This window comes from Mesoplodon bidens (assembly GCF_964165515.1).
Source record: "Mesoplodon bidens genome assembly, chromosome: 18".
In the NCBI taxonomy this organism is placed as follows: domain Eukaryota; kingdom Metazoa; phylum Chordata; class Mammalia; order Artiodactyla; family Ziphiidae; genus Mesoplodon; species Mesoplodon bidens.
This window is the reverse complement of record NC_138175.1, coordinates 55291355-55579712: the sequence shown is the minus strand read 5'-3', so window position 1 is coordinate 55579712 and position 288358 is coordinate 55291355. Positions and strand designations below refer to the sequence as shown.

The 288358-nt window shown below is 43.0% G+C and overlaps 7 protein-coding genes and 4 pseudogenes across 39 annotated transcripts; 1 reads left to right on the top strand and 10 right to left on the bottom strand.

Moving 5' to 3' along the window:
• Window positions 1-14566: 14566 nt before the first annotated feature.
• LOC308605926 (uncharacterized protein) lies at window positions 14567-47423 on the bottom strand. Its single transcript, XM_081216297.1, has 15 exons — window positions 47259-47423; window positions 35231-35321; window positions 32184-32284; window positions 27039-27271; window positions 25887-26034; window positions 25612-25767; window positions 23658-23772; window positions 23478-23548; window positions 22900-23034; window positions 19376-19549; window positions 18982-19042; window positions 18109-18263; window positions 17127-17269; window positions 15174-15265; window positions 14567-15018 (listed from the first exon to the last, which is right to left on the bottom strand). The coding sequence occupies exons 1-15, from the start codon at window positions 47334-47336 to the stop codon at window positions 15002-15004; spliced, it is 1770 nt and encodes a 589-aa protein (XP_081072423.1). The 5' UTR covers window positions 47337-47423; the 3' UTR covers window positions 14567-15001.
• Window positions 47424-54812: 7389 nt separating this feature from the next.
• Window positions 54813-59076, bottom strand: LOC308605808 (vomeronasal type-1 receptor 4-like; annotated as a pseudogene). Its single transcript has 2 exons — window positions 58971-59076; window positions 54813-55542 (listed from the first exon to the last, which is right to left on the bottom strand). The product of its transcript is annotated as a vomeronasal type-1 receptor 4-like (transcript).
• A 6412-nt stretch (window positions 59077-65488) lies between these two features.
• On the bottom strand, window positions 65489-73355 carry LOC308605807 (vomeronasal type-1 receptor 4-like; annotated as a pseudogene). The gene is made up of 3 exons: window positions 73289-73355; window positions 71469-72153; window positions 65489-65615 (listed from the first exon to the last, which is right to left on the bottom strand). The product of its transcript is annotated as a vomeronasal type-1 receptor 4-like (transcript).
• A 17873-nt stretch (window positions 73356-91228) lies between these two features.
• Window positions 91229-92808, bottom strand: LOC308605939 (ferritin heavy chain-like; annotated as a pseudogene). The gene has a single exon. The product of its transcript is annotated as a ferritin heavy chain-like (transcript).
• A 1689-nt stretch (window positions 92809-94497) lies between these two features.
• Window positions 94498-114666, bottom strand: LOC308605932 (zinc finger protein 350-like). Of its 6 annotated transcripts, none has more exons than XM_081216312.1 (6): window positions 113448-114666; window positions 111675-111740; window positions 108697-108883; window positions 100611-100737; window positions 99778-99873; window positions 94498-95846 (listed from the first exon to the last, which is right to left on the bottom strand). In XM_081216312.1, exons 3-6 carry the CDS (start codon window positions 108709-108711, stop codon window positions 94504-94506), a joined length of 1581 nt encoding a protein of 526 aa, XP_081072438.1. In that variant the 5' UTR covers window positions 108712-108883; window positions 111675-111740; window positions 113448-114666; the 3' UTR covers window positions 94498-94503. The 6 variants fall into 6 exon arrangements, with proteins under 6 accessions (XP_081072438.1, XP_081072442.1, XP_081072443.1 ...); XM_081216316.1 differs by having other exon boundaries at window positions 94498-95843; XM_081216317.1 differs by having other exon boundaries at window positions 100611-100718.
• On the top strand, window positions 101892-103144 carry LOC308605947 (translation machinery-associated protein 16-like; annotated as a pseudogene). The gene is made up of 2 exons: window positions 101892-102300; window positions 102510-103144. The product of its transcript is annotated as a translation machinery-associated protein 16-like (transcript).
• Window positions 114667-118662: 3996 nt separating the features above from the next.
• Window positions 118663-130291, bottom strand: LOC308605931 (zinc finger protein 350-like). 7 transcript variants are annotated; one of them, XR_014013744.1, is made up of 6 exons: window positions 130209-130281; window positions 125059-125247; window positions 124426-124552; window positions 124057-124149; window positions 120045-121863; window positions 118663-119260 (listed from the first exon to the last, which is right to left on the bottom strand). XR_014013744.1 is itself a non-coding variant. In XM_081216307.1 (6 exons), the coding sequence occupies exons 3-6, from the start codon at window positions 125071-125073 to the stop codon at window positions 120515-120517; spliced, it is 1584 nt and encodes a 527-aa protein (XP_081072433.1). In that variant the 5' UTR covers window positions 125074-125247; window positions 130019-130138; window positions 130227-130291; the 3' UTR covers window positions 119281-120514. The 7 variants fall into 7 exon arrangements, 6 of the variants coding, with proteins under 6 accessions (XP_081072433.1, XP_081072434.1, XP_081072432.1 ...); XM_081216307.1 differs by lacking the exon at window positions 118663-119260 and adding an exon at window positions 130019-130138 and having other exon boundaries at window positions 119281-121863; window positions 130227-130291; XM_081216308.1 differs by lacking the exon at window positions 118663-119260 and adding an exon at window positions 130019-130138 and having other exon boundaries at window positions 119281-121863; window positions 130247-130285.
• A 3191-nt stretch (window positions 130292-133482) lies between these two features.
• Window positions 133483-151163, bottom strand: ZNF350 (zinc finger protein 350). Of its 2 annotated transcripts, none has more exons than XM_081216305.1 (5): window positions 151105-151163; window positions 143858-144046; window positions 142322-142448; window positions 140401-140493; window positions 133483-135451 (listed from the first exon to the last, which is right to left on the bottom strand). In XM_081216305.1, the coding sequence occupies exons 2-5, from the start codon at window positions 143870-143872 to the stop codon at window positions 134091-134093; spliced, it is 1596 nt and encodes a 531-aa protein (XP_081072431.1). In that variant the 5' UTR covers window positions 143873-144046; window positions 151105-151163; the 3' UTR covers window positions 133483-134090. The 2 variants fall into 2 exon arrangements, with proteins under 2 accessions (XP_081072431.1, XP_081072430.1); XM_081216304.1 differs by lacking the exon at window positions 151105-151163 and adding an exon at window positions 144126-144529.
• Window positions 151164-155488: 4325 nt separating this feature from the next.
• Window positions 155489-180384, bottom strand: LOC308605915 (uncharacterized protein). Its single transcript, XM_081216254.1, has 6 exons — window positions 180180-180384; window positions 175894-176082; window positions 174657-174783; window positions 174287-174379; window positions 167768-167863; window positions 155489-161340 (listed from the first exon to the last, which is right to left on the bottom strand). Exons 2-6 carry the CDS (start codon window positions 175906-175908, stop codon window positions 159434-159436), a joined length of 2238 nt encoding a protein of 745 aa, XP_081072380.1. The 5' UTR covers window positions 175909-176082; window positions 180180-180384; the 3' UTR covers window positions 155489-159433.
• Window positions 180385-184372: 3988 nt separating this feature from the next.
• Window positions 184373-275015, bottom strand: LOC308605916 (uncharacterized protein). 16 transcript variants are annotated; one of them, XR_014013740.1, is made up of 10 exons: window positions 274399-274690; window positions 273822-273934; window positions 271885-272085; window positions 269179-269305; window positions 268805-268897; window positions 258010-262046; window positions 257384-257581; window positions 252298-252441; window positions 251935-252030; window positions 251211-251633 (listed from the first exon to the last, which is right to left on the bottom strand). XR_014013740.1 is itself a non-coding variant. In XM_081216259.1 (7 exons), exons 4-7 carry the CDS (start codon window positions 271903-271905, stop codon window positions 189243-189245), a joined length of 2205 nt encoding a protein of 734 aa, XP_081072385.1. In that variant the 5' UTR covers window positions 271906-272085; window positions 272157-272209; window positions 273822-273934; window positions 274399-274690; the 3' UTR covers window positions 184373-189242. The 16 variants fall into 16 exon arrangements, 11 of the variants coding, with proteins under 11 accessions (XP_081072385.1, XP_081072390.1, XP_081072384.1 ...); XR_014013741.1 differs by having other exon boundaries at window positions 252298-252425; XR_014013739.1 differs by lacking the exons at window positions 251211-251633; window positions 257384-257581 and adding an exon at window positions 249037-249339 and having other exon boundaries at window positions 252298-252425.
• On the bottom strand, window positions 228902-246168 carry LOC308605919 (uncharacterized protein). 2 transcript variants are annotated; one of them, XM_081216277.1, is made up of 6 exons: window positions 245962-246168; window positions 245171-245231; window positions 244537-244724; window positions 239174-239300; window positions 237361-237456; window positions 228902-233002 (listed from the first exon to the last, which is right to left on the bottom strand). In XM_081216277.1, the coding sequence occupies exons 3-6, from the start codon at window positions 244549-244551 to the stop codon at window positions 231282-231284; spliced, it is 1959 nt and encodes a 652-aa protein (XP_081072403.1). In that variant the 5' UTR covers window positions 244552-244724; window positions 245171-245231; window positions 245962-246168; the 3' UTR covers window positions 228902-231281. The 2 variants fall into 2 exon arrangements, with proteins under 2 accessions (XP_081072403.1, XP_081072404.1); XM_081216278.1 differs by lacking the exon at window positions 245171-245231.
• Window positions 275016-288358: the final 13343 nt, after the last annotated feature.

Sequence of the window (288358 nt, the reverse complement as noted above, 5' to 3'; positions counted from 1 at the left end):
AAAACAAGGTCCTACTATATAGCACAGGAAACTATAATCAATATCTTGTAATAACTTATAATGAAAAAGAATATATCTATGTGTATATATATAAAACTAACTCACTTTGCTGTACACCAGAAACTAACACATTGTAAATCAACTATACTTCAATAAAAAATAAAATAAATAAGATACTTAAGTTTTTGGTAAATGTTTGTGGTAATATAAAAGTAAAAAACATAGGAAGAACTTTAATGATCAAATAGTTAAGCAATAAAATTATTCATGAGTTACATTAGCAATAAACTATCAAAAAGTAAAATTAAGAAAGTAATACCACCTAAAACTGCACTGAAAAAAATAAGATACCTAGGAAATCATCTAACCAAGGAGGTGAAAGACCTGTACTTTAAAAACTATAAGCCTGGGCTTCCCTGGTGGCGCAGTGGGTGAGAGCCCGCCTGCCGATGCAGGGGACACGGGTTCGTGCCCCGATCCAGGAGGATCCCACATGCTGTGGAGCAGCTGAGCCTGTGAGCCATGGCCGCTGAGCCTGCGCATCCGGAGCCTGTGCTCCGCAACGGGAGAGGCCACGACAGTGAGAGGCCCGCGTACCACGAAACAAAACAAAACAAAAAAACCTATAAGACTGATGAAACAAATTGAAGACAACACAAATAAATGGAAAGAAATACCATATTCATGGATTGGAGGCATTAGTATTATTAAATGATCATAGTCCCTAAGACACGGTACAGGTTCAATGGAATCCCTGTCAAAATACCAATGGCATTTTTCACAGACTAGAGCAAATAATTATAAAGTTTGTATGGAAACACAGAAGACCCTGAATAGCCAAAATAATCTTGAGAAGGAAGAACAAAGCTGGAGGTGTCATGCTCCCTGATTTCAAACTATACTACAAAGCTTCAGGCATCAAAACAGTGTGGTACTGGCACAAGATCAATGGACACATAGATCAATGGAACAGAATAGATATAACAGAAATAAACCCATGCCTACATGGTCAATTAATCTATGACAAAGGAGGCAAGCAGATACAATAGGACAAAGACAGCCTCTTCCACAAATAAATGGTGTTGGGGAACTGGACAGCTACATGCAAATCTATCAAACTGGAATAATTTCTCACACCATATACAAAAATAAACTGGTATATACATACAATGGAATATTATTTATTTAGTAATTAATTATTTTATTCTTATATATAGTTTTATTTTTCGCTGCGTTGGGTCTTCGTTGCTGCGTGCAGGCTGTCTCTACTTGTGGTGAGCAGGGGCCACTCTTTGCTGTGGTGCACGGGCTTCTCATTGTGGTGACTTCTCTTGTTGCAGAGCACAGGCTCTAGGCGCACGGGCTTCAGTAGTTGTGGCATGTGGGCTTAGCTACTCCACGGTATGTGGGATCTTCCCGGACCAGGGCTCAAACCTGTGTCCCCTGCATTGGCAGGCAGATTCTCAAACACTGGACCACGAGCAAAGTCCCTCTAATGGAATATTACTTAGGCTTAAAGGGGAGGAAATAAAGACATGTGCCACAACATGGATGAACTTTGAGGACATTATGCAAAAAGACAAATACTGTACGATTCCACTTTTATGAGATATTTATAGAAGTAAAAATCACAGCAATAAAAGTAGAAAGGTGGTTGTCAGGGTATTGCAGAAGGATGGGGAGTTACTGTTTCAGTTTTGCAAGATGAAAAGAGTTCTTGGAGATGGATAGTGGTAATTAGGTTGGACAAAAATATGAATATATTTAACCACTAAACTGTACACTTAAAAAGAGTTAAGATTGTAAAATTGTATTTTATTTATCATAATAAAAAATAGAAAAAAAAGTCTTTGAGCACTGGCACAAGAGGTGAGGGCGGGGGAGAGTTTGATGAGAAAGTTGGAGTTAGTGGTGTATGACTGAGAATAGGCGTGATAAAGTGAGGCGGGAAGGAAGAGGGCACAGGGACAGGGGGATATAAGAGCAAGATTGTGGAGATTCATGGAGCATGGGGGTTGGGGGATAAAATGCAGGAAGAGAGAGACTGTAGAGGGTTAAAACGTACACAGGGGTTGAAGAGTGCAGTGTGTATAAAGTGCACTGTGGGACACACGTCCTGACCCAACTGCTTTTCTTCCCTTCCTACCTGATTACACGTGTATCTTTCTTACAGCCTTGGCTGTAAAGGAGTCCTTCTCCCAGCTTCCAGTTACTTTCCAGTGAGAATTGTTCCACAAGTAGATGTATTTTTGATGTGTTTGTGGGGGAGGTGAGCTCCAAGTCCTCTTACTCCGCCATCTTGATCAAGAGGACTGAGTACTTTTTTCTTGAAGAGTCTGTTGCTTTGTCATTTTTTGTGTGTTTTCTGTCCTTTTCTTACTGAATTTTTAAAAGTTCTCTATATACACTAAATAGGAGGTCTTTCTTGGCTATATCTCTCTCTTTATCACTTTTTCTATCTTGTTGTCTTTTGATGAGTAGAAGCTCTTAACTTCAGCATCATTTGTCATGTTCTCCTTTGTAGTCAATATTTTTGTTCTGTTTAAGAAGTCTTTTCCTATTATCTCAAAAATGTTGTTTTCCTCTAAAAAATCATCATACCTTTAAATTTTACATCAGCAATCTATTCAGAATAATTTGTTATGTGTTAGTAGTGACTTGTCTTTTTATCCATCAAGATAACACACTCCCATTTATTCTGAAAATGTTGTGTTTGCCTTTCTTTTTATTTGCTGTCATCTATCATTGCCTCATCTAGTTTAACATCACCTCACCCTCGGAGCTGATTTTCTGTCAAGTCTCCTGGTGATTCAGGCTTTTCTTGTCTCTTTCAATCTTTACAACCCCAGTGTGCCACACAATCAAGGTCAGTCTTGGTACCAGAAATCTTCAGTGGAAATTTTTGTTTAGAGCATTGATTATTCTCATGTTTTAAAGGGAAAATTGCACCATGTTGAGAGACAATTTTTGGTCTCTTATGTTTTTTCACAGCTTGTATCATCTTGTCCTAAATTACCTTTTCAAGGATTTTTTGTATAACAATCAGTTTCAGATAATGTCTGCAGTACCTCCTCCAGGGAAAAGGACAGATTAATTACTGGACCAACATAATAAAAATAGTGCCTTCCTCTGAGGCAAAATTTCGGCAGGTTTGTTGAGGACCAACTGTTTTTTTTTTTTTTTGTGGTACGCGGGCCTCTCACTGTTGTGGCCTCTCCCGTTGCGGAGCACAGGCTCCAGACGCGCAGGCTCAGCGGCCATGGCTCACGGGCCCAGCCGCTCCGCGGCACGTGGGGTACTCCCAGACCGGGGCACGAACCCGCGTCCCCTGCATCGGCAGGCAGACTCTCAACCACTGCGCCACCAGGGAAGCCCGAGGACCAACTTTTAAATATTTGGATTTCTTAACCTTGACAACATCCTCACTTGTGATGCATCCTCACTTGTGATGCATCCTGGGCCTCTTTGTATCATCTCTGAGGAACTTGAGGTGGACAAGAAGAATAAATGCAAACATGAAGCTTCTGCTGTTTACTATGTCATGAATAATAAAATCTTCTTTCTCAGACCCCAGAGTCTCATGCCTTCTGACAGAATCCACGAGGTTGACAGGATAATTTGTTATCTTACCAGTAGGGTAAAATCTGAGAGATTTCCTCACATTCCTTAACAGTCATGATGAGGAGGATGTGATGCCGGGAGAGACAAGATTTTCTCAGAGAGAAAATCACAAAAATCCTTCAGAATCCCAGTTAAGGGATAGGAGAATGCTTCCTAGAACAAGTGGAAATTTTCTCACCCAAGTTCTGGGCAACGTGAGAAAAGGACAGTCCTTTTCAACAAATGATGCTGGGAAAATTGGATATCTACATGCAAAAGAAGGAGGTTGGACCCTTAACACCTCATACAAAAATTAACTCAAAATGGATCAAAGACCTAAATGTAAGACCTAAAACAATAAAACTCTTAGAAGAAAACAAAGGGCAAAAGGTTCATGACATTAGACTTGGCACTGATTTCTTTGGATTTGACACCAAAGGCACAGGTAACACAAACTGAACTTCACAAAATTTAAAAAGCTTTTGTGCATCAAAAGACAGAATCATCAGAGTAAAAAGACAATCCACCGAATAGGAGAAAATATTTGCAAGTCATATACCTGATAAGAGATTAATATCCAAAATACAGAGAGAACTCTCAAAACTCAAAAAAAACCCAACACCAAAAAACCAGAAATAACCCAATTTAAAAACTGGCAAAGGACGTGAATAGACATTTTTCCACAGAAGATATACAAATGACAAATAAGCACATGAAAAGATGCTCAACATCACTATTGATTAGGTGAATGCAAATCAAAAAATCAAAACTACAATGAAATACTATCTTACAGCCATTAGGATGGCTACTATCAAAATAATAGAAAACAATACGTGATGGCAAGAATGTGGAGAAACTGGAACCCTGTGCACTGTTGGTAGGAATGTAAGATGGCACAGCCACTGGAAAACAGGATGGCAGCTCTTCAGAAAATTGAAAATAAAATTACAATATGATCCAGCAATTCCACTTCTGGGTACCTATACAAAAGAATTGAAAGCAGGGTCTCAAAGAGATATTTGATAGCTAAAACATGGAAGCAACCCAACTGTCCATCAACAGATGAACAGACAAGTGCGGTATATACATAAAATGCAATATTACTGTCTTAAAAGAAAGGAAATTCTGCGATATAATACAACATGAACCTTGAGAATGTGAACATTAATAAAGGGAACCCTCACCAAGACGGTGTCGGGAGACCAGCAGGGGGAGCTCTCACACGCGTACCACTGGATCTCAGTACAGATTCCCGGAAGAGGTGTTTCCTTGCATCTCTGGCAGGAAGTGACGCTACGTTACTGCCACCAGCAAGAGGAAGCAAGATTTTCTCATTGCCTAGCAACAGTTCAGCCAATGAGAGACTGTCACAACTCAATGAAAAGCTACTGTACTTTGAACTCCCAGTTTCCGCCAATGGATTTTTTGTATAACAGCCCCTCCCAACTGCCCTTTCTCCTCTATAAAATTTTCCTCTTCTTTGCTTTACTGGACTTACACGTTTCCTCACAGGTGCATGTCCCAAATTGTAATTCTTTGCAGCTCCTGCATAAACCCATTTTGCTGGTAAAATAACTGGCTGTTTTAGGTTAACAAGGGCATTACACTAAGTGAAATAAACCAGTCACAAAAGGACAAATACTGTATGGTTCCACTATGTGAGGTACTTATAGTAGTCAAAATCATAGAAGGCAGAAAGTATGAGTGGTGGTTTCCAGGGATCGGGGAAAGGGGGAGATGAGGAGTTATTGTTTAATTGGCATACATAGAGTTTCAGTTTTAGAAGATGAAATGAGTTACAGAGCTGAATGGTGGTGATGGCTGCACATTATGGATGTATTTAACACCACTGATCTGTGTAATTTTTAATGGTTAAGATGGTAAATTTTATGAGTATTTTTGCTACAATTTTAAAAATTGGAAAAAAAAATCCAGGGACTTGTTCAAATGAGAAAATCTAATAAAGACCCAACCCCAGGACCTGGCTCAAGCAACCCTTCTCCCCCAGTGTTTTAAACATCACATACCTGTGGGTGAGTAGGGTTACAGGCCTGGTAGAGCTGGATTTTGCCCACTCAGCCTCCAGGAGGGTAAAAGAAAAGTAGCTCCACGTGTCACAAAACCAGAAACTAGAAGTTTGAGTTGGCTAGACTCTGATTTCAGGTGGATGGAGAGAAACGTGACCCTGATACTCTTCGTGGTGAGTAGCTGCCCCCTGCCCCCCAGAGCTCCTTACTTTCCCAATGGAGGCTGAGGAGCTGGAATCTACCCCCCACCCTGTAGTTTAGCTTTAATGAAAGTGAAGAGCAGTTCCTATTCTGCTGTTCCCCTACCCTGTGTGTATATAGAGTATTAGGGAAAATAGACCTTCCAGCTCCACGTGTGGGGAAGCAGGGGAGCGATCAGGAACCCTGGTGTGGGCCTTGGTCAGCTCCCTGCTCCACATGAAGAGTGTTGAGGTTACTGCCCTTCCCTTAGTATCTCAACCTAGAGTCTGGGCCAACAGTTCTGCGAGAAGGGTAATGACGCCTGAGTATGTCTGCAGTAGCCCCAGCTATTTGACCGTTGAACACTGGCCAGAAGAGGAATGAGCAATGGTGGGAGTGTTCATGAGGTAACCACATGCTGCCGTAGTGAAAATGAGGCAGAGAGTAAGAAAGCAGCTGAGATAGAATGAGTAGGAAATGAATGAAGGGGGGAAAGAACAGCCAGCCTGGTGGGAATGAATGAAAACACCCCCATCATCTTCATCTTCGCCACCCACCCATACACACAGATCCAGGTCCCATGTCCTTGTGGCTCAGGGATGAACTCTAGGCCACATTGATGCATCCCTGCAGAAATGTGCATGGAACTTGTCTTTAAGCACAAAGACGTCTGAGAGATGTTTTCAGGCCTGTCATCACCCATTTGGGAAGATGATCCCGGTGCCTTCCTTCCATCCATACTTGATGACAATATTTAGAATCTTGTCCTTCTTGTGAACAGTTTGCACATCAGGAACAAAGCGCCCCCTTGTGGCCCTTATCTGCTTGGGCAGCCATGGTAATTCTCCTCCGAGGAGACACGTGCATTTCATGCACCACAGGCTGACCTCATGAGAACACAGTAATTCTAGGGCTCTGCTAGGACCTCTACTCAGACTATTGAAGTTAAAGCAGCCAAAGGTACCAACTGGCTCCTCAAACTCATCCACTTCCAGGTCATCTAGGTCGAAGCATTTGAAGGGCTGAATGGAGAAGCTGGTGGTTAAAAAAAAAAAAAAAAAAATCCAGCCAAAGAAGTGGAGTCATCAAAAAGGGAGACAATGTTACTTTGGGGTGGGGGGTTCTCATGAATGGTGTTGTGGAAGAGGCCACTGGAGACAAGTGACGCACCACTGCTGATTCAAGCCTGCAGGGGACGAGAAATTAGGGCCACGTAGCTCATTCCATCTCCACCCCGGTCTCTTCACTCTGACCGGATCAAGGACTTGAAGCAGCAAACATCAGCTCTTACAGAAAGGGTCGGCTTACAGAGCAAACAAAGCCTGTGTCCCGGGAGTGCTGCTCATAAGAATACACTTAATATCACACATTCATCATTTTATTTGATTCTCCCAACTTGAAGTTCATAAAAGCCAAGTCACCCTCTAGGTGGAAAAGACAGGACTGGAGAACTCAGAGGATGGGCCCCGAGGGCCAGTGACCTTTTCCATGTACTCCATGGCTGAGGCATTTCTCAACAAATGAGAGTGGGTGGATTAGAAGGGCCGTGTGACTGACCTCAGGTCACACTGAGTGGGAAATTTCTTCAAAAAAAACAAAAAGAAAAAAAGAGCCATAAACATTAAGCTAAAAAAATAAATAAAATTTAAAAAAAGAAACGTTAAGCTATACTCAGTAGACTATTAGTAAATCTGTTAGTCATTCTGGAACTATTACAAATATTTTATGTGCCTTTCTGATATACAGAATGTGTAATTATATAACATATACTCTATGATACTTATATATTTTATATAATTATATTTAATGTTTCCAAATATCCTAAAATGTAATTCTAAGTATTATATAATTATATACATATCCTGCAATGTGAATAAAACAAATGATTATGTCAATGTAATTAAAAACTAAGCTTTTCAGCATAAAAGACAAAAGAAGTACCATAAATATAAAATCAAACAGATCTGGGTTGTGATCAGACATTCTGCATTTCTAACAAGTTCCCAGGGGATGCTAAGGCTGTTGGTCCATTCCACATTCTGAGTATCAAGATTCTAAGGTTCTGGGCTTCTCTGGTGGCACAGTGGTTAAGAATCCACCTGCCAACGCAGGGGACACAGGTTTGAGCCCTGGTCCGGAAAGATCGCACATGCCGCGGAGCAACTAAGTCCGTGTACAACTACTGAGCCTGCGTCCTAGAGCCTGCGAGCCACAACTACTGAAGCCCACGCACCTAGAGCCCGTGCTCCACAACAGAGTAGCCCCCACTCGCCACAACTAGAGAAAGCCCACGTGCAGCAACGAAGACCCAACTCAGCCAAAAGTAAAATAAAAATAAATTTATTTTAGAAAAAGATTCTAAGGCTCTTGTATTAACACGAGGAGGATAAAGGTTTTGATTCTTAGACTTTGATATGTTGGTTATGCGTGTGCTAATTTCTAGGGCAGCGGTCTCAGCTGGGAGGGATTTTGCCTCCTAGTGCATAAATGCCACGTTGGAGACAATTCTGGCCATGGAGGAGGTGGGAGGTGTGACTGCTAACTAGTGGAAGCTGGGGATGCAGATAAATTTACTACAGCACCACCCCTACAACAAATTATCAGGCTGAAAATATCAACAGTACTCACGTGGGGAAACACTGTTCTAGGGGAACCACTAAAAGAATAAAAACAGAGTCTGTGGATTCCAAACGAGGAAGAGGGGAGAAAAGAATTGGTAAAATAAATCCTAAGTCAATCCACAAAGAGGCAATGAGAAAAAGAAGAACAGAAGAGTAGAAGAAACAGAAAGCATAAAGGGAGGTGGCAGATTTAGGCACAAATATATTAGTTAAGTACATTAAATATAATTGGAACTAAATATCAGTTAACAAAGATCGTCAGACTGGATTTTCTAAAAATATGCCATTTACGATCGCTATAATATAACCTAAGGCTGCAGAAAGTTTGAAAACAAAAGGATGGGAAAAGCATACTCTGCAAATACTAATCAAAAGAAAGCTGATGGATCTATATTAGTATCAGAGAAATAAGACTTGACATGAAAAGGTCCCTGCTCAATGTAAAGAAGTAATCTCATAATGATAAGACTGAATTCACCAAAATATAAAGTCTTCATTTTAAAATGCCTCTATAAACATGGCTTCAAAATACATAAAGCAGAAATTTACAAAACAGAGCAGGCAATTCTACAATTAAAGTGGGAGTTTAGCAATTTTCTTAGTATTAATTTGTTAAAAGCTAAATTTAGAAATGAATAGCAGATCTGCCTACCACAAATAAACTTGGTCTTTTGGACCTTGCAGAATGTTGCTCACAGCTGCTGACTCTACTCAATGACACAAAGAGAGTTACAACACTTGACCATATACTGGGCCCCGTAAGTTAAGTCTCAGCTGTTATCAAACGATTTAAAAAATAACAAACATATTCTCTAACTATACTGCAAAGAAGATAGAAATTGATAGCAAATATTAGGAAAGTCCTCTTCTAAACAGCACCTGAAAAAAATAGTCATCCCTTGGTATATGTGGGTTAACCCCAGAACCCCCCCATGGATACCAAAATCCATGTATGCTCAAGCCCCTTATATAAAATGCCATAGTAGGGCTTCCCTGGTGGCGCAGTGGTTGAGAGTCTGCCTGCCGATGCAGGGGACGCGGGTTCGTGGCCCGGTCCGGGAAGATCCCACATGCCACGGAGCGGCTGGGACCGTGAGCCATGGCCGCTGAGCCTGCGCGTCCGGAGCCTGTGCTCCGCAACGGGAGAGGCCACAACAGTGAGAGGCCCACGTACCGCAAATAAATAAATTAAATGCCGTAGTAATTGCACATAACCAACGCACACCCTCTTATATACTTTAAATCATCTCTAGATTACTTATAATACCTACTGCAATGTAAACGCTATGTAAATAGTTGCCAGCATGCAGCAAGTTCAAGTTTTGGCGTTTGAAACTTTCTGGAATTTTTTTCCCCCCAAATATTTTCAACCCGACGGTGCAGAGGGCCAACTGAAGTATAAATAACTTTGTGGAAAGGACAGAATTAAACTGTTTTATTCTTACAAACCTACTTACCTAGACCGGGGTAGCCAGATAGGGCTTAGTGGTGACCGTTCTTCATTGAGATGTAATTCATGTATCATCAAATTTACCCTCTTATAACAGTGTACAATTACATGGGTTTTAGTATATTTACAAAGTTGTGAAACCATTTCCACTAGTTCCAGGATGCTTCATCAACCCCAAAAGAAGCCTGATACTCATTAAAGAGTCACTTTCCATTGCCCACTACCCCCTACCCCGACCCCTCCACCTCAGCCACTTATCTACTTTCTCTATAGATCTGCCTATCTAGACATTTCATGTAAATGGAAGTTCACAATATATGGCCGCTTGTGTCTGGCTCCTTTCGCTTAGCGTAATTTTTTTTTCCCCAGGTTCACCCATGTTGTAGCACATGTCAGTACTTGGGTCATTTTTATAGCTAAGTAGTATCCATTATATGGATACACCCCGTTTTATTTGTCCATTCATCAGCTGATAAACACTTGAGTGGGTTCCACATTTTGGCTCTTGTGAACAATGCTGTTAGCAGCATTCGTGTACATGCTCTTCTGTGGCCATGTTTTCAATTCTCTTGGGTATATACCTAGCAGTGGAACTGCTTGGTAATGTTTTCCAAAGGGGGTCCACCATTTTACATTCTCACCAGCAGTGCATTTATCTCCACATCCTCACCAAACACTTGCTATTGTCTGCAATAATACAAATGATTTCTGTGATCTTGTATCCTGCCATCTTGCTAAACATGTTTAGTAGCTCAATTTTTTTTTTTAGTGGACTCCTTAGGATTTCCTATATATAAGATCATGTCATCTGCAAAGTTTTACTTCTTCCTTTCCAATCTGCAAGCCTTTGCTTTTTCTTGACTAAATATTCTGGCTAGAACTTCCAGTACAATGAGTAGAAAGGACAAGAGTGTCTTGTTCCTGATCTTATGTGGAAAGCACCCAGTCTTTCACCGTTAAGTATTATGTTAGCTGTGGGGTTTTGGAGACGTCTTTTATCATGTTAAGGAGGTTCCCCTCTATTCCTAGTTTGTTGAGTGTTTTTATCGCAAAAAGGTGTTGGATTTTGTCAAATGCTTTTTCTGCATCAACTGAGATGATTATGTGGTTTTGCGTTTTATTCTACTAATGATGTATTACATTGATTTTTCTGATGTTAAACCTTGAATGCTTGGGATAAATTCCATTTAGTCATGGTGTATAATTTTTTTTAATGTGTTGCTGAATTCAGGTTGTATTTTTGAGCATTTCTGCATCTTTGTTCTTAAGAGATAATGGTCTAGTAGATCTCTTTCATTTGGCGTTTTTGTCTGGTTTTAGGTATCAGGGCAATACTGGTCTCAGAATAAGCTGGGAAGTGTTTCCTCCCCTTCTGTTTTTTGGAAGAGTTTGTGAAGAACCGGTATTAATTAGTTAAATGTTTTGGTAGAATTCAGTAAAGCCATCTGGGTCTGGGCTTCTGTTTGTGGATAGTTTCTTCGAGGACTAATTCAGTGTATTCCACATATTCCAAACACAGGAACATTTCTGTTGTGCTTTATATTCCATAGAAAAGGGATAAAACTCTACATAACAGCCTAAGTCAGGTTTTGTCACTAGAGCAGTTCAGGTCAGATCAGGTTTTGCCCCCTGACTCATTAAAAAGGATTTCCACAACGTGCATCACGGCTAAGAGATCAGGACTTGTATTCCTGTAGTATTACTAAGCCAGCCATGCCGTGTCCCTCCCTCATCTACCTTGTCAAGCCAGCTTCCTTCTTTGACTGGGCTGAAGAGGATCTCAAGCTACAAGAGGAAATCAAGGCATTTTCTTTCTTCTGGGAGATTTACGGAGTTCTGGTCTGGTCGGTCCGTAAGGGCCCACATCACACACCCAACACACTCTGGGTCTGTTCCCCCATCTGGGAAACACAGCTGGACAGGGAAGCACTGAAGGGAGTGGCTGGCGTGGGGATTTCCTCCACACAGGAGGGCTGATGACAGGTATGTGCTGAAACTTCAGATATTCTGACGAGAACCAAGGACAGGAGAGAGACCAGGCCTTCCTTCCGGCTGCTCCTTGTGTAATTTCTTGTGGGTTTGAAAAGGAGAAGTGGCATCAGGTCCACCTCCTCCATCCCTCTGCCCTCTGTCCTCAACCACAGCCCAGCTGAGGTCCTCACCCTCCAGGACCACCATGCCAGCCTCTTCCCTGGCCTCCTGGCCTTGTTTGACCCCAGAAGGATCTCCCCAAGTCTTACTGGACCCCGTCCCTCAGGGCCAAGTTCAAGCCCTGCGCCCTGCTATTTAGAGGCTCCTCGGGATCTGGCCCCTACCTACTCCTCCATGCTCCCCAGGTAACTCCGTCTCACTTCCCCACTCTCCATACTAATTACTTGTTTCCCTGATGAGGGAGGAAGAGGGAAAGCTTCCCAGGTAGAGTTTAATGTTACAGGCAAAAGGCTGGAGATGCTGAAGCATGTGTGGGTTTGCAGGAGCCAAGAATGTCTGCCAGGGAGTGGTGGGTAGCGAGACTGGGAAGATCTGAATCCTGGGTGCCAAGGTGACAGCAACCTCCCCTTTACTCCCCTAATGCAGGTGCCACCACGTCCCAGTCTGTCTCCTTGGGAATTTCTCTGCTACCCTCGTTACCCGCCACCTCCCCAACTCCACCTGCTACAGCCCACTTGGACCAGAACCCTCCTGGATCTCTTAGCCTCAAGTCTCCCCACCTTCGATTCTGATCCTGTCACTCCTTTGCCAAAACAAGTCACATGGCCAAGCCCAGAGCCAGCGTGGGAGGGGACCACTCCAGATGTGAGCCCTGGAGTATGGTCCACTGGAGGCCGCCAATGTAACAGTCCTACCATGTGTGGTCCAGAGACACCTTAGCTCCGCTGCTGACGTGTGGACGCAACAACAGCATAAAGAGATGAGGCTGACTCCAGGGCATATAGAGTATTTTGGAGCAAGCTGAAGACTGCAGCTTTATCCTGGAAGGCAGAAGCAACCACAGGGGTTTGGGCAATGAAGAAGTCATCTTGAACACTGCAGCCCCAGCAGACACCACATGGAGCAGAAGAACCTCCCAACTGAGCCAAGCCCAGGCCACAGAGTTACGAGGAGTAACACATCCCATTGTTTTAGGTCACTGAGTTTGGGGGTTTGGGTTGTCACGCAGTAAAACGCTAAGTGGGACACCACAGTCACTCATGTGAACGCTCCTCCAACCATGACTGGCAGGCTGATGACAAAGCTTGAACGTTCAACATCACGCCGCAAGTGATTAGTACACTGCCTGCCTGCCCACCGCATGAGTTCTTCACTCGTCCAGTCCTTCACATGTTTATAACCCAGGAAAGGTACATTTGGGTTGGGTGGGGTGGGGGGACTGAGTTTAAACCACAGGCCCTGCCCTTAGGAAATGAAGGTGAGCTAATAACAGGAGGAACAGAGTCCCTTTCACCCTCACCCCCCAGGGTTCGATTTGGTCTAACGAACAGTAGGGACTCAGTAACGTGAGGACTGAGCTGGTGAAAGCACCTTGCCACCCAGTGCCAACTTCCCCTCCACCCTGCGGAGCCAGATTTCACTCAGGTGTCATGTCCTCTGTGAAACCTTACACGCACCACCATCCACTACGTCTGCTGCTCCTCTCTCTGGGGCTCTTTGGTCCCTGCATCAGTTAGAACTCGGGTGACCTGTAAGTGATGAAACCCCAAACAGTCACTTAAACAGTTTAACTCTCCCAGGCGACTGGTAACTTGTGTGGGTCTCGGCAGCATCAGGAACCCAGGCTCCGCCTATCTTGTTCTGCTGCCTTACTGGGCCTACACATCTAAGATCACTTCCGGGCCTGGGATGGCTGCTCCCATTCCGGCCATCTGTTCCACATTCCAGAGCACAGGAAGGAGGAAAGGAGGGGGAGCCTATCTCCTCCCCGCTTAGGAACCCTTCCTAAGAGCTGCACATACCACTTTGTTCACATATTACTGGCCAGAATTTAGTCGCAATGCCACACCAAATTTCAAGAGACCCTGGGAAACTGCCTTGAATCCAGGCAGTCATGTGCCCAGCTAAAAATCAGGGTGTCTATCTTAGTAAAGAAATAGGCAGACAGATGTTGTGGGGTAACTGGTTCTGTCTAGCCACAGTCCCCAGCCTGCTCCCTGTCACAGCCGTGACTATCCTGAGACCTCCCAACCACAGGGGGTTCTCCAGCAAGTTAGAGCTCCCAAGCGACTCCTCTAATGCCCGAGTCAGTATCCACCTTATGTGTATTAACTCATTGAGTCTTCACACCAGGCCCCTCAATCTGGTTCTACTGTTATCCCCATTTTACACACTCTTGTAACCTGAGTTCAGAAAGACTGGGCAACCTACTCAAGGCCACGCAGCTATTAAGTGAAGGAACTGGGATGTGGATGCAAGCAGTCTGGCTCCAAGGCACCTGCTCTTAACCACCACATACTCAGCCAACGTCTGTGAAACTGAACTGCACCTCAGGACTGTGCTGGCCAGAGACACCTCGTGGACCCGCTACCCAGTGGGCCAGCTGCACTCCCATCGGCTTCCCAGAGAACCCTCCTCACTCGCAGGACACAGGGGTGTGCGAGCCCAGTAATTAGGTCCTCCCCAGAGAGAAGGGCAAGACTGTGGCACTGAGGTGGTGCCCTCTTCTCCATGCTAGCGACTAACACCAGAGGACCAGCTATTTCTAGACCTTTATTTCTCTGTGAAAAGGGGAAAAAAAGGAATAAAATAAAAACGACACAGTTGACACAAAGAAAACCACTGAGGGGAAGGAAGGGAGGTGGAGAAGTAGATGGCGGAGGGGGTCCCCATTACAGCAGTAGGAGCCAGTGACCCGGGATGCTCACATCTCTCCCCCAGCGTGGGCGGCAGTGGCCCCTTCCTCCCAAGGTCTCTGCCCTGTCCCAACTTGCGCTCCCCTCAGCCCCTTGGGAGGTGGACGGTGAGAAGTCGGATTCCCAGGCTGGGGAGGGGAGGACCCGTGCTGGGGGAGGGGCCTGGGGTCAGACCATGCACAGGGAGTGACAGCCAAAGGCCCCCAATGTCTCCCTGAGGGAGGGACTGGGGGGGAGGGTGGACACCAGAGGCCGGCGTTGGCTCCTCTTCCAGCATCAGGCGAGAGACAGAACTGGGGGAACAGGAACAGCTGGGAGTCAGAAGAGCAGCTAGCCCTCTGCCCACAGCTGCTCCTGCGTCTCCCCACCTGGAGCGGCTGCTCCCAGGCCCAGCGCCATCCTTGCAGACCACCCTGCAGCTGGGGTCTCGGAGTTCTCAATGCCTTACCAGTCAGAGCCTCCTGGGCAAAGTACTTGACGTCCACGTCCTGGTCCTGGGTCAGCTTCTCTAGGATGGGCTTGACTTCGCTCTGCAGTGTGCTGGGAAGAGAAGAGGAGGGCAGGGGGTCAGCCAGGTGGGGCCGGGGGCACGAGGTGTGCACAGACAGACACACAATTGAATTAAGAGTCTCAGGGGCCAGAGAAACAGTTACTTTGAAGGTTGAAAGTCTGATAAACCAGGACAGAGGCCTCTGGGGCCCAGAACAGGTACAGGGAGGTCAGACAGTGTGGAAAAGTGGAATCCAGAACCCACAAGTCTTTGAGCCTTGGCAATCGGTACCTCCCATTCATTTAACATATTAATGAGGCCTACTGCATATTAGATGTGAACACAGTGGAAAATCCAACCCTCTTGATTCTCACCCACGTGGAGCCTGGGATGGAAGGAAGACACAGACCAAACTGATGAAGAGTAACCGGAGAGGCAAGCGCCAAAATGGAGGGACTTGGCCCTACAGGAGCCCAGGGAGGTAAGGGGCCCAGGGAGGTAAGGGGCCCAGGGAAACACATCTGCACCGACACTCGGTTGTCTGGGGAAACGAAGGTGGACTTCACAGAGAAACTAAAGGTATGAAGCTGTGTCGTGGACAGAGACAGAAGTCAGAGGTGCAGGTGTCACATGTCCCCTTCCAGTTGACAGAGCTCCCCCCCCAATATAACCACTTTTCTCATTTCCATCACCTACATGCCCCTTCATCCATTTTTGAAGTTGATATGAATGGAACCCCAGGATAGGTTTTCTTGGGCCTGGCTTCTCACGCAGGTGAGTCTCTGAGAGTCATCTAGGTTGCTGCATACAGCAGGAAGGAGTCTTTTTATTGCTAAATACAGTCTCCTACCATATGAATAAACCACAACTTATCCACTATACTGTCGATGGGCACTTGTGCTGTTTCCACTTCATGGTTAATATGAATAAAGCTACCATGAACATTCTTTTGTTAGAAACAAGCACTCCTTTCTCTCGGATATACACCCGGGAGAGGATACACCCGGGAGAGGACACGCCAGCTCATGGGGTGTACGTCTAATTAGCTTCACTCAACTCTACCAATTTTCAATGATTAGGCCCATTTATTATTTACAGCCCCACCGGCAAGATATGAGAGTTCCAGCCGTCTACCAACACCAGAGTGTTCTTCACCAACACTGCGCCACTGAGCTTTTTTAGTTTAGTCATTCTGACAGAGCGATCCATTTCCCCCACTGAACTGCAGTAGCAGCTGCTGTGGTATACACGAGGGTCTGTTTCTGTGCCCTCAATTCTGTGCCATTGAGCTATTTGAATATTATTGTGCCAACACCTCACTTTTTAATTACTGTGGCATCATAGTTAAGTCTTGGTATCTGGTAGCATAAGTCTTCCAACTCTGTTATTCTTTAGATCGACTTGCTTATTCCAGATCTTTGCATTTTCACGTTAATTGCAGAATCTACTTGTCAATTTTTCAACAAAGAACCTGCTGAGATGAACTGAGATTATACTAAACTTATGGGTCTGGGGAACCACCCCATCCATGAATATTATGTATGTCTTCTTTAATTTCCCAAAGCAACATTTCGTAGTTTTCACTAGAGGTATTACACATCTTTCATTAAGTTTATTACTTGGTATCTGATGGTTTTGGTGCAACTGTAAATTACACACACACACTTGTTAATTTTATTTTCTAATGATTTGCTGCTATTATATAGAACTGCCACCTTCTCAGCCCCTCCCACTATGTGAGGCAGGTCATGTGAATTCTCATTCTACGTTTGAAGAAACTAAGACCTCGCGGTCACAGAGCAAGCAAACAGCAGTGCCGGGCCTCAAACCTTAAGCTCTGCCTTCAAAAGTCAAAGATTAAGATGCCCAAAACCAGCGCTGCTGGTGTGTGAAGGAGGGTCCAGGCCTCACCTGTTGTCCAGGATGGGCCCTATCTTCTGCAGGGACTTGGCCACATTGAAGCGGACATTGGCGACGGGGTCCCCAGCCATACGCAGCACTGTGGGCAGCATGTGCTTGGTGGTGATGTCCTGCCCACAGACCTCAGACAGCACCTGGAGGTAGTGAGGAGCAGAGGGTGACTACCCAAAGTGCATGGCTAACTCCCATTTCTCTCCCTTTCTGACCAGGCCACTCTGGTGACTGTCAGGCCAGAGGGTGAAGCTGAGCAACAGGGGGAGTTCTGAGCCCAGATTCGCCCACCCTGAGGGTAGTTTATTCTCTGGAAGCTCCCATTTCCCCTAACACCCTCCTAACACCACTGTCTCCCTGCCCTGCAAACCCCCAGTCCACACTGTCCCATCCTGTCTCCCCACCCTCAGACTTCCCTTCATCCTCTTGGGATGGGACTTGATTCCTGACCCCTGGGATCCCTTCCTCAGTGCAGTGGTCTCCAAAGTGAGGCATGGGAAGAAATGATCAGAACACTTAGTTATGTTAGTTTTGAAATCCTATCCTTTAATTTCTAGTTATGTGTATGGTTTATTTAAGTGATTAAATATAGCTAATATATGGCAGAGCTAGAATTAAAAAGCAGGTCTGATTCTATAAACTGCACATTTAACCATTATATCATAAATAGATATATACACATCTTGTGGGGAAGGAGAGGGTGCTCAGAAAGGTTTGGCAATCACTGTTCCGAGAGGCCAAGTCTCCCTAGTCCTGGGCTTCCCACAACGTCAGGTCCCCACCCCCAGAGGCCCTGTGACTCTGACTGGGGAGCCCCAACCTCTGGCCTGCAGTTCCCCAGGGACTCACCCCTGCAACCCCAGATCCCATCACCTCCCCACCCCCAAGCCAGGCTTCTCCCCTGAGGACCCTCTGCCATTCCTCCTCTCCTAGGTACTCCCCATCCCTCAGGGACAGGCCGGAGGCAGGTGGGCATGCTCACATTGATGCAGAAGAGCGTAGTCATGCGGTGCAGGTAGTTGGGGTCCCCAGACATGGCCAAGACCTTGGGGATGATAGTAGCATGGGCCCACTCCTTCCCAAACTTCTCCACCAGTTTCTTCAGGTTGCTGGTGGCCGCCTCGCGGATGGCATAGACTGCACAAGGATGAGGGACAGGGGGCGGTGATTCAGAGGTGAAGGACTGACTTGGGCGGGGAGTCACAGTCACACTCACTACTGCCTACCGAGCAGTCCTAGGTACCAGGCCACATACGAACCAATAAACTCCAAGAGAAAGAAAGGGCTTGCTGTGTGCCAAATGTAGGGTTTCCTTTCCACGCAGTACCTCCTCAAGAGCTCCAAGATACAGACGGGCACACTGAGGCTCCGAGAAGTGATTTGCCCAAGCAAATGATTTAGTACTTAGTACATGGAATGGAGCCTGCCTGTTACAGGAAAATGTTAACTTTTATTTTTGCCACTCTTAGTGAAAACAATGAGCAGTTCTCACAATGGCCTTCAAAGACTGGGATGAGAAGTCCCATGTTTCACAGAATGAGCATGGGCTCAAAGATGGCAAGTGACTTGCTTAAGCTTCAACAGCCAGGAGATGGGATTCAAACCCAGGCTGTCTGCTTGGTGGCCCTAGGACTCTTGACTGTAGCAGGCAGCCCCGGGGTGACCTGTTATGTCCGCCTCCGACCCCTGCGCTTCTCTGGGACTCCAAAAAGCAAGGAGTTGGTCCACATGAGCATCTGACAGCATGGGAGAGTGACTCTAGCCTGCTCCCTCCCCGCACCTGCCCCAGACAACCCACCCCCCTGCCTTCCTCCTGGAGCCCCCATCTCCTCCCAGAGACACCAGAAGTACTCACCATGATCTACAAGCCAGGCCATGCACAAGGAGTTGAGTTTCTCATCAAAGAACTCCACCCCCTACAGAAGACAAGGAAGTAAGGGATCACGGGAGACCGGGTAGTTTCCAGCAAACCTCAGGGAAACCACACCCACCCCAAGCAGCCGGGACACTGCTCAGCTTCACCTGAGGGGCTTCTCTCTCTCCTCTCTCTCATTTAATTCTATCCATCTTATAAAGGCCCTATTTCCTGTGCACCTTCCTCCGACTCCCCGGACAGTCCTCACACCTTCCACTGAGCCCTCACGGCCCCCAGGTCCACCGGCACAGCCCAGGACACACTGCACTGTGACTAGACTCCACCGTCCACCTCTCCCAGGGCAGCGTGCCTGGCACCAGGCCTCCGCACTCACCAGCTGTCCAGCCAGCAGAGGCATGTACTCAATGATGGCCAGCCGCACTCGCCACTTGGCATCCTCAGCCAGCTCCACAATGGCGGGAAGCAGGGACTGGGACAGCTGCCGGATGCCAATCACCTCGTTTACGCAGTCCAGGTTGGAGATGATGTTCAGCCGCACCTCCGGGCACTGAGGAGAGGACAGAAGGGTTCTGGGAGAAGGCCAACACACGCAGAACCCAGGGCAGGGCGCAAAGGGCTCAACCACACCGACCTCGTGGAATACACATCTCTGCAGGGCAGACTACCACTGCCCAAGCCCAGCTCCCGGCCCTGGGGACGCATTAAAAGCACACACAAAGCAAGCAACATGAATTATTAAATGGGACAGCTTTTCAAATCTCATCATAGAAGCACAAGAAATGTTTAGCCCTTTTGAAGAAGTTGCAGGAATCACAGTGCAAAAACACGGTGCCCTGGGAAAAACAGACAAGATACTAATCCCAGCTCTGCCATTTGCTAGCTGGGAGCCCTTTGGCAAGGGGCTTAACATTCCTGGATATCAATCTGTGACACAGAAACGTCCATCTAATCCCAAAGGGTGGTAGAGGCTACTGAACTGCCTGATCCACAAAGGGCTTGGCATGTGGGAGTTTATTACTTTTATCATTTCTGTTGCTTTTACTCTTTTTGCTAGTCTTTGAGCTCTGTAAGGAGCACGTCTCATTTATCCTTATGTCTCCAGTACCCAGCAGTTTCTGGACCATAGTAGGTGCTCAATACATCAGCTGAAAGAAAAAAACGAAGGAATAAAGAAATATTTTTGAACAACTAGGTGACTACCAGTATTATGAGCTCTGACTTACAACACGTGCACATATGCGGGTATCCCCCACTTTTCATAAGTTCGCTTTACACCACTTTGAGTTTATGAAAAGACCTGCACTGGTGCCTGCTTTTGCTAACCAAAAGAAACCCAAAGAGGATTTTTGCTTTTACGAGAGAAAAAAACTGCTCCTTTGCTCTACACCATTTCGACTTATGACAGATTCATGAGAACGCTCTATCTTAGGATAGAAGGGAAGTCTGTGCCCCCATCTGCTTCTAAAAACCTTTGAAGCAACTTTTAAGAAAAGGCACATAAACACAACTAATTCCTTGTCCAACATCATATATTCCTGGATGGCAGACACCACCGTTAATTTTTTCTACATCTCCCTCTGGGAGCTGTGGGGTAAGGAAGCAAACACTGAAATGAATCAGTGAACCAAATAAGCAAGTGTGCAGTAAAGGGTTAACTGGATAGGTCTACGCTGTTCAAACTTGGCACATTCCAAAGGACTGGCCCTTGACCAGCTCCTGGGAGGTGATCTCTAAGCACCTGGACTATCCAACCTGATAAAAGGGTCTTTGTTTACCTGGGGGCCTTGGGCCATGCCAGATAGAGTATGCTAATAATGTGATTTATGGTGAGGACCTTGAGCCATGTGGCATCAACTTGACCTCTACAGGGGCTGGAGACAGAGTAACCTAAGGTCAGCCACGCGAACGGCTCCATTCCATGCCTACGTGACCAACCCCCAGTAAAAGTCCTGGAAACCAAGGCTCGGCGAGCTTCCCTAGCTGGCAGCCTCCTCATGTGTTGTCACACGTTGGTGCTGGGAGAATTAAACGCACTATGTATAACTCCATTGGCAGAAGATAACTGGAAACTGGCGCCTGGTCTCATGCACCTTCTTCCTTTGCTGATATTAATCTGTATCCTTTCACTGTAATCAACAGTGACCATTTGAGTATAACAGCTTTTCTGAGGTCCGAAGGTTGTTCAGGCAAATCACTGGAGCTAAGGGTGGCCATGGGGACTAAGACCCAGCACGCAATGAAGAAGAGTAATGGCAACCGCTGAAAAGACAAGACAGCCTCAGTTGCCAGCTCCAAAGTGAGATTTCCCAAAAGGCCTCTCCACAAATCCTTTGAGAAAAGCACGTTAAGTCCTGCTTTTCAAAAATAATAGCCTCCTTTAGGAATGAAAGACAGCCAATTTCCTACTACCTAGTCTAAGAACTGAAGACAACTGACTCTCAGAGCCAACACAACTTCCCCCTCCCCTTCACTGGATTAATGTGTTTCTTCCTAAAGCCAAGGATACTCAGGGAGACGGAGAGGGAAGGAACCGGCCCAGGGCTCATCAGCTTGTTAGTTTCACTCTTTTTCTGTTACAGTCCTTTGAATCTTCCACTAGATATAGCTGCTGCGAATGTTCATGAAACACCGTTTACATAAATAACACAGATGATTTAATTTTAAGTTTACTTATCTTTCTTAAAAGGACATTATATCCAATGATTATAAAAGCCTCAACTGTCATAATTGGGGGAGGGGTGTGCACAGCAGGGGACTCACCTGTGAAGAAATGAACTGTTACAATGTTCCCTCCAACTTCCTAGTGCACCGCATATGTGTGCCCGTGTGTGTGTGTGTGGTGTATGCACGCTTGTGTGCATGTGCATGTATGTCAGGGTGAGGTCTCTGCGAACACAGAAGTTACACTAACGGGTCTCACACCAGCCTGTGGTATCACCATCTGCCCAGTCCCCACCAAGGCAAACAGCAGGGGGCCTGCGGGCCCCCAGGCCCCGGCACGGCCCCTCCTACCTCTGGAAACCAGCCGCACCTCTGCAGCCTCACCCCGCTCCCAGACTCCAGCAGCAGCCTCCGGTGTGGTCTCCCTGCACCTCTTCAGGCTGCAGCACTTGCATCTTCCTTCGACACGTCTCAGGGCTCCTTCCCAACACCCAGACCTGCTCCGCCTCCTCCACCTCAGGTTCAAGTCCACACTCCTGCCCTGGCTGTCACCCCATGGCCTCTCCAGCCATCGCGCGGTGCTCTCTCTCATCTTTTGTGCTTCAAGCCAAATAAATAGCTAGCTGAGGTCAGTCGCATGACTGGCTCTGGCCAGTGGGGTGTGAATAGACAGGATGGGTGCCCTCTTTGGGGTCTTACTGTTGAGAGGACTGGGCCTGCTGCTGGTCGGTGCCCTCCCCCTTCAGCCACCTCAGACCCACAGAGTGCCAAGGTCAGCAGGGCCAACCCCCCAGTGTAGGTCCACCCCACCTCTGGACTGTTGTGAGAGAAATAATTCTCTTATTTAAGCCACTGTATTTTGGGGTCTCTATTACAGCATCTTAGCCTGAACTCTGATCATCATGAATGTACCACAGCACCTGTATGATCAGGGCATCATGGGACTGCCCGTCTGTCCCTCTCTACTGCCAGTCTCTGAAGGTCCTTGAGGCTCAAAAGTGTCTCGTTCTTTTTTTATTCTTGGAATCCCTAGTGCCCAGGAAAAAAGGACTAGTACAGAATAAGGGCATGCAAAACAAATGCCTAATAAACAAATAAGCTAACGTGCAGTCCATCATGCCCACAAACATTCAACTCCTTGGCAACCTGGGTGTTTGCTGAAGATCCTGGCGAACCTGGGAAAGCAGCCGCCCCACCTGTCACAGCCAGAGCACAGAGCCTTCCCGGTGCCCTTACCTCATCCTTCAGCTGAGCCAGGAAGAGGGGCAGGAGGTGCTCGATAGTGTTGTCTTTGCCCAGGATGGGAGACAGGCCCATGATGACTGAGGCCAGGGCCGACTTGACATGTTGGTTGGCGTCTGACACCAGCTCCTGGGAGGGAGAAGGAATGCGGGAGCCACAGGGTCAGTGGCCAAGAAGACTCCAACTCCTAAGAAGCCCTAGACACAGCCTACTCTCGCCATCTCAATCCAGGGCAGGCTTGGTGTGCACGGGGAATTGCAGGTCCGTACATGTCCGGCCTGCCTAGAGTTCAACGACCCCTGTTCCCAGCAGCTTTCACCCCAATCCCAGAGCTCTCTGGATGAGGAGATCCAGTGAGCTTCGAGGGGGAAGCACTCCCTGCCCCCACGTCCAGCCCTGAGCCCCAGATGCTGCCTGCACTCAGGGCCCCTAACTGCTCCAAACCCAAGACCGCCTGCTCCTGGAAGGCCGGGAACTCGGTTTGCATCTGGCTGCCACTAATGCCCAATCCCCATCCCTTCTTTCCAGAAGGCTCGGATCTGCTCTATTCCTCCCACCAAGTTCCCTGTTACCTTGATGCAGGGCAAGATCTGGGTCATGATCACATTCTCCCGACAGTCAGCTGAGAGGTTTTCACAGAATTCTGTGTGCAGGGAAAGGGAGGTGGCGGCAGGTAAGACCCGATGTCCTAGCTCTGCCTTCAGCCTCCCGGACTCCCACCCGCTTACTGTGTCCTGGTTGCCAGCACCAACCTTTGACCTTGTGGGAGGCTGCGGCCCTCACCTCGGCCTCACAGTCTTTCATCAGGTTCTGGAAGGCAGGGACCAGGTCCGTCTTGGTGATCTCAGGCCCCACTGCTTTCTGGAGCTGCAGAAAGGGAAGGTCAGGGGGGTCAAAGGGCTTGGCAGGTATTCTAAATGAATGAGAACAAAATCAAAGATAAAGGCACCACGAATGGGGTAAAAACAGTCCCTGAAATCACTGCTGAGACGTAATGCCAGGGCCATGGGGGTGACCTCGGCCAAGTCTCGGAGCCTCTCTGAGCCTTGGTTTCCTCGTTGTACAGTGCCGAGTTGGGCTGGGTAGTGCAGTGGTCACGAGCATGGCTCTGGAGTCCAACTGCCTGGCTCAAATTCTTACTCTTACTTACCACCTGTACGACCCTGGGTGAGTCCCTGTACGTCTCTGGGCCTCTGTCTCCTCAAACCACGAGGGTACTTACTGCACAGTATTGTTGTCTGCATTAGAAAGAACCACAGACCTCCTTCCTGTTCAGGCTATTCGGGGTTGGGTTTTCTGTTACGTGATCCAAAAACAGTCTAATGATGTGTGGTGGCTCTCACTTTTCGATTTAAATATTTCTGTGTTTTCTGAGATTGGTTACCAGAGCCCGTGTGACTTTTGTAATGAAGATGAAATACTAAATGTCAAGAGGGAAGCAGGCACGCTAGGCCCTCCGCATCTCATGACACCAGGCAAGAACAGGCGCACAGGTCCTGCTGGCGTGCCGCTTCTGGAGGCCCGGGGGAGGCAGGGCGGTTCCTGACCAAGGGGAGAGGTGAGGACCCCGGGGGCCTAGTGCCCAGCTCTCCAGTGTCCCCTCGCCCCAAAGCCAGGCCCACATGTCCTTGCTTGTACTTGCCCTCACCGCCCAGTGTCCGCTGCCCACGCCAGACACAGTCCCTACCCCAGCCCTCACCCACTCATCTTCCAGGACCTGCTTCCAGGCCCAGGAACACCCGCCAGCCCCGCACCTCTCACACGTCAACATTACACTTCCCTCTGTCTCAGCTGGCCTCCCCCTTCAGGCTGTCTGAAGGGGGAGGGATGTACTGATGTTCCCTGAAGGCCAGGGATGTACTGAACTCACCGTACCCCAATGCCCAGCAAAGAGCTGGTGCTCAATAAACCTGCTTGTGCGATAAGCAAACTAAGATTTCTGTGGAAAGAGCACTGTCCTGGGACACGTGGCATCTTGTCCCTGTTCTGCCCGCCTGATGGTGTCACTGTGACCAGTCTAACCTCTGGGCTGTGTTACGGGGCTGAACTGTCTCTCCCCTGAAATTCATACACTGAAGTCCTAACACACTCCACACCTCCCTGGAACCTCAGAAGGTGACTGTACTTGAAGACAGGGTCTTTAAAGAAGTCATAAGGTAAAATCAGGTCATTAGGGTGAGCCCTAATCCAAAATGACTAAAGTCCTTATAAGAAGAGAGGAGATGAGAACACAGACACACAATTAAAGACACGGGGAGAAGAGAGCCATCTACAACCAAGGAAAGAAGTCTCAGAAAAACCACCCCTGCTGACACTTTGATTTTGGACTTCTAGCCTCCAGAACGGTGGGGAAATAAAGTACCACCCAGTCTGTGGTACTCGGCCACAGCAGCCCCAGCAAACAGACTATGTCTTCCCTTTTGTAAAAGGAGATAAAGTTCGATTAGGTCAGGAACACATACATGCTACCCTTTCTCTGCTCCTGTGGCTCTCTCCCACAGAACCTTAAGTTGGCTCAGAACCCTTCAATCAGGATTGGCAAGCGAAGTGAGATCCAAATGGATGATTACCGAGACCTTACCGCTTGACCACCCGATGATTCCCCTGGGCTTCACTAAATCCCAGCTCCTGTATGTGGCCCCTCCCCTTTGCCTGAGGCCTCAGTCTCCGTACCTGTGAGACGCTGCCAACAGCCCCCTCATGTACCTCTGTGAACTTGTCGGCCACCATGTATCGGACACGCCAGGACTTGTCCTCAGCAGCCTGGCGCAGGGTGGGCATCACCAGGGCCTCCAGATCCTCCTGGGGCAGGAGCTGGGCGATGTTCACACACGCCTCCACCGCTAGCAGCCGCACCGAGTCCTGAGGAGAGGATGGGAACAGGGAGAGTGCAGCAGAGGCCCCATCAGCCCTGGGACTCCCTTTCAGACTCAGGGTCCACCGGAGGGAGACAGAGGAGAGGGGTGTGGAGCAGACCCCACCTGCTCGTCAGAGGCCAGGTTGGAGAACATGGGGATGATCTCACTCTTGACGTTGTCCAGCTCCAGCACCTTGGCGAACTCCCCCAGCTTGGAGGCTGCGGCCCGCCGCACCATGGGGGTGTCATCTGAGCACAGGTTCCGGAAGTACCTGGGGGTTGGGATGGGGCTCAGGAGGAGGGATCCCTGGGATCCCAAGGCAGCAGGCAACACCATGGAGGGCGAGCACAGACGCCGTAGTCACGCAGTTCCTGGCTTTGCCTGGGTGACCCTAGGCGAGTGAAGGCCTCTGCGTCTTCCCAGCCCTACGCAATGGAGCTGATAACAGTGCCTACCCTACAGGGTCGTTATGGGGTTAAATGAGACAATGTGCCGGAACCACCAGCAGCCTTTGTGCACACACGTCTACAGTGAATGGTCGGCACTGATTATATGAGTATATGACCACATAAAATTGCTTGGCTAAGGTGCTGGGCTGAGGCTACTCCAAGATTTCCCCTTCCGGCAGTGACTGCTCCAGTTAGAGATGCACGGGGGCACGTGCAGCCCTCTAAGTGCCTGCAGGCAGCTGTAAACCAGTATTCTGGCAGGAGTGCTGGCTCAGGGCCTGGGCTGGCTGCTCAGTGGTTCAAGAAGATGGTGGATGGACACAAGTCCAGAGGGAGGGGAAACACACATTAATAGAAATGTTGAATCCAATTAAAAATATTTTCACTGGTTCTCCTGGAAGCCAAGGCTTACATGCAAGCAATTCCCTGGGGTATCAAGCCAAAGGGGAGAAGGGCAGTGGAGGAGGCGGCCTCCTATATGCCAACTGGAAACAGGCCTAAGATAGCATCACACATCACTTGTTGAGTGCTTCTGTGTACCAGATTCTGTTCTAAGCATTTTGTATGTAGTAATTCTTTTAAATCCTCACAATAACCAATGGGAGGAAGAACCATCATTATCTCCACTGCCTAAATGACCAAGAGGCAGCGCCTGGGTTCACACCCAGCTGTGTCCAGACACCACGTCTCTGAGGGGTGGGCAGAGCGGAGTGGGGGCTGGAAGAGCTCCGGGGCCTTTGGGCCCTGGATGGGCCTAGAGGGGGCCGAGGCTTGAGAGGAGGGGACCAAGCAGAGGGAGGAGGCTGGGTCTTGCCAGGGGACTCACTGTCGAAGTTCCGCCTTGACGGCACTGGACACGCGGGGGTAGCAGACGGAGAAGAGGCCGCAGGCCGACGTGCGGGAGGTGAACCAGTCGCCGCCCGCCAGCCGCTTCACGAGCGGCACGAAGTGGGCCTCAAGGTCGGAGGGCGAGTGCTCGTGCGAGATGGCCCGCAGGGACTCCACCGCCTTGTCCCGCACCACGGTTTCCTCCACCGTGGCCAGCGACTCCAGGGGTGGCTGGGGGCAGAACACGAGGTCACCGCCCAGCTCCCTCCCCCCGCCCCACCCACACTGCTCAGCTCCTCCAACAGGCCTTCCCTGAGCCCCCAAGCCAGCCTGCCTTCCCTGAAGAACCTCTTTCACAGGTCCCTGAAGGCGCTTCAGTGGGGTCCACACACCTCAAAACTACACACGTCACTTTCTGAGGAGAGGGCTGCAACTGTCATCAGCTTCTCAAAGTGCAGGAATCATCACTGACGTGGACTGGAACATCTATTTACTACGTGTTCTGAGCAGGGTCACACCTCTAGGGGGCACTGGTTCTAACTCACTGAATCCTATGAAGCAGGTCCTATGAAGAGGAAACTGAGGCACAGACAGGCTAAATAACTTGCCCAAGCATAACAGCCACAAGTCAGGATCTAAACCGGGCCAGCTGGCTCCAGAACCTCCAAAGGGCTGAAAAGCAAAGGTGTGGTTTCTGACAGGCAATTGCATCAGGATCTCACAATACTGGGGGACTCTGAGGCTCGTGCCTCTCACTGGTTTGTTACTGTGAGGCCTGGAATGATCACGTTCTTTTATGGACATCTGACTGGCTCACCACCGTGTCCCCCGACCCCAGCAGACCTCTTGGCACAGGGCAGGAACTCGGGAATTACTGACCTAATGAAGGGAGACTCAATTTACCCTAATCTGTTCAAACAAAGATGTGGAGGTCTGTGGTCTGAAGTCAAACCTGCCCTGACAGGTAAAGAAAGTAGAAAGAAATGATAAATGGAAACGCTTCCAGGGCCCATGCAGGAAACAGAAGTGAAGCAATGGGCAAAGGTGACAGGTCGGGACAACTGAGGCAGAGACTGGGGCAAACTGGAGAGCATACAGTCTAGGGAGTACAGCTGCTTTCCAGCTCAGTCAGCTGTCACCACGGGGAAACATGGCTGGTAAAAGCAAATCTGGTTTCCCAAAAGCAGCCAAAAGGGGCAGGTTCTTATCTGTGAAAAAAACCTCATTTAACACATGCTCCAACATGGATGAACCTTGAAGACATTATGCTAAATGAAATTAGCCAGTCGCAAAAGACTCCATACTGAATGACTCCTTTATGTGGGGTGTCCAGAGCACAGGCACGCCTTGTTTTACTGTGCTTCACTTTACTGCACTTTGCAGATACGGCACTGTTTTACAAACTGAAGGTCTGTGGCGTCTACCAACTCCATCAACGTCACTTTTCCAACAGCATTTGCTCACTTCAAGTCTGTGTCACATTCTGGTAATTCTCCCAATATTTCAGACTTGTTCATTAGTAATGTATTTGTTATGGTGACCTGCGATCAGTGACCTTTGATGTTACTATTGCAAAAAGACTACAACTCGCTGAAGGCTCGGATGATGGTTAGTATTTTTTAGCAAGAAAGTATTAAATAAGGTCTATGTACCTTTTTTTGACAGAATGCTATTGCACATTTAACAGACTACAGTAAAGTGTAACCATAACTTTTATATGTACTAGGAAACAAAAAAATTCATGTGACTCGTTTTATTGCAATATTCACTTTACTATGGTAGTCTGGGACCAAGCCTACAATATCTCTGAGGTATGTCTGTAGTCAGACTCACAGAGACAGAAAGTGGAATGGTGGTTGCTGGGGGCTGGGGTAAGGAGCTTGGGGGTCACTGATTAACGAGTACAGAGTTTCTTTGGGGAAGATGAGAAAGTTCTGGAGATGAATGGTAGTGATGGCTGCACCACAACGTGAATGTACTTAACATCATGGAAGAGTACACTTAAAAATGGTTAAAATGGTAAATATTATTTATAATTTACCATGATAAAAAAAATCAAAAACAGAATTTTTAAAAACTCATTTTAAAAAGGTGGCAATGGGGGCTTCCCTGGTGGCACAGTGGTTAAGAATCCACCTGCCAATGCAGGGGACACAGGTTCGAGCCCTGGTCCAGGAGGATGCCACATGCCGCGGACCAACTAAGCCCGTGTGCCACAACTACTGAGCCGGCGCTCTAGAGCCGGTGAGCCACAACTACTGAGCCCACGTGCCACAACTACTGAAGCCCACACGCCTAGAGCCCGTGCTCCGCAACAGGAGAGGCCACTGCAATGAGAGGCCTGCGCACCATGGCGCAGAGTGGCTCACGCTCTCCGCAGCTGGAGAGGGCCTCCGTGCAATGGCGGGGACCCAACACAGCCATGGGAGGGAGGGAGGGAGGGAGGGAGGGAGGGGGCAATGATTCAAAAGGAAAACATAAAGCCACGCCTGCCCAGGGACCCTCAGTGTGCGGCCTGTGTCACAGGGACACGCTAGCGTAGGGCTCTGGGTGCAGGGCCGGCTCACAGGGGTGCGGCTGCAGGTGTGGTGTCACTGCAGGCAGCGGGCTCCTCCTATTTCCTTGTTTTCCCACCGCCCAGGCTGGCACACGGGAGGCACTCAATCTTCCATTTAGAGCCCCTCAGTAAATACTGAGTAAGAATTGATTAATACTCAGCAAGTGACTGTAAGTGGAACCTATGGTAACCTGTCACGATCACAGAGGCCTGGGGCCCAAGGCTAAGCAGTAGCTACATCACCCAAGGGTCTCTGCCCCAGTGGGTTCCTGCAGGGACAGGTTCTCAGTGTGGTTCCCAGACCCCCCACAGCAGGACCACCCAGGAGGCCTCTCCCAGCGCAGACCTGAGGAGTCAGACTCTGGGGGCAGGGCCCGGGAAGGCGCACACTGAGGGAGCCCCAAATGGTGCTCCTGCATAACCAAGACCCACTGCCATGAGGCCTCTGTGCGATGGAGGGTGGGGCTCTCAAACCTGGGGAGGGGGAAAGGTGCGAACCTCCTAAAATCATCTCTGCTCGTTTGACGAGGGGGTCTGGAGTTTCCATCTAAGGGACCCATGATTCCAAAAGGGTTAAGAGCTGCTGATACAGAAGTAATCCTCACACTACAGCTACACGGATCTCTGTGAAATTCCATCTCACTCACACCGCAGAGCACGAGGGCTGGGATCGGGTGTGACCCACCTCTGGGTTCCCGGAGCCCACAGTCCTTGCTCATGTTCATGGAATGAACAGCTTGCAAAAGAGGCATTTCCCGCAACTTGTCAAATCCACCTCCTCCAGGAGCTCCTCCTCAACGGCTCCCCCACCCCATCTAACCCAGGTCAGCCGCCTCTTCTGGGTTCTACGGGTCCCTGGTTTCCCTTTCTTCCAGCGCGGACCAGCCTGTGGGGCCACCAGGAGCCTCTGCAGACGGCACAGAGGAGCGGTCGCGGCAGCGAGCTGGGGGCCTGGGTTCAAATCCCGGCTCTGCCGCTTCCCAGCTTGTGCCTCGGGTTCCTCATCCGTGAAGTGACACCGGCACAAGCCACACAGGGTCGCTGCAGGACACAGTGGGTTACTGTACGTAAGGCACTCAGAACACACGCTGCAGGTGCTGAGTGGGCCGAAGCTATTCTGACCTGACTTGCCTGCGGGTTCCCAGTGTTGCCTGGCCCAGAGGATCCTCACGGATACCAGTGCCAGAGGTCACACATGACTGCTCCCCAAACAGAAGCACGGGATGACAGGGGTTTCCCTCATTGGGAATGATCAGTGGAAGACCCTGACTCGGCAGGGGAAGGAAGCCAGGTTCCAGCCTTTTGTCTGCAGGCCTGTGGCTCTGGTTGAAGCTGTGGGGTACTCAACAGTGTTCTCTGCTCCTGAGTCCTCTGAGAAGCTGCTGAAAGCTATTAATTCTCTCCTCAGAAAGACTGATAAACACCAGGGGCTGCAGATAGTTCCATGGAGTTCAAGGGACCCCTTTCAGTAGGTCCAGGGACCTCATCACGTTCCTGGTGTTAAGCAGTCCTGTTCTGTATAAAGTGTATGAAATGACCTCATTCTCATACAATTTTCTGTGCGTACATATACAATTATACATGTGCACTCCGATGAGAGGCAGGATACCAGAATCTAATGATAATTATCACAGTTTCTTAGAGTTAATGCTTAATGCATGTTTGGAAGAAAACAAATGACCATATCTGCTCCAATCCAAGACCCCAATAAGGAGCACATTATTTCACACACCACTAAGAGGAACAAAGCCTGCTGACAGTAACTGTAAAACACGGTCAAGTGCAGATGCCAGGGTATGATAACATGTCCTCAGGAACCACGGAAGAATTACTGGAAGGACAACAACGGAGGCAGAGCTGTTCCCCGGCTCTGAACAACAGTGAGAACCGAGCAGCCTCCAAGGGGCTTTCAACCCAGGTCCAGGACTGGAGCACTTCCTCCCTCCTCTTCTCCCAAACAGCAGTTACTACCAGTATCTGACCACCTCTGTCCTCAGCCATTACCCAGCACAGGGTCACACAGGCAGGCAGTGGGTGGACACACCTGGAACCCCAGCTCTGCCACTCGCCAGCCACGTGACCTTCGACGCTGAACCTTGGTGCTCCAGGCGGCTGTCTGTACCCCAAAGGGTGGACACGACCTCTCAACATACGGCACTAATGACAACGGAGCTAAGATCTGTGAGTACTTACTACATGCCAAGTACTGTGCTAAGGGCTTCTTGAGTCGATTCTCAAGGTACGTTTTAATGACTCGAGGTTAAGTAACTTACAGGTCACACAGCAACCAGTGGAAGAACCCAGCCTGGCTCCAAACTGAAAGCCTCACGTACAGAGTGCCGGTGGGGCCTGGCGCTGGTCAGGCACGCCCGGTCAACGGTCAGGAGGACACCCGCGTTTTCGTGCTGATGTATTAAATGTCACTGCTGACTTGCCAGATTAAAGTGAATGTCCAAGGCCCATCTTCTATTCCGAGAAGTTGACCCCAGCCTCTACTGCACTCTCCCCTCCCCGCCCTGGCTGCCAGGACCATGGGTCTGACCCCGCCAGGGGCAGGCAGGGGCCTTCCCCACCTTCCAGACTCACCAGCAGGCAGTGCACGTACTCAGGGCCTCCGACCAGAGTGGTGAAGGTGCCCAGCTGTTCCGCCAGGGCCAAGAGGACCTCATCCTCATCGTAGATGGTGTCTGTGGGACAAGACAGACTGGGTTAGAGTTCCACCCCAAGTACGACCCCACCCTTCAGTTACCCAAGCTGGGAACAAGCAGGCTCCACTCTGCTTCCTCAAACTGGCAGCCACCCTCCACCTGGGTGGGCAGAGATGAAGGCAGAGGCTGGGGGCAGCTGACAGAGTGCCTGTGACTAGGTGTGGGACACTGGGGGAGTGAGACCACCTCGCTGCAGCCCGGTTTCCACACGTGGAAAATGGTGCCAATCACCTCCACTGCAGTGACGGCCGGACTGAGGAGCAAACGCGACCATGTGTGTGAGCGCAGAGCCCGGTACACGGGAGCTCTTTCTGCTTCTATGCTCGGCACTGTTCCCTCTGCCAGGAACTTCGCTCTCTTCAGCCTGAGAAAGTCTTCTCTGTCCTTCGACACTTGGTTTAGTTACCGCTTCCTGGAAGATTTCCAGGATGCCACCCAGACAGGTCAGGTCCCTCCTCCAGGCTCACTGCCCGACCAGGCCACCCTTATCAGAGACCTCACCATGGGCTATGACCCTCGAGTCCAGGACTGGCTCCTCTCTGTGCCCCAGCTTCCGCCAGAGGTGAGCACAGCGGGCACTCCATCTGCTCAACTTTGCTGAAAGAAGGGACGATTGTGCGCGGAGAGAACTGCTCTGTCCCGACACCTAAATCCAAAGGCCCTTCTCAAGCTCCACCCTCCCTTCGCTGAGGCGACGGGAACGACGACGGCAGAAGACGCCAGCATCCCCAGCGTCCAGGCTGGCATCTCAGCTCCCCGAGTTTACGTGAGGCATGCCCATCCCGTGGTAGGTTCAGATCCTGCTCTATCGTTGGCTGCGTGTGTGGCAACTCACTTGGCCTGAGACTCTCTTCTCATCCCCCAAATCACAACAACAGCGTTGTTCTGAGACGGAAGGGAAGTAACTGCTTTCTGTGAAGAGCTCAGCGTGGGGCTCAGCACGAGAGTCAGTGCTTTAGTAAACTCTGGCCGGCGTGGCTCTGGCGTGTCCTGCTCTCAGGCTCCCTCCCAGCCTCGGTTTCGCCGGCTCCCCCTGTGGACAGCTCAGATCACGCTCCCTGTTCTGTTCCTGTCCTGGAGACCTTAGGGACATCCTCAACTCGTACTCAACTCAACTCGACCTCCAGTGCAGACTCCTTGGCCACGCGCTGCATCCCCGAAGGCCAAACACACAGGAGCCGCCAGCACCTCAGACCCCACCCTTCCCACCTCTACCCACTGCCCTCCCGGCCTCTCTGGCCCAGACCTCGCAACCTCCACCCTAACGTTGCCCCTGCGTCTCTCCCTGCGCCCTCAACATGCCAAGCGCCACGTTCAATCCCGGCTCCGTCTGCCGTTCGCTCCTGACGGCTTCCCTCCCAGGCAGCCTCCCCGCCACCTCCACCGAGAACCTACCAGCAGCACGTGCTGCGTGGAGCACCAGATCCTCCAGCCACGCTGTGAGTTGGGGCCTGCTTTATCCCCCTCTGCAGAGAAGGGAGCTGAGGCTGGGAGAGGTGGAATGGCTTAGCCAGGTGTGCCCAGCAGGTTGGTGGCACAGCTGGGTGTCAAACCCAGGTCCTTCCAACTCTTTTCTCTACAACTTTTTAGCCACTGCTTTACACTGCCGTACGACACTCCCTGTACCCCTTGCCCCCGAGGCTGTCCGGGCCTCAGTGTTCTAAAGCCTTCAAGTCTCTCCAACAGTTCACCAGGGGAAGCCACTGGTTTGAGGTCATCTGCTCAATGTCATGTGTGCAGATGCCTCCTCCCCATGTGGTGTTCAGAGGCAGACACCCCTGAGCTCCTCAGTCATCAGCTGTGACTGTGGGCAAGTCCCTGCACATCCCCTCAAGCCTCAACTCCCCCAGTGTGAAATGAGAGGGTGAGACTCCCTGCCTCCCTCCCGCCCCCCAGCACCATCACTAGGCCCCAGTGAGAGGATCAGAGATGAAAGAGCTCCACTAGAGACAAAGCACAGCTAACTCTGAGCCTTTACTGGCAATTTTAATTAGTGTGAGGTACGAAGTCATAATAGGAATGACGGGAACAGAGGATTTACCATTAACCGGTGATCCAGTCTGTGTCAGACATTGGGTCACGCGCTTTAAGTACATCTGCACAGACAGGAGAGCGCAGGAACAGTCTAATCGCTAACACCTGAGCAGCACTTACGTGGGATCTTACTTCATCTGCATATTAGGCCGTACTATTAATGCCCTTCTCACACATGAAGAATCGGAGGCGGGCAGATATGAAATACCTCGCCCGAGGTCACACAGCTAGAAAGTGGCAGAGCCAGCACTTGAGCCCAGGTAGTTGGGACCCAAGTCTGTGCTATGAGTCATTAACCAACACTGTCGAGTTTGGAGCCAGCGTGACTTGATAAATATCCCCTCTGGAGCACCTCCTAACTGTAGGACCAAATAAGTTACCTCATCTCTCCATGCCTCGGTTTCCTCGTCTATAAAATGGGGGCAGCAGTCTTACCTACCTTAAGGAGTTACTGTGAGATTAACTTGGACAACGATGGTGGTGTACATTTACTGAGCACAGCTCTATGTGAACGAACTCAATCCTCACAAGAAAGGGTTTAGAACGCCACCTGGCACGTTAGGTATACATACAGTAAGTGTTAGCTGTTACTGTTATTATTTAATGTTCAAGTCAATGCTACATCACATGTCCACTATGCCCATTTTACACATAAGAACTCTATGGAACAGTGAAGTAACTCGCCTAAAGTCACCAGCTTCTAACTACTGGAGCTTCGATTCAAACCTGGCTCTATCTGCCTCCAGAGCGCTTTTCACCAGTCCCTGCCCCAGCCCCAGCCCCCAGCACACGGCACTTACAAACAGCTTGTTAACTCCAGAGGGGCCTCTCTTACCTGGCAGGAACCACCCCGGGAGCCCCCAGCCGACCTGGGCCCCAGGAGGACCGTACCTGTGAGGAAGGGTAGAAGCTCACTGCGGGTCCTTTCGACGCCAAGGGCCAAGGCGATGGTGGACAGCTTTTTGATGCTGTTGAGGCGAAGCTGATGACGGAACAAGAAGAGGAAGGGAGAATGTTAGCAAGCCCAGACTTGAGTCTGACACCCCTGGACCCAGTCAGCCCCTGGAAGTCTTGCTAAGCATGTGTGGGGTGCTGAGTAATAACCTGACAAGTCTACCAAGTCCCTCTGTGACCTTGAGTCATTACATTACAATGGCAGCAGCAGCCTCAGCAAAAGCATCCATCGGGTCTCACTGAGCCAACACCCCTCGTGGCACTTTCGAGGACCACTCCATCCGACACTGCGCCCGCCTCCCCACCGTCCCCGCCCTCCTGCTTTTGCCCCCTCCTGCGCTCAGCAAGGCTAACACACTGAGCCTTGGACTCTAACAGCGGTAGCCACGTCCCCAGCTTACTGTGGGCCCAGGCCCAGCCCAAGCGCTCACTTGCACTGTCTCATTTAACTCTCACGACAAGCAGAGGGTTACAAGCCCTGCCCCAGAGAAGAGGAAACGGGCTCAGGGAATGAAAGTCCTTTCCAAGGGTCACACAGCTCAGATGGTGTAGAGTGGGATTGTAACCAGGACTGTTGGCTAACAGTGACAACAGAACAAACAATACTATAATGGCGGGCAGCCACCAGAAGCTCGGGCAGAGGCTCAGACAGCTCTTCTCACAGCCTCTCGAAGGAACCAACACTACTGACAACTTGATCTCAGACTTCTGGCCTCCAGAACTGAGAGAGAACACTCTTGGCTGTTTTAAGCCACCAAAGATGTGATGCTTTGTTGTGGTGACCCTCGGAATCTCACACAGTCCGCTGACACACAGCAGGTCTCGGGCTCAGCCTGTCGGTGTTAGGACCTCACTTGATCCTCTCGTCCCCAGGAGCAGGACTAGTGCCAAATTTCCACCACGATGGAGGCACAGAAAGCTGCCTGAGCGAGCACTGAGACCCAGCCCCAGCTGCTGCCGTCTGACTGGGAAACCTCTCCTCCTGTGTCTCCATCCTGACCACAGGGCCGCTCCTGCCAAGGCCCCAGGGCTGCGGCCGAACACAGTGAGCTCACGTGTTCGTGAGTGGAAGGCGACGCCCTCAAGGGTGAGGAAGCCGCGCCAGGCCAAGCGGGGATCCTCCTCCCGGAAGGAAGGAAAGAATAGGAGGGTCCAGGTCAAGGAGAGCAGCCAGGGCTCCCCCAGCCCATTCTCTCCCAGGCCCCACGCAGCTGCGAAGAGGTCTGCAGGTGACTGGCGTCCTGCATCCCCTCTGGTTTAAGGCGTTAAGACTCTCTGTGGGAATCACAAGGATGAGAACCTCAAGAAATGCTATGGTGGCCTCACCTCAGAAAAACACACACACCGCACTTTTCATACCACGTCACTGGGTTTTGGAGCACCTGGGCTTGAGGTAGTCCAAGCACTCACCATCCTGGTATTAAAAGGATCTTCAGATTAAGTACTACAAGGCCTGCATCTTATTTTTAGCCCCAAATTAAATGTATATAAAGACAGACGTATAGAAACAGATAAACAACTAAACATGGTGCACAGGAACGCTCAGTGAATCTAAGTGGTAAGCACACAGGTGCTCAATGCACCCGTCTAGAGGTGGGCAGACCTTCTGTAAATCGCCAGGAAGCATTTTCAGCTTTGCAGGCCACTCGGTCTCTATCTCAACTACTCAACTGTGTCTCCGTAGCACAAAAACAGCCAAAGACCCAGACAACCTGTAAGCAAGTGGGCCTGACTGCATTCCAATAAAGCCACACCTGCAAGGCCGCGTGCGGGGCAGAACCTGGCCCACAGGCTGCAGTGTTCTGGCCCTTGTACCAGTCCTTCGATGCTCTGTACGTTTGAAATTTTCCTCGAGAATATATCAGAGTAAGTATTGACTTAGTTGCCTGTTTCTCTGTCACCTCCAAGTTGAATCTCTGTGTTCTTCTCTCAGCCGGGCTACATGCAAAAGTACACTGGGCCAGGGCACAGGATGCTGGCAGGGGATAATCATAATGACAGTAACAATAGCCACTAGCATTTATTGATTGCTTACTGTGTGCTTGGCAGCATTCAAGTGCTTGACACGGATAATGAACACATTCACTCCTTAGAACTGTGCTCTGAGGTGGGTACTGTTCCTAGAATCCTTCCTTTTAAAGGTGAGCACGCTGATGTGCAGAGAAGCTGTCACTTGGTGGAAAGGTGCAGAGCCGTGCCCAGAAGCCAGATGCCCTGATCTTATTAAGCTCAACATCACACTGTCACTGAGGAACGACGCCCAGGGACCCGGCCCAGGAGAGTCAGGCCGACTCTGCCGTGGTGGAGAGCCCGCTTCCCTCCACTGCCGCCTCTGGAGATCCTGCTTTTGGTTTTAAGAACAGATGCTGGTTTCTTCAGTATAAATGGCACCGTGAACGCTTAAGAAAGGCAGCAACAGGGCGGGCTTCAGATACACTATCTGGGTTCAAGGCTAAGTTGCTTTTCACATTAGCTGTGGGACCTTGGGCCACTCTTTGTACCTTTTTGAGTCTCAATTTTCTCATCTGTGAAATGGGGGCCTGTAATAATACCTATCCTTTGTACTTTGTGAGTACAAAGTGACATGATACTGGGAACAGCCTCGCACCAGAGGGAGATGAATAGTGGCAGCTATGGCAACCCTGCTCGGTTGACAGCACCCTGATTTTCGTCCACGTATCAAGGACACATGCAGCAGCTGGCCAGCTGTCCACCGACGTCTCTTTTCCCTTCTCTCACAGTGACACAGTAATAATGACAAACATTTCCTTGGTACTCACTATGTGCCAGTAGTGTTCTAGGTGCCAACGTTTTCACTCATTTGACCCTCACAACTGGGAGGTAAACACAGGATCACCCATCTTGGCGCAGAAAAAACAAAACCTCACACAGCTCTCAGGTGGCAAGATGTGAACCCCAGCCACTTGGCTCTGAGCCACTACTATCAATGCATATTTCTGTTTTATGGTGTTTTTCAGTTGGGGGGTGCACTATGAACCCCTTAGCAGGTTTTTAAATGATCACAATTTTGAAACAGAGGTGAGCATAAACAGCACTAGAAGTATTTGCAACAGCTGAAATGAGCTCTGAAGAGTTATGATTACCACTGGTGACAGTCATAGGTTTTGCTAACACTATTTATAACACACTATAATACACTATTATGTATAAATGTAATTCATAATAGAAGAGAAGCTAAATTTGAGTTAGGGATTGGTGAAAATAAAGTTGTTATTTTTCTCATCCAAATTCTTGGACCTGCCCTGAATGCCAGATGGGCCCCAGGTTAAGAGCTCCTGCACTGGGCTATAACCTCTGGTTTTCACCTGTGCGCATGAACCCTTGGCAAAGATATTTCTGAATCCCCTGTGCATTTGGATATGACCATGAGACTAATGTCTGGCCAGTGAAATCCAAGTGGGAATGGTGTGTGCGACTTCTAGAAGTGTCCCTATGGGGAGACAGGGTCACATCCTTCATCTTTCCTTCCTGTTTAGAATGGGGCTATGATGGCTGGGGCTTCAGCAGCCATCTTGGGGTCTTGAGATAACCTGAGAATGGGGAGGGCAGGATGGAGGCCAAACAGAGAACAATGTGTAAGAGCCTGGGACCCTAACACCTAGCATGACACACCAGCTTGGACTGCCACTAGACTTTTTGACTGTGAGTCAGAAATAAACTTCAAGCTCATTTAAGTCTCATATATTTATAGAATTTTCCTATTATTCACAGCCAACCTTAATCCTAACTAACCCCGTCAATGACCTAGTTCTGGACACAGAGACATAAGGACAAACTGGCCAAGGAGCTTCCAGGAAAGATTTTCCTCTTTGACAAAAGGGAGGAGGACCAGAACCGCCTCCTTGTCCCAGTCGGCCCCTGCTTTCAGTGTGGTCCCACGAGGACGTAAAGGCGGCAGATGGATGCAGCAACCCCGTGACCACACGAAGCAGGTCAAAAGAACTGCACACTCTGACCCAATTCTGTGATATCCTTGAGCTGCCGAACTTGTTACATGAGGCCAAAGTGAACGCTTATTTAAATGACTGTTGGTTGAGTTCTCTGGAACGTTCCTGAGAGAGCAGCTATTAAAATCAATAAGAACCCTTCACTGTCTCTTCATCCAGTTGTAGCCATACGAGTTCCCTGTGCACTGTCCCCAAGCATGTCCCCACCAACACCTACCACAATGCTCATCTATGGTTCCATGGCCACGCTTATCACCATGGGCTGGGGATGCAGGCATCCCCAGCAGCCCTCAGGCTAGTACATGAGACATAATAAATAATCAATAAAATCTCCCTCCCCACCACTACATCCACATAGAAACACTACTCACTTTTTAAAACCCACGTCACGTTCAATCCGTGGAGCTTCCCTGACACGACCACGTACAGTACGAGCCCACAGGCAGTACATCTTCCCTCCACAAGCGAATAAAGCCCGAAGGCCCTGCTATGGACTACAAGGCCCAGCATGACGTGGTCCCTGTCCACGGATCCACCCTCACTTCCCACGCCCTCCTCTGGCTCCCTGGGCTCCTGTCACAGTGGTTCCCTTGACAGTAACTAAAATGCAAACGTATTGTTAGCCCAGGTCTTCACGCTTGCTGACTTGCTGCTTCCTCAGCCTGAGACACCCTTCCCCCCAGACAGCCCAGGGCCCCTCTCACTGCATTCAGGCCCCTGCTTCATTCTCACCAATGACCACCCTGGGTAAACCAGCATGCCCCCGTCACTCCCTATACGTCTTAACTCATCACTTCCGACATATGCAGCTGATCCTTGAACAAGAGCGTTAGGGGTGCCCACCCTCCCCGCACTTGAAAACCTGAGTATAAGTTATAGTGGTCCCTCCGTATCTGAAGTTTCACATCTGCGGATTCAACCAAGTGTAGATCATGTAGCACTGTAGTATTTACTACTGAAAACGATCCGCATAAGTGGACCTGCACAGTTCAAATCCGTGTTGTTCAAGGGTCAACTGTTCTTCTTTGTTCACTGTTTATCTTTCCCCACTAGAATGCGGGCTTCACAAGGGCAGGGACTCTGTCTTCTGCACTCTGTGCCCCAAAATCCCAGGAGAGTGCCTGGCAAAGAGTAAGAGTCCAAAAGAATGTGGAGGAATATGCTCCAAACTGTTACTGTTTGGTAGAGCTGGTGGCTGATAATGAGCAGTGTGGAGGGGTCTGCAACGTGGGTGCTTTAACAGTGAGCCTCAGCCCGGGGAAATGCTCAGTGAGCCACACAAGTGCCTCTTCACCTCCTATCAAATCCTAAACACCGGGACTTCCCTGGTGGCACTGTGGTTAAGAATCCGCCTGCCGCCTGATCGAACATGGGTTCGATCCCTGGTCCGGGAAGATCCCACATGCTGTGGAGCAACTAAGCCCGTGCGCCACAACTACTGAGCCTGCGCTCTAGAGCCCACGCGCCTAGAGCCCGTGCTCCGCAACAAGAAGCCACCACAATAAGAAGCCCATGCACCACAACAAAGAGCAGCCCCCACTGGTCACAACTAGAGAAAGGCTGCACGCAGCAATGAAGACCCAACAGAGCCAAAAAAAAAAAAAAAAAAAAGTCCTAAACGTCCTTCCACCTCATTCCATGAAGAATCATGCTTTTAAATGAACATAATGTGTGTGGGTACGTGTGGGTGGATGGGTGTGAAAAGTTCTGCATCACCCAAGAGTGAAATGGGCACCACAATCTCTCTTTCTGGAGCTTTTTTTTTTTTTTCTTCTTAAAAGTAACGAATGGGGCCTCCCTGGTGGCGCAGTGGTTGAGAGTCCGCCTGCCGATGCAGGGGATACGGGTTCGTGCCCCGGTCTGGGAGGATCCCATATGCCGCGGAGCGGCTGGGCCCGTGAGCCATGGCCGCTGGGCCTGCGCATCCGGAGCCTGTGCTCTGCAACGGGAGAGGCCACAACAGTGAGAGGCCCGCATACTGCAAAAAAAAAGAAAAAAAAAAAAAAAAAAAGTAACGAATGAGCAGGTACTCTGGCTTCACCAGTCAGCTAAGGGTCTCCAGATAAATCCCAGGCACCTCAAAGCTTGAGTTTCCTCACTGTAAGATGGTTATTACAACAATGCCTGCCTCACAGGATCGCTGGGATAATCAAATAAGGAAGACACAGAGACAGAGCCTGGCACGTAGCAAGCACCCAAGGGTTAACCATTATTCTCATCGTTATTTCTCACGTATTTGTATTTCTTGAGCACGGGAAAGAAAAAGGTAAACTGAAACAGAAAAAGTAATCTCACCACCCCTTGGAAACTGCAGCACAAACAAATACTTTCCTAGCAGTTTGCCTGGTGTTGTAATTATTTATGGATGTGCCTGTTCCCCCTTTTGGAAGGTGACTTGTCTCTGGGATGAAGAAGGGACACGACTATTACCAACTGGTGATTCCTGACCCTAGTACTGGGCTGGGCACATCAAAAAGCAAAAATATACATATTTTTCAAGTTTTTGAAAATGCAGGTCCCCCAGTGAAGGCATGGCAGAGCCTGGAACTTGAACCCATGTTCTTCACCATCACCCTATACCAACTTCTTTTTAAACTCTCAGAGGGCAGCCTTATTCCTAAGTTCTGCTTCAAATCCCCATGTACTCCTTGAAAAGGAGTCGGAGCCATATTTCTAAGATGAGGACACAGGGGCATGCTGCCACGATGGCTTTGATGGTGATGAATACCTGCTGTCTTTACAGTTTATCTCACTTAATCCTCACAACAGCCCTGCCAGGTGTGTCTTCCACCCTTTTCCTCATTTAACAAGAAAATCAAGGCCCAGAAGAGTTGAGTAACTCCTAAAGTGGCCAGTCCAGGATCTGAAACCCTGGACTGCGTCCACCCATGGCACTGCCTCCTCTGTGTCTCCTCTGGGCCTACACGCTGTCCCCACAGGGGCGCAGCTCAGTGGTGAAGAGTGCTGCCCTGAAACCCAGTGCCCTTGGCTAAGTCCTAGTTTCAGTATTTACTGGGTGGTAGGACAATGATTGAGTAGCCTTATGTAAAAAATGGGAAGAGGGCTTCCCTGGTGGCGCAGTGGTTGAGAATCTGACTGCTAATGCAGGGGACACGGGTTCGAGCCCTGGTCTGGGAAAATCCCACATGCCGCGGAGCAACTGGGCCGGTGAGCCACAACTACTGAGCCTGCGCGTCTGGAGCCTGTGCTCCGCAACAAGAGAGGCCGCGATAGTGAGAGGCCCGCGCACCGCAATTAAGAGTGGCCCCCGCTTGCCACAACTAGAGAAAGCCCTCGCACAGAAATGAAGACCCAACACAGCCAAAAATAAATAAATAAGTTAATTAATTAATTAAAAAGCCAAGCATTTGAAGCCCTTAAAAAAAAGGGGGGGGAAGAATTTCAGACTGAAGATTCATACTCACATTCAGGATCTGATTTAAACAAGCTAACTGTAAAAGAACACTTCTGGAACAATCAGAGAAATCTGATTTTGAACCAACTACTAGGTGATACCAACGAATCACTGTAAAAACTTTGTTAGCTATGATAAAACACGAAACAAAAACTTCGTTAGCTATGATAACGGCATTGTGGTTATTAAATGTCTGTTGTTTTATAGGTGCATGACGAAAGACGTAGGAGAAAATATCTGGGGCCTGGGATTTATTTTTAAAATATTCAGCCAAAAAAAAAAAAAGGCTGGGGCGAGAAGGATGAGGGACAGGTGAAAAAATATGGTAAAACTTTTAAAAAACTGCTGAATCTGGATTTGGTACTATTTTCTCTGTTGTTTGAAATTTGACAATCAAAAAACATTTACTGGAAAGAAAACTAGCACCTATCTCAGATGTGTTTTGTGAAGACTCAACGAATGCACACAAAACACTTAGCAGGCTGGCATACAGCAGGGTTTCTCAACCTTGGCACCACGGACCCCCGGGGCTGGGCCATCCTCTGCGGCGGGGAAGGGCCTGGGCAGTGCAGGGTGTCAGGCAGCATCCCTGGTCTCTCCCCCGCTGGCTGCCTGCAGCACTCCCCCCACCAGCCATGACAACCAAAAATATCCCGACATCTGTCCCCTGGTAAGAACTGCTGCTCTAGAGTAACCATTAGAGGAAGAGCTTTTAAAAGGCCTGCAGCACCTCACCTCGGACAACTGAGGCCCTCCTTATTTCACCACCACCACCGGCAGACATTTAATGAAAACTTAAAATACATCAAGCACTGTTCTAAGCGTTTTCCACGTACGAACCTATTTAATCCTCGCAACACCCCTCTGAACTGCTAAATTAAAATTTATTCCCATTTTTTTTCCTTTTCTTTTTCTTTTGCCAAGCCACACAGCTTGAAGGATCCTGGTTCCCCAAGTAGGGACTGAACCCCGGGCCCACAGCAGTGAAAGTGCCGAGTCCCAACCACTGGACCGCCAGGGAGTTCCCTATTCCCTTTTATAGATGAGAAAACTGAGGCAGAGACAGTATTAATAACACAGACACCTGGCCTCTCAACCAGTGGACCACATTTTAAGAAACATGGTGCCCCAAACATCCCTGAGATAATGCAATCCAGCCACTGCCTCTTACTGGCTGGGGCGGCGATCTCTTTGCAGCTCACTTTCCCAAGTATAAAACCACAAGCCACCATGACAACTGAACAAGGTCAGCACTTCCTGAACGCCTTCTCTGAGGCAGCCACTTACCATGCCAATTCCACTGCAACTTCCCAACCCGGTAGATGCTGCTTCCTCATCATTATGCCTTACAGATGAGGAATCTGGACCCAGAAACGGGGAAGGCACTGGTGCTGGGCACAAAGGGAGCAAACAGGTAGAGCTGGGATTCAAACCTCAGTCACCCCTGACTCCTCCTTCCACATCACTCACCACGGTGCATCCAATCCATCAGCAAATCTCAACGACCCTCCTTTTCAAGATACCCCCAATCTCACCACTTCCCGCTACCTGCCTGCCAGCGCTGGTCCTGGCTGCTCTGCAATGGCATCCTGGTAAGTCTATCTGCTCCTGCCCGGCCCCTTCTCAGCAGCCAGAAGTCAGAACATGTCATTTCTCTTCGCAAAGCCTTGAACTGGCTCCCCCACCTCACCAGAGTCTTTGCCCTACTGGTCCACAGGCCTCACCTGATCTAGCCCAGGATTAGTCCGCACCTGACACCACTTTGGCAGTCACTGTGCTGCAGCTACCATGCTGGCCTTGTTCTCTGAACTCACTGAGCACGCTCCCATCTCAGGGAGCCAGCACGCACCTGACACTCCTTATGTATTTCCTGAAGAATTCCCCTTCAGACTTCAGTGCAATAAAAGTAACAAATAAACAAAAGGAAAATTAAATTACTTGAAAATGTTAAAAAAAAAAAGGGGGGTGGCACTTCACCACCATCCTCAGACTCCTACCACTCTTCCCTCTCAATCTCTACCTTGCAACCCAGCGACTATGGTATGCAGAATAATGGCCTCCCAAAGATGTCCATATCCTGAGCCCTAGAAGCTGTATGTCACTTTACATGGCAACAGGGACTTGGCAGGTGTGATCAAGGTTAAGGACCTTGAGATGGGGAGTATCCTGGATTACTCAGGTGGGCCCAATCTCATCACATGGATCCTTAAAATCAGAGACCCTCTCCCGGCTGGTCAGGAAATGTGACTACAGTAGAACAGTCGCAGAGACTCAACGCTGCTGGCTTTAGAGATGGACAAAGGGGCCACAAGCCAAGAAATGCGGGCAGCCTCCAGAACCTGGAAAATGGTAAAGACACGGATTCTCCTCTAGAGCCTCCAGAAAGGACTACAATCCTGACAACACTGTGATTTTAGCCCAGTGAGACCTGTGTCAGACTACTGACCTCCAGAACTGTAAGATAGTAAATTTGTGTTCTTTTAAACCACTACATTTACCTCAGGACTTTCCCACAGAGGGCTTCTCGCAATCTCATCACGATGGACATTTTGGGTGGAGGATCCTTTGCTGTGCAGGCGGTCCTATGCATTGTACGTTTAGCAGACCCCTGACCTCTATCCACTAGACGCCAGTAGCACTTCCCCAGTTGTGACAAGCAAAAATGTCTCCAGACGTTGCCGATGTCCCCTCGTGGGCACAAATCACCGTGGGTTGAGAGGCAGTGCCATTACTTGTCTCCTCTCTCTTCCTGGAAGGCTCTTCCCCATGTTCCTTTGGGAGCTGACTCCTTCTTCTGGTCTTGTCTTAAACTGCATCCTCAGAGGGGTTTTCCCTGACTGACCGTCTTAAAATGAATCTTCCCCACCCCACTCCGTGCTTGCTGGGTACTCTGCCCAGAGAGCCTCAAGGCTCCTTCCCCTGCCCCCTTCAGATCTTTGCTCAGACGCCACCTTCTGAGCAAGGCCTCCAATGACCACTCCGAATCCGCATCCTCCACCCGCTTCCTTTATTTTCTCCATAGTACTTATCCCCATCTAACATAATATGTATTCTCCTTATTGTTTATTGTCTTTTTTCCCCTCACTACAAGGTAAGCTCCACAAAGCCAGATTTTGTCTGACTTTCTCCCTGTTGTATGCCTGTGCCTAGAACAGTGCCCAGCGCAGAGCAGAGGCCCAATAATTTTTACTGACTCGCTATCACAACATCCTGCTGTTTCCTGTCCACCACGTCTCATACGTGTGAATAATGTATTCGGTTCCGTTTCACACCTGTCTCTTGTATAACAACTGGCCTCACCATCAGTCACATCCTCAGCACCACAGCTGATATGTGGCAGGTGTCTATTGAACCAACGAATTCCTACTACAGCCCTATGAGTCAGACAACCACCTCTATTTGAGAGAAGACGAAACCGAGGCTTGGAGAGATTAACTTGCCCACGTCCATCAGCAAGAAGTGGAACAGCCAGGAGCTCACCCTCTGCCTGTCTGACTACTGAACTAGAGTCACAGAGCCGGGACCTCAGAGGCTGGGCGCTGGGCCAGTGCAACCCGCTCAATTTTATAAACGGGGAAATTGAGGCCCAGATGCGAACTCTTCAGTCACCACTCCCCGTAACTACAGCTAGCATTTACCGCACCCTTACAACAGACCAGGCGCCATTCTACGTGACTCGTATTATTAACTCGTTCAGTGCCTCACAACCACCCAATGAGGCCGGGACTATTATTAGACCACAGTTTACGGAAAACAGAGGCCCAGATCCGTGAGGTAATCTGCACAAGGTCACTCGGCGGGTGAGAGGCGGGGCTGGGATGGGCAAACCCTAGAACCCTACCTCTTCTCAATCCCTCGCCGGCTGGCCTCAGGGCCCTGAGCCCCCTCCCCCCCTCACCAGAAATGGTAGCCCGTTTAGTACACTGCCCACCCCCCAGGCAATGGGAGGCTCCCAGAAGGGGGGCGACTGTCCACCTAGTAATTTGCTGCTGAATTTAGCTAGTTGCCCCCTTGGGAATGGGCTTTCCGTCTCCCTCTCCCCTTCGGAGGTCTACACCACAAGTGGAGGCGGGTGGAAGGGCAGGAATTAGAAAGTCAGCTTTCACATCTCAGTCCCCATCTGGAGGGTACACCCCACAGCGCTGAGCCCCAGCAGGGAGAAAACCTACCCGGGTCCCCATCAACCAGGCGGCCCCTCCCCAACTCGGAGCAAGTCACGCGCCCACCCCATCCCCAAGAGGCCATTCAAGGGCCGCCGCCTATCACCCTCCCCTCGTCTCTCCCCGACCCAGACGTCCGAGCCGCTGCTGGGCTGCGGCCCCCAAGGCCCGGGGCCGCCGCGCGCACTTGGCAGGCCCAGGACCCTCCAAGCTTGCCCTCGCCCCCGCGCGCCGCTGGGCCGACACCCAATCCCGGGCGCCGTCTCACTGAGTCCGGGAACCGAGAGAAATGAGAGCGGAACGCTGATTGGCCGCCGCCCCCTTCCGCCACTCTCGGCGAACACTGAACCCTCTCCGCGAGGGACGCCCGTGCTCCCAGGTCCCCCTTCCCGTCTTCCCCAAGTCCCCCGTTGCCTCCGGACCTGAACATCCTCGTTGCGGAGCTCGTCTATGAGCACCGCGATGGGGTAGAGCGAATCGTCGCCGTCGGCCGCCGCCATCTTGGCTCCGTCCGGTTCCTGTCAGACTGCGGCCAGCGCCTTACTAAAACGGGGGTAGGCAGGGGCTGGGCTGGGGGGAGGAAAAGAGGGCGTGGGGACGCCCGAGCCACTTTACAGGGGCTGCCCCACAGTCATTGCCCAATGACCGGGCCAAGCCTGCGTTTCTTTGGTCCGAACAAAGGAAGTCCCGCCTACCGCCTATTTGCCATTGGCCGAAGGGACATTAAGTTTGCCAGAGCCTAGAAGAGGGGGAAGAGGAAACGGAAGTATGTAGTATCTTAGCGACAAAGATTGTGCCCGCCTACGTCGCCGCTAACAACGGCCTAGACGAGCAGTTGTTTCTAGCCAATGAGGGGCAGGATTGGGAGGTGGCGAAGCCCATTCTCCGAGTCCCGGAGAAAGCTTCTGCGAGTGCGTCGCTAGGAGTGCGTCGCTAGGAGTGCGTCGCTAGCAGTGCGTGACGTCATGGGGGGGTGAACCAATACAGTCTGCAGGTTTCGGCTTGGGAGGCAGTGGCCCCCTCCGGCTGGCGGGCGGACTCCCAGAGCCTTTGTGCGGGAGGAGGAGAGAATGAGTCTTTCATTTCTGCCTTATTATGCCGAGGCCCAGAGAAGGGTGGCGACTTGCCTTACTCTCTGGACAAAACTCACGCCCCTCAGGTTGGTATGTGGATCTGCTTACCGAACGCACGTCTCCCACCTTCCCTTTTTACTCTTCAGCGGTTCTGGAAAATTAGCTACCTGAGCACATCATGCTTTTTCATGCCAACAAGTCTTTGCGCAAACCGTACGTTCTATTTGGAGAGCAGTTCCTATTAAATTGTCCGATCTCTACGTAAATATCTCCCTTTCCCTTCCTCTCTTTTAGGCTTGGTCCTCAAGACCCAGAGCCACGTAATCAATCTCGCTCGCTCGCTCTCTCAAAATTCCTGTCCCTTGGCTGGGGCTGTGACCGTACACTGGAGTCTGTCTCCTCCCACAGCGTGAGAGCAGGGGTGGGGCTGACGAATCTCTGTTCCTTGCCTCACTCAACACAGCCCCTCACCCGCAATTTTAGAACCACGCTAACAGAGTTGGGGGATGGGGAGGCCTGGGATGCACCTTCCCCCTTATCGTGTCACTTCAAGGGCACAGCTGAGCTAGGACTCTAGGACAGGTCCAGGCATCTTTTCCAAAGACCCCTACCCACTCCAGTTAGGAAACTACTCCCTATAAAAGGGGGTGTCCTTATTCCAAGGATCTTTCCCCCAACCCAACCCTGCTAGCCCACTGAGACTACAGGTTCCTTAGCTAAGGATGCACTTTAAATACCTTAGAATTTTATTTGTCAGTTATACCTCAGTAAAGCTCCCCCCCCCAAAAAAAAAGTCCCAAGTGTGCCTTGCAGAGATAGTCTCTGCATTGGACAGATGCAGTCAGCAGCTAGATTCTGGTCAGACTCTTCAAAGAGCAGGCCCTGACCGTGAGCATCTAAATGAGTGACCCAGACAATTCTCTCAGCACTGCAACTTGTTTGCACAGTTCACATCCTAAAAGAGGGATGTCCAAGTGGCACAGTAAACACCTGTGTGCCACGTGGACACAGGGCAGCAGTCCAAGTCTCTGGCCAGTGATGAGAACAATCACATCTGCTTTCTATTCTGGCACTAAGACTAACCAGCCACAGTGGCCCAGGGGACACCTTCAGCTTTCAGCTTACTTAAACCATCAGTATAGTCAGACCATGCATTTAGGGAAGTCTCAGAGGACTGAGGGTTGGTAGTGCCAGTGGCTTTGGGTACAGTGTAGAGCTTAAAATTTCCCCCAAAGGGATAGGTACCACTTATTCCTGTAAAGCCAGGATGTTGCTGGAGCCAGTCTGGGTTCATTCTTGAGTAAGTGCGTTGCATGAGATGCAGGACTTTGGGGGCCCTTCCTACCTTGCTGGTGGTGGAGTCCAAGTTGATTCATCCCCAAATTTGGAATATCAAGCCAGAGAGTCACAAGGCTTCTACAGATCAGGCTTCAGTTTTGAGGTGCATTTACTAGCAAGCTAATTACTGGGGGTTTTTTTTGTTTGTTTGTTTGTTTTTGTGGTACGCAGGCCTCTCACCGCTGTGGCCTCTCCCGTTGCGGAGCACAGGCTCTGGACCTGCAGGCTCAGCGGCCATGGCTCACGGGCCCAGCCGCTCCGCGGCATGTGGGATCTTCCCGGACCGGGGCACGAACCCGTGTCCCCTGCATCAGCAGGTGGACTCTCAACCATTGCGCCACCAGGGAAGCCCTAATTACTGCTTTTAAAAAGCAGTGCACCTGTTAGTAGTGTCAGAGTGGCCCTGAGTTCATAAAGCAATGGGGACTTTTAGGTGGAGGCTGCATCCCTTTGCCAGAGGCTCTAACTGACAAAATCATCAGGACATTGTCTCCCATGTCCCAGAAGTCTAGTAAGGGCTGAGCCTCCTTTGGATAACGGGGAGTCAAAGACAACAGTTTTTCCTTCACTGCTGGAAGGATTGAGCATTGTAATCTGAGTCCCACTGAGTCAAATTAAACTTTCGCTGGAAAACAGGACTTGAATTTGGTCAGGTTATATCAGCTGCCCCAACTGGCAGAGATGTGATGACAAGTTAGACAGGGCTGTGGAGACTGGGGCCTCTCACTTGCCAACAAAGAGAATATCATTTATATAATGAAAACTTTGTACATCAGAAGTTAGTGGCACTTGATTGAAATCCTTACCCACCCTCTGTTACCTCTGGTGACAAGTAAACAGGTAGTCTGTCTCACTAACACTTGTCTACCAGCATCTCACCCTTACTGGAATACTCACCTCTGGCCCTTGTGGGATAGGGAAACACAAGCATGTAACACAATTCCTGATATATTCTGATGTGGAATGTTGAATCTTTCCGAAGGATCCTGCTGTGGTCTGTTTGTGTGCACTCAAAATTCAAATATTGAAACCTAACCCCCAAGGTGGTGCTATGAGGAGGTGGAGCCTTTGCCAGGTGATTAGGTCATTGAGGGCAGAGCCCTCATGAATGGGATTATAATGACCTTTCAAAAGAGGCCTGAGGGCCTCCCTGGTGGCGCAGTGGTTGAGAGTCCGCCTGCCGATGCAGTAGACGTGGGTTCATGCCCCGGTCCGGGAAGATCCCATGTGCCGCGGAGCGGCTGGGCCCGTGAGCCATGGCCGCTGGGCCTGCGCGTCCGGAGCCTGTGCTCCGCAACGGGAGAGGCCACAACAGTGAGAGGCCCGCGTACCGCAAAAAAAAAAAAAAAAAAAAAAAAAGGCCTGAGAGAGCCTTGCCCCCTCCTGCCTTGTGAAGATACAACAAGAAGTCTGCAACCCAAAAGAGGGCCCTCACCTGACCATGCTGACACCTTCATCTCAGACTTCCAGCCTCTAGGAGATATAAATTGATGTTTATGAGCCACCCAGTCTGTGGACTTTTTTTTTATAGCAGCCCAAACAGACTGAGATAGACCCCCAACTACCTCATCGATTTCGCTTCCCCCTGCAATTGTGATAATGCACTAAGGTTGTTCGTCGTGTGGCTGAGTCACTGCCCCATCCTCATTGCCAGGACTTTCAAGAAACGTAAAGGGTGTAAGATTTTACCCCATTTGCAAACCAAGTCACTTGCCAGTTTCACAGATGCTGGCACAAGACGTGAGACGCCTGGGACTGAGACAGAATATTATTATTTGTGGCACAACAGGCAACGAGTTCACACCTGTTCCCACTGCTCCCACAAGCCCCATGGGGGCCATGCAAAGAGGTCCCAGTGGATGCTGCACACGAAGTGGGGTTTCGTGTCACAGATGGAGAACATTATGCTTAAGAAATCCTTATCTTTTAATGTGGATTGTAAGTACACCAGCCAACCTTTCCCTGTGAGGAAGGCATTCTCTTTATTATATTAGTTAGGTAATGAATCTGCCCTTGCCCCCAAGACAAGGCTGTTACACAAAAAACCCTTTCAAAATAGTCCGGAACAGAAGCTGATATAAGACATGAAGAAAAAAAAAATCGAGAGGCTAATGGAGAACTGTCTCCCGATAAGGTGCACCTTCCCCTTCAACTTCTGGGAAGAAGTAAAGAGATTCATTGAAGATTTCTGATACCAAGACTGACCTTGGTTGTGTGGTGCTGTGTGATTGTTAAAAGACTGGACAAGTAAGAAAGAGATTTATCAGGAGACTTTGTGGGCGAGGTGACATTAACCTGGGTGAGCAGTGAGAGGTGAGAGCAAATGAAAAGAAAGAATAATGTCACATATTCTGAATGAACTGAAATTTGCTGGCTTATCAGAAGAATGTATGATTCACTGTCCACACATACAACAAGTCAATTCTGGATGGATTGCTGATCTAAATTTTAAAGCTAAATAAAAATTTTAAAATAAAGGCAAACATCTCTTGTCATCTTGGAATGGGGAAATATTTCTTAAACAGAATAATAAACATTATAAAGGAGGAAATATTAAGTTACATTAAAATTAAGGCTTTCTCCTCTTTGACACACACACACACACACACACACACGCACACAGGAAGACAGAGAGAACATGAGATAAAGGAAATCAAGAACGGCATCATGTCCAGCAGTTATATAGAACTACTACAAATCAATAAGAAGGCAACACAATAGAAAAAAATGGATAAAACTAAGCTAAAACATACATTTCAAAGAGGTTTCCCAGTAAAGAGAAGTAAATGTGAAAATATGCTCAACTTCCATAACAGTGAAGGAAATAAAATTACTACTTGATACCAACACATACCATCAGAAGTCCAAAATAAAAATGAAAATAAAAAATTGGAAGTGTTGACAACGATGTGGGTAAACCAAGAATCTCCTACACTGCTGGTGAGTGTGGAAATTGGGCCAAACATTTTCCAAACCTCTTTGGCACTGTCTCTAAAAGGTAAAGATGTAAATCTGTCACCCAACAATTCTGTTATTACATATACAGCCAACAGAAATTAGTATGTGCCTCATCAAAACATGTTCTTGATTTACATAGCAGCACTATTCCTAATAGTCCCAAACTGAAAACAACCCATATGCCAACTAACGGTGGAATGATTAAAGTAATTGTTTTGTTTTGCGGTACACGGGCCTCTCACTGTCGTGGCCTCTCCCGTTGCGGAGCACAGGCTCCAGACGCGCAGGCTCAGCGGCCATGGCTCACGGGCCCAGCTGCTCCGCGGCATGTGGGATCCTCCCGGACCAGGGCACGAACCCATGTCCCCTGCATCGGCAGGCGGACTCTCAACCACTGCGCCACCAGGGAAGCCCAAAGTAATTGTTTTATATTCACATGATAGAATCCTACACAGCAATGCAAACGAATGATCAATAACAACACCCAGCAATAAATTCACGAACAACATGAGAAATGACAAAAGCCAAATACAAAAAAAAGTTTATGCTTCATCACTTATTTTACATAAAATTCAAACAATCTAAAGTGCTGTATACTGTTGGATGTCAGAGCAGTGGTTACCCTGAGGAATAGTGAATAGGAAGGAAGAGCAGAGAGTTTCTGGGAGCCTGACAATATTCAATTTACAGATCTAGGTACTGAGTACCAAAATGTGTTCACTCTGGATTTTCATTGAGCTCTGCACGTATAAACTGTGCATGTATCTTCACAAATTTAAAATATTGCCAATCAAAAAGATAGAACATGCTGTCAGAATGACTATCATCAAAAAGATCACTCCTGGGCTTCCCTGGTGGCACAGTGGTTAAGAATTTGCCTGCCAATGCAGGGGACACGTGTGTGTATATATATATATATATATATATACACACACACACACACACATACATACATATATATACATGGATCACAGACACATATATACACATTTGTAGGTATGTGTCTACCTATATATTTTTCTTCTTCCTTTGTGATCTAGTTTCTGGTAAATATTTAAGTGTCTCATGTGAAATAAAAATATTGATTTCTCTCTGTGATACAAGGTTCAATCTATATATCAATTTGGTCAGAATAACTCTTGCTTTTCAACCTGTTGAATTCTCAATACTGTCACTGGCTTCAGAATATCAATACAGAGAAAACCATACAAAAATCTCTCCTAATTTTGAGGCAATATCCGCATTGCTCATTTAAAATCAAGGAGCCCCAGGGAATTCCGTGGCAGTCCCATGGTTAGGACTCTGCGTGTCCGCTGCAGGGAACCCGGGTTTGATCCCTGGTCGGGGAACTAAGATCCCACAAACTGAGGGACGGGGCAAGAAAAAAATAATCAAGGAACCCCAAACTACAAACTCCACATACACAAAATGGATCCATGTCTTTCCCTTTCAAATGGCTCCTCCTGCGATGCTCTGAATTTAGTGGAAGTCTCCAGCAGAAACTAATTTCATCGCTTTAGGGACGCGAGCAATACCTATAAACCTCTTTCTTGACAACTTGCCCAAGTCATCTTCACAAAAGAGAAAAAGTGCCTTCTACAGATCCCAATTCCATGCTATTCACATCTTTTTTAATTGTCACAATCACCTGATATTACTTCAAAATATGGTAAAATGCAATTTTATGCTCTCCTTTGCTGACTCCAGTTCAGTCTGGCCATTTCTACCTGAGAATGTTTAAACATGCTCACCTCCCTATATAACATATCATTTCAAATACGTAACTGCCGTCTCTCTAAGGACATAATGGACAAAAACTCATGACCGGCTCCCAAAAGCTTTACTCAAGGATTGAATTTCCCCTCCAGCACTATTGTCTTCAGTTTCAGTAATGATCTGCCACACGCTCTTTCCTTTTCACAGACGTTTTCTTAATATTCCATGTCTACTACATTTTTCAGAAATGTACTGTGATACATTTAAGTTATACACTCCTACACTTCTCCAAAATATCCAGATTGTTTCAGGACCTGATGTTTATTATTGCATAAATTCTGAGCTCCTCCAATAAAAGTACTAGGAAAACTTCCATTACATAAGTATTTACATGATAATTAGATATTTAATTACAATTACTATTATAACATTGTTTACTTTGAAGAAGATGCTCCCACGTCCTGTTTACCATCCTCTGGTAAGCCACTCACAATTTCACTAAGGACTCTGAGAGAAGTGAGTGAATTACCAAGTGAATACAGTCCAAATACACACATTTTATATTTTTCTCATAGGATTAGGAGAATTTTTATTCCTTACCCCAGCAAAGCAGAGCCTGGACATTCTGGAGTCACAGCTCATGAGCTGAAAAGGGCTGACAGTTGGGAAACATGAACTATTTATTGCAGAGGTTTTCAAAAAGAAAAACTCAATACTGTTAAAAGAAAAGACAAAATAATATTATTGATGAAGGAAAGGGTGTTGAAATAGATAAGGTGCTCACCAGGAGAAGGACAGTTTTGGTGGCTCTGGACTGAGGGGAGGATACAGAGCATTGATCCTATGAATGTTTTGGACCCACAGTGAAAATACATACTATTTACATCTTTCTCATAAGGGCAGGGGAATTTGTATCCTTTTCCCAGCAAAGCAGAGCCTGGATATTCTGGAGTCACAACTCATGAGCAGAAAGGGGCTGACAGATGGGAAACATGAAGGGATTATTACAGAGATGTTGGAAATGAACAAATTAGCATTGTTCAAAAGACCCAAAATAATGTAACAGATGGAGGAAAGGGTGTTAAAACACACAAAGGTGCTCACTACGAGAAGGACAGTTTGGGTGGCTCTGGACTCAAGGGAGGATACGGAGGAGACACTGATCCTATGAATGTTTTGGACCCTCTGCTTATGCCTGTACAGGATGAAAACCATGGAGCCGCTGGCCAAGATCATGAGCACAAAACATAAGACATCACGGAAGGATAGCAATGCTGCATATAATACGTCTCTGGTTTGGTCGTGACAAACAGCAGAACAGTGTCTGAAACTTTTTCTGTTTGTGATGCTCTTGTTTCTCAATATTCTACTCATGTACCTAGGATAAATGACATTTACCAACATGTTCAGGATCCAGCACAGGAAAATTAGAGAAACAAAGCACTTGAGAGCGTTCACTTTAGGCTTTGCCCACCTGGAGGTCCGGGGACTGATCTGATGGCCTGGAAGATGCTCAAGAGGCAGGTGGTGCCAATGGACACTCCCCTGCCCACTGCACGAACATATGGGAAAAATCTGCAAGTAAAATCACTGTCCGTGTGGTGCCACCCAAAATTTCTCACTGTGGAATCCAGAAGAAAACAGAACCAAGATGTTGGCTGTTATCACATTCCTGACAATAAAATCTATGGTCCTCAGCCTATACCCAGTGCGATAAAGCAAGAGATAATGGTAAAGAATACAGAAATTCCCCAGGATTCCAAATATAGTCTGTAATAAAAAAGGCCATTCCTGCTGCCAAATCCCTCTTCTGAGCTGGAGGATCCTGAATGAAAATATGAGGCGTGGACCGCAGGTACCAGGACAACTGAAATCCAACATTCTCCACTTACCAATAATCCTTACTTTGAAGTAATTACTTAAAGTTTTGCTGTCATGTAAATGCTTCCAAGGGTTGAACATATATCCACTAAAGAACACTTGCAATGTACTAATCACTAGGATGAAACCACACATGCGTTAACTTCTTTATTCCTCACAAATTCGTGAGTCAGACGCTATTATATTCCTTATACAGATGAGGCAAACGTCGGCACTGAAAGGTGAAGTGTTTCCTCTAAATTCACTCACTGGTTAGGGGCAGATGGTTAGTGGAGATTTGACCCTGGCTGGGGTGCATTTAATCCAGAATACACTCAAATACTGGTCACCCGTGTTCTTCCAATAAGCCAGATCTAAATTTGGTTTTGCTTTTGCACCTTGTCATTTCAATTTATGTTGGTGGTATTTTATTTTAAAATGTTGGTAGTGACATATTTCCACGTACTGAAAAAGACTTATTCTATATGCAAATACAAACTCTGAATAAAGCTTTAGAGATTTAATTAAATGTAAATGTACTGACCGCAGTATAACCGCAGGTACCTGCCCCCATGACAAGGTGGATTTAATGAATACAAGAATGGCTCAATACTAGGATGGAAGCTGAAAGACTCATTTACTTTCGTTCCTGGACAAAAGTACAACGGCACAAATCACAGGAACTATGGGAAAGGAAACACCGATACCTGATTAATAAGTGCATGGTAGAAACAAAATTATTATTAATTTCAGATATGTATATATATTTATTAATGCTTAAGTCAAATAAAAATATTAGCAGTATGGCAAGATTTGTGAAAGATATGAAACTACAAGACACATGCAAAATCGAATGTTACGGTGAGCCACTTGTGTACTGTATAAATGACATACGTTGTTTTGATCGGTATTATAATATTTAAAAGCAGCATAAATATCACAAGATATTTCAGAGCCTAAAAATGGTATCTGAAACATATAAAGTTCCACTTCTCTTAAATTCTGCTTCCCTAACTTTACGTGGGAAGAGCCTCTCCATAATCAATAGAGACACAATTATTAAATCTACTCAGCACTTCATACAGCAGTAGTTAGAGAAAACGTTTATAATATATTCCAGCAACGGCTGCTAAACACATTGTTTTTGCACAGGATCAGATGATTCCTACAGATTCATCCTACTCTTTGTTACAAGTCTGGAGTACTATGGCCGTACTTCTCAACCTAAAAACTATGTCTATGATTCCTGAAAAGTAGACTGAAACAGCAGATGGACTGGGGAAATACAGTCCTTAAGCACATGTAAAATCAGATGTCATTATCACTTGGATTAAACCACAAAAATCAGTTAGCGAGGATTACATACATTACATTAGGAGCCGTCAGGGATTGGTGAAGGTCTAGGACCCCGTCTCCCTTTACTATCTCAGTTCACACCTCAGGATTTATCCCACTTTCCTGCATGGCTTTGGTGCTGGACCAGGTTCATACACGGGACATTCCCTTTGTCCAATGTGTTCGCTTACCAGATTCCTGATACAAATCCTACTTCTCATACCAATACAGAGAAAACCATCAACTTCTTCCTGCTGCCTGGATGGTGGGCTCAATGCGAAGGTCAAAGCAATCAGTACACGTGCGAGATGGGTAGCTCCACCCTGAGATATGAGTTTGTGATCCTGTGACCTCCCCTCCCCTCAGAACTGCAATTATCACTTCACCTGGAGCAGCACTGGCAGGAACAGGCTTGGGAGCTGTGATTATTATTATTATTATTATTATTTTTTGTGGTACACGGGCCTCCCACAGTTGTGGCTTCTCCCGTTGCGGAGCACAGGCTCCAGACGCGCAGGCTCAGCGGCCACGGCTCACGGGCCCAGCCGCTCCATGGCATATGGGATCTTCCCGGACCGGGGCACGAACCCGTGTCCCCTGCATCAGCAGGCGGACTCTCAACCACTGCGCCACCAGGGAAGCCCGCTGTGATTATTTTTGAAAACAGTTTCCCAGTTGCTAATTACCAAGGACAATTATAAGTTTCTAGCCAATATGTCTAAAGAGGCTGTTGGAGGGTTTGTGACAAGCCACTTACTTTTCCATGATCTCTGGAGGCAGACAGGGCTCACATATAGGGAGCAGGAAGTACTTAGGATTGACAGGTAAGAGACTGGCTGCAAGTATGTGTCTCAATGGAGGTTCTGCTTCACTGAGAAATTCTACCCAAGAGAGTTCTTTCCTAATTTCATACAACTGAGCTGCACCATCAATTAACATATCAGCAAAGAAATTTGTCCAAATATCTGAGAAGGTTTTCAAAACACATACGAGTAACAAGAAGCACGATGCCAACACTCTACATTAGATATCAATGCACTTATTTGCACAACTCAATATCAGTGAATATGTAAATTGTTAGGAAAATAAACTTCACTGATACTGACCTACAGTAGTTTTAGAAGCCGAAGTAGATAATATCCATAGAAGAAACAGAGAAGGTTCCAGAAGAGACCCTTGCAAATAAAAGCACCAGCATCAGATGGTTTACCAGGGAGATTCTACTATTCCCATAACTGTCAGATAAGCCAATGCTACTCACTTAATTCAAGACCATCAAGAGGTCAATACGGTCCTCTACACTTACTATTGTGCAAAATTTTCATTAGGGAATTGTGATTGCTTTTTAAATTAAGATATACATTCCCGGACTTCCCTGGTGGTGCAGTGGTTAAGAATCCACCTGCCCATGCAGGGAACATGGGTTCGAGCCCTGGGCCGGGAAGATCCCACGTGCCGCGGAGCAACTAAGCCCGTGCGCCGCAACTACTGAGCCTGCACTCTAGAGGCTGTGAGCCACAACTAATGAAGACGGTGCGCCTAGAGCCCGTGCTCAGCAACAAGAGAAGCCACTGCAATGAAAAGCCCTCACACCTCAACGAAGAGTAGCCCCCGCTCACTGCAAGTAGAGAAAGCCTGCACGCAGCAACGAAGACCCAATGCAGCCATAAATAAATAAATAAATAAATGTATTTTTTTTAAGTTAAAAAAAAAAAGAAATACCTTCTGGAAGGGTCAAGGAAAAAATATTTATATGAGTTGAATTTCACTCCCAATTGTTAAGTCAGTTGTTAGAGCCATAATGGTGGACAACCCATCCTACATGCACACCCACACAAATTCAATTACACACACGTGCAGGGTCATTCACACACTCAAACATAGAGTCACACACATTCCCATACTTATGCACACAATCACTCACATCCTCATACAGTTTCAACTGCACATTCACAAGCATTAATGCACACAATGAACACATGAAAATTCCCTCTCACATGTACAGATACTCATAAATATAAACACATACACAGAAACTCAGAATTATACTCTTTCATAAAAGCACAGTCAACATGCACGAGTGTGTGTGAATGACATGATCTTACATAGAAAAATAGTTGTATCTCCAAACTTCTGGATGCCTGAAAGGGGGAGCCTTCCTACAATTTACATTTCTTCCAACCCTGCAACAATCACAAGGACAATATTTACTATAATGCACAGTACCTAAAATGTGCAGTGAACATTGCCACCCAATGTCAAGACACACTCTGGGAAATGTAGAGTCTTTGGGGGAGTGACTGTGTGAGGGTATGTGACAGAGTGGAGTACGAACAGGCCACAGGGAAAAGGAACCTTAAGGATAAGGGGGTGGTGAAGAGAGCCTGGGGGCAGGGGGCTATAGAGAGTGCAGGGGAAGAGAGAAAGCAGAGAGAAAAAAGGCAGAGAGTTTTTAATGTTGGTTAAGTATTAAAGTGCAAGGCCAGGGATGAAAATATAAGTGGGCAAAGTGGGCAAGGAAGTTAAGATACTGGGAATATGGGGACCTGCGGGATAAGGGGTGCAGAGTCATGGGAACAAAAGTTCCAACGGGGATGAGAAGTTAATGGGCAAAAGTGAGCAAAGGTCAGTTGTGGGATGGGTTTCAAAAACACGGTGTAGGGAGAAGGTGACTTCAGATGGGGTAGGCAGGTCCTGGTAGAAGATAACAGTCCCAGTGAGATAGAGTGTGGGAAAGGGGATGGAGCCCAGGGGAAATAAGGGGCACAGGACATGAGAGAACTGGATAGGACAGTGGGCATTGAGGGAACCGAGGAGTCCAGGACAGAGGGTCAGGGATTACAGGGCTGAGGACAAAGGATGAAGCATGTGGACTGGGTCCATGGGGGTGATGATGAGAGGTGAGGGCCAAGGCAAGTGAGAGTGCAGGGGCACAGAAGGCACAGGGCATGGGATGAGATCTCTGGACTGAGTGCAGATGGACAGCAAGAGGAAGGAGGGCATGGACGATGGACTTTGCTGGGGTGATGCAGCTGAGGAGGGTTAGACAGAGGTCCCTAGAATAATGGTCATGGAGGGGTGGACATCAAAAAGGTCCCAGAATGGAGGTAGAGAGTGCAATACGGAAACCTAAAGGAGGTGGATGGAGGTCAGAGAGCAGGAGGAAGTTGAGTGGAGGCCTAAACATCACAGGGTGGAGATGAAGGATGTAGCAGGGGGAAGACAGGTAGGGTGAGAGCATGGATGAGTCAGGAGTGATGTAGGTGGCAGAGGGAGACTGGAGGCCTCTAACTGATTATGCCTTCCATCTAGTCCCTCATTTATGATCAAATCACAGCAGTCATCTATGGTTCCTTTTTTGTTTTTTTAATTTATTTTTGGCTGTGTTGGGTCTTCATTGCTGCACGCGGGCTTTCTCTAGTTGCGGTGAGCAGGGGCTACTCTTCGTCATGTTGCGCAGGCTTCTCACTGCGGTGGCTTCTCTTGTTGCAGAGCACGGGTTCTAGGCACACAGACTTCAGTAGTTGTGGCTCGCGGGCTCAGTAGTTGTAGCTCGTGGGCTCTAGAGCACAGGCTCAGTAGCTGTGGCGCAGGGGCTTAGTTGCTCAGCAGCATGAGGGATCTTCCCGGACCAGGGCTCGAAGCCGTGTGCCCTGCATTGGCAGGCGGATTCTTAACCACTGCACCACCAGGAAAGTGCTGGTTCCTTTTTTTAGTGACCTATATTTGACATATAACATTGTGTAAAGTTAAGGTGTACAAGGTGTTGATTTCACGTCTTTATAAATTGTAATCTAATCACCACTGAATGATAGCACCTGTATCACATCACATAATGATCACTTCCTTTAGGTCGTTAGAATGATTACACTGGACGAGTAAAACACAATATTGTGGACTATGATCACTATGCTGTGTTGGATCTCCAGGCCCTAGTTGCCTACTAATTTCAACTTTGTACCCTTAGACAACAACTCTCCTATTCTCCCACCTCCCACCCCTGGTAACCACCATTTTACTCTGTTTTTATGAGTTTGGCTTCTTTAGATTCCACATATAAATGACATCACACAGTGTTTGTCTTTGTCTGAATAATCTCACTTAGCATGTCCTCAAGATCCATCCTTATTGTCTCAAATGGCAGGATTTCCTTCTTTGTCATGACTGAATAATATTCCATTCTGTGTGTATATTTTACAAATATATATTCAGTCATTCATTGCCAGACATTTAGGTTGTTTCCACATCTTGGAGGTCGTGAAAATGATGTAATAAACAAGGGATTGCTGAGACCTCTTCAATAAGCTGTTTTCGTTTCTTATGGCTTTTAATTTCAGCTCATGGGCAAAAATCTTGCTCAGATAAAATACCCCTCAGTACCCTTCAATGGAATCTACAAGACAGGATAGCATCTAAAATTTTGGGTGAACAACACTCAACAGTATTTTCTCTTTTCTTTCAGGGTACCGTGTATCAGATCAAACACGGTGGGTCTGACAGGACAGGCAGGGTGACGGAGAAAACGGGGGAGTGCAGGGCTCAAGGGAACTAGATGTCCTTTTGAGGTTATGACAACGTTCTGGAACAAGACAGTGGTAATGGTTGCACCATACTGTGAATGTACTCTAGGTCACTGAATTGTACCCCTGAGAATGGTGAACTGCACATTATGTGTATTTTAACTCAATAATAATTTTTACAAAAAAAATCCTGACAAGATACAGCCAGGCTGAAGAATCTCCCAGTGGAAAAACCTGCGAAAATCTGAGCACCAAAAAGGAAAATTACAGTAATATTATATCACTTCACATGAAAAGGAATCCTTGAATCCACTATCAAAAGATACAAGAAAAATCTCTTCATTACCGAGCAATGGCAATTAATATACATATGAGATAGGAGAATGTTAAAAAACGGTCTGCAATCATCATCTGATGATTCATTCAGATGAACTATCTACAGTGGATGCTAGAATAATTTGGTCAAAGTATTTAAGCTGTTCAGGCAACTTCAAGGTATCACTCCAGGGATCATTATCACTTACACAGGGAAAAGTCACCTTTAAAAAAAGTAAACCTAGTATGCAGTCAAAACCAAATAATCGAACCCATCACCAATAACAGAAAATATCCCTAATCTGTGCCTCCAAGGTGATGTAACAAGAAGGTTCCACCGTCATCTGGGTGTAGAAGTTTTACTCAAATGTTAAACCTGAGTCTCAAGATGAGGCACACGATCAGAGAAATCTGCCCTGAAGGATGTTCTGCAAAACAGTGAGCGTGTATTCTTCAAAAGCATATCACTGGGCTTCCCTGGTGGCGCAGTGGTTGAGGGTCCGCCTGCCGATGCAGGGGACACGGGTTCGTGCCCCGGTCCGGGAAGATCCCACATGCCGCGGAGCGGCTGGGCCCGTAAGCCATGGCCGCTGAGCCTGCGTGTCCGGAGCCTATGCTCCGCAACGGGAGAGGCCACAACGGTGAGAGGCCCGCGTACCGAAGAAAAAAAAAAAGAAAAAAAAGTGTATCACTGAAGAAAAAAAGAGCTGCAAGTATTCTAGATTAAAGAAACTAAAGAATCAAGACAGTGGAATGCAATCCTCGTACCATGACTGGATCCTAGATTTATGAAAGCAGATAGAAAACACATCACTGTCTCACTGCAGGAAATCTGTTTATGGACTATTCAATGATGGTGTCACAATAGCGTTGATTTGTTAAGTATGATGGCTTATTGTGTCAGATAAGAGAATGACCTCGAAATAAGGAGGTAAATATTCAGATATCAAGAGGCAAATTGTCAAAATGTGTACAAATTCTTCTCACATGAAACAGCAAACACAAACAGGTGAAAAACCTTGTGATAACAGTTATGTTTGCAAACAATAGTAATGTTTGGTGAATCTAGATGAAGAGTATGCGGTAGGTTCAACGTTCTGTAGGTTTGTATTTCCTGCTGTATTTTAAAGTTTCCATGTTTAAATTTTTCCAAGTGAAGAGTGATAATTAAATGGAAGGTGGGAGTATGTGGGTACACAGATGGTAGGGTATTACATTTTACAGCCAGTTGCACAAGCAATTTAGCCATTATGCACCCACAGTGAGATCGTGAATCATGGTGGTGAAGCAGTCCCGTCCCTGAGAACGACCGAGATACTCCATGTGTGTACAAGGCCACATGGCCAACTACCCACACCCCATGACGTGGCAGCGGACACTCAACTCTTTACATGTATAAACAGGTTGTGTCTTGACAAAGACGTCTCATTAATAACCTCCACTGAGAAAAGAGGAATCTCCAACACTGTTGGTGGGAATGTTAACTGGCGCAGCCACTATGGAAGACAGTATGGATGAGCCGTAAAAAATTAAAAACAGAGCTACCATATGACCCAGCAATCCCACTCATAAGCATATATCCAGAAAAAATGAAAAACTCTAATTAGAAAGGATACATGCACCCCAATGTACACAGCAGCACTATTTGCAACAGCCAAGACATGGAAGCAACCCAAGTTTCCATCAACAGATGACCAGCTTAAGAAGATGTGGTGGGCTTCCTTGGGGGCACAGTGATTAAGAATCCGCCTGCCAACGCAGGGGACACGGGTGCGAGCCCTGGTCCGGGAAGATCCCACATGCCGCGGAGCAACTAAGCCCGTGCGCCACAACTACTGAGCCTGTGAGCCACAACTACTGAAGCCCGCGCGCCTAGAGTCTGTGCTCTGCCAACAAGAGAAGCCACCGCAATCAGAAGCCTGCGCACTGCAAAGAGTAGCCCCTGCTTGTCGCAGCTAGAGAAAGCCCATGTGCAGCAATGAACACCCAACACAGCCAAAAATAAATTTAAAAAAATTTTTTTAAGATGTGGCATATATACAATGGAACATCACTCAGACGTAAAAAAGAGTGAATTATTGCCATTTGCAGCAACATGGATGGACTCACAGAATATCATACTAAGTGAAGTAAGTCAGACAGAGAAAGACAATTATTATATGATATCACTTATATGTGGAATCTAAAAATAATACAAATGAATCTATATATAAAACAAAAAGACTCACAAACATAGAAAACAGATTTATGATTACCAAAGGGGAGAGTGGGGAGATGGATAAATTAGGAGTATGGGGTTAACAGACAAACTATTATACATAAAATAGATAAGCAACAACGATTTACTGTATGGCACAGGAGACTAAATTCAATATCTTATAATAACTGACAATGACAAATCATCTGAAAAAATATACCTAGATACATAACTGAATCACTTTGCTGTACACCTGAAACTAACACATTTTAAATCAACCATACTTCAAGTAAAAAATAAAAATTAAATTGAAAAATAATCTCCATTGAGTAAATCGTGATGTTTCAGACAATATTGTACATCTACTTATATTGGACTAAAAATATCTTCATCATAGATCAGTGATTGAGGAGAGCAATTTAATTGGAGAATAAGTCCAGTGTGACAATATATGTGTAAACACTGACCAAAACAGAATACTTTAAAAAATTCATTTTTATGCCATTTCAGATATAATATTAAGTATACTCTAAAACTACTTTTTTAAAAAAAAGTAAACATAAAACTGAAGAAAACTGTTACACTTGAAGATCAAAATGGCATCAGCTGTGAGAGAATAAATGGGAATTTTACTTAACTTTATTGTTTTATTATTGTGTCGCTTTGCGGACTGGATTTCTATTGTTGCTGAAACAAATTCCCATGCTATTAGCAGCCCCAAACAACACTCATTCATTTTCTCACAGGTCAGTAAGACAGAAGGCCAAGATCAAGTTGTCCGCTCTCCTGGGCTCTTAACGGGAGCCTCTGGGGGAGAATTCCTTCCAGGCTGATTCACGACTTTGGCAGAATTCTTCACAATCTCTATGCGGCTCCCTCTATCTTGAAAGCCAGCGTCAGCTCACTGACTCCCCCTCCTGTTTTCAATCTGTTCCTCTTCAGTTGCATCTAACGGGCCTTTCTCTTCTTTAGGGTCATGTGACTACACATGGCCTACCCAGATAATGCGTATAAGCTCCCTATTTTAAAGTCAGTTGACTAGTAACCTAAGGTACATCTGCAAAGTCCCTTTTGCCTGTAATGTAATATAAACCACTAAGGGGTAACACCAGGGGATGCAGATCCGCCTACACCACTAGGATTTTTTTTTTCAATGAAAAGCATTTTTAATTGTGATCATATCCATAAAACTATTGCCAGTGGTTACTTCTCAGGACAGTGTCACACAAGAAATAAACATTACCTACACATTTTTCTATTGTTTATTATGTTCTATTTCTTATATAAAGCCTGTATTACATTTTAGAAATACTACAATAAATAAGGGGCATTTCATCAAATCAGTTTGGGGCATAAAAGTTGTTGAAGACACAGTACTGGGAAGGGGTCAGGTTGCCCGCTGCCAACGCTGAGGGCCCAGGACCAGTGTCAGACCCACCCCAGTCACTCCCCACGCCTGAGATTCCGCTGGAAGGGTGAAAGAGAGATGCACGGTGTCACTCAACACTCTACCTGTGCTTCTACTGTATGTTAAAAATTTCGTAGGAGTATTTTGTATGAGCAAGATTCTTGCCTCATGAGCTGAATGTAAAAAACGATCCATGAGTGATCTGTGACTCCACTGTAACCGAGGGTATTAATAATGGGGGACGAATTAGTGACCTCCAATCTGCCCCTGATACTCCATAGCCTTTATCTCCATCATGAATCCCTCTCCACCACTATGGCCCAGAGACCTTTACTCCATGACTCCTTAGGTCTTTATCCATCTCTTAGCACCTACCCTATCACACTCAAACCCTGGGATCTACATTTTCACCTACCCACCGTCACCTGACCCTTCTACTTCCATACCCCACCTCCATTCTACACCTACTTTGAATTTAGTTCCCTCTGTCAACTATATACCTGCACCATGCCCTGCACTTCAGCCTTGTCTTCCACTGCCTCCCCCTTCCCCTTTGATCTATATCTTCCCCTGTTCTACTCACCTTGGCCCAATTCCCATTCCCTCTGTACCCCTCCCTCAAGAAACATCCCTTGTGAGTCAAATTTCTGGCACCTTTCTCTTAAAGAATCAAACTTTATGTTTAGACAATATATTTCTCCCAAATCATCACATTCATGGCAGCTTTCCATACTGCTATCGGTTATCTTGCTTATCTTGGTGTCACTTCACCTTATCAGCAAATTCCCAGTCTTCATTTAGAAAAAGACCAACAAAACCATCCACTATCACCATGCAGGAAAGTGTTAACTCAACAAACCTGGGTTGCTCAAAACCTGCAAATTTTAAACAAAGGGCTGTCTTCAGGATTGGCTCACTCCTGGAAGACAACCTCTGAGCCCTGGGGATATTCTCCTGGATAAGAGTGTTTTCTTATACTTGAGGCATTGGGCCATACTGGACCAGTGAGATCAGGTAAGTTTACCCTAACAATGGTGAAGGCCCATTTTTGCTCTGGAGGGCTGGGGTCTGAGTGAGACAGGCTGGGACCTGGGACCCTCTACTGCAGTACTTGCACCTGGACAAACATCTTCTCCAGCAAGAAAATACAAAGAAGCTATAAAGGACTAAAAATAACTGCGTACATGGGGAGTTGGGTAAATTATGAACAAGATACAAGAAGAGCAAAAGCCAACTGCCACTTCTGAGGAGTTGGGAGCAAAAGCAGGGTCCTGCCTGTGTGCCCTGCACAATGTACCACCAAGGCGGTGGGCAGCCCACCCAAGCCAGCCTTGAGCCCGAGCACTGGACCCACCCCTACCTTCACCCCATGTAAGGGACCAGCTCACCCCGCTCAGGGAGCAAGCAAGGGAACCTGTTACTTGTTTTGGCCCCCTCAAGCTGCAGCACAAGTCCAAATAACACCTTGCCAAAATAATAAAAATTAAAATAAATATAAATAGATAAATAACACCTTGCCAGAATTTCTTGTCTGGCCTCTATTTCTATTCAGGAGTCGAAGAACCCTGGTCGGTAACATGAGTAGCTGATGTCAGTCACAGGAGTGCTGCATGGCTACATGAATGGCCCCCAGTACAACCCGGCACCAAAGGCTCAGATGAGCTTCCTTGGTTGGCAACACTTCCCACACATTGTCACGTATTTTTCAGGCAGAATTAAGCACACCTTATTGTGACTCCACTGGGAGGGGACATGTGGAAACTTACACCTGATTTCTTGTGGACTTCACCCCACGCACCTTTTCCCTTTGTGGACTTCACCCCACGCACCTTTTCCCTTTGTTGATTCTAGCCTGTATCCTTTCACAGGATAAAGTGTATTGGGAGTCCTCTATGTATCATCAAGCTTGAGGAGGGCCTTGGAGACCTCTGACCCAAACATGTTAAATAATAAAATATCTTCAGCAATGTCATCCTGTGGTAACAAGCTCTGTTACCAAGTCTAGGATCCCAGGCTAAAAAAATCCAACAGTGAATGTATTCTACATCTTAGGGGGTTAAAAAATACACATACACACACACACATACACACACACATATATTTAGGACATACAGAGATGTTTTCTTTATGGGGCTCCTGTCAATATAAACAATGTAAGACATTTAAAATCAGTGTGTCAGTACCATTCTGCATGTGAAATTGGTCAGCACCAGTTTCATGTGACTCTGGGAAATAAGTACTGTACCTATAAGAAAACCACCTAGAAGAGAACATAGGAAGAACATTCTGTGACATAAATTACAGCAGTATTTTTTTAACTTTATTGAAATCTAGTTGATTTCAGCAATATTTTTTTGAATCTGTCTTCTAAGGCAAATGAAATACAGGCAAATATAAACAAATAGGACACCTAATTAAACCTAAAAGCTATTGCACAGGAAAGGAAACTGACAAAATGAAAAGAAAACCTACAAAATGGGAGAAAATATTTGCAAATGATATGATTGACAAGGGTTTAATACCCAAATGATATGAACTCAGTATCAAAAAACAAACAACCCAAACAAAAAATGAGTGGAAGACTGGAATAGACATTTTCCAAAGAAGACATACAAATGGATAACAGGCACGTGAAAAGATATTCAACATCGTTAGTCATTAAAAATGCAAATGAAAACAACGAGATATCACTTCATACCTGTCAGAATAGCTATCATTAAAAAGTTTACAAACAGGGACTTTCCCTGGTGGTGCAGTGGATACGACTCCGTGCTCCTAAATGTAGGGGACCCGGGTTCAATCCAAAGTGAGGGAACTAGATCTCACATGCATGCCCCAACTAAGGAGCCCACGTGCTGCAACTAAGACCCAGTGCAACCAAATAAATAAATATCAAAAAGTTTACAAACAGAAATGTTGGCCAGTTTATACAGAAAAGGGAACCCTTGTACACTGTTGGTGGCAATGTAAATTGGTGCAGCCACTATGGAAAACACTATGGAAGATCTTCAAAAACACTCAAAATAGCACTACCATATGATCCAGCAATGACACACCTGAGTATATATCTAAAACAAAACAAAAACACTAATTCAAAAAGTAATATGCCCGCCAACATTTAGAGCAGCATTTTTTACAATAGCCAAGGTATGGATCCAAACTGAGTTACCAACAGATGAATCGATAAAGAAGAGGTGGTATATATATTGAATACAATGAAATAATGCTCAGCCATTAAAGAGAATAAAATTTTGCCATTGCAACAACATGGATGGACATAGAGGTTATTATGCTTAGGGAAATAAGTCAAAAACAGAAAAACAAATACTATACGATATCACTTTTCTGTGGAATCTAAAAAATAGAACAAACTAGTGAATATAACAAAGAAGAAACAGATTCGCAAATACAGAAAACAAACTAGTGGTTACCCGTGGGGAGAGGGAAGGGAGCAGGGACAATACAGGAATAGGGGATTGAGAGATGCAAACTACTATGTGTAAATAAATAAGATACAAGGATATATTGTACAACACAGGAAATATAGCCAATATGTTATAATAACTATAAACGGAATATAACCTTTAAAAATTGTGAATCACTATGTTGTACTCAAACATACTATCAATCAAATATACTTCATTTTTTAAATTAAATTAAATTAAAAATTTAGAAGTTGAAACAAAAGTAAATTAAAAATTAAACAAATAAATAAATTCCTCTTTGGAGTCTTCTGGAAAAAAAGAGATACAGTGAATAGATTACTGTCTCAATGTCCTTATATTGTAAAGGTGGGATAACAATATTACATAAAATGACACTGTGATTAGCTTTTAAATGTATGCTAAATTTCTAGGTAAAAGCTAACACATACTAAGTACACAGCTTTCAAAGAGAAGATCAATTATAAGGTAGAATTATATTTAAAAATTAATGGAGGGCTTCCCTGGTGGCACAGTGGTTGAGAGTCCGCCTGCCGATGCAGGGGACACGGGTTCATGCCCCAGTCTGGGAAGATCCCACATGCCGTGGAGCGGCTGGGCCGTGAGCCATGGCCACTGAGCCTGCACGTCCAGAGCCTGTGCTCCGCGACGGGAGAGGCCACAACAGTGAGAGGCCCACGTACCACAAAAAAAAAAAAAAAAAAAAAAAAAAAATTAATGGAAAAAAAGTTACAGATAAAAAAGAAAATAAACTCTACTGATACACAAACATATCAATTATTATAGTAAATGTAAGTAGACTAATTTCTTAATCAAACTTTCGTAACTATAGTCATTAGATGTTTTTTCAAAAGATATGGCCAAATAATAGGATTAAAGTAGGAAAATGAAAAATACATTTTATGGAATTGTAACAAAAAACTAGCATGGCAATATACTCTTCAGATAACGCATACTTTAAGATTTTTCACTACTGTAGTTAGTGCTATTTTAAATTTTTCTCAAAGTACAACTTCCTAATGTTATTGATAAATAACAAACATGATTGACTTTATATTTATATGTCTGTATATATACACACAGGTCACAAGCAGACATATATACACATTAGTAGGTAGGTGTGTGTCTGCATTTTCTTCTTGCTTCATGATCCACTTTGTGGTAAATATTGAAGTGTTTCATGTGAGCTAAATATATTGGTTTCTCGTTGGGGTACAAGGTTCAATCTGTATATCCACTGGCTCAGAATAATTACTTTCTTTTTCAAACTGTTGAATTCTCAATACTTTCATTGGCTTCAGAATGTCAATACAGAGAAAACCATGTAAAATCTCTCCTAAAACTGAGGCAATACCCCCACTTTACTCCTTGAAAATCGTGTAGCCACAAACTCCACATACACAGAATGTCTTTCCCTTTCAAATGGCTCTTCCTGCGGTGCTCTGAATTTAATGGAAGTCTCCACTGTAAACTAATTTCATGGCTTTGGAGACATGAGCATGTACCTGTCAACCTCTTTCTTACCAATATGTCCAAGTCATCTTCACAAAAGAGAGAAAATTCTGCCTTCTACAGATCCCAGTTAGGTACAATTCACATCTTTTTCAATTGTCACAATCATCTGATGTTGTTTAAAAACACAGTAAAATGGGGCTTCCCTGGTGGCGCAGTGGTTAAGAGTCCGCCTGCCGATGCAGGGGACACAGGTTTGTGCCCCGGTCCCGGTCCGGGAGGATCCCACATGCCGCGGAGCGGCTGGGCCCGTGAGCCATGGCCGCTGAGCCTGCGCATCCGGAGCCTGTGCTCCGCAGCAGGGAGAGGCCCGCGTACCGCAAAAAGAAACAAACAAAAAAACACAGTAAAATATAATTTTATGCTCTACTTTGCCCTACTTTAGTTCAATCTGGCCATTTCTACCTGAACATATTTAAACATGCTCATCTCGCCACAAAACACCGTATTTCAAATCAATGATTGTCTTCATTCTAAGGATATAATGGACAAAACTCATGACTAGCTTCCAAAAGCATTACTCAAGGACTGAGTTTCCCCTCCAGTGCTATTATCTTCAGTTTCAGTAATGACCTGCCACATGCTCTTCCATTTTCACGAACCTTTTCTTAATATTTCATGTCTACTTCATTTCTGGGAAATTTATGGTGATAGTTTTAAGTTACACACTAATATACTTCTCCATAACATCCAGATTGCTTGAGGACCTGGTGTTTATTACTGCATAAATTCTGAATTCCTCCACTGCAACACTAGCAAAACATCCGTTACAGAAGTATTTACATGATAATTACGTAACACTTCATTACAATCACTATTGTAACATTGTTTACTTTGAAGAAGATGTTCCCATGTCCTGTTTACCATCTTCTGGTAAGCCACTGACAATTTTACTTAAGACTCTGAGAAAAGAGAGTGAATTATCAAATGAATATAGTGCAAATACATACAATTTACATCTTTCTCATAAAGGTAGGGGATTTTGTATTCCTTTTCCCAGCAAAACAGAGCCTGGATATTCTGGAGTCACGACTCATTAGGAGAAAGGGGCTGATAGCTGGGAAACAAAGTGATTATTGCAGACACGTTCAAAAGGAACAAACTAGGATTGTTCAAAAGACCCAAAATAATATAACAGATGGAGGAAAGAATGTTAAAATTAACAAAGGTGATCACCAAGAGAAGGATGGTTTTCGTGGCTCTGGACTCAGGGGAGGATGTGGAGGAGACACTGATCCTATGAATGTGTTGGACCCTCTGCTTATGCCTGTACAGGATGAAAACCGTGGAGCCACTGGTCCAGGTCACGAATACAAAACGTAAGACATCAGGGAAGGATAGCAATGCTGCATATAATAAGTCTCCGGTTTGGTCATGGCGAACAACAAAACAATGAAACTTTTTCTGTTTGTGATGCTTTTGTTGCTCAATATTCCAGTCATATATAGGGGATAAATGATATTTACCAGCATGTTCATGATCCAGCACAGGATAACTGAAGCAATAACACACTTGAGAGCTTTCACTTTAAGCTCTGCCCATCTAGAAGTCCTGGGACTGATCATGATGGCCTGGAAGATACTCAAGAAGCAGGTGGTGGCAATGGACACACCCCTGCCCACTCCGTGAACATAGGGGAAAACTTTGCAGGCAAAAATCACTGTCCATGTGGTGCCACCCATAATTTCTCACTGTATTGTGAAATCCATCAGAGAACAGAACCAAGATTTTGGCTACAATCAGGTTCTTGACAATCAAACCTATGGTCCTCAGCCTATACCCAGTGCAATAAGGGAAGAGATAATGGTAAAAAAGAGAAATTCTCTCCAAAGAAGATATACAGATTGCCAACAAACAAATGAAAGGATGCTCAACATCACTAATCATTAGAGAAATGCAAATCAAAACTACAATGAGGAATCACCTCACACTGGTCAGAATGGCCATCATCAAAAAATCTACAAACAATAAATGCTGGAGAGGGTGTGAGACAAGAGAACCCTCTTGCACTGTTGGTGGGAATGTAACTTGATACAGCCACTATGGAGAACAGTATGGAGGTTCCTTAAAAAACTAAAAATAGAACTACCATATGATCCAGCAATCCCACTACTGGGCGTATACCCTGAGCAAACCATAATTCAAAAAGAGTCATGTACCACAATGTTCATTGCAGCACTATTTACAACTGTCAGGACATGGAAGCAATCTAAGTGTCCATTGACAGATGAATGGAAAAAGAAGATGTGGCACATATATACAATGGAATATTACTCAGCCATAAAAAGAAACGAAACTGAGTTATTTGCAGTTAGATGGACAGACCTAGAGTCTGTCATACAGAGTGAAGTAAGTCAGAAAGAGAAAAACAAATACCGTATGCTAACACATACATATGGAATCTAAAAAAAAAAATGGTTCTGAAGAACCTAGGGGCAGGACAGGAATAAAGACGCAGATGCAGAGAATGGACTTGAGGACACAGGGAGGGGGAAGGGGAAGCTGGGACAAAGTGAGAGGGTGGCATGGACATATATACACTACCAACTGTGAAATAGCTAGCTAGTGGGAAGCAGCTGTGCTTTATGACTACCTAGAGGGGTGGGATAGGGAGGGTGGGAGGGAGACCCAAGAGGGAGGGGATATGGGGATATATGTATGCGTATAGTTGATTCACTTTGTTATACAGCAGACACTAACACAATAATGTAAAGCAATTATACTCCAATAAAGATGTTCAAAAAAAACAAAAAAAAGAGAGAGAGAGAGAGGGAAATTCCCCAGCATTCCAAATACTGTCGGTAATAATAAGATCGATCCTGCTGCCAAATCCCTGGCAGCCATGTTATCAGGTCTCACTGACTGATGCTTGTCTTCTGAGCTAGAAGATCCTGAATGCAAATATGAGGCATGGACCACATGTACCAGGTCAACTGAAATGCAACATTCGGCACTTAACAATAGCCTTACTTTGAAATATAGTCTTCCTGTCATGTCAAGGCATCCAAGGGTTGAACGTATAACCATTAAAGAACACTTACAATGTATGACTCACTGCTATGAAAGCCACACATGTGGTAACATCTTTATTCCTCACAAATTCCTGAAGCAAACACTTATCTTATCTAAAGATAAGGCAAACACTGACACATAGAGGTTAAGTGTTTCCATCCTAATATTGAGCCATTCTCGCATTTATTAAATCCAAATTGTCATGGGTGGGTACCTGCAGTTTTATGCTGCAGTCGGTGCATTTAATCCAGAATATACTCAAATACTAGTCACCTGTGTTCTTCAAATAAACCAGATCTAAATTTAATTTTGCTTTTACACCTTGTCATTTCAATTTAGGTTGCTGATATTTTATTTAAAAATGTAGTTAATAAATAAATGGAAACTTGTCATTAAGACTTATTCTATTGCCAAATACAAACTTTGAATAAAGCTGTAGAAATCTTACTTAAATGTAAATGCACTGGGGGCTTCCCTGGTGGAGCAGTGGTTAAGAATCCACCTGCCAATGCAGGTGACACGGGTTCAAGCCCTGGTCCGGGAAGATCCCACACGCCGCGGAGCAACTAAGCCCATGTGCCACAATTACTGAGCCTGTGCTCTAGAGCCTGCAAGCCACAACTACTGAGCCCGCGTGCCACAACTACTGAAGCCCACACGCCTAGAGCCTGTGCTCCACAACAAGAGAAGCCACCACAATAAGAAACCCGCGCACTGCAATGAAGAGTAGACCCCGCTCACCACAACTAGAGAAGGCCCACGCATAGCAACAAAGACCCAACGCAGCCAAAAAATAGATAAAGAGGGGCTTCCCTGTGGCACAGTGGTTGAGAGTCTGCCTGCCGATGCAGGGGACACGGGTTCGTGCCCCGGTCCGGGAAGATCCCACATACGGCAGAGTGGCTGGGCCGGTGAGCCATGGCCGCTGAGCCTGCGCGGCTGGAGCCTGTGCTCTGCAACGGGAGAGGCCACAACAGTGAGAGGCCCGCGTACCACAAAAAAAAAAAAAAAAAAAGATAAAGAAAATAAAAATCTTAAAAAAAAATGTAAATGCACCGACTGCAGTATAAAACTGCAGGTACTCACCCATGACAATTTGGATTTAATAAATGCAAGAATGGCCCATGGAAACAAAAAGATTCATTTACTTCCATTCCAGGACAAAAGTACAAACGTCATAAGTCACTGGAACTATGGGACAGGAAACACTGATGCCTGATTAATAGTGCACAGTAGAAACAAATTATTACTGATTGCAGACCATATGCATAACTATTTATTAATACCCAAGTCAAATAAAAGTATTAGCAGTAAGGCAAGATTTGTGAAAGATATGAAAATACAAGACACATGCAAAATCGAATGTTAAGGCGAGCAACTTGTGCATATATAAATGCCATACATTTTTTGGATCAGTATCATAATATTTAAAAGCAGCAGAAATATCACAGGATACATTTGAGCCTAAAAATGGTATCTGAAACTTACAAAGTTCTACTTTTCTTAAATGCTACTTCCCTAACTTTTAGTGAGAAGACTCTCTCCATAATCAATAAAGACACAATTATTAAATCATCTGGGAGGGAGGCTCAAGAGGGAGGGGATATGGGGACATATGTATGCATATGGCTGATTCACTTTGGTGTACAACAGACACTAACACAGTATTGTGAAGCAATTATACTCCAATAAAGATTTTTTTTAAATAAATAAATAAATAAATCTGCTAAGCAATTCATACAGCCAGAGTTAGAGAAAGCATTTACATTCCAACAATGGCTGCTAGACACACTATTTCTGCACAGGTTCAGCTGAGTCCTGTAGATTCATCCCAGTATTTGTTACACGTATGGAGGTATTACGGGCTCACCTCTGAAACCTGAAATTTATGTCTGCAATTTTTGTAAAGTAGACTGAACAGCAGACTGAATTGGGAAATACAGTCCTTAAGCACATGAAAAATCAGATTTCATCATCACTTGCATTAAACCACAACAATCACTGTCAGTGAGAAATACATACATTACGTTAGGAGCCATCGGGGATTGGTGAAAGGTCTAGGACTCCATTTCTCTTGACTATCTCAGTTCATGCCTTAGGATTTATCCCACCGTCCTGTGTGGTTTTGGTGCTGGACCAGGTTCATACACGGGAGAGTCCCTTTATCCAATATGTTCACTTCCCAATTTCCTGCACAAATCCTTCCTTTATAGATTCCACCTCCCTAATGAATAGAGAAAACCCACCGCCTTTTTCCTGCTGCCTGGATGGTGGGCTCAACGCGAAGGTCAAAGCAATCAGTACACGTGGGAGAGGGGTAGCTCCACCCTGAGATATGAGTTTGTGATCCTGTGACCTCCCCTCCCCTCAGAACTGCAATTATCATTTCACCTGGAGCAGCACTGGCAGGAACAGGCTTGGGAGCTGTGATTATTTTTTAAAATATTTTCCTAGTTGCTAATTACCAAGAACAATTATCACTTTCTAGCTAATATATCTTAAGAGACTATTGGCGTGTTTGTGACCGATGCTTACTTTTCCATGATCCCTGGAGGCAGACAGGGCTCCTATGTAGGGAGCAGGAAGTACTTAGGTTTGACACGTAAGGGACTGGCTGCAAGTACATGTCTCAATGCAGGTTCTGCTTCACTGAGAATTTCTACCCAGGATGGTTCTTTCCTAATTTCATACACTAAGCTGGACCATCAATTAAGGTATGAGCAATGAAATGGAATCTGTCCAAGTATCTGAGAAGGATCTAAAAGGAGATACAAATAACAAGAACACGATGCCAATGTCTATATTAGATATCACTGCACTTATCTGTACAACTCAATATCAATGAATCTGTAAATTGTTAGGAAAATAAATTTTACTGACATTGACCCTCACTAACAATAGGAAGCAGAAACAGACTAATATCCATAGAAGAAAGAGAGAAGGTTCTAAAAGAGACCCTTGGGGGTGGGGTGAGGAAAAAATAATAATAAAAGAGACCCTTGCAAATAACAGCACCAGGATCAGATGGTTTAAGAGGGAGATTCTACTATTCCTGTTACTGCCAGATAAGTCAATGCTACTCACTTAATTCAAGACCATCAAAGTCCTCCACACTTGCTTTTGTGCAAAACTTTGATTAAGGAATTATGATTACCCCTTAAATTAAGAAATATATATCTGATGAGTCAAGAAGGGAAAAAATATATATATATATTATGGTTTAAATTAATTCTTCAGGTTTTCCTATACACAAATCAACTCTTTGATCAAGGTTCACTATGCAGTGATTCCCCAATGTCAAGTCAGTTGCTAGAGCCATAACAGTGGGCAATCTATCCCCCCAACTCATTTACACAGATGCAAACACACATGCACACGTACTCACACACTACAACATACAGTCACACACATTCACACACATATGCACACACACAATACACAATCACCCACGTGCTCATGTAATTTCAGCTGCACACTCACAGGCATTAATGCACACACTGAACACATAAAAATTCCCACTCACATATAAAACACCCTCCCAGAACCATAATAGGGAAGATCAAATCTGACTCCATATTAGATCTGTTCTTTTTTCACTTTAACCTTTGTGCTCTGTTGCCTGTCCTTAGTCATGCTGGCTCTGCACTTTTTGTAGAAGAATGTTACATATAGCCTGAAATATACAAGATAGCCTATTCTCAAGACTCTGACCTTCAAGAGTCCATTCATATAGAGATAAAAAGCTGTCTTGTTGGAGGTTTCAGAAACATCTTGACCTGACCTATGTGGACAGTGGACAGCTACAAGAACCTACGGGGATTCTGACACCAAGAAGTTTGCAACAACTAACCATGCCCCTCCCTCACCTTGCCTTTAAAAGGGCTTTGCTGAAACTTTGAGGAGTTGGGGGTTTTGGGGGCATGAGCCACACATCTCCTTGCATGGCCCTCCAATAAACCTTTCTCTGCTCTGAACTCCGACGTTTCAGTTTGTTTGGCTTCACTGTGTGTTGGGCACATGAACTTGCGTTCAATAACAGAACCAGACCTTGCTATGGGCCCTGATGGAACTCCCTTGAACCATGGTGTTGAGCCCATGCATGAAGAAGGATGGGCAAGTAAAGAGGTATCAAATGCCCCAAAGGGGAGAAACAGGGTCTCGGACATTATTACCTAGACACTGCCCTGCCTGTTTCAACCCCCAGAAAGGGACATTTAAATAATTCAAAGTTGGTGCTTCCAATGACCAAGACCTATGCAGAACCTGGTCTGCATTCAGAGCAGCCTCTCCTCACAGCATTGCCGATTTCAAGGAAGCTTCTCCAAGACATAGGAGAGGGTAGCAGGAGAGGTAGCAGGTGAGGTCCAGGGAAAGTCATCTTGCTGAAGTGTAAGGCTGGTACTGTACATACAGAAAACATACAACGTACAACAAAAAAGAACAAATTTCTGTCATGGAAGCTGTGATACATCTGGTCTTTGTCCCTGGTTTCTGACACAGAGCTGCTAAAACCCTTGTTATGTTTTGAGTGATAGAGGTGAAAGGAGCATCTTCTGTTATTTATAACAAACCCCTTTCAACCATGTCTGAGGTTCTGTTAATGAGGTGACTCTTGGTGGGCCCCTAGAGAGCTTCAGGGTGGGAGCTGGTTGCCAGAGGAACCGACCAGGAGACTAGAGGGTTGCAACTTTCAGGCTTAGCCCTGTGCTCCAGAGAGGGAAGAGGGGCTGGAGATTGAGCTTATTCACCAACTGCGAAAGATTTCATCAATGATACCCACAGGATGAAGCCTCCTTAAAAACCTCTGAACAATGGGGCACAGAGAGCTTCAGAGTTGGACAACACATCCACCTGCAGGGAGGGTGGTGTTACCCAACTCCATGGGGACAGAAGCTCTTGTGCTTGGGCTCCTTCCAGAACGCACCCAAGGTACTCCTTCATCTGGCCATTCCTCTGTATCCTTTATAATAAACTGGTGGTTTAAGGAAAATGTTTTCGGGAGTTTGTGAGCATTCTAGCAAATTATTGAACTTGAAGTGTGTGGGGGGAGGGGTGAGTGGAGGAATCCCTGATGTAACAGCAAAGTCAGAGAGAAGAGTTGTTAGCCCGGGCACCCAATGTTTGAGACTCACATTTGAACTGAGGACAGTCTTGTGGAGTCTGAACTTGACAAAACGGAAGACAACCTACAGAATGGGAGAAAATATTTGCCAATGATATCACTGACAAGGGGTTAATATCCAAAATATATAAACAGCTCATATAAATCAATATCAAAAAACAAACAATCTAATCAAAACGTGGGCAGAGGACCTGAAGAGACATTTTTCCAAAGAAGACATACAAATGGCTAACCAGCACATGAAAAGATGCTCAACATCGCTAATTATTAAAGAAATGCAAATCAAAACAACAATGAGATATCACACCTGTTAGAATGGCCATCATCAAAAAACCTACAAACAACAAATGTTGGAGAGGGTATAGAAAAAAGTGAACACTTGTACACTGTTGGTGGGAATGTAAATTGGTGCAGCCACTATGGAAAACAGTATAAAGTTCCTCAAAAAACTAAAAATAGAACTACCATACGATCCAGCAATTCCACTCCTGGGTATATATCCAGAAAAAAATGAAAACACTAATTCAGAAAGACACGTGGACCCCAATGTTCATAGAAGCACTATTTACAATAGCCAAGATATGGAAGCAACCCAAGTGTCTATCAACAGACATATTACATATTTATATTATATACATAATGGAATATTAGCCATAAAAGAATGAAATTCTGCCATTTGCAGCAATGTGGATGGACCTAGAGAATATTATGCTTAGTGAAATAAGTCAGAGAAAGACAAATACTGTATGATATCACTTATATGTGAATCTAAAAAATACAAACAAACGAATGTATAATAACAAAACAGAAACAGACTCACAGGTATAGAAAACAAACTAGTGGTTACCAGTGGGGAGTGGGCAGGGGCACATTAGGGGTATGGGATTAAGAGATACAAACTGTTATATAGAAAATAAATAAGCAACAAGGATATATTGTAGACCATAGGGAATTATAGCCACTATCTTATAATAACTCTTAATGGAGTATAACCTGTCAAAATACTGAATCACAATGTTGTACACCTGAAACAAAAATAATATTGTTAATCTATACTTCAATTTTTTACAGTTTAAAATATTTTTTAGGGCTTCCCTGGTGGCGCAGTGGTTGAGAGCCTGCCTGCCGATGCAGGGGACACAGGTTCGTGCCCTGGTCTGGGAGGATCCCACATGCCGTGGAGCGGCTAGGCCCATGAGCCATGGCCGCTGAGCCTGCGCGTCCGGAGCCTGTGCTCCACAATGGGAGAGGCCACAACAGTGAGAGGCCCGTGTACCGCAAAAGAAAAAAAAATAATTTTTTAAATAAATTGTCCAGAAAAAGAAAACCACCAAGGTGATGATGAATGCTATGGAAGAAACAAGAAGATGGAATTGAGGGAAGCTGAGGGAAGTCAACTTTAGATAAACTGATCACCTCTGAAAGCGAAACATTTGAGCTCAGACCCATAAAAAGGTAGAGGGTGGGGCAGCAGTGTACAAACCTGGGGGAAGGAAACTCCAGGCACAGGGAACAGCAAATGCAAAGGCCCTGAGTCAGGAATGGATGTGGCATATGGAGAAATGGAAAAAATACTTGTAAGAATGGAGGGGAAGACAAGTGATTGGGGTTTGGCTTAAGCACCCAGGCAGACTGCAGTGCTGCTTCAAACCTGGGGGATACTCAGAGAGGAACAGGTCTAGGGGAAGACGAGTGGAATCAAGAGCTTAACTTTGTACTTATCAAGATTGAGATGTCTGTAGACATTCAAGTGAAGATGTAAAGAGACCAGTCTCTCAAATAAGACGAGAGATGAGCACAAAGTTCTAGGTTGGAAATGAACATTTGGGAGTCATTAGCCTACAATATTACTTCAAGCCTAGAAGAGAAAAAGGACGTTAGGTAAGAACTACAGCATGGCCTTTAGTTAAAGATGACGTATCAGGGCTTCCCCTGTGGCGCAGTGGTTGAGAGTCCACCTGCCGATGCAGGGGACACGGGTTCGTGCCCCGGGCTGGGAGGATCCCACATGCCGCAGTGAGGCTGGGCCCGTGAGCCATGGCCGCTGAGCCTGTGCGTCCAGAGCCTGTGCTCTGCAACGGGAGAGGCCACAACAGTGAGAGGCCCACGTACCGAGAAAAATATATATATATATATATATCAATACTGGTTCATTCATGGTAAGAAATATATTGCACTAATGTCAGATGTCAGTAACAGGGGAACTGGCTGTGGGATATACGTGGGATTCTTTGTACCAGCTTTGCATTCTGAAAAATAAAGTTTAGGAAGGAAAAATAACCATAGCCAGGGTACAGGATAAATATTACAGGAGCAGCTAGTATAAAAGAGGAAGAAAAAAAGGAGCTATTTGGGAGAGAAGATAATTTCCATTTCCATTTCTGATATTTATACTGAAAGAAGAACATCACAGAGGAGGTATTCTGGAGGCAAGCAAATGCAGGGCTAGAGGTCAAATGTGAGAATACTTGCCAATTTGAGAAACACCAGCATAGAACCAATAGCTTAAGTTTCAAATTACTGAAGGAGTTACAATAAAAGTCAAGAACAGAAAGTGGAGAACAGAAACGTTGGAAGATTCTTGGAGCATGAAGATCCAGAAACCAGGCAAGTAAAAAGTGAATCAGCGCAGAAGGATGTAGGTTAGTTAGGGTGGTGTTACCTGGACCCAGACAGGATTGGTTGTCAGGAAAGAAAAGGGACACTGTTAACAGGCAGGAAGGTGCTCTAGTCCATACAGAGAATGAAGTTATCAGTCTGGGCAGAGGCATGGAAAGAATGGAATTTTACGCCAAGCAGGACCTCGGCTGTGGAGAGGAAAAGGAGTAAGAGGTAGGCCTGCTGCCTGTTTTTGTAAATAAAGCTTTATTGGAACACACACACACACACACACACACACACGAAATAATTTCTAGTAATAGGCTAATGATGTGTAAGTTAATAAGCTAAACAAACAATATACATTATTTCATCCTCCCCAATTATTCCTATTTTAAAACTGAGGTAGCTAGAATAGAAAGTAGAAAGATCACATATAAAACAATAGACCAAAAATATATATAAATTTAAAAAATAAAATAAAACAATAGACCTATTACCTCTGTTAGCCACTTTGGTAATTAGGATAACATAAATTCAACAATATTTCTGGAAAACTTAAAGAGAACTTCCAGTAGATAAATATAAACAAGGTGTTCCTTCTAAACCATGGCATAAAAGCTAAAAAGTACATAATCTATGTAAGAGGAACTATAAAGCAAATTAAACTACAAGGAAACAAAGAGAATGAAAAAAGAGTAAAACGGGAGTGAGAGTCACAAATGACAGGGTTGAGGCAACAAAGGCAAAAGTAAAACTCTCCATGACAAGACAAAGCTGACTGGAACGAATAAAACGAAAACAAAATCCAGTGACTGGCTGGTTCTCAGAGACACCCACATCCTCAAAAAACCAGCCAGTGAAGACAAAATGTAAGAAACAAAGTATATCAGGACCAGGCAAATGTAGATAACGGAATCAGGAAGAGAACAGTAAAAGTAGCAGGTAAAAGAATTTAAGATGAGGGCCATTAAATGGGGTAAAGTAGAAATTTATAGAATAACATGAGTTAGAAGTTATAGTGTGGTTGCTTTATGTAGCAAATAGTAGGGAACTAAATCACATAAAACAAACGCTGTTTAAAAAAAAAGACAAAAACAAGGATGTTTGACAGAAACACCACTGAGATAGAAGATATTAATACCACTGTAATTTTGTGACAGATAATGTAGGAAAATATTATATATATGGCCTAAATATTAAAACTAATATTCACGTCAGCAATATATCAAAGTAGATAAAAGATGTACATACTGAAAATATACATGGTTTTCAACTATTCATATTTGCCTTAAAAGAAAAGACCATATATGGTACCACAATGAAAAGTGGGATAAATTCCCCCAAATAGAATTAGGAATAACAAGAAAGATAGCAACCAAAAAAATTCCAAACAAATCATAAAATTAAAAATTATCCTAGGGCTTCCCTGGTGGTGCAGTGGTTGAGAGTCCGCCTGCCAATGCAGGGGACACGGGTTCGTGCCCCAGTCCGAGAAGATCCCACATGCCGCGGAGCGGCTGGGCCCGTGAGCCATGGCCGCTGAGCCTGCGCGTCTGGAGCCTGTGCTCCGCAGGGGGAGAGGCCACAGCAGTGAGAGGCCCGTGTACAGCAAAAAAAAAAAAAAAAAAAATTATCCTAAATGTCTCTTATGTGAAGTAAGAATAGAATTGGCAATCATTGCATATTTGTAAAATGACAATAAATATTTAAATGTGAAAAATTATGGTGAAGAAGCATGAATATAATCAGAATAACTGTGATTATTTCTACGATTACCAGGTGGAAACAAGAGAAGGATATCACTTGCCTACATGAAAACTAAAAACATGTTCTGAGAAAGGATAATTGAATGTTTGATATATGTCTTATCTTCAGCAAGTAACATACAGTTTTAATGTAACATCAGACAAACTCTCTAGGCATACCAGTTAAAAGTATTTTGTGAAACAAGTAATAGTTCGCATGATTCAACATTCACAAGGTACAGCTGAGGTCCTTCCACCACCCAGTTCCTCTGTTCCTAATTTTGTGAATCCCCTCAGTGATATTCTACAAATATACAAGCAAATATCAGTTTAGATTTCCTTAGGCTCTGATCACTTAAAAACACTTAAAATTTTTGTAGGGACGTGGTCAAAGCAAAGGAGGACGTGAGGGACGTCCCTGGTGGCACAGTGGTTAAGAATCCGCCTGCCAATGCAGGGGACATGGGTTCGAGCCCTGGTCCGGGAAGATCCCACATGCTGTGCAGCAACTAAGCCCGTGCGCCACAACTATTGAGCCTGCGCTCTAGAGCCCACGAGCCACGACTACTGAAGCCCACACGCCACAACTACTGAAGCCTGTGTGCCTAGAGCCCGTGCTCTGCAACAAGAGAAGCCACTGCAGTGAGAAGGCCACGCACTGAAACGAAGAGCAGCCCCCGCTCGCCGCAACTAGAGAAAGCCCGCACGCAGCAACGAAGACCCAAAGCAGCCAAAAATAAATAAAATAAGATAAATTTATTTTTTAAAAAAGGGACGTGAAGAGAAGAATGGGTTTGAGGAGTGGCTTGATGGGAAAGGCTGGTAAGCTGTTGAGGAACTGGGGGGAATGTCACAATATGAAGCTCCATCTGGTTGTAAAGGTTGGAAATAAAGGTTGGAAACTCAAATCAGAGATCTCCAGGGAGTCCCTCCCCAATTACTAACTCCACAGGCTTCCGAAATCAACAACTTCCATGAGCTCACCAGTCACAGACACCAACTCCCTTCCATGACCTGCCCCAATAATAGTCATAAACATTGACTCCTGTACCCATCAGTGACCCCCTCCAAGCTCCTAATGTCCCCCAACGACTCCATCACTGCCCCCAATACCTCATCCTTGATTCCCCAAACCTCCACATAATTAATGCCCACAGACTCTCCCATAATTGACCTCAAGAAGCCCCATTACTAACCCTACAGTCCTATCAGTGACCACACAGGCTCTGCCAATTACCAGTTCTCATAGACTTCCCAATCAGCGACCTCACAAACCTTCAGCCCTTATTCCCCAGGCCATGAATTCCGAACCCACAGATTCATCATGCCATAGCAGACCCCCCATTCCCTCCGTCACTGAACCATAGATTTGCCCAATTAAAAACTGCTCAGATCACCAGAGTCAACAGACTCTCCGATTATGGACTAAACAAATGGTGTCTCAACCCAATACACCTGCTTCCTTGACCCTCACAGACTCCTGCCACTGACCCCACCGACCCTAATCACTGATCCAGCACTGCACCCCACAGAAGTCTCTCCTCTTACCGGGTCTTCTCACGACGTGGCTGGAACCACCACAGGTTTCCAAAGGCTACTTTCCAAAGCAGGTCGCCTGCCAACGCCACAGCGCCTCTGTTGTACATACTCAGTACTACCTGTGAGCCGCCAATGGCCGCCGGTCACGTGAAGCACCTCCAGGGACCCGGATTCTGCACGTGGGGTGGGCGGGAGTGGAATGGCTCTGCGGGGCAATATGGCGGCAGCTGTGGAGCAGGCGTTTTCCAAGGTGTGCTCTACAGAGAAGTAGCCTCTTCCACCGGACGTCTCAGCTCTGGAGCGTCCGTCTCCCCAAGTGCCATCAGAAGTGTGGCACACGTGCCGACTCTTGACAATGCAGCTGGGTCTTCTTCCCCGTCAGTTATGTGGGACCAAGGCTTCAAACGGCCGTGGCCACTGAGTCTCTCGTCACAGGAGGTGGTGGCCGTCTTGAAGGAGGTGTACGTGTCCAACAGACTTTCATCCTTAGCAGAGAGAAGCCTGGTCGAGGGGCAGACTGTGGGAATGCTTTTGGCTGGAGAAAGCTCTAGAGAAAAGTACAGGGTTTTGGAGGAGCTTAGGTGGTGAAACTGGGTCCCCCTAAAACTGAGTTCCTCTACTGAAGCCGAATCCAGCCTCTGTACCCGGACACCGAATTAACCTTGGAGACAGAGTTCCTGGTGAAGTAGAAAAATAGCTTTACTGCCTTGCCAGTCAAAAGGCACCAAAGCAAGCTAACAGCCTCAAATGAGTCCCAACGTGGAAGGGGTAGTGAGGGGTTTTATAGGAATGGTTCTGAGAGGGCGTGGACCTTCTTCTGATTGGTCGGTGGTGAGGTAAGTGGGAGTCAATATCCGCAACCTGAATTCAACAGGTGGGAGGCCTCCGTGCCTGTGAGCAGCTTGCCTTAATTCTCCCACCTGGAGGGAGTTTCAGTATCTGCAAAACAGCTCAAAGACACTGCCAGGTGTAGCCCTTGAAGGGGAACAGGACTCTGCCCCAAGGCAGCACTACTGTTTCTAGACTATTCCTCCCTTGTCTCTGCATCCCCTCCCTTCCCTAATTAGCATCTGTTTAAACCTGTCCCTTGGAACTAAGGGAAGGTCCTGAAGTCTAAGTGAAGCCTTTTTCTGTAATCAAGAAGTGGGGGACACGGTTGGTGGTGCAGAGGTTAAGAATCCACCTGCTAGTGCAGGGAACACGGCTTCGAGCCCTGGTCCGGGAAGATCCCACGTGCCACGGAGCAACTAAGCCCATGCCCCATAACTACTGAGACTGTGCTCTAGAGCCCACAAGCCAGAACTACTGAAGCCCGCAAGCCCGTGCTGCACAACAAGAGAAGCCACCGCAACGAGAAGCTTGTGCGCAGCAACGAAAACCCAACACGGCCAGAAATAAATATTTTTTAATTAAAAAAAAAAAGTGGGCGACACGGAAAGGCTTTTGTGCTCAGGAGCCCCACTCCTGCTTATGATTAAGCTCTCTGTCCAGAACTTTATTCCCTTTCTTATACCCTCTGACCTCAGTCCTGAGCTATGTGAACACTAATCCACCAGAGTCAAATGACTGAGATTGCTGTTGTCAATAACATCCTTAATGTAATAAAATTGCTGTTGTAGATATCATAATTAACATATTAACTCAAGTTGTTGCTTCAGGGCAAAATGAGCTCAAAGACCCTCGGGCTATGGACCACCTGGCCAGAGAATCATAAACACATTCTGACTCCCAAAACCGTGATTAAGAAATGTCACAGATATGTTACAAAACGATTATTAATCCTAGTTTCTTTGTTCTTCACCTTTATAACATCCCTAACACAAAGACCAAGATAGAGTGGGTCTGAGACTCATCTCCGCCTCCCTTGCTTGGCGCCCTGCAAATAAACCATTACTTTGCTACAAACACCTGCTGTCAGAGTTTGGCTTTCAGCGCCTCACGCACACAAGCCCTTGCTCAATTACAATGTAGCGACCCAAAGGTTCCTCTGAGGCTAGTGCCTGTGGTCGGCTGACCCTCTGCCAGCGCAGGACTTTCCTTTTGAGGATCCAGCAGCTGCCCAGCCACTTTGGCCCAGGGATCTGGCTGGGGAATTCCCTTCTCAACCGAGCATCAGCAACCCTAGGCAATATTTCAGGCTTGCAATAAAGGAATGTTTTCTCGATTGGAAGACGTAAGCAACCGCACGATAGTGCCAGCCTAAAACTTTTATCCTTGTATATTGGTGCTCTCCTAGGCCCATTGCCCATATTGCAGGGATTGGGTTTAATGAAAGAGCCTAAGGTTGCTTTTGGAATTGGTTTGACTTTAAATCTTTTGGAATTGATTTGGCTTTTGTCTTGTGTGTGCATGTGAGTGTATATTTGTGTTAAACAAGGTGCACTATTTTAATTGGCGCATATGGGGGGGTTCAGTTTCTAAAAATAGCCCTTTAGGATGCATCCTACAAAATTGGACCACCTTTAGTTCTGGTTCCATGACTAAAGCCAAAGTTTTGTTTGTTTGTTGTTTTGGTAACACTGGTAGCCACATTCTTTAGACTCTGAAGAAAAATGCCCGTGACAAGCCTCATTTGACAATCCAAAACTGGTTTTGCCAGTCTAAAACATTTTTTTTTTTAGAATTCTGACCCTAAGGGAACAAGTCCTTCTAGAACTTGCTTTTCTTTCCCTGTGAGATGTAAATGTTTTCCCAGGGCTCTCAGGAAGTTGTATCTTATCTAGACCATCTCCAATTCTTGAGATTGAGGGGAAAAAAGGGAAAAGAGGCCTTTTAAATTTTAATTATTCCAACTGTTAGTTATAAAGTAGTGAATTTTATATTATAATGCCTGATTCATGACTGTTTTAAAATGAAGCTATGAGATCTCTGTCTGTCTGGATGTATGTATGTAACATGTGCATTATAAATATGTCTTTACCTTTACCAAAATTAATTTATAAATGAGCTCTATTTAATTGGCTTAAAGGAGTTTAAGTGCTTATATAAATTCTCAGAAATGTAAAAGAAACTAACCCAAATGAATTTTAGGTTCTTGTGATCTGGGAAATAGTCAATATTAAATTAATATCTGGTATTAAAGTTAGCTTAAGCTTGTTGGGTTAATTAATATAGACATGTCTTTATTTTTATTTTTTAATTAAAAATATTGCTTAAAAATGTAACCATGATCAGAGCTTTCAGTAAGTTGTACTCTTTCTGCTGATGGAGGGTTTGAAATATTGTGAGAATTACTAAAGTGCGATAGACACAAAATGAGCAAATGCTGTTGAAAAAATGGTGCCAATAGACTTGCTCAACACAGTGTTGCCACAAACCTTCAATGCGTAAAAAACGCAATTTCTGCCAAGTGCAGTACAGTGAAGCACAATAATATGAGGTATGCCTGCATTTGATTTCACAGCAATAGTGTGCTGTATATATTATCTGCACTTTGCAGATGGAGAAACTGAGTCTCAGTGCAGTTAGGCAACTCAATCGAAGATAATTTTTTTAAACAGAAAGCAGTAAGTTGAAACAAATATATAGAAAAACATTTAAACTTGCCCTGATAATTAAAGAAATGTAAGCTAAAACCTCAAACTACCATTTTTCACTGAAAAAAAATTAAATTTTAGTTGATTTACAATATTGTATTAGTTTCAGGTGTACAGCATCGTGATTCAGTATTTTTAAAGACTATACTCCACTTACAGTTATTACAAAATCATGGCTATAATTCCCTGTGCTACACAATATATCCTTTGAGCTTATTTATTTTATACATTGTAGTCTGTATCTATTAATACCCCTAATTTGCCCCTCCCCTCTTGCCTCTCCCCTTTGGTAACCACTAGTTTGTTTTCTATATCTGTGAGTCTGTTTCTGTTTTGCATGTACATTCATTTGTATTATTTTATAGATTCCACATGTAAGTGATATCATATTGTGTCTTTCTCTGACTTAATTCACTAAGCATAAATATTCTCTAGCTCCATCCACATTGCTGCAAATGGCAGAATTTCATCCTTTTTATGGCTGAGTAATATTCCATTGTATATATATACCACATCTTCTTTATCCATTTGTCTGTGGATGGCACTTGGGTTGCATCCATGTCTTAGCTATTGTAAATAGTGTTGCTATTGAACATTGGGGTGCATGTATCATTTCAAATTAGTGTTTTCGGTTTTTTCTGGATATATACCCAGGATCATATGGTAGTTCTGTTTTCAGATTTTGAGGAACCTCCATACTATTTCCCATAATGGCTGCACCAATTTACATTCCCACCAACAGTGTACAAGGGTTCCCATTTCTCCACATCCTCTCCGACATTTGTTATTAGTAGACTTTTTCATGATAACCATTCTGACAGGTGTGAAGCACTAGATTCTTTATCTAGAATTGTACTAGGCAATACAGTTGCTTTAGATCATATTGTATATGTAGTGGCCAATAGCTCCTGTTATATGTTAATACCACATCAGAAGTTAAAACCTACTTCAATAAAATTAGGCAACTGGCTACACATCTCCCCAGAAGTGCCAGGTCCAGACTGGTTTTCAGGCTTATTCTCCTGAATTCCTCAGGGAATAAGATATATTTTCCAAGGTTTATTAAAGTTTGGGTTTCACTCCATCTCCTACATCTAATTGGGTCTGCTGCACCAAAACGATGGACCAAGGGACTTTTTAGTCATGCAAGATTCGGGTCCAAGAACTGGAACTTGGGAATGTTCCCAGCTCAATATGCAAAATTTCCACTCCCCAAATTGAGGTGGGACATAGCCAGAGCAGTCACTGCCCCGTTCCCTCAAAGATTTGGGGGAAAGTCAAAACAGGAGTGAGGATTGAAACCAAGTCCCCCTAAAACTGAGTTCCCTTAGTGAGTGTATGATTAATCTCTGTCCAAAACTTTATTCCCGTTCTTGCCCACTCTGACCTCAATCCTGAGCCAGCTGAACACTCATCAGCCAGAGTCAGATTGTTGTCAATAACATCCTTACTGTAATAAAATTGCTGTTGTAGACAGGATCATTAACGTACAAACTCAGGTTGTTTCTCCAGGACAAGACGAACTTCAAGACCCCGAGCCATGGACCACCTGGCCAGAAGTATCATAAACCAGAGATATTCTGACTCCTGAAACCATGTTTAAGAAATGTCAGAAGACGACGATTAATCCCACCCTCTTTAGTCCCCTTTACAACTTGTCTCCCACTCCCCCGCGTGGCACCCTGCAAATAAACCATTACTTTGCTGCAAACACCCGCTTTCTGTGCCATGAGCACAGAAGCCCCTGTTCGGTTACAGTGGTACAGAGGATGGGGAACAGGGGAAAAGAGGTGGCATGGGCTATGTAGGAGTGTCAAAGGGAGCTGGGCCAAGAAAGATGAGGGAGGAGGAACGCCCCGAGACTGTGGGAGGGTCCGTGTTGAGGGCAGGCCTTCTCATCTATATGGGCGGGGCCTCTGGCAGAGGCAGGGCTTTTCTGCCTCCAAGACTGGGAAATACCAGCAGCATCAGAAGCCAAAAGAGGTGGAGTGGAACTTGGGGGATAAACGTTTTTCTACGTTCCATCCTGTAACTCTCTTGTATTCCGACAAGCCTGCTCCCTTTGTTTACACGGCTTATGAACAGACGCTTCAGAGGGGTAAGGGACCCATCTAAATCACACAATGAGTCAAAAAAAGGAAAATGACTCATCAGCTGGGAGCCTCCTGCTCAGTGAGCAGTTGCCCATGAAGCAGCTGATTTGATTTCCTCAGCCAATGACTGAGGGGAGCCCTAGGGGAGGAAGCACTTTCCCCAACTGCTCCCGCCCTTCCTTCAACATCCGGCCAGATGCCCTCGAGTGCCGACCCTCCCCTCCACACCTTCACATGACTACAACTCGGCCTCAGCCCCACCTGCTGAAATTAAGAGTGTCCTTTACCCACAGTCACCTCCAGCTCGCCAGTGAAGACTGTGGAACCGAGAGGAAACCAGCTGCCGACCTGAAGACTGAAATTCCTGTTACATCCACCACCTGGTGGAGCTGGCTGTCAGTCAGTGGATGGGAAGGTTTGAGGAATCGATGAAATGGAAGGTCAGGAGATGAAGGTCCCCTGGTAGCCTAGGATTGGTAAGCCTTTGTGTGTGTGGGGGGGGGGTCAGTCAAGAATAATCTGTAGAGTCCAGTGATGGAAAGGTCCTCGTGGTCCATGACTGGTGCAATTCCAAGAGTCAATTATTGGGAGTATGAGGATGTCATGGTTGGAAGCCATTGGAAAGAGGCCTTTTGAAATGATCAGAATCCAACTATCTCACCCAGATTATGTTCTTTAAATATTACCCTTCGAATTTAGGTCTTTGATCTATTGAGAATGGATCTTGATATATAATGTGAGGTAGGGATCTAATTTCATCTTTTTCCATGTCAATAATGAGTAATTCCAGCATCTTAAAGGATCCTCCCTTTCCCCTCTTTACATGATTTCAGACTGTGTATTTATCCCTAAAATAAGAATATAAAAAAAATGTACAAAACATACAAAACAGGTTATAAATTCTAGGGGCATAAACCATACTGGTGTTTTGGGTCATAAATCCCATCAAAGTTACTAACGAAACCCCCTCACACACACACACACACACAAATAATGACTAGTGACTTTACTAACAGGTTGTCTTATACAGAGCAAATATTCAAGGACTGTTTAAATAAGTCTCATTTTATTCACAAATATATTTTCAATCCGCACTTGTCTATAAGTGGACTGTAAGATTTGTAAATTGCAGGGGCCAGGGGCACGCACCACAGCTCATCTCAATTGAAGTAGGTTGCTCGCCTGATTATTTAGCTATTGTCTCTCACCTCGCAACCTACTCTTCCACTGTCTGCTTTGTGATAGCGCAAACCAGATTCTCTTTTGCCAGCTTCACGTTAAGTTCTGCCAACATGGGCCACTAGAGAGAATGGGTAGGCAGGAGGAAAATGGAGATGGGACTTGCTTTTTCCTGTTTGCTTTCTCTTCTTGCTGCAAACAGTTGGTTGCTGTTTTCAGTTTTCGTCCACAGTCTTAGAATCATCTTCATCCCACGCCCTCAGGCATTCTAGCATCAGCCAGCCATGTGCTCTCCTCAGAGACTGGAGGAAGAGTTCCATGGTGGGGGAGCAGGGGACCGGGGGTGGGGGGGTCCATCCCCCAGGCTCCTAATTCCTTGCACCAGCCAGTCATTTGTCCTGTTCAAGCCAGCACAAAGTTTCAAGTGAATGACTGAGGAGCAGTGACTTCTAACTAAATCACTCCTACGTAAAAAACAGGGTGACATTTGTGAGATTTTCTTATCAACCAAGGGCCCTCTCACCATGAGACTGGGTATTCTCAATGGCACTGGAATCCTAGTATAACCTGGGGTCTTTACGTGTCTGTCATTTTTTTTTAATCTGGGTACCAAATTTGAAGGACTAGTACAAATGAAAAACACTTAGGTGGATGCTTTAGTACAACTTACAGAAAAGGTAAAGGAAAACCCAAAATGGATGCGTTGTCATGGTAACCAGGGAAGTCACCCCCAGGGCCGCTGGGAAGCCAGCATGATGCTTAGCTCTCATCATCAGGGTGAGCCTGTCAGAGACACTCTGCCATGCCAGATTCGGGGGCCCTCATCATGCACAAGTGGGTTATGTGGTCACCCAATTCTTTGATGTATTTCACCTGCTCATTCAGGTTGTCACACAAGTAGGGGTCATTTTTCGCAGTAGGCAATTTGTGCAGTTCCAGTAGTGACTGATTCATGCCCTTTTCTGAGTGGAACACACATGCCTTGCCTTGAGCCCACTCTCCAGGTCATCCTGTTCTGGTTTCAGGATACACCAAAGATTCGGCCACCTAGCAGGTTCTGCATCTTCATCAGCTTCTCAGCATGTCCCCTCCCCTCACGAGACTGGTGAAGAGAACAACGGGCAAAGTTCTCCAAAGCCACATCATGGCCATCAAAGTAGTGAGACATGGACAGGTAAACGTCAGAGGCTCCAGGTGGATCTGGCAGTTATTTGTAGCCTCCAAGTCCTGACGGTAGTGCTGGGGCACCTGTGAGGGGGACGTGGTAGTCACAGCCGTCACACTACTCCCCCTCGCCTTGGGAGTGGTCCGAGGGTGCTGTGAGGAGCAGGCAGAAGGCTGGCTCTGCACGGCCAGGTTGAGGGGGTGGGGTGGTGAGCACCAGCCTCTGTTCAAGCACTGTTTAAGCAGGAAACCATGGCAACTCTCGGCAAAGATGTCTTTTTCCCTGAAAATCATTATTCTGGTAGGCTGGCTCTAAGAAGGCCCTCAAAGATTCTCAACTCTCCCCTTGAGTGTGGGCTGGCCTAGGAACTTGCTTCTAAAAGAATACGGCAAACGGGCTTCCCTGGTGGCGCAGTGGTTGAGAGTCCGCCTGCCGATGCAGGAGACACGGGTTCGTGCCCCAGTCGGGGAAGGTCCCACATGCTGCGGAGCGGCTAGGCCCATGAGCCATGGCCGCTGAGCCTGCGCGTTTGGAGCCTGTGCTCCGTTACGTGAGAGGCCCGCGTACCGCAAAAAAAAAAAAAAAAAAAAAAGAATACGGCAAAGATGATAGAAGATTTAGATATAATAGGTACAGTGTGACATGGACTATAAACCATCTTCAAATGAGTTATGGAGTCATTCCCTAGCAAGGAGAAAGAGTTCAAGACATTCTCTATCAAAATACACATTAAGGGGGTTTCCCTGGTGGTGCCGCGGTTGAGAGTCCGCCTGAAGATGCAGGGGACATGGGTTTGTGCCCCGGTCCAAAGATCCCACATGCCGCGGGGTGGCTGGGCCTGTGAGCCATGGCCACTGAGCCTGCGCGTCTGGAGCCTGTGCTCCGCAACGGGAGAGGCCACAAGAGTGAGAGGCCCGAGGCCACAAGAGTGAGAGGCCCGTGTACTGCAAAAAACAAACAAACAAACAAAACCACATTAAGGGTGTTCATCTGACTTACGTTAACAAGTCCAAATTTCCATTGCAGTCATGAGCTTATCTCCTTTGTGAGATCTCTGCCATTCTGCTAAAGGTTCAACACATTTGGTGTATCCATAGACATTCCTTATTTCTGACACATGATGAGGAACCATGTTACTAAAAACCTTGTCCTATTCACTGCTGTGCAAATTAGGGGCTGACTCGGCAAGACTGGGGTGTTCAGAACCTGCACGTTCCAATGAAAGGAATGACCCTTGACTGGCACCTGAGAAGGAACCTCTAAGCCCTTGGAATATCCTGCCTGCTAAGAGCGTCTTTGTATACCTGGGGTTTCGGCCATGCCGTATCGTTTACATTAGCAATATGATTTTTGGTGAACACCTGCTTTTGTTTGCCTGGGGCTCTGGGCCATTCTGTATCAGTTTGATCCTCAGGAGGCTGGAGTTTGAGACGTTAAGGTCAGTCATGTGGTTTCTCCATGCCTGCGTAACTAACCCCCTTACTGCCCCTCCCACCCCCTGGCACCACGGCTCAGGTGAGTTTCTCTGGTTGGCAACACACCACATGTGTTGTCCGGTCAGTGCTGGAAGAATAAGCACTGTCCATACAACTCCACTGGGAGAACAACTGGGTGCACCTGGTTTCTCCTGAAGTCTGCCTCATGCACCCTTTACATTTGCTAATTTTAATTTGTAACTTTTCACTGTCATAAACTGTAACAGTAAGCATAGCAGCTTTTATGAGTTTAGTGACTGCTTTTAGAGAATAGTCAAATGTGAGGGTGGTCTTAGGGACTTGATACACTGCCTTCCTAAAATTTCCTTCTGATGTGAATTTACTGATGATTTTGAAGTCAAGCTCGTTACAATTCAACCTACTTAGAGCCACTGATACTTAATGAGGTATATCTTCCCATTATCACTACATTCATTAGCATTCTCTCAGTGAAAGTTTTCAACTATATAAAAAGCTAAAACTTTGACCTACAGGCTTTTCCACACTGAACGTACCAAACCTTCCCTACACGTTTCCTGTGACATAAAGTAAGACATAATTGGTAACTGAAGGCACTATCACATTTACTGCATTCATAAGGTTTCTCTCCTGTACAAATTCTCTGTTATTTCCTGAGGGTACACATCTGGCAACAGGCTGTCCCACAAGGACTACATTCCCTTGGGCTAGGAACCCACTGATATTTAATGATGTCTGCACGGCCACAGAAGGCCCTTGCACTGTCATTGTTTCAACAGAGTTTTTCTCCTGTACCGGTTCTGTGGTGCATAATGACCTGTGGTTCCCAAGAAAATCATTCTCCACCTTGACTGAATCCACGTATTTCTCTTTCATATGAGTTTTCTTATGTTTAGTGAGGGAGGACTTGTGGCAGAAGGCTTTCCCACAATTGCTGCATCCATGGGGTTTCTCTCCTGTATGAACTCTCTGATGTCTACTGAGTATTGACTTCGTGGAGTAGCCTTTCCCACATACGTTGCATTTATAGCGTTTCTCTTCTGTATGACCTCTTTGATGTCTAATGAGACTCGACTTTTGAAAGTAAGCTCTTCCACATTCACTGCATACATAGGGAGGATTTCCAGTGTGAAATACCTGATGTGCAACGAGACATGGCTTATGACTGAAGGCTTTACCACATTCCTTGCATCCATAGGGCTTCTCTCCAGTATGAATTCGCTGATGTATAAGAAAATTACCCTTCTGGATGAAGCCTCTTCCACATTCACTGCATGTATAGGGTTTCTCTCCCGTATGAGTTTTCTGATGTACAAGGAGCTGAGATTTCCTGGAGAAGGTTTTCCCACACTCACTACATGCGTGGGGTTTTATTCCTCTTTCCACTTGCATATGTATATTGAGCTCTGCTTTCCTACAGAAGGCTTTACCACATTTAAGGCATTTATATGGTTTCTCTCCTGTATGAGTTCTCTGATGTACAGTGAGTTGAGACTTTTTGAAGAAGGTTTTACCACATTCAATACACTCATGTTTCTTTCGTTTTTCAGTTTGATGTATACTGAATTTCGAATTGGTGCAGATGGTGTTTCCATATTTATTGCATTTAACTCCAGTGTAACGTTTTTCATGCTTAGTACGAAGAAACGATTTCTCATATTTATTAAACTTGTCAGGATTCTTCACTACACAGCTTTTATTCTGGTTAACTAAATCTAAATTAGAGTTCAGTACATCAAACTTATCATGGCTTTGCCTTAAAGTAACAAGATTTCTACGCAGATGAAACACATTTCCCGATGAACTCTGTTCACGGCCTCTTTCCATATTTTTACGCTTGTTTTGGATTTCCAAAGACCACTGCATATGATCACCAATTTCTCCAACTTCTAGAAAGAAAATTAATTCTTTCACAATCAGGTTATGGTAATAAAACTGCTTCTAAATCAGGTAATAAAACTGCTTCTAAAATGCCATGGTTTGGGCTGGCTCTTTGTGACAATTCTGTCATATGAAGGAAACCATCAAGTGTAAATTTACTTCTTGAATATGAGGGGAAACACAATGAAATAAAGCCATAACATCTTAAAAAAAAACCCAGCTGATTCAGAATCAATGGTAGACAATTCTCAATTAGTAAAGTTCTTGCTGCTCTCCAAATAGATCCTCGCAAAACGGGCAAAGAGGATGAAGTAGAAATGTGTCTCATTAACATAAGATAAAGTATGTTGGAAAGACATCTGATCTAGCATGATGGAGGATATAGCCATTCATTCCCCCAATGCTTATTGAATGTCTACTATGTATCATTCACTGTCCAGCACTTGAATACAAATGCATCCCACTAGGCAAAAGAAAACAAAATGGAAGCAAAGAAATAAGGCAACTTCAGACTGAAAACTGGTTCCTAGCATATGAAAAAGAACAGTGGGAGTTGGTCAACTTTAAATAGGTAAACACCCGTGAGAAAATAAAAGTTGAGCCAAGAAACCAGGAATAAAGAATAAGCAACCTCATGTAAAGAATTGCAAGTTTTCATTCAAGTACAACAGCAATGCAAAAGCCCTGAGACAGGAAAGGTTTTGGCCAGGTCAAGAAATAGAAAGGTAGCCAGTAGGCCCTGAGTGGAATAGCTATATAGGGAGAAGGAAGCGTTGAGGTTCAAAAGGTAGACAGAAGGCATATCCCGGAGATCTGGTAGGAAGAATCTGAATTTGACGCTAAGACTAGTGGCAAGCCACTGGAAGTTTTGAGAAGGTGGGGGGTTCTGATTTATATTTCCAAGAGGATGCCGACTGCTACGTGGACAGTGATGGGAGAGGAAGGAGTGCAGGAGAGAGGGAAGTTAATGAAGTAATCCAGGGAAGAGGTGGCTTGGTGTGGAGCAACAATAGTGTACGTGTGGAGAAGCGGATGAACTCAAGGTACATCTAGGAGAAGGAAAAAACAACATCCAGTGTTGAATTCAATGTAAGTAAAAGGGAGGAATCAAGGGTTTTCCCTAGGTATTTGGCTTAAATGACTAGACGTACCAGCTAAGTTGTTGAGGAACATCAGGGAGACAGGTTTTGAATGTGGGAAACTCAGGTGTGTATTCTGACATAAACATTTTGAGATGGATATCTTGGTGCAGACATGAAGAACTCAACTGGAGAGAGGAATTTGGAGAAGACTTTGGCTAGAGGACAAATTTGGGATTATCTGTACAGGCAGGTTCAGTTCCAGACCACCACGATAAAGCAAATAGTGCAATAAAGCTAGTTACGTGAATTTTTTTGTTTCCCAGTGCATATAAAAGTTATGTTTAGGGCTTCCCTGGTGGCTCAGTGGTTGACAGTCCGCCTGCCGATGCAGGGGATATGGGTTTGTGCCCCAGTCTGGGAAGATCCCACATGCCACGGAGTGGCTAGGCCCGTGAGCCATGGCCACTGAGCCTGCACGTCTGGAGCCTGTGCTCCGCAACGGGAGAGGCCACAACAGTGAGAGGCTCGCATACCGCAAAAAAAAAAAAAAAAAAAAAAGGTATGTTTACACAATACTGTAGTCTATTAAGTGTGCAATAGCATTATGTCTAAAACAGTGTACATAGTGTACACAGTGTACACTTAATTTAAAAATACTTTCTCACTAAAAAATGCTAACCATCATCTGAGCCTTCAGCAAGTTGCAGAAGTAACATCCAAGATCACTGATTACAAATCACCAAAACAAATATAATAATAATAAAAAAAGAGTCTTGAAATATAGAGAGAATTACCAAAATGTGACGCAGACACAAAGTGAGCAAACGCTGTTGGGAAAAGTGGTGCTGATAGACTTGCTTGACACGGGGCTGCCACAAACCTTCAATTTGTTTTGTTTTGTTTGGTTTGGTTTGGCTGCACCACGAGGCTTGCGGGATCTTACTTCCCCGACCAGGGATCAAACCCGTGCCCCCTGTGGTGGAAGTGCAGAGTCCTAACCACTGGACCACCAAGGAATTCCCCAGAAACCTTCAGTTGCAAAAAACACACTATCCGCGAAGTACAATAAAGCAAAGCACAATAAAATGAGCTGTGCCTGTATAGAAATTCCCAGAGAGGGAATTCCCTGGCAGTCCAGTGGTTAGGACTCAGCACCTTCACTGCCAGGGGTGGGTTCAATCCCTGGTTGGGGGATTGAACCCGCAAGCTGTGCGGCGTGGCCAAAACAAACAAACAAAAACCCAAAAACGTAAGCCAGACCATGTCACTCTTCTGCCCCAAACCATTCAGTAACTGTCATTCTGAAAAAAAATCCTAAGTCCTTAAAATGGCCTGCAGTGCCCTGCATCGTGTGGGCCCCTTTCTCACCTCGTGAGCATCACTTCCGCTCTTGATCGCTCTGCTCTCCCCACACAGGCTTCCTGGACAGTCCTCAAACACGCCAGGTACACCTCTGCCTCAGGACCACTGCTGCTCGTACACTTTTCCCAGGCCTACCCATGGATCATCCCTCACTCCACTCAGCCACCCTAGCAGAGCAGAGAGGCATTCTCTGTCCCTTGTGTACAAAACATCAGGCCCTCCTATTGCTTGACATTCACTACACCCTACATTGTTCTCCATGGTTCTAATTACCACCAGGAAAATTTGTGTATTTCTTGTGTACCTCCCCCATTTAGAATGCAAGTTCTGTGACAGTAATAACTTAATCCCTTTTATTCTCTGCTGTAGCCACATAATATAAAGCACACTACATAGCAGCGTGTATTAGGCATTAAAAATACTTGTTGAGCGAATGAATCAATGAAACAATCATACGTGTGGCGGGCATTGGAGAGACTGGTTTAAATGAAGCTGACTTTCAATTTAGGGAATGGAAAGAAAATTCTACGTAAGCATCACATGGTGTCTTGCAGTCCCTTGATCACAAGAGGGATTTAAATATCCCATAGTTGGTACTAGGGTTATAACTAGAATTGTTTAGACTCGGGAAATTAAACTTAGGGTAACTAAGATAAATACCAGATCCAGCAAATATACAGAGGAATCAGCAAAGTATGCATGAGGTTTATGGTTTGATTTCAGGTGGGGTCTAAGACTGTGAATTTTCTGTTTTCGTTTTTTTATTTGAGTGAATTCCTTTATTTCAGTGTATGTGGGAGGCATAATTCACTCCGAAAATTACAATACTTATAGCTCTTCCCTTACCATTTTACTATAAAATTTTTCAAACAGACAAACTGAAAGAATTACACAGTGAACAGCCATATATCCACCTCTTTGATTCTATAGTTAACGTTTTGCTACATTTGCTTTAGCTCATATTTGTCCAGTCAGAATAAGGAAACAGACAGATGCACATGAAAAGACCGGGTTACCATGGGAACACAGCACCCTGGGTGGGGCTGAATGTTAGGAAGGAAATCAATATTACCCAAGGTTCAGTAGTCAGAAGACGATGGTGAATTTGAAGTTCTCTCCTTGAAGAGAGGCATGGAAGACTGAATTTTCAAAGCAAGGGAAGAGGAAGGAACAAGCAGTGATACTATGGCAGTCAATGAAGAAGCGAAAAATTTGAGAATCCTCAGAAAGAAAAATATATAAGCAAAACAAATCAAGATCCTAGATGAAATAAATCAGTATCAAATCCAGGGGTGAGAACACAGGAGTATTTTCCTCTAAATGCTTAAGCAATGAATATTAACATAGGAGAGTAATACTCAGAGGCTCTGTTTAGATACTGTCAAAAGGTTAGAAACCAGAAGATGAGTCACCTCAACACTATTTCAAAGGTGTGAGGCCTCCACAAATCTAGGAGTTTACTTCTTTTCTATCTGGATGTTTCTCATTCACTTACCTGGAAAGTTCTGACCGTGGATATTTTCCTTTTCTAACCATGGTTTGTCTCTTTGCTTCAACTTGAAGATTTGAATTGGTTTGGGACTTTGATACCCTATTCACGAAAAATAACAGAATATTTAGGAAAATATCTTTGGGCGTGAGATCTAAACATTGTTAAATGATACCTTTTATAGATGTGGGACTGTACCTTGGAAAAGAGTTTTCCCCTTGGAGTAGGGAAAACATACTCCTCCCTCTATCTGAGGCCTGAGAGGAGACTGAGAACCTGTCACTTATAAAATTCAAGTCTTACATAGGGGCCAGCAAACTATGGTCCGTGGCTGTAACTAAGGCATCTTTTTACATTTTAAAAGCATTATTAATTCAGAATAAAGTGCTCTTACAAAACAGAGTATTCGAAAAGTGAAGGCAAACTTCTAAAACATGATAGCAAAAGTGTTTTGTACCATTAAATTTTAAAAATTAAAACCATTTAAAAATATTTATCTCACTGATGTTTCATCCTTTTGATGTTTCTATTTTTAAGTATATTTTATAGTGCATATAATGAATTTAGAATACTTATATAATTGATAAATAAAAATATGTGTGTGCTGAAAAAACAAATAAAATAAAATAAAAGTGTTATTTTAAAAAAAACAGAATATAATTACAGAGACAGTAGGTAGCCCGAACAGCCTGCAGTATTTACTATCTGGCCCTTTGCAGAAAAAGTTTGACAATCTCTCTTACATTATTCACACTTCAGATATCTGCCCCCATATCACTGCACAACTGAGAAAGACTGCTGATTGGGCACCCTGAGTGGCACAGGGAAGTAGTTCTTACCCACGGACAGCAGGTTGCTATAGTTTTCTAGCATCACATCCTGGTACAGGTCCTTCTGAGCAGGGTCTAGTAGCCTCCACTCCTCCCGGGTGAACTCCACAGCTACATCTTCAAATAATAATGATTCCTGTAGTAATTAATTCTTCTTTAATCTGGGGTGATCATTTGATGGTTTGGAAGAGAAGTATAGAAATCTACTCTAATCATTTCTACTGTGTAGGTTGTATCTGTATAGGTGATTTACATTATATAGTGTGGAAGAATGGAAAGTCTTATACAGATATCCTGCTGCTGTGATTCAGCCACCCACCCCCTCAATAATTCACAAGGTTTTCTGAAATGTGGTCATTAAAACCTCTTGTTAACCTTGATAGATTTGCCATCTGTGTGCATATGTGCGTGCACTGAATTACATGCAGGTGATATCAAAACAAACCAGGTGATATCAAAACAAACACATGTATTCTTGTTCTCAAGAAGCCTTCACTGTGCACAAGTTAAACAGAAACAATAAGCACTAGAATTAAACATGAAAAACCTGATGATGCTGTAATTGTAAGACACTGAATATAAACAATGTTTAATATGTGCAAAGGCATAACAGAGTCTTGAAGATGAGTGGGCTAACTTGAAGAAACAAAGATGAATTCTCAAAACAAGAAATACAGTAATTGTAATTTCAATTTATAGATTGACTACCAATTTGATATGACATAGAGAGAATGGTGAACTAGACAACAGATCTGAACTGCAAAAGACTGATGGAAAATACAAAAGCGAGGTTGAGAGATATGAAGGATAGAGTGAGAATGTTGAATTTACACCTATTCTGAGTCTGAGGGAAGAACAGAAAATTTGAGGGAAAGTAATACCCAAAGATGTACAGGCAGAGAATATTTTAGAGCTGGTAAAAGACACACAACCTCAGGATGAGAGAAGCCCACAATTTCAAGCAGGATCAGGAAAAAGAGATCCACTCCTAGATACATGGAGGTAAAACTGCAGAACACCAAAACTCAAAGGGAAAATTCAAAAATATCCAAAGGGAAATGACATATACCTAACAAAAGAACAAATATGATTTATTGCCTCTAAGTTCTCAACAGCAGTGATGGAAGCCTGAAAAAGAATGGAATAGTATTTTCAAAGTGCCAAGTGAAATAACTTCCAATCAAGAATGTTACACCGGGAGTTGCCTCGTGAGCTGCTGCCGCCGCAGACCCTGAGGTCCCGCAGCGCGGAGTCGGAGGTCTGGAGGCCCCAGGCCGCAAGGACGTCGCCATGTCTAAAGCACCAAAGGGAAAAAGTGTAGGACAAGAAAAAAAAAGTCATTCATCCATATAGTAGAAAAGCAGCTCAAATTACAAGAGAGGCCCACCAACTAGAAAAAAAGGAAAAACTGAAGAATGAAAAGGCGTTGCATCTCAACCTTATTTGTGAAAAACTGCAGCAGTTTCAAAATTATCTTGATCCCCAAAACGTAGAATATTCAAAGAGAGACACTTGTGAATTAACTGAAAGGCATTTAAATCAGTTCAGCAGTGAGCTGGAGCAGATTGAGTTACACAGCAGCATCAAGGCCAGGCAGGGCAGGCAGCACTGCTCCCGAGGTGGTCGTCAAGCAGACCATGGAGCGAGAACGGCAGTGGTACCGGGGCTGTGGCCTTGAGATTCCAGACACTTTATTTTAGTTTAGTTTATTTATTTATTTCTTTGTGGTACGCAGGCCTCTCACTGTTGTGGCCTCTCCCGTTGTGGAGCACAAGCTCCAGACACGCAGGCTCAGCGGCCACGGCTCACGGGCCCAGCTGCTCCGCGGCATGTGGGATCTTCCCGGACCGGGGCACGAACCCGTGTCCCCTGCATCGGCAGGCGGACTCTCAACCACTGCGCCACCAGGAAAGCCCGAGATTCCAGACATTTTAAATGCAGGGAATGGGATTTTGATCTGACGAAACTGCCAAACATCAAAATGAGAAAAATCTGTGTTAATGATGCAGTGCCTAAGAAGTGTAAGAAGAAAACTGTGACAGCTGTAGACAGAGATTTAGGAGAACTGGAACTGAAAGATGAATCAACGGACACAGACGAGGAGCTGACTGCAGTGGCCTAATTGTCTTTACTTGAGTTGAAAATAAATAATTTGAGAACTTCAAGTTACACTTGAATTGGTTATGGTAAATAATTGTCTCTACACAAGAATTTGCTGTTTAGCTTATTCTATGATGAGAATCCCATTTTCAGTTTCAAAAACGGTGTTATGATTTTTACTTAAAAATGAATGTTGCTTTTTGTTTACATTAAGTTGTTAGACTAGGTAGAAATGCTCTGCAAAATCCATTTAATCTGAATTTCTGAGGCTGGGAGAGCAGCATGAATAGGGACAAAAAATGTTGCAATTTTTTTCCTCATGCTTACTTAGAATCACCTAATCTCACGTTTTGGGGCATGGGCAGCGGCTGTTTGCTAGAAGGTTACTGTGGTACTTCTTGAGCAGTGACAATGGCAAAATTGCCTTTTAGTAATATGTTTTACTATTCTTCCTCTTACACATTAAAACTATTTTCTTTCCTTATAAAATAGGGAAAATGTGATATGGAATTTATATACATTTATGGGTTGTACATTGCTGTTATTTATTCACTTTGAGCCAGAGTTAGTTAAATGGTTAAAAAAAACAGTAACTATTCTTGTTTTGTTGATCTCCTGCACTTAACCTGTTATCTTGATAAAGGGGATAAATGATTTCAGGTTAGCTCTTTTGGTTTGTATATTATTTTTTGCTTTCTCATTGTGAAAAGTGATAGGTTTTATTTGTGGAAACAGAACTAAAGATTAGAAAACTAGTTATTTCAATTGTCTTAGTTTTTTTTCTAAGAGATAGGTTAAATTGACATATAATATAACAGTATTTCCAGTATCATGAAAAACATGGATGTGGTTGAATGTTCTTCACAGAACTTGTTAAATGCAAGTATCTTCTGGTCTGTTTTCTAAAGAATGCAATGCAAGAGTATTTGAGTATTTTAAAGGAAAAAAAATGCTGTATGAGGTAACTAGGTTATCAACTAAGTCTTGTTAACAGTTTTTTTACTTCAGAAAATTAAAACTTATTTCTATAAAAAAAGAACGTTATACTTATTAGTATATCTTAATATTATATATGGATTTCTCCTACTGTTTCTAATAAGCTTGTAGTGATTCTCAGATTTTTCCAAGTATGCAGCCAAATTATCTGTATGGAAAATTTTAAATCCTCTTCTCCAAATTTATATCTCTTTTATCTCTTTTCTTGACTAATATTTCCAAAGAGTGTGGTGTCACTGGACATCCTTGTCTTGTTCCAACTTTAGATGTCATATCAAAGAGGGATATGGGACTTCCCTGGTTAAGAATCCTCTTGCCATGCAGGGGACACAGGTATGAGCCCTGGTTGAGGAAGATCTCACATGCTGCGGAGCAGCTAAGCCCGCAAGCCACAACTACTGAACCCCACACGCCTAGAGCCCATGCTCCACAACAAGAGAAGCCACTGCAATGAGAAGCCCGTGCACCACAACAAAGAGTAGTCCCTGCTTGCCGCAACTAGAGGAAGCCCTTGCACAGCAACGAAGACCCAACGCAGCCAAAATAAATAAATAAATAAATAAATAAATTTTAAAAAAACCAAAGAGGGATATGAAAATTTGTGAGACTGTTTCAGATTGTCACACTGACCAGGTACCTACTGTACTTAATGGTCAGGGACCAAGGGTGCTATATATCCTGTAAAGCATATGACAGTCCTACACAGGAAGAACTGTCAAGCTCAAAATGTTAATAGTACCCACAGCCTCCCTCTCGCTGAAAAACATAGGTATAGTAAATTATACTGTATCCCAGAATAAAACTGAAAAATATTGAAAGGAATAAAAGTCTATCACTCAACAATGAAAAATTTATAATGCCTGGTACTCAATCAAAATTACCAGATATGCAAAGACAGAAAATATGACTCATACAAAGAGAAAAGATCATCAACAGAAACAAAACCAGAAATGACATACATAATAAAATTAGTAGATAAGGATAGTAAAATACATATTATACATACATATGTTTAAAACGGTGGAGGAAATCATGAACGTGATATGGAGTAATATGGAAGATATCAAATAGACCCAATTCCAACTCTAGAAATGTCTGAGATGAACAATATCCTCGTTGGATATGATCAATAGCAGACTAGACACTGCAGAAGAAAAGATCAGTGAACTTGAAGATACAGCAATAGAAACTATTCAGCATGAAACAGAAAAAAGACCTAAAGAGAAACATTTTAAAACAGCCAGAGAAAACAGATTTATTACATGCACAAGAACAGAGCAGATGAACAGAGACTTCTCCTGTAAACAATACAAGTCAGAAGACAATGGAAAAACATCTTTACAGAATCAAAAGAAGAAAACTGTCAACTTGAATTCCCAGTGAAAATATATTTCAAAAATGAAGGCAAAATGAAACCTTCTTCAGGCATGCAAAAGCTAAAGCAAGTCAGCAGCAGCATACATGTACTAGCAAAAGTGTTAAAGGATGTCCTTCAGATAGAAATCTAGATCTACCCAAATGAATGAAGGGCTGCAGAAACGAAAAACCTATGAGTAATATAAAATCTTATTTTTTTATATACCTTTAGAAGATAACTGATTGTTTAAAGCAATGATAATAATGTATTGTGGGATTTCTAAAATACAAAGAAGTAAAATGTAGGACAACAATAGCACAAAGGCTGGCAGAGAAGAAATGGAAGCACAGCCTTTTAAGGTTCTTATACTATGAATGAAGTGGTATAATATTACTTGAAGATAGACTGTGGTAGATCAATATGTAGAAATGAGTAGTTTACTACTCACATGAACTAGCACTCTAACAATACCAACTAGAAAATGTCTTGCAAAAAAAAGATAAAGATTAATATCCCTGAAACCTATTTTTTTTTAGAGATCAGAAAAAACAAAATCAGCACAAAGGATTTGATTAGGCAATTCACAGAATACAAACAGTTAATAAATACATTAAAATATGTTCAAAGTCACTGATAATAATGCAAGTAAAAATAATAGAAAAACTAATTCTGATAGCACTTATTAAATAACAGGCAATGTTCTAAGATATGTCCTACATATGTATATACATATATACATAGATCAGTGGTTCTCAACCGGCCAACAATTATTTTACAACAGCAGACATATGACATTTTAGGTTATCACAGCTTGGGGGTGGGAGGGTGCTACTGACATCCAGTGGGTACTGACCAGGGAAACTGCTAAATATTCTATAATCCTGTGGTATCCCCTCAACAAAGAATTTGTTGTTCGGCCAAAAAAGTCAATAGTGCTGAGGTTAAAAAAGTCTGATATATATTAACCTATTTAATCTTCAGAATAATCCTTTCATGTAAATTCTATAATAATTCCCATTTTTCAGATGAAGAAAGGACTGCAGAGAGATTAAATAACCAGAATAAGATCAAGCAGGTAATTATAGACCAAGGCAAGATATGAATGAGTGAGTCTGACCACAGAATTTGTGCTCTTAAACTAAACACTACGGGCTTCACGTGGTGGTGCAGTCATTGAGAATCTGCCCGCCAGTGCAGGGGACACGGGTTCAAGCCCTGGTCCAGGAAGATCCCACATGCCACGGAGCAGTTAAGCCCATGCACCACAAATACTGAGCCTGTGCTCTAGAGCCCACAAGTCACAACTACTGAGCCCACGTGCCACAACTACTGAAGCCCACGCGCCTAGAGCCCGTGCTCCACAACAAGAAGCCACCGCAATGAGAAGCACGCGAACCACAATGAAGAGTAGCCCCTTCTCGCCGCAACCAGAGAAAAGCCCACGTGCAGCAATGAAGACCCAATGCAGCCAGAAACAATAAATAAATAAAATAAAATAACAAAATAAAATAAATTAATAAAAAAAACTAAACACTAGGCTCTACAACCTTCAAAAAATGATATAGCTTTTATATTTCAGATTTGTAAGATTTAAAAACTGATACAATATTAAATAATAGCAAGAATGTGGGAAAAACAGAGACTTTCATAAACTCTGAGAGGAAGTGCTGAAGACTTTTAAAAAGGGCAATTTTGTAGCAACCATGAAAAATTTAAGTCCAGGTGCCATGTGACTCATAGATTTCCCTTTTAGGAATCTAACCTAAAAAAAATTTCACACATATTCAGAATGTGTATTGTGAAGAAATTTTATGGCTAAAATGTACTTTTAGGGACTTCCCTGGCAATCCAGTGGTTAAGACTCCATGCTTCCACTGCAGGGAACGAAGATCCCACATGCTGCACAGCGGGCCAAATAAAAAAAGTACCTTTATATAAACAGAGTACATAAATTAAGGCATATACATGCTAGGAAATATCATGCAAACCTAAATGCAATGAAATAGATACATAAATACTTGAATGGAACGCTCTCCAGGGCAGGTTGCTATAGGAATAAAGCAAGTAATGTGTTTATTATGATCTCAGTAATGCAAAAATATTTTCACAAAAAATATGTGTACATGCACATAAGTGTACATAATGTATGTATACCTATGTGCATATAAGTGTTAATAAAAACAGAATTATTTCTCTCCTAAGTGATGAGTAGAGAAGGGTTTGACAGGGCCACTTTCTTTTTTTGCTCTATTTATTTCCATATTGTTTCTGTATATTTCACAAACAAATGATTTGTATATGACTCATTTGATAACAAAAGATGATAAAAGTGGAAGGTAGCAGGTTGGATGGTGGCCTCCTAAAAGATATGTCCACTTCCTAATCCCCAACCTGTAAATTTTACCTTGTCTCGATAAAGGGTCTTTGCAGGTATAGTAATTAAGGATCTTAAAATGAGAAGATAGTCCCAGATAGTCTGGGTGGGCCCTAAACCCAATGACAAGTGTTTTTATAAGAGACAGACAGAAGGAGACAGATAAACAGAAGAGGGGTAGCTAACGTGAAGATAGAGACAGAGATTGGAATGATAAGGCCACAAGCCACAGAACGCAGACAGCCACCAGAAGCTGGACGAGGCGAGGGACAGATTTCTCCTTGAGCTCTGGAGGGAGCACAGCCTCACTTACAACCTGATTTCAGACTTCTGGGCTCCAGAACTGTGAGGGCATACACTTCTGTCGTTCTAGCCTCCTACTTTGCGGTGATGTATTATGGCACCCACAGGAAACTAATACAAGGAAGTAGAGGAAAACTGACAATGAATAATTCGGGAAGAATACTACATTTCTAAGACTGGGATGCAGTGACAAAGACAACATCATGGATCCCTACATCCCAAGTCTTTAGCGGAGAATGTGATTTTAAACTCTGCTGGTAGGTCTGTACCCGGAATCCAATTCAGCAAAAATGGCTTGAGAGGCCATTTAAACCATCCATTTGTCTAGATAAATCTAGGTTTTTATATCTGAAGCAAGCCAGAAAACCAGAAGGGTATTGAAGGAACCCTATAAGAAACAACAACAGGTGTACAACTGTGTAAAAATTCACTTTACTATATGTATGTTATGCCCCCATAAGAAAGTGTAAAAACACACACACATGAAACAGAGAAATGGGAACCTCTTCTTGCATATAACAGAAGGCTGCCATTGAGGCCACTGCGCCCTGCAGGAAAAGTCATCAAGAAATTTATTAAAACTTCAGTACCAGGAAATACTTAACTTTTCTGAGGAAATGATCTACTTTCTCTGTACAAAACCACAAATCATGTAATGTTTTCTGTTTCTCTTGCTGGCACTGGCTACCAAAATTATTGGAGATAATCTGGTAGCTCAACATAAATGACCCCTCAGGTCTTACAGTTTTTTATTAATATTCTGACTTCAAAATTCTGAGCAGAATTTCTGACCTGCATCCCTACCATTCCTAGTTTACCGTGACATCAACATTATGGTTGACATTTATTTGTCTTCAGATTCAGGCTCTTATCAATGTGTCATTTTCCAATTAATCAAGTCAATTTTTATAAGCCTCTACAAATACAACAGGAAAGGAGGGAATAAATAAATACGTAAAACTCACCTGGACCTTGGTCATTTTCTTCTGTTCTTAGAAAATGACTGGAACTGGGATTCTTCTTTTTTTACTTTTCTAGATTGTCACTGAAATTCTGGTCATAGCTCTCACATCCCAAATTAATGGCATCCCCAGAAGTGATGCTTTCCTGGTTCTGGAACTTCCTTCTCCTTACTTCACTTGATTCTAAGGACTCAAAAGCAAATACGCTTTAATTTGTACATTCCCCTCAGCCATACACCTTGTCGGTTGGGATTTGATGTTAGAGGACGCCTATATTAGTTTTTTTAATATATAAATTTATTTATTTATTGCGGTGGCGTCTTGCAGTAAAGGTGCTGCAGTAGGCGGAATCATGGCCCTCACAAAGATATCCACGTTCTAATCCCTGGAAGCTGTGAATATGTTACATCACAAGGCAAAGGGGAATTGAGGTTGCTAATGAAATTACAGTTGCTAATCAGATGACCTAAAAATAGATTTCCTGGATTATTCAGGTAGGCCCAATGTAATCACAAGGATCCTTATACATGGAAGAAAGCAAAAGAGACCAGAGAGAGATGTGATGTGACAAGAACTCTACACACCATTGTTGGCTTTGGAGATGGCGGGAAAGGAAAACAGGAGCCAAGGAGTGTGGGCAGCCTCTAGAAGCTGGAAAAGACAAACAGATTCTCCCCCTAGAGCCTCTAGAAAATAACACACTCCTGCTGAGACCTTGATTTTAGCCCCGTAAGATCCATGTTGAACTTCTAACCTATAGAACTGTAAGATAATAGACTTGTGTTGTTTAAGCCACTAATTTATGTTACTTTATCACAGAACTAACAGAAAACTAATAGGGGGGCTTCCCTGGCGGCGCAGTAGTTAAGAATCCGCCTGCCAACACAGGGGACATGGGTTCAAGCCCTGGTCTGGAAAGATCCCACATGCCGCGGAGCAACTAAGCCCATGCGCCACAACTACTGACCCTGTGCTCTACAGCCCATGAGCTACAACTACTGAGCCCACATGACTAGAGCCTGTGCTCCGCAACAAGAAGAGACACCGCAATGAGAAGCTCACACACCACAACGAAGAGTAGCCCCCGCTCACCGCAACTAGAGAAAGCCCTTGCGCAGCAACAAAGACCCAAGGCAGCCAAAAATAAATTTATATATATATGAAAAAAAAAACTGAGCTTCCCTGGTGGCTCAGTGGTTGAGAGTCCGCCTGCTGATTCAGGGGACACGGGTTCGTGCCCCAGTCCGGGAAGATCCCACATGCTGCGGAGTGGCTGGGCCCGTGAGCCATGGCCGCTGAGCCTGCGCGTCCGGAGCCTGTGCTCCGCAACGGGAGAGGCCACGACAGTGAGAGGCCCGCGTACAGCAAAAAAAAAAAAAAAAAACTAATATAGGCGTCCTCTAACATCAAATCCCAATACTTAAGAGTTTTCTTTTGTTTAAAAAACCACAACATCTAGACCTCAAGGCAGAGCAAACATTATGAAGAGTAATGTGTTAAGCAAATCCTAAGCACTTTCTTATTTAATCCTCAACCACCAATCTAGAAGTATCAAATTACTAGAACGAAGGAAGTCAAGGCTTAAAACCTAGAGACAAAGTATCTTGTCCAGAGTCACATACTTTCTAAGAGGCAGGGCTAGAATTCAAGCCCAGGCCTTTTCTCTCCAAAGCTCATCACCTTAACCATTGTACCTTCTTAACCAGACAACCTCCAAAAGTTTAGTTCTCTGTAGAACTGCCTGAAAAGTTTACTACTTTTCAGGCAGTTTAATATCACACCAGAAGGTAGCACATAACCACAATGCATAAACTGGACTTCTGAAACAGCTCTTAGAACACTCAATGCATACACACAGACAGCAACCTTCTTCCACAGACAGAGAAATGGAAAAGGAGCAAGTTCCAATACTCACTCCAAAGCAGCAAATCAGAGAGACAAGGAGTCAGAAAGACTCACATTATAAGGTCATTGATTCAGTGGGATTACTGTGAGTTTTTGTTTCCACTTCTTCTAGCCAGAAATTTTTCTAAGATAATTTCCCAGTAGCTTTTCTAAACCCCCAAACCCACCAACACTGCTCTGCCCCTACTGCAACTGTTCTTTGACCTCTGAGTACATGCAGTCCCCCTCAGTCTCCAGCCTAGAATCACTTTAGGCACCAGGACTAGAGATCTAGACAAGAGAAACGGTATAAAACTATTTATAGGACTATCTAGGACTATAAAACTATAGCTATAAAACCTCATGGGGGAGGAGAACATGAATGCAACATCTTGGCCACATCCAAATTTCATGACTCCTTGTCCATGAGCCCTCATGTCCCTGCTGATGATTTCTTGGCATTGCACCCATTCACTGTATGGAATCACTCATGTTGCCCTAGAAGGGTCACCTGCCTTTCCAGAAATACACCTATGTGTAAATATAAAAAAATAAAGCTTTACAGAGCAAAGTAGGCCATAGAAAGAAATCTTCATAAGTTTCACAAGTCAATATCAAAGAGGCGTATTCCTTGACCACAATACAACAAAACTAGAAATCAACAGTAATGAGAAATTCAACACATTAATCAAAATAGAAGCAAAACCCTGCATATCCAGGAAAAAAACACAAGAAAAACCTTCAAACTAAGAAGGCAATATAAATGAACACTCTGAATGATTCAGTAGTAAATGGCAACAAATCCTGTGGGTGGATGAGAGAAGCTGGATAAGCATAGAATCATAACACGTTGCAGAAAAGTATAGATATATAAGTCAAGCCTATCCAAATTAATGTATACGTACATTGAATGTGACTCTAGTAACCTTGTCACTGGGTCACCCACCTGATGGGACACTACTGCAGCCATTAAGAAAATCTGTAATCGTTTTCTACTATGGAAGTGTTTATAATTAGAAATGAAGTGAAAAAACCAAATTATATCTGTTATACAGGTCATTCCAAATGCAAAGGTAACAAAAAAATAGTAAACATACACAATGGTTTGTACTGGAGATCAGCGTTTCGGGTAACAGAGATGTTTTCACTTGTGTCGCATGAACCTGAAAGGAAATATCCAAGAAAACTGTGGAGTAAAGTTGGAGGGAAGAAGAATAAAACGTATCTTCTATAACACATCACTAGATCGTATCTAACTACATTTTTGGTTGGGAAGACAATGACAAGAGTGTTTATGTGGCAAGACAAGAGTTTTTAATTAGTGCCTTGATGAAGGTATGGACTCGAAGGAGCAAACTGGATTTGGATCAGCTGAATGAATCTATCATCAAGTCTGTGCCCAGGAATCGCCATCTGAACCTCAACCTACCTACTCTCCAGGGACCCTGGGTCTCCAAAGCGCCAGCCTCATGCCCTTCCACATACACTAGCCTCCCCCACAAAACAACAACAACAAAAAATGACTCCAAGTTAAATCTGAAATCTGAACCAGAAACCCCCATTCATTAGCACCCGTTCCCCATCCCAGGCTTCTCCACGTCTGAGCCCCACAGTGAATCGCAGACCTGCATGAGACATCGAATTCACTGATCTACACCTACCACTCCAGGTCTTAATCACTGAGCTTCACGAGCAGAAATTGCTACCAAACCAAACTTGAGTCAGCTCACCCACTGAGCAGCAAAGCCAATTTACTGACACCGCGTTGGTGTGAAGGAAAGTCCAGCGTTTACTACAGGGCCCAGCAAGGAGAACTGGCAGCTCAGGCTCGAAAGCCTCAACTCCCTGATGGCTTTCAGGGAAGGGTTTTTCTTTTATTTTTATTTATTTTTTATTTTTTGTTGTACGCGGGCCTCTCACTGTTGTGGCCTCTCCCGTTGCGGAGCACAGGCTCCGGACGCGCAGGCTCAGCAGCCATGGCTCACGGGCCCAGCCGCTCCGCGGCATGCGGGATCTCCCCGGACCGGGGCACGAACCCGCGTCCCCTGCATCGGCAGGCGGACTCCCAACCACTGCGCCACCAGGGAAGCCCTCAGGGAAGGGTTTTTAAAGGCAACGTTTGTGGTGAGGGATGCAGGTGAGGGATGACTTTCTTCTGATTGGTTGTTGGTGAGGTAACAGAGTGTTTCAGGAACCTTAATTAACTTTCTGGTTCCAACCAGTCTGAGGTCTACATGCTTATGCTCAGCAAGTAGTCACCACCCTCCACCCTGGAAGGTGTGTCTTAGTTTCTGCAGAAAACTTAAAGGTATGCGTCAGATCATTATGCACATCCTTTGAGGAGGAACTAGGACTCTGTGAACTATTGTTTCGTGTCTGCTTTTTCCTGTTTCTATATTCCCTCACTTCCCTAATTAGTCTGATCTTTGGAACTCAGGGAAACCCCAAGAGACCAAAGCCTTTTTCTACAAACTAGAAAGGGGGTGACACAGAGGGGCTTTTGTACCCAAGAGGTACTGCAGGGTCCTGCTCAGTTTCAATCCCCCCCTTTCTCTGATACTCCTCAATCCTGAGGGGACAAAGATGAGACAAGAAAAAGAATAAAGTTTGGGATAGAGAGATTAAATATATAAGGTCAACGGGGGAACTCCATTTTAGGAGGGCTGGGTTTCAAAATACCCACATCGACAAAAACCCTCAGTCAGAGCCTCGGTCGTTTCTCTATTCATACATTTAATAACACTGACCGCCAAAGGGCCTATTACTGAAGCCAAGGCTCCCCAGTGACTGAACCTAAAGACACCCCCAGAAGGCCTTTCACTGGCCTCACAGGCCTCTCACTCCGCACCCACGTGCAGACCCCGACCCACCTGCTGCTGAGATTCTCAAGGTTCCCGCCAGCTGCCAAAGGCTGAATTCACTTCCAAAATGATTCCCACTCCCCCGCTGTCGCGCCCAAATCCTCTCTCTGGCTGTCGCTAGGGACGCCTCCGGCCGGCCCGACCTCAGAGCCTTTCGGCGTTTTGGAGTTCGGGCTCCACAAGGAGCTCTATGACGTAACGTGGCCACGCCCATCTCAACGATCGGGGAGGAAACGGTCATGATGGAGGCTACGGCTCAGAGCGGGAAGAATTGAAATCACTTTTGGACACCTCCTTCCCTTTCCCTGTTCGTTGTCGGTCAGAAGCACTAGGCTGAATAATTTTTTAGAGGCTGGACCCTATCCAAGGCCGTGGCGGCGCGAGCTGGATTCTATTTTGTCTTTTGGGCAAAACGAGAGAGATGGCGGCGCCCGTGAGCCACGACGGAGGAGCACCAAGGGGGCGGCCATCTTACAGGAAGTGCAGTTCCGTTCGGCAGAGACCCGAGGAGCTAGTGTTAGGAGGAAACTTGGGACGGTCAACGAAGTTTGTAGGAGTTGAGACACGTTTTAAAGGCGGCGGTCAGGTCCTGGACAAAAGACGGAAACTTCGAGTCCTGGTGAAATTTGAGAAAGAGGGAAAGCGGGGATGGGAATGAGTACGGCTGCTCTGAGACCCGTTGAAGGGGCGGGGCCGATGCTGAGAGCGGGGCTCTGTGAACACCGATGCCCATAGGGGCCTGGGAATGTGGCTGCCTCTGGTAGGGAAGGGTGAGGGGTGAGGCTTCAAATGTATGCAAATGTTTCCTTAAAAAACGAAGGGCATTTCAGAGTAATTAAATGGTGAGCTGTGCTGTTATATTGTTTGGCATCATTCCCAAATGATGGGAAATCATTTGAAATATGATTAAGAAATATTAGCCATTATTTTATGCAGGCAGAGGGGTAGTAGAGGATATTATCTATAAATTCTTTCTAGAGGGTAATTTATTAGAATTATCTATACAATTTAAATTTTTCATTCTCGTTGATGTATAAATTCCAATGCTAAGAATCTTTGTTAAAAACTTTTTATATTAACCACAGAAATTTTGGTAAATTTTTTAAAAACTAGGAATAACTGGAATGTACAATCAGCAGGCGAATAGTTTGGTAAATTAAACACATTCCTTCAACAGAACGGTTTATCGCCATTAAAAAGCCAATTATAGAATTACCAGTATTTTTTAAGTGACTTCAAAGGGATGAAATACTGACCTCCAGAACAGTATTTATAATATGATCCTCATATGGCAAACATTAATAAACATATGCATTTCAAATTTTTGAATGGATTAAGTAAAACTTACAATTTTGATTATATTTGGGGTTTGGGCTTGGAGATGGACTCTTCACTAAGTACCCACTAAACTCAAAAGATTTTATTAACACAGCATCAAAACATACTGCCTGCTCCAGTCTCACAGCTCCTCAAACTACACAACTCTAAAATGGAAGTCCTTCTCCCTTCCAGACTGAATTTTCCCTTATTCTGTTTCTCATCTAGCAGTCACTATTACGCAATAAATTAAGAATAGAGATGTGTTACCTGGACTGTAGGTTACTGGAGGTTGCTGTGAAAAGGTCAGAGGATGAAGCCAAAACAAAACTTATATGTCGTTGTCACACTGGCCACCAATTCCTGTTATGCTGTCTCAGAAATAACTTCTGAATCACTCCCTGTACTCGCCCTCATTGCTTTAGTCCATTTATCTGAATTACTACTGAATTTGCCACCGCACTAGTCCCTTCTTAGAAGGTGTCTCTCCAGCCACCTCTTTTTTTTCCGTACCACACCATGTTTATTACCATACACTCCATGAAGCTCTGAATTAGTATACTGATTACAGACTAAAGCAAGATCTCAAGAGAATTCTTTTAAGACTGTATACAAGCAAACATCAAACGGATTCTCCATTATCATCTTCCATTACTCCCTGCCTTCCACTTCCCAATGCCCTGTGGTCTCATATGCTACCAGGAATTTACAAATACTTTCCCTCCATTGAAGTCCTTGGCACACAGGAAGCAATGAGAGAATATTAGTTACTATGGCTGTTCTTTCATGAGTCATCTTAGATGTCACTTCTTTGGATAGCATTCTCGGACACCTTCCAGGTCAGTCTCAAAAACAATAATACAGTTATTATTAAATATAAAATTGCAGCTGTATTGTGGTGCTACCGATAGGAAGTATAAAAGGCATCCAATAGAGAAAACATGTCTATACAAGGGATGACTGAAGATCATTTATCTTTCTAGACCATCATAATATGCTAATTTGACTGCCCTCCAAAATGTACTATGAGTTCCTCAGACAGAAACTCTGAAATATTTTTGTATCCACAGTGCTCAGAACAAAAACTTGAACAGAAGTTTTCAATAACGGACTATTAAATGAATAACTGAATTTGGCTTGCAAGATACAGTATTCTCTTCGTCAAGGTTCTATGCTGCTCAGTGAAAATTAAATACAGCAAAGGTGCAAGAGAATGTATATATGTGCTGCTTTTTGAAAAGAAAAGGGACAAAAAGTAGTATCTACTTGCTTGTACTGCCAAAAAAAAAAAAAAAAAAAACCCACACTGGAGGGAGACACAATAAAACTTAACTGTGGGAGCCAGAAGGTCAAGGGAAAACAAACTGAGAACAGGGTAAAAGTGAGACTCATAAATGCACCTTTTTATATAGTTTTAAGTTTGTTTTTTTTTTTCGGTACGAGGGCCTCTCACTGTTGTGGCCTCTCCCGTTGTGAAGCACAGGCTTTGGACGTGCAGGTTCAGCGGCCATGGCTCACGGGCCCAGCTGCTCCGTGGCATGTGGGATCTTCCCAGACCGGGGCACGAACCCGTGTCCCCTGCATCGGCAGGTGGACTCTCAACCACTGCGCCACCAGGGAAGCCCCTAGTTTTAAGTTTTGAACCACATGACTCTGTGACCTATTCAAACAATTTCAATCCAATCTTGATGGGGAATACACATCTAAATCCAGGAAAAATAAAACTGCAAGTCTATAAAGGGCTTATAAGGAGAGGAACATAGTTCTATGGAGGGCCAGAAATTGGGGAACCTGGCCGAGTGAGGGAAAGCTTCACTGAAGAAGTGATTGTTGAAGATGATGAAGAATGAAGGAGGGACCCAGAAGATAGGAGGAAAGAAAGGAAAGTCCTCCCTCACTAGGACTAATGATAATACTGTTATTAATTGCATTTGGCAGGCACTATTTTAACTACATCTACTTCTCACAATAAACCTACCCAGGCAGATATTAAAGATAAACTGAGGTGAGTTGAGCAACTTGCTCAGAGGCACACAGCTCAGGGCTGGCACGGCAGGATTCAAATCAGGCAGTATGGGACTTCCCTGGTGGTGCAGTGGTTAAGAATCCGCCTGCCAATGCAGGGAACACAGGTTCAAGTCCTGGTCCGGGAAGATCCCACATGCCACGGAGCAATGAAGCCCGTGCACCACAACTACTGAGCCTGCACTCTAGAGCCTGTGAGCCACAACTACTGAGCCTGCATGCCTGGAGCCTGTGCCCCGCAACCAGAGAAGCCACCGCAATGAGAAGCTCGCACACCACAACGAAGAGCAGCCCCCGATCGCCGCAACTAGAGAAAGCCCGGGCACAGCAACAAAGACCCAATGCAGCCAAAAATAAATAAATTTATTTAAAAAAAAATCAGGGCTTCCCTGCTGGCGCAGTGGTTGAGAGTCCACCTGCTGATGCAGGGGACACGGGTTCATACCCCGGTCCGGGAAGATCCCACATGCCACGGAGCGGCTGGGCCCGTGAGCCATGGCTGCTGAGCCTGCGCGTCCGGAGCCTGTGCTCCGCAACGGGAGAGGCCACAACAGTGAGAGGCCCGCGTACCGCAAAAAAAAAAACCCCAAAAATCAGGCAGTATGACTTCATTGCCCACTCCTAACCACTGTTTGAGGTGAAGGGTGATCTTTATTGAAATCATAAGGATCCTGGGTGTGGAAGCAGGCTTAGGCCTGCACTGGGCCTCCTTTACCTGGGGATGCCAAGTTCTGAAAGGTAAGCTCAGCACGTGGCCCTCAGAGCTCAGGGCAGCCCAGCCAGCCCATCCCAGGCCCCAGCTGATCAGTTCCAGGAGTGAGCCCGCCTGACCATGCCTTGGCTGGAAGTGGAGAGTCACAGGGCAGGAAGTGGAGGGGAGCTGAGGGTCAGGTTGCTGGAGCCCTCGTGACTGGTTCTGTGCTGGAGACTCTCTGTCCTGAATCCATCCCATTATAATGTGAGGGTGGTGATGGGGACCGTAGCCCGGGAGTTAGGACAAATATGTTCAAAATTAGGTGTGCATCAGGCCCTTGTTAAAAACGCAGAGTCCGGGACTCCAGCCCCAGAGGTTCTGGTTTAGGAGGTGTGGGGTGTGACTCAGGAATTGCATTAAGTTTCTCAGAGAATCTGAGGCAGGAAGTTTGTCATAGACAATTATTACAAACAGTCCTGGAATGTTCTCTGGTTACAAATATTCTGAAGGGTGATTCCCCTCAGTACTTCGGTTTTGGCTCAAATTATATCCAGAAAAGCCTTTCCTTGGGGAGGGGTAAATCTCCCTCATTACTACCTACAGATTACTATAAATTACTATCTGATATTAGACTTCATTTCTCCTCATAGGATTTATCACTTCCTGACATTTTGTAATCTCTCTCACCATCTCTCTCCTTTACTAGATTATATGGTCCACGATAAAGGCTGTTCCTTTGCCTGTTTTGCTCACTGACGTTTTCTCACTGTGTAAAACAGTGATTTGCACAGTGATGGTGCTTTAAAACGTTTCTGGAGGAGTAAATTACCCAGACCCAGGATTTTCGTTGAATTCTGAGTGGGCCACAGCATGGCAAATTTCCATGTCTTTTATGAGTAGGACTGTTTGTAATTGGGATCTTATATCCTCATGGGATCATGGGAAAGAACTCTGGATAAAGGAGAAAGCAAAGACCCCACTTTGAGGACAGCAGGAAGGAATGAGGGAGATAGAAGACATCTGTCTCAACTCAGCAGGTCACAGAGGAGCCAGGATCTTTAAATGGCAACTCTTCACAGGTGTTAGCCTGTGGACAAATCTCAGGATTCATTTCTAAGACATTCCAAGAAGATCTCACCTCCCCCCACTCCCTATACACTCCACCATTCTTAAAGACTAAGGCTCTCATTTTGCATTTGTTCTATTTATTCTAGGAATCATTTTCCTTTTCTGCTTTGTCCCTTTATAATCAGTTAAGTCTCTCTAACCTCAGTTTGGGGTGTCAATTTTGGTCTTTAGAACTGTCTTTCCCTTGAGTGACAGACAGAATACATTTTGATTAGCCCATTAGTTTATTCATTCACTTTCCAAATCTAGAGCTGATAAGAATTATTTTTCCCCCCTCTGTGCTGGGAAACCGAAAATCGTGGAAACCAGCATTCTCCAATATAACTTTCTGGTACAATGGAAATGATGGTAGAGCATCTTCCCACTGTCTCACCATTTTGCTGTCTGTGCTGTCCAATTCTATTGCCATGAGTCACATGACTGTTGAACACTTGAAATGTGGCTAGTGTAACTGAAGATTCATCTTATTCGTTTTCAATTTTTTTTAAACATTAAAATTTAAAGAAAGCCACTAAAGTTAAGGAATATAATTTCCTCATGGAGATAACAAATAGGCATTTAAAAAAATTAACTTACTTGGGGAATTCCGTGGCGATCCAGTGGTTAGGACTCTGCACTTTCACTGCTGAGGGCCCTGGTTCAATCCCTGTTCAGGGAACTAAGATCCCACAAGCCGTGTGACATGGCCAAATACATAAATAAAAATAAAAAATAACTTACTTGAAACAACGAGGTCCTACTGTATAGCACAGGGGACTATACTCATTATTCTCTGATAAACCATAATGAAAAAAATATGAAAAAGAATATATATACATATATATAACTGAGTCACTTTGCTGTACAGCAGAAATTAACATTGTACATAAACTATACTTCAATAAAATAAATTAAAAAAAACTTATTTGTGTTCTATGGTGCTTAAATACCATTATTAACTCCTTCCCCAATCTCCCAAATGATACGCTCCTTCAACAATAAATTGTCATATTCCCTTGAGCCAATTACTCCAGGTCCATTTCACTTATTATGGATACTTACATGCTCTCACTAAATTAGCTTGAGAGTAGAGATGCCACTTAAAGATAATCCGACTACCTCAATGGTCTATCCAGGGGACCATGAACTTTCTCTGTTCAGATCACCACAGTATCCTCAGCTTTTGGAACAGAACCATATACCAAGGATGTATTTGACAAATACTCTGTGAAAGACCAAACTGACTCAGTCTAAGGCTGTTGTTTCATTAGTCCCTCTGCATAATATAAACTTCTGAAAGTTTAAGGAAGACATTCCAGTTTCAGATTCATCATTCACCTTGGCCTGGGGAAACTGAATTGATATATACACGCCCCATATCCCACCAATCCAATATTAGCCCTCTTGTGATTTTTCCTCCATAGCAACCTTCCAGAAACAAATTATATGTTTAAAAAATTCACCTCCTTATTTCCTCCACTTAGTTGAACTCAGGCTTCCTTCATTTATTTAATTGACACAACAGAGCAACTGACGTTTGTGTTTGGGTTAACATCAGATTATGCCTCTGTATCAAGGCATTTATGATATTGGATGAGTAGGTCATGTGTTCCCAGTCTCAGCATTTATACAGTTTCTCTCAGTGTATACTTTTTTTTTTCTTTTCTTTTGCCGTACGCGGGCCTCTCACTGCTGTGGCCTCTCCCGTTGCGGAGCACAGGCTCTGGACGCACAGGCTCAGCGGCCATGGCTCACGGGCCCAGCCACTCCGTGGCATGTGGGATCTTCCCAGACCGGGGCACGAACCCATGTCCCCTGCATCAGCAGGCGGACTCTCAACCACTGCACCACCAGGGAAGCCCTCTCAGTGTATACTTTTCAGCCACCATATGAACTAGAAATTTTTGCTCAACGCTTTTCCTCAGAGAATGTCTTAATTTTTTCCCTGCTGGTTTTCTGTGACATAAAATAAAATATAATTGACCACTGAAGGCACAACCACATTCACTGCATTCATAAGGGTTCTCTCCTGTGCCAACCCTCTGCTTTCTCCTGCGGGTGCACATCTGGCCACAGGCTGTCCCACTATGACTACATTCCTGTTTGCTAGGAGCCCACTGATGTTGACTGATGTCTGAGGGACCACAGAAGATACTTGCATTGTCACTGTATTAAGGTTTTTCTCTTGGAGGACAACACTGCTCTGTGAGGACCTGTGACCCTCTGAGGGAGGATTTTCCACCTTGACTGAATGAGTTTTCTGATGTTTATTGAGGACTGACTTCCCTCTGAATGATTTTCCACATTCACTACATCTATAGGGTTTCTCCCCTGTATGGATTCTCTGATGGATAACGAGCTGCGGCTTCTCGATAAAGCCTTTCCCACAATCGCTGCATTCAAAGGGTTTCTCTCCTGTGTGAGTCCTTTGGTGTTTAATGAGACCTGTCTTCTGCGAAAGGGTTTTTCCACATTCCCCACACACAAAGGGAGTCGTTCCTGTGTGAAATCTCTGGTGTGCTGTGAGGCACGTCTTTTGGCTGAAGCCTTTTCCACATTCATTGCATATATAAGGTTTCTCGCCTGTGTGAATCCGCTGATGCACCATAAGATTTCCCTTCTGGATGAAGCCCTTTCCGCATTCGCTGCATATAAATGGTTTCTCCCCGGTATGGGTTTTCTGATGGACACTGAGCCCTGATTTCTTGAGGAAGGCTTTGCCACATTCAGTGCATTCATAAGGTTTCTCTCCTGTATGCGTTCTCTGATGTTCAGTGAGCTTGAACTTTCTGAAGAAGGCTTTCCCACATAGATTACATCGATGGGGTTTCTCTCCTGTATGAAGATTCTGGTGATCAGTGAGCCAAGACTTTTTGATGAAAGCTTTCCCACATTCACCACATACATGAGATTTCTTTATTTTCTGAGTCTTCTGATGCTTGATGAATTGGGACTTAGTGCTGATGAGTTTTTGGCTTTCGGGAAATTTAATTTCAGTATGAAATTGTTCACTGTCACCATGGAGACAGGATCTGACTTCTCCAGTAAACTCAGCAGGGCTCTTTATTTCATAGCTTCTGCTCTCGGAAAGTAAAGTTAAATTTGATTTCATACTTTTTCCATGTAAGTTAAACATACCATGATTTTGCCTGAACAGAAAATGAGTTCTGCTCCGATGATCAGAATATTCCAATGGGTTCTGTTTGTGCCATTGTTCTAGTCTCTTCTCCATGCTCTCATTTTGTAAGTGCTCCAGCAGGTGATCATCAACTTTCCCGACTTCTAGGAAAGAAAAGAAGAATGAACTCCTCCATCTTCCAGATTTGGAATAAAGGTATCTTTTAAAATACTTTGATGTGAGGTGTCTTTTTAGTGATGACCCTATGGTATGAATGTTAATAAAACTCCATGTTTAATGGTCTTTATACATTGGAAAAAAAACGGTCATAATGAATAAATACAGATTTGGTTATTTTCTAAATACTGTAAAATACGAGCAATTTCCTGTGAGCAGGAGACCACAGGTTGCAGGGCCACCTCATCCAAATTGGGGAGGGATGGACTCATTCATTCCACAGATCCTTACTGATCACCACTGTGTACCAGGAACGGTGCTAGTGTTGGGGATTCGCAAACATACTCCTCGTGTTCACGGAGCCTATACTGTAGGTGGGTAAAACCACTTTACAGGGCAGAGATAGACACAAGGAAAACAGCTGCAGTTGGAAAGCCCAGTGGGAAGGAACAATGGAGAGGAAGAGAGGTGGAGGAAACCAGGGCTCATTTTGGAGGAAGACAGGCCTCCCCATGGATCCATTGTTGTGGTCTGCATGAGGGGAATGAAGAATATGACACAGCAGAAAAAGAAAGAAAGAAAAAACTAGAAGACAAGAAGAAAAAAAAAAAGAAAAAAAGAAAATGACGCAGCAGAGAACTCCAAGCACATCTAACTTACAATGCGCACCTCAGAGAGATCCATTATGCAACTTAATTCCATCACGGCACTTTTCACCCCTTAGACATATTATTTATTTTAAATTTTGATTAAATTGATGTCTCGTCCTCTTAGAATGAAAGCTCTTGGTCTACTTGTTTCTTCAACTGCTGTTACCTTCCAGCTTACACTAGACTGTCAAAAAATAATTCATAAAGGAATGAATCAAGGAAGCAATCACATGTATGGAACAGACTGGGAAGTTTAGGAAAGAAGATGGAAACTTCTGTGTGAACAAGATGATATGTCATGGTGATCACTAAAAGAAGAATTTTTATGTCATGTGACAGGTAACATGGTTACCTGGGACTTTTTTTTTTTGGCTGTGCCACATGGCGCATGGGATCTTAGCTCCTCGAACAGGGACTAAACCCACGTGCCCTGCACTGGAAGCGTGGAGTCTTAACCACTGGACTGCCAGGGAAGTCCCTACCTGGGACTTAATGTTATCAGAAGGTGAAGGGAAAGAAATGAAAGCTTTCAGGAAGTGAATACAATGGTAAGGTCTACAATGAACGAGAAGAAAGTTCAAAATCAGTAAATATACAAAGGAATTAATTTGAAGTAGGCAAGAGTTATGGTCTGGTTGAGGCTGGAACTGAGAATGTAGGATGTTAAAATAACTTTCCTAGTTAAAAATTCATCATGAACAGCAGATGCCTTTACAGAAAAGAGCTCTGCAGGAGGGGGACATTTGAGGTAATGTCTGAGTGGCCAGGATGGAGGACGCACAGGAGTAAGGCAAAACCTAAACTTCTAGGGTTTCCTGGGAGGGAAGATGATCTTAGGTCCTTGCAGTTACTGGGAACTCAGGAGAGCTGCCATCGAGATAAGTTATATAGAAGCCAAGTCTGTGGTGGATCACACTGGGGAGAGATCAATTTGGGAGTCTTCTCCAGTGACCCTAAGGAGCTTAGCTTATTATGATGAAGAAAACTTTGAAGGTTAAGAGATCATTGGAGAAAATGGAAAACAAAACCTTTGGAGAACCTCAGAGTGGGAATAAGGCACAGTGAAGACCAGTCTACTTTGGGGCCCGGCATCCAAGATGGGGTGGATGTGACAAAAGAAATCAACATTACCAGTAGAGCAGAAAGGTGCAGTAGTCAGAAGACAGTGAGGAATTCAAATTTTCTCTTTGGAGAGAGGCCTTGGAAGGTGGAATTTCATAGAAAAGGAGGTGGAAGTGTATGAAGAAGAAGGAAAAGATATGAGAATCCTAGGGAAAAGAAAACTATGCAAACAAAAATCAAGATGGGGGTAAAATAAAGAAGAAACAGATCCCATAAAAGACAAGAGTCTTCCCTAAGAAGGGATATATTTTTCTCTAAACTCCTACAAAGAAAAAGAGGTCTGACATCGGGAGAGAGATGCACGGAGGCACTGCTTACCCAGCGTCCAACTCCCTCACAGCTGTGACTCTTCTCTGACAAACTACAGTGTGATTTTCACGCCTGTCACCTTGCTGGTCTCTCACTCACCTGAATGGGTTCGACAGTGGATTTCATCTTCCACTGTCCATGGTTCTCCCTGATCCAACTTGGAGAGTATGTCTGGTTTGCTGGCTTGAAAACCTATTCACGGGAAATGACAACAGATTTAGACCCACTGAATTGGGCTTGGGATCTGTGAAGACAGCAGAGTGTTACATTTGAGGACAAAACAATGTTACAACCTACAAGGTAAAGGCTTTTCTCTCAGGAGAAGGGAGAATATACCCATGTATCTGGGTAAGGGGCTAAGAATCTATTGCTTCAGAGCATCACAGACACTCCAGAGCTTTCAGAAGCTGAGAAAGGAAAGGCCACTTATTGGGGACCCTCTAAGGGACCCAGGGGAGCCGTCCTCACCCACAGACAGCAGGTTGCTATAGTTCTCCAGCATCACGTCCCGGTACAGGTCCTTCTGAGGAGGGGCCAGGAGCTGCCACTCCTCCCACGTGAAGTCCACGGCCACATCGTCAAATGTCAGGGTTTCCTGTAATAACAGTGGTGTTTAATGAAGTGATGTCCTTTTGATGATATGGAAGAAATGTTAAAGTTTTTCTGCTCATTTCCACTTTATAGGCTGCATCGAGATATCTAGCAGGGTTTTTATTTTAATAAACCATTGAAGAAGCAAATGTCTAATAAAATATTCTCTAATTGTGTAGTCAGCCACCCATCCATTTATCCAATGAGAAGTTTTTATAATGTGTAGAAGTTAAATCTTCTTGTTAAGCTAGAAACACCACATTCTCATATATGTGTGTATATATATATGTATATATATATATATATATATAAGAAAAGAAAGGGAAAACTATGCAAACAAAAATCAAGATGGGGGTAAAATAAAGAAGAAACAGATCCCAGAAAAGATATATGAATGACAGACAAAAGATACACATATTTATACTTTACAGAATAATGGAAGTGATTTTTTACAGGCATCTACAAATCCATCAGGGAACAAAGGAAAGAATAAAACAGAACAAAAGTCACCTGGGCCTGGATCATTTTCTTCTGTTTTCTGAAAACAGCTGGCAACAAGGAGGCTCTGTCGCTGTATCTTCTGGATCTGCTCTAAATTCTGTTCTGTCTTCAATCAAGCATGTCCCAAGAAATGCTAATACCAAACCGTGTAACTTCTTCCTCCTTCTACTGATTCTTTTGCTCCTGGAGAGTCAGGACCTGTGGGTTGAGGAGGAAATTCAAGCTGAGGGTACATTTCCTCTGGACCCAGATGCTTACGCTGCTCCTGGGCGCTCACCTTAACCCAATGCCCACAGCATTGCTAAGTGTCCCCAGAAGATTGTTGCCCCGGAAGACTTTATTCCTTTGCCCAAAAAGCTTAAGCTTCTAACAGTGGTGGGGGTATTCCTTTATTCCATGAAGTTGAAGTGGGGTGACTGTCAAAGGAGATGAGGGAAACAAGATCCATCCCAGCAGCAGCCCTCAGGAGCAGGAGAATCTCAGGCAGCTCAGTTATACAAAACAGACCATATGGGAGGAGAGGCGCTGGGCATTGTTTTCCTTTAAACCGTGTGCGCTCAGGAACCTCTTCAAACGTTTTTATACACCCTGTGAGTACACACACTTCAGTTTAAAAACCAATGTACTGGGCAAACCAGAAGCAATGTCTTGTAAGCAATAATGGTAATATCTTAGGAGGTTTTAAATACATAAAAAACTAAAATACAAAATAAAAGTACATAAATTAGAAGGTGGTAAATGAAGTTGAGGTGCTCTAAGATGACTGTATTGTCAGAGGAAAGTGCAGAAGTACTAATTAACGTAAGAATTTGACAAAGAATAATTACATGTGATGTGTAATCTCTAGTGTCATAATGAACGCTAATAATTTTCTTAAAGAACATAATTTGCAGTGCTACCAGAAGAGGGAAATGTAATAATAAGAAACTCATCCAGAAGAAGGTACGATTCTGACAACAATTTGAATATGTGTGTTTTTTGAACACACCACCAAGCAGTGCTACAACATCGGCTGGGTGTCCTACAGTTCAACTCAATTCTGTTGCTATGTACCTGGAGATAATATCATATCCCACCGATTGAAGGCTCAGTCCTATGAGACTGGCTCCTACCTCCTACTTCATGTGCAAACACAAGTCCAGGTTGTCACGTGTACTTCTAAGCAACAAGCCACAGATGGCAGGTTCCAATGACCCCCCTCCTTGGGTTGATTAATTTGCTAGAGCAGGGAATTCCCTGGTGGTCCAGTGGTTAGGACTCCATGCTTCCACTGCAGGGGGCATGGATTTGATCCCTGGTCGGGGAACTAAGATCCCACATGCCGCGTGGCATGGCCTAGAAAAAAAAAAAAAAAAAAAACGAAACACAAAACGAAAAACAAAAATTTTCCAGAACGGTTCACAGAACTCAGAGAAACATTTTAGTTATTATATTTACTTATTATAAAAGGATGTAACTCAGGAACAGCCAGATGGAAGAGATGCCTAGGGAAGGGTATGTGTGTAAGGGCAAGGAGTGACCCTTATAGGAGTGTCACTCTCCCTGCATCTCCACATGTTCAAGCCAGAAGCAATTTCACTCTGAGAATACATCTAAGAAATATATCCCTCCAAAAATATGGGCATATTTGAACCAGCGGACACGCTCAGTAATTTCCATAGCACCACTGCTCATAATAAACCAAAATGCAAACAACACACGTTTAATAAATACTAGGAAAAACCAAATATTCAAACAATGGAATGTTGTGGGAAAATTACAGTCTTTGCACAGCTTTCAAGCTAAGAATGACTTTTTTGTTTTTAAAGGACTGTAAAACAAAAATAAAGAAATATATATGAGAGAACTGTGGCTTACAAATCCTAAAATATTTATTGTGTGGATATTTATATAATATATTTGCCTGACCCTTGTTACAGAGGAAAAAAAAGTACACCTATGTGCAAAAACGTGAATGATTCTCAGAAATACTGAGCCTGACATAAAAAATGCATGATGTGGAGAAAACTCTAATTTGAAAAGATATATGCACCCCAATGTTCATAGCAGCACTATTTACAATAGCCAAGACATGGATGCAACCCAAGAGTCCATCAATAGATGAATGGAGGGCTCCCCTGGTGGCGCAGTGGTTGAGAGTCCGCCTGCCAATGCAGGGGACACGGGTTCGTGCCCCGGTCCGGGAAGATCCCACATGCTCCGGAGCGGCTAGGCCCGTGAGCCATGGCCACTGAACCTGCGCGTCTGGAGCCTGTGCTCCTCAATGGGAGAGGCCACAACAGTGAGAGGCCCGCGTACCACAAAAAAAAAAAAAAAAGATGAATGGATAAAGAAGATGTGGTATGTATATATACAATGGAATATTACTCAGCCATAAAAAAGAAGGAAATAACGCCATCTGCAGCAACATGGATGGACTTAGAGATTATCATATTAAGTGAAGTAAGTCAGAAAAAGACAACTATCATATGATATCACTTATATGTAGAATCTAAAAAACTGATATAAATGAACTTATTTACAAAACAGAAATAGACTAACAGACATAGAAAACAAACTTATGGTTACCAGAGGGGATGGGGGGTGGGTAGATAAATTAGTTTGGGATGAACATGTACACACTACTGTGTATAAAAGAGACAAACAAGGACCTACTGCATAGCACAGGGAATTATACTCAATGTCTTATTATAACCTATAATGGAAAAGAATCTGAAAAAGATTGTATATCTGTATAACTGAATCACTTTGCTGTACACCTGAAGCTAACACACACTGTAAATCAACTACACTTCAGTTTTTAAAAATGGTTTTAAAAATGCATGATGTATAATTACATTGAAACACAGTTGAAAATACGCAAAACTAAATAAACTATAATGATGAGGAATGAATGATTATGTTATAACACCATAAAGAAAAGCCTGGAGGTGCTTGCTAATAGAGAAGATGGTATTCACCTTCGGGTGTGAGGATGTAATATAATTGGGAAGAGGTTCACAGAACACCACTGGGGTGCTGGCAATGCTCTGTTTTCGTTGTAGGTAATGTCTGTATATATGTATATATTCCTTTTTTTTTTTTTTTTTGGCCATGCTGTGTGGCATGTGAGATCTTAGTTCCATGACCAGGGATTGAACCCTCACCCCCTGCAGTAGAAGCGCAGAGTCTTAACCACTGGACCGCCAGGGAAGTCCCTATATGTATATATTCCTTTTATACTGACTCACTTGTAGAACTTTTAATTTAACAAAGAAATGGAAGCTCTCAAAAATACTAAAAGCCTGTTGTTTGAAAAGACCAATAATATATAAATATTTAGAGTCAAAACAGAAAGTGGAAATAAAGGACAGAAGGAATTAATGGGAGGGACTTCCGTGGTGGTCCAGTGGTTAAGACTCTGCACTTCCACTGCAGGGGGCACGGGTTTGATCCCTGGTCGGGGAACTAAGATCCCACATGCTACACGTGGGCAAAAAAAAAAAAAAAGAAAGAAAAGAAAAAGAAAAAGGAATTAATGGAAGTTATGACTCAGATAAAATACAGATTTTTTTTGCCTGAAAGAATACTATGAATACCTTCATGTCATTAAATTTGAAATACTAGATTTACCCTCTTGAAAACATGTTGACTTCAGACAATATAGCAAGTGAATTTATAAGTAAGCAACAAGACAAAAATGTCCATTACCACCCCACTTTTCAATTTTGTATTGCAGAGTTGAGCCAATGCATTGAAATAAGAATAAGGTAACATTAGAAAATAGGGCAGAAATTTTTCATCAGTATCATTATCAACACGAAAAAAGGGATTCAAGGCATTACTTATTTAAAAGAGAAAATGCTCCCCCAGAAACCCCAAAGCAGATTTTTACATACACAGTTGGCTAGAAATGCCCCATATACCTAAGCTCATTTCTTAGTACTAATTCAATCACTAGCAATGGGAACTCGAACCACATGACTGACTAAGACCAACCGGGACTTACTAGTAAACTGGGATATAGGTCACCATGCCACAGGGATAGATATTTAAACAAAATGGAGATTCTGTTAGCAAAGAACAAAGTGTTCATGTATGTCAGGGAAGCAAGTAACGGTGCCGTTACAATATATCAATATTAGGAGGTGACTGCAGGTGTTGGCAAACATTTTCTGCAAAGAGAACAGACACAGATTTTCACATTTGCAGGCCAAAATGTCTCTGTCATCACGACTATATTCTGCCTTTGCTGTGCGAAAGCATCAGAGACGATACAAAACAGATTGAAATTGCTGGTTTAGTCCCTCAGTCTGTAATCAACTCCTTGATTAAAAGCTAAAAGGCCAGGTTAAACAACAAGGCCCTACTGTATAGCACAGGGATGTTCAATATCCTGTGATAAACCATAATGGAAAAGAATGCGAAAAGGGATGTACATATATGTATAACTGAATCACTTTGCTGTACAGTAGAAATTAACACAACATTGTAAATCAACTATATTTCAATAAAGTATACTAAAAAAGAAAAAACCCACACACCAAAAAGCTGAAAACCAGATGGTTTCGAACTACTGCCCTGGGCTGTACCGTCTTCTGTCCCAGCAGCCGAAGTTGGAACCTCAACCCAAAAACTACAGCCAGGGGTCCTCGGCGTCCAAAGCCTCAGCCCTCACAGACTCTCTGTACCACAGACACTGACGACACACTTCCTTATTAATCCGAAACCTGGGCCAGACACCCGCATATGATGACCAGCCAGCCAGGCCCCAACACCACTGAGCCCCAAATTAAATCCCCAGCCTGAACCCGACACTGCGATCATCGTCAATGCCACTCGTACGCCCTGCAAGCGGAGTGATCTGCAGAACCGCAAGCCCTGACAGCTGGAAGAGCAATGATCTCTACAGAATCTAATCGTACTGACTCCCAGGACACCCCCCAACATAAACCATAGACAAAACTCGCGTCCGGTTCCCTTCAAATACCTCAAAGCAGGTACTCTCCTGGTTCGCGTTAAATACATCCACCTCCGCACTTCCACCCTCCTCCTCTGCCCTCCGGCAAAAATCTCATGGGTCCAGATTGCACCAAGTCCACGCGTCACCCTTGGGCGAAACAAAACCACCAGTGTCACGACAAAAAAAAAAAAATCCAGGCACAAAACCACACACTAACCTGATTTCCCCAACCTACAAGGAGCCTAAACGTCGTACTTCTGTTAACTGCTTTGACGTCTACACCGGTCCGGCTCCGTCTACGGCAGACGAAGTGGATATGCGATGTTTGAGGAAACGAGGACGATCGGATTTCCGGGATTTCCTAGAGAGGCAATATGTCTGCGCCCAGCTCTCCGCGGCCCCAGGGGGCGGCCATGTTGGGACACCTGACGTACAGAAAGTCAAGGGGCGGGTTTGGTTGGGTACCAGGAGCCAGGGATGGCCGGGAAGATGAGAAGCCAGTGAAATTATCCAATTTCCTGGTACTTCGACTCCTGCAGAAAATAGGTAAATTTTCAGTCCCAAGCTTCACGAGGCAAAAATGATGCAGGCTAAGTTGCTTTCAGCAGGCTAGGCAGACAAGTAATACGGCCGCGGCGTGTATTATCTACTTTGTATTAAAAACAAACAAAAAAAGTTTCCAAACGGACAAGTAGGAGTTGTCGGCATGACAGCGGAGAACGCACTCCTAGAAAGGGAAAAGATAATAACCTCCGGTAATTACGGACGCCACGGAAAGCTTCTGACCGGAAAATAGTTTGTAGAAAGCTGTTTTTAAGAACAGAAAAAGATTCCCAGAAGCTGGTACAGTACGGGGCTGGCTAGTAACGAGAGAAAAGAGCGGCTGGGGCTAATCTAAGTTGTGATGGGGGGCGGCGGGGGCGGTGGGCACTTAGGAAAAGGCCACTAGCAGTGAGGCCATTCAAGGTCTGGAGTCGCTGGGAAAAGCACAACCTGCGGGTGGTGATGAGGACAGTAATCCAAGATTTAGGGCAAAGAATGTCAAAATTAGGTGTGCATAAGGCCATTGTTAAAAATGCAGTCCTGGATTCCAGCCTCAGAGGTTCTAGTTTAGGAGGTCGCAGATTTGGCTGGGAAATTTGCATTAAGTTTCTCAGAGAATCTGAGGCAGGAAGCCTGTCATATACAATCATTAGAAACAGTCCTGGAATGTTCTCTGGTTACCAATATTGTGATGGGTGACTCCCCTCAGTACTTCAGTCTTGGCTCAAATTATATCCAGAAAAGCTTGGGGGGAGGGCCTCCCCCATTATTACCAATACATTACTATAAATTACCGTTACTAGGCTCTATTTTTCTTCATAGGGCTTATCACTTGCTGACATACAATTCATTGACTCTCTCCGTCATTATATTGTAAGGTCCATAAAGGCCGTTCCCTTGCCTGTGTTGTTCATTGATGTATCTTCAGTGTGGAATACAGCGTCTCACACAGTGTTGGTGCTTTAAAATACATCTGAAGGAGGGAATTACCCAATAACCCAGCATTTCAGATTGAATTCTGAGATGGCCACAACATGGCAAATTTCCATTTCCTTTCCTATTAACAAGACCCAACTATTTATAACTTGAATAGTTAGGATAACTACAGGATAGTTAGGAAATTAAGGAAAAGTACTCTGGCTAGTAAGAGGCCAAGAGCCCCACTCCCAGAAGAGGGAGAAAGAATAATGAAAACACATCTCAATTCAGCAGGTAACAGTGCAGCTGGAATTTTTTTAATGGTGGCAGCTTTCAAGAGTGATAGTCCTGTGGATAAAGGTTCTTCTCCACAACATCCTTTAAGAATGTCACCTCCCGGGCTTCCCTGGTGGCAGAGTGGTTGAGAGTCCGCCTGCCGATGCAGGGGACACGGGTTCGTGCCCCGGTCCGGGAAGATCCCACATGCCGCGGAGCGGCTGGGCCCGTGAGCCATGGCCGCTGAGCCTGCGCGTCCGGAGCCTGTGCTCTGCAACGGGAGAGGCCACAACAGTGAGAGGCCCGTGTAGCGCAAAAAAAAAAAAAAAAAAAAAGAATGTCACCTCCCATCTCCTATTTTCTCCTCCATTCTTAGAGACTAAGATTCCTATCCTTTCTATTCTATGTATTCTGAGGATCCTTTTTCGTTTTAGCTTTGCCCAGTTTATATTGTTATTGGGTCTCTCATCACATACGACTTGGGGCAAACAGCTGTGTTCTTTAGGACTGCCCTCCAATGGCTCATGCCCTTCAATGACAGAACACTCTGATTAGTCCACTAGCTCATTCATTCACTTTCCAAATCAACAGATACTTGGTTTTTATTTTTCTGTGCTGGGAAATATAACATCACGTAAACCAGGGCTCTCCAGTATAACTTTCTAGGATGATGGAAATGATGACAGATTTCTCTCAGTATATACTTTTTGGCCACATAGTCAGCTACAAAGTTTTGCTCATTGACTGTGCTGTCCAATGTGGTACCCACTAGTCACATTGTGACCACCTGAAATGTGGTTTAGTGCAACTGAGGAACAGACTGTTGTTAAAACTTTAACATTTAAATAGCAAAATCAAGGGATTTTTAATTTACTGGGGGGATAAGACTCATCAAAAAAATAACTTGTATCCTGAAGTGTTTAAAGTCCGTTAAGAGCAGCCCTTGCCATCCCTCAAAATAATATACAACTTAAACAAGAAATTATCATAACCCCTTGAACCAATACTCCATATCTGCTATGGACTGAATGTTTATGCCTCCCAAAATTCATATTTGGAGGCCTAATCCAAAATATGATGGTATTCAAAGGGGAAATGTGTGGGGGGGAGGGATAAATCAGGAGCTTGGGATGAACATACACACACTACTATAAATAAGATAGATAACCAAGAAGGACCTATTGTATAGCACAGGGAACTCTACTCAATATTCTGTGACAACCTATAGGAGAAAAGAATCTAAAAAAGAATGAATATATGTATATGTATAACTGAATCACTTTGCTGTACACCTGAAACTAACACAGCATTGTAAATCAACTATACTCCAATAAAATTAAAATATTAAAAACAAAAACCAAAATATGATGGTATTAAGAAGTGGGGCCTTTGAGAGGTGACTGGTTCAAGAGGGTGGAGCCCTCATGACTGGATTAGTGCCTTTATAAAAGACATCCCAGACAGCTCCTTTGCCCTCTCCCCTATGTGAGGATACAGTGGGATGACTGTCTTCTATGAACCAGGAACCCTCATTAGATACCGAATCTGCTGGCACCTTAATCTGGGACTTTGTAGCTTCCAGAACTGTGAGAAATAAATTTGTTTTTATAAGCTACCCAGGCTATGGTATTCTCTTATAGTAACCAGAAGGGACTAAGAAAATGTCTATTTCACCTTGTGTACCTATTTACATCCTCTTACTAGATTACCTGGTGTGTAAAGGTACCACTTAAAGATAATCCAGTTACCTCAAAGCTCTCTCCAGGATACCATGGGCTTTTTCTGGTTTGGTCACCACTGTATCCTCAGCTCCTAGAACAGGACCCAGTAAAAAGGAAGTAATCGACAAGTACTCAGTAAATGAACAAAATGACTCAATCTGAGACTCAATTAAACTGGCTCAATCTATTTGCATAATGTACATTTCTCAGAGTTAAAGATAGACATCCCAGTTTTCAATTAATGCTTCACCTTGGCCTTCCAGAAACTGAATTGATATATACACGCCCAGTATCCCACCAATCCAATATTAGCCCTGTTGTGGTTTTTTGTTCATAGCAACCTTCCACATCCAAATTATATGTTTAAAAACTTCAACTATTTTCTCCACTTAGTTGAACTCAGGCTTCCTTCATTCATTCGACTGACACAACAGAGCAATTGATGTGTATGTGTTTGGGTTAACATCAGATTATGCCTCTGTATCAATGCACGTATCTAATTGGATGAGTACATCAAGCGTTCCCAGTCTCAGCATTTATACAATTTCTCTCAGTATATACTTTTTCAGCCACCATATAAGCTAGAATATTTTGCTCAATAATTTATCTTTTTCACATAGTATGTCTCTGAGTTTTTTTTCCTACTGGTTTTCTGTGACATAAAATAAGATGTAATTGACCACTGAAGGCACAACTACATTCAATGCATTCATAAGGGTTCTCTCCTGTGCAAAACCTCTGTTATCTCCTGTGGGTGCACATCTGGCCACAGGTTGTCCCACTATGACTACATTCCTATTTGCTAGGAGTTCACTTATGTTTACTGATGTCTGAGGGGCCACTGAAGGCACCTGCATAGTCACTGAATTTACAGGGGTTTTCTCCTGCATAACATCACTAGTCTGTGAGGAGCTGTGACTCTCTGAGGGATGATTTTCCACCTTGGCTGAATCTCCACGTTTCTCTCTTGTGTGTATTATCTTATGTTTAACAAGGCAAGACATGTAGGCAAAAGCTTTCCCACACTCATTGCAGATATAGGGTCTCTCTCCTGTATGAGTTCTTTGATGAACAATGAGCTTTTGCTTTGTAGTGAAGGCTTTCCCACATTCACTGCATTCAAAGGGTTTCTCTCCTGTGTGAATTCTTTGATGTTTAATGAGACCTGACTTCTGGGAACAGGATTTTCCACATTCATTGCACACAAAAGGAGTCTTTCCTGTGTGAAATCTCTGATGTGCAATGAGGCAAGTCTTCTGGATGAAGCCTTTTCCACATTCATTGCATATGTAAGGTTTCTCGCCTGTGTGAATTCGCTGATGTACAATGAGATTTCCCTTCTGGATGAAGCCTTTCCCACAGTCACTGCATATATACGGTTTCTCTCCGGTATGGGTTTTCTGATGTATATTGAGCCGTGATTTCTTGAGGAAGGCTTTGCCACATTCAGTGCATTCATAAGGTTTCTCTCCTGTATGTGTTCTCTGGTGTTCAGTGAGCATGAACTTTCTAGAGAATGCTTTCCCACACATGTTACATCGATGGGGCTTCTCTCCTGTATGAATTATCTGGTGATCAGTGAGCCAAGACTTTTTGATGAAAGCTTTCCCACATTCACCACATACATGAGGCTTCTCTATTTTTTGGGTTTTCTGATGCTTGCTGAATTGGGACTTAGAGCTGATGAGTTTTTGGCTTTCGGGAAATTTAATTTCGGTATGAAATTGTTCATTGTCAGCATGGAGACAGGATTTCCCATCACCAGTAAACTCAGCAGGGCTCTTTATTTCATAGCTCCTGCTCTGGGGAAGTAAAGTTAAATCTGATTTCATACTTTTTCCATGTAAGTCAAACACATCATGATTTTGCCTGAACAGAAAATGAGTTCTGCTCTGATGAACAAAATATTCCAGTGGGTTCTGTTCATGCCATTGTTCTAGTCTCTTCTCCATGCTCTCATTTTGTAAGTGCTCCAGCAGGTGATCATCAACTTTCCAGATTTCTAGGAAAGAGAAGAACAATGAATTTCTTAAAAATACCTTGATGCGGGGCTTCCCTGGTGGTGCAGTGGTTAAGAATCCTCCTGCCAATGCAGGGGACACAGGTTCAATTCCTGGTCTGGGAAGATCCCATATGCCGCGGAGCAGCTAAGCCCGTGTGCCACAACTACCAAGCCTGCGCTCTGGAGCCTGTGAGCCACAACTGCTGAGCCCACGGGCCACAACTGCTGAAGGCTGTGCGCCTATAGCCCATGCTCTACAGCAAGAGAAGACACTACAATAAGAAGCCCTCACACTGCAATGAAGAGTAGCCCCCACTAGCCGCAACTAGAGAAAGCCCAAGCACAGCAATGAAGACCCAACACAGCCAAAAATAAATAAATTAATTAATTTTAAAAAATACCTTGATGCGAGGAGTCTTTTTAGTGATGTTCCTATTATATAAGTGTAAATAAAATTCCATGTTTAATGTTCCCTGCACATTGGAACAAACAATACAAACCAACCAAAAGGTAAAAGTAGTTTGTGTAAAACACAGGGTTGGATAATTCAAAATGAATAAATATAGATTTGAATACTTTCTAAATACTAGCCTTGCAAAACATGGAGAGACTGTAAAATACGAGCAATTTCCTGTGAGCAGGAGACCACAGGTTGCAGGGCCACCTCATCCAAACTGGGGAGGGATGGACTCATTCATTCCACAGGTCCTTACTGATCACCACTGTGTACCAGGAACGGTGCTAGTGTTGGGAATTCGCATACTCCTCGTGTTCACGGAGCCTATACTGTAGGTGGGTAAAACCACTTTACAGGGCAGAGATAGACACAAGGAAAACAGCTGCAGGTTGGAAAACCTGGCGGGAAGGAGCAATGGAGAGGGAGAGAGGTGGAGGAAACCAGGGCTCATTTTGGAGGGAGACAGGCCTCCCCATGGATCCACTGTTGTGGTCTCCATGAGGGGAATGAAGAAAATGACACAGCGCAGAACTCCAAGCACATCTGACTTACAATCTCCAAAACAGAACTGGTTTCCCAGGCCAGGTCTCCTCCACCTATCACCTCCGGCACAGTCACTGCCAACTCCACTCTTCTCCTTCACCACGACAAAACTCCTCAGCATTTGTTTCTCTCGCTCACACACAATATCCAGCACAATGATCAATCCTGCCTGCCCTCCTTCACAGATACACCCAGAATGGGACAGGCACCCACTCCTTCCACCCTCAGAAAGCCAATCACTCTCTCTCACACCACAGCAGTATCCTCCTCCCTGGCTTTCCTGTCCCTCCCCTGCCAGTGCCTGTCTATTTTCTACACATTAGCCAAACAGAACCTTTCAGCACCAATTATATCACATCAAGCCTCCTCTACTCAAAACTCCCTAATCTTTTCTCATCTCATTATGAATAAAATCACGGTCTTGACATAGACAACAAACTATGGTTACCAAAGGGGAAAGGTGGGGGGAAGGGATAAATTAGGAATTTGGGAGTAACATATACACACTATGACATATAAAATAGATAAACAACAAGGACCTACTGTACAGCACAGGGAACGATAGTCAATATTTTGTAATAACCTATAAAGGAAAAGAATCTTAAAAAGAATATAGATCGATCGACAGCTGAATTGCTTTGCTGTACACCTGAAACTAACACAACATTGTAAATCAACTATACTCCAATAAAAAATAAATTAATTTGTTAAAAAAATCAAGGTCTTGATGTATCCTTGAAAGGCCCTTACGTGACCTGCTCCCCAACCCCCAGCCTCTACCCCACTGACCCTATGTCTCCAGTCATGCTCTCTATGTTCCATCCAAACAGGCTTCCGAAAGTTCTTCAGACACGCTCTTGCTTCAAGCCTTTGAACTTTCCAGGTTTATTTTGGAACACTCCTCACCCAGGGAACCTACTTGCATCCCTCATCGACCTGCTCAACTCACCTTAACAAACAAGATTTTAGGGAGGGAGGGATTGGGAGTCTGGGATTAGCAGATGCAAACTATTACATATAGAATGGATAAACCACAAGGTCCTACTGTACAGCACAGGGAACTATATTCAATATCCTGTGATAGGGACTTCCCTGATGGCACAGTGGTTAAGAATCCGCCTGCCAATGCAGGGGACACGGGTTCGAGCCCTGGTCCGGGAATATCCCACATGCTGCGGAGCAACTAAGCCTGTAAGCCACAACTACTGAGCCTGCGCTCTAGAGCCCGTGAGCCACAACTACTGAAGCCTGCGCGCCTAGAGCCCGAGCTCCTCAACAAGAGAAGCCACTGCAATGAGAAGCCCACGCACCACAATGAAGAGTAGCCCCTGCTCACCGCAATAAAGAAAGCCCGCACACAGCAACCAAGACCCAACACAGCCAAAAATAAAAATTAAAATTAAAAAATTAAATAAATTAATTTAAAAAAGAAATGAATACAAATCAACCATACTTCAATTTTTAAAAAAATCAAGACTTCTTATTCCTAAAGCACAGGGCCAAGTCCAAGCACTCATGATGTAGTCATGCTGCTTTACGTCCCTGAAAGTAAGTTTGATCCCAAAACCTTACCATCAACCTTCATCCATTTTTTCCACTCGGCCCATATTTATTTAAATGTCAACTCTCATTCGCCCTCTATAAGCAGCATATCCAGAATCCAACCAACACTCACCCCTCCACCCATGCTGCAGCCAACCATTCTCCCTGTCACCATGTGTTTTGCAATAGCCTCCTACAAGGCTTTCCTGCTTGCCCCCTGCCCGCTATGGTCTGCTTTCTACACAGAAGCCAAAGGGATTCCTTGAAAAATGTAAATGATTTCATGTCATTCCAGTCCTCAAGAACTCCTCGTGTTTTCTCATCTTGTTAGGAGTGAAATCTCGATTCCTTGAAGTTGAGTACATGACCAACCTTACCCACCACCCCCCGCCCCCGCCCACCCCCACTGCTACTGCCTCTCCGGCTTATTCCCATCACGTTCCTGAAAGCACACTCTGCTCTGTCCACACGGGCTCCGTAATGTCTCTTAAACTCATTCGTGGCGTGGCCTTTTAAGTTTGCTAGCCGCTCTATTGGGAAAACTCCTAACCCGGCAGCCCACTAACTTCCCGCATTTCTTGGCTCAGAGGCACCTTACCTGGGAGGTGTTCCCTGCCTGAAAGAGGATCCCCAGCACCTGCTCTTCCATAATGCTGACTAAAGTTTTATCACAGCACTTTTCACCTCCTAGGTATATTATTTAAGTGTTTATTGTTATCAATTCCTTAACTCCTTTCTCATAGACTAAAAACTCGTGATCATTTGTATACTTTTTTCCACTGTTCTTACCTTCCAGCATGCACTAGGCTAACAGAAAATATAGAGGAATGAAAAAAAAAAAGAAAAAAGATTTTGAAAAATAGAGGAATGAATCAAAGAAGCAATTACATGTATGGAACACGTTGGGGAGAATTTAGGAAAGAAGATGGAAATCTATCTCTTTCTGAGCAAGATGATATCCTATCATGGAGATCATGGAAAGAAGAATTTTAACTGCCAGGTAATGTGGTTAGCAGAGACTAAACGTCATCAGGATCCAGTGGGAAGAAAAATGAAAATTTTAGGGAAATGAAGACAATAGTAATGTCTACAATCAACGAGAAGAAAGTTCAAAATCAGTAAATACACAAAGGAATTAATTCAAAGTAGGCAAGAGTTATGATTGGGTTGAGGCTGGAACTGAGAACACAGGATGTTAAAATAACATTTCTAGTTAAAAATTCACCATGAACAGCAGACCCCTTAACAGAAGAGAGCTCTGCTGGTGGGGAACATGTGAGGTAATGCCTGAATGGCCAGGATGGAGGATGCAGAGGAATAAGGGAGAACCTAAACCTCTAGGGTTTCCTGGGAGGGAAGATTATCTTAGGTCCTTGCAGTTATTGGAAACTCAGGAGAGCTGCCATTGAGATGAGTAAATTATACAGAAGCCAAGTCTGTGGTGGAGCACACTGGGGAGAGATCAATTTGGGAGTCTTCTCCAGGGAACCAAAGGAGTTTATTAGCTTGTTAGAATGAAGAAAACTTGGAAGGTTAGGAGATCATTGTGTAAAATGGAAAACAAAACCTTTGGAGAATCTCAGAGCAGGGACAAGGCACAGTGAAGACCAGTTTACTTTGGGGCTCGGCATCCAAGATGGGGTGGATGTGAGGAAGGAAATAAACATTACCAGTGGGGCAGAAAGGTGCAGTAACCAGAAGACACTGAGGAATTCAAAGTTTTCTCTTTGGAGAGAGGCCTTGGAAGGTGGAATTTCATAGAAAAGGAGGTGGAAGTGTATGAAGAAGAAGGAAAAGATATGAGAATCCGGGGACTTCCCTGGTGGTGCATTGGTTAAGAATCCGCCTGCCAATGCAGGGAACACGGGTTCGAGCCCCGGTCCGAGAAGATCCCATATGCCACAGAGCAACTAAGACCATGCGCCACAACTACTGAGCCTGTGCTCTAGAGCCCGCGAACCACAACTACTGAGTCCGTGTGCCACAACTACTGAAGCCCATGCACCTAGAGCCCGTGCTCCACAACAAGAGAAGCCACTGAAATGAGAAGCACATGCACTGCAACAAAGAGTAGCCCCCACTCGCCGCAACTAGAGAAACCCTGCATGAAGCAACGAAGAGTAGCCCCCACTTGCTGCAACTAGAGAAACCCTGCATGCAGCAACGAAGATCCAGTGCAGCCAAAAAAATAAATAAATTTATTTTTTAAAAAAGATATGAGAACTCTAGGAAAAAGAAAACTATGCAAACAAAAATCAAGATGGGGGTAAAATAAAGAAGAAACAAATCCCAGAAAAGATAGAGTCTTCCCTAAGAAGGGATACATTTTTCTCTAAACTCCTACAAATAAAAAGAGGTCTGGCACCGGGATTTCCACGGCCTGTCACCTTGCTGGTCTCTCACTCACCTGAACGGGTTTGACAGTGGATTTCATCTTCCATTGTCCATGGTTCTCCTTGACCCAACTTGGACAGTAGATTTGGTTTGCTGGCTTGAAAACCTATTCATGGAAAATGATACAAGATTTAGACCCAGTGAATGGCGCGTGGGGTCCGTGAAAACCGCAGAATCCTACTTCTGAGGACAATACAGTTTTCACATTTTGAAGGAAAAACACACCCCTCTGTGAGTCTCCTCTCCTGTCAATCCTTCTACTTCACTTCTGACACCAGATATGTGGGTTTTCCACACATCAAGGGATTCTGCAACACCAACTGACACTGACGGGGTGTCCTCCGATTTAATTCAATTCTGACACGATCTACCTGGTGATAGGGTCAGATAATACAGGTTAGGGGTACACTCCCCTAGGACTTCGGCTCCGCTCCTGCATTTCTGGCACCAACTGTAAATTCGGGCTGTTTCCTGGACTTCTGATCAACCATGAATAGATCAGAGGTTCCCATGACTCCCTTTCTCAGGTTCGATTAATTCACTAGATCAGCAGAAAGAACTCAAGAAGACAGTTTCCTTACTAGGTCACCAGTTTATTATAAAAGGATACACAGGGAGCTCAGCTCGGTGCTCTGTGATGACCTAGATGTGGTGGGGGAGGGGGGAGGGAGGTCCAAGAGGGAGGGGATATAGGTATACACAGTGCTGATTCACTTCACTGTACAGCAGAAACTAACACAACATTGTAAAGCAATTCTACTCCAATTAAAAAAATAAATAAAAATTAAAAACTTAAAAATAAATCAATAAAAAAATAAAAGGATACAACTCAGGAATAGCCAGATGGAAGAGAATACAGTACAAGGCGTGTGGGAAAGGCCACAGAGCTTCCATGCTCTCTCTGGGGTCACCCCTACCCTGGCACTGCCAAGTGGCCACCAATCTGAAAGTTCTCCGAGCCTGTCCCTGTGGGGTTTCATGGAGGCTTCACTATATAGCCATGACGGATTAAATCATGAGGCTTTGAAATATTTCCAGACATTGTCAAATGTCCCCTGGGAACCAAATTGGCCCCAGTTGAGAACCACTGACCTAATGGGCGAGAAAGCTGGAAAATGGTAAATGCATAGAAGATGGGTGTGACAAGAGACCCTCACAGTTGCTGCTGAATTTTTAATTATAAATGACCGATTGTTTAGTAGAAACTCTTTATATGTTGTAGCAGATATGGAAATTACTCATTATTGTAGTTAAAATGGTACAAGCTGTGGTCATTGTGTTAATCATTTTTAAAGCACTGCTGTTTGCAGTAGGCATATACAGGTATGCAGAGAAGAATCAAACTCCTCTGCCCAAGGACTTATTAAACTATGTTCTAATTGTCAAAACAAAACAAAACAAAACATCGGGCTTTGGTGATTATGATTTAATCTCCAGCCCCTTTGTTCTCCCCAGAGGTGGGGTGGAGGTGGGACTGAAAGTTGCAACCCTTTAAATCATGGGTGGTGAGCTCAGTGACCAGCCCCCAATCTTAGGTTATCGAGGAGTGGCCTTCCCAAAACCTCATTAACATAAACTCACATGCCGTGGTAAGAGTCCCTTATATTAATAACAAAAGACACCCATTTCTCCTTTACCCTCTTATAACTTAGGAAATTCCATGGATTTTAGGATTTTAGGAGCTCTGTGCCAGAATTGGGGATGAAGACCAAATATTTATATTTCTTAATATAAATCACAACATTATACACAGCTACAAAATAAAGGCGTTTCTCTCAAGAGAAAGGAGAATATACCCACTTCTCTTGGGCCAGAGACGGCACTGAGAATCTACTGCTTCAGAGCATCACAGACAATCCAAAGCTTTCAGAAACTGAGAAAGGAAACCCCACTGACTGGGGACCCTCTCAGGGACCCAGGGGAGCCGTCCTCACCCACAGACAGCAGGTTGCTATAGTTCTCCAGCATCACCTCCCGATACAGGTCCTTCTGAGGAGGGGCCAGGAGCTGCCACTCCTCCCATGTGAAGTCCACGGCCACATCCTCAAATGTCAGGGTTTCCTGTAATAACAGTGGTGTTTAATGAACTGACCTCTTTTTGATGATATGGAAGAAAGGTTAAAGTTTGTCTTCTCATTTCCACTTTATAGGCTAGATCTGTATATCTAGGGGGTTGTTTGTTTTTAAGACGCATGGAAAAAGCAAAAGCCTAACAAAATACTAGGATTCAACTAACTGTAATTGTGTAGTCAGTCATCCATCCATTTATCATTAGCCATTTCCTTTTTTTTTGGCCGCGTCGCGTGGCTTGCGGGATCTTAGTTCTCCGACCAAGGATGGAACCTGTGCCCCCTACAGTGGAAGCACAGAGTCTTAAGCACTGGACCGCCAGTGAAGTCCCTCATAGACGTTTCTATAATAGGTAGAAGTTAAATCTTCTTGTTAACCTAGCAAAACACCACATTCATATATATATATATATATATATATATGTATATATATATATATATATGTATATATATATGTATGGGACAAACATATATGCCTGTGGAATCGGGATGATTGTGTCTTTAGAGCCAGTCAATCAGAATCTTCTGGGAAGCGACTCAAGATGCCAGAATTATAAGAAACTAAATGTTTAATAAGCATGTTTAAAGTGTATGAAGAAGAAACTTATTTTTTGATATGTGTACTTTGTTATGATTTCAGCCTTTAAATATATTCTTAAGTCAGATGTGTAATGAACAAAAATAAATGCAATATATTTATTTTGCCAGGAAATAAATTGCCAGGAATTCCCTGGCAGTCCAGTAGTTAGGACTCCACACTTCCACTGCAGGGGGTACCAGTTCCAACCCTGGTCAGGGAACTAAGATCTGCAAGCCATGTGGTGTGGGGAAAAAAAAGAAAGAAAAGAAAAGAAAATGGTAGATTAAGAATTTGGATTTGGGGACTTCCCTGGTGGCACAGTGGTTAGGAATCTGCCTGTCAATGCAGGGAACACAGGTTCAAGCCCTGGTCCGGGAAGATCCCACATGCTGCGGAGCAGCTAAGCCCGTGTGCCACAACTACTGAGCCCGCATGCCACAACTACTGAAGCCCATGCACCTAGAGCCTGTGCTCCACAACAAGAGAAGCCACCACAATGAGAAGCCCACGTGCAGCAACGAAGACCCAACGCAGCCAAAAATAAATAATTAATTAAAAAGAAAGAATTCGGATTCGAACATGGAAATCAAGAGTCAGACATACTGCAAAGCCTGAGAAAACAGTCCCCATAGAACTGCCCTTGCTTCAGACACCGGCTGCAATTTCTGGGGTCCCCTGGATCACCCTCACTTCAGAAGCAGGCTACAAAGTCACCCAGGGTCCCCAAGACACCCTTACATGCAATAATTACCTAGAATGACTCAGACAACTAACAAACCCATTCGGGAACAAAGAAAAGGATAAAACAAACCAGAAGTCACCTGGGCCTGGATCATTTTCTTCCGTTCTCTAAAAACAGCTGGCAACAGGGAGGCTCTGTCGCTGGGTCTTCTGGATCTGCTCTAAATTCCGTTCTGTCTTCAATCAAGCACGTCCCCAGTAATGCTGAGACCAAATCCTGTAACTTCTTCCTCCTTCTACTGATTCTTTTGCTCCTGGGGAGTCAGGATCTGTGGGTTGAGGAGAAAATTCAAGCTGAGGGTACATTTCCTCTGGACCCAGATGCTTACGCTGCTGCTGGGCGCTCACCTTAACCCAATGCCCACAGCATTGCTGAGTGGCCCCAGAAGACTGCTGCCCCAGAAGACTTTATTCCTCTGTCCAAAAAACCTAAGCTTCTGACTGTGGTGGGGGTATTCCTTTATTCCGTGAAGTTGAAGTGGGGTGACTGTCAGAGGGGATGAGGGAAACGAGATTCATCCCAGCAGCAGGCCTCAGGAGCAGGAGACTCTCAGGCAGCTCAATTATACAAAAGGGACCGTATGGGAGGAGAGGCGCTGGGCACTGCTTTCCTTTAAACCGTGTGCGCTCAGGAACCTCCTCAAGCGTTTTTATACACCCTGTGAGTACACACACTCCAGTTTGAAAACCAATGTACTGGGCAAACCAGAAGCATTCTCTGATTAAGCAATGATGATAATACCTTAGGCGGTTTAAGATACATTTTTTAAAAGTACACAATATTGTAAATAAATTGGAAACTGGTAAATAAAGTTGAGATGCTTAAGGCCCCTGTCAGAGAAGAGTGTAAAAGTACTAATCAACGTAAACATTTGACAAAGAAAGCTTCCATGCTGTATGTAATTTCTAGTGTCACGGTGAAAACTGACAATTGTCTCAAAGTACATAATATCCATCCTAATGGAAGGGGGAAACAGAATGAGAAGAAATTCATTCAAAACAAGGCAAAAAAAGAGAAGAAGGAATAGAGAACTAGTGGGGCAAATACAGTACAATTAGATGACTATTTTAAAACAAAACAGTAATACTAAGAATTATATTCAGTATAAATAGAACAAGGAATCTAGTTAATTACTCAAAACTCAAAAACATGCTACTCTAGGTGACATGTATGAAACATAATGATATGGAAAGCTAGAGAATAAAAGGTTAGAAAAAGATAAACCATGGAAACAGTAACTACAGACACTCTGGTGTACTCTCAGACAAAATGGGCCAGAAAGCCCAAAAATTACTACAGAGAAAGAGAAATGCTTGCTAGTAAGAGGTTTAATTCAGCACATTATAGAAATTTGCAATTTCTATGCACCTAATAATATTGCTTTGAAATATATACAGCAAAAATGGACCCAAGAAACCAAGAAGAAATAAATCCAGACTAACGGTTGAAGACTTAACATGCTTATCCCATTAACTGACAGAACAAATAGGTCACCAACAAACAAAATTTATAAACAAAATCATTTGAAGAATATAAAAAATATGTAAGTAGGAATACTGACAGAAATTTTAACAGACTTAAATAAATGGAATGATGAACTATGAATACGATTCAGAAAACCAAGCATTTTAAAGACGTCATGTCAACCCACGCACCTATGGTCAATTAATCTATGACAAAGGAGGCAAGAATATATAATGGAGAAAAGACAGTCTTTCAATAAGTGGTGCTGGGAAAACTAGATACTACATGTCAAAGAATGAAATTAGAACATTCTCTAACACCATACCCAAAAATGAACTCAAAATGGATCAAAGACCTAAATGTAAGGCCGGACACTATAAAACTCTTAGAGGAAAATACAGGCAGCACACTCTGTCATAAATTGCAGCAATATCTTTTTTGATCCACCTCCTAGAGTAATGAAAATAAAAACAAAAATAAACAAATGGGACCTAATAAGACTTAAAAGTTTCTGCACAGCAAAGGAAGCCATAAACAAAAAGGAAAGACAATCCACAGAACAGGAGAAAATATTTGCAAACCAAGTGACCAACAAGGGATTAATCTCCAAAATATACAAACAGCTCATGCAGCTCTATGTCAAAAAAAGCCCCCAAACAACCCAATCAAAAAATGGGCAGGGGCTTCCCTAGTGGCACAGTGGTCGAGTCCACCTGCCGATGCAGGGGACACACGTTCGTGCCCCGGTCCGGGAAGATCCCACATGCCGCGCAGCAGCTAGGTCCGTGAGCCATGGCTGCTGAGCCTGCGCGTCCGTAGCCTGTGCTCCGCGATGGGAAAGGCCACAACAGTGAGAGGCCCGCGTACCGAAAAAAAAAAAAAAGGGCAGAATGGGACTTCGCTCGTGGTGCAGTGGTTAAGAATCCACCTGCCAGTTTAGGGGACACAGGTTTGATCCCTGGTCTGGGAAGATTCCACGTGTTGCGGAGCAACTAAGCCCGTGCACCACAACTACTGAGCCTGTGTGCCACAACTACTGAAGCCCACGCACCTAGAGCCTGTGCTCCACAAGAAGAGAAGCCACCGCAATCAGAAGCCCGTGCACCACAACAAAGAGTAGCCACTGCTCACTGCACCGCTCACTGCAAACAGAGAAAGCCCGGGCGCAGCAATGAAGACCCAATGCGACCAAAAATAAATAAATAAATTAATTAGTTTAAAAAATCAATGTATTTTTAAAAAATGGGCAGAAGATCTAAATAGACATTTCTCCAAAGAAGACATACAGATGGCCAAAAAGCACATGAAAAGATGCTCAACATCACTAGTTATCAGAGAAATGTAAATCAAAACTACAATCAGGTATCACCTGACACTGGTCAGAATGGCCATCATCAAAAATTCTACAAACAATAAAAGCTGGAGAGAGTGTGGTGAAAAGGGAACCCTCCTACACTGTTGGTGGTAATGTAAATTGGTACAACCACTATGGAGAACAACAGTATGTTCTTTTTAGATTTTTTAAGAGAATAACCATGTCACCCAGCAATCCCACTCCTGGGCATATATCCAGAAAAAAACATAATACAAAAAGATACACGCACCCCAGTGTTCACTGCAGCACTATTTACAACAGCCAAGACATGGAAGCAACCCAAATGTCCATTGACAATGGCACACATAAAGATGTGGTACCTAGATACAATGGAATAGTACTGAGCCATGAAAAAGAAGGAAATAATGCCACTTGCAGCAACATGGATGGACTTAGAGATTACCATACTAAGTGAAGTAAGGCAGACAGAGAAAGACAAATACCATATTATATCACTCATATGTGGAATCTAATTTTTAAAAAATGATACAAATGAACTTATTTACAAAACAGAAACACACTCACAGATTTTGAAAACAAATTTATGGTTACCAAAGGAAAAACGTAGAGGAGAGGGATAAATTAGGAGCTTGGGATTAACATACACACACTACTATATATAAAATCGATAACCAACAAGGACCTACTGTATAGCACCAACAAGGACCTACTGTATAGCACAGGGAACTCAACTCAGTATTCTGTGACAACCTATATGGGAAAAGAATCTGAAAAAGGATGAATATATGTATATGTATAACTAAATCACTTTGTTGTACTCCTGAAACTAATACAACATTGTAAATCAACTGTACTCCAATAAAACTTTTTAAAAAATAAAAAATAAAAATAAAGATGTCATGTTTCCCATATATATATATATATATATAAATCCAATGAAACCTCCATCAAAATCCTAAGCTGATAACTATATCCATCTATCAATTATGAGGACTTAAAGTTACTTTAGTTATGACAGTACAATATTAGTACAATGATAGACAAATGGAACAAAAGCAAATGCTTATAAACAGACATGCATATATAGAGACTTGATAACAAAAGTAGCATTACAGAGAAGAGGGCAAGGATGTCTCTTTTTAAAAATGGTGCTGGGACAATCAGATATTCATGCTGGCGGTTGGGGGATTCAGAGAACAATGTTGAACCCCATCTCACAATATACACAAAAATCATTTGGGGGGAGAACTGTCAATTTCAGTGGGAGAGGCAAATTAATAAAAAACTTTATGGGATAATATAGGAGAATCTCTCAATGATATTAGGGTATGGAAAGATATGTTAAACAAGCTATATATGAAGCACACCATAGGGACTTCCCTGGTGGTCCACTGGCTAAGACTCCGCACTCCCAATGCAGGGGGCCCGGGTTCGATCCCTGGTCAGGGAACTAGATCCTACATGCTGCAACTAAGACCCAGAGCAGCCAAATAAGTAAATAAATATTTTTTAAAAAGAGTTCTCGTTCAAAAAAAAAAATGAAGCACACCATAATGCAAATTATATATTCCTTCCACTGGAGGAACTGGACAGCGACTTTGGAAAACATTTTGGATCATCCATTTAGGCTGAAGTTATACACATCCTAAGACACAGAAATCTCACTCTGAGTATACATCTAAGTTATATATCTATCCCCCACTAAAATAAGGACACATTTGAACCAGAAGATATGTACAAGAATTTTCACAGCAACATTATTCATAACAACCCAAACTGCAAGCATTACAAGCTTAATTAATAGTAGAAAAAACGGACATATATTCAAACTATGGAATGTTATTAAAAAACAACCTTTACCAAGCTTGCAAGCTAAGAATACTTTCTACATTTTCAAAGGACTGTAAAACAAAACCAAAAAGCAATGTGAGAGACCTTCTGTGTCCTGCAACTCCTAAAATGTTTACTGTATAGATATTCATACAATATGTTTGCCTGACCCTTGTTACAGAGGGAAAAAAAAAACCAAACAAAAAACAAAAAACAAAAGCCCCTAAAAACCTCTGTGCAAAAGCATGAATAATTCTTTAAAATATTGAGTAAAAGAAGACTGACAGTTAAAAAAAGCTGTATAGTAACACTGACATGTAGTTAAAAATAGGCACAACTAAATAAAATATAATGATTAGGAATGATTAATTTTTTATATGATACAACTATAAAGAAAAGACTTAAACTGCTTGGTATCTCGAACCGGATGGTAATTACCTTTGAGTACAAAGATGTAATATAATTGGGAAGTGGCTCACAGAACACCACTGGGGTGCTGGCAGTGTTTTGTTTCTCAAGCTGGGCAATAATTTTATATTGATTAACTTGTAGATCTTTTAAATTAACAAATAAGTGAGGACTTCCCTGGTGGCGCAGTGGTTAAGATTCTGTGCTCCCAATGCAGGGGGCCTGGGTTCCATCCCTGTTCAGGGAACTAGATCCCACATGCATGCTGCAACTAAGAGTTTGCATGCCACAACTAAGGAGCCAGCGAGCTGCAACTAAGGAGCTGGTGAGCCTCAACTAAGGAGCCCACATGCCACAACTAAGGGGCCCGTGAGCCACAACTAAGGAGACCATCTGCTGCAACTAAGACCCAGTGCAACCAAAATAAATAAGTATTAAAAAATATATAAATGGAAGAGTTGAAAAAGCCTGTTCTTTACACAGAGAACAGATTTGTGGTTGCCCTAGAGGAGGGGGACTAGGAGAGGGATGGATTGGGAGTTTGGGATTAGCAAATGCAAACTATTATACATAGAATGAATAAACAACAAGGTGCTGCTGTATAGCACAGGGGACTATATTCAATATCCTGTGATAAACCATAATGGAAAAGAATATGAAAAAGAATGTATATATATGTATCACTGAATCACTTTGCTGTACAGCAGAAATTAACACAACATTGTAAATCAATTATACTTCAATAAAATAAACTTTCTGAAAAAGCCTGTTCTTTAAAAAGACCAACAACACATATCCATTTGTAGTGAAATAGAAAGAAACCTGGTGCAAATAAAAAAATATAAGGAATAGGGGACATAACTCAGATAAAATAGACATTTTTTTTGTCCTGAAAGAATAAAATGAATATTTTTATTTCATTAAGCTTGAAATCCTGGATGAACTCATAATTTTAAGATCCTTCCATCCTGGAAACATGTTAACTCCAGACTATCTAGCAGGTGAATTTTAGGGTAGGCAACAGGACACAGATGTCCACTACCACCCCATTCACTTTCCTCCTTTGTACTGGAGAGTAGAGACAATGCATTGAGATAAGAATGAATTATAAACATTAGAAACTAGACAGAAAATTGAGGTTATATTCAGACATCATCATCATCGACGTGGAAAAAGAGACCAAAGAATTACTTATGTAAAAGACAAAACGTTCCCCCCATAAATCCCAAGAAGATTTTCACATATACTGCTGGCTAGAACTGCACTATATACCTAAGCTCATTTCATACTAATTGATCACTAGAAACGGGAACTGAAACCACCATGATTAACTAAGACCAACCAGTACTGGCATATGGGTCACCCTACCAGAAGGATGGATAACTAAAAACAGAGATTCTATTAGCAAAGGAGGGAATGTTTGTCAGGCAAAAAAGCAACAGTGTCCACTGCTATACATTAAGTGGTGAGTGCAGGCGTTGGCAAACATTTTCTGCAAAGTGATAGATACTATACATTTCTACTTTGAAGGTTAAGGTCTGTCACAACGTTTCAATTCTGCCTTCTCACTGCGAAAGCAGCCATAGACGATACGTAACAGACGGGTGTGGCTGGATTAATCCCTCGGTCTGCAGTTACTCATCCCCCTGGATAAAAGCCTAAAAAGCAGAAGGTTTCGAACTCCTGTCCTGGGCTGCACCACCTTCCTTCCCAGCGGTGAAGGCTGGAACCTCAACGGAACCACCAGCTAGGCGTCCAAAGCTTCAGCCCTCACAAGCCTCTTTGTACCACAGACACTACACACTTCTTTATTAATCCGAAACCTGGACCAGACATCCCCACATGATGACCGTCCACCCTGGCCTCAACATCACTGAGCCCCATATTAATTCCCAAACCTGAAGCTGTTACCATCGTAAATACCACCTGCATCCTTTACAGAACGATCCGCAAAGACCTCCATACCTTGACAGTCAGGACACGGTCGCTGATCTCTACAGATTCTTAACGTTTTAACGACTCCCCACCAAAGTAACCCAACCACAGATAGACGTGCCAGACTCTGCTGGTTCCTCCCAAATACTTCCACCTTGGCGTTTCCCACCAGACCCTCCAATAATTCCGTGAGTCCACACTACACCATTTCCACCCTGTAGGAGTCACGTCACGCTGTCATAGACACACCACTCATGAGAAAACACAAACACACACACAAAACTTCAAGGGACAAATGCACACACAGACCCGACTTTCCCCAGCCCACAAGGAGAGTCTAAACGTAACCTTACGCGAACCGCTTCTACTTCTGGACCCGTCGCCCAGATTTTTCGCTTGCCTACGGCGGCCGAAGACGGTCTGAGGCGTTTCAAGAAAGGCGGATGAGCGGATTCCGGTATTTCCCGGAGAGGCAATATGTCTGCGCCCAGCTCTCCGCGGCCCCACGGGGCGGCCATGTTGGGACACCTGACGTACAGAAGGCCAAGGGGCAGGTTGGGGGCCGGGAGCCCTGGATGGTCCGGAAGGTGAGAAGCCACTGATGATATCTCATTTCCTGTCACTTCGACTCTTCAGAAAGTTCGCAGATTTTCAGAGACTCGAGGTCTGCGAGGCAAATATGGAGCTACTTAAACTGCTTTCGACGGACTGGGCAGGAAAGTAATATTGCCGCGGCCTTTATTTTACACCTTGTATTAAAAAAGTAGGGGGGCGGGTTTCCAAATGGACCAAGAGTTCCGCTGTCGGTATAGCAGCAGAGAACGAATTCCCGGAAAGAGAAACGGCAATACATCCAGTAATCGGACATCCCTAGAAAGCTTTGGAGGAACATTTCTTGCAGGAATTGGCTTTTAGGACAGAATACGATTTCGAGAAACCAGCACGGTGTGGAACAGGCCATCAGGTCCAGAAAAAAAGAGCCGCTGGGATGAAGCCTAAATTTTGACTGGGATTAGAGCCTCGGGGAAAGGCCACTAAAAATGAGGCCAGTAAAGGTCTGGAGCCAATGAGAAAGGCACAACCACAATTGAGAGTCCAAAAGTGTTAAGATCAATAGCTGTTTGGTCAAGACACTAAGATACTTCCATGGGGTAAGTCTTCTCAACAAAAGAGGCTGGGATAATTGTATACCTATTTGCAGAAAAATAACTTAAGACCCACAACTCTAAGCATACACAAAAATTAACTGGAAATAGATCACAGACCTAAATATAAGAGGTAAAAGTATGAAACTTAGGAGACAATCTCCACGAACCTAAGTTTAAGTTAGCCAAAGAGTTCTGCAGCAAGACAATAAAGGTTGAGACATAAAAGAAAAAATAATAAATTGGACTTAATTAAAATGAAAAACTTCTGTATTTTTAAGCACAACTTTAAGTAATGAGTGGAGCCAGAGATTGGGAGAAAATATTGACACATTTAACATGTGATAAAAGGACATATTCAGAATAAAGAGTTCTCAAAACTCAACAAATCAACTATCCAGTTACTTTTCTTTTTATATAGAATTTTATCTTATTTTAATTTTTATTGGAGTATAGTTGCTTTACAGTATCATGTTAGTTTACACTGTACAGCAAGGTGAATCAGCTATATGTATACATATATCCCCTGTTTTTTGGATTTCCTTCTCATTTAGGTCACCACAGAGCATTGAGTAGAGTTCCCTGTGCTATACGGTAGATTCTCATTATACCCAGTTTACTTTTTGGGGTTACGAAAATTTCTAAATATTGGATCATGGTGATGGCACAACTCTATAAACTTGCTAAATGTCATGGTATTATATACCCTTACTACTGGTAAATGTTATATGTAAATTATGATCATAAAGCTGTTAAAATGAATTGCTGTTCTATACTACAAAATTTATAGGGTATGAATATTTTTTAAAACACAACAACTACAATTTCAAAATTATAAGCTACCTGGCTTAAAAATAAATGGAGATATCTGGGACATACAAGAAAAACAGTACAACAAATCTTGGAGTGATAATATAAGCATCTGGATAATGAGAGGATCATAATATAAACTGAACATAACTGAATCAGTTACATTTTTCAAGTATACCCACTTTAATGCATAACTTTTATGTGACTCCAGTTACCATCCCACTATGATACTATTACAGCCATATTATTGCACCTGTGATATTATTACAGCCACAATATAAATATACAAGAACATTTTATAATATGGAAATGTTTATAATAAGAGATTGTGATGAAACTAGATCAAACCTATTTTTTTTTTAATTTATTGGCTGGGGCGCTGGACCAGGGAGCAAACCCCAAAACCCTGTATTGGAAGGACAGAGTCTTAACCACTGGACTGCAAGGGAAGTCCCTAGATCAAACCTATTTTTTACAGCTTTATTGAGATATCATTGACATAGATTATACCTATTTTATTTTTTTAATATTTATTTTCTTTAAATTTTTTGGGGGGGTTTGCATCGGGTCTTAGCTGTGCCATGCGGGATCTTTGTTGAGGCACACGGGACCTTTTGTTGTGGCGCGCAGGCTTCTCTCTAGTTGTGGCATGTGGGTTTTCTCTCTCTAGTTGTGGCACGTGGGCTTAGTTGCTCCGTGGCATGTGGGATCTTAGTTCCCCTACCAGGAATTGAACCCATGTCCCCTGCATTGGAAGGTGGATTCTTTACGACTGGACCACCAAGGAAGTCCCGATTATACCTATTTTAAATAAACTTTTATTTGGAGAAAATATTAGATTTACACAAAAGTCACAAAGTACTACAAAGAGTGCACATATACCTTCATTTGACTTCCTCTCATGTGAATATTTTATATAACCATGGTACATCTGTCAAATTGAGATATTAACATTGGTATGACACTCAAGTAAATTACAGATTCTATTTGGATTTCACAAATTTTTCCACTACTGTCCTTTTTCTGTCTCGGGATTCAAACCAGGGAAGAATGCTGCCTTTAGACATCAGGTTTCTTTGAATTCCTCTGCTCCATGACCATTCCTCGGTCTTTTCTTTTTCATGTCCTCAATTATTTTGAGGAGTACTGGTCAGGTTTTTTTTTTTTTTTTTTTTTTTGGCTGCGTTGGGTCTTCACTGGTGTGTGTGGGCTTTCTCTAGTTACGGCGAGCGGGGGCTACTCTTGGTTGCGGGGGGCAGGCTTCTCATTGCGGTGGCTTCTCTTATTGCAGAGCACAGGCTCTAGGCACGCGGGCTTCAGTAGTTACAGCACACTGACTCAGTAGTTGCGGCACACAGGCTTTTTTAGTAGTTGTGGCACGTGGGCTCAGTAGTTGTGGCTCATGAGCTCAGTAGTTGTGGCTCACAGGCTCTAGAGCGCAGGCTCAGTAGTTGTGGTGCACGGGCTTAGTTGCTTTGTGGCATGTGGGGTCTTCCTGGACCAGGGATTGAACCCATGTCCCCTGCATTGGCAGGCGGATTCCCAACCACTGCACCACCAGGGAAGTCCCAGGTATTTTGTATATTGACCTACTTTTCCTCACTAAACAGAGGTTAGGCATTTTGGAAATGACACCTCTGAATTGAAGTCCCATTCTAATAACATCATATCTAGGGGTATAGAATATCAAAGTGACAAAATTGTTCTACGGGTGAAGGTAATATTTGCCAGTTATCTCCACTGAAAATAGCAAAACAATTTCTAACCAAAAAGAACCATCATATGGAGCTAATATCAACAGATTTCAAGACTTATAGACCTTTAATAGTATTGGTGAAAAGACAAACACATAGATCAATGGAACAGAACAGAGATCCCAGAAAAAGACCCACCTAAGTCAAGTATATTCAAGTGTTTGACAGAGGTACAAAGGTTATTCAAAGGAGAAAGATAGACTTTTCAGGGACTTCCCTGGTGGTCCAGTGCTTAAGAACCCGCCTTCCAATGCAGCAGACACAGGTTTGATCCCTGGTTGGGGAACTAAGATACCACATGCCGCGGGGCAACTAAGCCCACATGCCTCAACTAGAGAGCCGGCATGCTTCAAACTACAGAGCCCATGCCCCGCAATGAAAAGCCCACGCGCCACAACTAAGACCTGACTCAGCCAAAAATAAATTTAAAAATAAAATAGACTTTTCAGCAAATGATGCTGGAACACTTAGTGGTCCACTGGCAAAAAAAAATAATAATAATAAGGATCTCAAAAGAATCTCAATGCTTTCATCCCGTAAGTCCTATACTGGTAAAGGACTGATACCCAGAACACAGAAAGAATTCTTTAAAGTCAGCAATAAGGGACTTCCCTGGTGGCGCAGTGGTTAAGCATCCGCCTGCCAATGCAGGGACACGGGTTTGAGCCCTGGTCCAGGAAGATCCCACATGCCGCGGAGTAACTAAGTCCATGCGCCACAACTACCGAGCCTGTGCTCTAGAGACCACGAGCCACAACTCCTGAGCCCACGAGCCACGACTCCTGAAGTCCGCACGCCTAGAGCCTGTGCCCCACAACAAAAAAAGCCACTGCGGTGAGAAGCCCACGCACCGCAACAAAGAGTAGCCCCTGCTCGTCTCAACTAGAGAAAGCCTGCGCGCAGCAACAAAGACCCAACCCAGCCAAAAATAAATTCAAAATAAATAAATAAATTTATTTTTAAAAAAGTCAACAATAAGAAACCCCAATTTTAAAAATGGGCAAAGACTTTGAACAGACACTTGATCAAAGATAACAGATGGCAAACAAGCATATGAAAAAATGGTCTACATCATTTGTTATTAGGGAGATGCAAATTAAAACAGCTATATGATACAAGTACCCAACTATCAGACTTGCTGAAATTCAAAAAACTGAAAATATGAAATACTGGTTATAAGATGAAATAACGTGAACTTTTATTATTTGCAAGACACAATGCAAAAAATACAGCCTAGAAGATAGGGAGATTCTTGAATGTATGTTTATACAGATGATCCCAAGTTTTAGAACGGTAGTCTGAAAGAAATATTTTTTCAATGAAATGGCTCTCATTGAGGAGTAGAATTTAGGAAAATGGTTGTTCTTACTTGTGTCAAAGAAATCTGAAAGGATATATCCAAGAGTAAATTTTGCAGTAAAATGAATATCCTGTCTTTATTCCTATACACACCACTTGACCACGGTGCATTATTCTGATTTTTGTGGGGACAATGAGAGGAGTGTATATAGGAGACAAATTTTTAATAGGAACCTTGGGGAAGGATCCAAAGGTTGAGCCTCTAAACACCCACTAGCCTGGGACTATGGGTTTCAAAACTTCCCGACTCCTATGCTCTCAAACACAGACAAACTCTGTACTCCCTAAACAACACTGACCTCAAATTCAATCTGAAATTTACCAGACACTCTTGCCCATTGACACTCCTCCCCCAATTCCAGGCTTCTCCAGATCATGAGCTGGATATTAAATCGCTAACCTAGGGGAGAAGCAGTGCTCATTGGTTTCACACCTTCCATCCAGTTTTCAATTACCGAGTCTTGCAGACCTAACATATAGACCCTAAACCCTGACCAATAGGACCTTCAATCATTAAACGCTTCAGATTAAGCCTTAATTTAAGGCTCCATCACTAACGCCCAGATTCCTCAGTGACTCAACCCAAGTACACCCCAAACACAGTCATTGACACGCATTCCCTCTTCACCGACCCCAAAGGCCCCTCACTGGGGATCCTCGCCCAGAATCAGGCTCAGCATATCTTGAGCCTCTGAAGACTACTCTGGAAGCTGCCAAAGGCTGAACCCGATCCAAAACCACTTCTGATTGTGATGTGTTCTCCCTGCAGTGCTTCTGTAGCTATTGCTAGGGAAGCCGAGCGCCTGGGAGGAGTGTGTCTGGCGAGGGCTCTGGGTTAGCTTCAGAAGTCCGAGTTCTCGCCGTGCACAGGTCCTATGACATCGCATGGCTCCATGACCTCACAGAGGTTTTGGCATTTAGGATGGGAGCAGCTTTAATGGCTGCTATCACTTTGCTGGGTGGGAAGACACAGAAATGTCTTATGGGCACCCCACTGCCTTCCTGTCTTTGCAAGAGATGGGAACAGGCATAGAGCTAAATTAAATTTCCAGAGGCCGGCACCTATCCAAGGCCAACGTGGTATGAGATGCATTTTAGTCATCAGTTTGGGCAAAACCAGAAAACTGATGGTGCCCTTGAACCCTTAGGCAGGAATACCTTGGGTACGGGCAGTTGCATGAACTCTGATATTCTTGTGGCAGAAAGGATGTGCAGAGCGCTTCTGGGTGGGTCCAAGGTTGAATTCACCGGAGGTCTACAGTGGAAAAATCCATAGTTGTATTTCTTTTACTCATGCCACTGCCACACGTGCCACACTTCTGACACGTCTGTCACCAACTATCGGGGGTGGGGCGTTTAACCACACCAAGCAATTCTTCACTACACCAACCGGGTCCTTAAGTGTAACTCAGTTCTAACACTGTCTACTCGGAGATAGTGTCAGATCCCACAGGTTAAGGGCTCAGGCCCATAAGACTGCTTCCACCTCACTTCAGATGCCAATCACACGGAGCAGGTGCCCAAGTTACCTACAACTTGTCTGACTTGGCTACAAACTGGAGAGTCCCAAAACCTCTTCTTTGGGTTCAATTAGTTTTGCTAAATGGCTCACAGAACTCAGGAAAACACTTGCGTTTATCAGTTTATTAAAGGATACGATAAAGGATACAGATGAACAGCCAAATGAAGACAAAAATAGGGCGAGGTGTGGGAGGGCCCCAAGCACAGGAGCTTCTGTCCCTGTGCTGTGGTGTGTTACTCTCCCCATACCTGAATGTGTTCACCCCATGTAGAAGCTCTCCAAAATACCTACTACTGGGATTTTATGGAGACTTACTTACATAGGCATGATTAAATAGTAACTCCATTTCTAGCCCCTCTCCCTTCTATGGAAGATGGGGAGTGGGCTGAAAATGCCAAGCTTCTAATCATGGCTGGGTCTCTCTGGTGACCAACCCCCATCCAGGAACCCACCCAGAATCACATCAATAGAGTAAGAGATGCTCCACACGCTCTTATCATGTAGAAATTTACAAGGGTTTCAGAAGCTCTGTGCCAGAAACCAGGGGCAGAGACCAATATGTCTATTTTCTACAATTTCACAAGGTCAAACAGTCAACCTCAAAAGGATACATCCTAAATGATTCTTTTTTTTTTTTTTTTTTTGCAGTACGCGGGCCTCTCACAGTTGTGGCCTCTCCCATTGCGGAGCACAGGCTCTAGACGCGCAGGCTCAGCGGCCATGGCTCACGGGCCCAGCCGCTCTGCGGCATGTGGAATCTTCCCGGACTGGGGCACAAACCCGTGTCCCCTGCGTCAGCAGGCGGACTCTCAATCACTGTGCCACCAGGGAAGCCCTATTCTTCTAATATTCTATAAATGACAAAATTATGGATACAAAAAGATCTGTGATGCCAAGGGTTAGTGTCGGGGAAAGGATGTGACTATGAGGACGTGGCATGAGGGAGTTTGTGTTGACAAAGCATTCTGAATTTTTACTGGGGTGTTGGTTACAGGAACCTACATATGTGGTGACGTTTCTTAAGGCGATATATAAAAACCAAACAAAAACTACTACATGTTAAAACTGGTGCAATCGAAATAAACCCTGTAGTTAACAGCACTGTAACAATTTCACTTTCCTCTATTTGACCTTATATAACCACACGGTGAACTGTGTGGTTATTATAAGATTTTACCTTTGGGAGTAGTGGGCTGAAGGGCATTTAGGAAATCTCTGGAATATTTGTTTTTGTGTTTCTAAACTTACTTCAAAATTAAAAGTTATAAAAACATCACATTTATATTAATTTTATAAACCCCCTGATGGTACTTACAAACTTGGTTAAACACATCCAAATCTGTTGTTATACTTATGAAAGTAAATTTTAATTTTGAAGTACTTCAAATCTTCTGAAATTACAAACTTGGAACCAAAGAAATGCAAAAGTTAAATAATGAAAATTCAATCCATGTTGAGAGTAACTGCCCCTATGTAAAATTTATAAGATCAATGACAAGGCAACTAGAAATGTGGCTGAAGGTATCCTTCAGTTGCTTGTGAGGTGTAGTATCCCTTAAGTTAAAACTTGTAACAGAATGCTCTCATTCATCATTTCCCCAAGGCTTCTTTCCTTCCTTAAGTTGTCTGATATTTTGTTAACGTCCACCATATAGAATGTGTTTCTGCACGGATTTCCTGGCAAATGATGAAGCAATATTTACTACTGCAAACCCTGCCATATTCATTGCCACAGGAAAGTATTTCTCTAGTGATAACTGACATCTGTTGAGGTATTACTTCTGGGCAAAGGCTTTCCCACAATTATACTTCTACCAATTAGAAATATTCATTCATTCATGATCTATGATGATCACATATGATAGGGTTTATTTCCACCGAAGGCTTTCCTAGTCTTTCACACTCATAGGCTTTATCTCAGTATATACTTTTTAGACATAGAATGTCCTAAAATATTTTCACCAAGGCTGATTGTATCTGAGTAGTTTTGTAAATTTTTTCATCAATATAAAATATGAGGTAATTGATCACTAAAGATAATACCACATTCTTTGCATTGTGATTCTTCTCTGCATACTATTATCTTGAGGGTCTACAACCGGCAGCAGGCTTCCCCAAAGTGACTACCTGTGAAATCTCTTATGTTTATCAAGGATTGACAAGTGGGCAAAAGCTTTCCCACACTCACTGCATCCATACGGCCTCTCTCCTGTATATTTTCTTTGGTGAACACTGAGCCCTGACTTTGTGGTGAAGGTTTTCCCACATTCACTGCATTCATATGGCTTCTCTCCTGTGTGAATTCTCTGATGGGTAATGAGATCATTTTTGCACAAAGAGAATTTTCTACATTCAGTACATGCAAAGAAGTCTTTCCTGAGTGAAATCTCTCATGCTGTATGAGGCATGTCTTCTTCTTAAAGGCTTTACCACACTCGTTGCATTTGTACGGTTTCTCTCCAGTGTGAGTTTGCTGATGTGTACCAAGAGTACTCTTCACAGTGAAGCCCTTGCCACATTCACTGCATATATATGGTTTCTCTCCAGTATGAGTTCGCAGATGTGCGATGAGCTTCCTTTTCGCGGATAAGCCTTTGCCACATTCGTTGCATACATAGGGTTTCTCTCCTGTGTGAGTTCGCTGATGTACAATGAGATTGCCCTTCTGAATGAAGCCTTTTCCACAATCACTGCATATATAGGGTTTATCTCCTGTGTGTGTTCGCTGATGTCCAATCAGCCGGGCCTTGGCTGGAAAGCCTTTTCCGCATTCACTGCACACATAGGGTTTCTCTCCGGTATGAGTTCGCTCATGTACAATCAGTTGGCTCTTCACAGTGAAGCCTTTCCCACAGTCACTGCATATAAATGGTTTCTCTGCAATATGAGTTCGCTGATGTACAACGAGATCACCCTTCATGGTGAAGCCTTTTCCGCATACACTACATACATAGGGTTTCTCTCCTGTATGAGTTCGCTGATGTCTGATGAGAGGGTTCTTCAAGGTGAAGCCTTTTCCACAATCATTGCATGTATAGGGTTTCTCTCCAGTATGAGTTCGCTGATGTGGAATAAGACTCTTCTTCAAGGTGAAACTTTTCCCACATTCACTGCATACAAAGGGTTTCTCACCAGTATGAGTTCGATGGTGTGCAATAAGACGCCTCTTCTCGATGAAGCCTTTTCCACATTCACTGCATATGTAAGGTTTCTCTCCTGTATGAGTTTTCTGATGTGTAGTGAGACTGAACTTTGTAGAGAAGGCTTTTCCACACAGACTGCATCCATGGGGCTTCTCCCCTGTATGAGTTCGCTGATGATAAATGAGCAGACACTTTGTGGTGAATGCTTTCCCACATTCACTACATGTGTAAGGTTTCTCTCCCATATGACTTTTCTGATGTTTATTGAACTGTGATTTCTTGAAGAAGGTTTTATCACATTCAGTGCACTCATAATGTTTCAGTCCCATATGAGTTCTCTGATGTTCAGTGAGCCTGGATTTTCTGGAGTAGGCTTTCCCACACACACTGCATCCATGAGGTTTTTCTCTAGTATGAACTCTCTGATGATCAAAGAGCTGAGACATCTTGAAGAAGGCTTTCCCACACTCACTGCATACATGGGCTTTCTCTATGTTGTGAGTTCTCTGTTGCTTAGTGGACAGGGAGTTATTGCTGATGGGTTTTGCACTTACAGGAAATTTAATTTCAGTAAAAGATTGCTCGTGGTTAGCATGGAGAAGGGATTTCCCATCTCCATTAAACTCAGCAGAGTTCTTTAAGTTACAGCTTCTCTTCTGGTTTTCAAAACTTATATTTGATTTTAAAGGTTTTTCAGTTAAGTCAAACATATCACAATTTTGCTTTAACAGGAAATGACTTTCGCTCTGATTAACAACATTTGCAAATGTATTATGTTCGCAGCATTGTTCCACATTATTTTGAATGCTGTGATTTGGCAAGTGATGCTGCAGAAGGTCATCAACTTTCCTGATTTCTAGGAAAGAAGAGAACAAGGAATCATTCCACAATCTCTCATAATCTTAATTTGGAAGAAAACTGTTTCAAAAAATGCCTTCAGGGGCTTCCCCGGTGGCGCAGTGGTAGAGAGTCTGCCTGCCGATGCAAGGGACATGGGTTCATGCCCCAGTCCGGGAGGATCCCACATGCCGTGGAGCAGCTAGGCCCGTGAGCCATGGCTGCTGAGCCTGTGCGTCTGGAGCCTGTGCTCCGCAACAGGAGAGGCCACAACAGTGAGAGGCCCATGTACTGCAAAAAAAAAAAAAAAAAAAAAAAAAAGCCTTCATGTGAAGTAACTATTTAGTGACAATTCTATGTGTGGTATAAAAAGAAATATATTTGGTCTTCCTCCACAGAGCTCCTAAAGCCTTGTAATTTCCTAAGTGATTAGGATGCTAATGAGGTGACTTAGCATAGAGTTCCTACATAACCTCAGGATGGTACTGGCCACCAGAAAGACTAAGTGATTAGAAGGTTGGAACTTTGAGCTCCACCCACCGGCCTCTGGGAAAGGAGAGAGGGCCTAGATATTAAAGCTCTATGAGAACTCTTAACAAAATTTGCTTAACCTTTGGATGGGTGAACACATCCATGTGCCAGGAGGGTGGTGCACCCCAGTTCTGGGGACAGAAGCTCCCGCATTCAGGAATCCTTCAGACCTTGCCTTCTTGTACCTCTTCATTTTGGTTCTTATACCTCTTCACTTGGTTATAAACATAAGTAAATGTTTCTCAGTTCTCAGAGCCACCCTTGGAAGTTAATTGAACCCAAGAAGCGGGTCATGGGAACCTCCAACTTACAGCCAGTTGGTCAGAAGCACAGGTAGTAATCTGGACTTGCAATTGACATCTGACATGGGGACAGCCATGTGAGACTGAACACTTTACTTGTAGAATCTGACACTATTTCCACATAGATAGTATCAGAAATGAGTCAAAATTTAGGACATCCCTTAGAGGAAAACATAGGCAGAACACTCTATGACATAAATCACAGCAAGATCCTTTTGGACCCACCTCCTAGAGAAATGGAAATAAAAACAAAAATAAACAAATGGGACCTAGTGAAACTTCAAAGCTTTTGCACAGCAAAGGAAATCATAAACAAGACCAAAAGACAACCCTCAGAATGGGAGAAAATATTTGCAAATGAAGCAACTGACAAAGGACTAATCTCCAAAATTTATAAGCAGCTCATGCAGCTCAATAGCAAAAAAACAAACAACCCAATCCAAAAATGGGCAGAAGACTTAAATAGGCATTTCTCCAAAGAAGATATACAGACTGCCAACAAACACATGAAAGAATGCTCAACATCATTAATCATTAGAGAAATGCAAATCAAAACTACAATGAGATATCATCTCACACCAGTCAGAATGGCCATCATCAAGAAATCTAGAAACAATAAATGCTGGAGAGGGTGTGGAGAAAAGGGAACACTCTTGCACTGCTGGTGGGAATGTGAATTGGTACAGCCACTATGGAGGACAGTATGGAGGTTCCTTAAAAAACTAAAAATAGAACTACCATATGACCCAGCAATCCCACTACTAGGCATATACCCTGAGAAAACCATAATTCAAAAAGACGCATGTACCAAAATGTTCATAGCAGCTCTATTCACAATAGCCCGGAGCTGGAAACAACCTAAGTGTCCATCATCGGATGAATGGATAAAGAAGATGTGGCACATATATACAGTGGAATATTACTCAGCCATAAAAAGAAACGAAACTGAGCTATTTGTAATGAGGTGGATAGACCTAGAGTCTGTCATACAGAGTGAAGTAAGTCAGAAAGAGAAAGACAAATACCGTATGCTAACAAATATATATGGAATTTAAGAAAAAAAATGTCATGAAGAACCTAGGGGTAAAACAGGAATAAAGACACAGACCTACTTGAAAATGGACTTGAGGATATGGGGAGGGGGAAGGGTAAGCTGTGACAAAGCGAAAGAGAGGCATGGACATATACACAGTACCAAGCGTAAGGTAGATAGATAGTGGGAAGCAGCCGCATAGCACAGGGAGATCGGCTCGGTGCTTTGTGACCGCCTGGAGGGGTGGGATGGGAGGGTGGGAGGGAGGGAGATGCAGGAGGGAAGGGATGTGGGAACAGATGTATATGTATGACTGATTCACTTTGTTATAAAGCAGAAACTAATTTAAAAAAATAAATAATTAAAAAAAAATTTAGGACACCCAGGTTTAATTCTATGTACAGACCACTGAAGCAAAGGAATAAAGAAGGCAATTGCAGTCTGTGAATCATGGTTAAAGGAGCAATGAATATGTAAGAGGTGGAGGAAATCAGGATATGTTCAAAGAAAAGACAAGGTTCACTGATGGAGTTAATGGGAGAAGCACGGAAGAGGTTAAGACTCAAGGATTATTCCAAGAATTATGTGGTTTCAGTCACTGGGTAGGTGGAATGCCTCTTAATAACGTGAGGAATATCACTGAAGTCCAGAATGAGAGGAAAATCTAGCACGCATTGTGAAACAAAGTTTAAGATGACTATTACAGGGACTTCCCCGGTGGTGCAGTGGTTAAGAATCCATCTGCCAATGCAGGGAACATGGGTTCAAGTCCTGGTCCGGGAAGATCCCAATGCCACAGAGCAACTAAGCCCGTGTGCCATAACTACTGAAGCGTGCGCCTAGAGTCTGTGCTCCGCAACAAGAGAGGCCCGTGCACTGCAGCCAAGAGTGGACTCCGTTTGCTGCAACTACAGAAAGCCCACACGCAGCAACGAAGACCCAACGCAGCCAAAAATAAATTAATTAATTTAAAAAAAAAGATGACTATTACATACCCGAGTACTATACAAACATGAACAGGTTGAATATATAAATCTTTAAAAAGGTTTTATCTGAAAATAGCAATGTGGATATCATCAACATAGATTATTCAAAGATAGAGAACTGGAGGAGACTGTGTTTAGAAACATGTAGAATAAAGGTGAAGGCACAGGGCCAAGGCTTTAGCCATTCCAACATGTAGAGTCTGGAGTTCAATTAAGCCCACCTAAGAGAACCAAACATTGAGTATTGTGATCACAGGTCCCCTGAAGATCCAGGTACATAGAACAAAATACAATGATGAGAGAGAAGTGGATCCTCAGCATCTGATTTCAAGGTAAGTGTGACAGACTATTGAAAGACTGGTTATCATAGTCTAACCTCTTGCCATCCTTCTTCATTCTGTAGACCACCATTCACCTAACTCTACCAAAGCACTAATTTGAATTTTTTAGAATTTCTCTTATTGAAGTGTGGCTGATTTAAAATATTGTGTTAGTTTCTGGTGTACAGCAAAGTCATTCATATATACATACATAAATATATATATTTATATTCTTATCCGTTATGGTTTACTACAGGATACTGAATATAATTCCCTGTGCTATACAATAGTACTGTATTGTTTATTCAATTCTATATAAGATAGTTTGCATCTGCTAATCCCAACTAACGTCAAATTTAGAAGAAAGCTTCTGTAACCAAGATTCCAACTAATAGTCTAGCTGGAACATACCCTATGTTCCTATGTAAAAAGGGAACGTTGGTATGCAGTTACTCCATCCCTGCATCTTGCAAAGAAAGGAGGGGCCATGACTGATGACTGGAAGATAACCTCTGAGTCCCTGATATCCTGCCTGGTAAGAGTGTCTTTTTAGACATGAGGTCTGAAGCCATACCATACAGTTTATACTAACAATGTGATTTGTGGTAGATGCCCGTTTTTTGTATGCCTGAGGCTTTGGAAAACACTAACATTCTGATTCTGGGGTCTAGAGGCACCAGGCTTGGGTGAGCTTCCCTGCTTGGAAACACTTCACACATGTTGTCAAACATTCAAACATCAGTGCTGGGAAAATTCAGCACTGTTCACGTGACTCCACCGGTAGAGGACAACCGGGAACCTTGTGTGCAGCCTCTCCTGGAGTCTTTCCCATGCACATTTGACCTTTGATGAATTTAATCTGTATTATTTTATTGTCACACATTGTAACCAAGAGTATTAAAGTACATTCCCCTCCCCAATAATGTCTACCTTCTATAAAGTAGGCAAAGTGATCCACTTTAAAAATTGTATAATGCCACTGCTCTACTCAAAATCCCGTTTTCTCAACTTATTCAGAAAAGATTCAAGGTCTTGAATGCCCTTGATAGGCAGTTTGTGACCTATGTACCAAAACCCCCAGCCACTACCCTGTTACCCTTAACTCCAGTCATTTTCCCTCTTGCTCACTCCCTTCTACCCATGTAAGTTTCCCCGAAGTTCCTCAAACACATTCCAGATTCAGGTCTTTCAACTTCCCACTGTCTCACATTTGGAAAACTCCTCACCCAGGAAGATTATTCATATCCCTCATCTGTATGCTCAAAGGCACCTTATCAGAGAGCCACTCCCATTCCAAAAGGGCAGTTCCAAGCCCCAACACCCACTCTTCCATTAGCTGCTTTAATTTTCCTTACAGCAATTTTTACACTAAGATATGTTAGTTACGCATTTGTTTATTATTCATTATAGAGTATTTCAATTGAGAATGTACTCCGTGTGAAGGGACAAGATATATATATTATTCCTGTTTTGTATTGCTATTAGCTTCAAAACTATTATGCTATTAGGCTCTCGAAATGCAAGTTTTAAAGGAGTAAAGCTAACACGTCAATTGCAGAAGGCAATCAATATGTATGGAACATATTAAGAATACTTAGGGGACTTCCCTGGTGGTCCAGTCATAAAGAATCCACCTTCCAATACAGGGGACACGGGTTTGATCCACGGTCGTGGAACTAAGATCCCACATGCAACTAAGCCCACGCGCCACAACTACTGAGCTCAAGCGCCACAACTAGAGAGCGCACGTGCCACAAACTACAGAGCCCACACGCTCTGGAGCCCATGTGCCACAACCAGAGAGGAGAAAACCCGCACGCCACAACTAGAGAGAAGCCATGTGCCGCAATGAAAGATCCACATGCCTTAAGGAAAATCCTGCATGCTGCAGCTACAAACCAACACAACCAAAAAAAAAAAAAAAAAAAAGAAGAGGACAAAAACTCTTTACTCTTTATAATCAAGATGATATCATATCACGGGATCATTGAAAGAGAAAGTGTAATCACATATGGCAGGAAACAGGGTTAACTGGGACTAAGTGTCATCAGAATATGACGGGAAATTAATCAATTGTATTTCTACATTGTAGCAACGAATAATCTAAAAATGCAATCAAGAAACAATTCTGTTTACTATAATATATAAAAGAATACCAATTTATTTAGGAATAAATTTAAGAATGGAAATACAAAACTTATATTCTGAAAGTTAAAAAAACATTTTGGAAGACATTAAAGGCCTAATTAGATTTTAAAAGATTCAATGATCATGGAACAGAAGGCTAAATATGGTTAAGATGGAATGACTCCCCAAATTGACATACAGTTCAATATAATCCCTATCAAAATTCCAGGCAAATTGTTTTTTCTGCAGAATTTCACAAGCTGATTCTAAAATTCAGATGGAAATTCAGAGGCTCCACAATACTCAAAATAGACTTGAAAATGTTGGAGGATTTACATTTTCCAATTTCAAAGCTTACCGCAAAGCTATAATAATAAAGGCTACTAGAAGGATATATACATATAAAATACTCCAAAACTGATGGTGGTGATGGTTGCACAACTATGTGAATATAATAAAACACCACTGAATTATATAACTTAAATGGATAAATTGTTTGATATTTTATGAATTAAATCTAAATAAAACTGTTAAAAAATATAAACCGAGAACAGAAGTTTTAGGAAAATAAATACAATGATAACATCTAAGAACTACAGGAGAATCTGAATTAGCAAAACTATGAAGGAAGTTATTTGAAGCAGACAGAAGTTATGACATAGTTCTAACATGTAGCACGGTGAAAACATCTTTTCTAGCATCCAAGGTGGGGCTGGATGTTATGGTGGGAAATCATTATTTCCTAGCTGCGCAGGAAGAAGGTACAGTATTAAGAAGAGTAACGAATTCAAAGTTCGCTCTTTTCCAGAGGCCTGGAAAGTGGAATTTCACAGCAAGACAAGTGGTAACACAGAGACCCTGTGATGGTGAATGAGGAAGAGGAAGATTTGAAAATCCTAGGAAGAGGAAAACTATGCAAACAAAAACTAGATGCATGTGAAATAAACAGGGATCAGATCTCAAAAGAGAACAAAGCAATATATTTTCCTCTTAACTTCTACAAGGAAAAAGGGTTCTTACACTGGAAGAGAGGTACATGGTAGGGCTGCTTATGTTTCCTCAGACACTATCACACCTCTGACGCCTTCTCTCCTGACCAGAGTACGACTTCCCTGGCTGCCCACCTTGCTGGGTCTCACCCACTCACCTGGACAGATTCGACCGTGGCTGTCATCTTCTACTGGCCACAGTTGTTCTCCTCGTTCTAACCTGGAGACAGCATCTGGTTTGCTGGCTTGATACCCTGTTCATGAAAAATGATAGAAGACTTAGACATATCGAACTGGGATGGGATACAGCAGGAAGGGATAATGGTACATGGAGGGAATAAACAGGTTTCACATCTGTAACCTCAAGGCTTTTCTCTCAGGAGAGGGGCTATTATACCCTCTAGTCTGGGGCCAGAGAAGGATCTGAGATTCGACCATTGCAGAGGAATGCAGTTAGTCTGAAGAGTTAAGAGGCTGAGAATGGAACGGCCACTGACGGGCACCCTCTGAGGGACCCAGGGGAGCCGTCCTCATCCACAGACACCAAGTTGCTATAGTTCTCCAGCATCACATCCCGGTACAGGTCCTTCTGATCAGGGTCCAGGAGCTGCCACTCCTCCCATGTGAACTTCATAGCCACGTCGTTGTGTCAGGGATTCCTGTCATAACATGGTCTTATTTAGCTAAGTGATGTTCTTTGGGTAATATGGAAAAATGTAAAGGAAATTATCCTGCTCACTTTTGCCATATGGGAAATTAGTGGGTTTTTTTCCTTCACACGGTGTGATAGAGTAAGAATCCTAGTAAAATATTACATTACTGTGCAGTCTTCCATTCATTCAACTGAAGTTGAAAATTCAAAGAAGGTTTGGTAATGTACCGTTAATTCCTCTAGCTGATGTAAGAACATGTGCAATCTCTATAAATGTGAGCATTTGTAAAGGAAAAACCCAGTTTCGTCTCCTTCCTGTGTAGTGAAAAACCCAGTTCTTCTCCACTGTGTGCTTCGTCCCTGCGACTCTCCTTTATTACCCACACAGAACACTTCGTTTCTGTCCCTTCTGGTCACCAAATGTGTGGAGACTTTCCCCCCAGAACAAACAATTCTCTGCCCTACCAGCTGGGTATCCTATAACTTAAATGAATTCTGACACTATCTACCAGAGATAGCGTCAGATCCCACAGGTTATGGGCTCAGTCCCGTAAGACTTCACGACCTCCACTTCAGACACCAATCACAAATCCAGGTTGTCACCTGTGCTTCTGACCAGCCAGCTATAGATCAGAGGTTCCAATAACCCCCTCCTCGGGTTCAATTCACTTGCTAGAGGGGCTCACAGAACTCTGGAGAACACTTATGTTTACCACTTTATTAAAGGCTATGATAAAGGATACAGGTGACTATCTAGATGGAAGAGATATGTAGGGAAGGATATGTGGGAAGGGGTGCCGTGCTTCCACACCATCTTAGGGCACGTCCACGTGTTCACCAACCCAGAAGTTCTCTGAACATCACAGTTTGGGGATTTCATGGAGTCTTCATCATGTAAGCATGATCAATCATTAACTCCATTTTCAACCCTTCCCCCTTCTCAAGAGAACAGGGGGTGGGGATAAAAAGGACAAGCTTCTCATCATGGCTTGGTCATTCTGGCGACCAGCCCTCATCCAGGAGCCCACTCAGAGTCACCTTGGTAGAACAAAGTCACTCCTGTCACCCAGGAAATGACAAGAGTTTCATGAGCCCTGTGTCAGGAACAGAGGTCAAAGACCAATATTAGAACAAGAGATGTTCCTAGCGTTCTAATCACTTAGGGAATCACAAGGGTTTGAGGAGCTCTGTGCCAGGAACAGGGGGCAGAGACCAATACATATTTTCTATGACCTCATAAGCCTCTATTTACTAATACTGAACTCTGTGATTCTCTTAAGTATATGAATAATACAGATTCCTAAATTCACCAGTAGCAGTTGAGCCAATACCAAAACCAGTAATGAAGAGATTCCAGATGCCAGAATCACAAGACAATACATGCTAATTTCAGTAGTTAATATACTAAATGAAACAAAAGAAACTGTATAAAACATGTATAGAGCACAATAGGTTATTAGATGATCAAATCTATAAAGAAATTATTCTTTAAAGCATATGGACACAGACTGATGCATATGCATGTGTGTAGATTAGGCAGGATTAATATCATATTAGATAAAATGAAGAAACAGCTGTAGGAAACATGTTTTTACATTTAGGAGAAGGACAGTTAAGGACTGCAGTTAAGGACCTCACTCACCACATCACCTCTATGGAGAACCATCAAAGTCCTATGTGAACTTGAGACCCATATGCCATGAAACATTAACATCCCTTGAGGAACTGGTCTGCTTTTGTAATAGGGAAGAACAAATCTGACTCCATATCAGATCTGTTCCTTTTACTTTAACCTCACTTTAACCTTTGTGCTCTGTTGCCTGTACTTAGTCATGCTGGCTCTGTACATTTTGTAAAAGAATGCTGCCTATAGCTTGAAATATACAAGAACATCCGTGACCTGACCTGAACAGAGAATAACATTTGTCTTGTTGAAGGTTTACAAAAATATGGTGACCTGACCATGACCTGACCTACATGACAGCTGCAAGAACAAAGAATCCAACACCACCAAGAAGTGTGCAACAACTAACCACGTCCCTCCCTCACCCTGCCTTTAAAAGGGCTTTGCTGAAAGCCTTCAAGGAGTTCCAGACTTCTTAAGGCATAAGCCAACTGACTCCTGGCACCGTCCGGCAATAAACCCTTCTCTGCTCCCAACTCCGACGTTTCAGTATTTGACCTCACTGTGCTTCAGGCACACGGTCTTGCGTTCAGTAACAACCTTACCAACAATCTTCATCCATTTTTTCCTCTCCCAGCCTGTATTTACGTAATATCAAATCTCACTTGCCCTCTACAAGCAGCATATCCAGAACCTCACCAACACTGAACCCTCCACACATGCTGCAGCCAACCATTTTCACAGTCACGTTTTTTGCAATAGCCTCCTACGAGGCTTTCCTGTTTGCCGCCCTGCCCACTACTGTCTGCTTTCTACACAGAAGCCAAAAGGATTCCTTGAAAAATGTAAATTATTTCATGTCATTCCAGTCCTCAAGAACTCCTCGTGTTTTCTTTTTTTCATTAATCAATTAATTTATTTATTTTTGGCTGCGTTGGGTCTTTGTTGCTGCGCGCAGCTCTTCTCTAGTTGTGGCGAGCGGGGGCTACTCTTCCTTGCGGTGCGTGGGCTTCTCACTAAGGTGGCTTCTCTTGTGGAGCACGGGCTCTAGGTGTGTGGGCGTCAGGAGTTGTGGCTTGCGGGCTCTAGAGCGCAGGCTCAGTGGTTGTGGCGCACGGGTTTAGCTGCTCCGTGGCATGTGGGATCTTCCTGGACCAGAGCTCGAACCTGTGTCCCCTGCGTTGGCAGGCGGATTCTTAACCACTGTAGCACCAGGGAAGTCCTCTCCTCGTGTTTTCTCATCTTATTAGGGAGTAAAATCACGCTTCCTTGACATGGAATACGTGACCAATCTTACCCCCGCCCCCCCTGCTACCGCCTCTTTGGCCTTAAACCCATCACTTTCCAGAAAGCACTCTGCTCTGTCCACACAGGCTCCTTAATGTTTCTCAAACTCATTTGCGGCTCAGCCTTTTAAACCCGCTAGCCTCTCTACTTGGAAAACTCCTAACCCGGCAGGCTACTAACTTCCCACATTTCTTGGCTCAGAGGCACCTTACCTGAGAGGTGTTCCCAGCCTAAAGAGGAGCCCCAGCACCTACCCCTCTGTTATGCTGACTAAAGTTTTGTTTCTTTAAGTTTTACTGAAGTATAGTTGATATACAATGTTGTGCTTATTTCTTCTGTATAGCAAAGTGATTCAGATATACGTATATATGCTTATTCATGTTCTTTCGCATTATGGTTTATCACAGATATTGAATACAGTTCTCTGTGCTACACAGTAGGACCTTGCTGTTTACCCATTTCACATGTAATAGCTTACATATGCTAACCCCAGCCTCCCATTCCATCCCTCCCCCACCGCTCCTCCCCCTTGGCAACCACAAGTCTGTTCTCTATGTCTGTGAGTCGGTTTCTGCTTTGTAGATATGCTGATTTGTGTCGTATTTTAGATTTCACCTATAAGTGATATCCTATGGTATTTGTCTTTCTCTTTGACTTACTTTGCTTAGTATGATAATCTCTAGGTCCATCCACGTTGCTGCAAATAGCATTATTTCATTCTTCTTTTGTGGCCAAGTAGTATTCCACTGTGTATATGTACCACATCTTGTTTATTCATTCGTCTCTCAATGGACATTTAGCTAGCTATTGTGAACAGTGCTGCTATGAACATAGGAGTGCATGTATCTTTTTGAATTATAGTTTGGTCTGGATATATGCTCAGGAGTGGGATTGCTGTATCATATGGTGACTCTGTTTTTAGTTTTTTGAAGAACCTCCATACTGTTTTCCATAGTGGCTGCACCAATTTACACTCCCACCAACAGTGTAGAAGGGTTCCCTTTTCTCCACACCTTCTCCAGCGTTTGTTATTTGTAGACTTTTTTTCTTTTTTTTCTTTGGCCACCCCACAAGGCTTGTGAGATCTTAGTTCCCTGACCACGGATTGAACCCGGGGCCTTGGCGGTGAGAGCACAGAGTCCTAATCACTGGACCGCCAGGGAATTCCCTGTAGACATTTTTTTTTTCTTTTTTTTAATATGCGGTATGCGGGCCTCTCACTGTTGTGGCCTCTCCCATTGCGGAGCACAGGCTCCGGATGCGCAGGCTCAGCGGCCATGGCTCACGGGCCCAGCCGCTCCGCAGCATGTGGGATCTTCCCAGACCGGGGCACGAACCCGTGTCCCCTGCATCGGCAGGCAGACTCTCAACCACTGCGCCACCAGGGAAGCCCCCCTGTAGACTTTTTCATGATGGCCATTCTGACCGGTGTGAAGTGGTACCTAACTGTAGTTCTGATTTGCATTTCTCTAATAATTTATGTTACTTAATCTTTATCACAGCACTTTTCACCCCCTAGATATATTATCTGTTTATTTTTATTTTTTTTTATCCTACACCACCAGCCCCCAAAACACTTGATTAATTTCTTGGCTCCTTTCTCATAGACTAAAAACTTGTGATCTATATGTATACTTTTTTCCACTGGTCTTATCTTCCAGCATACAACAGGCTATCAAAAAAATGTAGAGGAGAGCTTCCCTGGTGGCGCAGTGGTTGAGAGTCCGCCTGCCGATGCAGGGGACACGGGTTCGTGCCCTGGTCCGGGAGGATCCCGCATGCCGCGGAGCGGCTGGGCCCGTGAGCCATGGCCGCTGAGCCTGCGCGTCCGGAGCCTGTGCTCCGCAGCGGGAGAGGCCACAACAGTGAGAGGCCCGTGTACCGAAAAAAAAAAATGTAGAGGAATGAATCAAAATATGAATCAAAATATCAATCACATGTATGGAACACATTAGGGAGAATTTAAGAAAGAGGGTGGAAATCTATCTCTTTGTGAGCGTGATGATGTCATATCATGGAGATCATGGACAGAGGAAGAACTTTAACTGCCAAGTAATTTGATTAGCTGGGATAAATGTCATCAGAATATAATGGAAAGAAAAATGAAAATTTTAGGGAAATGAAGACGGTAAGGTCTTCAATCAATGAGAAGAAAGTTCAAAACTAATAAATACACAAAGGAATTAGTTTGAAGTAAGGAAGAGTTATGATCAGGTTGAGACTGGAACTGAGAACGTAGGATGTTAAGATAACGTTTCTAGTTAAAAATTCATCATAAACAGCAGACGCATTTACATAAGAGAGCTCTGCAGATGGGGAACATATGAGGTAATACCTGAATGGCCAGGATGGAGGATGCATAAGAGTAAGGGAGAATGTAAACTCAGAGTGGTTTTCTGGGAGGGAAGATGATCCTGGGTCCTGGCAGTTATTGAGAACTCAGGAGAGCTGCCATCAAGATGAGTAAGTTATATAGGTCTCAAGTCTGTGGTGGATCACACTGGGGAGAGATCAATTTGGGGGTCTTCTCCAGTGACCCTAAGGAGCTTAGCTTATTACAATGAAGAAAACTTTGAAGGTTAGAAGATCATCTGAGAAAATGGAAAACAAAATCTTTGGAGAACCTCAGAGCAGGAATAAGGTACAGCGAAGACCAGTTTACTTTTGGGGCCGGCAGCCAACATGGGGTGAATGTGACAAAGGAAATCAACATTACCAGTGGGAAAGAAAGGTGCAGCATCTAGAACACAGTGAGGAATTCAAATTTTTCTCTTTGGAGACAGGCCTTTGAAGATGGAATTTCATAGCAAAGGAGGTGGAAGTGTATGAAGAAGAAGGAAAAGATATGAGAATCCTAGGGAAAAGAAAACTATGCAAACAAAAATCAAGATGGGGTAAAATAAAGAAAAAACAGATCCCGGAAAAGACAGAGTCTTCCCTAAGAAGGGATATATTTTTCTCTAAACTGCTACAAAGAAAAAGAGGTCTGACATCGGGAGAGAGATGCACGGAGGCACTGCTTACCCAGCATCTAACCCCCTCGCAGCTGTGACTCTTCTCTGACCAACTACAGTGTGATTTCCACGCCTGTCACCTTGTTGGTCTCTCACTCACCTGAATGGGTTCGACAGTGGATTTCATCTTCCATCGTCCATGGTTCTCCTTGATCCAACTTAGAGAGTATGTCTGGCTTTCTGGCTTGATAACCTATTCACCAGAAATGATAGAATATTTAGACCCAGTGAATTGGGCTTGGGGTCTGTGAAGACAGAACACTACAGCTGAGGACAAAACAATTTCACGACCTACAGAGTAAATGCTGTTCTCTCAGGAGAAGGGAGAATACCCACTTCTCATGGGCCAGAGAGGGGACTGAAAATCTACCGCTTCAGAGCATCACAGACACTCCAGAGCTTTCAGAAGCCGAGAAAGGAAATACCACTGACTGGGGACCCTCTGAAGGGCACAGGGGAGCCGTCCTCACCCACAGACAGCAGGTTGCTATAGTTCTCCAGCATCACCTCTTGGTACAGGCCCTTCTGAGGAGGGGCCAGGAGTTGCCACTCCTCCCACGTGAAGTCCACAGTCACATCATCAAACGTCAGGGTTTCCTATAGTAACAGTGGTGTTTAGTGATGTCCTTTTGATGATACGGAAGAAATGTTAAAAGTTTTTCTTCTCATTTCTACTTTATAGGCTGGATCTATATATCTAGGGGGTTGTCTTTGTTGTTGTTTATTGATTGATTGATTGGCTGCGTTGGGTCTTCACTGCTGTGCACGGGCTTCCTATAGTTGCGGCGAGCAGGGGTTATTGTTCATTGCGGTGCGCGGGGTTCTCATTGCGGTGGCCTCTCCTGTTGCAGAGCATGGGCTCCAGGCACACGGGTCTCAGCAGTTCTGTCACGCGGGCTCAGTAGCTGTGGCGCATGGGCTTAGATGCTCCGCGGCATGTGGGATCTTCCCAGACCAGGGAATGAACCCGTGTCCCCTGCATTGGCAGGTGGATTCTTAACCACTGCGCCACCAGGGAAGCCCCGGGTTGTTTGTTTTTAATGCACAGGGAATAAGCAAAAGCCTAATAAAATACAAGGATCCAACTAAATATAACTGTGCAGTCAGTCATCCATCCATTTATCATTAGACGTTCTGTAATGTATAAAAGTTAAACCTTCTTGTTAACCTAGAAACACCACATTCATATATATATATGACTAACACATAAGTGAATGGAATTGGGATGACTAAATCTTTACAGCCAGGCAATCAGAATCTTCTGGGAAGTGACCCAAGAAGCCAGAATTATAAGAAACTAAATGTTTAATAAGCATGTTTAAAGTGTATGAAGAAGAAACTTATTTTTTGATATGTGTACTTTGTTATGATTTCATCCTTTAAATATATCCTTAAGTCAGTTGTGTAATGAACAAAAATAAAAGCAATATAAGAAAAAAGGTAGATTAAGAATCCAGATATGAACATGGAAACCAAGAGTCAGACATTCTGCAAAGCCTGAGGAAACAGTCCTCATAGAACTGCCCTCGCTTCAGACACCGGCTGCAATTTCTGGGGTCCCCTGGATCACCCTCACTTCAGAAGCAGGCTACAAAGACATCCAGGGTCCCCAAGACACCCTTAGATGCAATAATTAGCTAGAATGACTCAGACAACTAACAAACCCATTCGGGAACAAAGAAAAGAATAAAACAAACCAGAAGTCACCTGGGCCTGGATCATTTTCTTCTGTTTTCTGAAAACAGCTGGCAACAAGGAGGCTCTGTCACTGTGTCTTCTGGATCTGCTCTAAATTCCGTTCTGTCTTCAATCAAGCACGTCCCCAGTAATGCTGAGACCAAATCCTGTAACTTCTTCCTCCTTCTACTGATTCTTTTGCTCCTAGAGAGTCAGGACCTGTGGGTTGAGGAGAAAATTCAAGCTGAGGGTACATTTCCTCTGGACCCAGATGCTTACGCTGCTGCTGGGCGCTCACCTTAACCCAATGCCCACAGCATTGCTGAGTGTCCCTTTTTTACCCCAGACGACTTTTTTCCTCTGGCCAAAAAGGCTAAGATTCTGACTGTGGTGGGGGTATTCCTTTATTCCGTTAAGTTGAAGTGGGGTGACTGTCAAAGGAGATAAGGGGGACTTCCCTGGTGGCGCAGTGGTTAAGAATCCACCTGCCAATGCAAGGGACATGGGTTCAAGCCCTGGTCCAGGAAGATCCCACATGCCACAGAGCAACTAAGCCCGTGCACCACAACTACTGAGCCTGCGCTCTAGAGCCTGCGAGCCACAACTACTGAGCCCACGTGCCACAACTACTGAAGCCTGCACACCTAGACCCCGTGCTCCGCAACAAGGGAAGCCACCGCAATGAGAAGCCTGTGCACCTCAACGAAGAGTAGCCCCCGCTCACTGCAGTTAGAGAATGCCCACGTGCAGCAATGAAGACCCAATACAGCCAAAATTAATTAATTAATTTAAAAAAATAGCCTAAGATTAAAAAAAAAAAAGGAGATGAGGGAAACGAGATCTATCCCAGCAGCAGGCCTCAGGAGCAGGAGACTCTCAGGCAGCTCAATTATACAAAAGGGACTGTATGGGAGGAGAGGCGCTGGGCACTGCTTTCCTTTAAACCGTGTGCGCTCAGGAACCTCCTCAAGCGTTTTTATACACCCTGTGAGTACACACACTCCAGTTTGAAAACCAATGTACTGGGCAAACCAGAAGCATTCTCTGATTAAGCAATGATGATAATACCTTAGGCGGTTTAAGATACATTTTTTAAAAGTACACAATATTGTAAATAAATTGGAAAGTGGTAAATTAAGTTGAGATGCTCTAAGACACTCGTATTGTTAGAGAAGAGTGTAAAAGTACTAACATAAGAATTTGACAAAGAAAGCTTCCATGCTGTATGTAATCTCTAGTGTCATGATGAAAACTAACAATTGTCTTAAAGTATATAATTTCCATCCTAACAGAAGGGGGAAACAGAATAAGAAGAAATTCATTCAAAACATGGCAAAAAAGAGAGTAAGGAATAGAGAACAAGTGGGGCAAATACCGTGCACTTATATGACTGTTTTAAAACAAAACGCTAAGAATTATATTAAGTATATTAAATCAACTATACTCAATAAAAAAATTTTTTTAATGAATTATATTCAGGATAAACAGAACAAAGATTCCAGTTAATTACATCAAATACAAATGCCTCGAAACTGTCAGACTGGATTAAAATTTAAAACCCAGGACTTCGCCGGCAGTCCAGTGGTTAAGACTCCACACTTCCAATACAGGGGGCCTGGGTTTGATCCCTGGTCGGGGAACTAAGATCCCACATGCTGTCCAGTGTGGCCAAAAAAATAATAATAATAAAATAAAATAAAACCCAAGAACATGCTACTCTAGGTGACATGCCTGAAACGTAGTGATATGGAAAGCTGGAGAATAAAAGGTTAGAAAAAGATAAACCATGGAAAGAGTAACCACAGATAATCTATATTCTCTGACAAAATGCACCAGAAAGCCCAAAAATTACTACAGAGAAAGACAAACAAAGCTTACTAGTAAGAGGTTCCATTCACCACATTTTAAGAAATTTGCCGTTTCTAGGTACCTAACAATATAGCCTTGAAACATATACAGCAAGGGAATTCCCTGGAAGTCCAGTGGTTAGGACTCCAGGCTCCCACTGCAGGGGGCACAGGATCAATCCCTGGTGGGGAAACTAAGTTTTCTGCACGCCATGCGGTGGCAGCCAAAAAAATTTTTTTTCTAATTAAAAAAAAGGAATGAATTATGAACATTAGAAACTGGACAGAAAATTAAGGTTATATTCAGACAATATCATCCTTGACATGGAAAGAGAGATTCAAAGAATTATAATACTTATTTAAAATTTTTCCCGGGCTTCCCTGGTGGCGCGGTGGTTGAGAGTCCGCCTGTCGATGCAGAGGAAGCGGGTTCGTGCCCCGGTCTGGGAGGATCCCACATGCCGCGGAGCGGCTGGGCCCGTGAGCCATGGCCGCTGGGCCTGTGCGTCCAGAGCCTGTGCTCCGCAACGGGAGAGGCCACAACAGTGAGAGGCCCACATACCGCAAAAAAAAAAAAAAATTTTCCCTCAGAAACCCACAAGCAGATTTTCACATATATTGCTGGCTAGAACTGCACCACGTACCTAAGCTTATTTCGTACTAATTCAATCACTGGCAACGGGAACTGGAACCACCAGGATTAACTAAGACCAAGCAGTATTGGGATATGGGTCACCCTGGCAGAAGGATGGATAACTAAACAAAACGGCGATTCTGTTAGCAGAGAAGAAAGTGTGAACGCATGTCAGACAAAAAAGCAAGTGTCCGCTGCCGCTGGTGAGAGCAAGCGTTGACAAACATCTTCTGCAAAGGTGAGACAGGCTGGGACCTGGAACCCTTTGCTGCAGTGCTTGCATGTGGACACACCTCTCCTCAAGCAACAAAATACAAAGAAACTATAAGGGACTAAAAGTAACTTTGTGCATGCGCAGAGGGGGCAAATTCTGGACAACAAGATACAAAGAAATCAAGGAACCCAACCGCCACTTCTGAAGAGCCGAGAGCAAAAGCAGGGGATCCGGAGCGAAAGCAGGGTACTGCCACGCCCCTTGCACACAACACCACCTAAAGCGTGGGCAAACCATCTAAGCTGTCCCTCCGGCCCAACCCCTGGACATACCCCTACCCTCACCCCCTGTAAGGAACCAGATGTCCCCCCACCCAACCCCACCTCAGAGAGCGAACAAGCAAGGGAACCTCTTACTTGTTCTCGCTCCCCTCTGCTGCAGCAGGGCCCCAATAAAGCCTGGCCTGAATTTCTTATCTGGGCTTTGATCAATTTCTATGGACCAAGGAGGCCAAGAGCCCTGGTCGGTGACAAAGGGATAGATACTATACATTTCTGCCTTGAGGGTTAAGATCTGTCACAAGGACTTAATTTTGCCTTTGCAGTGCGAAAACAGCGATACGCGATACACAACACATAGACGAGGCTGGGTTAGTCCCTCGGTCTGCAGATAAAAGCCTAAAAAGCAGAAGGTTTAGAACTACACTACCGTCCCGGGCTGTACCACCTTCCTTCCCAGCGTACTAAGTTGGAATCTCAACGCAACCACCAGCCAGGCGTCCTAGGGGACCAGAGCCTCAGCCCTCACAAGACTCTCTGTACCACAGACACTGACTACACACTTCCTTATTAATCCGAAACCTGGGCCAGACACCCTCATATGATGACCAGCCAGCCAGGCCCCATCATCTCTGAGCGCCATATTAATTTCCGAATCTGAATCTCTTACCATCGTAAATACCACCTGCATCCTTTAGAAATAGAGTGAGCCGCAAAGACCCCCATATCAGGCCGGGCCGGTCACGATCGTTGATCTCTACAGATTTTTTTTTTTTTTTTTTTTTTTGCGGTACGCGGGCCTCTCACTGTTGTGGTCTCTCCCGTTGTGGAGCACAGGCTCCGGATGCGCAGGCTCAGCGGCCATGGCTCACAGGCCCAGCCGCTCCGCGGCATGTGGGACCTTCCCGGACCGGGGCACGAACCCGTGTCCCCTGCATCGGCAGGCGGACTCTCAACCACTGCGCCACCAGGGAAGCCCCAGATTTTTTTTTTTTTTGGTGGGGGTGGGGGGCGCGCCGCGTGGCTTGCGGGATCTTAGTTCCCTGACCAGGGAGTGAACCCGGGCTACTACAGTGAAAGCGCCGAATCCGCCAGGGAATTCCCTCTACAGATTCTTAATCGTTTTAACGAACAGCTCCCAAGGTACCCCAACGACAGGTACGCGCGGTACAAACGCTCCTGGTTCCTCTCAAATACCTCCACCTCAGTGCTTCCCACCAGACCCTCAATAATTCCGTTAAGTCCACACTACACCATTCCACTCTGTGGACGACACGTCCACAGGGACAAACCTCCTATGGGACAAAACCACAAAACTTGAAGGGACAAAGGCACACACTGACCCGATTTTCTCCAGTCCACAAGCAGAGCCTAAAACGTAACACTTCCACGAACCGCTTCTACTTCTGCCCCTGTCGCCCAGATTTTTCGTCGGTCTACGGTGGCCGAAGACGGTCTGAAGCGTTTGAAGAAACGCGGACTGGATTTCTGGTATTACCTTGAAAGGCAATATGTCCGCGCCCAGCTAGCCACGGCCCCACGAGGCGGCCATGTTGGGACACCTGACGTACAGAAGGCCAAGGGGCGGGTTTGGGGTCGGGAGCCCTGGATGGCCCGGGAGGTGAGAAGTCACTGAAATTATTTCATTACGTGTCACTTCAACTCTTCAGAAAATTAGCAGATTTTCAGAGACTCGAGGTTTGCGAGGCAAATATGGAGCTACCTAAACGGCGTTCGACGCACTGGGGAAACAAGTAACACTGCCGCGGCCTTTATTAAAAAAGGAGGGGGGGGGCCTCCCTGGTGGCGCAGTGGTTGAGAGTCCGCCTGCCGATGCAGGGGATACGGGTTCGTGCCCCGGTCCGGGAGGATCCCATATGCCGCGGAGCAGCTGGGCCCGTGAGCCATGGCCGCTGAGCCTGTGCATCCGGAGCCTGTGCTCCGCAACGGGAGAGGCCACAACAGTGAGAGGCCCACGTACCGCAAAAAAAAAAAAAAAAAAAAAAAAGGAGGGGGGGTGGGTTTCGAAAAGGACCAAGGGTTCAGGTGTCGGTATAGCAGCAGAGAACGAACTCCTGGAAAGAGAAACGGCAATACATCCGGTAATCGGACATCCCCCCAAAAAAACTTTGGAGGAACATTTCTTGCAGGAAGCGGCTTTTAAGGACAGAATAAGGTTTCGAGAAACTGGCACCGGCCATCACGTTCAAGAGGAAAAGAGCGGCAGGGATGAAGCCTAAGTTTTGATTGGGATTGGAGCCTCGGGGAAAGGCCACTTTAAAAATGAGGCCAGTAAAGGTCTGGAGCCAATGAGAAAGGCACAACCAGAATGGAGTCCAAAAGTATTAAGGTCAATATCTATTTGGTCAAGACACTAAGATAATTCCATGGGGTTAGCTGTTTCAGCAAATGATGCTGGAATAATTGTATACCTATTTGCAAAAACATAAATTAAGACCCATAATTCTAACCATATACAAAATTAACTCGAAATAGATCACAGACCTAAATTTAAGAGGTAGAAGTATGAAACTTAGAGAAGCGAAGAGAAGGCTAAGTTAGCCAAAGAGTTCTGTGACAAGACAAAGAATGAGCCATAAAAGGAAAAATAATAAATTGGACTTTATTAAAATTAAAAACTTTTGTATTTCTAAGCACAGCTTTAATAAAGTATTGAGTGGAGCCAGAGACTAGGAGAAAATATTGACACATTTAACATCTATTGATAAAGGACTTGTATTCAGAATATATCAAGAGTTCTCAAAACTTAATAACAAAACAACTATCCAGTTACTTCTTGCGGGTTATGAAAATTTCTAAATATTGCATCGTGGTGATAATGGCACAACTCTATGAACTTGCTAAATGTCATTGAGTTGTACACTTACTACTGGTAAATGTTGTACGTAAATTATGACCATAAAGCTGTTAAAATGAATTTCTGTTGTGTACAAAATTTATAGCATATGGATTTTTTTAAAGACATCAAATATAATTGCAAAATTATAAACTATCTAGGATTAAAAGTAAATGGAGATGTCTGGGACTTATAAGAAAAACAGTATAACAAATCTTGCAGTGAGAATGTAAGAATTTGAATAATGAGAGGATCATAATAAAAAGTGAACATAGTTGAATGCTGTTTTTCAAGTATACCCCACTTTAATGCATACCTTTTATATGTGACTCAAGTTACCATCCTACTAGTTCACCCATGATATTATTACAGCCACTTAATATTAATTATATAGAGATATACAAAACATTTTATAATATGGAAATGTTTATAATGAGAAAGTAAGTGACAAAATTTGATTACATCTTTTTTTTTTTACAGCCTTACCGAGATATAACTGACATAGATTATACCTATTTTATTTTATTTTATTTTATTTTTTTGCGTTACGTGGGCCTCTCACTGTTGTGGCCTCTCCCGTTGCGGAGCACAGGCTCCAGAAACGCAGGCTCAGCGGCTATGGCTCACGGGCCTAGCCGCTCCACGGCATGTGGGATCTTCCCAGACCAGGGCACGAACCCGCATCCCCTGCATCCACAGGCGGACTCTCAACCACTGCGCCACCAGGGAAGCCCGATTATACCTATTTTAAATAAACTTTTTATTTTGGGGAAATTTTAGATTTACACAAAAGTGACAAAGTACTACAAAGAGTGCACATGTACCTTCATTTGACTTCCTCTCATGCGAATATTTTATGTAACCATGGTACATTTGTCAAACTTAGAAATTAACATTGGTATGACACTCAACTAAATTACAGATTCTATTTGGATTTCACAAATTTTTCCACTACTGTCCTTTTTCTGTCTTAGGATTCAACCCAGGGAAGAATGCTGCCTTTAGACATCATATTTCCTTGAATTCCTCTGTTCCATGACCAATCCTCAGTCTTTTTTTCATGTCCTCAATTATTTTGAGGAGTACTGATCAGGTATTTTGTATATTGACCTTCTTTTAGGTTGGTCTGTTTTCCTCATTAAACAGGGATTTATGCATTTTGGAAAAGACACCACATATTTATGGGTATAGAATATCAAAATGACAACACTGATCTACAGGCAAAGGTAATATTTGCCAAGGTTTCTCCACTGAAAATAGCAAAACAACTTCTGACCAAAAAGAACCATCATGGGCTTCCCTGGTGGTGCAGTGGTTGAGAGTCCGCCTGCCGATGCAGGGGACACGGGTTCGTGCCCCGGTCCGGGAAGATCTCACATGCCGCGGAGCGGCTGGGCCCGTGAGCCATGGCCGCTGAGCCTGCGCGTCTGGAGCCTGTGCTCCGCAACGGGAGAGGCCACAACAGTGAGAGGCCCACGTACCGCAAAAAAAAAAAAAAAAAAAACCATCATATAGGGCTCACACCAAGAGATTTCAAGACTTATAAGTCTTTAGTAGTATTGGTGAAAGGACAAACACATAGATCAATGGAACAGAGCAAAGATCCCAGAAAAAGACCCACATGAGTCAAGTATACTCAAGCGTTTGACAGATATACAAAGGTTATTCAATGGAGAAAGACAGACTTTTTCAGCAGATGCTGCTGGAACACTTGGAAGTCCACAGGCAAAAAACAAACAAAAACAAAGAAAAAAATCTCAAAAGACTCTCATTATAGACAGGTGCAAAAATCCTCTTTTGCAACCCAGAACTCATTGTTTAGTATGAGTTTTGATACAGGCAAGAAGGAACATGATACCTAAAACAGATTCAAGTGATGGGGGTGTATTGATAAACATAAAGATTGCTTCCAGGACTATAGAGCTGATAATTTCCCTCATATATTAGGTTTTTAAATTATCAGCTATATCGATTTCATATGCTAATGTTGACATGAAACAAAGATGGCTCCTTTTTTTAGGCTTTTATCTTGAGAACACAGTGTCAGGATTTTAAAAAGGTATTGGTGGGGGCTTCCCTGGTGGCGCAGTGGTTGAGAGTCCGCCTGCCGATGCAGGGGACACGGGTTCGTGCCCCGGTCCGGGAAGATCCCACATGCCGCGGAGCGGCTGGGCCCGTGAGCCATGGCCGCTGAGCCTGCGCGTCCGGAGCCTGTGCTCCGCAACGGGAGAGGCCACAGCAGTGAGAAGCCCGCGGACCGCAAAAAAAAAAAAAATAAAAATAAAATAAAAAGGTATTGGTGGGCTTCCCTGGTGGCACAGGGGCTTCCCTGGTGGCACAGTGGTTGAGAGTCCGCCTGCCGATGCAGGGGACACGGGTTCGTGCCCCGGTCCAGGAAGATCCCACGTGCTGCGGAGCGGCTGGGCCCATGAGCCATGGCCGCTGGGCCTGCACGTCCGGAGCCTGTGCTCCGCAATGGGAGCGGCCACAACAGTGAGAGGCCCACATACCGCAAAAAAAAAAAAAAAAAGGTATTGGCATATCCCAATGATCTGTACTGTTCTAGGGTGTGATAGCTTAGGAGTGAATATGATTTGAACTTAATACATTTTTAGAGGGTGTCAAATTCAGAAGCAGGCAGATCCATCTCCTGACCCTAAACGTGGTTCTAAAGTAAATTGCTTGAGGAAATTGGATCCCAAAATTACAGGTGGGGAATTTTGAAGTGTTTCTGTATTCCACTGGAGATCAAAGAAGCCCAACTTAAAGAATTGTGGGCTGACTGACTTGACGGCTGTGGATTGAGCAAAACTTCTTTTGGAAAGGGCTATCTTATCTTGAAGATTATGACTTTGGAGGAACTAAGGTGATTGGCAGTGGAAAGAATCAGAACATGTGAAATTCCTTAAAAATGTATTGACTTAAATAATTTTGCCTATGTTACACATAATAAAAAAAAAACCCTTTACACTTTGTTCAGAAAAAAAAAAAAGAATCTCAACACATTCATCCTATAAGTCCTATACTTGGTAAAGGACTTGTATCCAGAACATGGAAAGAATTCTGAAAAGTCAACAAGAAACTCCTATTTCAAAAATAGGCAAACCTTGAACAGACACTTGATCGAAGATAACAGATGGCAAAGAAGCATATGAAAAGATGGTCTGCATCACTTGTTCTTAGGGAGATGCAAATTAAAACAGCAATGTGAATAATAATAATAATAATTTTTAAAAAGCAGCAGTGTGATACAAATACCCAGGTATTAGACCTGCTGAAATCCAAAAACTGAAAATATGAAATGCTGGTGATAAGGTGGAGTAACAGGAATTTCGATTATTTGCCAGAGACAATGCAAAAGAAATACAGCCATGTTAGACGATAGGCAGATTCTTGAATGTATGTTCGTACAGATGATCCCAAGTTTTAGAAAGGTAGCCTGAAAAAAAATCTTTTTAATGAGATGGCTCTCACTGAGGAGGAGAACTCAGGAAAATGGTTGTTCTTACTTGTGTCAAAGAAATCTGAAAGGAAATATCCAAGACTAAACTTTGCAGTAAGATGAACAAAAATCCTGTCTTTATTCCTATACACACCGCTTGACCACGGTGAATTATTCTGATTTTTGTGCAGACAATGATAAGAGTGTATGAAGGAGACAAATTTTTAATAAGAACCTTGAGAAAGGACTTGGACTGGAAAACCTGAAAAGAAATGTTTCCAGCATCCAAAGGTCAAGTCTGTAAACACCCACTAGCCTGGGACTATGGGTCTCAAAACTTCCAGACTGCTGTGCTCTCAAACACAGACAAACTCTGCACTCCCTGCACAACACTGACCTCAAATTCAATCTGAAATTTACCACAGACATTCTTGCCCATTGACACTCCTCCCCCAATTCCAGCCTTCTTCTGATCATGAGCTGGATGTTAAATTGCTAACCTAGGGGAGAAGCAGTGCTCATTGGTTTCACACCTTCCATCCAGTTTTCAATTACCGAGTCTTGCAGACCTAACATATAGACCCTAAACCCTGACCAACAAGACGTTCAATCATTAATCTCTACAGGTTAAGCCTCAGTCAAAGGCCCCATCACTAACGCCCAGATTCCTCAGTGACTGAAGCCAAATAAAACCCCAAATACGGTCACTGACACACACATTCCCTCTTCACTGACCCCATAGGCCCCTCACTGGGGATCCTTGCCCAGAATCAGGCTCAGCAGATATTGAGTCTCTGAAGACTCCTCCAGTAGCTGCCAAAGGCTGAACCTGGTCCAAAAACATTTCTGATTTTGATGCGCTCTCCCCGCAATGCCTCCTTGGCTGTTGCTAGGGACACCGAGGGCTCTTGTTCAGTTTCAGAAGACTTGCACCTATGAGGACACGCAGCACTGTGACCTCGTAGAGGTTCTGGCGCTTCCAACAGCAGTGGCCATAAAAGCTGCTAAAACTGCTGGGTGAGAAGACATGTAAATGTCTTCTGGGCACCCCAGTGCCTTCCTCTCTTTGCAAGAGATAGGCTCAGTCACAGAGCTCATTTAAGTTTTCAGAGGCCAGAACCAATCCAAGGCCAGCGTGGTGTGAGATGCATTCTAGTCATCACTTTGGGCAAAAGTGGCAAGATGATAGCGACCTTGTGCAGTTAGGCAGGAACACCTTGGGTACTCCAGTTCGCCTGGAGTCTTATTACGGACAGAGCCCAAACTTGCTCTGCTTGCCGCAGCTAAGGCCAGTAAATCAGAAGATGACTTGTTGAGGCGAGGAGTAACGACTTTAATCGGAAAGCCAGCCGACCGAGATGGCAGACTAGTGTCTCAAAAAAACCATCTTCCCTCAGTCTGAATGTGGGCTCCCCTTCCACAGAGGAAGGGAAGGAGAAGGGGCCCACTGCGATGCCAGTCTATGGCTGAGTGGGACGGCTGCCGGTCATGCACTAACAGCTACGCACCTGCCCCGCCTCTATTACAGTCTGATATTCTGTGGCAGAGAAGATGCCCACAGTTCCTAGTTGGATCTGAGGTTGAATTTACTTGAAGTCTGTATTGGGAAAAGCTACAGTCCAGACTTCCTCCTGTCTTTCTCCTTTACTCTCACCCTGTTGCCACACACACACTTTCAACACTTCTGGTCACCGAATGTGTGGGTTTCCCACACACCAAGCAATTCCTATCAGCTGGGTCCTACATTTTAACTCAATTCTAACACTATCTACTTGGAGATAGTGCCAGATCCCACCAGTTAAGGGCTCAGTCCCACAACTGCTCCCACCCCACCTCAGATACTAATCGCAAATAGCTGGTCCCCAAGTTACCTACAACTTGTCTGACTTGGCTCCAAACTGGAGGTTTGCGTGAGCCCCTTGTTGGGTTTGATTAATCTGCTAGAGTTTGATTAATCTCACAGAACTCAGGGAAACACTTATTTGTGTTTACTAGTTTATTAAAGGACATGATAAAGGACAGAAATGAACAACAAGCTGAGGAGAAACAGAGTGAGATCTGGGAGTGTTCTAAGCACAGGAGCTTCTGTCCCCATAGAGCTGGGGGTGTGTTAACACTCCCTCTACTTAAATGTGTTCACTCTTCTGGAAGCTCTCCATAGCCCCTACTATTGTTGGGATTTTATGGAAGCTTCCTCACGTCAGGCATGATCAATTAGTAACTCCATTTCTAGCCCCTCTCCCCTCTCCCCTCTCCGGAGGATGGGAAGTGGGTTGAAAATCCCAGGTCTTTTTTGGTGACCAGCACCCATCCAGCAGCCATTCATGAGCCCACCCAGAGTCCCATCAATAGAACAAGAGATGCTCCACATGCTCTTATCATGCAGGAATTTACAAGGGTTTCAGAAGCTCTGTGCCAGAAACCGGGGGCAGAGACCAATATGTCTATTTTCTACAATTTGACAAGCTCAAATAGTCAACCTCAAAAAGATACATCCTAAACGATTCTATTTTTCTAATATGCTATAAATGACAAAATTATAGGATTAGTGTCAGGGGAAGGATGTGACAATGAGGACGTGGCATGAGGGAGTTTGTGTTGACAAAGCATTCTGAATGTTTACTGGGGTGTTGGTTACAGGAACCTACATATGTGATAAAGTTTAAGGCGGTATTTAAAAACCATGTTAAAACTGGTGCAATAGAAATAGACCCTGTAGTTAACAGCACTGTAACAACTTCACTTTCCTCTATTTGATAGTAAACTGTGTGGTTATATAAGGTTTTACCTTTGGGAATAGTGGACTGAGGTGATTTAGGAAATCTCTGGAATATTTCAGTTTTTGTGATTCTAAACTTACTTCAAAATTAAGTTATAAAAACATCACATTTATATTAATTTTATAACCCCCCTGCTGCTACTTATAAACTTGGTTAAACACACCAAATATGTTGACTTACACTTATGAAATGAAAATATTGTTTCATTTTGAAGTACTTCAAATATTCTGAAATAACACTTAAACTTGGAACCAAAGAAATGCAAAAATTAATTAAATAATTGAACACTCCTGCACCATATATATTAAAACTTAATCCATGATGAGAGTAACTGCCACTATGTAAAATTTATAAGATCAATGACAAGGCATCTAGAAATACGGCTGAAGGTATCCTTTCCCGTTCTTTGTGAGGTGTATTACCCCTTAAGTTTAGACCTGTAACACAATGTTCTCATTCATCATTTCTCCAAGGCTTCTTTCCTTCATTAAGTTGTCTGATATTTTGTTAAAGGCCACCATACTGAATGTGTTATTGCACATATTTCCTGGCAAATGATGAGGCAATATTTATTACTGCAAACCCTGCCATATTCATCACCATAGGAAAGTACTTCTCTAGTGCTAACTGACATCTGTTGAGGTGTTACTTCTGGGCAAAGGCTTTCCCACAATTATATTTCTACCAATTAGAAATATTCATTCACTCATGATCTACGATGACCACATAAGATAGAGTCTATCACCAATGAAGTCTTTCCTAGTCTTTCACATTCTTAGGCTTTATCTCAGTATACCCTTTTTTAAAAAAATTTATTTATTTTTGGCTGCGTTGGATCTTCGTTGCTGTGCGTGGGCTTTCTCTAGCTGCGGAGACTGGAGGCTGCTCTTCGTTGCAGTGCACGGGCTTCTCATTGCGGTGGCTTCTCTTGTTGTGGAGCATGGGCTCTAGGCATGCGGGCTTCAGTAGTTGTGGCATGCGGGCTCTAGAGTGCAGGCTCAGTAGTTGTGGTGCACGGGCTTAGTTGCGCCGTGGCATGTGGGATCCTCCCGGAGCAGGGCTCGAACCCGTGTTCCCTGCATTGGCAGGTGGACTCTTAACCAGTGCGCCACCAGGGAAGCCCTTAGTATACACTTTTTAGACAGTAAAATATCCTAAAACATTTTCACCATGGCTGATTGTGTCTTGAGTTGTCTTGTAAATTTTTTCATCAACATAAAATATGAGGTAATTGATCACTAAAGATAACACCACATTCTTTGCACTGTGATTCTTCTCTGCATACTATTATCTTGAGTACAACTGGCAACAGGCTTCCCCAGAGTGACTACCCAGTGTGAATTCTCTTATGTTTAACAAGGATTGACAAGTGGGCAAAAGCTTTCCCACACTCGCTGCATCCATAGGGCCTCTCTCCTGTATGTTTTCTTTGATGAACATTGAGCCCTGACTTTGTGGTGAAGGTTTTCCCACATTCACTGCATTCATATGGCTTCTCTCCTGTGTGAATTCTCTGATGGGTAATAAGATCATTTTTGCGCAAAGAGAATTTTCCACATTCAGTACACGCAAAGGAAGTTTTTCCTGAGTGAACTCTCTGATGTTGTATGAGGCATGTCTTCTTCCTAAAGGCTTTACCACACTCATTGCATTTGTACGGTTTCTCTCCAGTGTGAGTTTGCTGATGTGTACCCAGAGTACTCTTCATGGTGAAGCCCTTGCCACATTCATTGCATATATATGGTTTCTCTCCAGTATGAGTTCGCAGATGTGCAATGAGCATGCTTTTCCCAGTTAAGCCTTTGCCACATTCACTGCATACATAAGGTTTCTCTCCTGTGTGAGTGCGCTGGTGTACGTTGAGATGACTCTTCTCTGTGAAGCCTTTACCACATTCACTGCATACATATGGTTTCTCTCCTGTATGAATTCGCTGATGTCCTATCAGCCGGATCTTGGCTGGAAAGCCTTTTCCGCATTCACTGCACACGTAGGGTTTCTCCCCTGTATGAGTTCGCTGGTGTACAATCAGGCGGCTCTTCACAGTGAAGCCTTTCCCACAGTCACTGCATACATAGGGTTTCTCTGCAGTATGAGTTCGCTGATGTACAATAAGATCACTCTTCATGGTGAAGCCTTTTCCACACACATTACATACATAGGGTTTCTCCCCTGTATGAGTCCGCTGATGTCTGATGAGAGGGCTCTTCAAGGTGAAGCCTTTTCCACACTCATTGCATGTATAGGGTTTCTCTCCAGTATGAGTTCGCTGATGTACAATGAGGCAGTGCTTCATTGAAAAGCCTTTCCCACATTCACTGCACATATACAGTTTCTCTTCTCCGTGCGTTTGCTGATGAGTGATAAGACTGTTCTTCAAGGTGAAACTTTTCCCACATACATTGCATATAAAGGGTTTCTCACCTGTATGAGTTCGATGGTGTGCAATAAGACGCCTCTTCTCGATGAAGCCTTTTCCACATTCACTGCATATGTAAGGTTTCTCTCCTGTATGAGTTTTCTGATGTGTAGTGAGACTGAACTTTGTAGAGAAGGCTTTTCCACACAGACTGCATCCATGGGGCTTCTCTCCCGTATGAGTTCGCTGATGATAAATGAGCAGACACTTTTTGGTGAATGCTTTCCCACATTCACTACATGTGTAAGGTTTCTCTCCCATATGACTCTTCTGATGTATGTTGAACTGCGATTTCTTGAAGAAGGTTTTATCACATTCAGTGCACTCATAATGTTTCAGTCCCATATGAGTTCTCTGATGTTCAGTGAGCCTGGATTTTCTGGAGTAGGCTTTCCCACACACACTGCATCCATGAGGTTTATCTCTAGTATGAACTCTCTGATGATCAAAGAGCTGAGACATCTTGAAGAAGGCTTTCCCACACTCACTGCATACATGGGCTTTCTCTATGTTGTGAGTTCTCTGTTGCTTAGTGGACAGGGAGTTATTGCTGATGGGTTTTGCACTTACAGGAAATTTAATTTCAGTAAAAGATTGCTCGTGGTTAGCATGGAGAAGGGATTTCCCATCTCCATTAAAATCAGTAGAGTTCTCTAAGTTACAGCTTCTCTTCTGGTTTTCAAAACTTAAATTTGAATTTAAAAGTTTTTCAGTTAAGTCAAACATATCACAATTTTGCTTTAACAGGAAATGACTTTTGCTCTGATTAACAATATTTGCAAGTGTATTATGTTCGCAGCATTGTTCCACAGTATTTTGAATGCTGTGATTTGGCAAGTGATGCTGCAGAAGGTCATCAACTTTCCTGATTTCTAGGAAAGAAGAGAACAAGGAATCATTCCGCAATCCCTCATAATCTTAATTTGGAAGAAAACTGTTTCAAAAAATGCCTTCATGTGAAGTAACTATTTAGTGACAATTCTATGTGTGATATAACAAGAAATATATTTGGTCTTCTTCCACAGAGCTCCTAAAGCCTTGTAATTTCCTAAGTGACAGGAGTATCTTTCAATACTGAGTTTATGCTAATGAGGTGACTTAGCATAGCGTTCCTACATAACCTCAGGATGGGACTGATCACCAGAAAGACTAAGTGATTAGAAGGTTGGAACTTTCAGCTCCACCCTGGGAACGGAGAGAGGGCCTAGGGATTAAAAGTCTATAAAAACTCTGAACAAGATTTGCTCAACCTTTGGATGGGTGACACATCCATGTGCGAGGAGGGTGGTGCTCCCCAGTTCCATGGGGACAGAAGCTTCTGCTTTTGTCAGGAATCCTTCAGACCTTGCCCTATGTACCTCTTCCTCTGGCTATTCATCTGTATCCTTTATAGTAAACTGGTAAACATAAGTAAATGTTTCTTTGAGTTCTGTGAGCCACCTTGGCAAATTAATTGAACCCAAGAAGAGGGTCATGAGAACCTTCAATTTATAGCCAGTTGGTCAGAAGCACAGGTAACAATCTGGAGTTGCAACTGACATCTGACATGGGGACAATCTTGTGGGACTGAACCCTTAACTTGTAGGATTTGACACTATTTCCACGTAGATAGTATCAGAAATGAGTTAAATTTGTAGGACACCCAGGTTTAATTCTGGGCATAGACAACTGAAGCAAAGGAATAAAGAAGGCAATTGCAGTCTGTGAATCACGGTTAAAGGAGCAATGAATATGTAAGAGGTGGAGGAAATCAGGATATGTTCAAAGAAAAGACAAGGTTCACTAATGGACTTAATGGGAGAAGCACGGAAGAGGTTAAGACTCAAAGATTATTCCAAGAATTATGTGGTTTCAGCCACTGGGTAGGTGGAATGCCTCTTAATAATGTGCAGAATATTACTGAAGTCCAGAATGAGAGGAAAATCTAGCACACATTGTGAAACAAAACTTAAGGAGGTTATTACTTGTCTGAGTACAAAACATGAAGAAATGGGTTGAATATATAAATGTTTCCAAAGGTCTTATCTGAAAATAGCAATGTGGATATCATCAACAGACAGATTATTGAAGAAGAACAGATATATGAATATATATATATATATATGTATATATATATATATATATATATATATATATATATATATAACTGATTCACTTTGTTGTACACCTGAAACTAACACAACATTGTAAATCGATTGTACTCCAATATAAAATAAATTTTAAAAAAAACAGAGTATTCAAAGACAGAGTACTGGATAAGACTATGTTCGGAAACATGTATAATAAAAGCTCAAGGCACAGGGCCAAGGCTTTAGCCATTTCAACATGTAGAGTTTGAAAATTCAATCAAGTCCATTGAAGAGAACCAAACATTGACAATTGTGATCAGGTGCAAACTTGTGGACCCAGGTGTATAGAACAAATAGAATGGCAAGTAAGAATGTCTCCTTAGCATCTGATTTCAAGATAAATGTGACAAACTATTGAGGTTTATCATATTCCAACAACTTGCCCTCTTCTTCATTCTGCAGACCACCATTTACCTAACTTGAGCAAAGCACTAACACTAACATCAAATATAGATAAAATCTTCTGTAACCAACACTCCCAACTAATACTCTACTTGGAACATACCCTCTTATGTTCCTACACAAAAAGGGAACGATGATATGCAGTTACTCCATCCCTGAACATTGCCAAGAAAGGACTGGCCCTCAGAGGATACCTCTGGGTCCCTGGAATATCCCACCTGATGAGAATGTCTTTTTAGGTATGAGATCTTAGGACATATCATAGAGTTTATGCTAACAATGTGATTTGTGGTAGATGCCCATTTTGTATGCCTGAGGCTCTGGACAACACTGTAACATTCTGATTTTGGGGTCTAGAGGCACCAGGCTTGGGTGAGCTTCCCTGGTTGGCAACATTTCACACATGTTGTCAAACATTCAAACATCATTGCTGGGAAAATTCAGCACTGTTCACGTGACTCCACCGGTAGAGGACAACCAGGAAGCTTGTGTGCAGCCTCTCCTGGCGTCTTTCCCATGCACATTTGATCTTTGATGAATTTAATCTGTATTATTTTATTGTCACACATCGTAACCAAGAGTATTAAAGTACATTCCCCTCCCCAATAATGTCTACCTTCTATAAAGTAGGCAAAGTGATCCACTTTAAAAATTGTATAATGCCACTCCTCTACTCAAAATCCCCTGTTTTCTCAACTTATTCAGAAAAGAATCAAGGTCTTGAATGCCCTTGATAGGCAGTTTGTGACCTATGTACCAAAACCCCCGGCCACTACCCTGTTACCCTTAACTCCAGTCATTTTCCCTCTTGCTCACTCCCTTCTACCCATGTAAGTTTCCCCGAAGTTCCTCAAACACATTCCAGATTCAGGTCTTTCAACTTCCCACTGTCTCACATTTGGAAAACTCCTCACCCAGGAAGATTATTCATATCCCTCACCTGTGTGCTCAAAGGCACCTTATCAGAGAGCCACTCCCATTCCAAAAGGGCAGTTCCAAGCCCCAACACCCACTCCTCCATTAGCTGCTTTAATTTTCCTTACAGCAATTTTTACACTAAGACATGTTTTTCTTTTAAATGTGTAGAACCTCTTTTAAGTGTAAAGAGAACCTCAACTTTTAAAAGGATGGAGAGAAGATTTCTGTTCTCACACAAAAAATAGGAAGTCACAGGCCAGCTGCTATGACAAAGAATAAAATACGTAGAAAGAAATTGTACATTAGACAATATTAAGAGAGAAGTCAATTTGCAGGTGTCTCTTTCAGAGAACAGAAAGAGCTTAACTCATGGGAATGGAAGAAACTTTTAAGACTTATGAGAACTGAGAAGAAAATGGAAATGAAAGTATGGAAAACCCTAGAAGGGGGTGGGGACCAAAGAACCACACAAATGCACAGCAGAAACCAGGTTATCATGGGGACACAGCATCCAAGGTGGGGTTGCGTGTTATGGTGGGAAATCGTTATTTCCTCATATGGCAGGAAGAAGGTACAGTGGTAAGAAGAGTATGATGAACTCAAAGTTCTCTTTCCAGAGAGGCCTGGAAAGTGGGATTTCACAGCAAGAGAGGTAGTAACACAGACAGAGATCTTGTGATGGTAGACAAAGGAGAGGAAGATTTGAAAATCCAAGGAAGAAGAAAACTACGCAAACAAACAAAAATAAGATGTATATGAAATAAGCGGGGATCAGGGACTTCCCTGATGGTCCAGTGGTAAAGAGTCCACCTTATATTGCAGGGGAAGCAGGTTCGATCCCTGGTCAGGGAACTAAGATCTCATGTTCCATGGGGCAACTAAGCCCGAGTGCCACAGCTACTGAGCTCGCGCAGCTCAACTAGAGCCCGCGTGCCGCAAACTACAGAGCCCGCTCGCTCTGGAGCCCACACGCCACAATTACAGAGTGCACATGCCCTGGAGCCTGCACGCCACAACTAGAGAAGAGAAAACCCGCACGCCACAACTAGAGAGAAGCCTGCGCACCAAAACGAAGAGCCTGTGCGCCGCAACGAAGATCCTGCGTGCCACAACTAAGACCCGACACAGCCAAAAATTTAAACCTGAAATTAATTAAATAAATAAATAAATAAATAAATAATAAAGACAATTAAAAAAAACAACACTCATGGTTTAGAAATAAGCAGGGATCAGATCTCAGAAGAAAACAAAGGGATATATTTTCCTCTTAATTTCCACAAAGAAAAAGAGTTCTTACACTGGAAGAGAGGTACATGGTAGGGCTGCTTATGTTTCCTCAGACACCATCACAGCTCTGACGCCTTCTCTCCTGACCAGAGTACGACTTCCCTGGCTGCCCACCTTGCTGGGTCTCACCCACTCACCTGGACAGATTCGACCGTGGCTGTCATCTTCTACTGGCCACAGTTGATCTCCTCGTTCTAACCTGGAGACAGCATCTGGTTTGCTGGCTTGATACCCTGTTCATGAAAAATGATAGAAGACTTAGACATACTGAACTGGGATGGGATACAGCAGGAAGGGATAATGGTACATGGAGGGAATAAACAGGTTTCACATCTGTAACCTCAAGGCTTTTCTCTCAGGAGAGGGGCAATTATACCCTCTAGTCTGGGGCAAGAGAAGGATCTGAGATTCGACCATTGCAGAGGAATGCCGTTAGTCTGAAGAGTTAAGAGGTTGAGAATGGAACGTTCACTGACAGGCACCCTCTGAGGGACCCAGGGGAGCTGTCCTCACCCACGGACACCAAGTTGCTATAGTTCTCCAGCATCACATCCCGGTACAGGTCCTTCTGATCAGGGTTCAGGAGCTGCCACTCCTCCCACGTGAACTTCATAGTCACGTCGTCATACGTCAGGGATTCCTGTCATAACACAGTCACATTTGGCCAAGTGATGTTCTTTGGGTGACATGGAAAAATGTAAAGGAAATTATTCTGCTCATTTTTGCCATATAGGAAATTGGTGGGTTTTTTCCTTCTTACACTGTGATAAAATAAGAATCCTAGTTAAATACTATGTTATGGTACCGTCTTCCAGATGGAATAGATGCGTAAGGCAGGGTTAAAAATGCCAAGCTTCTCATCATGGCTTGGTCTTTCCGGTTACCAGCCCTCATCCAAGAGCTCACTCAGAGTCACCTCGGTAGAATAAAGTCACTCCTGTCACCCAGGAAATGACAAGAGTTTCAGGAGCCCTGTGTCAGGAACAGAGGTCAAAGACCAATATTAGAACAGGAGATGTTCCTAGTGTTCTTATCACTTAGGGAATCACAAGGGTTTTAGGAGCTCTGTGCCAGGAACAGGGGGCAGAGACCAATACATATTTTCTGCTCTCTCATAAGCATTCACTAATATCAAACTATATGCTACTTACAAGTAGATGAAAACAATACATACTAATTTCAGTGGTCAATATACTAAACAAAATAAGAGAAATTGTACAGGAGATCCCCTGGCGGTCCAGTGGTTAGGACTCGGTGCTTTCACTGTGGTGGCCTGAGTTCAATCCCTGGTTAGGGAACTAAGATCCCACAAGCCACGTGGCCCCCCCCAAAAAAAAAGAAAGAAAGAAAAGAAGAAAAGGGGCTTCCCTGGTGGCGCAGTGGTTCAGAGTCCACCTGCCGATGCAGGGGACACAGGTTCGTGCCCTGGTCCGGGAAGATCCCACATGCCGCGGAGTGGCTGGGCCCGTGAGCCATGGCCGCTGAGCCTGCGCGTCCGGAGCCTGTGCTCTGCAACGGGAGAGGCCACAACAGTGAGAGGCCCGCATACCGCAAAAAAAAAAAAAAGAAGAAAAAAAAAACTGTACAAAACATGTATAAAGCATAAAAGATTATTAGATTATCAGGAACTTTATTCAATATCCTGTAATAAACCATAATGGAAAAGAATATGAATACATATAACTGAATTATTTTGCCATACACCAGAAACTAACAGAACATTGTAAATCAACTATACTTCAATTAAAAAAATTAAAAAACAAAAAAAGAATAAAAAGTCCAAAAAAAAGATTATTAGATGATCAAATTTGTAAGAAACTATTCTTTAAAGAATATATATATATATATGGACAGAGACAATGCATATATGTGTGTATATCATTAGGTGGGGTTAATACCATATTAGATGAAATGAGGAAACAGCTGTAGGAAACATGTTTTTACATTTATAAGAAGTAAGGACAGGGACTTCCCCGGTAGCACAGTGGTTAAGAATATGCCTGCCAATGCAGGGGACACACATTCGATCCCTGGTCCAGGAAGATCTCACATGCTGTGGAGCAACTAAGCCCATGTGCCACAACTACTGAGCCTGTGCTCTACAGCCCGCAAGCCACAACTACTGAGCCCACATGCCACAACTACTGAAGCCCTAGAGCCCGTGCCCCGCAACAAGGGAAGCCACCACAATGAGAAGAACGTGCACCGCAATAAAGAGTAGCCCCCGCTCACTGCAACTAGAGAAAGCCTGTGCATGGCAACGAAGACCCAACACAGCCAAAAATAAATAAACAAAAATAAATAAATTTATTTTAAAAAAAAGAAGGACGGACAGTCAAGGACTGCAGTTAAGGACCCAACACATCACCTCTATGGAGAACCGTCAAAGTCCTATGTGAACTTGAGACCCATATGCCATGAAACATTAACATCCCTCAAGGAACTGGTCTGCTTTTTCCTCACAGTTGATCCCTATGATATGTGATATAATAAGAAACATATATTTGGTCTTCAGTCCCAGTTTCTAACACAATTGCTCCTAAACGCTTGGAGTTTTTTAAGTAATAGAGGTAAGGGGCATTCTGTGTAATTTATAACAAGTCCCTTTCAAACATACCTGAGTTTATGCTAGCAAGGTGAGTCTTGGTGGACCCCTAGAGAGTTTCAGGATGGGGGTTTGTTGCCCAGGGAACCAACCTTGTGATTAGAGGGTTGGAACTTTCAGCCCCACTTCTAGCCCTCCAGGGAGGGGGAGGGACTGGAAACTGAGCCAATCAACAATGGCCATTGATTTAATCTACCACACCTACCCAATGAGACCTCCATAAAAAACCCCTAAACTACAGGGCTCAGAGCATTTCCGGGATGGTGAACACATCTAGGTGCTGGGGGTGTGACACTCCTAGAGAGGGCATGGAAGGTCCTTGTCCCTTCCCTCATATCTTGCCTAAGTATCTTTCCATTTGGCTCTTCACAAGCTGTATCCTTCATAATGAACCAGTATAGGTAAGCAAAGTCTTTTCCTGAGTTATGTGAACCGTTGTAGTAAATTATCGAAACTGAGGAAGGGATTTCGGGAACCCCCAATTTGCAGCCAAGTCAGAAGTATGGGTACTGTGGGCAGCCAATACTTGGCATCCAAAGTGAGGGCAGTCCTGTGGGATTGAGCCCTTAAACCTGTGGAGACTGACAGTAACTGCAGTAGTTAATGTCGGAATTGAATTAAATTGCAGACGCTCAGCTGGTATCTAGAGAGTTGGAGAAGTGACTGTTGGTCTGGAAAGACGCACACATTTGGTGCCAGAAGTGCTGGGAGTAGAAACAGTTTGTAGTACTGCCTATCATGTAACTTATGACTCTCTTGTGATGGCTGTCAGAGACATTAGACACAAATTGACAGCTAATATAACTCACAGGATTTTGCACATTCATATATTATATCCCAACGTGAGTCACGGAATATGAATCCTATGAATAATATATTCCTGATCTAACTTTAGCAAGATTTCTCCAGATCCTGCTAGGATCCATTTAAACTTTTCTACTTAACTGCACTGATTTTTACAGGCAAAGCCACTGGGGAAGAAAGAAAGAATAAAAGAAACCAAAAGGCACCTGGGCCTGAATCATTTTCTTCTGACTTTGGGAAATGGCTGCAAACTGGGATGCTGTCTTTAGCTCCTCTGGATCAGCTCTAAGCTTCTGTTCAAAGCTCTTAGTCTCCAGTCAAGGATGTCTCCAGAACTGACAGTAGGTCTCAGAATCTTTTCGTCCTTCTTTCCTGTCATCCCTCTTGTTCCTGGGGCGCCAGCGCCTGTGAGCTGAAGAGCAAATTACTCTGAGTGGCACGTTCTCTTTCGGCCCAGATGCTGTCAGTGTTGCTGTCCACCCAAATTAAGGCCCCCAAAGGTCGAGATTGGTCCTGTTATTATGAAGCTTTTACATCTGGGCCAATAAAACACAACATTCCGAATGTTTGGGAAGTACACCTTTCTCTTGTAAAGTGGAAGCAGTAAGACTGTGAAAGGGGATGTGGGAAGGAGAACCAGCTCAGCACAACGCCCCACTGGCAGGGAACTCCACAGGCAGATCAACTTTAGGAAAGAGGACACACAGGATATACACATTGTTCTTCTTTTAAACCACGTGCCTCCACGTACCTCTTCAAAAGTCTTTTTACATCCCAGGGTTCACACACTCAAATTTGAAGATCATCATGTTAAGCAAATAAGAAGCATCGTCATGTAATTTCTCACTACCATCCACTTCTTGATCCTCGATAAGAGTATTATAAGCATAAACCTATAAAGGATACTCGGCCAAAAATCCTTTAGGAATAGAACTGAAATAAAAACATGTTCAGGGGTCGGGGGGAGAAGGATAAATTAGAGGAGTTTGGGATTATCATACACACAACTATATATAAAACGGATAACCAACAAGGACCTACTGTATAGCACAGGGAACTATATTCAATGCTTTGTAATAAACTGTAGGAGAAAAGAATCTGAAAAAAAATAGATGTATATGTATGTACAACTGAATCACTTTGCTGTACACCTGAAACTAACACAACGTTGTAAATCAACTGTACTTCAATTAAAGAAATTTTTTTCAGGCAAAACCAGAGAGAATTCTTCATCAGAAGACCTGTAATACAGCAAATGCACATGTTCTTCAAGCAAAAGGAAAGGGTCCTCCAATGTAAGCAGAGGACCAAGGAATGAAAAGGAACTGAACTGGTAAATAAGCAGTTAAGTCTAAATTAGTACCAGCTGGGAAAATGATCGTATCTCAGGAGGTTTTAAAAATATAGAGAGTTAACCACCACTTCCCTGGTGGTGCAGTGCTTAAGAATCCACATGCCAATGCAGGGGACACAGGTTCGAGCCCTGGTCCGGGAAGATCCCACATGCCGTGGAGCAACTAAGCCTGTGCACCACAACTACTGAGCCCACTCTGTAGAGCCCACGAGCCACAACTACTGAGCCCGTGTGCCACAACTACTGAGCTCACGCGCCTAGAGCCTGTGCTGCGCAACAAGAGAAGCCACCGCAGTGAGAAGCCCACGCACCGCAAGGAAGAGTAGCCCCCACTCGCCGCCACTAGAGAAAGCCCATGTGTAGCAATGGAGACTCAATGCAGCCAAAAATAAATAAATAAATAAATAAAATTTTAAAAAATAGAGTTAAAATTCACCATGATAGCATATAAATTATGAGGTGAGTAAATGAATGAGTGTTCTAAGATCTCTGTATAGATAGAGTATAAAAGTACTAATTACAGTAATACTTTGACAAATAAAGGCTGTATATTATTTGTAATCTCTGGTGTCAGAATAAAACTAATAACTTTTAAAAACATACATAATTTCTATGTTAAAAGAGACAGAAAATGTAATGTACATGGCTTCTGTGGCAATTAATCAACTCTACCACTGTAGCTCAAAAGCAGTCCTACTTTTGGACTTCCCTGGTGGTCCAGTGGTTAAGAGTCCATGCTTCCACTGCAGGGGGCACGGGTTCCATCCCTGGTTGGGGAAGTTCCACATGCCATGCAATGTGACCAAAAAACAGCCATATTTAAAAAACAAAAAAAACAGGTGTGCTAGGTTCCAATAAAACTTTATTAACAAAAACAGGCACTGGGCCAGAGTTAATCCATGGTCTCCAGGTGTCCAACCCTAAACTGGAGCAGAAAAGCCATATGATCATCTAAATCAAGAGTCAGTAACAGACTCTCCAGGGCCTGGACCACCTGTTTTTACAAATCAAGGTTTATGGGAACACAGCCAGACGCATCTGTTGACTATTGTCTTAGGCTGTTTTTACACTATAATAGCAGGGTTGAGAATCTGAGTTTGGATACGTTACCCACTGCAATGCAGTTTGAAAAAATAATAATAAAAGGTGAGTTTTGAATATAAGGAGAGGCAACTTGTATTTGCCTAATACGTCTATACATCTGTTTAGTCAGGAGGCTGGTTACAAAATTAAAATGGAAAAATTCTATATGATTCTAAAGCACACACAGGTCAAGTGTCTGTTTAAAAAGAACGTTTCCTGGGAATAATTTAACATTCAAGCGAAAATGATCAATGAAACTATCAACTGGTAACCTAAAAATCCATTTCTAAGAATCTCTGAAAGGGAAATATTGGCAAAGGTGTGATATTTGACAGGTCATTTTTACTTTCTTCACTATATTTTTCATAAGAGCATGTATATTTTAAAAATCAGAGAGGGGACTTCTCTGGTGGTCCAGTGGTAAAGATTCCGCCTTCCAATGCAGGGGATGCAGATTCAATCCCTGAGCAGGGAACTAAGATCCCACATGCCGCGGAGCAACTAAACCCACGCACCACAACTACTGAGCTCGTGCGCCTCAACTAGAGTCCGCATGCCACAAACTGCAGAGCCCATGCGCCCTGGAGCCTGCACACCACAACTAGAGAAAACCCGCAGGCCACAACTAGAGAGAAGCCTGCACGCTGCAACAAAGAGCCTGTGCTGCAACTAAGACCTGATGCAGCCAAAAAATAAGAAAAAAAAAATATCAAAGAACTATCAGCATTCTACACTTTAAATAAAATTGCTAAAAAAAAAAAATAAATAAATAAATAAATAAATTAATTAATTAATTAATTAATTAATAAAATTGCTGTAGCATGGTCATTAATATAAGTTCATGGCTTTTGAATTTTTCTTTCCAAAAAAAATAGAGAGGGAAAACAAGGAGGAAAGCAGGGACAGAGAAAATGAGTTATAAATACAAATTTTACAAAACACAAAGCCACAAATATGGGGAAATTAGCAGCTTTTTTACTCAGATATGCTATGCATCTGCCATCACAGTTCATTATTTAAGGTATTTTACTTCACTGAATCTTCAAAATAACTCTAAGGGAGAGATTTTAATTGCTTTTCTTTTCTTTTCTTTTTTTCTAAGACGGAAACAGACAAGAGGTCACACAAACTGCACAATGAGCAAGAGGCAGAATTTGGATTGAAAAACCAGGTTCATCTCTTTCCGAAATTAATTTTCACTCCACACCAGGCCAAAATTATTTGTAAATAAGATGTCTGTTCATTACATAAAGAAAGGAAACAAGTAAAAGGCTGTTAGTAGAACTTTAATTAATCATGTGATTTAATAAGTATTTAAAGTAATGGTAGAGGTCTGCAACTTACTTGGAAATATACCAAAACCAACAACAACAAAAGACTGACACATGAACAGAAGGATGAACAGACGGTTAGGTAACTAACTGGTAGAGCAAATCTAGTACTATTAATACTAAAGCCTAGGGCTTCCCTGGTGGCGCAGTGGTTGAGAGTCCACCTGCCGATGCACGGGACACGGGTTCGTGCCCCGGTCCTGGAGGATCCCACATGCCGTGGAGCGGCTAGGCCTGTGAGCCATGGCCGCTGAGCCTGCGTGTCCCGAGCCTGTGCTCCGCAACGGGAGAGGCCACAACAGTGAGAGGCCCGCGTACCACACACACAAAAAAAAGTTAGTTGCTGGGGGGCGTGGGGAGAGGATAAATTAGGAGGATGGGATTAACATACACACACTACTATATGTAACCAACAAGGACCTACTGTATAGCACAGGGAGCTATACTCAATATTTTGTAATAACCTAGAAGGGAAAAGAATCTGAAAAAGATATCTATATATACATGTATAACTGAATCAATGTGCTGCACACGTGAAACACGATATTGTAAATCAACTATACTTCAGTTTTTTTTAAATCAGCCATAAATAAATAAATAAATAAAGTCAACTGCTCTTTTATGTTGTAAAAAATTATAAGGAAACGGGAGTTAGCAAATAATAATACGTTTACAATTGCAATAAAAATAAGTAGTCTAGGCTGGAGGTGAAAGGCAAGGGAACAAATCCATAGGTAAATGCATAATCATAAAATGTTCCAAAAAATGACACTTAAGTATTTTAAATATTTCACCTCTATATAGATGTATGCAATCACTGAATATAAACCTACTTATAATACCACCAGTTCACGCATTTAAAATAATGTGTAAATCTATATTCCATGAAATAAAGTGAAATAGAAAATCATAGTACCATTTACACAATTTATCTGAATTATGAATATTAAGGACATAATATAAACGCCTCAAACTGAAATACACTAAAATTTTACAAGCATTGTCCTTTGGGAACAGAACTCACGGTGACAGAGATGTTATGTTACTGGTTTTAGACAGAATCTTAAAAGAACTATCCAAGAGGAATGTGCAGGAGTCTTGCAGGACAAAGGATAAAAGCTGCATCTTAAATATCGTAAAACATACTGCTATTAGATATTCATCTGGTGGATCTCTGGATCATTCATCTCGCCAAAAACCTTCATTTCTGAGAGTTTAAGAGTAAGGGGTGATGTTGGGTGCCAAAGAGGATTTTAAGACTAGTGGTGAAGAAGGGACCGACCTAAACGGCAGAAGGGTAACGTTAACATCCATCACATCTGTTACAGAGGCCGAGGTTGGAGCTCAACACACGCAGCGGCCAAAGTACTCGGGCCTCCAAAGTATCAGCCCATACACGCATCTGTACCCCAAACGACTACTATCACCACCCGGGTTAATCTCAGAGACTCCCGTCCATTAACCCCGAAACAGATACTTCATCTTTTAGCCCCAAACAAAACCCGAACCATAAACAGCATTCACTGACAAACACCACCCTCCAGTTCGCAATCACTGAGCCCTACAGAGAGTAAACGGCAAAGACCTCCACACGTGCCCTCGCGACTAAATCGCTGACCTCTAGTTATCTTTAACCACTAACCATAAGAGAACCTCCTGATTGAAGCCAGAAGTACCCCGACCACACACACACTGTTACCCACCCTTTAGGGCTCCCCTGGAAAAGAACTCCCATTCACGCTGTCCTCCCGCTTGTATTCCACACGCATCACCCAACGCGGACGCTGACAGGCCCTGACTCCCCACTGTACACGAAGAGACCCAGCCACTAACTTGACTTCCTCCAGGGACGACCGCGACCCATCCACGGCTGAACTTACTTCGCGGAACTTCCTCGCTTCCCTCATCACCGCGGTACGGTAGCCAACGAGGGTCTGAAACGTTTTTGCCGCAAGAAGACAACGGAATTTCCGACTTCTCTTCAGAGGTAACTTGGCCGCGCCCTCTAGCGTGGCCCCGTGGGCGCGGCCATGTTTGGGGATCGGGCGTCTGAAGAGCGAAGAGCCCCGTTTTGCGCTCGTGCGCGGGGAACTCTGGGAAGACGGAAGGTCACCGAAGCTGTTAATTTTGGGGCACCTGAACCCTTAATAAAAACGGACATATGCGCATAAGCTCGAGCTTGCACCGAACAAGAGAGGCATGGGGGTAAATCCCTTTCTGCGAGCTGGCAAAAAAATTAAAATGGCAGTGACAATGATCCACTTTGTACGAAAGTTAGGAAACGGCCCAGTGGGCGCAACCATCTTACAGGAAGTGGAGGAATCCGTACAGCACAACTCGCGTTTGGGAAAAGGCGAACCGTCCGGTAGAGGATATCTGGGCCAAGTTTCTAGAGAAATTGGCCTGAAGGGACTTTTGAACGGCACAGGGCTTGGAGAAGCTCTGACGTTACAGGGATGGCGGCCATAGGTTAGGAAATAAAAACAGCTGGAACGTGCTAAAGCTGTTCGTATGTATGGGGGAAAGGCCAGTGAAGGCGGGCCCAATGTGAAGGGCGGTACCTATGACAGAGGGGGGAAGCTTTCCCTTTGGGGTCCAAAGACAAAGGCAGGGCCCAGAAGACCAAGGATCAAAAATTAGGGAAATATGACTTAAAGGAGAATAAAAGGTTGTGTAAAAAAAAGAGAGTAATCATGTTACACTACGTGAGTCAGTTGCAAATAGCGTTACAAAGTCATAGTAATGTAACACCGTAACTGTGGTTCCAACTAAACCCGTTGGAAGAATGGAGGAAAAGGAAAGGAAATGCCGTGTGTGTGTGTGTGTGTGTGTGTGTGTGTGATATGAGTGTATTGAAACAGAAGTGTCTAAACTACTCCAGACTCAATGGATCATTTTACATTCCCACCATCGATATATGAGATCCATTTTCTCTGATTCCTCACTAGGATTTGTTATAAAGAGATTTTAAAAGGAATAAGAAAAAGATGACCAACCTAAATTTTTTTTTTACTTTTTAAATTATTTTTTAATTTTTGGCTGCGTTGGGTCTTCGTTGCTGTGCGCAGGCTTTCTTCTACTTGTGGCGAGTGGGGGCTGCTCTTCATTGCGGTGCGCGGGCTTCTCATTGCAGTGGCTCCTCTTGTTGCGAAGCACAGGCTCTAGGCGTGCGGACTTCAGTAGTTGCCGCGCGTGGGCTTGGTAGCTGTGGCTGGCGGGCTCTAGAGCGCAGGCCCAGTAGCTGTGGCGCATAGGCTTAGCTGCTCTGCGGCATTTGGGATCTTCCAGGACCAGGGCTTGAACCCATCTTCCCTGCACTGGCAGGCGGATTCTTAACCACTGCGCCACTGGGGAAGCCCAGGCCAACCTAAAATTTTTAATAGCTAAATAATATACTGGCCACTTATTTTTGAAAATCGCAAATAATTTTTAAAATGCCAGTCTTAATAATATTCAAATTCATGAAGAGTGAATGATGAATAATATTCATTCTATTGGGTTTCATCTTTCATCTGCACAGTAGATAACAGAGGTGTCCACCACATACAGCTTTGAATGAATTGATGTTATTATCAAGCTTGTCATAGTTCTAGTTCAAAAAATGCACACCAATAAATTTTAGGTGTTAGACGTTTGGTATGTTTTTTAGGGGGGCAGGATTGAGTCTAGAGTATAAAAATTAATAAAATGTTTTTGGAGTACAACTTGCAATTACCCAATTTAAACTTTTGTCTTAGAGCCACCAATTTTAAGAATTGAAATTCAGTAGAAATTATTTTTGTGAGAACAAACATGTACAAGGATATTCATGGCATCAATTTTGACAATTTTAAGGAAATAAATAATCTTGTGATTGTTACAAAAACTTCTTATTGCACCTTGCATTCATACCTCTGGATAGTGCTCCTGCACAGTGACTGTGACCAATGTGTCCAATGGGATAATAGCAAGCTTGACACCGAGGATAGAAATAGACTTGCCCACTGAGGCATGTTCATGTTTGTCTCTTGGAGCTCTTCTGACACATTGTAATAGACCCCAGGTTAGCCTTGGGATGAGAGACTATGTGAAAAGTGGCCTCAACCATTCCAGGGGAGGTTCAGATACATCAAAAAAGCCACCTAGATCACGTAGCCCCCAGTCAGGACAGCACACACCAGACAGTCCAACCGTCAACCCACATAACAGAATTAATATTTATTATAATTAATGTTTGTTGTCTTTAGACAATAAGTTTTAGAGAGGTAGATTTGTAATGCAATCAAAGGTAACTAATACCAATATGAATGTACATTAGTAGGTGATGGGTTAAATAAATCATGGGATGTCTCTTTATGAACACTATGCAGACATAAAAAGAATGAAGATTGTTATTGGTACAGCTACTATGAAAAACAGTATACAGTTTCCTCAAAAAATTAAAAATAGAAGTACCACATGATTCAGCAAGTCTACTCCTGGGTATATATATCCAGGAAAAAATGAAAACTCTTAATTTTTTTTAAAAAACTCTAATTTTAAAAGATAACGTGCATCCTAAATGTTCACAGCAGCACTATTTACAATAGCCATGACATGGAAAGCCTAAATGTCTATTGACAGATGAATGGATAAAGAAAACGTGGTATTTATGCAATGGAATATTATCCAACCATAAAAAGAAGGAAATCTTGCCATTTGCGACATTGAGGGCATTTTGCTAAGTGAAATACGTCAGGCCAAGAAAGACGAATATTGTATGATCTCTCTTATTTGTAGAATCCAGAACCCCCCAAACTTGTAGATAATAAAGAACAGATTGTGGTTGCCAGAGGTTGGAAGGGGGTGGGACGGTGGAAATGATGAAGGTGGTCAAAAGGTACAAATTTCCAGTTATAAGTCAAAAAATGATGATGATAATAACAGTAACAGGGTTGTTAGCCATGAGGGAAATGCAGGTTAAGCTCAAGATCAGATACGACCACAAACCTAATAGAATGAGTAATGTAAGATAGGACAATACCAAGTGCTGGCGAGGATGAAGAGCAATTGAATCTCTCATCTATTGCTAGTAGAGTGGCTAAAATAAAACATACTGAAAATACCAAGTGCTGGAGAGGATGTGGAACAAGTGGATTTCATACACTGCTGGTGAGAATATCGAATGGTATAGCCACTCTGGAAGAGAGTTTGGTAGTTTCTTTTAAAGCTAACACAACTTACCATATGTCCTAATAAGCACACACCTGAATATTTATTATAGAGGAATGAAAATTTATGTTCACACAAAACCCTGGATGCCGATTTACAGCATCTTTCCCTATAACAGTTGAAACCAGGAAACAAACTTCTCTGAAGAGTGAACTGATAAACTAATACATCCAGTATATATACTACTCACTAATAAAAATAAAACAATACAACTCAAATAAGTCTTAATGGCAATTTGCTGAGGGACAAAAAAAAAAACCCCAAAAGCTTACATGTTCCTCACTAATAAGAAATTGTAAATGTGTCTAAATAAATACAACTTATTTATATAAAATCATTATAAAAATTATTTTAGGGCTTCCCTGGTGGCGCAGTGGTTGGGAGTCCGCCTGCCAATGCAGGGGACACGGGTTCGTGCCCTGGTCCGGGAGGATCCCGCATGCTGCGGAGCGGCTGGGCCCGTGAGCCATGGCCGCTGAGCCTGCGCGTCCGGAGCCTGTGCTCCGCAATGGGAGGGGCCACAGCAGTGAGAGGCCCACATACCACAAAAAAAAAAAAAAAATTATTTTGATAACATTCACAAATGACAAAATTATATTGATGGAAAACAGACAAGTGGTTGCCAGAGGTAGGTTTGGATAGAGGATGTGAGCATAAAAAGGTAGCATGAGGGTGTCTGTGTTGATAAAACAGTTGTACGTCCTGGGGATGACGGTTACAATGAAATCTATATATGTAATAAAGCACCTTAGAATTACAAAAAATGATTAAAAAACTCATGTAAAATCTAGTGAAATCTAAACTCCAAAGGTTAGGAGTTAACAGTATACTACCAATGTCATTTTCCTGGGTTCAATAATAAAATATGGTTACATAAAATGTTTTTACTGGAAGAAGTTGCAGAAAGGATACTAGGGAATTCTCTGGACTACTTTTGTATTTTCTTATAAGTTAAAATGATTTCAAATTATAAATTTTATAAAAATAACTTTGAAGGTGGTTTTGTAAACTATTTGGTTATATTTATAAACTTAGTTAAGCAAGTGCAAGTATGTGTTCATATTCAGTTTCCTTTTAAAGAAGTTCAGTATGCTAAATTTACAATTATGTTTATAGCCGAAGAAAAGTAAGAGCTAATCGCATATGAGGGTAGACATAGAACACTCTTCCATCGTATATAACAATAAAAATCAGTGACGAGAAAAGCAGACTTCTTTTTAAAACTATGGAATTACTGACAAGGCCAGAAAGGAGATTCAGGTGCATGATCTGATATATGATGAGGTTAGATTTGTAACAAAAAGCACTCAAACATTTATCATTTTCACAGAACTTCATTCCTTTTTAAGTCCTTTTTAAGTCCTCTGATATTTAACTAGAGATGCTCTACCTTTAGCATGTTCATAAAGGTTTTAATTTCTATATGATTTCCTGACAAATGATGAGGCATAATGTATCACTGAAATCCTGCCATATATACTACCCTCTTAAAAAGTTTTTCTCCAGTGTGAACTCTGACACTCATTGAGGTCTTCTTTCTGGGGGAAAGACATTCCTGTGGTCATCGTATCTCCTTCTTTTTTTTTTAAATCATATTTCTATGAACAATGAGCTCACTGATGATCAATGAAGATCCCTGATAATAAAGTCTGTTTTCCCTCTGAAGACTTTCCCGGTCTCTTCATTCACAGAATTTGTCGGAGAATATAGATTATATACTTTTCAGACATATAATGAAGTCAGAAAGTTTTGCCCCAGGCATCTCCACACTGAATGTATCAGAGTTTTTCCAACATGTTTTCATTGACAGAAAATGTGAGGTAAGGATCACTAAAGGCACTACCACATTCACTATATTCACCAGGTTTATCTCCTGTGCAAAATCCTTTCATCTCCTCAGGGCACACATCTGATAACAGGCAGTACCATGATTACGTTCTGCTCTGCTAGAAACACTGGTGTTTAAATAAAGTCTTAGCTGCCATAGAAGGCATTTCCCCAGTCACTGCATTAACGGGGCTCTTGTTCAATCGTAAGTAACGAGCTGTGACTCTCTGTTATAGGAATTTCCAACTTGACCGAATCTACTCATTTCTCTTATGTGCATTTTCTTATGTTTAACAAGGTTTGACAAGTGGGAGAAGGCTTTCTCACAATCACTGCATCCATATGGTCTTTCTCCTGTGTGAGTTCTTTGATGTACATTGAGTACTGACTTCGTGGTGAAGGCTTTTCCACATTCATTGCACTCATAGGGTTTCTCTCCTGTGTGAATTCTCTGATGGGTAATGAGACCATACTTGTGGGAATAGGATTTTCCACACTCAGTACATACGAAGGGCGTCTTTCCTGTATGACACCTCTCATGTTGTATGAGGCATATCTTCTGGCTGAAGGCTTTTCCACACTCATTGCATTCATAGGGTTTCTCTCCCGTGTGAGTTCGCTGATGTATAACAAGAGTGCGCTTTGTGGTGAAGCCTTTCCCGCATTCGTTACATAGGTAAGATTTCTCTCCCGTGTGAGTTCGCTGATGTATAATGAGAGTGCGTTTCACAGTGAAGCCTTTCCCACATTCACTGCATATGTAAGATTTCTCCCCTGTATGAGATCGCTGATGTACGATGAGATTACTCTTCACGGTGAAGCCTTTCCCACATTCACTGCACAAATATGGTTTCTCTCCAGTATGAGTTCGCTGGTGTACAACAAGATAGCGCTTCATGGTGAAGCCTTTCGCACACTCACTGCATACATAGGGTTTCTCCCCTGTGTGAGTGCGCTGATGCACAATGAGATTGCTCTTCACAGTGAAGCCTTTTCCACATTCACTGCACACATAAGGTTTCTCTCCACTGTGAGTTCGCTGATGTGCAATCAGATAGCGCCTCACTGTGAAGCCTTTTCCACACTCACTGCACATATAGGATTTCTCTCCTGTTTGGGTTTGCTGATGTACAGTGGGACTGCTCTTCACAGTAGAGACTTTTCTGCATCCACTGGTTAAATGGGGTTTGTCTCGTGTTTGAGTTTTCTGATGTTTAGTGAACGTGACATTTCTGGAGAAGGATTTCTCACACAGATCACACTGATGGAGTTTGTTTCCTATATGAATGCTCTCATGAGAAATAAGCTGAGATTTCCTGATGCATGTTTTCTCACTTTCAATGCAGGCCTGGGATTTCTCTATTTTGTGCATCCTCTGATGCTTAAGGACTTGGAACTTAGCAATGATGTGTTTTATACTTTCAGGAAATTCAATTCCAGAATACAACTGTTCACAATCACCATGTAGAAAGAATTTCTTATCTCCATTAAACTCCACAGTGTTCTTTACTTCATATCTTGTCTTCTGGTTAACTAAACTTAAGCTTGATTTCCAAGTTTTTTTACATAAGTCAAACGTATGATTTTGTATTAGGGCTAAACGTGTTTTGCTCAGATGAACACTCTTTCTGAATGCATTCTGTTCACTGCATTGTGGCAGGCTCTTTGGAAATCTTTGGTCTTGAGAGTGCTCTGGCAGAGGACTGTCAACTTTCCCGATTCCTAGGAAAAATGGAATGAAAGTGCTTAAAAGATGATATATAGTGGGGGGACTGGATCTTTATTGTCTACCATATGATCCCAGTACAAAATTATAAAGATGTAAGAGGAAATAAATATCAGATCCAAGAAGAGACAAGGAATATATTTAAAGCTAAATACCCACAAAGAAAGAGTGCTCATCTGGGGAGATGAATATGTGGAGCAGCTGTTGTGGGGGCCTCAGTCACCCACACAGCTGTGACTCCTTCTCTTAATGACTAGAATATGACCTCCCTGACCACTCCCCTTGCTGGTTCTCCCTCACTCACCTGGACGGGTTCTATTCTGGATTTCGTTTTCTATTATGCATGGTTCTTTTCCATGTTCCAACTTGGAGAGTGTATCTGGTTTGGTAGCTTGATACCCTGTTCATGAGAAATGATAGAAGACTTAGATACAGGGACTGGGGTACAGTATGTCAAAATGGGAAAATACTGCATTTTAGAGACAAAATTTCTTGTATGCAAAGTAAAAGTTCTCCTTCAGCATACAGGAGATTATACCCTTTTGGTTGGGGCCAGACAGGGGACTGAAAATCTAACTCTTTGGAAGACCACAGTGACTGCAAAGCTTTCATCAGGTGATGGAGAAAAGGCCAGTGACTGGCACCTCTAAGTGACACAGGGAGCTGTCCTTACCCAGTGACACCAAATTGTTAAAGTTCTCCAACATCACATCCCGGTATAGGTCTTTCTGGGCAGCATCCAGGAGCTGCCACTCCTCCCAGTTGAACTCCACAGCCACATCCTCCAGTGTCAGCAATTCCTGTAATAATAGAGTCCAGTTTAATATGATGGGAATTCTTTTTATCAATATGGAAGAAGCATGAGAGAAGTTGTTCTAATTTTCACTGTATAGCCTGCATCTATATACTTTTCTCAAATACATTTCAGTAGAAGCAAAATCCTATCTTTCTATCTATCTATTTTAGCACCTATTTCCATTTGCATACTAAAAATATGCAAACAGTATCAGGACAAATAAAGCATTCCTACATTACCATGAAACTTCACAGCCAATATGAGAATCAACCATGAACAGCCTCCACATCCAGAATTTACAAGAGTGTTTTTAATAAATGTAAAAAAACCCCAGAAACTACAAGATACATCCACAGCACACACACAAAAAAAAGACCATTAAAGTTGATTAGGAAGATTTGAAAACAAAAACAAAGAGAAAATATAGTAATGGAGAAGCAGTATCCAAAGATCTAAAGGTGAAATTTTCAAGACTGATTAAACACTCTGAACTTCAGACTCAGGAATCCCGACAAATTCCAAGCATGAAGTCTATACATAGGCACATCAGACTAAAACTATAATACACAAAATATGAAGGGAAACTATAAAAGCATCCAGAGACAAAAGACAGGCTACCTACAACAGAAACAATAGAACTCAGAAAAAAAATGGAATATTATCTGCAAAGTTCTGATTTTTGTGCCAGGAAGGTCAGACATGAAGGCCACTTGGTATTGAAACACATGACTCTCATCATGGAGTCCTGGACAGCATTATCTTCTCCCAGTCACATTGTGTGACAGTCCTCAGGAGTACTGCCAACCAAGGAAGCTCGCCTGAACTTCAGTGTCCAGAGATTTTATTGAAGCTTCATTATATATGCATAATTTATTGAATCACTGACCACATGGCTGAACACAGGTCCTTCCCCCTTCCTGGAGGCTAGACTGGTTACATATGGCTGAAAGCCACAAGCCTCTAATCACATGGTTGGTCTTTTTGGCATGGACAGCCCTCATCTTGAGTTATCTCATTAGCACAAATCATCTAGGGCCCACATGAGTCACCTCATAGCATAAACTATAAAGTGTGGTCCCAGTGGTCCAAGATGAAAAACAAAGACACTCTTATCACATGGGTAATTCCAAGGGTTTAGCGGTTACCTCCCAGGAATCAGAGATAAAAGTCAGCCAAATTCCTTATTACATACTAGGTATTCATGCCCCTGTGAGGTACCCTTCCCTTGAGCATGGGCTGAATTGTTTCTAAAAAAAAAAAAAAAGAATAGAGCAAAAGTGATGAGATACCCCTTTTAAATTAGGCTATATATGATTTCCAGCTTGCTAATAGAATCTGTCCTTTGATGACTTTGATGAAACAAGATGGCATGTTAGTGGGGCCCACGTGACAAGGAACTCAGTGGTCTTACATGAGCAGACAGGTAGAAACTGAGGATCTCATTTGAGTTCTGGAAATGAATTCTGCCAACAACCATGTAAGTGAGCTTAGAAGTACATCCTTCCCCACTTGAGCCTTCAGATCAGACGCCATCCTAGGGCTTACACCTTGATTGCAGCCACATGATAGACTGTGAAACAAAGTACTCAGCAATGATATGATACAAAAATAAACATTTGGTCTTTGTCCCTGGTTCCTGGTAACCTAGCTCCTCAAACACTAAGAATCTCCACACCGATGATAAGTGTTTTTTGTATGCTAATGACATGACAGGTAGGGGGAGGGCACCCAGACAGCTTCAGGATGGGGGCTGGCTGCTAGAGGAACAAACCATGTGATGAAACTTCCAGAGAGGGGAGAAGGGCTGGAGACTGAGTTCAATCACCAATGGCCAATGACTTAATCAACCATGCCTAAGTAATAAAACCCTCAAAAACCCCCCAAAACTACAGGTTTGGCAACTTTCCAAGTAGGTGAACACACTGAGGTACTGGAAGGGTGATACACCCCCATACCTTGCTCTATGCATCTCTTCCATTTGACTGTTCCTGAGTTGTATCATGTAAATAAATGTAAGTAAATAAATCTGTAAATTAAGAAAAGTGGTTTCCTGAGTTCTGTGAGTTTTTGAGCAAATTATCAAACCTGAGGAAGGGATTGTGGCCACTCTGAAGCAATACAGATACAATTTCACAAAAAGCCATTAACAAGAATGTTTAATGTCACATGGTTGGTAATAACAAGCATATTTAAATATTCATCGACACATGAATTATTAAATTATCACACATATATAATTTGGTGTTCATTGCATTACGTAAAAGAGAAGAAAGTTGGCCTGTAGACACCAAAATGTAAAGAATTCCAGTACACTGAAAACAGGCTGGAGGATGTCTTAAAAATGACAATGGTGGCTCACCCTGCAGAGGTGGTTCATATATGAGTGTAATTCATGGTCAAGGAGTATTGATCTGTTACCTGTGAAGCTTGAATTATTTCACACTGAATCTATTTCTTAAACTCAGAGTGAATCTCCACCACTGTTCCCCAAAGCATAGGTTTGATTATGTTACTTCATCATTTCAAAGGTCAAATATTTGATTTCTATCAAACTCCAATGTTTTTTTATTCCAGTTTTATTGAGAAATAATTGACATATATCACTGTATAAGTTTTAGATGTATAGCCTGATGGTATGATTTACATATATTGCAAAATGACTACCACAATAGGTTCAGCTAACATCCATCTTCTCTCATGTAGATACAATAAAAAGAAAAGAAAAAAAGGAAAAAGATTTTCTCCCTGTGATGAGAAGTCTTAGGATTTACTCTTAACAACTTTCCTATATATCATATAGCAGTGTTAGCTATAGTCAGCATGTTGTACATTACATCCCTAGTACTTATTTATCTTGTAACTGGCTTTTTTTTTTTTTTTTTTTGCAGTATGTGGGCCTCTCACTGTTGTGGCCTCTCCTGTTGTGGAGCACAGGCTCCGGACGCGCAGGCTCAGTGGCCATGGCTCACGGGCCCAGCAGCTCCGCGGCACGTGGGATCTTCCCAGACCGGGGCACGAATCTGTGTCCCCTGCATCGGCAGGCGGACTCTCAACCACTGCGCCACCAGGGAAGCCCCGTAACTGGCTTTTTTGAGTATGACTATAAACTCATTGAATTTTATATAGCTATATAGGTAATGTTCTTCAGTCAGCTGCACTCATCTTTCTTTTAGATGCTCAACTGGTACCAGGCCAGTGGTACTCTGGCTAGTGGGGAGCCCCTAAGAGTTATTGATGTTTTTAGGAGTATCATTCCATTCACCTAAGTGACATAAACCATTGAATCCCTCAAGAAGCTGGTCTGCTTTTTCCTCAGTCAACACATACCAAGGAGCTTTTCGTGTTTCTCTGGTTGTGACGTCTGCCAGAGATAATGCAAAGTGACAGCTGATGTAACCCACAGGGCCCACCACAGTCACACATTATCTTCCAATATTAGTCACTTGATGTGACCCCTATGAACGATATATTCCTGATCCCACTTTGTCCTGATTTTGAATTCAGAGTCTAAGTTAATTTCTCCCCAGAACCCCATTATCCCCAATTTATACTTCTTTTAGTTGAACTGATTTTTTTCAGGTCACCACAAATCCATTAGACAACAAAAGAAAGATATAACAAACCAAAAATCACCTGGACCTTGATCATCTTCTTCTATGCTCAGGAAATAGTGAGTAACATGGATTCTGTCTTTTGTTTCTTCTGCATCTGCCATGTAATTCTTAGAGACAGAAATCTTGGTGTCCAGTTAAAGATGTCCTCAGAAATGATGATATCCCACTCCAAGAATCTCCTCTTTCTCCCCTCATTCCTTCACTTGATCACTCTTTCTCCTGGGGAGCCAGGACCTGTGGGCTGAAGAGCAAATTGACTTTGAGTGTACATTCCCTCTGGGCCCAGATACTGTCACTAATCCTTAAATAAGGGACCCCAATATTTCCAACTATTCCTTTATTTGGTGCCCCAGAGGCTTTCATACTCTGGGGCAATAAAACAAGGTTTTGAATGTGTGAAATGTATGCCGTTCTTTTGTGAAGAAGAAATGGCATGACTATTAAAGGGACGGAGGGAAAGCAGAATCAGCAGGACATGATGCCACGGGTGAAAGCTCAAGCAGATCAAGTTTACAGAAGAGGCCACATGGAAGTTTCCAAGGATCTGGACATTGTGCCTTTAAAAAGTATGTGTGCCCAGGTACCAATTCAAAAGTATATGCTCAGTAGGTACACACACCACAGTTTTTTTTTCTTTAAGTATTTTTTTAATTAAGTTTTTTTTAATGTGGACCATTTTCATTAAAGTCTTTATTGTATTTTTTACAATATTGTTTCTTCTTTTTAAAAAATACTTATTTATTTATTTATTTATTTATAGCTGCGTTGGGCCTTTGTTGCTGTGCAAGGGCTTTCTCTAGTTGTGGCGAGTGGGGGCTACTCTTCGTTGCAGTGTGCAGGCTTCTCATTGCAGTGGCTTCTCCTGTTGCGGAGCATGGGCTCTGGGTGTGTGGGCTTCAGTAGTTGTGGCTCGCAGGCTCTAGAGTACAGGCTCACTGGTTGTGGCACACAGGCTTAGTTGCTCCGCAGCATGTAGGATCTTCCCAGACCAGGGATCGAACCCTTGTCCCCTGAATTGGCAGGCAGATTCTTAACCACTGCACCACCGGGGAAGTGCCTGCTTCCGTTTTTATGTTTTGGTTTTTTGGCCACGAGGCATGTGGGATCCTAGCTCCCCAACCAGGGATCAAACCTGCACCCCCCTCATTGGAAGGCAAAGTCCCAACCACTGGGCAGCCAGGGAAGTCCCCACACCTCACTTTGAAGACCACCGTACTAAGCAAATCATTAAGATTGTCTATTTCTCTTTGTATATGAAAGGATTAATCTTGCCCAACAGAGGTTTGGCTTTGCCCTCAGTTCCTGAGAGGGAACCTATAAGCCCTTGGAATGCCCCACCCAATAAGAACGGCTTTGCTTACTTGGGAGGCTTGGGCCATACAAGATAGTCTATGCTAATGATGTAATTTATGGTGAGGGCCCTTGGACCACATGGTATCAGCTTGACCTCTAGAGGGGCTGGAGACTAAGTTCAGTAAATCATGTCTATGTTCACTGAGCCCCAGTAAAAACGCTGGACACTAAGAGTTAGGTGAGCTCTCCCTGGTTGGCAGTAATGATAAAACAAAAGCAAAAATAAAACCAGCAAGGATATAGCAGACTTGAACAATATAATCAATCAACTTAAGTGACATTTATTTAACACTACACTCAACAGCAATAAAATATATATTTTTTCAAAAGTACATGGAACATTCTCCAGGAAAGACCATATACTAGGGTATAAAACTGTCAATAAATTCAAAACAAAGGTAGGTTACAAGGTATATGACATGGGGAATATGGTCACTATTTTGTAATAACTGTAAATGGAGTGTAACCTTTAACAATTGTATAAAATGTTGTGTATGTGTGTGTATATATATATATATGTGTATATATATATATATATATATATATATATATATATATATATATATGGCTTCGATGAAATGCACAAATGCCTAGAAAGAAACAAAACTGAAATAAGATTTTTAAAAAATTTTAATACCTATGTAACAAGTAAAGAAATTGAATTAGTAATTAAAAATCATCACACACACAAAAAGCCTACTCTCAACTGGCTTCACTGTATAAATCCAGGATTACTAAGATACCAAAGCAAGACAAAAACATCACAGAAAAAAAAAACTACAGCACAATCTCCTTCATGAATATAGGTGAAAAATTGTTAACAATGTATTAGCAAAACACATGTAGCATAATATAAAAAGGATTATAGACAACAACTAAGGGGGATTTATCCCAGGAATGGCAGGTTGGTTTATCATGGGAAAATAAAGTAATGTACTACTCCAAATTAATACAATAAAGGACAAAATCCACATGTTCTTCTCAAAGGATACAGAAAAGGTATGTGACCACATTTAATACCCACTCATGATTAAAACTTTCAAAAAACTAGAAACAGAAAGGAAGTTACTCAAACTAATAAAGGGCAGCTATGGAAAACCAAAACCAACATCATACTTAATGGTAAAATTCTGAATGTTTTTCTCCTAGAATTGAGAACAATGCAAGGATAGCTGCCTTAACCCGTTTTATCCATTACTATACTAAAGGTTCCAGCCAGTTCAATAGGTAATAAACAAATAAATACATTTTAAAAACTTAAAGGTATCTGTATTGGAAATACAGAGTGCAACAGTTCTTATTCATAGACAATATGATTTTGTATATAGAAAATCCTAAGAAATACATGCAAAAAAAGTATTAGAACTAGTAAATAGGTTTAGCAAGGTTACAGGATACAGTAACAATATATTAAAGTAAATTGCATATCTCTATACTAGCAATGATCCAGCCAATAAGAAAATTAAGGAAGCAATTCCACACACAATAGCATCAAAAAGAACAAAAATACTTAAGAATAAATTAAAACTAATGCAAGACTTGTATATTGAAAACTATAAAACACTTCTGAGACAAATTTAAAGAGATATAAATAAATGGAGAGACACTCCAAGCCTGTAGATTGGAAGATTCAATATGGTGATGGCAATTCTCCCCAGATTCAGTGCAATCACTATCAAAGGTACACCAGGAATTTTATAAATATGGAGAAGCTGATACTAAAATTTGCATTAAAAGGTAAAGAATCTAGAATAGCTAGACCAATTGTAAAACAGAATTATAAAGTTGGTGAGTGCTTATACTAATCTATTTCAAAATTTATTTTAAACCCATAGTAATAAAATAGGTACTGTATTGACATAATGATAGATACATAAGTCAGTGCAACAGAATTGAGAATTGAGAAATAAATGCAAGTATGGTCAGCTGATTTTCAACAAAGGTGCAAGACAAAGCAATGAGGAAAAAGATGGTCTTTCCAACAAATATACTGGAACAACTGAATATCCGTTTCCAAATAAATTAAAATGGATAATAAATTTAAATGTAATAGCTAAAAACATAAACTACCTCAAGAAATTGAGAAGACAAGGCACAGGCTGGGAGAAAATATTTGCAAAAGACATATCTGATAAAGGACTGTTATCCAAAATATACAAAGAACTCTTAAAAACTCAACAATAAGAAAACACAACCCAATTGAAAAATGGGCAAAAGACCTGAACTGACACCTTACCAAAGAAGATACACAGATAGCAAATAAGCAAATGAAAAGATGTGTAATTAGGAAATTACATCATATGTAATTAGTAAATAACAAATTTAAAAAACAATGAGATACCATCACCCACCTATTAGAATAACCAAAATTCAAAACAATGACTACACCAAATGCTGAAGAGGATATGAAGCAACAGGAATTCTAATTTATTGCTGATGGGAAGGCAAAATGGTACAGCTACTCTGGAAGACAGTTTGGCAGTTTCTTACAAAACTATATATACTCTTGGGACTTCCCTGGTGGTGCAGCGGTTAAGAATCCACCTGCCAATGCAGGGGACATGGGTTCGGTCCCTAGTCTGGGAAGATCCCTCATGCCGCAGAACAACTAATCCCGTGAGCCACAACTACTGAGCCTGTGCTCTAGAGCCCACTAGCCACAACTATTGAGCTCACGTGCCACAACTACTGAAGCCTGTGCACTCTAGGGTCTGCGTACTGCAACAAGAGAAGCCAATGCAATGAGAAGCCCGCGCACTGCAATGAAGAGTAGCCCCCGCTCGCTGCAACTAGAGAAAGCCCGCGTGCAGCAATGAAGACCCAACACAGCCAAAAAAAACCCACCAAAAACTATACTCTTAACACATGATCCAAAATCACATTCCTTGCTATTGACCAAAGTCAGTTGAAAATTTATGTCCACACAAAAACCTGATCACAGGTATTTATAGCAGCTCCATCTATCCAGATAATGCATGAATATTATTCAGCACTAAAAAGAAATGAGCTATCAAACTACGAAAAGACAAGGAGGAACCTAAAATGCATATTATTAAGTGAAAGAAGCCCATCTAAAAAGGCTATATACTATACAATTCCAACTATGTGACATTCTGAAAAAGGCAAATCTAAGGAGACAGTAAAAAGATCAGTGGTTGCCAGGAGTTGGAGGGAAGGCAAGATGAACGGGCAGAATCCAGAGGATTTTTAGAGCAGTGCAACTGTTCTGTATGATACTAAATGGTGGATACATGTCATTTTACATTTGTCGAGACCCAAAGAACATACAACACAAGAGTGAACCCTAATGCAAATTATTCACTTTGGGTAATAATGTGTCAATATGTAAATTGACTATAACAAATTCAGCACTCTGGTGCAGGATGTTGACAGTGGGGAAAGGTTACACATGTCAGGGAAGAGGGGTATATGGTATCTCTATGCAGTTCCCACTCAGTGTTGCTGTGAATCTAAAACTGCTCTTAAAAAAAAATAAAGTCATATCCTTATCTATCTATATCTATACATGCACACATAATCTTTCAGAAAACATATGAGACATTTCTCATGACCTTGGGTTAGGCAGAGAAGACATGTCACAAAACCAGCAAACCATAAAAGAAGAAAAGTGGACTTGTATTACATTTTGCACATCAAAAAACATTATAAAGCTAAAGGAAAAGGTAAGCTACAAATGGGGAGAAAAATTTGCAAATCATGTATCTGGTAAAGTACTTCTATGCAGAATATATAAAGAATTCAAAAAACTCAATTTGTTAAGAAGACAACCCATTTAGAAATGGGAAAAGACTTGAATAGACATTACACTAAAGAAGACATATGAATGTCTATAAACACATGAAAAGATGATCAACATTATTTGTCATTAGGGAAATTAAGATGATGGTGAAATTCTAGTACATGCCAACTAGATATAATTAAAAAGACTAATAATTCCAAATGTTGATGAGAATGTGGAGAAACTGGAACTCTCATACAATAATAGTAAACTGGTACAGGCACTTCTGAAACTTTGTAAAACACACACTTATCTTAGGAACCAGCCATTCCATTCAGAGGAATTTAACAAACAAATGAAAACATGTCCTATTTGCACCTGAATATATGTAGCAACATTATTCATCAAAGTCTCAAACTAGGATTTGACAAACAAAATTCATTATACACATCCAGTGGATCATTCAGGAATAGAATTGAAGAGAAGAGAATATTTCCTAATTCATTCTACAAGGCCATTTAGTTTTAAAAAATACAATACTATCTATAATACAATTTTTAAAATGTGAAATACTTATGGGGAAAATTACTAAAAACTGTAAAAGACATTCTGAAAACTATATCACTGAGAAATCTGTAAAGACTTTAATAAATGGAGAGATGTAGCTTGTTAGAAAAAGAATCATTTTCTGAAATAAACCAAACAGACCAGTCTCCACAATTAGTCTATAGAGTCATAAAATCCCACTCATAATCCCAGGAAAGTTTTTCTGTAGCGACTTGACAGCCTGATCCTTAAATTCAGATAGCAATGCAAAAGGTCTAGAATAGCCAAAACAACTGTGGAAAAGAACAAAGTTGGTGGGTGGACACTACCGGATTCTAAGAATTTATATCAAGCTACAGTAATCAAGACAGGGTGGTATTCATGTCAACATAAACCAATGAATAGAACAGAATAGAGTCCAGAATAAGATTAAGACCCACATATATATACATATAGCCAACTGACATTTTACAAAGGCACAAAGGCAATACAGTGGAGAAAAGAAAGCCTTTTCAACAAACGTTGCTGGAACAAGTAGATATGAATATCAAAAGAAAAAAGAAGGGCTTCCCTGGTGGCGCAGTGGTTGAGAGTCCGCCTGCCGATGCAGGGGACACGGGTTCGTGCCCCGGTCCGGGAAGATCCCACATGCCGCGGAGCGGCTGGGCCCGTGAGCCATGGCCGCTGAGCCTGTGCGTCCGGAGCCTGCGCTCCGCAAGGGGAGAGGCCGCAACAGTGAGAGGCCCGCATAACGCAAAAAATAAAAAAAATAAAAAAAAATAAATAAAAAAAGAAAAAAGAATTAAAACAAGAACTTGGATCCACACATTGCACCATATACATAACTCAAGATGGATAATAAACCTAAATGAAAAACCTAAAAAAAAAATCTGAAACTTCTAGAAGAAAAAATTGGCAAAACTCCTCTGATCTTGTAGTTAGGCAAAGATTCTTAGGTACAACACCAAAAGGATTATTTGTTTAAAAGAAGTTCATACACTGGACTTCATAAAAACTAAATCCTTCTGCTCTTCAAAACATATTGTTAAGAGAATGTTGAAAGGCAAGTCAAAGACTGGGAGAAAGTCTTTGTAAAGCATGTAACTGGTAAAGGAAGGATTTGTAGCTAGAACATAAAAAGAATTCTCAAAAATCAACAAGAAAAGACAACAGAAAACTGCAAAAGACTTGAACAGATACTTCACCAAGGAAGATATATGGATGGCAACTAAGCACGTGAAAAAATGCTCAATATCATTAATCATCATTAGGTAAATAGAAATTAAAACCACAAGATACTACTCCACACCTATTAGAATGCCTACAATTAAAAAGAAAGACGAGGGCTTCCCTGGTGGCACAGTGGTTAAGAATCCGCCTGCCAATGCTGGGGACATGGGTTCGAGCCCTGGTCCAGGAAGATCCCACATGCCGCTGAGCAACTAAGCCCATGTGCCACAACTACTGAAGCCCGCAGGCCTAGAGCCCATACTCTGCAACAAGAGAAGTCACTGCAATGAGAAGCCCACGCACCGCAGTGAAGAGTGGCCCTCACTCACCACAACTAGAGAAAGCCTGTGAGTAGCAATGAAGACACAACACAGCCATAAATAAATAAATTTAAAAAAAAAGAAAGACGATGCAAAATGTGGAGCCACCCAACAGCCATCCATCTGCTTCTCCTAGATATAAAGTACAACCACTTTGGGGAACAGTTTAACAGTTTCTTTAAAAGTTAAACATACACCTACCACATGATTTAGCCATTCAAATACTAGTGATTTACACAGGAGAAAGAAAAACACATGTAACTACAGACTTGAACATGAGTGTTCACAGAAGCTTTATTCGTAAGAGCTAAAAACTGGAAACACAATTACCCACCAACAGGTGAATTAGAGACTTCCCTGGTGGTCCAGTGGTTGAGAGGCTGCACTTCCATTGCAGGAGGCCTGGGTCTGATCCCTGGTCGGGGAACTAGATCCCACATGCCGCAACTAAATACCCCATATGCTGCAACGAAGATCCCGCATACGGCAACAAAGATCTCGCGTGCCACAACTAAGACCTGGCGCAGCCAAATAAATAAATAAATTTTTTTTTAAAAGGTGAATTAGTAAACTCTATAGAATGAACTAATGTTCCTACAATGGAATACAAAGCAATGAAAAGAAACTATGGATACACACAAGGATGAATCTCAAAATAGTAATGTTGAGTGAAACAAGTCAGAATAAAAATGAGTGTACACTGTATGATTCCATTCATATAAAACTTTTAAAAACTATAAAAACTAACCTATAGTAATGAAAAATAGATTTGTGGTTGCTTGGGGAGGTGTGGGGAATATAAGAAGGATGGATTAAAAAGGGACACAAAGAAACTTCTTAGGTGATGGGTATGTTCACTATCTTCACTGTGGTGATAGTTTCATGAGTATGTATGTCAAACTTACTAATCTGTACGATTTAAATATGTGCAGCTTGTTGTCTATCAATTTTGCCTCAATAAATCACTTGGGGGAAAAAAAGGAAAACTTACTGATACTTATAATATAGATAGACCTCAAATATATTATGTTAAATGAAAAAAGACAGTCCCAGAAGACTACATATTTTATGATTCTGTTTCTATGAAATGTCCAGAAATTGCAAATCAATAGAGGCAGGAAGATGATCAGTGGTTGTGTGTGGCTCCGGGTAGGGGTGGAAACTGAGTGCACAGAGGATGAAGACAACTTTCTGGGGTGATGGAAATGCTTTAAAGTTGGATTGCGCTGACGGTTGCACAACCCTAGAAACTCAGTTAAAATTACTGAAATGTATGCTTATACTTGGTGAATTTTATAGTAAATACAACTACAACAGAAAAGACTTTCTTTTCAGGACCTCCCTGGTAGCACAGTGATTGGGGGTCCTTCTGCCAATGCAGGGGACACGGGTTCGAGACCTGGTCCGTGAAGATCCTACATGTCGAGGAGCAACTAAGCTCGCAAGCCACAATTACTGAGCCCGCGAGCCACAATTACTGAAGCCCACATGCCTAGAGCCCATGCTCTGCAACAGGAGAAGCCACCGCAATGAGAAGCCGGCGCACCGCAACGAAGAGTGGCCCCCACTCGCTGCAACTAGAGAAAGCCCACCCGCAGCAACGAAGATCCAACACAGCCAAAAAAAAAAAAAAAAGACTTCCTTTTCTACAGTACGAAAAAACAAAACAAAAAACCCCACCAACTGAAATTGCAAAAAAAGGTCAAGGAAAAGAGTTTACCAAGAAATAAAGGTAGCCAGAAATCTCTGGGACAAAACAAAAAAGGTACCATAAATTTTTAAGTGGAGTGGTAGAATCAGAAAGTAATCAGAAAGTCAAAATGGGTTACTGAAACTATAATTGAATACTTTTAAATACTGTATGTCAATACTACTTACATTAATGAATACATTTGATTCCTGACACCATACCACTGGTTCACCAACCTGTGTCGATACTATTGAAACAATTTTTATTTTTTTTAATTAATTAATTAATTTTTGGCTGTACTGGGTTTTCGTTGCGGTGCGGGCTTTCTCTAGTTGCAGCGAGTGGGGTGTGGTGCGAGGGCTTCTCATTGCAATGGTTCTCTTGTTGCAGAGCACGGGCTCTAGGCACCAGGGCTTCAGTGGTTGTGGCATGCAGGCTCAGTAGTTGCAGCTCTCTGGCTCTAGAGCACAGGCTCAGTAGTTGTGGCGCAGGGGGTTAGTTGCTCCGCGGCATGTGGGATCTTCCCGGACCAGGGCTTGAACCCATGTTCCCTGCGTTGGCAGGCGGATTCTTAACCACTGCGCCACCAGGGAAGTCCCTGAAACTATTTTTAAAAAGCATAAATATCTCAAATGAAAATATGTTGAGATCGGAGAAATTAAGTGATACAATCAACTGTCCTTATGTTTATACAGATTATCCCAAATGTAAAAAAAAAACCCTAGCATTAAAAAAAAAGTTCTCACTGCAGAACAGAATATAGAGTAAAGGAAATGCTTTTACTTGAGTAAGAATGACCCTAAACGGAAATATCCAAAAGAAGTATAGTAAACTTGGAGACAAGAAGAACGAAAACTACATTAAATTTCATTAAAAGTAGTAAACTTAGCACTAGATCACTCCGAACCACATTGAATTTTGTGAGGACAGCGAGAAGAGTGGTGATGTGGGGAGACAAAGTTGTTAGTAAGGTCCGTGAGGACAGACTAGAAGGAGTGAACTGTACTTGGATTAACTGGGGAAATGCAGCCTTCAAGTCTGTTTCTGGCGTTCCAGGTTTGACCCTGAACCTCCTCAAATACTGAGAGCCCCCACCAGGCGTCTCTATGACTGAGTCCTATATTAAATGCCAGTCTAAACTCCAAACATGCCCAAGAAACCAACAGGGACATCTCCCTAACCCGGGCCTCTCTAACACTGAGTTCCAGGTTAAATCGCGAACCCGGACGAGACACCGCGTTCACCGATACAAACTTTCCATCACAGCTCTCAACCCGAGTCCCACAAGCAGAGTGATCCAAGTGGACTCCAAACTCTGACAGAGTCGGACTTTCGGGCGATGATTTCTTCAGACTCTTAATCACTGACTGCCAAAAGCCCCATCACTAACGTCCTGACGTCTCTGGGAATGATTCTAAATAAAATCCCAATTAAGGTCCCTCACACGAGCTCACGTTTCACAGACCCAAGAGGCCGTGAATCCAAGCCCACAACCCGACTCACCTGATCCCAAACCCCTCCAGACACCACTGGCAGCGACAAAAGGCTGAGCTCACCTGCTATTCGGATGCCCTCCTGAGCGGTCCCTAGGGACGCAGACCGGCTAGGACCAGGCAATCTGGCAAGGACCTTGGAGCGCTGCCGGATTTCCGAATTCCGACCGCGCGCTCCGCTCTATGACGTAACATGGCCCCGCCCACCTCGGCGTTTCCGACGGGCGGGCGCCATAACGGCTGTAGGAAGACATCGAAGTCATTCCTGGCCCCCTCAGTGCTTTTATCAACACCGGCCGGTTGCGAGGGATGGTCAACAATGCTGTGCTAACTGCGTAAGATTTCAGAGACCGATGCCTATCCAAGGCCAACATGGCGCGTTCAGCCGGCTGAGGAACAAAGAAAGATGGCGGCGCCCTTCGTGCACTTTAGAGCTGATTCGTTACTCTGGAGCGCCATGGGCGCGGCCATCTTAGAAGAAGGCAGGTGTCCCTATGGCTGAAAAGCGCTTAGACCCCCGGCTGCTTGGGAAGATTAAAAAAGGTAGAAGCCGAGACATCGCTGGAGAGGCGGGGGCCACGGAATTGACAAAAGCAGTGGTCACTTAATATCTTAAGTTTGCGGAGAGAGCGTTTGTGTGTGGAGTGGGTATGGCCTTTGTAGTTTAGAAGGAATTAAGACAGCCTTTGTATAGGCGTAGCCAATAAGGCAGAGTTCGATAAAAATGCTAATACCTGCATGGGATCTATACATAGCAACCTCTAGTGGGTAAGGGGATGAAGTGAAGGTGCAAATGAGTGAACTACATGTTTCCTTCCAAAAATAAATGGTGAGATTGGGACATTTGAGAATATAGAATTATGAGGTAATGCAATTATCATACTTGGCATAGCTCACAAATTTTTTAAAAAGCACACTTTAAAATATTGTTTTTATGCAGGTGTTGGAGGTTTAATTGTAGAGGATTTAAGTTAAAGAGGACTATTAGAAGGCAACCTGGATCCAATTTAAATTTTTCATTCTCTTTGACCCAGCAATTATATTCCAACAGTTTATTTGGTTAAAGTTTTCTTAATATTAACCACAGAGGCTTTTGTAATAAAAAAGAAAAACCTAAATGTACAATGATAGATGAATCCTTTGGTAAATTATGGAACATCCACTAAACATAACAGTGTATAACAATGAAAGATTGTCAGTATAAATAAGGAAAGGTAAATATTCTTCAAAAGATAAAACGCATCTGCAAGATAGTACATATATTATGATCCTTTTATGGGAACAAACCATAAGTGTTTGTCTTTTTGAAAATTGCGATTAGTTAAATAAAATATTTAGCTTGGATTACTTTAGGGTTTTTGCTTACAGGTAGAGCATATCAGAAGTTTTCACATTCCCAATTTTTGCAATTCTCCATTGTTAACATCTTTGTATAATAATTATGTATTACTTTAGTATTATAAAAATGTCGATTTTAGAAAAGTTTTAGAAGAATACTGAATGATGTAGATGTTCATAATATAGTAAATATAAAGAGACTAGTCTCATTTTTCTTTTGTAAAAATATACTTACATGCATTTGAAATTTGGAGAATATATTGTTAACAGTGTTTGGCTCTTAGGTACAATATGGGTGATTTAAAATTTCTGTATTGTTTATATATGTTTTCTAATTTCTATACATTAAGAATTGTTTTCATAATTTCTTAATAATATTACATTCCCTTCAGGGATTAAATTTTAGCTGCATTCACCTGAGATGTCAAGCTCTGAAAGTAGAGTTACACATGTGGTCCAGAGAACTCAGAGCAGCCTGGGCAGCTCATTCTGGGATCCTGACTGATCAGTTTCAGGAATGAGCTGCTCAGACCTTGCCATGGCAGCATGTGTAGGTTCACAGAAGGACAAGATACTAGCATCTGAGGGCCTGGTTGCTGGGGCCCTCATGTCTAATTCTTTGCTGTAGAATATCTGCCCAGAATCCATCCTGTGACAGTGTGGGGGTGGGGGTGGGAGCACTAACCCAGGAATTAGGGCAGAGATGTTCAAATTTAAATATAGATCAAGTAAATAAATAAATATAGATCAGAAAGCTCATTTTATAAACCCAGAGCCCTGGGTCCCAGTCCCACAGGTTCTGGCTTAGGTCGTGGTGTGAGGCAGGAATCCCAGAGAAAACACTTGGAAACAGATCTGGAGTGTTCTTGGCTCATAAATATTATGCTGGCTGGCTCCCCTCAGTACACTTAGGTATTGTTTCAAATTACATTTGTGCAGAATAGCCTTCCTTGGAAACCCTTTCTAAAATAGCTCCTCCATTACAGCCTATATACTAGGCTTAATATTTCTCCACAGCATGTAACAGAACTGAAATTCTGATGTGTATTTATTTTACTCAGTCGCCTTCATTAGACTGTATGTTCCATGAAGGCCATGGCTTTGCCTGTTTTGTTCACTCATGTGTCTCCAGTGACAAAAACAGTGCCTGGCACAGTCTAGATGCTCAAAAAATATTTTTAAAGGAATGAATTACTCAACATAGAATTGGTATAGTATTCAACACAGATTGAATACTGCCACAGTCCTGTCTGGCAGATGTCCTTTTTCTCCCCCCCTCCCCAAAAGCAGGACTCGCCATCTGTAAACTGAACTAAATATCCTTACTATATCAAAGAAATAACTCTGGATAGAGACAAGAGAAGAAGAGCCCTACTGCTAGGAAAACTAAGAATTTGTTGCCAGTAGACCTTCTCAAAAAGAATTGATAAAGGAGACTCTGACAAAAAAGAAATAACAGAAGGAAACATATGAAACATATGTGACATCAGGAATGAAGAAAAAGGAAAGGAAAGGGTGAATATATCATCAAATATAATAGGCTATTCTCCTTTTGAGTTTTAAAAAGTATGTTGGATGGTTAAAAGCAAACATGACAAGTTTACCTGATATGGTTCTCAATTTGTATATAAGTGTCGAATATCATTTGCTGTTAGGGAATTGTAAAGTAAGGTCATCATTATATACTACCACACCCCTGATAGGATGGCTGGAATCAAATATGACAGTGCCAAGTGCTAGAAAAGACATGAAACAGCCGGAGCATTCATACACTGCTGGTGGGAATGTAAATTAGTACAGCCACTCTGGAAAAGTTGGCAGTTTCTTACAAAGTTAAACACAAGCGTAACAAATACATATGACTCCCGGGTATTTATCCCAAAGAAACAAATTCTTATGTTCACAGAAAATTGGGTACACAGATGTTCATAGATTTTTTTTTTTTTTTTTTTTTGCTGTACGCGGGCCTCTCAGTGTTGCGGCCTCTCCCGTTGCAGAGCACAGGCTCCGGACGCGCAGGCTCAGCAGCCACGGCCCACGGGCCCAGTCGCTCCGCGGCACGCGGGATCCTCCCAGACCAGGGCACGAACCCGTGTCCCCTGCATCAGCAGGCGGACTCTCAACCACTGCGCCACCAGGGAAGCCCATGTTCATAGATTTTTATTCAAAACAGTGAAACACCGGAAACAACCCAGACATCCATCAACAGCGAACAGATAAACAAACCCATGGTACAGCCATACAAAAGATGACTCATCAGTAACAAAAAGTAAAACTATTTATACACCCAACAAATTGGATGGATCTTAAGGGCAATTTGCTGAGGGAAATAAAGCCTATCTCAAAGGAAACACACTGTATGATTCCATTTTAATAGCATTCTTAAAATAACAAAGTTGGAGTGATGGATTGTGATCAGTGGTCACCATGGGTCAGGGTTGGGGGAGAGTGTAGCAGGAGGATGTTGTGTTGGTACAATGCTGCATCCTGACTGTGGTAGGGTTTACAGAAATCTACATATGAGATAAAATTTCTTAGAACTCTATATATCAAAAAACAAAACAAAACAAAACTCATACAAATTAGTGCATGCAAAAACTATTGAAATCCAAATAAGGTCTATAGTTTACTTAACAGTATTGTACCAATGTCATTTTATTGGTTTTGATGATGTATTATGGTTATGTAAGATAATATCACTGAAGAAGCTGAGTAAGGGTATTTGGGAACTTTGTATATTTTGTAATTTCTTGTAAGTCTAAAACTACTTCAAAACAAATTTTAGAAAAATCATTTTTAAGGTGTTTTTGTAAACTACTTAATGCTACTTATAAACTTGGATAAATACATCCAAACATGTTGAATTACATATATGAATATACTCCTTTTCCTTTTGAAAAACATAGACTGAAAGAGATGAATTTAGAGCCTAAGAAATGCAAGAGCAAATCATATAATGATATGAGGTGGGCACAGAACACTCCTGCATTGTATATAACATTAAAATTTAATGTATATAACATTAAAACCCTAAACACAAGGTGGGCTTGTGTTCAGAAGAGCCCACTTTAAAATTATGGAATTATTGATAATATGGTTCAAGGTATTGTGTCCCAAAATGGACATCAGGTGTACAATAAATTTAGATTTCTGAGAGAAAACTCAAGTATACATCATTTTCATGAGGCTTCTTTCCTTCAGTATTCTCTGATATTTTGCTAAAGTTACTCCACATTAGTGGGTTCATAAACTATTCTATTTCTGTATGAATTCATGAGAAGCAATGAGGCAGAATGTATCACCGAAATCCTGCCATATTCATTGTCATCTGAAAATTTTTCTCCAGCATGCATATGTGGCAACTATTGAGGTTTTATTTCTACGATCATCAAATTGCTACTATGAATGAGCTCACTGGTGATCTGTTATGATCACTGATGAGATAGGGTTTTTATTCCCACAGAAGGCTCTCCTAGTCTCTCCATTCATAAGATTTATCTTAGTACATACTTTTCAGACATATAATTACCTAGAAATGTTTCCTGAAGCCTTTTCTGCATTGTATGTATCAGAGCTTTTCCCTACATGTTAATTTAGACATATAGTGTGAGGTAACTTATCACTGAAGGCACTAGCACATTCTCTGCATTCATTAAATTTCACTCCTATGCACATTCCATAGTTTTCCAAGGGTGAAATCTAGCAACAGTCTAATCTACACTGACGATAGTCAAGTAGAGCACACTGATGTTTAATGAGTTCACTGAACTATCATGGTTTGTACCCTGAACAAGTTCACTTGTATATAATGAGTTCAGAGTCACTGCAAAGGATTATGTACCTTGACCTATACATTTCTCGTGTGTATTAACAAGGCTTGACAAATGAGAGAAAGGTTACCCCCAATTGCTGAATCCACAGAGTCTCTCTCTTTTATGAGTTTTCTGATGTAAAATGGGTGCAGAATTTGTGTTGAAGGCTTTCTCACATTAACTGCATACATACAGTTTGTCTCCTGTGTAAATTTTCTGGTGGGTAATGAGACCAATACCAATTATGAATAGAATTTTCCAGAGTCAGTACATATAAAGGTAGTTTATCCTGTGTGAAACCCTCTGATGTTGGACAAGGCATATTTTCTTCCTGTAGGTGTGACTATATTCATTGCTTTGTTAAGATTTATTTCCATTATGAGTTCTCTGATGTACAATGAGATTCCTCTTTGAGGAGAAGCCTTTTCCACATTCACTGCATACAAAAGGTTTCTCTCCTGTATGAGTTCGCTGATGAACGACTAGACGGCTTTTCACAGTGAAGCCTCTGCCACATTCATTGCAGGCATAAGGTTTCTCTCCAGTATGAATTTGCTGATGTAAAATGAGCTCTGTTTCCATGACAAAACCTTTTCCACATTCACTGCATATATAGGACTTCTCTCCCATATGAATTTGCTGGTGTACAATGAGATAGCGTTTCATTGTGAAGCCTTTTCCACACTCATTGCATGTAAAGGGTTTCTCTCCAGTATGAGTTCGCTGATGTACCACAAGATTGCTCTTAAAGGCAAACCCTTTTCCACATTTATTGCATATATAGGGCTTCTCTCCAGTGTGAGTTCGCTGATGTAACATCAGTCCACTATTCACGATGAAGCCTTTCCCACATTCGCTGCATCTATAAGGTTTCTCACCCGTATGCATTCGCTGATGCACAACAAGCCGACTCTTCAACGGGAAGCCTTTCCCACATTCACTGCAGATGTAGGGTTTCTCTCCAGTGTGAGTTCGTTGATGTATGATGAGCATGCTCTTCACGGTGAAGCCTTTTCCACATTCACCACATACGAAGGATTTCTCTACTGTATGATTTCTCTGATGTACAATCAGATTATTCTTCCTGGGAAAGCCTTTTCCACATTCATTACACACATACGGCTTCTCTCCTGTATGAGTTCGCTGATGTTCAATCAGACGACTCTTCATGGTGAAACCTTTCCCACATTCATTGCATATGTAGGGTTTCTCTCCTGTATGGTTTCGTTGGTGTATGATGACATAGTGCTTTGTGGTAAAGCCTTTCCCACATTCACTGCAGATGTAGGGTTTCTCTCCTGTATGAGTTCGCTGGTGTATAGTAAGCATGCTCTTCCCAGTGAAGCCTTTTCCGCATTCACTACATACGTAGCATTTCTCTCCAGTATGATTTCGCTGATGTACAATGAGATTACGCTTCCCTGGGAAGCCTTTTCCACAGTCACTGCATATGTAAGGTTTCTCTCCAGTGTGAGTTCGCTGGTGTTCAATCAGACGGCTCTTCATGGTGAAGACTTTTCCACAATCACCACATATAAAGGATTTCTCTCTCTTGTGAATTCTCTGATGTTCATTGAGCCTGGACTTTCGGGAGAATACTTTTGCACACATACTGCATCCATAAGGTTTCTCTCCTGTATGAACTCTCTGATGGTCAGTGAGCTGAGACTTCTTAACAAAGGCTTTCCCACATTCACTGCATATGTGGGCTTTCTCTGCGTTGTGAGTTCCTTGGTGCTTAATGACTTGGGACTTACTACTGATGGATTTTGCACTTACAGGGCATTGAACTGGAGAATGAAATTCTTCATGCTTACCATGCAGAAATGATTTCCCATCTCCGTTACATTTAGTAGAGTTCTTAATTTCATAGCTTTGGCCCTGGCTGACTAAACTTAAATGTGATTTCAAAGTTTTTATATAGAACTCAAACATATCATGATTTTGCCTGAAAGAGAAATGACTTTTGCTTTGAGGAACAGGATTTCCAAATGCATTATGTTCCTGGTATTGTTCTATACCTTTCAGCATTCTTTGATTTTCCCAGTCACCCTTCAGATGATTACCAACGTTGCCAGTTTCTAGGAAAGAAGAGAACAATGAGCCCTTTTTATTATTGTTTGGAATAAAATTGTTTTAAAAATTCCTTGGTTTTTTAAAAAAATGGCACTTTAGTGGCAACCCTATGATAACAGTGTAAAAGAAACGCCACGTATAAATGTTCCTTATTTCTTACACATGGTAAAAACACAGTAATATAAACAAACCAAAAGGAAAAAAGCAGTTAATGTACCAATAAGGTTAGGCAGTTGACAATCTATGTAGACTTGGCTTCTCTCTAAATAGGAAATTGAAAAACATGCAGAGGTAGTAAAATACATGCAAGTCTTTTTTTTTTTTTTCTTTTGGCCTCACTGTGCGGCTTGCAGGATCTTGGCTCCCTGAGTAGGGATCGAACCCAAGCCCACAGCAGTGAAAGCACGGAGTCTTAACCACTGGACCACCAGGGAATGGCCAAGCAAGTCACTGTTAGCAGCAAATGAGAGGGTATGGAGGAACAGAACTTGAAAAGACACAAGACCACAGAGGTGGAAGAGACAACTGATCCAAAATGATGAGGGTTGCATTTGTTCACTCCAAAACTATTTATTGAATGGCTCCCATGTGCAAGGCACTGTGTTGGCGTTTGGGATATATAAAATATGCCTTACTTACTTTCACTTCTCATAATTCCTGTTGGGGAAACCCAAATGAAAAAGAAGGAAAGAAAAAAAGTAGGGAGTTGGAGATTGCTAAATGTGGTTTGAAGGAGCAATGGAGATCGTGGCAAGCGGAGGAAATGAGGATATGTTGAATACTTGCATAAAGAAAAGGCAAAGTTGGGGCTTCCCTGGCGGTCCAGTGGTTAAGACTCCAGACTTCCAGTGCTTCCACTGCAGGGGGTGTGGATTCCATCCCTGGTAGGGGAACTAAGATCCTGCATGCCGCACAGCCAGAAAATTTTTTAAATGTTAAAAAAAAAGAAAGAAAGAAAGAAAGAAAAAGCAAGGTTAACTGATGGGGTCAGTGCGGAGAGTGGTCTTTGAAAGTGAGGCACCCAGGATTACTCTGCTAACTGTATGGCCTGAGCCAATGGTTTGGTAAAAGCATCTCCAGTTGTGATGAGGAAGAAGATTACTGAAATCCACATGTAGGAAAAAAAGTGTGCATTGTGGAACCTAAACTTTGAGATGATATTAGATGTGTAGTACAGAAATCAAGAAGCCAAGTGGAGGTATAAGTGGAGGAAACAATGTGGAAATAATATGTGCATACTATTCAAGAAAAGAGGACTGGATGTATTGGGAGGACATGTAGAATGAAAGATGATGATGGTACAGAACCAACGTCTTAGACATTCCAACACTCAGGAGTTTGGGGATTCTTTAAGCCCACTTAGAGGATCCAAATTCTGACTATAGAAATCAGGGAAATATGCATACTGAGGTGTATAGAATAAACGTATTTGTAACCTGGCAAGTAACTGTAAAGGACTGTAAACTGAGATAATCTCTTGCGTTGTAATCCTGTTCCTAAATTTGCTTCTGTAGACCACCATCAAACTAACTTTCCAAAAACATCAAACATATTAGTGGATAACTCATATAATCAAAACTCTAACCTTTAGTCTATCTGTGTCACGTTATCCTATGTTCCATTCATAGTGAAACAGGGCAACAATGACTGTTAGGAAATTTTGCAACTGGCCGTGTACCATGTAGTCATCTTCCGAAGCTAATGGAATATGGGAACTGTCGCCTTTTTCAATCACTTTCTGCATTCAGTAGAGAGGTCGTATCCAAATTTTCCCCATGTCAACGTCCCTAATAAACTCTTCACTTGCCACCAGCAGCATCTACTTCAGTAACTCTACACTTGCATCTAGGTTGGCAACAGGTTGTACTAAAGGACCAACTTCCTCCTTTAAGACCAGGTTGTGTCAGCTTTACCTTCAGGTTTTTTTTTTTTTAAGAACATCTGACTGTTCCTTATTATTGCTATCCTTCTGCCACCCAGGCAAATGGTAAGACAGCCTAGAGCTATAAAAATACAAAACCTACCAACCCTCCACTATGCTACCTCAATTACTCACATAGCAAATCCAAACAGTCATCCTGGCAAGAAAAGTGTACAACACCGTGAATATTCCATGGATTCATGTTTCCACTCCACTCCTCCTCCTGAAGAGACCTTCTAACACTGGCTTTCATTTGCCTGACTTCAGGCCACTCTTTTGATAGTCAATCCCATGGGCTTGCACATTTCTTATTTCATGCCTTCATTCCTAACTCATGGCATCATCTTCCTAATTCAAAATGTAGATACACCTTGTACATATCATGCTGTCATTCCCACTCTGACTGTATTACTATAAGCTCTATTTCCTCTGTTTTTCTAAAGTAATCCCTTTACTGTTTATTTGTACAGTTACCTTCAGTGAAGACTGAACCTCACCCAAAGAGAGGTCTGGCCCTTGCCCTTGGCTATTGGGAGGTGATCTCTAGGCCCCTGGAATGTCCTCCCTGATAGGAGTGTCTTTGTTTGCCTGGTGGCTTTGGCCACCAGACATTCTAACAATGTGATTTACGACATGGGCTTTGGGCCACACCATATCAGTTACAACCTTTGGAGGAAATGGAGACTATAGGTATTAGCCTGACTTCTGGAGGGGTGAAAGACATATTTCCATGTGGGAAATATGTGATTGAATCCCAATGAAAACTCTGGATACCAAAGGCTGAGCCTTTGGCTGGCAATACTCTGTGTATTATCACACATCATGGCTGGGAGGACATAATGCCGACCATGAGTCTGGAAGCACCACATTTGGACCCTTCCAAGAGTCCATATGACCCAAGAATTCCACTGCTAGATATATACCAAAGAAAAATGAAAACATATGTTCACAAAAAAGTTGTACATGAATGTTCATAGCAGCATAATTCAAAAAAGCCAAAAAGTGGATACCACCCAAATGTCCATCAATAGATAAATGAGTAAATAAAATGTGGTATATCCATACAATGGAATATTATTTGGCAATAAAAAGGAATGAATTACAGATACATGTTAGAACTTCTATGGAAGAATTTCAAAAACATTATGATAAATGAAAGAAGTCTTTCACAGTAGACCACATAGATTATGATTCTATTTATATTAAATATCCAGAACAGGCAAATCTACAGAGATAGAAAGGAGATTAGTGCTTGCCTAGGGCTGAAGGCTTAGGACGAAACTTTTATAAAGTGATGAAAATCTTCCAAAGTTGCTGTTGATAATGGTTACATAACTCTCTTAATATACTACAAAACAATGAATTGTATGCTTTAAGTTGGCAAATTGTAGCATATGTGAATTATCTCAGTAAAGCTGTTAAAAAAACAATATAATGGGAAAAACAAATGATTTAGGGAAATGAATACAGTGCTAACACCTAAGATGAGCCAAAGGAAAATCAGAAATAGCAAATGTATGAAGGAAGTAAACTGAAGGAGACATAAGCTGCGACTTAGGCAGCACTGATGTAGATGTAAAACAGTCTTTTCTAGTTAAAACAGTCAACAGCAGAGACCTCTAAGATGAGAACTCCATAGGCAGAGAATAACATTCAAGATAATACCAGCATGGACAGGGTAAGATGTGCAATATTAAAAGAGAATCTAACATTAAAATAGGATGGTGGAAAGGGCTTTTTTGTGGAGAGAAGATGATTCCTATTCCTCATGCAGGAACTCAGAAATCTTAGGCCAGTAAAAGATCTAGAACATCTAGAACTCAAAGTATAGACAACAGTAAGGGAGATAGCAATTTGGAGTCTCAGCCAGAAAACAGATAGAGCTTAATTCATGAGACTGAAGGAAATTTTTGAGAAAATGGAAAGCAATACCTTTGAAGAACCTCAGAATGGTGGGCGGGGGGGTAGTGCAGTGGAGAAACTAAGGAGCTGGCTTGATGCACAGTCATAGACTAGGTTACTGTGAGGGCGCAAAATACAAGGTGCAGTTGGATGTCAGGAAGGGAAGTCTGTCTTTCTCAGTGGGGCAGGAGAGTGCGGTAGTCAGAAAACAGTGATGAATTCAAAGATCTCTCCTTAGAGCAAGGCCTGGAATTTCATAGCCAGGGAGGTGGAAGGGATTTGTGACAGGGTTCAAAGAAGAGGGTTACAGAATCCAAGGAAGAAGAAAACGAGGCAAACAAACAAAAATCAAGATGTAAAATAAAATCAGCAAGGAACAGATCTCAGAAGAGAAAAAATGGGTATATTTACCTCTCAAGACCTAAAAGTTCTTTTATGGGGAAAGAGATACACGGAGGCACGGTATCCTCAGATGCCCTCCCAGCCTTCTCACACTGACTGACTATGATGTCTGCAGTTACCCAGCTGATCCTCACTCACCTGGACAGGTTTGACTGTGGATTTCATCCTCTATCATCCACGGTTCTTCCCCTCGTTCCAACTTGGACAGTGCATCTGGCTTGCTGAGCCGATACCCTGTTCATGGGAAACGATAGAAGACTGAGACTCACTGAACTGGGCTGGGGTCTGTGGGGATGGGAGAATGTTACATTTGAGGGACCGGTTTTCACATCTGCCAAGCAGAGGCTTTTCACTCAGGAGAGACTCATGGGATATTGTGATATAATAATATATATTTGGTCTCCGCCCCCAGTTACTGGCACAGAGCTTCTAAAGCCCTTGTGGGGACTTCCCTGGTGGTCCAGTGGTTAAGACTCTGTTCTTTCACTGCAGGGGGCATGGGTTTGATCCCTGGTCAGGGAACTAAGATGGCGTGTGGCACAACCAAAAAATAAAAATAGGGACTTCCCTTGTGGCACAGTGGTTAAGAATCCACCTGCCAATGCAGGGAACACGGGTTCGAGCCCTGGTCCTGGAAGATCTCACATGCTGTGGAGCAACTAAGCCCACGTGCCACAACTACTGAGCCTGCGCTCTAGAGCCCACGAGCCACAACCACTGAGCCCGCAAGCCACAACTACTGAAGCCCATGTGCCCTAGAGCCCACGTGCAGCAACTACTAAGCCCACATGCCTAGAGCCTGTGTTCCAAAATAAGAGAAGCCACCGCAATGAGAAACCCACGCACCGCAACGAAGAGTAGCCCCCGCTTGCCGCAACTAGAGAAAAGCCCGCATGCAGCAACAAAGACCCAACACAAACAAAAATAAATAAAATTTTAAAATAAATAAATAAATAATAAAAATAAAATAAAGCCCTTGTAATTTCCTATGTGATGGGCTGTCAGGAACCTCTTCTGTTACATCATTTGGTTTAAGTTCCAGTTCCTGACACAAGAACTTCTAGCACCTTTGGTGTCCAGAGTGATGGGTGTCTTCTGTGTGCTAATGAAATGACTGGTGGCTGGGGATCCCTAGAGAGCTTCAGGGTGGAGGCTGGCTGCCAGAAAGACCAAGGCGTGAGTAGAAGGTTGGAAATTTCAACCCTAACTCCCTAACCCCTCCATGCGGAGGGAAGGGGCTGGAGATTGAGTTAATCACCCATGGTAAATGACTTAAGAAATCACGCTTACACAATGAAATCATCACAAAAACTCCTAAGAAACCAGGTTGGGGGAGCTTCCGGGTTGGTGATCACATCAAGGTGACACACTTGGAGCGGGCATGGAAGGCCCACACTCCTTCCCCCATACCTCACCGTGGGCACCTCTTCCATTTGGCTATTATCCTTTATAATAAACTGGTAATGGTAAGTAAAGTGCTTTCCTGAGTTCTGTGAGCCGTTCTAGCAAATTACCAAACCTGAGGGGTGGGGAGTGGGAATGCCCAATTTAAGGTCAAGTCGGACAGAAGTGTGGGTACCCTGGGTACCCAATATGTTCAACTAGTGTCTGAAGTGAGGGCACTCCTGCGGGACTGAGTCCGTAAGCCTGTGGGATCTGAGGCTGACTCTGGGTGTTAGTGTCAGAAAAGGAGTGAGTTTCGGGACACCCAGCCCATACCTGGAGAGGAGAATTGGTTTGGGGGATAGAAAAAACCCCACACATTTGGTGTCAGCAGTGTTGGTAGGAAAAACAACTCATGGCACATTGTATACACCCTTGTATCAGGAGCCAGAGGAGGCACTGAGAATCTGCCATTAGGGCACTGCAGTGACTTCCAAGTGTAAGCAGCTGAGGAAGGAAACCCCACTGACTGGAGACCCTTTGAGGGACTCAGGGGAGCCATCCTCACCCACGGACAGCAGGTTGCTATAGTTCTCCAGCATCACATCCCGGTACAGGTCCTTCTGAGGAGGGGCCAGGAGCTGCCACTCCTCCCACGTGAAGTCCACGGCCACATCCTTGAATGACAGGGTTTCCTGTAATAACAGAGTCCTGTTTAATGCGAGTGTTTCTCTTTGACTGACTCATAAGGAATATAAAGGAAGCTGTCCTGCTCATATTTCTATGATTTTGACACCAATTCCGATGTGTACATTTTTTTTTTTTTTTTTTTTTGCGGTAGGCGGGCCTCTCACTGTTGTGGCCTCTCCCCTTGCAGAGCACAGGCTCCGGACGCGCAGGCTCAGCAGCCATGGCTCACGGGCCTAGCCGCTCTGCGGCATGTGGGATCTTCCCAGACCGGGGCACGAACCCGTGTCCCCTGCATCGGCAGGCGGACTCTCAACCACTGCGCCACCAGGGAAGCCCCCGATGTGTACATTTTTTTAAACACATCACCAAGCAATTCTCTGACACCAGCTGTATGTCCTACAATTCAATTCTGACATGATTGACCTGAAGAGAGCATCACATGCCACAGGGTAAGAGCCCAGTTCCATGAGACCCCACCTCCACCCCACTCCAGATGCCAAATGCAAGTCTAGGTTGCCACCTGTGCTCCTGACTAACCAGCTATAGATTGGAGGTTCCAGTGAGCCCCTCCTTGGGTTTGATTAATTTGCTGGAGCAGCCCAGAGAGCTTGGGAAAATAGTTTACTTACTGCTCACCAGTTTATTATAAAAGCATATGATAAAGGATACAGATTTCATCCAGATTCAAGAGCTGCTCAAGGCAAGGTATGTGGAAAGGAGTTTGGAGCTTCCGTGCCCTCTCCTGGTGCCCCTCCAGCACCTCCATGTGTTCACCAGCCCAGAAGCTCTCTAAACCCCATACCTTTGGGATTTTTATGGAGGCTTCATTACGTAGGAGTGATTGATCATTAACTCTATTTCTAGCCCCTCCCTCTTCTGTGGATAATGGGGAATGGAATAGAAGTTTCCAAGCTTCTGATCATGGCTTGGTCTTTCTGGTAACCAGGTCCCATTCAGGAGCCCTTCAAGTGTTGCCTCATCAGAAAGAAAGGCACTCCTATCACCCAGGAAATTCCAAGGGATTTAGGAACTCTGTATCAGAAACCAGGATCAAAGACCAAATTTTATAACAAAATATGCTCTTAGTACTCTTTTTAAAAAAATTTTATTGAAATATAGTTGATTTACAATGTTGTGTTAATTTCTGCTGTACAGCAAAGTGATTCAGTTATATATATATACTTTTGCATATTCTTTTCCATTATGGTTTATCACAAGATACTGAATATAGTTCCCTGTGCTACACAGTAGGACCTTGTTGTTTATCCATTTTAAATAGAATAGTTTGCATCTGCTAATCCCACACTCCTACTCCATCCCTCCATCACCCCCAGTCCCCCTTGTAAACCATAAGTCTGTTCTCTATGCCTGTGACTCTGTTTCTGTTTTGTAGAGAAGTTCACTTGTGTTATATTTTAGATTCCACATATAAGTGAAGTTGTATGGGAGCTCGTAGTACTCTTATTATTTAGGAAATTACAAGGATTTTAGGGGCTCTGTGCTAGGAATTGGGGTCAAAGACCAGAAGATTCTCAGAGCACCCCTATTTATAAGGTTTTTAGGAGCTCTATGTCAGGAACTAGGGGCAGAGACCAATGTGTATATTTCTTATTATTTCACAAAAGGCTAACATCATATTAGATACACTGAAAATATAACGAGTGAACTGGAAAATGCATTTAAAAAATAACTAAAGATGAAGCAGACACAGAAAGAGATAGAAAATATAAAGGAGAGTTTACTAAATATGGAGAATACAGTGAGGTCTAACATAGGCCTCTACGTAGTTTTTGAAAGAGATTATAGAGAAACAGAGAAGTGATATGAAGATCTCAGGAATTAAGAAAATTTTAGAACTGATTAAACATCCTGTAACTCAGACTTAGCCAGCCAGCAAAGCCAAGCAGGAAATCTGCTTCTAGATGAGTGAGACTGAAACTATAGACCATCACTTGCAAAAGTCAGATTCGGAAACCAACCAGAAAGAAAAGACTTGGGCTTCCCTGGTGGCGCAGTGGTTAAGAATCCGCCTGCCAATGCAGGGGACACTGGTTCAAACCCTGGTCCAGGAAGATCCCACATGCTGTGGAGCAACTAAGCCCGTGTGCCACAACTACTGAGCCTGAGCTCTAGAGCCCTCGAGCCACAACTACTGAGCCCACGTGTTACACCTACTGAAGCCTGCACGCCTAGAGCCCGTGCTCCACAACAAGAGAAGCCACTGCAATGAGAAGCCTGCGTGCCGCAACGAAGAGTAGTCCCCACTCGCTGCAACTAGAGAAAGCCCACGTTTAGCAACAAAGACCCGATGCAGCCAAAAATAAATAAATTTAATAAATTTTTTAAAAAGTGATGAGGAAATGATTAAAAAAAAGAAAGAAAGAAAAAAGAAAAGACTCATTACCATCAAAAGAAAGACAAAATTGATGAAATGAAAACAACAGAAGCCAGAAAAATGTTGTGATGAATATATATTTGGCCTTTGCCCCTGGTTCCTGGAACACAGTTCCAAAAAACCGTGGGCTCTCTAGGGTGATAAGAATATCTTTTGTGTGCTCATGAGATGACTGGTGCCTGGTCCCCAGAAAGACCCCTAACCTCCAGGGAGGGAACTGGCATTGAGGGTTGAGTTTAGTCCCCAATAGCCAGTGATTTAATCAATTTGTGCCTACATCAGAAAACCACCATAAAAACCCCTAAAACATCAGGTTCAGAGAGCTTCTGGGTTGGTGAACACATAGAGGTGCTGGCGGGGTGGTGCTCCCAGGGAGGAACTTCCACGCCCCTTCCCCCATACCTCGCACTATGCATCTCTTCCATCTGGCTATTCCTGAGTTGTAGCCTTTAGAATAAACCAGTGAATGTACCTAAAGAGCTTTCCTGAGTTCTGTGAGTCATTCTAGTGAATTACCAAACCTGAGCAGGGGGTTGTGGGTACCCCCGGATTTAGAGCTTGTCATCAGAAGCTTAGGTAACAGTCTGGGACTCTTGACAGGCACCTAAAGTGGGGGCAGTCTTGTGGGACTGAGCTATTACGTTGTGGGATCTGACGCTAACTCCAGGTAGTTAGTGACAGGATTGAGTTGAATTGTAGGACACCCAGTTGGTGTCTGGAGAGTCACAGAATCAGGTGTGAGGAACATACCCCTACATTTGGTGTTAGAAGTGCTCTGGATAACAACAGTTCAGCAGTGTGGAATGTCTTCAATGTCCTGATCCTGTGGCCATGCAGCCTAGGCCCAAATGCCATCAGGGAATGAAATGAGACCTGCTTGTCAACTGAGATGCCAGATGAGGGGAAATCTGATGAGATCATCTATCCCTGTGTTCTTGCAGAGATTACATCATAGAAAAGAGAGTTACCTGGTTAAGCAAATTCTTTTCTTTTTCTTTTTTAAAAGAGGTGGCAAATTCTTAACACTGCTGATCTTACCACCTTCTGAATTTTTTCACGTGAGATGTAGATCCATTTGGAAAAATGAAAACTTAGGTTCCTACCTAATTTCACACTCAAAAATAGTTTTTCTCCTGTTTAGAGTCCTAGCCATAAAACAAAAGAATCTGTGAAAGGAATAGAGACACATATGAATTATGTTCATGTCACAAACCAAAAACCATAAAAGAAAATAAGTAGCAAACTTTATAAGAGGAAAAATTAAAATGTCTGCATTGAAAAAGTTACCATGGATAAAGCTGAAAGAAAAGTGACAAGCTGGGAAAATATTTTTTATAAACAAAAGAAAGAATCAGTATGTAGTGGATAGGCATGACTCCTATTAATCAGTAAGAAAAAAAGTCATTTTGTTAATGTAAAAGTGATAAGGACAGGCACATAACAAGAGAAGAAGAATCCAACTGGCCAATAAATATACAAGATGGATTTCAACCTTACCTATGATGAGGTAAATGCAAAATAAGGTAAAAGAATAAACATTGGACCATTCAGATTGATGAAATTATACAATTTGATAATGTCCTATTATGAAGTACTGGCAAAGATTTAAGGCATGGATGATCTCACACATCACTTACTGTGTAGCAGGCATGAAAAGGAGCAGGACCCTATGGGGCCTCCCCAGGACGGATAGACACACACACACACACACACACACCACACACCACCATGTCCTCAGCCTGCCTTTTGTCTGCAGAAAAACTTTAAAGAATAAATTTAATCAGAGAAGTGAGAAAATGCAGACACAAATGAAAACAGTCCAACAAGACCAAATAATAATAGTTTAGTCATTAAACAAAGTCAAGGACATTTAGTTCCTCTTCCAGGGCTACAGATAATATTCTGAGCCATATCCTTTGAGCTGTTTTGTAGATACTGAAACCCTCACCAGTTGGAAGAAGTTAACTACATGATGACCAGACTGTAGCCATGACATAAGCTGCCAAAATTCCAAGAACTGGCTTCAAGGAAACGGGAACAAACCAACCGTGGAACTAAAGATTAACTGTACTCAACACAATCAAGATGACGCTGATCAGACCATGGCATGACCAATTTCAAGATGACAGCCAGAGCTGACTATGCTGTTTCTGCATGTAGCCCCCTCCCTCTGCCTATACAGCCCTGAAACTCCCCTTTAAAAGCTCTGGCCCACTGACTGGCAGTGGGGAGTTGGCCCCTGGACACGAGTCCACCCTCTTACCCAGTTGCCAGCCTCTGGAACAAAACAAACTTTCCTTTGCACCAACCTTGCCTCTAGAGTTATTGGCTTTCAAGCAGTGAGCAGCCAGACCCGACTTTTGGTAACAGACACTCATCTAAATGCTTTACATAGTTTGACTCATTTCTTTGAGTACAATTATAGACAAATGGAATTTTATACAGCTAATATTCACAAAACAATTGCAGTCATTATTCTATTAGATGCTTAAGTTACACTATCTCAGGCCAAAGGGATGTTCTTTAGAGTATAATTCCACTGATGCACAAAACATAACAGACGTATTTATGTACACAGATATGTACATGAACCCACATGCATTTATAAATAGGCACACATCTACAGGTGCACACACAGAGTCAGTAACAGTTACACATTATGTTCCAACACTAGTCATTTACTAAGAATCATATAAACACTATGTTCTTGATCCTACTTTGCCATGGCGTTGGAGTTTATCTTCAAATTTTATTTCTCTCTAGATACTGAACTGATTTTTTTTTTTTACAGGCCTCTACAAATCCATTAAGGAATAAAGGAGAGAATAAAACAAGACATGAGTCACCTGGGCCTGGATCATATTCTTCTGTTCTCTGAAAATAGCTGGCAACGCAGAGGCTCTGTCTTTGTCTCTTCTGGATATACCAAAATTTCTAGTTAGATATAACAGTCGCCAAAGTATCCCCAGAAATAACAATATCTAGGTCCTGGAAACTCCTCTTTCTTCATTCATATCTTGTCTCTTGTTAGCACCTGCGGGTTGAAAAGCAAAATTACTTCTGGAATTGTATTCCTTCTTCCTGTGTGCTCACCTTAACACGTGGTCCCCAGTATTTCTGTCTCTTCATTTGATTCCCCAGAGAATTTCACACCTTGGGCCAATGAAACCTAACTCCCTGAATATATGGAAGTAGCATGAATTTGAAAGGGAAAGTGGCAAAGGAGAATCAGCACAGTACTATATTTCAGTGGCAGGTAATCTTCAGACAATTATAGAAATGAGGCCATTTGGGCAGTGAGAAACTGTAAATTCTTCCTTTAAACTTTGAGGCCCTCAAGCCTCTTTAAAACTCTTCATATCCCCTGTTTACATACACATTTTAATATGAGGGACAATGAACACATGAAAAAAAGAAGAGAGAGAAAAGGAATATGAGCCATAAATACAAATTTAAAAAACAATTCAAAAATATAAATACCGGGACAGGAGCAGCCTTTAAATGTTCACATATAGAACCTGAAATGAAATATGCAGTCAACCTGCAGGAGGAATGATAAAAACAAAACTTAAATTAAAAGATTACTAAATTGAAATATGCTGAATTGTTTTTCCCCCAAACTTTCATTTCTTTGGGTTCAAAAGGAAGGGGTGCTGTAGGGAGCCAACAGGGATCAGAAAATTTGTGGTGGGGCAGGGACTTGGACCTGAAGCTTTCAGGGAATGTTAACTAACGTTCACCAAGTCTGTCCCAGCAGCCAAAGTCGGGCTCAACCCACGCACCCACCAGGGCTCCTGAGCCTCCGAGCCTTCTGCTCTCACACATCCCTGCACGAAAGACAGTGCCCATTACCCCACCGGATTAATACCAAACCAGGTCAGATACACACGTACACTGACCTCCCTTAACGGTTCCTCGACCTTTGAGCCCCAAATTATCCGAGAACCCAAACAGGTCTCCGCATTCATTGACGAACCCCACGCCACCAGTTGTCAATCACCCCCGAAGACCTTAAACCCTGACCTCAGGACTCTCGGTAGTTGATCTGTTCAGACCTTTAATCGCTGACCACCAGAGCCCCCCATGATTGACCCCAAAGACACCCCGATCATAGACATTGTACTAACTCCTCTATGCTCCCTGCAAAAACAAAACCAAACCACCATGCGCCCTTGCGCTACCTTCCCAGACTCAAAGGAGCCACAGCCCACCTAAAGGCCGACAGACCGCCCCCATCCCCGCCTTTTTTACAGCCAGACCCACATACCCACCTGGTTCTCTCCTGAACCTGCAGCGACCTCTTCAGGGCCTAACTTTATCCCCCAAACTCCTTTTACTTCTGGTCCCCTCGCCCAGCCCCCTCTCCCGAGACCAACCGACAACGGTCAGGGGCATTTCTACCGCGTTTCTATGGTGAACGGATTGGGGGCTTCCGGCTTTTCCTTATGAGGTAATACGTCCGCGCCGCCACCACCGACTCGGCGCCGTGGGGTCGCCATCTTTGCACACCTGACGTACAGTAGGCGTGACGGCTGCTGAGAGACCACGGCTGAAAACTCTCCTGTTTCCTGGTACCTCAAAGGAAAATGGGGAGATTTTAAGAGGCTCGAGCTCATACAAGGCAAACATGACGTGGGGGTAAATTCGTTTGAGTGGACAGGGCCCGCTTGTGGACGGTGAACGGCGCAAATTTTTCAAAGGCCGGAGCCCATGAAGACCGAAAGGGCGCAGGAGTACATTCTGAGCGGCTGTTACGCTGACGTCTCGGCTCCGTGGGAAATTAAAATTGGTTCTGGACACCTCGATAACTGGTTTAATTGCGAAAGGATTTAGAGGCCGTATGAAAACTTAAGCGTGCTTGGCAAAAAAAAAAAAAAAAACCTGGCTGCGCGCTGTAGCCGTTTCGGGTTTGCGCCGTTGGGCAGGAGCACCGTGGACGCGGCCATCTTAGAGGAGATTCGGTGTCCGTACTGCGGGGCAAATGCTGTCTGCGGAGCTCGGCGTGGAACTGGCAGATGGAAGTGTTTGGGGAAGACCAAGGTTTGGAAAAGTGACAGTACGGGGGATGCAGCGATCACAAAGTGAACGGAAACGGTGGACGGTGTGAGCCTCTTCCCAACCGTGCTCCTTACCCAGCCCATCCTGGGCAGCACTGGACCGCCTTCTGTCACTACAGATTAGTCTGCGTTGTTTTCATAAAATTAGTAGTGTCTGTGCTGGCTTCTTTCACATAGCACGACTGTTTTGAAATTCATCATTTTTAAAAACTATATTTATTTATTTGGTTGCAGCTCACAGGCTCCTTAGTTGCGGCAGGCGGGCTCCTTAGTTGTGGCATGCAAACTCTTAGTTGTGACATGCATGTGGGATCTAGTTCCCTGACCAGGGATGGAACCCAGGCCCCTTGTATTGGGAGGGCGGCGTCTTATCCACTGTGCCACCAGGGAAGTCCTGAAATTCATCATTATTATTATTATTATTATTATTATTATTATTTATTTATTTATTTATTTGCGGTACGCGGGCCTATCACTGCTGTGGCCCCTCCCGTTGCGGAGCACAGCCTCTGGACGCGCAGGCTCAGCGGCCATGGCTCACGGGCCCAGCCGCTCCGCGGCATGTGCGATCCTCCCGGACCAGGGCACGAACCCGTGTCCCCTGCATCGGCAGGCGGACTCTCAACCACTGCACCACCAGGGAAGCCCACATCATTTTTAAAGTATCAATAGTTCCTTTTTTGTTGCTTTAGTATTATTCATTGTTGGATATTCCAAAATTTAATCATTCACCAGTTGGTGGACCTTTGCATTGTTTCCAGTTTTTTGGATACTGCCAGTGGAACTTCTATGAACATTTGTGTGCAAAAGATAAAATGACCTCAAAGAACTGGTTTTCCCACAGTCCTATGCATCTTCATCAGGTCACCAAGAAGTCTGCCAGCCATTTACAGGCCTGCTACCCATTTCTAGCCCTGTTCCAGCTCATATTCTCTTCCTCCTCTCACCCCAGCCCTGAGCTAGAACGCTCATTCACCCTGGGGAAACAGATCTTGAGAACACAGGCTGTGGCACAGATGCAAGGTTCACCTACTTTCTTCAATTACGTTCAACCCCATAGGACCTTGTAAGTCTCAGAAAGCACCCGATAAAAGTCATATAACGAAAGGTCAAAGCAGGAAGTCAGTTTCATTTTCTCTCACTGGACCATCATTACCATGCTGGCCCAATCTCTCACCTGAGATACTAGAATTGTCCCTGCTTATATCCTTGACCCATATGATCTCATCTTCATAGAACAGGCAAGGTGATCCTTGTAAAACGCAAATCAATCTTGAAATTTTCCTGTTCTCAATTATCTGAAGACTACATTACAGGTTTGAATAAATATTAGATGGGCAAGTTTAGGTGCTTAAAAATATTATGTTGGGGCTTCCCTGGTGGCGCAGTGGTTGAGAGTCCGCCTGCCGATGCAGGGGACCCGGGTTCGTGCCCCGGTCCGGGAGGATCCCACATGCCGTGGAGCGGCTGGGCCCGTGAGCCATGGCCGCTGAGCCTGCGCGTCCGGAGCCTGTGCTGCGCAACGGGAGAGGCCACAACAGTGAGAGGCCCGCGTACCGCAGGAAAAAAAAAAATTATGTTGGAGTAAATTTACCCGATAATCCAGGGTTTGTGATGGAAATGTAGGGTAGCTACTGCATAGCAAATTTTCATTTCTTGTTCTTTAAGCAGGACTCAAGGTTTTTTAGCAGGATATGTTTAATAGATCAAGGGAAAGTCTCTGGATAAGAAGAGGGGATAAGAGCCCCGCTCATAAGAGTAAGAAGGAATGAAAAACATAAGGAAAATCACTTGTCTAATTGAGCAGGTCACAGAGGGGATGGAATCTTTGAAGTGATGTAACTCTCAAAGGTGATAGGCCTGTGAACAAATAAATACAAGGTTTCTTCTCGAGTACATCCCAAGGGGATCTTACCTCTTTTCATCTCCTATACTTTGTTCCAATGTACAATGAAACTGACCTTCGGGATGAAACCATTTCCACAATCTACATATAGAGGGTTTCTTTCCAGTCTGAGTTTTCTGAGGTAAAATGAGACGTGATTCAATGAGGAAAGCTTTGCCACATTTAGCATTTACGTAAGGTTTCTCTCCTGTATGGATTTTCTGGTGTTCGGTGAGCCTGGACTTTGTGGTATGTGCTTTCCCACGTATGCTGCATCCATGGGGGTCTCTCTCCCAGGTGAATTCTCTGATGTTTAGTGAGCCGAGACTTCCTGATGAAGGATTCCCCGTATTCACTGCATACATGGGATTTCTCAACTCTGCGATCTCTCTGATGCTTAATGAATTGAGCCTTAGTGCTGCTGAGTTTTCCAGTTTCAGGCAATTTTAGTATGAATTTGCTCATGCTTTATAAAGAGAAAGGATTTCCCATCTCTGTTACACTCCACAGGGTTATTTCATAGCTTCTGTTCTGCTTTTACTACATTTAAATTGGCAGAATTTCCATGATTTTGTCTTAAAGGAAAATGCTTTTGGGCTGGATGAACAGTATTTTCAAAGGCATGATGTTCATGGCATTGTTCATCCGCTTTAGGCATCTTTGGTTATGCAAGTGTTCCCGCAGTTGATCATCAACTTGCTTGACTTCTAGAAAAGATGAGAACGTGAATGCTTAGGTGTGGATCAGCTCTTTAGTGTTGGTTGCATGATCTCAGTACAAAAGAATCTTTAATAATGTTCCTTATAATCCTGTGATAAGCCATAATATAAAAGAATATGAAAAAGAATGCATATATATGTATAACTGAATCACTTTGCTGTACAGCAGAAATTAACACAACATTGTAAATCAACTATAGTTCAATAAAATTTAAAAAATGTTCCTTTCTTAGACATTGGGAAAACCACAATACACAGAAATCAAGTCGCAAAAGCAGTGTACAAATAAGTTGAGGTAATTCACAATGAATAAATGTAGATCTGGCTGCTTTCTAAATACTGCCTTGCAAAATGTGCAAAGGTACTAAAAAAAAAAAACAAGAAAGGCACCGTTAGAAAAGAAAATAGAGGTGGTAGGAAAACCTGATCCAAAATTACAAGGGTTGGGACTTCCCTGGCGGTCCAGTAGTTAAGACTCTGTGCTCCCAATGCAGGGGGCCAGGGTTGGATCCCTGGTCAGGGAACTACATCCTGCATGCCGTAACTAAGAGCCTGCAAGCTGCAACTAAAAGATCGCACACTCGGCAATGAAGATCCCATGTGCCACAACTAAGACCCAGCACAGCCAAATAAATAAATATTTTTTTAAAAATTACAAGGGCTGCTTTCTTTCATTCAGCAAATACTTGTTAAATGCCTATTATGTACTGGCCATAGTGCTGGTGTTGGGGACACACGAACATACTCTTTCTTCTCAGTTGTGTTGACATCCTGGTTAACAAAAATGAGATAATAATAAGTAAATAAATAATAAATGGATGGACCTAGAGATTATCATATTAAGTGAAGCAAGTCAGAGACAGATATCATATCAGTTATATGAGGAATCTAAAAAAATGATACAAATGAACTTATTTACAAAACACAAATAGACTCACAGACATAGAAAAGAAACTTATGGTTACAAAAGGGAAAAGCCAGGGGAGGGGTAAATTAGAAGTTTGGGGTTAACATATACACACTACTATGTATAAAATAAACAACAAGGACCTACCGTACAGCACAGAGAATTATACTCAACATCTTGTAATAACCTATAATGGAAAAGAACCTGAAAAAGAATATATGTGTGTGTGTGTGTGTGTGTGTGTGTAACGGAATCACTTTGCTGAACACTTGAAAGTAACACAACACTGTAAATTAACTATACTTCCATAAATTAATTTAAAAAACAAGCAAAGAAAAAAAGGAAGAAGCTACAAACTATGAGAAGTGGTCTGAAGGAGCAAAGGAGATGGAGAGAGGTGGAGGAAATGAGGGTATATGATAGAGTGAGACTCGGCTTCCGGATGAGTTCAAATTGTGGGAGAGGGACTAAAGAAAACAGAACCTCTGGAGAATTCCAGACTGGGGCAAAGAGAAGTCTTAGTCCATTCAAGCTGCTATAACAGAATACCATAGACTGGGTGGTTTAGAAAGGACAGCAATTTACTTCTCCTGGTTCCAGAGGCTAAGAAGTCCATGATCAAGACGCTAGTAGATTTGGTGCCTGGTGAGGGCCTGCTTCCTCATAGACAGCGCCTTCTAGCCCCCACCTCACATGGGATAAGGGACAAGAGCTCTCTCTGGGTCCTCATGACCTAATCACCTCTCAAAGGCCCCACCTCCTAATACCATCACCTTGTGGTTAGGGTTTCAGCACATGACTGGGGGGACCCCAACATTTAATCTATAGCAAGAAGCTAAGAAACCATATAAACACACAGAGATCAGGTTATGGTGTGGGTACAGCATTTAACGTGGGGTTAAATGTCAGGAAGGGAAATCACTATTTCCCAACGAAGCAGGAAGATGCACTAGTTAGAAGACTGCTGAATTCAAAGATAATTTTCCTTTTTTAAAAAAATAAATTTATTTATTTTTGGCGGCAGTGGGTCTTCGTTGCTGTGTGTGGGCTTTCTCTAGTTGTGGCGAGCAGGGGCTACTCTTCATTACGGTACGCAGGCCTTTCATTGTGGTGCCTTCTCTTGTTGCTGAGCATGGGCTCTAGGTACGCAGGCTTCAGTAGTTCCGGCCGTGGGCTCAGCAGTTGTGGCGCACGGGCTTAGTTGCTCTGTGGCATGTGGGATCTTCCTGGACCAGGGCTCGAACCCGTGTCCCCTTCACTGGCAGGAGGATTCTTAACCACTGCGCCACCAGGGAGGTCCCTTCAAAGATCTTTGGAGTAAGAGCTGGAAGGTAGAATCTTGTAGCAAGGTAGGTGGAAGAAATAGGCAGAGATTCTGTGACAGAAAAAAAGGAGAAGATGTAAGAAACCTAAGAAGAAAAGTAGGTAAACAACAAAGAAAATCAAGATGTAAGTAAAATAAACAGGGACCACTGGGATCAGATCTCAGAGGAAGAAATGGGGGTCTATTTCCCTTTAAACACCTGTGAAGAAAAAGCTCTCATATGGGAAGATAGATAGATACGAGGTGCAGTTATTTAGACATCCTCAAACACTCTCACAGCCATGGGACTTTCTCTTACTGACTAGAATATGACTTCCCTGGCCGCCCATCTTGCTGGTTATCAGCTACACACCTGAACAGGTTCAACTGCGGTTTTCCTCTTCTATTGGCCATGGTTCTTCCCCTCGTTCCAACTTGGAGGATGCATCTGGTCTGCAGGCTTGACACCCTGTCCACGGGAAATGACGGAAGACTTAGACACATCAAATTGGGCTGGGATGTCAAGATGGGAGAAAGCTACCTTTGAGGGAAGTTTTCACATCTGCAAAGGAGAGGCTTTTCTCTCAGGAGAGGGAACATTATACACTTGTCTGGAGCAGAGAAGGATCTGAGAATCTACTCCTTGAGAGCATTGCAGATACTGAAGCATTAAGCAGCTGAGAAAAATGGCCACTGACTGAAGATTCTCTGAGGGACACAGGGGACATGTCCTCACCCACAAGACATCAGGTTGCTATGGTTCTCCAGCATCACATCGGGGTACAGGTCCTTCTGATCAGGGCCCAGGAGCTGCCACTCCTCCCACGTGAACTTCATAGCCATGTCGTCATATGTCAGGGATTCCTGTCACAACACGGTCCTGTTTAATATAAAGTGTTTCCCTTCTATTGATGTAAGGAAGAAGGCATGTAAAGGAAGTTATTCTGTTATTTTCACCAAATAGGCTGCATTAATACAAGTAGTTTTTAAAAAAACACCTTGTAGTAGAAGGAAAACCCTATTGGGATATTCTGCAATTATACATTCATAATTCTATTTATTCAACAAATGAGAAATTTCTATAATGCGTAGCCGTAACATCCTCTTGCTAACCAAGAACTATATATACATAACTCTACATATATGTACTTATTTGCCAAACACTATACACATGGGGGTGATATCAAGATTAATAGAACATATTATTACATTCATCAAGGGCCTTCCCTGACTTGGTGGATCAGAATTCACCATGTAGAGACAAGAGATGCCAGAATTACAAGAGATGACATGTTTAATAAATGTGTTTAAAATGTTATAAAGAATAAAGTATTTTAGGGAATTCCCTGGTGGTCCAGTGGTTAGAACACTGAGTTTTCACTGCCGAGGGCCCAGGTTCTATCCTTGGTTGGGGAACTAAGATCCTGCAAGTTGCGCAGCACAGCCAAAAAAAAAAAAAAAAAAAAAAAAGTCTACAGAACAGGAAACTATAGGGGGCCTTAAGCCCTATACATATGAATGCTTTTAAACCTCATTTTCTTCATTTATAAAATAGGGATTAAAATGATCCTTCCCTTGAAAAATAAGAATTAAATAAGAAACCTCTAAACCCCATAGAAATATTGACTGTATATTCATTCAAAGGTATTTATGGAGCATCTAGTGTGTACCAAGCACTATTCTTGGCCCAGAGAATCAACAGTTAATAATAAAGTTAAAATCCATTTTTTTATGTGAACCATTTTTAAAGTCTTCCTTGAATTTGTTATAATATTGCTTCTGTTCTTTTATGTTTTGGTTTTTCGGCCCCTAGGCATGTGGGATCTTAGCTCCCTGACCAGGGACTGAACCTGTACCCCCTGCATTGGAAGGTGAAGTCTTAACCACTGGACCGCCAGGGAAGTCCCAATAATGAAGTCAAAATCCTTGGGAAAAAAAAAAAAAAAAAAAAGAACAGGAAACTATAAAGAGAAAATTAGGCAGATTTGAGAAAAAAAGTAAAGAAACATATACGCCTGTATTATGTGTCCACACAAGTTAAAAGCTTATGTATAGGCCTTGGAGGGATAATTAGTGAGCTAGAAATTATCCAAAAGGCAGCACAGAGCTACTGCAGTTAGGGACAATATTCCATAAGAGGAATACTGCAAGGGGGCTCAGAACTCACTGAAAGCTGCTCTGCTGAAAGTGAGGGTTCATTACAGTTAAAGGATACAGATGAACATCAGCCAAGGGAAGAGGCTTGAAGGGCAGAGCCCAGGGAAGTTGCCAACATGGAGCTTCCAGCTGCCCTCCCACGATGGAGTCATGGGCAGTGTGACTTTTTTTTTTCCCTTTACTGATTTTTAAATGGAAGTACAGTTGATTTACAATGTTGTGATAGTTTCAGGTGTACAGCAAAGTGATCCAGTTATACATTCATATATATATATATTTACATATATATTCTTTTTCAGATTCTTCTCCCTTATAGGTTATTACAAAATATTGAGTATAGTTCCCTGTGCTTTACCACAGGCCCTTGTTGGTTATCTATTTTATACGTAATAGTGAGCATTGCTTTCTTGGCATAACTGTGTGACAGCAGGCAGGGAGTGCCACCACCCAGGGGAGCCCCCTGAGCCCGATGTCCAGAGGCTGAACTGGGGCTGCGTCACATCAGCCTGGGAGGACACCCACGTGCTTCACTTCAGTCTGCAGTCTCTGCAGAGGTCCACTGACACCATGGGATCCACAGCCTCCACCTTAAATCACATTGTGGGTGTGGCTTTTCCTTTTTCCCTTGCTGATTTTAGTCTCTATCCCTTCTGTAATAAGTGTAACCTTGAGGATAACAAGGTTTCTGAGTTCTGTGAGTTCTTCTAGCAAATTATCAAACCTGAGGGGGGTCTTGGGGACCCCCCCAAACAAAAGGGAACTTCCTCATTTGATAAACATATATATATCATTAAATATATTATTAAAAATATACTGCCTTGGGCTTCCTTGGTGGCACAGTGGTTGAGAGTCTGCCTGCCATTGCAGGGGACACGGGTTCGCGCCCTGGTCCAGGAAGATCCCACAGGCCGCGGAGCGGCTGGGCCCGTGAGCCATGGCCGCTGAGCCTGCGTGTCCGGAGCCTGTGCTCCGCAACGGGAGAGGCCACAGCAGTGAGAGGCCCGCGTACCGCCAAAATACATACATACATACATACATATATATATATATATATATATATATATATATATATATATATATATATATATATATACTGCCTTTACTTTTTAAAAAAATGACCCACTTGACTCATGGATACATTTTAAAGATAAATGACTACATATATATGTACATATATATATATATTTAAATGAATAATTGATTATTAACTCAATCTCTAGTCCCGCTCCCTTCCCCATAGTATAAGGGATGGGGTGGAGAGTTCCACGCTTCTAATCATGATTTGGCCTTTCTGGTGATCAGCCCCATTCAGGAGCCCACCCAGGGTCACTTTATTAGAACAAAAGACACTCCTATCACCCAGGAAATTCCAAGGGATTTAAGAGCTCTGTGTAAGATGCTCCTATCACCCCCATCACTCAGGAAATTACAAGGGTTTCATGACCTCTGTGTCAGGAACCAGAGACAGTGACCAAATATATGTATTTCTCTTTAAGGCTTTGGGATTAAATATCTCGCTCAGGAACATACTCTATGTGTTAGAACTACAATCTGCACCCAGGTCTGCCTTTCTCCAAGCACATGACCTTAACAATGGTTGTATTCCCTTACCAGATACCCTCAGAATAAAACTTAGCTCTCCTTGTTACTTCCTTAAAGGAGTTTACTACCCAGAGCTCCCTTGGAGGATGGCCACGTAGTCACAGAGGCAAAACCTGAACTTCTGAAACCATCCCTTATAACACTGTGGTACATGAAACCACTTTCTTCCACAAAGATAGAAACACACACAAATTGGTTCAGCCACTGTGGAAAACAGTATGGAGGTTTCTCAAAAAACTAAAAACAGCGGGGAGAGAGGAAGGAATAAATTAGGAGTTTGGGATTAACAGATACACACTACTACATATAAAACAGATAAACAACAAGGATCTACTGTATAGCACAGGGAACTATATTCAATATCTTGTAATAACCTATAATGGAAAAGTTCCTATATGGAACTGAATCACTTTGCTGTATGACTGAAACTAACACAACATTGTAAATCAACTATACTTCAATTTAAAAAAAAGAAACTAATAATAGAACTACCATATGAAACAGTAATTTCATTCCTGGGTATATATCTAAAAAATGAACTCATTAATTCAAAAGGATACATGTACCCCTATGTTCACAGCAGCACTATTTACAATAGCCAAGATATGGAAGGAAACTAAGTATCCATCAACAGATGAATGGATAAAGAAGATCTGGTGTATATATATATATGATAGAATACTACTCAGCCATAAAAAAGAATGAAATTTTGCCATTTGCAAAAACATGCATGGACTTTGAGGGTGTTATGCTAAGTGAAATAAGTCAGAGAAAGACAAATACTGTATATCACTTATATGTGGAATCTAAGAAATAAAACTAGCGAATATAACAAAAAAGCAGCAGACTCACAGATACAGAGACCAAACTAGTGGTTACCGGTGGGGAGAGGGAAGTGGGGAGGGGCAAGATGGGGTAGGAGATTAAGAGGTACAAACTACTATGTATAAAATAAATGAGCTACAAGGATATATTGTATAACACAGGGAATAGAGCCAATATTTTATAATAACTATAAATGGAGTTGACCTTTAAAAATTGTGAATCACTATGCTGCACACTCGAAACTTACATAATACTGTTCATCAACTATATCTCAATGAAAATTTTTTTTAAAAGATAGAAACACACAAACCTCAGGCTCCATGCTTGCCCCAAGAGCAGCAGAACTGAAGCTAGCTAGCACTTCCACGGCTTTCTACAGCCCAAACCCTGGAGCCTGGGTGAAAGACTTCTGGGGTAAGTCACCAACTTCCTGGATTATCTTGATCTCATCTTCCATCAAACATGGCCACAAATTATTTTCTGGTGATGAGCTTCTGTGACTTTCCTGCATCCTCCCAGATCACAGGGCCCCTCACCTCCCATCCTGTATCTCAAATATCAGGACTTGAGGTTGAGGACCCAGGACCTTCATATCTGACTCTTTGCAACACCATTAAAGGAAAATGTGCACAGCCCAAATGCAGTGCTACTCAGGGGCAGAAATGAGTGAATGAAGCTTCTTAGAGGCATCCAGGGTATATTCCTTCAAAAATCAACTCTTCCAACGAGCATCCATGGTCCTCCACTGAGGAAGGAACAGCTGAAGAGCTTCTACTTCATTTTTCAGCCTAAAGCACTTTCCATAAACGGAATCTTTCCTCTTCCCTATAGTGGCTATTTCTTATCTTTGTCCCCAAGGGAGCAACTACTTTTACAGAAAATACATATGTTTGTGTGTATAGTGCCTATGTATGTATACATGTATTTCCCTAAAGAGGGACTCACTTGAAGGACTGAAGAGAAAGTAACATTCATTGTCCGTCCCAGTGGCCCAGGGATTCTGGGCCTCCAAAGCTCCAGCTTCTCAACACAGACACACGTGGGCCTCCCCAGATACTGACCATATGACCCTTTGTTAACTGCCAAACCTGGAAAAGACACTACCGTTCACTGACGACCAGACAGATCCATCAGTTAGCCCAATATAAACTTGAATGGCATTCACTGACAAATAACACTGTTATGGGCTTAACTGTGTTCCCCACAAATCCATATGTTAAAGTCATAACCTCCAGTACCTCAGAATGTGACTGTATTTGGAGATAAGGTCTTCAAAGAGGTAATTAAGTTTAAGTGAAGTTATTACGGTGGGTCCTAATCCAATATAACTGGTATAATGTGAAGACACGAGGAGAAGATGGCCATCTTCAAGCTGAGAGACCTTGGAAGAAATCAACCCTGCTGACACTGTGATCTCAGACTTCCAGCCTCCAGAACTGCAAGAAAAAAATGTCTGTGGTACTTTGTTATGACAGCCCCAGCCAACTAACACAACCACCACCGACCCCAGTTCTCCAACATTGAGACACACAAGGTAGAGCAACCCACTAAGACTCCAAACCCCGATGTTGGAACACTCATTTGACAGACACATACAACTGCGTACAGTAGGTGGTTACCTGTACTAAGGAGAAAGGAATTAGCCTTCAAATGTATACAAATGTTTGCCTAAAATACAAAAAGATGGAGCACTGGAGAGTGCTAAATAAATGATACGGTGACTGTTGGGCAAACAGCACACTTAATAACTGTTAGCTATAGTTTTTATGAACGCGAGGGGTAGACAAGTAGAGGATAGACGCTGGTATGGCCTTCTTAAAGAGGGCGACCAGGAATTCCCTATCCCATTAACGTTTTCATTTACCTGGAATGCCAGCCTCTGAAAGGTGAGTTCAGCCCCTGGTCCTCAGGGCAGGCCTGGGCAGCCCATTCGGGAACCCAGATGGACGATTTCACTGGGAAAGACGCCATGACTGCCATGATAGGATGTGCAATTCACAAGAAGTGGAAGGGAGCTGCACTCCGAGTTGAAGAAGAATCCATTTCTGATGCTTTGCTGAGGAGCATCTGTCCTGAATCCATCCTGTGAAGGGCCACTACTTTGCATGTTTTGTTCACCAGCATATCCTGTGTCTACAACAGTGCTGATGCTCAGAAATACATTTGTTGTCGTGAGTTACTCACACACCCAGAGTTTGGAAATTCAATTATGGGACAGCCACTCCATGGCAAATTTCCACTTTTTTTTTTCTTCCTTATAAGTAGGACTCACTGTTTTTAAGCTGGATACATCATTATTGGATCAAGGGAAAAGAACCCTAGGAAGAGAAATAAAGGACAAGGGCCCCAGTCCCAGTAGAGAAGGAATGATGAGGCTAAATCACGTCTCAATTCGTTGAGCTACAAAGGAGCTTAGATCTTTGAAATGGCGGCAACTCTAAAAGGTGATAAGCCTGTGGACAAATGTAAGGCTTGTTCTCCAAAACATTCAAAGGGATCTCACCATCACCTGTCTCATGTACCAACCTCCATTTTCATTAATTTTATTATTTGGCCGTGCCGCATAGCTTGTGGAATCTTAGTTCCCTGACCAGGGATCAAACCTGGGCCACCACAGTAGAAACTGCCGATTCCTAAACACTGGGACGCCAGGGAACTCCCCAGTCCTCCATTTTTAGTGACGTTATTTTCTTCCATTAATTGGGCTTATTCTATGGATCCTAGTCCTTCTTTGATCTGTCCTTTTTATAGTCTGACAGGAGCCTCTATTCAAGAAACAAATGTTTCTTGGAATAATACTGAGCCTGAGAACTGCTTGCCAGTAGCTCCTTTCCTTCAGTGACAAAAATAAATTTGATTGGTTAGTCCATGAGGTCATTCATTTGCCTTCATTCATTTTTCAAATCTACATGTAATTCATTTCCTATTTTGCTATGTGCTGGGGAATATACAATTATCTATATACTGTCAAGGAATTTATAATCTAGGTGGATGTGAAAATTTTAAAAAGTATCCATATCTTTTTCTATGTAAAATTAAGTAAATCCTTTCCCTTTCCCCCTCTGATGTCCCTTAAACAGAAAATTATCAGGATACTTTGTTCCTTATACTATATGTCCTTTTCAACTAATGAAGGTGTACACATCCTTTGATTATCTTTGCCAGAGGGTAAAATTGCTATAGGCATGAAACCTAGCTTTAAAAAAATTTCCAGCTCAAAGGCGGCAAGGACTTTCTGTTAAGTTCATCACTGACATCATCTATAGGTCCTAGGACAGGACCAGGTCAAGGAAACAGTTGTTAAAGTTTTTCTGAGTGGTGTGTGTACAGGATGGGAACTATCTTCTAGGGCAAGAGCTTGGCTGATAGGTTATTCATGAATTTTGAGCTTTGTTCCTCCAGGTGAGATTTATAAAGTTAAGCATATCCAAACATGCTATGTTACATTATCAGATTAAATGTAATCAGTTTCCTTCTGAAGGACTTTTGGTAGACTGAAATAACAAACTGAATAAATTTAGAACTGAAGAAATCCAAGAGTTAACCATATAATGATCCTGAGTGGGAAAAGAAGACCCATGTCCCCCAAACAAGGGGGGTGAACTGCATTATAACTTTAATCAATGATGTGCAACACAGACACCCTCCTTTGATTTAAAGCGTCACTGACGTATCAGTTAGGCATTTGATTCAAGGTATACTGTCCTAAAATGTACACTATGTATATAATCTTATATATGATTATGTTAGGATTGTGACAGAAATCTCTAAAAGATTCACTTTCACAGGGCTTATCTGCTTCATGCATTTTCTGATATTTTGCCAAAGGCATTCCATAGTTGGTGTGTTCAGATTTTTATTTCTACAAGATTTCCCCTGCCAACCAATGAGGCAGAATGTACCACTGACAACCCTGCCACAGTTACTGCCTTCAAAGGTCCAACCGTTTCTCTCCTGTGTAAACTCTCTGATACCAACTGAAGTCTTATTTCTGGGGAAGGACTTTTCCACAGTCATTAAATTTCTACCAACTATGTCCTCACTGACAGTATGTGACCTATGAAGCCCTGATAGGGCCTATCTTTCCACAAAAGGCTTTCCCAGTCTCTGTGTTTATACTGTTTGTCTCAGTATACACTCGCCAGCCACAGGATGACCTAGAAGGTTTTATTCAAGGGTTTTCCACTTTCACTGTATCACAGTTTATTTCTGTGTGTTTTCTGTGATGTAAAATATGACGTAATTGATCACTGAAGGTGCTACCACACTCACTGCATCCATTAGGTTTTTCTTCCATGCAAATGCTATTATCTGCTGACACTGCACCTGTGGCACCTGGATGTCCCACAAGGGCTACTACATTCCTATCTGCTAGGAACCCATCACTGTGGAATGGAGTCTGAGCTGCCACAGAAGGAGTGTGCACGCTCACCACATTAACAGGGTTGTTCCCCTGTACGATATCACTTGAACGTGATGAGCTGGGACTCTCTGAGAAAGGATTTTCCAACTTGACTGAATCTCCATGTTTCTCTCTTGCATGCAGCATCCCCTTGTGGTACACGAGGCATGACAAGTGGGAGAAGGCTTTCCCACAGTCAGTGCACCCATAGGGTCTCTCTCCTGTATGAGTTCTCCGATGTCTATTGAGGCACGACTTATCCCTGAAGGCTTTCCCACAGTCGCTGCACGTGTAGGGTTTCTCTCCTGTGTGAATTCTCTGATGGTTAATGAGGCCAGACTTGTGTGAACACGATTTTCCACATTCGGTACATACAAAGGGAGTCTTTCCAGTGTGAAATCTCTGATGTGAGATGAGGCATGTTTTCTGGCTGAAGCCTTTCCCACATTCAGTGCATACATAGGGTTTCTCTCCAGTGTGAGTTCGTTGATGTATGAGGAGATTGCCCTTCTGGATGAAGCCTTTTCCACATTCATTGCACATATAGGGTTTCTCTCCAGTGTGAGTTCGCTGATGTACAATGAGATTGCCCTTCTGAATGAAGCCTTTTCCACAATCACTGCATATATATGATTTCTCTCCTGTATGAGTTTTCTGGTGTGCGTTAAGCTGTGATTTCCAGCGGAAGGCTTTGTCACATTCAGTGCATTCATATGGTTTTTCTCCCGTATGAGTTCTCTGATGTTCGATGAGCCGGGACTTCCTGGAGAATGCTTTGTCGCATAGACTGCACCCATGAGGTTTCTCTCCTGTATGAACTCTCTGATGATTAATGAGCCGAGACTTCTTGATGAAGCCTTTTCCACATTCCTCGCATACGTAGGGTTTTTCTCCTGTATGAGTTTTCTGATGAATAAGCAGCCGTGATTTCTTGGGGAAGGCTTTGTCACATCCAGTGCATGTATACCGTTTCTCTCCTATATGGGTTTTTTGGTGTTCAGTGAGCCTGGACTTTCTGGAGAAGGCTTTCCCACATATACTGCATCCATGAGGTTTTTCTCCTGTGTGCACTCTCTGATGATCAATGAGGCGGGACTTCTTGATGAAAGCTTTCCCACATTCAGTACATAAGTGGGGTTTATTTATCTTCTGAGTTCCTAGATGCTTAATGAACTGTGAATTGGTGCTCATAGAACTTCCACATTCAGTAAATTTCATTTCACTATGAAATTGCTCATGCTTTGCATGGAGGAAGGATTCCCCATCTCCAAGAGGGTTCTTTACTTCATAGCTTCTGTTCTGGTTAACTAAACTTAAATTTGATTTCAGTGTTTTCCCATGAAAGTCCAACATATCATGATTTTGCCTTAAAGGAAAGTTACTTTTGCTCTGATGAACAATGTTTCCAAGTGCATTACGTTCGTGACATCGTTCCATTCTTTTTGGACATCTTTGATTTTGCAAGTCCTCCTGCAGAAGACAGTCATCTTTCCTCATTTCTAGGAAAGAAGAGAAGAATGAATCTTCCCATAGCTTGGTACAGAGTGAAACTACTTAACAAACGCCTTTGTGTAGGCTGGATCTTTATGGACAACACTATGACTTCAGTTTAAAGAAACTCCAGGGCTTCCCTGGTGGAGCAGTGGTTAAGAATCCGCCTGCCAATGCAAGGGACACAGGTTCGAGCACTGGTCCAGGAAGATCCCACATGCTGCGAAGCAACTAAGCCCGTGTGCCACAACTACTGATCCTGCATGCTAGAGCCTGCAAGCCACAACTACTGAGCCTGTGGTCTAGAGCCCATGGGCCACAACTACTGAGCCCATGTGCCACAACTACTGAGCCTGCACTCTAGAGCCCATGCTCCGCAACAAGAGAAGTCACTGCAAGGAGAAGCCCGCACACCCCAACGAAGAGTAGCCCCTGATCATCACAACTAGAGAAAGCCCGTGTGAAGCAACAAAGATGCAGTGCAGCCAAAAATAAATAAATAAAATAAGTTAATTTAAAAAAAATAGAAAAGCATTAAAAAAATATATCTAAAGAAACTCCAAGTAGAAAAGGGAACCCTCCTACACCGTTGGTGGGAACGTAAATTGGTGCAGCCACCCTGGAAAACAGTATGCAGGTTCCTTAAAATAGAGTTGCCATATGATCCAGCAATCCCACTCCCAGGCATATATCCAGACAAAACTATAATTCAAAAAGGTATATGCACCCCGTGTTCATAGCAGCACTGTTCAGAATAGCCAAGACATGGAAACAACCTAAATGTCCATTGACAGATGAATGAATAAACAAGATGTGGTACATGTATACAATGGAATACTACTCAGCCATAAAAAAGAATGAAATAATGCTATTTGCAGCAACATGGATGGACCCAGAGATCATCATACTAAGTGAAGTAAGTCAGAAAGAGAAAGACAAATACCATATGATATCACTTATATGTGGAATCTAAAATATGACACAAATGAACTTATCTATGAAACAGAAACAGACTCACAGACATAGAGGACAGACCTGTGGTTGCCAAAAGGGAGGCAGGTGTCGGAGGGATGGATTGGGAGTTTGGGATTAGCAGATGCAAACTATTATATATAGGATGGATAAACAACAAGGTCCTATTGTATAACACAGGGAAGTATATTCAATATCCTGTTATAAACCATAATGGAAAAGAATATGAAAAAGAATGTGTGTATATATATATATGTATAACTGAATCACGTTGCTGTACAGCAGAAATTAACACAACAGTGTAAATCAACTATACTTCAACTAAAAAAAAAAAAAGAAACTCCAATATATGTTTGTTATCACTTGGACAAGGGTAAAATACAATAATGTAAACAAAGAAAATAAGAGGTAAAAACAGGGCATAAACGAGGTTAGAGCATTCAAAATGAGCAAATAGAGATTTGGCTTTGTAATTGTAACCTTATAAATTATGCTGATAGTAAAATAAAATCAAGTTATTATGAGCACTGGACCACAGAAGACAGAGGGGTATTTTTTTCCAAATGCTGTGGGACACATTTACACATACATAAATCCTTAAATGCAAGGAATCAAGTATTATTCTTAATTATGTGACCTAGGCCACTGGATAGGTGAGTAGTGGTTTTTAATGAGATGGGGACTATTACTGAGGTTCACAATGTGGGGAAATCAAGTGTGCATTTCAAAGCATACCAACCTCCAGGTGGGTTTTGGATATCCAAAACAGACATGAAGAATTCAATTGGCTATGAAGATCCTGAGAAAAGTCTTAACCATGTGGGAAAGGAGATAACAATGTGGGAATCATTTGTATATAAATATTATATATATAAGGATACAGGACAGGATGGAAAAATGTGTAGACCGAAAGTATCCATAGATGAAGGCATGTGACCAAGTTTACAATTATTAAAACATTAAGACTTTGGGTTTTAAAAAGCACATGGAGGAGCACCAAACATTGACTATACCAATACTAATAAAGGAAATAAGTGATCCTATACTCAGGAAACTACAAGACTTTTAGGAGTTCTATGCCAGAAACCAGGGACAAAGACCAAGTACATATATATCTTATATTACAATATCATACTAGGGAACTGGCACCTTTTTCATTCACCCTTTGTACTTGTATATATGGAACATTTAAATTGTTCCCATTTCATTGTAGTGATCCCTAAACCGACATCCTGCCACTAATAGAATTTCCTTTCAAAGGTCTGCATACCCATCTTGGTTTCTACCATTTAAGGGGTCCTAAAGGATCACACTGCTGATCCTGGACCACGACTCTTGACAGTTTTGCCTGCCATGGGTCTTAGAGCTACTGGGTGTACTTAACTACAGCTCACACTGCTGCCATCCAGTTCAAAAGACAGACTACGTATCCAAGGATAATACAGGTCAAAGTCACAATGCCACCACTATACCTCAATTACAGGTGACGGATGAACAAGGCAGGGGATAGGGGTACAGACCCTCCATGTGGTCAAAAATCCAAGTATAACTTTATAGTCGGCCCCCTGTATCCAAGGTTGTGCATCTGAGGATTCAACCAACCTTGGATGGTGTAATACTGCAGTATGTAGTCACTGAAAAAAATCCGCATATAAGTGGACCCATGCAGTTCAAACTCGTGCTGTTCAAGGGTCAACTATACTAACAAAGTCCAGAACAGCCTGGAAATACAAGTTACATTACCAACTTTTACTCCATTTATCCATGTCCACACTCTACTCATTCCTCTACCAATACCTTCTAAAACTGGCCTTCAAGTGGCTTCAGGCCAATCTTTTGACAGTTTCCTCAAGGCCTTGCACATTTCCAACTTCACACCGTCATTACTTGCCCTTCCTCATCTTTACTCAAATCCCAGATATGCCTCCTATATATCACGCTATCATTCTATGTCATTGTAAGCTCTGTTTCCCCTACATTTCTAAAGTAGTCCCCATCTTTACTGTTCATTTAGACAATTTAGTTCACATAGCCCTGAACTATAGCAAAGATGCTGCATTCAAAAGAGGAACTTCCACATATTACCTGCAGATTTATCCTCTGTTACTAAAATCTTACTCCTAGAATGTACTGCTTTATTTCTCACTAATCTCCTCTAGCACACATTAAGGCTGTGGTTCACCAAGTAGGCTCAAGAGGGCCTGCTTACAACATTATGTATAGACTAGTCCAGGCGGTCCACCCCAAATCTACCAAAAATACACACTCTGAAAATAAGAGGTCCTAGTACATGTATTAGGAAACCATGCATTTCACAAATCCTCATCTTCCTGACTGCTAGTGGTCCAAGGCTCTTCTTTTTTTTTAAAATTCTACCTTGCTTGTACGTAATCTCTACTCAGAGGAATCTTTCTTTCTTTCTTTTTTTTCAAATCAAGGTATAATTGACATACGACATTATATTAGTTTCAGGTGTACAACATAATGACTTGATATTTGTATACATATAGCAATTTTTTTCAATTCTACTATCTTTTTATTTTTCAATTTTAATTTTTTATTATTTTTGTAATGAAGTATAGTTGATTTCCAACATTGTGCTAGTTTCAGGTGTACAGCAAAGGGGTTCAGTTTTATATAAATAAATCCTTAGTATAGGATTTCTATATTTATTTATATATTTATAGAAATTTACTTCTATAAATATATTTATATAAATTTATTTCTATAAATATATTTATATAAATTTATTTCTATATATTTATTTACATATTTATATAATTTCTATAAGTATATTTATTTATAATTTATATAAGTTCATTTCTGTAAATATATTTAGTTATATTTATATAAATTTACTTATATAAATATATTTATCTATATGAATCCTCCTTATTTTTACATATATACATTTTTTTTTTTTTTTTTTTGCGGTACGCGGGCCACTCACTGCTGTGGCCTCTCCCGTTGCGGAGCACAGGCTCTGGACGCGCAGGCTCAGCGGCCATGGCTCACGGGCCCAGCCACTCCGCGGCATGTGGGATCTTCCTGGACCCGGGCACGAACCCGTGTTCCCTGCATCGGCAGGCGGACTCTCAATCACTGCGCCACCAGGGAAGCCCTATATATACATATTCTTTTTCAGATTATTTTCCCTTATAGGTTATTACAAAACATTGAGTATAGCGCCCACAATTTTTTTTTTTTTAATCCAAGTCTCTTCTTAATCTGTACGCATCCCATAGGAGATCTCAATCCATCCACATTTCTAACTCTAGTCCTAAACTCTCCCTGAATTCCTCGGGTAGATCCAAATGCAACAGAGCATTTGCATCCAAGGTGATGTGAATAAACACATCTAAATTACAGTGTCCAAAACAAAACTCCTGATTTCTCAACTCACATCTCCTTCTCCATACACCTTCTTCATCTCAGAAATGGCGACTCCACTCTTTCCCAGACTCATGCCAAGAAACTTAGCGTCATCCTTCAGTTGTATTTTTCTTTCAACCCATTATCTACTTCAATAGGAAATGCCTTCTCTCCTTTATAAATATATTTCCAAGCTCAATGACCCTCACCCCCTCTATAAGCATTCTGTCTTATACTACAGCAATGGGCTCCACTGACTGGATTTCAGGCTTCAACTTCCCTTCTACAAAGTAGCCAAAGTGATCATTTTATTTTATTTTAAAAATTTTTTATTTTATATTGGGGGTATAGTTGATTTACAATGTTGTGTTAGTTTCAGGTGTACAGCAGTGATTCAGTTATATATATATATATTCTCTTTCAGATTCTTTTCCCATATCGAAGTGATCATTTTTTTTTTTTTTTTTGGCCGCACCACGCCACATGTGGGATCTTAGTTCCCCGACCAAGGATCAAACCTGCACCCCCTGCAGTGGAACTATGGAGTCTTAACCACTGGACCACCAGGGAAGTCCCACAAAGTGATCATTTTAAATATAAATTATATTATGCCCTACTGTTTTCTCATCTGATTGTTTTTAAAAAATCAAGTCCTTGGGAGTTCCCTGGTGGCCTGCTGGTTAGGATTCGGGGCTCTCACTGCTGTGGCCCAGGTTCAATCCCTGGTTGGGGAACTGAGATCTTGCAAGCTGTGCGGTGCAGCCAAAAAAATTAATTAATTAAAAAAAAATCATGGACTTCCCTGGCAGTCCAGTGCTTTAAGACTTCGCCTTCCAATGCAGGGCGTGTGGGTTCAATCCCTGGTCGGTGAGCTAACATCACACATGCCTCATGGCCAAAAAACCAAAACATAAAACAGGAGCGATATTGTAACAAATTCAATAAAGACTTTAAAAATGATCCACATCAAAAAAATCTTTAAAAAACACACAAAAAAATCAAGTCCTTGAAGTGGCCCTGAAAGGTCCTACATGACCTGTCTACTCCAAACTCCACCTACTGCCTTACTGCCATCATCTCCATATTTTCTCCATCCACTGTCCCTCTCGTTCACTCCACTGTACTCATACAGGCTTCCTCCAGATTCCTAAAACCTGCTCCTGCCTCAGGCTTCTGACCTTGCTATTTTGTCTTCATGGAATGCAATTCACCCAAGGGACCTACTCACATCACTCATATAGCTGCTTAAAGGCATCTTACCAGAGACATTCCTTTTCCTAAAGGATGTAAGATGAGGGGGCCTAAGCTAAATTCCTAGCTGCCAAGAGCACAACTTAGCCCCCTCACACATGGCTGCATTTGCTGGAAGGGCTGGAAATGAAGTTAATGATCAGTCATGCCCAGGGCGATAAGGCCTTCTTTAAAAATTACAGGGTTCAGAGAGCCTACAGGTGGCTGAACACAAGGAGGTGTTGGGAGAGCATCACACCCAGAGAGGGCATGGAAGCTCCACGTTCCTTCCCCATACCCTGTGCATCTCTTCCACCTGGCTGTTCCTGACTTAAATCCTTTCATAACAAACTGGTGATCTAGTAAGTAAAATGTTTCTCTGAGTTCTGTGTGCCACTCTAGCAAATGAATTGAACCTGAGGAGGAGGGAGTCTTGGGAAGCTCCGGGCTACAGCCAGTTGGTCAGAAGCACAGGTAACAACCTGGACTTGTGTTTGGCATCTGAAGTGTAGGTCGGGGTGGTCTTGTGTGATGGAGCCCTTAACCTGTGGGATCTCATGCTTTCTCCAGGCAGAGTGTGTCAGAATTGAGTTAAACTGTAGGACACTTAGCTGGTGTCACAGAGAATTGCTGGTGTCAGAAGAAAGAAGAAACACAAGAGGAGGATTGAGGTTTTTCCAGCACAGCCAGGATATATGAAGAAAGAAACAGAAGGTACTAGAGACCGAACGTTTATGTTCCCCCCACAATTTATACGTTGAAATCCTAACCTCCAATCAAAGATGGTGTGAACGTTAGGAATGGAAATCATTTATTATCCAAAGGGGCAAGAAGGTGCAGTTGCCAGAAGACAGCGCTGAAATCAAAACATCTCTCTTTAGAGAGAGGTGTGGAAGGTTGAATTTCATAGCAAGACAAGTAGAAGGAACAGGTAGTGATATAGTGCTGGGGGAAGAATGATGGGAAGATTTGAGAATTCTAAGAAGAAACTTGGAAAAAAAAAAAATCAAGACTCAGGTGAAATAAATAAGGATCAAATCCAAGAAGAGATACGTTCCTCGACACTGCTAAAACAAAAAGAGCTCTTCGGTGGAGGCTATGCTTCCATGTCCTTAGACACACACAGCTGTGACATCTCTGAATGATTAGAATATGACTCCCTTGGCCACCCAGTGCTGGTTCTCTTACTCACCTGGACAGATTCGACTGTGGATTTCATTTTCTACTGGCCACGGTTCTCCTCGTTCCAATCTGGAGAGAGCATCTGGCTTGCTGGCTTGATACCCTGTTCATGGGAAACGACAGAGAGACAGACTCTTGAATTGGGCTGTGGTCTGCCAACATGGAAGAATGTTACATTTTACGAACTATGCAATTTGCGGCTCAGCAAAGGAAAGGCTCGTCTCTCAGGAGAGGGCACGTTATACTCTAGTCTGGGACCAGAGGAGGAACTGAGACTCATCTACTACTTCAGGGCACCATGGACACTGCAAAACTTTCAGAAGCTGAAGAAAGAGAGGCCACTGACTGGGGACTCCCTGAGGGACCAAGGGGAGCTGTTCTCACCAATGGACAGCAGGTTGCTATAGTTCTCCAGCATCACGTGCCGGTACAGGTCCTTCTGAGCAGGGGCCAGGAGCTGCCACTCCTCCCACGTGAAGTCCACGGCCACATCCTCCAGTGTCAGCGATCCCTGTAACAACACGGTCCTGTTTAATATGAGTGTTTCTCTCGTTACTGAAATGGAAGGCAAGTGAAGGAAGTTGTTCTGCTCTTTTTCACCATTTAGGCTACATCTATATACGGAGGTGCTTTGATTTTTATTTATTTTTATTTTTTAATTTTTAAAAAAATTTGGCTGTGCTGCGAGGCTTGGGGGATCTTAGTTCCCTGATCAGGGATTGAACCCAGGGATTCAACCCTGGCAGTGAAAGTGCCAAGTCCTAACCACTGGACCACCAGGGAATGCCCTGATTTTTTAAAACTACATTGTCATAGAAGCAAAATCTATCCATGTTCTAACTTATGTATTACAAAATATTCTGTAATTGTACAGTCAACCATCATTCAGCAAATCAGAAGTTTCTGTAATAAGTAGTCATTAATCCTCTTGCTAAACTAGAAACATACAATATATATTTTTAACATTTGCTGTATATATATATATATATATATTTTTGTAGCGAGTACATATTTGCCAGGTATTAAGTATATTCTAATGACATCAGGACAAACAAAACATATTCGTACATTCACCAGGAATCTTCATAACCATTATCAGAATCAACCATGAAGAAACTCCAGACGCTATAATTAAAAGATACAACGGGGGGCTTCCCTGGTGGCGCAGTGGTTGAGAGTCCGCCTGCCGATGCAGGGGACACGGGTTCGTGCCCCCGTCCGGGAAGATCCCACATGCCGCGGAGCGGCTGGGCCCGTGAGCCATGGCCGCTGAGCCTGTGAGTCCGGAGCCTGTGCTCTGCAACGGGAGAGGCCGCAACAGTGAGAGGCCCCGTGTACCGCCAAAAAAAAAAAAAAAAAAGATACAACGTATTAAGTATGTTTTATATGTTAGGAAAAATAAAAACACCTTTCTAAAACATATTAAAAGAATGAAAGACTAGTAAAGAACATTATTCAAAGTAAGAAAATAAATAGCATCCTTCAAAAAACACACAAGTACATATATACATAGGTACATTATTTATATTTACATTTGCAGTCAGGTTCACAGCATATCAGATACATTCAAGAGATAATAAACAGGAAGGCAGATCTGAAGAAATTACTCAACATGCAGCACAAGGACAAAATGATGGAGAATATAAAAGAGAGAATAATAAATATAGAGGATAAAGTGAGGTCTCACATTCCCCAACTCAGTTTATGAAAGAGTAAATACAGTAATGGAAAGGCACTACCCAAAGACCTAAGAGCTGAGTTAGATCCACCCGCAAACATCCATATAGACACAGATGTACACACAGCTCAGTGACTGGAAGTACACACTCCTGCACATTTGTTAAGCGACACCGGGGGATTAGGAAAGAAGCGTATGAAGAGGACTGTTACTTTTTCACTAGATGTACTTTGTCAGCACTGGAGCTTTACAAATGTATTCAAGCGTATTTGTATTATGAAATTCTCTAAAGGTAATGAAAGATGAGGCGGTAGGATGTGGCTTTGAACACAGGGAAGGGAAGTGGACCACCTTCAAGAGCTGGAAGTTTTTTTCTTTTTAACTTAAGTATCATTGATTTACAATGTCTCAGATGTACAGCAAAGTGATTCAGTTATACATACACATATTGAATATGTCTATTCTTTTGCAGATTCTTTTCCATTATAGGTTATTATAAGATATTGAGTATAGTTCCCTGTGCTACAGAGTGGGTCCTTACTGTTCATCTATTTTATATATAGTAGTGTGTATCTGTTAATCCCAAATTCCTAATTCATCTCCCCTTGCCCCTTGCCCCTTTGGTAACCCTAAGTTTGTTTTCTATGTTTAATAGCGGGACGTTCTAAAGCAAACCCTCTGAGATCGCAACAACTTTACCAGACACAGATACTTTCAACTCCCTCCTGCCAAATCTATACTCAAACACCTGTTCGGTCACCTGTTCGTAGGGGACCTTGGAAAGTCATGCAACCCTTCCATTTTCTTATGTCGTCTAGGTTTTACTCCCAAGCTAACCCTGACCGTTACAAGGTTGGGTCCACAGGTCAACTTGCTATGGTCCCATGAAGCACTGTGCCCGCTGAGTTTTCTTGGTCTATTTCCAAAGGGGTCTCTGAAGAAGCAGCTTTTCATTTATGAGAAGGTTGTAGTTAAGGACACTGTCTGCCATATCACCTCTAGGACGAACCATTTAAAAAGTCTCGAGACCTGAGTGCCGTGAAAGATACAGTGACATCCTCTGAGGAACTGGTCAGCTTTCTCCTCAGAGTCAATGCCTATCCCATCATCATCAGGAGTCTCTGGCTGTGACGACTGTCAGAGATATTAGACATGAGTCAACAGTGCATGTAACCCACTGGATACTCCAATCACAGAACATATTCCAACATCAGTCATTTAGTGTAGGTCCCACAAACAATATATTCCTGATGCTACTTTGCCTTGATGTTGAATTTAAATCTAAATTTATTTCTGCACAAATTCTAGTTTTCCAATTTGTTATTTCTATTGAATTCAATTGCATTTTAAAGTCCCCCCCCCCAGAAATCAATTACAGAATGAAGGAAAGAATAAGACAAACCAAAAATCACCTGGTCCTTGATCATTTTCATCTGTTATTGGGAAATGGCCAAAGCTAGGATGTCTCCTGAGCCTCTTCTTGAACTGCCCTAAACTTCTGGTTAGAAATCTTAGTCTCCAGGCAGTGATGTCCCCACAAATGATGATATCCAGGTCGTGAAACCTTCTCACGTCGCGTGATGTATCTTGCTCCAGGAGCCACGACCTGTGAGCTGAAAAATAAATTCACTTAGAGTGTAAATTTCCTCTGGGCCCAGATGTTGTCACTGCCACTGTCACCCACCTGATTTCAAAGCCATCTGTTCCTTTATTTGGGGTCCCAGAGGCTAATACACCCTGGAGCAATAAAATAGAAGATTGTGAATGTGTGGGTACTATTTCTTCCTTCTGTGAAGTGGAAATGGGGTGACTGTGAAAGGGGAGATGGGAAAGGAGAACCAGCACAACACGATGCCCCCGTGGCAGGGGAATTATCACAGACCAGTTTTTGGAAGGAGAACATATAAAAGGTGAGGACCTGGACAGCTATTCCTTGGAAACCATGTGTGCTCATGGACCTGTTCAAAGTCATTGAACCATCTTCACTAATCGTCATTATATGAAAGAAACAAACAAAGGAAAACCAAGAGAAAAAATTAAAGCACATAGAACAAGATTACTATTTGTGGCTATATACACATTTAGTAAAAGTATAAAAACATGCATTATGTAAAACGAGTTCAAGGAATGTGATTACAATAAAAACCACTGAATTGTATGCTTTAAGTGGATGAATTGTACGGTGTATGAATAAAAAAAGCTGTTATTAGAAAAAAGCTATGAGTAGAACTCTAATTATATGTTACTAAAATATTTACGGGAAAATGTATAAATATCTGCAACTTACAATAAAACATACCCTCAAAAATGTAAAAAGGTGGATTGATGATGATTAGAGGAGTGATATACGGATACATATACGATAAAGGAAACTCAATAAAATCATGATGATAAAATCCACATGGCAGGCATGCAGGAATTCAAATGTATAGTTCTTTAAACCTTGCTATATGTTTGAAATTTTTCATAATAAAATCATGGGAGATGGGAAAGCTTGTAATAATGAGATCAGTAGGGTGAGCAGAAACAAATCTTTTCAACGTAATTACTCTTCTGTGTAATAGTAAATTAAAAGTGAATAAAAAGATCGAAAGTAGAAAGACACCACTCACAATGGCAAAAAAATTCAAAATTATGGTGGAGATAAGGGACAGGGAACCACACCCTTATGTAAATGCAGAATCATGACCTGTTCTCAGAAGTGATAAATGAATATTTAAGCATTTAAATTCTATCTAAGGCTTCCCTGGTGGCGCAGTGGTTGAGAGTCTGCCTGCCGATGCAGGGGACACTGGTTCGTGCCCCGGTCTGGGAAGATCCCACATGCTGCGGAGCGACTAGGCCCGTGAGCCATGGCCGCTGAGCCTGTGCGTCCGGAGCCTGTGCTCCGCAACGAGAGAGGCCACAACAGTTAGAGACCCGCGCACCGCAAAAAAAAAAAAAAAAGATAAATTCTATCTAAATGAATGCACATATTGAGTGATTCCAGTCATTAATGGCACAGGTTTGTCTGTTAGAAATTTTTAAAAAACAATTCTTACAGAAAAAAATTTTATGATATATTTATTAGTAATGTTTATGATAGAAAATTAAATGATGAGGCAAATTATAGTAAAATTTCGGCAGTTTATTGGAATTGTGAAAATCAAGCATAGAACAATGAAGACTAAAAGGAACTATACGGAAAATTTAACAAACGTTATCGTTGGAGAACAGAATTGGGGTAATAGAGATGTTATTTTACTTGTGCTAGAACAACTCTGAATGGAAATATTTACAAGTGTGTGTATGCACACACACAGTAAACTTGCAGGAAGGGCAAAATCCTCATCTTTAGTAGAAACCTTACCACTTCAGGTGTGCTTAATCCTCGATCTCCAACAACGCTTTCATTTCTACGGGGTCGAGAGAAGATGTGGAGAGCCAAAGGCGATTGGCAAACGAGGCCTTGGACTTGAGGAACTGAAGGAGAAAGTCACGTTTGAAAACAACCACCCACCGACCAGCTTCAGCTCTCACAAACCTCTCAACGACTGACACACCTGGACCACCCACCGCAACCACTGGTCACATACACTCGGAATAATCCCGAAACCTGGACTAGATACCCAGGTTCGCTGACCATGAGACCCCCGCCCCTGTCATTGAGCCCGCTACTAAATCCCGACTCCAAACCAGACACCGCTTTCATTGACAAAAATCATTCCCTACAGCAGTCCTCAATCACAGAGCACTGCAGACAGACACAAAACTCTGATTACGGACTTTCAATCCTAGATTTCGACTGGCCTATAATCACTAACACCAGAATCCTTCAGGACTGCCTCCGTCACCCCAATCATAAATACCCCAGTCACCGACTCCCACTTGCTTCCTCTCCCTCTACGGACCCCACGGCTCCACCCCACCCGGACGCCCACAGACACCTCGTTTCCCTCATCCTATTCCACGCAGAGATCCACACACGGTCCCGATTTTCTCCTGATCCCACCGCGACCTCCTAGAATCCGCACTTCCGTGAATTCTTTTACTGCGGCGCCTTCGCCCAGCCTCCGCGCCGGACTACGGCGGCCGACGAGGGCCCTGCAGCGTTTGTACGGAGCAGGCACGGAGATAATGTCTGCGCCCATCTCGCCACGGATCCCGGGGCCGCCACCTTTCAGGAGTCGCCGTACAGAATGCGAAGTGGCAGTTTTGGCCCAAGTAGCCAGGGAAGGCACGGAACGGATAAAAGCCATCCAAAGTACCCCCACTTAAACCCTGCGCCGCAAACTGCACGGATTTTCAGAAACTCGAGCTCACACAAGGGAAACGGGGTAGGATACGTCCGCCTCAGCGGGCTGGGGGGAAAAGTAATCCACTTTGCACGAAGATTGGGAAACGACACAGTGGGCCCAGCCATCTTAGAAGTTAGGTGTACGTACAAAAACCAACAAACAGCCAAAGGAAAAGGAGAAAACGTATAAGACGAAAGGCAAATACCCCGAGGACGCTTCTGGCTCAGTGTGGACGGTGAGAGGATGACTGAGGACAGAAAAGAGTCTGGAGAAGCACTCGCGGTAATGGGGACAGCATAACGCCGTCAAAGAAAGTAAAAAAACCCCAGCAACTGGCAGAAACCTAGCATACATTTGGGGGTGGAACATGGTTACCGCCCAGTAAAGGGGAGGAGAGTAGTCATGAGCCAATGGGAAGAGGGAATCCGGGGGTGGGGTTTTTCACACGTGACACCCCGCTTCCCTTCTGCCAGCGGTGGAGCCAATAACAAGTGCGGAGCTTTCTGAGAACCAAAAGGCCAGAAATTCTGTAAGGAGTAAATGAGACAACTCCAGGGAGAATAAAAAGTTGTACAAGTAAGGGAACGTAATCATAGTATACTAGTGGCTGAACTATATGTAGTATTTACATAGTCATCATAATGTAAACACTAAATCTGATCCAACCATAATTAAGATATAACTCTATTGGAAGAATGGGAAAAAGGAAATGCTTGTGTGAAGAGGGCTGTTTCTGTTTGTAGGGAGAGGTGTTTGAAGCATCCTTCAGGATACCACAGACAGTACCCCCAAATGAAAACTCCATTATCATCATGTGAAAATTAATAAACAGAAACCTCATTTAAAATGAAGTTGGTAGGCTGGACTCCACCAAACGTTTGTTGTGAGAAGTACCCTAGGGCAGAAGAAACAGTTTTCCTTTAGTTGGTATTCCTTTTGTGTAGCTCCTTTGGAAAACAGTCTTACAGTTCCCCAAACAGTAAACATATTTACCATATGATCCAGCAATTTCACTCCAGGTTTATATCCAAGAGAAATAAAAGCATATGTCCACACAAGAACTTGTACACGAATGTTTACAGCAGCATTATTTATAATAGCCAAAAGTGGAAACAACTCAAATATCCATCAACTGATGAAGGGAAAAATAAAATGTGCTACATCCATACAACAGAATACTATTCAGATATAAAAAGGAATGAAGTACTGACACATGCTACAACATGGATGAACCTTGAAAGCATTATGCTAAGTGAAAGAAGCCAGTTACAAAGACTACATATGATATGACTGAACTTATGTCCAGAATAGGTAAATCTATAGAGACAGATAGTAAATTAGTGGTTGCTTAGACATGGGGAGAATGGAAGTTGAATTGATAGTTATAAATATCCACAATATGATTAAGAAAAAGATAACCAACCTAAAACAGAAAAAATAATACCAGTAAATAAACAATTAATAAAATAAGAAGTAAAAATAAAATAATATTTTTAGTCGCCCTTAGGTTGGGCAAAATTAAAAAGTTGATGAGGTGGTTAGAAAATAGGCACTCTGATAGAATTAGCCCTTTTCCCCCATATATAAAATGAGGGTAATATTTATGTCCACCATCAATGGCTTTCAGAATATTAAGCAAGATAATGCCATTATTATGCGTGAACATGTCCCCTATTCAAAAAAAATGTGTATACACTTAATAAAAACTATTACTTTACTTTTCAGTTGGAGTTCTTGGAAGAAGCTGGATAGCAGCCAGTAAAGTGTATTCACTAACAAAACATGTTTGGACAACAATCTGGAAAAATCTATCCAATTAAAAATTTTCCTTCTCTTTGACTCAACAATTCCAATTCTAATAATTTCTTCATGAGAAAAAGTATATGAAAACATCTGAATTGACAGAAAGCCTGCACAGAAATTTCTACCAACAATTTCTGGTCTTCCACCAGAAATTTCACCACCTTCCACCTCAGTCAGAAACATAACCCCTCCCTCACTATTAGCTCCACCCTCTCTACAGCCCTCTCACCTTTCACCCTGGAGGTGTCACCAAACTTCCACCACCAGTTTTGGCTGAAGAAGATCTTTTCCTTCAACTAAATTTGTTTACTCTGTGCCCACAGTGAGGCATGCTACCTTCCTCTACCACCTTGGCTTCTCCAGACCCTAAACCCTTCTTCAGAAGCATTCCTGGAAGTCGCTCCACCTGCTCCCAACTCCCTAAAGGAAGACTCCTTTTCCCTTACGGATTTGAGCACCTTTTTCAGCATGGCTGCGCCCGCTCTGATGTTATGTAGCTTCGTAAGGTACCAGTTGCAAAGAGGAGGCAGACATCTTTGGGCTTGGGGCGCCTTACCGGGAAGAGACCTGAATCCGGTGGAGATGGGCTAGAGCATGCGTATTACCCTTTGCGACGCTAGCGATGGACATAACGCAGGCAAGTTTTGTGGGGCAGGAAAAGTGGTTGTACGGCTGGTTTTCCAAGATGGCGGGTCCCACATAAATCAGCTAACAGGGCGCCGCCATACTCTGTCATAGTGTCTTTGTCTAAAAGACGCGAAAGCTAAACGGACTCTTGGTCGGTGGAAGGACGCCCCGGGGTGATGGTTGGCAGCCTGCAGATTCGGGTGCTACAGAGGATAAACTTGACCTGCGAGGTGGAACAGCCGGGTTTGTGAATCTGAAGAAAGTAATGGACTGTGCCTATTTGTACCCACCCAGCTGGCGCGCGAAGGATCTATTAAGGGGTCTCAGTTTCGCGTTCTGGGAGCAGAATCAGGTTGAGCTTTGTGGAGGTAGGGGAGGGATACGGGGAGTCTGTGCGGGGAGCAAGACCTTGTAGGGCAGGGGATGCATTCCGTTACTGAGGGAGCAGGATGGTCGGAAATGGGGCAGCCCTGGGGATGGTCAGAGTATTGGAGTAGCATGCAGAAAGATTGGGATGGCTTGGGGTTATCATTTATAGGAGAGGTCAGTGACTGGGCGGTCTTGGAGGCAAATCAGTGTTTGGCATGATTTAGGGTGTGGGCTAGTGATTGGGATGCACTTAGGGGACAAGTCTGTGATTGGGGCATCTTTCGGGGGAAGGTTGATTGGGGGTGAATGACAGGTCAGTGATCGGGTATTCCTTGAAGGAAGTCAGGAATTGGGGTGTCTTTGAGTGTGTCAGAGCCTGAAAAGGTCTTCTGGGGGAAGATCAGTTCTTAGGACAGCCTTAGAGGGATGTCAGCGATTGGAGCATCCCAGGAGGGTCAGTGACTGGGGAATGTTTGGTACATAAGTCAGTGATTGGGACGTCTTTGGGAAGGTTCACTAATGGGAGTGTCCATGAGGGGAGGTCAGTGATTGTGACATACTTGGTTGGCAGTTCAACGTGTTTGATGTCCTTGGCTTAGTGAGTGTTTGCGATGTACTTAGGGGAGGGGGTCGGTGATTGGGGTATCCTTCCCCAAATCACCCCAAGGCCAGTGAATGGGGTGGCCTTGTGGGGAGGTTAGTGCTTGGGGCAGCTTTGTTTCTTGTCTTTGAGGGTCTCCAGTGGTCACTGAGAGTCATGGGGATCTGGGTGTTTGGGTCTGGATAGGCTAATGATAATCTGTTAGAAGTCATGAACTATGAAGTAGCCATGTGGCCCATATTTTGGGTATGATGTAGTTAGGCATTGTTACCTGAGAGATTTATGGGAGTTGAAGCTTGAGCAGTCTCTGCATTTTACAGGGCTTTGGGGGTTTTAAAGCCCATTGACTTCTCATAGACTACATTAGTGCCTTCTTCAAAACCTGCTTTCCAACATCCTCTGTCCTCTAAATCAGGGGTCTCCAACCCCCGGGGCCTCACAGCAGGAGATGAGAGGCGGGCAAGCGAGCGAAGCTTCATCGGCTGCTCCCCATCGCTCGCATTACCGCCTGAACCACACCCCCCTTCCGTGGAAAAATTGTCTTCCAGGAAACCGGTCCCTCGTGCCAAGAAGGTTGGGGACCACTGCTCTAAATCACCTCATCCTCTCACTGTCTCCGCGGTGCTTTGTAATGACCAAGATCTAAATAAAATCTAAGGTAAAATGCTTTTACGAAACATGTGGTATCTGGCCCTCTAGTTTTCAAATTTACCGCGTATTTCTCTGGGACCCTCTCTTTTTGGACCTTCTGATGCATGAGAGGACATTCCCACATCCAAACTCTTGATTGCCAGAAATCCACGTTGTTAACATTTTGATATGTTTCCTTTTCCAAACTTTTCTGTGACTCATTTTATTACAAAGATGTGAGAACACCGCATAAATGGCTTATAACTCGCCTTTTTAAAGAAACTTGACCTTCAAAACAGAAAGTCAGCCTTAGACGATAAAATCGTTCCACATTACTGACTTTTGGTACAAAGTCTTATTGATAGCTGCACAGTAGTCTATAATGTGGATCTCGTTGCAATGTTGACTGAAGTTATATTAAATCTTTGCAATAATTTGGATAGACATGACTTTAAGATATTCATATAGGTCTGGACATTGCTCGTTAAGTTTATTCCTAGATCTTATCTATGTTTGCTGCCGTTGCAAATAGCTTCTTTCCCTTTAACTTTTTTTTTTTTTAATATTTATTTATTTATTTGGCTGTGCCAGGTCTTAGCTGCGGCGTGCGGGATCTTTTTAAGTTGCGGCATGCAGGCTCTTAGTTGCAGCATGCAGGATCTAGTTCCCTGACCAGGGATTGAACCCGGTCCCCCTGCATTGGGAGCGTGGAGTCAACCGCTGGACCACCAGGCAAGTCGCTTCCTTGAACTTTTAATTATTTTTATTTTATAGGTATAAAAGTAAATGATTAAAAAATTGTTCTTTTTCATTTCCTTACTGAACTCTTATTATTACTAATGTGTTTAAATTGATTCTTATAGGTTTTCCAGGTAAGCAGTCAGCTGCAGTTAAGTTTAACTCAGAGAAAAGAATAGGGACTTTGGATTTCGGCAGACCTAGGTTTTTCTCCATATTCTGCCACTTACTATGTGAACTTGGGCATTTCTCAACCTGTTATTCTTTTCCCATTTGTTTAAAGAAAAAAATCAGTACTAACTATTCATATACTTAGAGTACCTAGCACACAGTAAGTACCCAAGACACGTTTTAGCAAGCAGTATTCCAGTATATATATACCATTTCTCTGGATTTTAGGCTTTAAAATTTTTCTTTTTTAAAAAAAATTTCTTTATATAATGGTCCTTCTCTAAATGTAGATCTAGTTTTGAATAGTTTTAGCACAATTACATAATTTAATGAAGATAGCTTTGTTGGTGGTGTTTCTTTATTATAAAATAGTTAATGTTTGTTGTAAAATAAACCACAAATAATATGTTACTTTTTTCTTTATCACGTTAACCTACCACCTGAAGAAAACATAATTAAATTTTAGATTTTTATATGTGTGTGTATATCTAAAATACACACACACATACAAATAAGGACTCACAAACTCAGAAAAATATTATGCTCCCAGTTATAGTTTTTTGCAGCAGTGAATTTCTGTAATCCCCCAGGTCTTGGCTTCCTGGGATGAAGTAGTTCCAGTGAAGGAAGGAACTGAAGGTACCAAAATCAACATTACATCCTTCACCAGAGACTCTGTACTGGAGCTTCAGGGAAGAGGCCAGAATCAACAATAGAGCAGATATTAGAGTTGCTGGCTGTTCCTAAGGGCTCCAGAAAATGTCCAAGTCCCAGGTGAGTTTTTTTTTTTTGTATATTTATTTTCCATTTGGCTTTCCAGTGGATTTTAGGAGGTTAAATACATATATTTAAAATATATGTTTATTCAATATTTACGAAGACTACACTATACCAGATCAGCATGAAAAGATAAATGTCAGAATTCAGGAAAAAGTACTGAGACAAAAGATCAACTTCACAGTAAGGACGCAATGAGAATATGTAAGTCATATGTTTATACAAAGTGTTTAAAGTTAGAACATAGATTATAGCCTGTGAGGCTCTAAATATTTAGTAAAATTGAGCACAAACTTGTCTCTAATATCCTCTGTTCCAGTTATCTATTGCTGCCTAACAAGCCACCCCAAAGACTAGTGGTAAACGTTTATTTTGATCATCCTCATGGATTCAGTGGGTCAGAAAGTGAGACAGGACCCTATGGTGATGGCTTTATGTTTCTGGGTTACAAAGACTATCCTCAGGTTCAGTGATTTACTAGAAGAACTCAACAGTACTCAGCAATGCAGTTATACTCACAGTTATGGATTATTACAACAAAAGGATACAGATTAAAATCAGCAACAGAGGAAGGTGCACAAGACCAGGTCCAGGAGACACCAGGCAGAAGCTTCCAGTTGTTCCCTCTCAGATGGAGTCATTTGGACAATGTTTTATTTTCCCAGCAATGATTTGTAACAACACATATTGGGTATTGCTAATTAGTGTCTAGGCTTTTTATATGAGGTTGGTTACATAGGCAAGGCTGACCACATGAATGTCTGACCTTAGTGTCCAGCCCTTTCAGAAATTAAGTTGCTACAGTGTGGCCCAAGGCCTCCACCATAAATCACATTGATAGCAATAGACTATTTGGTGTGGCCCAATGCTCCCGTGTAAACAAAGATATTTCAAGGGCTCAGAGGTTACTTCCCATAAATTGGCAAGAGCCAGACCTGTCTTTGGCATGTGCAGGATATGGACAATGCAGACTTTCTGTGCTAACCCTTTACTGTACAGCTTGTCTTACACACCATGATGTCTGGAACTTTAGCTGGGAAGACTCAAAAAGTTGGAGACTGGAATCATCTGGAGGCTTCTTCATTCCCATGTCTGTTTTCCAGGATCACATGACTCAAAAGCTAGGCTTAGCTGAGGCTTTTGACCAGAGCACTTATGCATGGTCTCTCCATGTGGCTTGGACTTCTCACAGTATGATGCTGTATCCTGCGAGAAACAGACTGAAGCTACACTGCCTCTTCTGCCTTACCCTTGGAAGTTAGCATTGCCATTCTGTTACAGTCTATTGGTTAAGAGCAAGTCACTAAGACCAGCTAGATTCAAGGGGAAGGGAATAGGCTCCCCCTCTTGATGGGAGTGGCAGAAGGTTTGCAGAAGGTTTTTTGGAATGGGAGATAAACTATTGTGGCCTTCTTTGGGAAATATAATTTACCACATGGCCATAATGAAAAAATTGTTGGTGATTTGTTTTGCCTTAAGGAGAAATCTCTTCTAGGAAAGTGAAATAGTTCATGTCCCTTAAGTAGGAAGAAATTTCTTTGATGGGTCATTATTTTGATCATATAGTGCTCAGTGTCTTCAGTGCAAGCCACTGATAAAGTGGTAAGTTTCATTTGGTTAATTCTCAGCAGTCCTCAGATAAGCCAGTGGTGTCCTGCCAAAGCCAAAATCAGAGTGATCAGGGTGCTTCAGGGTTTCAAAACAGTGTAGCCCAAATCCATGGCCTCCTGGTGGCCCAGGGTGAAACCTAGATTATCAAGAAGAATGGATGGATTCTGTGACTATCAAATGGTCTTCCACTAACAGTCCTCAAAATTCAGTTTTTTAATTTAAATCAGTGGTTCCCATCTGGGGATGATTTTGTCCCCCCAGGGCACATTTGAGAATGTCTGGAGACATTTTTGATTGTCATGACTGGGGAGGGATATTAATGGGATCTAGTAGATAGAGGCCAGGGACACTGCTAAACATCCTACAATGCACAAAGCCTCCACAAAAAAAAAAAAAAGTCTGTATAGCAGAGGGTTATCCAACCCCTAATGTCAATAGTGCCAAGGTTAAGAAATCCCAGGCTAGGGCTTCCCTGGTGGCACAGTGGTTGAGAGTCCACCTGCCGATGCAGGGGACGCAGGTTCGTGCCCCTGTCCGGGAAGATCCCACATGCCACAGAGCGGCTAGGCCCGTGAGCCATGGCCGCTGGGCCTGCGTGTCCGGAGCCTGTGCTCCGCAATGGGAGAGGCCACAACAGTGAGAGGCCCGCGTACCGCAAAAACAAACAAACAAACAAACAAAAAAGAAATCCCTGTCTATATTAATTAACAAACAGTTCCAAGTTACCTTTACTAGCAAAGTCTTAGAATATTCCCATCATGATCTCTTCACACCCAAAAATGTAGTGTAACTCTCAGTTCATAGTTAATACTTAACCTCTTTCTTTTAAAAATATCCAATATTAGTGAAGCTTAAAATATTCTCAGTGTCAAAGTTTCAAATAGTCTAGAAGTTTATAGAGCTAAACCCTTATGTCCTCCATCAGTCCTTTTTCTCTACCACCAAGATAAATAATCCAAAAACGTTTATGTGTATTATTCTGACTTCCCATGTCACTAGTTACATATGTAAATGTGAATTCATATGAGTTTGAGTTGAGGTCCCTGGCTCACCCTCAAGCTCAATGATTCTCTAGAAGAACTCACTGGACTCAAGAAAGCAGTTATACTCACAGTTATGGATTATTAAAGTGAAAAGATGCAGATTAAAATCAGCAAAGGCAAAAAATACACAGAGGCAGGAGCTTCCAGGTTTGGAATTTTTAAAATACGATACAAGTGAACTTACTTACAAAACAGAAAGACTCACAGACATAGAAAAGAAATTTAGGGTTACCAAAGGGGAAAAAGGGGGGGCAGGGATAAATTAGGAGTTTAGGGTTAAAATATACACACTACTGTATAGAAAATAGATAACCAACAAGGACCTACTGTATACCACAGAGAACTATATTCAATAACTTGTAATAACCTATAATGGAAAAGAATCTAAAAAAGAATATATATATGTATATATGTACACATGTACATATATATTTTTAACTGAATTACTTTGCTGTACACCTGAAACTGACACAGCACTGTAAATCAACTATATATCAAAACAAAAAAAACAAAGAGCACTGATATAGTATAGCCCAAGACCTCAGGAATATAAAAACATTCATCAGGCTGGATATTTCAGGGGTTCAAAGTTATCTCCCAGGAGCAAATCAAGGACAGGCCTTTCTTTGGAATGTACAGGGCTTGGGCAACCCAGGTCTGCTTTACTACACAGTACCTAAATATACATATTGTGATAATTAAGGTTACAGTTTATATACTTTCTTTTAACATATATACACTTAACCACTTATTTGGAAGTCTCTCCATTATCAGCATATAACTAACAAATAATAATAAGTGTAAAATGTTTTGAGTGCACCACCTGGAAGTCTCTCCATTATCAGCATATAACTAACAAATAATAATAAGTGAAAAATGTTTTGAGTGCACCACCTGCTCTAAATTCAGTCATTGAATTTCACAACTTAGGAGGAAATGTATTTTCAGTGTTTTGAATGCTCATGGTTTCATTGTGCTATCATTCGTGTTACTTCTTTCTGGAATGCCATGCCACCTCTTCCCTCTGCAATTTGCCATAAAACATAGACTTGATCTCATAAGAATTAGTTCCAGATTCACCTCTGTGAAGTTTACCCTTTATAATTTTTCTCCTCCCCATTGATGCCCACATGGTATATATTTATATATACTTATTTGACATGTATAAATCTATTGTTCTTTTGTGCACTTACATTTCTCTCTTTGCAAGCTAGTGTGTTCCTTCAGGGTAGAAGTGAGTCTTATTTACAAAGGAATGCCTGATATACTGTCTGACATATAGGTGTATACACACAGGTTTTGTAGTTTCTAGATTAAAGGACTTAAGCATGTTCTCTATTCTCCTTTTTTGTGAATGGATGAACATGTGAGTCAGTGAATGATTGGATGGAAGCACAAAGATAGGATATTTTAAGTAAAAAATTGGTTTTCCTACAAAGTATAATGAAAAACTAGTTACATAGAAAGCAGTCAAATAGCTTACCATGGGAAAAGTAATAAGAAATTCCTACTTATCTTCCTAGTGTGAACCAGTGATGACCCCTTTAGGATGAATAGGAATGTTCTATTACAGGGCTCACTGTCATTCAAGGATGTGGCTGTGGTTTTCACCTGGGAGGAGTGGCAGCTACTGGACCATGTTCAGAAGAAACTGTATCAAGATGTGATGTTGGAAAATTATATCAACTTAGTATCAGTGGGTAAGGAGAGAGTTCCCTGGGTAATGTAGGCAACGGATTGCCTTTTCTTTCTCAGGGATGAAAGGGGTGGAGGCTTACAACTGCCTTACTTTTTTAGACTGGAGTTTCATACATCATAGATTTCAGTACCTTGTGGCCTCTAACAGTATTTTTCTCTCACTTTCAAAGCAAAAGTCCTTTACTTGGCAAAGATGCAATTTGTTAAGCCCCTTAAATGTAACCTTTCCCAGTTTACAGAGGGCTTGTATTTGGGTCCATGGGTCCTCTGTAATTCCCCTTGAGTAGGGTATCAAGTTACCAAAGCAGATGCATTCTACCAGTTGGAACAAGAAACACCATGGATAATAGAGGAGGAAAGCCAGAGTCAGATTCATCCAGGTGAGTAAAAAAACAGCCCTGTGGGATAAAAGGAAGTTAAAATCCTAGTTGGCCAGAAAGAGGGAGGTACCTCTGAAATGTCTGGAGAAATCCTGAAAATTTTAAGCTCTGAATGTGACTCAGAACAGCTGACGTGAGCTCCCATATACATTAACATTGACTCCACTTTTTTTTTCGGCTGCACTGCGCAGCTTACGGGATCTTAGTTCCCTGACCAGGGATCGAACCCGGGCCCTCGGCAGTGAAAGCGCCATGACTCCACTTTCTAATCTCTCCATATTAGTTTTCTTTTGCCTGGTTTTAAAAAGCACATTTCCTTGTTTTAGATATTCTGATCAGATCCCTCTCTAGTCCATCTTGGAACTTGCTCTCCTAAATAATCTTTCTCCCTGTTATCCTCAGTTTACCTGCCTTCTCCTGTCTCTACCTCCCTAATCCATGGTTATAGCTCTCTTCTTATATACTCAAGCATTCATAAATTCTCCCTTCTTCCCATTCTGTGTATCTCTCATGCCTCTTGTAGTTTATTCCTTCTTTTCTTTTTTCTTTTTCATTTTCTTTATCACCTTTTGCTTATAAATGTCACAGACTTTGGGTATATACCCACAGTCTCCTTTGCTCTTCTCTCTTTGGCCTTTGCTGAGATTCTATTCCTTCTATTACATGGTCATTATGGATTCATTGCTCTGTTTCTAGAAGACACCTGGCAAGTTGATAATCATAGAGACTGGCACAAAGGAAACCATGGCAACCTAGAAACTATGGAGAGTTACCACAAAGATGATGCATTTGGAAAAATATCTTCTCTGAGCTTAAACCTTGATATCTCCTTAGCACAAAGATCTCATACACTTGACATACTTGGGAAACATTTGAAACCTAATCTAGAGTGTATTACTCAGAATAAGAGCTATGCAAGAAATGAAGTTGGATTTAATCGATATGACAAATTATTTCTTTACACTAAGCACGAGAAAATTCATACTGGACAAAAATACAATGAATATAATGAACATATGAAAGTTTTCAGCCATAAGTCACAGCTTATTAAATATTGGAAAACTCAAACAGCAGAGAAACACTATAACTGCAGTGACTGTGGGAAAGCCTTTTCTCAGAAGTCGGACCTCATTAAGCATCAGAGAACACACACAGGAGAGAAATCCTTTGGATGCAGTAGATGTCAGAAAGCCTTCAGGCGGAAGTCCCATCTCATTTTACACCAGAGAACCCATACAGGAGAGAAACACTATGAGTGCAACAAATGCGGGAAAGCCTTTACTGATAAGTCATGCCTTAATAAACATCAGAGAACTCACACAAGAGGGAAACGGTTTGAGTGTCACGTATGTCAGAAAGGCTTCAGCGATAAGTCACAACTCACTTTACATCAAAGAACTCACACAGAAGAGAAACCCTACAGATGTGAAGAATGTCAGAAAAGCTTCAGCAATAAGTCACAGCTCATTATTCATCAGAGATCTCACACAGGAGAGAAACCCTATGGTTGCAGTGAGTGTGGGAAAACATTTCCCCTTAAGTTTAGCCTCATTTTACATCAAAAAACACATACAGGGGAAAAACCTTATGGATGCAGTGAATGTGGGAAAGCCTTCATCCAGAGATCTGAGCTCATTAGACATCAGAGAACTCACACAGGAGAGAAACCATATTATTGCAGTGACTGTGGAAAAGGCTTTAGTGTAAAGTCACTCCTCAATACTCACTTGAGAACTCACACAGGAGAGAAGCCCTACGGATGCAGTGAATGTGGAAAAACATCCTCCATCAAATTTAGTCTCATCCTACACCAAAGAACTCATACAGGTGAGAAACCCTATGAATGCAGTCAGTGTCAGAAAGCTTTCACCCAAAAGTCACATCTCACTATTCATCAGAGGTCTCACACCGGAGAGAAACCTTATGAGTGCAGTGAATGCCACAAAGCTTTCAGCCGGAAGTCATATCTCCTTATTCATCAGAGAATTCACTCGGGAGAGAAACCTTATGAATGCCATGAATGTGGGAAAGCTTTCTGTCACAAGTTTAGCCTCATCATTCATAAGAGAATCCATACAGGAGAGAAACCCTATGGATGCAGTGAATGTGGGAAAACTTTCCCTATCAAGTTTAGCCTTGTTTTACATCAGAAAACACATACAGGAGAAAAACCCCATGAATGCAGTGAATGTCAGAAATCTTTTGCCCAGAGGTCACATCTTATTATACATCAAAGAACTCACACAGGTGAGAAACCTTATGGATGCAGTGAGTGTTGGAAAACTTTCTCCCACAAGTTCAGCCTCATTTTACATCAGAAAACTCATAGAGAGAAATTGTGAAGCAAGTAGATATCCAAAAGTTGTCATTGAAAGGAAATAGTTCCTTACACTCCAGAGTTTACATAGGAGTGAAACCTTAAGACTGCAGCAGGTGTGGACCTATTTTCTTTTCAGAATCACAACTTATTACTTATCAGAGAGCGGTACTGCATAGAATGCCAGACAGGAGGAAATACCTTTCCCGATGAATGTCAACTGAATGTAGCCCAGAGAGAATAAATAGGAACTTCTGCGTATGTTTTAATCGTGGGGATGTTGTTGGTATGAAATTCAGCTACATTGGTATCAGAGAACTGACATTCAGGGGAAAAGTCTATACTTTAAAGAATCTTGGAATCATGCTTTCATGGGTATCATTTTATGAGGGAATTAATTTTCTGTAACTGTGACATAATAAACAGCACTATAGAAAGTATTAAATATGTAAATAAATACAGTAGTCAGAAAACAAAGCAAAAGTTGTATCAGAACCATGTGAGAATATGTAAGTGTTTTGTACCTATTTTTATTATAAAATGATTGTTTGTATTTGGGAATTGCGTGTGTTAGCCTAACAGTTGTGACTCCCTAGTCCACGTGCTTAAATGTCATAAAACTTTACCATAGAATATCTGCACTGAGTCTTTGTATCATTACAATTCTACATAAATTGTAACTGAACTACATGGTTCATTATTTTAGTAAAAAAATCTTAAGGGCTTCCCTGGTGGCATAGTGGTTAAGAATCCGCCTGCCAATGCAAGGGACATGGGTTCGAGCTCTGGCCCGGGAAGATCCCACATGCCACGGAGCAACTAAGCCCGTGCGCCACAACTACTG

What these genes read in the sequence shown, in the direction of transcription:
- LOC308605926 (XM_081216297.1), bottom strand. Translation starts at nt 47,336, where the DNA reads ATGGCGGCGGCCGACGGCGACGATTCGCTCTACCCCATCGCGGTGCTC. An exon ending in TCCGCAACGAGGATGTTCAG is followed by an intron (nt 35,322 to 47,258) that starts GTCCGGAGGCAA and finishes TTCCGTCATCAG; the next exon opens with CTTCGCCTCAACAGCATCAA. An exon ending in GCTTCTACCCTTCCTCACAG is followed by an intron (nt 32,285 to 35,230) that starts GTACGGTCCTCC and finishes CTTGTCCCACAG; the next exon opens with ACACCATCTACGATGAGGAT.
- LOC308605932 (XM_081216312.1), bottom strand. An exon ending in TAGCAACCTGCTGTCCGTGG is followed by an intron (nt 99,874 to 100,610) that starts GTAAGAACTACT and finishes TTTCGTGAATAG; the next exon opens with GGTATCAAAGTCCCAAACCA. An exon ending in CCACGGTCAGAACTTTCCAG is followed by an intron (nt 95,847 to 99,777) that starts GTAAGTGAATGA and finishes TTTTCTTTCTAG; the next exon opens with AAGTTGGAGAAATTGGTGAT.
- LOC308605931 (XM_081216307.1), bottom strand. An exon ending in TAGCAACCTGCTGTCTGTGG is followed by an intron (nt 124,150 to 124,425) that starts GTGAGGACGGCT and finishes TCCCGTGAATAG; the next exon opens with GTTTTCAAGCCAGCAAACCA. An exon ending in CCACTGTCGAACCCATTCAG is followed by an intron (nt 121,864 to 124,056) that starts GTGAGTGAGAGA and finishes TTTCTTTCCTAG; the next exon opens with AAGTCGGGAAAGTTGATGAT.
- ZNF350 (XM_081216305.1), bottom strand. An exon ending in TAGCAACCTGCTGTCTGTGG is followed by an intron (nt 140,494 to 142,321) that starts GTGAGGACGGCT and finishes TTCCATGAATAG; the next exon opens with GTTTTCAAGCCAGCAAACCA. An exon ending in CCACTGTCAAACCCGTTCAG is followed by an intron (nt 135,452 to 140,400) that starts GTGAGTGAGAGA and finishes TCTCTTTCCTAG; the next exon opens with AAATCTGGAAAGTTGATGAT.
- LOC308605915 (XM_081216254.1), bottom strand. An exon ending in CCACTGTCGAACCCATTCAG is followed by an intron (nt 167,864 to 174,286) that starts GTGAGTGAGAGA and finishes TTTCATGAACAG; the next exon opens with GGTATCAAGCCAGCAAACCA. An exon ending in CCACGGTCGAATCTGTCCAG is followed by an intron (nt 161,341 to 167,767) that starts GTGAGTGGGTGA and finishes CTTCTTTCCTAG; the next exon opens with AAATCAGGAAAGTTGATGAC.
- LOC308605919 (XM_081216277.1), bottom strand. An exon ending in TAGCAACCTGCTGTCCGTGG is followed by an intron (nt 237,457 to 239,173) that starts GTGAGGATGGCT and finishes TCCCATGAACAG; the next exon opens with GGTATCGGCTCAGCAAGCCA. An exon ending in CCACAGTCAAACCTGTCCAG is followed by an intron (nt 233,003 to 237,360) that starts GTGAGTGAGGAT and finishes CTTCTTTCCTAG; the next exon opens with AAACTGGCAACGTTGGTAAT.
- LOC308605916 (XM_081216258.1), bottom strand. Translation starts at nt 271,905, where the DNA reads ATGAAAATGATCAAGGACCAG. An exon ending in TGAAAATGATCAAGGACCAG is followed by an intron (nt 269,306 to 271,884) that starts GTGATTTTTGGT and finishes GTGTTGTTACAG; the next exon opens with GGATCGCTGACACTGGAGGA. An exon ending in CCACAGTCGAATCTGTCCAG is followed by an intron (nt 191,207 to 268,804) that starts GTGAGTAAGAGA and finishes CTTCTTTCCTAG; the next exon opens with AAATCAGGAAAGTTGATGAC.